General features: G+C 37.9%; 4 protein-coding genes and 3 long non-coding RNA genes across 19 annotated transcripts in view; 3 read left to right on the top strand and 4 right to left on the bottom strand.

Moving 5' to 3' along the window:
* Positions 1-77,264, bottom strand: part of LOC308183333 — a 115,354-nt gene extending 38,090 nt beyond the window's left edge. Inside the window, exons 1-2 of the long non-coding RNA XR_013942407.1 lie at positions 77,162-77,264; positions 4,440-4,492 (exon numbers count right to left, since the gene is read on the bottom strand). This is a non-coding gene — a long non-coding RNA (uncharacterized lncRNA). The remainder of the gene's footprint in view (positions 1-4,439; positions 4,493-77,161) is intronic.
* On the top strand, positions 76,821-91,093 carry LOC308183323. Of its 2 annotated transcripts, XR_013942395.1 has the most exons (3): positions 76,821-77,967; positions 82,176-82,295; positions 85,734-91,093. It is a non-coding gene; the product is annotated as an uncharacterized lncRNA (long non-coding RNA). The 2 variants fall into 2 exon arrangements; XR_013942396.1 differs by having other exon boundaries at positions 76,821-82,295.
* Positions 91,094-92,690: 1,597 nt separating this feature from the next.
* CRELD2 (cysteine rich with EGF like domains 2) lies at positions 92,691-104,695 on the bottom strand. The gene is made up of 10 exons (XM_080569223.1): positions 104,350-104,695; positions 103,046-103,128; positions 102,026-102,136; positions 99,922-100,013; positions 98,741-98,917; positions 97,450-97,548; positions 96,054-96,131; positions 95,704-95,799; positions 94,692-94,832; positions 92,691-93,266 (listed from the first exon to the last, which is right to left on the bottom strand). The coding sequence occupies exons 1-10, from the start codon at positions 104,506-104,508 to the stop codon at positions 93,208-93,210; spliced, it is 1,095 nt and encodes a 364-aa protein (XP_080425349.1). The 5' UTR covers positions 104,509-104,695; the 3' UTR covers positions 92,691-93,207.
* Positions 104,696-104,848: 153 nt separating this feature from the next.
* ALG12 (ALG12 alpha-1,6-mannosyltransferase) lies at positions 104,849-124,288 on the top strand. 3 transcript variants are annotated; one of them, XR_013942388.1, is made up of 12 exons: positions 104,849-105,039; positions 105,477-105,642; positions 109,131-109,320; positions 109,455-109,587; positions 110,111-110,284; positions 111,819-112,013; positions 113,301-113,404; positions 113,895-114,118; positions 114,794-114,963; positions 115,151-115,226; positions 119,061-119,394; positions 120,462-124,288. XR_013942388.1 is itself a non-coding variant. In XM_080569200.1 (11 exons), the coding sequence occupies exons 3-11, from the start codon at positions 109,156-109,158 to the stop codon at positions 119,290-119,292; spliced, it is 1,473 nt and encodes a 490-aa protein (XP_080425326.1). In that variant the 5' UTR covers positions 104,849-105,039; positions 105,477-105,642; positions 109,131-109,155; the 3' UTR covers positions 119,293-120,124. The 3 variants fall into 3 exon arrangements, 2 of the variants coding, with proteins under 2 accessions (XP_080425326.1, XP_080425327.1); XM_080569200.1 differs by lacking the exon at positions 120,462-124,288 and having other exon boundaries at positions 119,061-120,124; XM_080569201.1 differs by lacking the exons at positions 104,849-105,039; positions 120,462-124,288 and having other exon boundaries at positions 105,066-105,642; positions 119,061-120,124.
* A 1,838-nt stretch (positions 124,289-126,126) lies between these two features.
* ZBED4 (zinc finger BED-type containing 4) lies at positions 126,127-152,044 on the bottom strand. 6 transcript variants are annotated; one of them, XM_080569147.1, is made up of 3 exons: positions 151,852-152,035; positions 146,121-146,198; positions 126,127-131,428 (listed from the first exon to the last, which is right to left on the bottom strand). In XM_080569147.1, the coding sequence occupies exon 3, from the start codon at positions 131,019-131,021 to the stop codon at positions 127,503-127,505; it is 3,519 nt and encodes a 1,172-aa protein (XP_080425273.1). In that variant the 5' UTR covers positions 131,022-131,428; positions 146,121-146,198; positions 151,852-152,035; the 3' UTR covers positions 126,127-127,502. The 6 variants fall into 6 exon arrangements, with proteins under 6 accessions (XP_080425273.1, XP_080425270.1, XP_080425269.1 ...); XM_080569144.1 differs by lacking the exon at positions 146,121-146,198 and adding an exon at positions 136,689-136,938; XM_080569143.1 differs by lacking the exons at positions 146,121-146,198; positions 151,852-152,035 and adding exons at positions 134,121-134,266; positions 136,689-136,938.
* A 10,257-nt stretch (positions 152,045-162,301) lies between these two features.
* Positions 162,302-222,400, top strand: BRD1 (bromodomain containing 1). Of its 5 annotated transcripts, none has more exons than XM_080569089.1 (13): positions 162,302-162,702; positions 167,145-168,525; positions 181,026-181,182; positions 187,595-187,726; positions 188,937-189,065; positions 189,859-190,171; positions 190,936-191,196; positions 194,357-194,845; positions 210,824-210,959; positions 212,507-212,634; positions 218,061-218,170; positions 219,585-219,739; positions 220,513-222,400. In XM_080569089.1, exons 2-13 carry the CDS (start codon positions 167,159-167,161, stop codon positions 220,694-220,696), a joined length of 3,561 nt encoding a protein of 1,186 aa, XP_080425215.1. In that variant the 5' UTR covers positions 162,302-162,702; positions 167,145-167,158; the 3' UTR covers positions 220,697-222,400. The 5 variants fall into 5 exon arrangements, with proteins under 5 accessions (XP_080425215.1, XP_080425216.1, XP_080425217.1 ...); XM_080569090.1 differs by lacking the exon at positions 162,302-162,702 and adding an exon at positions 163,204-163,544; XM_080569091.1 differs by lacking the exon at positions 162,302-162,702 and having other exon boundaries at positions 194,741-194,845.
* Positions 222,401-239,418: 17,018 nt separating this feature from the next.
* On the bottom strand, positions 239,419-244,386 carry LOC308188365. The gene is made up of 3 exons (XR_013945451.1): positions 244,291-244,386; positions 240,735-240,807; positions 239,419-239,895 (listed from the first exon to the last, which is right to left on the bottom strand). It is a non-coding gene; the product is annotated as an uncharacterized lncRNA (long non-coding RNA).
* Positions 244,387-288,358: the final 43,972 nt, after the last annotated feature.

Genomic DNA, 288,358 nt, shown 5'->3' with positions numbered 1-288,358 from the left:
AAGAAGCTCAAGAGAACTTCTGCAGTTCCAGCTCTGGGGACACTGTATGACACTTGCCTGAAAGGAAGAAATAATAATTTTCCTCACTGAGAATTAAGAAAAGTATCAAACAGATTCCTTAGAGAATGTGGAAGCTGACAATTTTTCAAAATCTATTAACTGAAAAGTAAAAATATGCAAATATGTCAATAATTACGAATTGAAGCATTTCAAATTAACTCTATGACTCAACAAATTCAAATATGGATAAGGACATTATCTTTTTTCCATGGAATAGCCACATGTCAGTCAATAATAGATATATACTACAGGGAAAGCAGAATTTATTATTCATCTGAACTCAAACTAATTCAACAGTGTAGCTTTCAGGCTTAAAGATACGCATGTCACAATGTTGCATTCTAGGTCTCCGAGACATTGATTATTAGATATGACATGAGATTAGAAACTTCCTCATTTATGAAAATAATTTAAAACATATTCAAATATTTTTGCATGAGGGATGAATGGAACCCAACTATTTAGTTCTACTGACTTCACCGAAAGCATCAGCATGAAGAGAGCTTTGCAAGGTAAACTTTTAATAATCCCTACTATCAGAAAAGTTTTTATGTTGTAGAGAAAATCTACTTGTTAATAAATCATATTATGAATATTGTCTTGCTCTATTTGTACTCTCTCCTTCTACATAACTTTTTTTTAAAAAAAAAAAAAAGAAACATGGTACAATAACAGGTTTCATAAAATAAATGGTCAGACAACAACACTAGAGTGTACAATAAGGAAAAATATCTCTGTCCAGGTTTGTTTGGTTTTATTTTACTTCCAGATCATTATTATGAGAAAGCATCAGCTTGAACTTAATACAGTTGCATTGGTGATTTTTATAGAGTTCTTGCCATGATTGAAAGTCGACTTACTACTTCCCCTAAGCATATGCCTGAATAACTGAAAGATCTGTGCATCAGAGTGGAATTAAAGAACGGACACACTCATATTAAAAATAGTGCATAGGGTAGGGGAAAATATTTTTTATTTCTTTGCCTTCTTTTATAATAATGTAAGGTCAGTGAGAAGACAAGTATATTTTTACTTTAACTAGACGTGAAACCAGATATTAATGCAATTTGGCCTATAGTGAATAGCCTTATCACAGAGATAAAGTTTTTTAGAGTCTGCCTCTGTAATCCTCCACTTCTAGAATATCACTATAGAAAGTATATTTAAATCAGATTCTACAGCTTCTACTGAGGAATGACACCAGTCTGCGAGCTCCAGAACATCTGCAAGTGCAGGAAGTGTCAGGTCATCTTGTTCTTAAGACTATAAACAAAAATCAGTATGTCTGAGAGTAGCTTAAAAATAGAAAAAGGTTCTACATAATTACAGACTTTTACAACTGACAAAATATTTTTCATTTTAATTAACCTCTCTCCTGCCCTGGCTTCTGAAAATATCCCATCTGAGACCTTAGTCATCTGTTTAAACAGAAGCAAAATATTAAACCTGCAATTTCACATTATGGAGGTCACCTTCTACGAAAAAAATTCTGAACCTCTGCATAGCATTACAAAGTGTTTTGCTGGCAAGAAGTACTTTGTTCACAGTATTTTCATGGAGAATAGCTTGAAGTTTGAGGTTAAGAAAATATTCTCTGATAAAGACCCTAACTCTGACTCTCAAATGACTGAATAGAATATGAATCCGATATCTAAACTGTTCACGGTCTTATCCTTGTTATAACACCATTTTTTGTTTGTTTGTTTTGTTTTGTTTTAAAAAAGTCATAATTAAGGTTCTCTCTACATTATCATTCAGAATAATGTCCTTGCCAATAGCAGGGGTTTGGAATTAACTGATCTTTAAGGTCCTTTCCAATGCAAACCATTCTATGATTCTATGATGATTCTAAGGATCCAGAATAAGGGACAGCAGACAGTATACCGTTCTTTTAGAAGTTCAGGAGGTACAAACAGACAATTTTATATTCTTTCCAGTATAGTTTCAAAAAAAAAAATAATTTACTTATATATTTGATTTTCTTACCCTAATTGTTTAGTTGATTGTCTAAAGGAAAAGGAAATAACAATAATGAATCACAAGAAGTGAAAAGAAAAAAACAAAACAAAACAAAACTGTTTTTAGATATTGTTTCTGTACTATAAATCACGGGTGAAGAAAAAAATAGAATATTTGTTTACAAATATTCTCTGCCTCTGCCTAAATGCATGATTTTTGTCTATTATACAATAAATATTTTGTCTAATCTAGTCTACACATGTCAAAGAGGCTTTCACTTCTTCCTTTGGGAAAAGTCTCACAGATCTGTAGACATTGCTGTCACAGAGGTTATCCAGACATTTAACATTTGTCCTTACTTAACTCTATGCAGTTATTCATGCTTCTGCTCTCCTTCTTTAGGCTAAACCAATTCCTGCCTATTACTGAGAAAGCCCTTTGGAAATTTGCAGAGAGCTAACCTTCTGCTCCTTCCTCCAGTCAGTGGGTTTCAGGCTCCTATACTGTTTCGTTGTTGTCATTGTTGTTCCTGAAAGCAGACTTTTCAAAAACAGATTTGCAATAGGTTTGTGATTAAATTCTTTACTGTGGTACCCCGTGACTCCACCTAGTCTTGTGTCCTCTTGTAGTAAATGCTGTGCAGATATGCTGATGGACATGAAACCTAAGCCAAAGAATTTTCAAAACTATTTCACAGCTCTCATCTTCCTAACATGATCTGGTAAATCCAGAAATTTATTCCCTATATTGTTATTTCCTTTTTTTTGGTGGAGAAAGTCCACTCTGGACAGACTTTACCTTCCATTTGTGTCAGTACTTAGGGGAGTTTCGTCACGCATGGAAGAAACAGAAGAGGAACAGCAAGCATGGGAGCCCAGAGATCCTGAGCATGTTGGTAAACCCTGGGATTGAACATGTCACCTAATGTGTTTTTTAATAATAGGAGATGGTATCTGTGCTGAAAAGCTTGATTCTGAATGAAAAGCAATGGAGGAAAATTCCTCAGATATTGAGTTCCTCCCACTTGTCTATAGAGCATGAGTCATTATTTCTCATGGAAACCAATATGATTTAATTATTAAAATGGTGTGTGTGTGTGTGTGTGTGTGTGTGTGCATGTTCCTGTTCATACTACATCTCACTATATCAGTTTTAAAAACTGGTTGCAAGTGCAATCACACAATATAGAGCAATTAAAAAATTGCCTTGCAAAGTTGAAGAGAAAGTATTGATATAATAATGTAACTGTAAATCATAAATGTATATTGAAAAATAACACTGATCTAGAAATTAAAGAAATAGCCATTGGTTTTTTGGTTTTTTTTTGATAAATTTTTGGACATAATTTTCAAAACATATTCTGGAAATCTAGTATAGACATTAGTCTGCTTTCAAAGATCTTTCTTTCTTTCTCTTTCTTTTCCTTCCTTCCTTCCTTCCTTTCTCTCTCTCTAACACTTTCTCTCTCCCTTTCTTTTTCTTTGCTCTTCTTTTTCTTCTTATTATTATCTGAAACAGAACCAGGAAAAACTTCTCATAATTTCCTCTTAAATTGTTTAACAGAAGGGGTTTGCCTCAGTTTAAATTGCCTGCTTGCACAGTTTTAATCTGACAGGCTGTTCAAAATAGTTTTTAAGCCAGATGAAGGAATGGAATAGGTACATTTCTATGCAGCAAAGAGTCAGTGGAAAGAGACCCAATGACTCCAGGGGAAACAACTTACACATTTACTTGTCTTTTGAGCAGGTATTAATTATCTGGGGGAGATTACAAACTTGGTAGCCTGGATCCATATTAAAGAGGTAGAGTAGCGTATTTGTAAATGTTTCATCATTTTGCAATATGTTCTTCCTTTTTTCAATTATCCTTTGGTCACTTCTATATTTCATGTGATTGAACAGAAATCTATTACTTATGCCACCTGAAAGATGATTTTAATATTGTATTTTACAAATTATTTTCTTCTGGTGGTTTGTCTGTACACTTCTTGCTTTAAAAAGATAAGCCCAATAAAATAAACAAACAGTCCTAAGAATTTTCTGATTTAAATATATTCTCCAGCTTCAGGGTTCCAAGAAAGTGTGAATCTCATGGCTTCTCCAGGGCATTGCAACACTGAAAGAGTACGTGCAGAAAAGCTTGAGATATATTCTAAATGCCCTGCATTTAATCTACAGAGGGTTGCACTTCTACCCTTAATTCAACAAAAGTGAATAACTTGATTATCTGTGCATATGCAAAATCCCAGTGGGAGCTGGTGAAAACATAAAATTCCTTTGTGTATCTGGCATGCGAAACCATGCTCAGATCCATATGCAGCCAGAAATACTTTTGAGAGAGAGACAGTCATTTTAAGTTTAAAACAGAATTTTTTCCATCTGTTTTGTACTTCCCATCTAGCAAGTTACAACTGTACTTACTCATGAGGAGAAGATCCTTACAGTGCCATCATACTCCAGGTCATGGGCAAAGCCTGGTACTCCAGTAAGATGTTCAATGAATACAGTAAATGATTTTGTAAAAAAAGAAAAAGAAATGTTATTAATAAAATAAATAAAATAAAATTAAAATAAAATATAATTAAAATAAAATTAAAATAAAATAAAATAAAATAAAATAAAATAAAATAAAATAAAATAAAATAAAATAAAATAAAATAAAATAAAATAAAATAAAATAAAATAAACGGCTAAAAAAGGCCTTTGTAACTAAAACTATATATATTCTTATCTATGCATTTACAGTGAGGGAACTAATTTTGCATTGCTGTGTATTTCTCATTAGACAAAGAATCTGATTTTGACATTCATCTTAATGTTCCCATGTTTTCATTGCTTACAGCAGGCCTTTGAGATTCAGCAAGAAGAAAGTTCTGGAAGATAAATACCTCCATTTTCTCCCATGAAACTCCATTTGTCTATGTCATAGGTACACGTGGTGTCATTCCCTTCTGTCAGCAAAGACATGGCCCCACACCAAAACAATAACTGAACACGAATGCTCGGACAGCACAACCAAGTAAACAGCAAAACATGCTACAACAGGAGCTCTGAAAATATAACCTCCCTTGCAAGAGAGCAGTACAGACAGCTAAGCTACCTTCCCTCCCTAAGAGACTTTCTCCTTCAGACATGTTGCATGGGTCTCATCCTTGGCTTTGAAGGAACCACAAGAATGAAGGTTTTTTATTCCTTCTCCATAAAAGCAGGGACTCAAACCAGGCTGCTCCAACCATTTCACAAAGCCAATACAAGGCCCTAGTATACATTTCCTCCCTCATCTCTTCCTTCTTCCAGGTGCAGTAGTTACTTGGAATTCAGCCTGTCTGTGAATGTGCACTGCTTGATAACACTGACAAACTTTTGTTATAAAGTTGCTATAGATGCTTACAACAGAACCATTTCTAACCTGGGTGAAAAACACAGGCAGTGTATCTAACAACATTAAAATAAAACTACTGTTCTGGTTGCAAAATCAATAATCTGTCTGTTACAAAAGGCCAATATTAAGACCTTCCAATTCATTGTACCTCAGTCCTCTTGCAAGTAACTGAAACATTCCTTCACGACTTGTCATGGTGCTTTTCTGCATTCTCTGTCCTTCTGTTGGTCAAGCGGAGTAGTGCAAAGGAAGATAGCTTAGGGCACAATGACCATAGCTGGTGACTGAAAGTTTTCCTGACATGTTTCTTCCAGTAGGCTTGATAGACTCTTCAAGAAGAAGGTCACTTTTGTGGTTCCCCCAGAAATTGCTATAGAGAAGAGCTCTGGCCTGTTATTTTCTGGGTCACAGCTTTCTTACATGAATCTGTAAAAGTTTTTTTTATTATTTTTTATTATTTTTTTTTAATACAAAGTACTGACAAAAGATTGTCATCTATGTCCCACTCACTGTCTAAACATCTACAAAGGAGACATTTGAGAAGTTGACCTGACAAGGGCTTCACAGGGATCTTTTGCTGCAAAAGAGATCAGCAATAGTTATGATTGTTGAGCATTTTGGGATAAAATGATGCATTGCTATAGTACACGCCTGAAGGAAGAAGGAAATCAAGGAGAACTGAGTGGGTACGTAGAATTACACCGTTCATTTATACAATTTTCTTCCTGAAGATACATTTGGAGTTGATTAACATATACATAGACATTTGGCACCCTGGCTGAAGTGAATTTCCCTTCAAGCAAAGTAACAGCTCTTTTATTTCTTTTCATTCACTGAGCTCCCTCAGAAAAAAAGAGAACTAAGTGTACCTGGAGCCTGCAAAGGGCCCGTGTCCCAACACAGCAGAAACTCCAGCTTCATTAGCACACATCATTAAACATTTCATACAGAAAGGCACCATCTGCTCTTGAAAACGCTGGGACTTCTGCACATAAGGTGTCTGATTGCCTTCAGCCAGGAGGGATAGCCTTTTGACTTTACCTACTAGACTCAGAGCTGGGGTTATTTCACCAAAGTGAATATTTTTCTCTTTTGCACAAACTACTGCTCCCCAGTATCAAGAGCTGACTCCAGCTCCCTCTTACATATTCTTCTTGGTCCCAGACGATGGGAAGTCATGCACTGGTTGGGCAGTAATATTCTAAATTATCAGTTACTTATCCATTTCCCCTCTTGCAATCCTCTTGTTAGATAGCTCCACCCTTACATCTGACCATACAAAAAGCATGTTCAGAGGCTTACACTGAAGCAATCACAAGGGCTATTCTCAGCCCCTTATTTTCTACTTTTCTCTTTCATGATCCTTGATCACTACCCCAAGACTAAGAAGGGCAGGGCTCACTGCTCCATCTCCATCCTACCTCACTGAGGCCAGATTAACAGGTGTTATATGCTGTACTCTTCAGGGATGCCAGAGCCCATGGATGGTGTTAGGTCAAAACGCCCCTGTGAGCTCCTCAGGATGGACTGTAACACCAAAAACCTCCTAACTGCATGATTAATGCCTTAAATTTGTGCTAGAAGAGTGATGTGGTACACCTCTTCTCTGATTTGTCAGGAAAATGAATGCAGAAAATAACTTTCGAGACATAGAAGACAAAACTTTCATGAAGATTTTATACTCCCTTAATTGATCAGATTTAAATTGAGGAAAAACCATAAATTCTGGATTCATTGGAAGAATTTGCATATTCTTAGTACAGTTACTTAGTAGCTGTTTTCTTCTGCCCTTCATTCATCCAGTTACTTGTTATGAACTTACGGAATTATCTGAACCATGAAGAATGGTTTTCCCTACATTATTAGTGTGTAACTAGTTTATATTTTTTAGAAATCTTTTTTTTTTTGTGCTTCATTTTTAATGGCTTTTTTTTTTTTTCCTGTTAATCATTAGAGTAGACTGAAATATTTCCATTTGTAATTCTGGTAATACTTATCAACCATCTAAATAGTGACATCCTTTTTTTTTTTTCTTTTTTTTTTTTTTCTGTGTTCTTCACCTGCCTACCTTCTGATTGCAATGATTCCAGCACTTCTACACATGTTCCAGCCTTTTGTTCATAACAGTTATTTGTGAAATTCTGGGGCCATTTTTTCTCAATGTAAGGTCATTTTCCTTATGTATTTATATTTGCCAAATTTTATTAGCACACCTAAAAAAAAAAAAAAAAATAAAATAAAATAAAATAAAATAAAATAAAAAGATTCATAAACTTTCTTGTAAAATTATTATTGGTCTCCTCAATACACTTGATATGTAGCCATGGCACAGAGTCATTCCTAGTAAACAGAATTAGCATTCCTTCAATTACTTATCTTTATAAGAATTAAAATTCTTTCCAGGATATTTAGATCTTAGGGCATTTTATCACAGCATGTTTCAGTTATAAACATGCTCTCTCTTGCTAGGAATGACACTAATTTTCCAGTTAGTTATCAAAGCAAATTATTCCTAGATTTATAGCAGTCTGCCATACATTTACAGAATTAGATCATAAATCTATATTGTTATCTTCAAAAACATAGGATGACATGTGCATTTGCCCAGTCACAGTGTATAAACAGATGTATTATTTTTTGCAAGAAAAAAAAATAAATAAATAAATAAATTATTCTCCCTTTATCTAAAGCATATGTGTCTTTGACTTGATAAATATGTTCCTTTAATTGTATCATCACCTTCATGACAAGAATAATTTCTAATGGGAAAGACAAGACATAGGCAATATTGATTTGTTGTTCCCTAAATTTGTACTATATCCATGAAGTGACATTGAATTAAAGAATAACATATCATTACTAATTCCTCACAAGTACAGAACTAAGGAAGCTAGTCCACTGTGATGAACAAAGAGTGAATGTTTAGTGGGGAAGTGAGACTGTCATTTCAGTATCAAGTCATCTGTCTTGGTTTCCCACCTCTCTCTCACATGGTTGATGCTGATGATTCATTGTAATGATTCCCTTGCTCAAAGCATGAGAAGCTCTTTCACTCCAGGACAAAACAGAAAAGTGCAAACAAAACCCTTCTTTTGCATTTCTGAGGGGCTGTTGCTCTTCTCCCTGTGGTTTATCACTGGCATTATGCTCACAGTCATGACTCTGCCCTATTACAAATATTAGCCTTCGGATACTTCAGTAGTGAGTAGCAGCCTCTTTTAACCACAGATTATATTATTGGTTCCTATGGGACTGTTTATTTTCATGTTTTTCTCTTCTGAGTCTCCACTCTCACAAAGGAGAGTGAACCTCTACTGTCTTCTCATGCAGTGGCCTTTATTGGGTGATAATTGTTTTCTTGATTCTTTTCCCTTTTTAGCTCATTTTCTTTCCTGGTTTGTGCAACACCTGCTATTGACTTCTATGTTTAAGAATATTATCAGTAGTAAAAAGAGAACAGAACAGACTATTTTACTGAAAGTTTTCCCTATTAAACTGAGGTTTTCTTTTTTGAAGGTAAACTCAGGAAATAGAAAGAGGAGAGAAGATAAAGAGAGGAGAGAGAAACATATAACACAGTATTTGATATTTTAAGGGGAAAATTCCTTATGCAATATACATGTTTTTTGGAGAAGTTTTATGTTATGGTAAGATAGTCTTTTCATCCAGCCCTCTAGTAAAGAGATGAGTTATTTCAAATACTGTGATGGTCTCCTCCAATGTTGACATTAAATGATCAATAGACAGTTATCTAGATGAGCCTCTATTTTCTTCTCCTATATTTATTTCAGGAAAATATCTGGTGCATCTCTGAATAGCGTGGTAGAAATACATATTACTGTGAATGACAATACAATTATGAATATATGAAAGCAAGGTTTAAAAGGAAAATGTTCTGAAACCTTAACAGCAGCGTATGTAGAAAGAATGTGTTGAGAAATGCAAGAAGGTCAAATATTTAATAAGAATTTCTATGTAAATTCTGGAATCTCTATAGAAAGGTTTGCAATTCCTTTATATGGCAGTACAGACACACAAACACACATATACATGTAAGTGTTTATATACCAACTAACATATTTAAATGCAAAATAAAACATTGAAACATCTTAATCTGTCATCTCAGGATGCTCAGAGCCTGATGAGTTAAACGTCCGATACAATTTAGAAATAATGACTAAGAACAGCATAGGCATCTTGTCCCTTCCTGATGTATCCAAAGACAAACTGGCAAATGTCACAAAAAGTTATTACTACATTATCTTTATGATAATTTGCTTCTCTTGAATCATCACCATGTCAGTGAGCCAAAGGTCATTGTAGCATTACGATACATAATTTAATATAAAATCTGTACTTTATAGGGAAATCAGCTTTAACCCTGCTGTGGCATGTGATATCATAAGTAAATATCTAAACAGAGTATCTGGCATATTTGGAGAAGACTTGGAGAAGACAGACAGAAATTTGTCGTCAAGGTTATTTTCATTAAAACCGAAAATGCTTGTTCCATAAAACTGAATTTTCCAGTGTTTATTTTCAGTTTTCTGTTCTGTTACTGAGAAGAGAGCTACAGATGATCACGTTATAGCCCCCCACATTTCAGCCTTCGAGGAAAGCCACAAAGTTGACAAAACTCCCTGATCAGGCATCAACAAAGAAGAGCAGGACAAAAAGACTTCACATTTAGCTGCTAGTAACTCCAGCTGAAGACTAATAATTTCACTTTTGGAAAGAAGAAGAGGAAATTGAGCAGTACTTTCTGGACAGCCAGACAACTAGCAAGCCAAAACTTTCAGTAAACAACTTTTTTTCAGAAATCTCTTTCTGCTGAAATGAATAAATAACTACATATAATGTTTGGGGGTGGGAGGAGGATTGTTCATTTTACTTTTTACCCTGAAACAGAAAAAAATTATTTTCCAAACTCTTTTTTAATCCCAGCAGATTTCTATTTTCCAAACAGATCTAGCTAGGATCACTCTGATTTCTGACCAGGTGCCAAACATACATCATATGGTTATATGAGGTTTTACTAGAGGAAGGTTTGCATGGTTCAGTAAAATCAGTTCCACTCCTCTGTGCTCCCACCAGCTCTCCCAGAAGCCATGTCCTACCCACACATGAGGCTGCTCTTCATCCTCCCTGCTCAGCCCACCCTGCTGTACCCCCAGAGGGACCGCATCCTGCACAATCCTCACCTTGGCCCTGTTCCCAGGTACCCTAATCCTGCTAATATTTCAAAGGCATCTACTTGTGTTTCACAGATGTCAGTCCACTTTACTGATAAGGAAAGGGTTTTTATTCACTAATTCCTTTTTTATTTTCATAGTGAAAGTCAATAGTTACATGGAAATCAGAAACGTTTGCGTGCTTTAGTGGCATTCTGAAATAAATGTATTTATATGCCATTTGTAATTGACTTTTCTTCAGCATTTCATATGGTGCTAAATTTTTATTTTACTACACTGTCTTTTATATATATATATATATATTTAACGTCTTTATTTGTATTATTAAAATATATATGAACTCAATTTCTTGTCTGGTCTCTAGCTGGCAGATTTTTTGTTTTGACTAACATCTGTTTAAACAAAGTCATCTTTTTACAAAAGAATTAATAAGGAGGTAAACAGTAAGCAGAACTGATGCAACAGGTAGGGCTTAAAATAAATAAGGGGAGGTTGCTATGGCTTTTCACAAATAACTTTCTGTATAATACAAACTGAAGCACAAGCTCAAAGGGTGCCTTCCATTAACATAGCTGTGATTTTCTGTCAATGAAAAGAACAAAAATCACAAGCTGACAGAATCAGGCTACTTACACAGGTAGCAACTTTTAACTGTTTGAGAAAAAATATATTTATTTAGTTATTAATATGTTCTCATAGTGATAGCAGAAATTCAATTAATATAATTTAGAAGAAAAATGGTATTTCTTGAATAGTCAGACAAGAAGTCAGTCAAAGAACTCTACATTAATATGCATTTCTTCAAAGCTGGAGCAGGCCCAGGGTCAGGTATATTGATAGGTGATAACTTGTTAGGCTTCCACAACTCTACCGTGTTCAGCTGTGTGACCTGCAGCTTATTAACAGTGTTGCCAGCTATGTCACTCATTGTATTAATTCTTCACTTGTGCTATTGATATTTCACATTTGTGATGTGCAAACCTTGCACCTGGATAGTAACAGCTATATCTGAACCAACCACTCCCACTCAGTGGTGGAGAACATCAGTAACTGTCACATCTTATAAGCTCCAAATGCCTTATAAAATGGGGGATTATAAATTTACCATATAAGTCCACTAACTCAGAAAAACAAGATAATGTGAATTGCTGTGTGTTTACCACTGTGGGCCCCAACATACAGAGATAGCTGCTTCAGTGCACAAAAATAAATGCTATGTCTTGAATCCTTTAAGGAAATACAAATTTTTCTCTCAATGTGTTTTATGTCATAATAACATCTTCAGGAAATCTGCGATTCTTACAGATTTGAGTCATTCAGTTGAATCTTAGAAAGCATCACAAAAGGTTATAAACTAATGAATGCACTCTTAAATAAGGCAAAACCAAATAAACATTGGCTTTTGTAGGGGGTGTGAAAATATTCAGGAGAAAATTATGCTTGATGCTGTCAGAGTGTGACCTATCAGAGCCCCCAAAGCAATCATGTACATGACTGAACAAAGGAATTCTGACTTAAACTTGTGAATATAACAGTTTAATAAATTATAACTTGTACAATGAGTCATAGCACATGGGATTTAGTTACCATTGGTTTATACAGAGAAAGCAATTCAGGTTAAAATATTCAACTGAGATATGTAAAGAATCTTTATGGATTAAAAAAAATAATAAAAAATATCTTGATTTTCTCATGACTAAAGGACACACACACTAGCTTACGTATCTTGAGTAAATTACCCCCTAATACATCTCAGCTGATACCACCCACTATAATCATATTCGCTTCCTCACTCACTTTCCAAGCACAGGACAGCTTCAAGCACAAATTTAAAGTAGTCTTCTCCATTACCCTAGCAAAAAAAAAAGAAAAAAAAAAAAAAAAAAAAAAAAAAAGTGAAGTCCTTCCATCATGCTCTGTATTTGTAACACCAAGGCAGTCTATAATTAGAGAGTGCAGGGACCAGTGACTAATTCATATAAAGGTAAAGCGCAAGCAGTTGCAGTGTTTTCACTACTTTTAATACTAGACTGGAATACTAGATGTCCTGATGCTACTCCTCAGACTGCAAATATTGGCACACCCTGTTCAAGTACAACCACAGAAAGAAAATACAAAAGAAAGAAAAACACCAACTGCAGATGCCATGTCTTCTTCTACGGTATGTATAGTGCAAAGGTTCACACCGAGTGTGACCATACTCACAATACAAAAGTCCCATGCCACCTCCGCAGTGACTCATTTATGCTTGTGACCAAAAAGACATCAATTTTAAGCTGGTCTAGCATTGGCTTTGCTGCCTTCTTCCTCTCCTTTCACATTTTCATTGCGTGCAAGAACTTTTTGATATCTTGGAGGCTTAACTGAATGTAATTGGAAACAATAAACAGCTGCCATTATTATTCACTAAGACCTGAAACAACAGCTTTGATAATTCCTTTGTTCTTGTTTTCCCCTTCAAACCAAGCAGCATCTGCAGTACTAAATATTCAGTCACTGGACTGTCACCTTCCTCCTGGTAAACACAAAACTTGAGTAAATATTGTGTAGTTGCAGAAAGCATGGATGTTTTGACTGATGAAGTGGGAGGGAGGGACAGCTGGCTAGAAAGAATTATCCAAAATATGTGAACACAAGGTAAAAAATTATACATTGTCCCAGCAAAATCAGGATAGTTGGTGCGTATTGCTATGTGTGTGTATCTAAACAGACTCATATTTTCTACACAGATATATAAAATTTATTGATTCTCATAAGTTTTGCACTTTGGTGAAATCCAGCTCAGTGCCAGGAACCAGTTATAGGATCAATGCACCTTTGAAGTAGTGCCTAGATTTATGTTGACCTTTGATAAGAGGATAAATTTCACCCTGTGTCATTAGTGCTGCCCACAAACATAAAAGGGATATGTTTGCCTTGCCTTAACATCTTTGATATTTACCCACTGCTTTGCTTGAGATATCAGGTATAAAGATGACCCTATCTTTCCTGACTATGTTGAAAAGGAGAGATATTTGTATTTAAAATAAGGTTCAAACCTAGGCCAGAGAGGGTTTTAGCTCTTGCTGAACCTTTTCCTAGCATAGTACAAGAAGCCGGTGTAGGTATGCTGATGTAACTTTACTGTAATAAAGCAGAGTTCAAAAAACCAGTGATGATTTGTCAACTCAGAGGCCAAAACTTACCCTGAGATGGAAGGTCATGATACTGCAGAGATCAAACATTACCTAGTGACTGCACGACCCCAGCAAAGGAGAAAATCTCAAAACCACACGTTTCCAATGTGTGACAAGGGTGTGTGGTGTTGTGGGTGTTTAGCACTATCCACAGGTGCAAATCTCACTGCCCTGCTGCTGAAACCGATGGTTGAATTTGACTACTCTAGGGTAATACTGTTTCTTCTCCCATCACTCACAGCATGTTCCCAGTGTCTTCATCCTGCTATGACTTAGTTTTGGTAGTGGAGTACAGAATCAGACACAAACATTTTAGATACAAACACTACTACTATCCAGAGGACAGCTTCTGGTTCCTCAAGGCAGCTTGTATCTTCCTCAAAACAGGTAGGTCCCATCTTGTAATCTTCTCAACCCTGCCTCTTCTCATCTTTATATTTATTTGTAAGTTAAAGGCTCTCTGAGGGCTGGCCAGCTGACTGACACACAACAGACAATGCAAACTGCCTGCAGAAGCTGAGTGACTGAGGCTATCTCAGCCTGTAAATAAAACAGGCCTTGACCTGTCCTTTGAGGCTGTTTCATGTAGGGCTTCTGCATGTGACTGAGAGGCACGTACACACAGAATGCAAAAATGAAATTGATTTGGGGATCCTAAAGGATGAGGGTAACAAGTGAGCAGGCTAAGGTGTAAATTCCCCGTGTGACACACATGCACAGATTATGGTATTCTTAAATATGGAGTGTTAATTGACAGAAAGTAAAATATAGGAAAACAAGTGTACAAGCATACCTGTTATTATAGGGTTCATTTTACCTGCTAGTAAGACAGGATTTCTACTATATACAAAGAATCATATCTGCAGTCAGTCCTTTATTAATTTAGCAGCTTTCAACTCCATCACATAGGCATGATATCCCTGTGAACCCTTCTGACAAAGGGGTCGCCAGAATCTGGAAGGTTAGCTAATTACAATTTAAAGATACTCACAGCGAGGATGACTGACTAAAGGCAGAAGTCTCCTGAGAGCATCATAAAAAAAGAAAGGGCTGTGAGAGGAGCTGTGGGAGTTAGAGGTTTCTCTTCTCTGTGGGTGAAATGAGGAGAATTGCACTTGTCCTGAAGTTTTGCAGTCAGTGCAGTCAAGGTACCTGGAGTTAGGTTTGGACCTGCTTGCTTTTGTTTCTTTCTTTTGCTATGTATGGGCCACATATTTATATGAAAAACTTATACTTATTTTTTATACTTATTTTTTTATATATATTTTATACTTATACTGATTTTTATGGAGTCTTTTTAGATTTACATATGTTAACAAAAACAAGAGGCATAAGGCATGCCTCTTGATAATGCATTCCCATCACATGCCCATCATAGGTATTGCAAACTCTGAAATGGCATAGGAGAGTGACCAAGTGATTTAGAAACAGCTGAGATTGACTGTAATCAAGCCCATTTACTCTTCTTTATTTCAGTCATCTTCTGCTTGACTCACCTTCCAATCTCACCTGCTTCAGCAGCATGGTTGTGAGACAGTGCACACCTTGGCACATGTGGGAAACTCTGCATTACCTAGCTGAGACCAAATGGGGCCATCCAGCTCATGCCATACAGATAAGATCCTTTATCTCTCCTAAACTGAGTGGCCTCACCCATACGACTTGCAAGGAATGCTCCCTGGCCCACAGTATCCCACAGATGGATCCTGGACATCATTCCAGGTAGTGCCAGTGAGCCAAAACTGTTCCATGGGGCCGGTTTACTGCTAACATTAACAGTTAAACAGGGGTAATTGTAGGCCAGATCAAGTTTGTGCCCTAACATGTTTATCAGTAACTCATAGCCTAACTCTTCCAGTGATTGCACAAAAAGCTCTTTCTCTTCAAGGAGAGAACCTGTAAGTTCTCACAAGAGCATATGAAAGATTACTCAGTGAAAGGGTTTATTTGGGTTAGGACCATTCCCACAATTTCTCAAACAGCAAGGGGGAAATTAGGTAGAGCAATGAATAGACCAACCAGTAGATAAATGGATAAAAAGATACATTGACATGCTTCTCAAATAATTAATAATATAACACTACACAGTACTCATTAGAAAACTCTGAGCTTTTCAAAGAAAAATAGGTCTCTTCAGCTTTAGTAATAGTATCATTAGTACTTATCAACATCTAAAACATTGATCTAAGTCATAAAAATATCGCACTAAAATTGTTTCTAGAAATGGACCCTAGATTTACCACATAGAATTCTGTAGAATTTTCTCTCTCTTATATTGTCAGTTACTTATTCCCTAATTTTACTCTCCACTAAGTCTGAAAACCTGACAATACCTTATATGTGCTCAAGGAAATGATAGCATGGCTTGTAGCTTTGCACTTCTGCACTGGGTTTACATGGCAAAGGCTTGGTAGCAGAGGGGCTACAGGGGTGGCCTCTGTGAGAAAAGCCCAGAAGCTGCCCCGTGTCAGATAAGGGCCAGCTCCAGATGGCTCCAAAAGGGACCTGCTGCTGCCCAGAGCTGAGCCATGAGTGACGCTTGGTTGGCCATCTGAGAGAGTAGATTTAAGAAAGGGAAAAAAAAAAAACGCTGTGCAACAGCAGCTGGGACAGCGAGGAGTGAGAACCAGCCCTGCAGACACTGAGGGCAGTGCAGAAGGAGGGCAGGAGGTGCTCCAGGTGCCAGAGCAGAAGTTCCACTGCGGCCTGTGGAGAGGCCCCTGGTGGAGCAGGCTGTCCCCCTGCAGCCCATGGGTCCCACACGGAGCAGATCTCCACGCTGCAGCCCGTGGAGGAGCCCCCGGTGGAGCAGGTGGATGTGGCCTGGAGGAGGCTGCGGCCCATGGAGAGCCCCCGCAGGAGCAGGCCCCGGGCCGGAGCTGCAGCCCGTGGAGAGGAGCCCACGCAGGAGCAGGAGGTCTGGGGGGAGCTGCCGCCCATGGGGGAACCATGTTGGAGCAGTTTGCTCCTGATGAATGGACCCCCATGGTACGGACCCATGCTGAAGCAGTTCTTGAAGAGCTGCTGCCTGTGGGCAGCCCTCACAGGCTCAGTTCTGTAAGGACAGCATCCCATGGGAGGGACCCCACGTGGAGCAGGGGCAGAGAGGAACCGTGAAGGATTGGCAGGGACAAAGCGTCAGGGGCTGACCACGCTGTTCCCCTGTGATGCTTGGGGGGAGCATGTAGGAGTGGGTGAATGGGTGGAAAGTGTTTTTACTTTGCTTTTAGTTCTTACTGCTCTAGTCTGTTATCAATAGGCAATAAATTATATTAATCTCCCTTATGCTGAGCCTGTTTTGCCTGTGACGGTAACTGGTGAACAATCTCCCTGTCCTGATCTCAACACCTGATTTTTTCTTTAATATATTATTTTTTTCATGGTATTTTCTCACTCATCCTCACGAGGAAGGTGAGTGAGAGAAGCATGGTGGTGCTTAGCTGCTCATCAGTGTCAAACCACTACAACATCTTCATCAGCATCAGATCAAAATCACTTCAGATAGCTGCCAATTCCCAAGTCATGGCTGTGGTGACATGGAACCTCACTGCCTAATGGGAAACTCAAGAATTGGTTGCACCCAGGTCCAGATCTTTGTGGGATGGCTGAGTCTGCTTCCCTTGGCTTGCCTCTCCATGCCTCAGCTTGTTCTACCCATACTTCTTCACCTCTTTTAGGGTAATGTGTCCTTTGACTATTATATGAAAAAAGTAGTCCATATTATCCTCCTATAAGGAAGACAAAATATTTTTGCTGTATTTTATATACATTCTTCCTAAGGCACTAAACATACTGGTTTTATGATATTGGCATAATCCATAACTAGAGTGGTGCATGTTTGTGTTTGATTGATTGATACCAATTTCCTTTAGAAACCCACTATTAAGAAAATTATTTTTTGGAGGAATTGGATGAAGCACGACATAGCATTTAATGAAGTTACTTGTTCTGGTGCCTGAATTAATGGCAAATCACCACGCTGAAAGGTAGATTTATGGATGATTTAGCTTCAGCTCAGTTATTCTGTTTATCAACTTTCTCAACTGTGGAAAATACAGTATTCAAGCAATGCCACAATAAGAAAAAATAAATAAAATTGATGATGACAATTTCCCAATATAATTGTCCCAAATATTTTGCTATTTTGACATCTACATTAATAAACCAAATTGCTTCGTTTTCATCCAGTGACTGACACTGGAGCTGCAAATCTTTCAAATGTCAGTGAACAGCACGCACATGAACCTTCCACTTCTTTTTGATGTACAGTCACCTTCTTGGGCAGATTATCCGTGCAGTGGATATTGGTTGGCTCAGCATCATGAAAACATAGATGTACTGCTTTCTTGGCTGACTTGGCTCTGGCATTAGTATTATATCTTCTATATGACAGCCAGACTGAACTAAAAAACTGTATGGGACCTTATGTGGCTTTATGAAGGACAAACAGCTTTGAAATCCTTTCCCAGTACTGGGAGGCCATAAGAAAACATACAGACAACCAATTGCCTCCAGACTGAACTACTACAGGTACAATTGGGTTTATTATTTTATACTTTGTACAAACCCTCATTAATTGCGTGGTAAAGCAAAAAATGGCAGCAGCTCTGATGGCTGCTGGAAGCAAAGGAAAGTGACAGGTATTGTCTGCAGCATGTTGCTCAGTGTAAATTAACTCACGTGTAGAGAATGACCAGTACATAGAGTCACCTGGAAACTGGTGCTGCATACAGTCCTGGAATTCAAAGCACTGGGAAATATAGAAATGTAGAAAGCCATTGGTGCATCTGCTTGTAGTGAGCAGCAAATAAGAACATAGGAGCACTGAATGAAGTTTGGAAAGGAGCTCTGGAAGTCATTTGGTCCAAAACCCTGTTCTAAGCAAGGCCAACTTTGAAGATAGATCAGTTTGCTCAGAATCGGAGTATTGTACAGAACCAGCCAAGAAATGTGTTGCCTGGGACTTTTGCCTTTCTGTATGTCCAAATTCCTTTAAATTAAATAAAAAAGGAAAACCAGAAGATAAATTCTAGAAGTCCTGAATTATGTCCTTCAGTCTCCTCACTGGCAGACTGTTTCATACCATGACATAGTGAACCCAATTCTAACTTTTCTTGTTTTTGAGAAAGCCAGTAATAAATCCACTAAAGTCAAAAGTAGTTCCATAATGTGAAATGGGTATAAACAAACAGAAAAACAAAACTGGATTCTGCTTATGGCAGCAGTTTTAATGGAGAGAGTGTTCTGCTTCATGTTTTCTCTCTTAGTCTTCTTCCCCAAGGCTCTACCTAAACTCTGTACACTGTGTGGTTCTCCAAGCCAAGACTGGTGGGAAGGGGTGCACAGCAGTGTATATCGATCTCCTTTCTGAATCAAGAAACTCTCAAAAGCTTTATTGGTCTTGTTTCATTTTACTCCATCCCTCAGCTTGCAAAGTCTGGAGAACACTTTGTGGTTATACTCGTTTTCAGTGTATACTGGCATAAGGTATGCTGGTTCTGTCAAGATGCAGGTTGCCATGTTATAAATGTCCCAATAGCCTGGTTTCTTCATAAGCATGTTCTGTCTATCTGGAATAAACTATCTTTGTACAAGCACCTATAAATTGGTATAACTGTATTGTGTTAAGGTTATGCAAGACAGATATTAGAGAATAATTACACCCTTGGGGTTTTTTGTTTGTTTGTTTGTTTTTAAGCTAACTTGATATAAATCATTGCACAATAAATAAAACAATTACTAAATGGTAGCTATGTGTAAGTACAGTAAACATGGCTAATCTGTAGCAAGACAGCTGGGAGCTGGAAGCAATCTTATGACAGCAGCAAGGAGTACTGCACAATGTAGTCTACTAGAGATTAATTCTTTCCAGTGGCACAACAAATCTGACCATTCTGATCCTTCTTACAAAATAGTCTGTAGAACAAATAGCCACCTTCTTTCTTCTTAAGTGTTTGAATCAAGGTGCGTATATGAGGTGTGTAGATTCAATGCAGAGGGAAAGGCATCATAAGAATGCAATCGAGCCCTCTTAAATGCTCTACAAAATGAAAGTCATTAATTCTGCAAGAGAGAGCTTCAGAAAAAAAAAAAAAGTCAAAATGCAAAAAACTTTAGTAGTACAAATAATGTAGCAAGTTGTTGGAAGAGCTTCTAGAACATCTGCTCCTAGTAAAATTAGTCTGAGGAAATCTATTCAATCTGAATCTCTATGCGTTCATTATATTTTCAAAGAAGGTTTGAGATCTTTCAGGATCTAGTTTCTACACTCTTTCTATTGTCTTGTGAGCTACAGCAGCCAGTGAACATGCAGTAAAAACTCAAGTTTTCCCCTGGACAAGTGGTTTTCCAGGTATTTGTTGAGATTAAGAAACATTTTTACATGAATCTGGCCTACAGAAAAGTGTTCAAGAGTACAGAATTTAAATAAGCTAAGATCCCCAAAGCAAATATAATCAGAGGCTGAGAAAGCCTTGAAGTTAAACATAGACTTTGAAAAATCTAGTGAGAGACCTCACGCATATCACAAAGTCTTTCTGTCTCCATTCTCCAGCTATAACACAGAGATAATTTTTCTGTAATTATCTGGGAGGTTATAGCATAAATTCATTAACATTTACAAGGCATTCAGATGTAGTGTAAGTATCTAAGAGCAAAATAAAAAATTGCTGCTGGTGAATGAAGGTCTTATAAATTGTTATACAGATAAATTTTAATTCCTTTTATATTTCCCTTGGAAAATTAAACTTTATTGTGGAAAAGAATGTAAGGATAGAAAATGGGTTCTTTGAGTTTTGTCACTGGAGATCATTAATATCTCTATTGGTGGAAGGAGAAATAAAAGGACCACTATTAATTTTTTTTTTTTAAATAAAATCTTCCTAATGTTTGCAATCTCAGCTCCTCTCCCATTTCACTTTCATATTACTTCTACTGTTCTTCTACTTTTTCTTTTGCGTTTCTACTCCCTGTATTTATTATGTGTGCCACGAGAAACCTTCCACATAATATAACATCAGGTTATTTTAGTGAGACTGTCTGAAATTTACTATTGTTAGTAATGATTAGAGATAAGTGATGAAATCAGTTATGGCCTCACTGAGATCAGTGGGATTTTTCTGTTGACTTAGCAGAACTAGAACTTCATGTAGAATTCAATACTGATCCCTTAAACCTGTTGGCAACTTTGATATATCTTTAATTGAGAGTGCACTGACTTTGCTACAAATCCTAACAGGAATAGGTGCCTTCAAAATCACTCTTTGAAAGGTTCATTTTCTAACCACCAAAAATAACCGGTACCCAGGAAACAGCTCATTCAGGAGAGTACACTTGTAGTCTGATTCCCTTACTACTCAAGGAATAAATGAAGGTAATTTTTAGATGACTTTTAAACTCTTTCCTTTTATAAGTCTACAACTTCCTGGTGAGGGGGATTGGAGAGGCAGATGACCTATTCTCCATTATCACCAGTGACAGGACCCGCGGCAACGGTGTTAAGCTGAGGCAGGGGAAGTTTAGGCTGGACATCTTGAAGAGGTTCTTCACCAAAAGGGTGGTTGCACACTGGAACAGGCTCTCCAGTGAAGTAGTCACTGCACCAAGCCTGTCTGAATTTAAGAAGAGATTGGACTGTGCACTTAGTCACATGGTCTGAACTTTTGGGCAGACCTGTGCGGTGCCAGGAGTTGGACCTGATGATCCTTATGGGTCCCTTCCAACTCGGGATATTCTATGATTCTATGATTTATTGATTCTATAATTGAAGGGCTGTTCATAGGCAAATAGTAGAATGTATTACATACAAGGAATATGAGCAGGCTGGAAGAAAACTTATCAATGTACCTGTGAAATCAACATGTATTTAAACATGTTGACACATGTTGATGAAAAAATGTTGATCAACACGTGTCAACATGTATTTAAAAAAATGTAAAAGGGCTCATAGGTTTTTTATTATATCTGAAGTGCTAGGCTATAAAAGCATGTGACTGGTCAGCATGATATAACCAAAATTCACCATGGGAGTGAAAATAAAATAAAATAAAATAAAATAAAATAAAATAAAATAAAATAAAATAAAATAAAATAAAATAAAATAAAATAAAATAAAATAAAATAAAATAAAATAAAATAAATAAAACATCAATATAGTTAAACTGTTTGAAACAGTCAATAAAAGCCATTATCACCTTCCCTTGCATTATCTTCCTTCCTTTTTGCTTCCAAATTCAATAATATACTTCAAGCTGTGACTTATAAACAAGTATATCATTGTTCATCATGGAAAATATTTTCAGCTAAAAGGAGCTAATTGTGGTGTCAATTATCATTACAAAGGGCATCCAGATTACTTTCCTGTATTTGATGGAGGTTTGTTTCCCCACATATTTCTGTTAAGAAAGAATTTAAAAGAAAGACATCATTTAATGATAATAAAAATGTGCCCCATCTTCATAGGTACCACCTGTTGGATTACTTTGGGGATAAACACAAGTGTCACTAACAGAAAGAGTGAGTGACAAGCAAATTAAAAAGTATGTAAATTTTGATGAAAAAGACTGCAGAAAATAAGAATGTAAAGAGAAGTTTTTGTAATTGTAAAAATGCTAAAGATTTTTTTGAAAAAGTAAGTAATGTGTTATATGACATTTAGGAAATTTGCTGTTATCAATGTGATGTTTATTTTGACCATTTGAGTACTGCAAATACCTATGGCCCAATGTATTGACTGTCATTCTTTCCAAAAGCTCTAACTGAAAAATGCACTTTTTACATTACTGGACTCATCCCAGTGACTTGGAGATTTTTTGTCTGATTTCAGTGTTTAACTATTTTTCAATATATATCCATGACAACCTGGGCTGTTGTTATTATATCTACCTTTGTAAAGTATTTGGATGCAATATGACCAGTTCTATACAAATATGCATGTCATTTTTATTTTCTTTGTTGACCACAGCTCCAATGAAAGGAACTGGATCCTGTCAATGTAAATGTTAAGAGGAAAACTGACGGGGTAGCCAAGAAGACTGTTAATTTACTAATTAGTTAAGAGGTGGGTGTAATGTTTCCTCCTGCCTAGGAATGCCTGAGATCCTAACTCCATTTTGACTGATGGACAATGATTAATTTTTGTAAGTCTTATTCATAAGTACCAGACAACCCCAGGGGAAAAAAATAAAAAATCAATTATGACATTCAAATCAGAACACAAAGTTCCCATGGACCTGTGCCCAGAAGTTATTCCTGTGGATGCCCAGAAGTGTTTTGGTACGGGGACAAACAGTTGCCCAAGTTCTGATATAACACAGTAACACCCTGTTTTTATAGTGTAAAACACGGTTACTGTGTTTTTGTGTACTAAAATTCTGTTGCTACCCTACCCGTCATTTTGGGAGTTTTGTCATAAAGCATGCTAACAGTTGTCATTATCCCACTTTTCTGTCCTTCACCCTTGATTAATTTAATTGGCCTAGATTAGAAGATAACTGATGATGATAACGACTGGAATGAAAATATAACAAATCAGAAAGAGAAGTCAAGAAAACACGCACTAAAAGATCTGTGTCAAACATTCAATCTTTTATGAACTGATGAACATTCCCAGAATGGTGGCCTGCTCCAAGGACTGAAAGAGCCACCAGGCCACTGCAAGATTCAGTCTCACCTTATAAAGTGAGGTACCAATCAAAATCTCAGGCCACTATCTACATCATATCTTGAACTGTGTTTTAAAACGCAAAATAGCATTTTAATCAGCATTCGCAGCTGCCAGAAACTCAGCTGATGAGAAATGAGCTTTTCTTCCAGCTGAGTGATGATACTAAGGATCTTACTTCTGCTTCTCTACCCTTCCCATAACATACCCTGAACCTGTGTTTTTACCTTGTGTATATTTTGTGGCTTGCTAACCATTAGACCTTACAGGAGCACAGATAGCAGAGTATGCCTGTAGTAAGAGTAAGCACAATGTGGCTCTTTGCTAAACTGTTGCATATCCTTCTTACTACAGCTAGGTTACATACCAGCTAAGAGAGACTGGAGGGGAAAACACTTTCACTCAAGTTTCACAGGAATTCCTTTTGCACCACTTCACAAGTGAGAGTCACTGGGAAATATAAATATATATTGTTGGTAGTTAAAGCAGGAACCAGAACCACCACCACCACCCTTCTCCCTCCTGTTCCCACAGGTTCCAGACAGACTAACAAGGAGTTATGGTATGCTCCAGCCAAGACTCTGACTTAGGTAAGCCAAACAATAGTTCTGGAGGGTGCAAGAAGGCTTGCTAAAGCCACGTCTCATATAGCTAAAGCCATCTGTAGAGAGCATGTTTAGAGAGGAGAGTGATGAGACGTAAAGTATGGAAAAGCATCAAAAGTGGCTTTATCATTTTTATTCTTACTAGAGAACAGTTTGGTCCACCCCAAACTGCAGAAACACCAGAAGGAAAGGATTATCAAGGGTATAAATCTGACAACACAAAGTAAGATTAATCCTGGTAAGGAAGGGTGAATTTCTACTTCCATCCTCAAATTCAGTGATATTTCATCTCTCTACAGAAGACATAGTCCAAGAGACTATGAGAAACCTTGGCATCCTTTACAGAAGATAATGTAAAGCCAGTAAAGGATTCATTTGTTTCAACTGGTATTTACAAAAAAAAAACTATGAAGGTAGCTGAAATGCTTGTCAGTGAGGAAGTACTTACAGTTACATTGCAACGTGGGGGCAGTCAATTGCAATTTTAAAATAAGTTTGGGCAGCTGAAATCAGAGGGTGTTCAGAGCTAGTGAGCAGGTGTGATTGATTGTACTGCAAGGAAGTAAAGTACACATACATGAGGTATGGTCAATGCAGACTGACAGCACACAGATGCCTAGTGTTGGTCTTGCTTTGCTCCCTCTCATGTCAGCTGAAGCCAGGACTCAGTCCCTAGAGTATTCAGCAATCATATCTTGTAACATTGGGACACAAATTTGCCATATCTGACATTACAAAATAGAAGTTAACTGTATCTTTACGAAATTGTGCCATTTGTTATTGACAGAAAGATCAAAGCATGACTTCAGAGTCACGTGTAAAGATCTCTAAACAAAAGCTTAAACCAGTTAAGAAGAGCATGAGCAAGCTACTATTGCAGTGTTTGAAACAAGTAAACAAGAGCAACTTCTTGTTGCTATTTCATAATGTTTTTAATAAGCAACCATTTGAAACACAGGATTTTACACTGAAAGGCAGGCAAACCATGTTTCATTATGAGCATTACTTTATGTAATCAGAAACAGCACCAACTAGATCAAAGTTATGGCTCTTTATTGATTAGTCCTCTGTGTGTGTTTAATCAGCTACTAGCATATTCCAGGTGGACTGAGGATAGTAAATTAACATAGACACTCATCTGATCTGTTCTTGGAAATCTCATGTTGCTGGTCATTAGGAGGTACTTTAACGAATGTGCAATGTTTTTAAAGTGAATTCACATGACCATGGTCTAATTTATCAGCAAGCAGAGGATCAGAGATGTGCTAGTTAACAACTAATGAACAAACAAACAAATACTTTGTGTAGTATATAATTATACTGTTAGCCTTGAAAATAAACTAATCTCTTTTCTTCCTACAGTTATTGTCTGTACTAATGAAACCAAAGCATATCTTTGACTGAATTTATTAGGTACTGTATTGCTGTTGCTAGTTGCCAGTTTCAGTTATAAGATTTCTGTTGCATGGGAAGCGCCAGCAGGGATTTTAAATGTTCAAAGAGCTACAAAGTGAAAAAATCTCTCTTAGCCTCTTTTAAATAGTTTTACTTTCAAAAAGAAGTTCTCTACGTTCATGTGTTCTGAAGACAGAACTAGCCTCTGTTTTTGAAGGTTATGTACTAGGTCCATAGAAAATGTTCACCCAGGTTTTATCAATCCGTGTTACAATTCTCATACCAGAAATTCACTTTGAGTACCCTGGTCATCAACTCATCAGTGCGCTCTCCAGTTTGTGTGTCTGTGAAATACCTATGGCTCAGATTATAGATAGGCTGTGTTACACAAGGATCAGTAAAGTTCATTGTCCAAATGATAGGAGACCCAGTGCTCTTGTTCCAGGAATCAGCTCTCCATCATTACATGGCACCAGCACAAAGGCAGGTGGGCAATGTGACTGAAGCCAGGCTGACACAGCACCCAGACCCATGTGCACTGGAGGTTTGTAGGTACTTTGCTCTCACTTCACATTTGTAAGCCTATGGTCACCGTCCTGCACATGAGGTCAGTCTGGCCTTGGTGAAGCTCAGGCCTATACTGACATGGGATACACATACAGTACAGCCTTTCATTACTCAAGCTGGACCATGTGTTCTTATGCCAGTAAAAGAAGGTAGTGGGTGGCACAATCTCTTTTTCGCATAGATGTAGAAAATGCAATTCACTGTGAGTTCAAGGGCAGGGACTTTTGACCCCCAAGCCCCTCCAGCCTGTTTCTAGTAATCCTGCATGCTTTCAGCTGGTGCAGTCTCACAAACAATTTGGGCTTATAACGTGTTTTTGCTAATGAGCTTAGTCCTGCTTATATTGTAAATACAGTATGTGTAACTCATTTGCAGCTGAGGCATTTTTTTTCCAACCTTTATAGAGAGTTTGTTTTCATAATCTTTCTTCCTACTATTTTAATGGGAAGTGCCTCAACACAGAAGAAAGTTTTGGAGTTGGGATGTTAGTTCTGGTGAGCTCTTAGATTTTCTAATTTCTAATTTTTAATGCAGGGTCTTTGAGACTGTGTCTTTATGGGCTATAAAAAATCTTTCTGCATATAAATGAGGTCAGAATGTAGTCTTTATTTGAGACCTGGTTTGGCATTTATTCATTTTTTTTAAGTTCCTCAGGGATGTTCAAGCTTCAGGACATATTATTGTTAATGATACACCAGTCTGCTCACTACCTATTCCCTGGAGGATATGGAAACAACTGCTTAGACAAGAAACACCACCCAAACAATACAAGACCTCCTGCATTTGTGCACAGCTTAATGAAGACACAGCGTGGCCTAGTTTTCCTGCTGTGATAGGGATATCCACACAAGCTCCCAGCATGAGTACAGGCGTCACACTTACCCTTGTCACCGTTACACTAGGGAAGGGTATTTGAACATTTCAGCGCCTGAAAATGGGCTACAAAGGAGGGGAGTATTAACACCCTTTTCTAGCTCAGGAGCTAATATATAGACTGTGTGCACTGACCCGCATGACAGAAAATCTCAACCTGAGCAAGGATTCAATCTGTTTTCCTAGGCCTGTGCTTGTTTTGGAGGGGATTTCTTCTTTCCTGGCTCTGTTAACAGGGAATACCATATAGCGGATATGAAAAAATAGCAGTGATGATAAAAGCTCTTCCCAGAACAACATACTTATACCTTTGTTGGAAAAATCCTTTCTCAGGGAAATAGTACTACCTGATTATTACCCAGAGAAGAAAATCAAAGCGACAGCTATACTGATCCTGTCATATTAAGGGGTTTTAAGCAAATATTAAATTAAATGAATTCACTTCTAGGGCAGTTCTTTGGCTCAGGGCAATGGAAGAAGAGAACAGGAAGCTCTGAAATTGAAAAGCCAACCCTTCAACTGACATAAAACAGTTGGTTGAATTTGCACCAGTCAAGGTGACAGCACTATAAATAATATAGACAACACTTCATTTGGAAATCAAAGGGATATGTATGTATGACTAGCAAAATACCTGTAAATCTTGTCTGAGTAGAAGGGGGAGCTATGTTTTGTCTTATAAATTAGTATTTTAGTTGCTGTGGTAATGATCCTTGTATAACTTGTCTACGTAAATGAAACTCAATCCCTGCTGTCTCCAGCCCCAGAGGATAGAACAATGGAAAACAAAACTGAACCAAAGGAACCCAGTCAACTAAAGCCTTATGATGAAAAACGTAAGAAAAAGTTAGGACTAAAAGTAGTTAGGTACTATTTTATGAGAACACAAGCACATTTGCTCTTTTTGTTGTTTTCATTTTGCTAAGGAAAACAAATTTTGGAAATACTTTACAAATGGAAAACATGGCAATGATGTTAAAACAATCATGAGCAGCTGCATCTGTCTCTTACACCTGCCTTGAGTAGACATCTTAGAGGAAAAACATAGAGGTGCTGACTAACAGCTGATAGAGAAGTTTGGGGATGGTGGTGAACAAAGGCTGGGGTGGAGTACTATGAGATTACAGGATGGATTTGAGACCAGATAATAGTCCACTCTCACTGTAACTGATTGCACACAGTAATTTTCTTTCTTTTAAAAATGCAAGGCAGTTGAAATCCATCTATCCTCAGTACACTGGAAATTTCAAAGCAGAGACAGTTATAGTTTAGTAAATAGCACTACACCATAACCAATGTTTTACTGACTTTATCACTATGTGTAAAGCGTTGCACAAACAGATTCAAGCTGGTGCATAATAAAGCAAGAAATTTGTACTGAGTGTAGCTGCCACCCTACAGTAAACAACTCTGGTCTAATCATCAAATATTATGAAGCCCTGGGAACAGTTTCTGGAAGACACAACACAGAGCTTTGTCCAAGGGGCTGAAGCTGTTGGCTGTGGCACAGCAGTAGTTCAGGTCCCTCGGGGAAACCCGTCTGCTTCCTGACACTCATGGCTTTCTTTGGCTAAAGAGGGTCCAAAAAAAGCAAAAGCAAGTGGACAAATGTCAGGATTGTGTAATCGACCACCTTATTATTTGTTCTTTTTTCCTCTCCAGCAAAGGACAAGAGATATTAATATGATGTATGCAAGTCAGGCAGGAATGGCTTATTTCTCTTTGTATAAGACACAGATTTAACTCTGTCTTACTAGCGTAGGTTTTCATATGCCAGGTGTAACCATAGACCTATGTAATAAAGGCTTTTCTCCTTTGCTGACATGTAACTAATCTGTAAAAGAAAATTCCTCTACTGTATCCCTTTGTAAAGGGCAAAATTTTCTGTCCTCATAGTGTTTACCTAAGATTCCTGTATTGCACAGATCAGTATTTGCTATTAATTATTAAATCATCTCTCCACCTAATTACCTACCTCTGACTAATTGTATCTGGGAGGCCAGCGAATAAAAGGTAGAAAAGTTTGTATCTATTTATCTTATATTTGCACCTGGCTAGTAGTGTAAACATGGACTCCTCCCATGGTTGAGCTGACATGACATAACATGCTTTGCCATAGGAACTGCATCAAGCAGTTATTTCCTTTCAGACTATGCCATCGTTGCCAGCCATGTCTTTTTCACCTTGGGATGCTAAGCTCTCTGCGTGTCCCTAGATCCTGGGATTATCTAGTGGCCCGGTCTGATGGTTCATGTAGACTTCCTGGGAAGAGCCATGCACAAAGACCCACGTCTGAGTGTCTGGTGAATGTTTCCAGGTGGACTTAAAACTGTTTTGGTTCTGCAGCCTATGGGCAACATGTGATTATGTCTCTGCTGCCCGACACAGAGAGAAATGGGGGCAGAGAAATGTAGGTCTTCCCTTCTTTCCTCCCCCATCATTTCAATAGGAATATATAGTATGAAACAGTTGTACACCTGCAGTGGTGTACAAACTAAATTCTGACTGAATGGAGAACACCAGTATGCTGCAACATCTCACAGCTGAGAACAGAAGAGATGTTTGTGAGGAAATCAACATCAACAAGAGGCACTATCAAGCAGAATTACCCCTACCTTTGGTTAAAAACCTGTCCCATATCCCCTCAGGTCCAACAGAGACTAGATTATTTGGCTCTCCTGTTTTTGTTTGGGTGTGTTGTATTTTTGGTTTTGTTTGTTTTGGGGGGGAGGGGATTTTGGGTTTTATTTTTTTGTTGTTGTTATTTTGTTTTTTTTTACATTTCTGAGCATTCTTCACTGAGTACAGCTTTTTCATCTATTTTTTGAGATATTTGGAGGAAGGATGAGTTAAAAGCAAAAGACTTTGGGATATAATATTTGTAAAACACATTTTGTCTAAGCTTACTTTTTTATTTCATGAGACAAACAAGCAGAGACCTCGATAAGTGCTAAAGCTACATTATCAAAATATTAATAGGTAAACATATTAACAAAAATGCTGGGAAGTGATGAATCAGCTGTGTTTTTTTTTATTATTATTATTATTATTTTCATAGAAGAGAACCCTGCCTCAGCCCACTTCCAACCTGCTTCAGGGCTCAAAGCTGCACATAACTCTGAGCTCCACAATTCATCCCATTTGTCTTTGCTTCCAGAGTGCAGGTCAGTTCATGGTCAATGGTACTGGAGGCAGCTGACAAGTCTAAAAGAATCAGAAATGACACCTGATCTTCATCCATCATGGACAAGTATTATCAGCCAACACAAATATGTGCTGTGACTTCTGTTTCAAGTGGTTTGTAAATAACCATGCATTATGGACTGGATTTCAAGTGAGTTCAATCCAAAAAGAAAAGCAGACTAAAGCTAAAGTAGAGCACTTATGTGTGCTGATGGGAACTTACCCAAATTCAGTGCTCATAGCGTATGGAGAGTAGGATTATCTGGACATCTATTGAAGGATGTGGGATCTGACACAAGGATTTAGGACCAATTTCCTATGGAGCAGAGATATTTAGGAAACAGCTAAGATGAAAGTGATGCATGTCATTGTGTGGAAGAGTGTCTGGTTTTAAACTTGGATTTATTAGGTACATTTGCTGTGAGAAACAAGTTCAGAAACATTAAGTTTCAGTCTCTCAAATCAATAGTCATGTAGAAAATGTTCATTTGGTACAATAATTCCCCAGAATCACTTTGAATTCATGTTACTTATGACTCTAGGGTTATTCTCTATGTTATTTAGTCCAAAAAGGGCTATTGTAATTGCTACGAACAGAGGATAAGGGAAGGGATGTTCTTTGCAGAGGGACAGGGAGATAGTTCTGTGTATGTGCCTCTGTTGTAACATCAAGGCACATATAAAAATATTTGGCAGGGATTGGTAACCCTAACCTCCCCCTCACACCCTACTGCCCTCAGTCCCTGCTGTCCCAGGTCTCAAATTCCTGAGTCTTTCCACCTAAAAATTCCTCCAAACTCTTTCAGTGACTAATATCCTGTTCCATGTTGTCATTTCCCAAGGTCTCCACCACTCCAAAGAACCTTCTTCCCATACCAAAGCCATCCATATTCCTCCCCAGCTCTCTCTGCTTAGATTTCCTTCATATCTCAGTTATTTTGCCATACCTTTCACCAACGCAATCGTCCTGTTCCCCCAATGCCAGTCTTCTCAATCCCCAAACCATCAAACTAGAGAAATAGGCCATTCCCAATCCGTTTTGAACCCCAAACCTCCTTTCTCATCTGCCATCATTCTTCTCCTTACTCTATCAAGTATTTCTCCAGACCTTAATTTTCCCCTCTATTCCCAATTCTTATTTCATCTCCTACAGCCCCTGAGATTCACACCCTCCATTCATTATTCGCATCTTCTGAATGGTTCTGTCCTTTTTTGCCCCCTTTTGAGTGTCATGAGTCAGTACCTATCTTCTCATCAACCTCTGCCTCTGGCAGAGCCCTTCCCTTCCTTAGATTGTCCTGAGAGAAACCTGATTTATCAGATGTCAGTCCAGATGGGACTCTGAAATGAGCCTTAAAAAAAAAAAAAAAAAAAAAAAACACCTACACTTTTCCAACATACTATTTAATTATATATTAATTCCTGATTTCTGAAATATATCTCACTCAGGACAAACAGATTCATTTTAAACTCAAACAAAACAAAACCTTACAATGTACTTATTTCTAGTTTACATAAGAGTAATTGTCTTGTAATTAGTTTCTTACTATTGCGCTATTGTCAGAATAATTACAGGACAGTTAAAATTCCACTTTTACTTACATTTTTCATTTCCTGCATGACATCCTTGTCTCTAAATTGGAGAGGCATGGATCTGATGGATGGACAACTCAGTGGGTAAGGAATTGGCTGGATGGTCACACTCAAAGATTTGTGGTCAATGGCTCAGTGTCCAGGTAGAGATCAAAAACAAATGGCGTTCCTCAGGGTTCGGTATTGAGCCTGGTGTTGTTTGATATCTTTGTCAGTGACATGGACAGTGGGATCAAGTGCACCCTCAGCAAGTTTGCTGATGACACCAAGCTGTGTGGTGCAGTTGACATGCTGGGAGGAAGGGATGCCATCCAAAGGGACCTGGACAGGCTTGAGAGGTAGGACTATGCAAACCTCATGAGGTTTAACAGGGACAGGTGCCAGGTCCTGCACCTGGATCAGGGCAATCCCAAGCATGAGTACAGATGAGGAGATGAGTGGATTGAGAACAGCCCTGATGAGAAGGACCCGGGGATCTTGGTGGATGAAAAACTTAATGTGAACTGGCAATGTGCATTTTCAGCCCAGAAAGCCAACCATATCCTGGGCTGCATCAAAAAAAAGCATGATGAGCAGGTCAAGGGAGGTGATTCTCCCCTTTTACTCTGCTCTCATGAGACCCCACCTGTAGTACTGTGTTCAGCTCTGGGGCCCCCAGCACAAGAAGGACATGGACATATTAGAATGAGTGCCGAGTAGGGTCACAAAGATGTTCAGAGGGCTGGAGAACCTCTCATATGAAGACAGGCTGAGGGAGTTAGGGTTGTTCAGCCTGGAGAAGAGAAGGTTCCAGGAAAACCTTATAACAGCCTTCCAGTACCTAAAGGAGACCTACAGGAAAGCTGGGTATGGACACTTTATCAGGGAGTGTAGTGATGAGACAAGGAGGAATGGTTTTAAACTAAAAAAGGGTAGATATAGATTAGATATTCAGAAAAAATTCTTTACTCTGAGGGTGGTGAAGCACTGGAACAGGTTGCCTAAAGAAGCCGTGGACGTCTCATTCTCTGGAAGTGTTCACAGGCAAGTTGGATGGGGCTTTGGGCAATATGACCTGGAGGGAAGTGTCCCTTCCCATGCAAGGGGGGTTGGAACTAGATGATCTTTAAGGTTCCTTTCAATCCAAACCATTCTATGATTCTATGAAAATTCTATTAACCAAAGAAAGAAAAATTTTCAAAGTATGAGATACAGCTTCATTTTCCTCTTCCAATGGCATTTCAAATCCATTTCTCTTCCTGTTTTGATAATAAGTAGTCATGGATAAGGTGAACAAACATTCTTGGAACTGGCAAACAGAACCAAGAACTCTTTTTCCCTCCCTGTGATGTTTATTTTATAACCCCTAAATTTCAGAATTGAACTTCCTATTGTACCCTCTTTTTGATTTCATTAGTCTTTTTTCTTTTTTTTTTTTTTGTAACATATTCCAGTTTCAACAGAAGATGGAAAAAAAAAAAAAGAGAAAAAAAACCCTACAGAATAACCTGAATCCGAGTAGTTAAAATGCTTGAATGAAAGGTGAAAGATGTGACTTTGAACTTTCTCAGTCTACCTGAGGAAGGTCTAGCAACCAAATTTCAGTTTTTGTATTAGAAATGCTACACTTGCCATATTATGAAGAGATGCACAAGTTCCCTTCTGGTTCCTTTAAAAAATACGCCTAACTGCATTTTGCAAGCAGTGCATTGTTCTCAGTGTGTGTTAGGAATACTCTGAGGATGCTTTACAAGTTAAAGAGAGAGTTAAAGGAAAAAATCCTATTTCTGAAACTTGATCAGGTGTTGAACCAACTGCTGAGCTTCTCATACTAGGGCATTGTGAGATGGGCTGCGCAGAATTGATTCTCATAATAGTAATGTTTAACATCAAAGAAAAAGGCCCCTGGTGAACTTAGGTAACTATATTGTCTTAACTGCAGCTGAGTAGTTGGTTTGGGAATCATCATTATACTTAAATACACCAAGTTTTTCCAAAATTTCCTCAGGTCTGTATTAGATCAACTGCAATTTTTTTTTTTTTGGATCTGCTCTTGGTTTGATTTTTTTTTTTTTTTTTGCAGTGTCAGTGCTCCAAAATCACTTTCAGACCATTTGTAGAAACCTATTATTTTGAAGTGTTTTTCTTCTTTTTTCCTCCACACTTTGACAAGCGACAGTGGTTCAGTAATCTAAGAAAGCTTTATAAGAAGGATTATGAGATTCTGTCACAGAAATTTGCATGTTCCTGATGAATATTCATGATATCTCCTCCCAAATGCCAGAAACTCATGATGAGAAAAGAAAAGAAACTTTACAACTGAATAGAGAAGAAAGAGGGAAGAGGGAAGAGGGAAGAGGGAAGAGGGAAGAGAGAGGGAAGAGGGAAGAGGGAAGAGGGAAGAGGGAAGAGGGAAGAGGGAAGAGGGAAGAGGGAAGAGGGAAGAGGGAAGAGGGAAGAGGGAAGAGGGAAGAGGGAAGAGGGAAGAGGGAAGAGGGAAGAGGGAAGAGGGAAGAGAAGCCCCCTGCCAGAACAATTTTTTGTAATGAATCACCAGTCACCAGACTGACTTTGCCTGTTATCTTCTGTCAAGGGGGCATGTGAGGAGAGCTTGGCTTCCTCTCCATGTGCCCAGGGTTCTGGGATTCCCTATTGTCCTCAGGCTGAGACTTGTAGCTGCTCTACGCAAAACTGTTCTAGTTGGGATGTGGTTTTCCCGGTTGGATTGACAACTATCTGCTGGGAAGTGACTGAGATGTCAAAGCTGTTATGTAAAGGATGACAAAGAACTGTCATATAACCACTGTCATTGATTTATGTATATATCTTTTTTCCAGTTTATACAATATTTCAAATGTGAAATATTATATATGCACACTTCATAAGTGGGAAAAATGTTATTTTTCTCATTCACATTTTTTTCCAGAGTATCCCTTCTTTACTCTTTTCTTACACCTTCAAGCTTTGCAATAGTCATTTAAAAGCTGAGTAACTAGCACTGAAAATTATGGACAAAATTAATCCCAACTGTTACATCCGTGTTAGGGGACTTACATCTGAGGCAGATTTGGCCCTCCTTTTTAAAGTTTTAAATTGGGAGTTTCAAAACAGAGGTTTCATTGCAGCCCCCACTATTTAGCAAGCTTTGGAAATAAACCTGCAAGTCTTTTAAAAGTCCATTCTGCCTAAACAACACCTTGCAGGTGGCAATTGTTTCTGAGACTAAAAACAACAGTGTGAATAAAGAAACTTTGCAATGAGATATATCAGTCCCAGTTTCTTAATCTGTTTCAGACCTAAAGAATGATTTTAAATGGTGCCTCCCTGAAACAGAAACTAATTTCTACAATAATTATCACTCATTTCTGTAATACTTTTCAAAATAAATAAATAAGGAAATATCTGTCAGAGCCATGATGAGCTGCAAAGTAATTTTTCCATTTGCTTCCTCCCCAAGCAGGATTCTGGTTCTTTTCCAATAAATGTTAAATTGAATGGTCTATAAATCTCTGCAAATGGTTTGCTTTCATTTCAGTACAAGAAAGATTTTTTCGGTACTAAACTACTCATTATAGATAGACGTGCTTTGAATTGACCACTTAACACTCAAATCACTCACCTTTTGCTTTTGATTCAGATGCCACTGAAACAATGGTACCCTGAGCACTTTACTGCCCATCTTGTTCCCATGTAAGTGAGGCCTGGCTAAAAGACTTGTTGCAAAGATGCTCCAAGGCTCATAGATAGCTTCTACACAAATAGCAAACCTATCCTTTCCAGTAAGACTTATTCTCTTGCCGTCATTCAGCTCGACTGAGCAGAGCACTGTGACTGAAACAACCAGACAGAACCAGTAGGGGAATCCATGCCAATCATTCAGCAGGTAAGCAAATTTGGTGACTTAATACTATGCATGTGTCTCTGCTAGATGGAAGACTTAAAGGCTACCAAAGGAACTTGGGAATTCAAGCTGTTTTATCTAGCACCTACATTTCTTACTACGTGACAACTGAAGATCTGCCCTAGGTATATAGATTAGCTCTTTGCACTGATCTTTGCACTATGAGACTATGCACTATCAGAGCTCTGTTGTTAATTGAATTTTTCCTTGTATTGATCATGGAGCATGGTCTCCTATTTTCTGCTAGTGGCAGCCAACAACTGGGCCAGCAGCGTGATAAAACATGAGTCAGGAATAGGAAAGTCATAGACTGAGATTCATCAGGAGCTGTGTGAGTTGTTCTGTGCAGAGCACCACCACATACATAAAATGCTGATTCCATCCAAACATATCAAGCCTGACTTTAAGCTGATTTAGCTCCTTCTTTTCTACTCCTTGTTGAGTCATCACCAGGCTTTCTCATGCAGGATTAGAACTAATCCTTCTGTGACATCATCCTTTACAGTGAGTAATGTATAAAGTGAGGGCTGGACACCAGTCACAATAGCTTTCACAGATATGGGAGTCATAGCATACATAAAATATTCTTTCCTGTCTGTGTCATAAAATACCAGTTTTGTGTTTTCTTTTTCTAATTTCTACACAATAGCTCAATGTAATTTCTTCCACTTTGGCATTTTTATAATGCAATATGTATCATGGCTCAACACTTGTGAAAGTCATGATATTTTATATTTCCTACAAATACTTGTGTTTCTTCTATAACCCCAAAACTCCCCCCCACCAAAAAAAAAATAAAAATCTTTTCATATAGTAAAGTGAGGTTTACCTACCTTAATTTTGGAATCTAAAATTCCATTACTTGAAGGTAGAGGACCTCTTTCATGATACCTGTTTTCTTTCCTTCTTCATTTTTCTATTGATTATTTTCTCATTTAGTATTCCTACTTTTCCTATAATTCATTCCTTTTTTTTTTTTTCCCATTAGTTCTGTTGTTTCAAGATCTCTCAGTCCCTTTTTCCTGTTACAACACACAGTTCTTCTTTCTTTCTTTTTGGTCATCTTCCTCCTCTACTTTCTCCCTCCTCTACTCCTCCTTGTCCCCCTACTATCCCTCTCTATTCTTTTCCATCTCCTACTTTTTCTGGCCTTTACTTTCTCCTTCTCTGAAAAACTGTCCTTCTTGTTTCCTCCTTCCTCCACCCCTGACTGTTCTACTATATATTATTTTTCCTCTCTGATGTCTTTTCACCCTCACAACTCTCATTCTTCCAGCCTGCCCCTTCTAAGTCACCAGGTCTCTTACCATTTCTAAGTCTTCTTTCTCTTCCTCTTGGCTTTGCTTGTTTGTTTTTGTTTGTTTGTTTTGTTTGTTTGTATTTGGTTTGGTTTAGGTTGGGTTGGGATTTTATAATGGCTTCTTTTCATTTCCTTTCATTTCACCATTCTATAAATTATTGTCCACTTTTATTGTATTTACACAGTCTGCGTGAGTCCAAAGAAGCAAAATACAAGTCCTTTAACATGAAATCTTTCAAAGTCCTTGAACTTTATGAATGTTTATCTTGATAGGTATCACAGCTCTTCACTGGCTTCACTGGGTTATCACTAAAATAAAATTTTGAGTTTAAGTGGCAGAGAGAAACTTCCTTTCTTCCGATCTCAAGTCAATATAAGACCTATCTATTTAATCTTCTACTTTTGTGTCCAAGTTTTCTTTAGAAGCAAAATTTATTGCATTCCAAATGGTCTTTTTTTTTTGTCTTGGCAGCAGACTAAGACTGCAGCCATTCAGCAGAACACATGAACACAGAAGCACTTTCCAGCTCGTGAAGACAACTGAGCTGGGGGAAAGGAGGTTGCACTTGTGGACCCCAGGTAGGTTGTCTTGATTTCCTTTGAATGAATTGTGTTGTTAATTCTGCTTGTTTCTCACTGTACTAAATATGTACTACGCAGTGTACAGGACACAGAAGACATCACAGTTCTTGCTTGAAAATATTCAAGTGGTAAAAAAAAACAAATAGGTTATCTGAAGAATGGGAAAGGGACAAGAGAAAGGTACCATAAGTGTACCAATTGTGCATTTTCCCCTTTTGAATGAGCCAAATGAGTTAAGAAGCAACACTTTCAATTCTAGAAAGCCTGGAAGATTGCTAAAACTGAAAAAAAAAAGAAAAAAAAAAGAAAAAAAAAAAACAGAATTTGCTTCACATTCAGACTGCTGTAGAAAACAATGAAGTAACAGAGGCTTTTCAGCAAGTAGGGCCACCCTCCTCCTCTAACTGAAAGCTCTAACTGCTCTATCCATTTTATAGTCAGTCTTCACTCACTGGAGAAAATATTCTTGATCTTCTATGGAACAGCCATCCTGAATGTGAGCAGCAAAGCATGCACAGTAGTCTTTTAGAGCTAATAGCTGTCATTGGTTTCAACATTGCCAGGCAGCAAAGACAACTGTACTTTGTTCTCTTAATTTCTATTCTTATGTTAACAGTTAGGCTATTAAAATATACAGGATGAAACTGAATTTTCTGAATTACAGTTTGGAAACAGAATATAATTTTGAAACTCTTTTCCTAAGCCAGTTTCTAGATATCACCCAGACGCAATAAGACATATATTTTTAAATATACTTATGTTCCTAACTCCTATTTATTTTGATATGAACTTCACAAGAATTGGAAAGGGCATAATCTACTCAGTTCTTAACAATCTCAGCTCCACTAGAGTCAAAGAGTAAATGAATGTAGACAAGAAATACCACTACAGTACTGGAGAAGGCAGTGCATGCTCAAGAGATGAGGCTAAGGTTTGAGATGTAAAAATTTTCAGTCACTAGGACAAGATCAATTCAACTTATTCAAGGTAAAACCAATGAAAGAGGAATTGCTATGTAAAGAAAAGAAAAAAGAACAAAGAGGGATCTCAGATTAGAAAAGAGCAATATGTAAGTGGCATGGCAGAACTTACTTCTTCCATACCCCATGACAAGCCAAGGTGGTAAAATAAGGAGCTAGGCAGAAAGAAATATTGAAGCTATGGATTCTGCACTAGCAGTTAATCTGAAGACTGTTTTCTAAGTCCTATGGTAGAGGTTGCAAACACAAGGGATGTACAACGCTCAGGGCTGATGAGGTTCCAGGCCAGAGATTACAATAGGACAATATCCAGACTATATGCTTATTGTCTAAATGACACTAGAGAAGTCTCAACTGAAAGATCTCAACATCCCCTCAACACCATATCGCCACTTTGAAGTCCAAAAGCTCTCCAACCATTTCAGACAAATGGTAGTTCTGAATATGCAGACAGGTCTGGAAACAAAAAACAGTTCCCAAACACAATTAGCAAACCCTAAGGAAAGCAGCCAGGAGAGGCAGGAGAGCCCCCAGACTGTATTAGTATATGGGATTATTCCCTCCCAGGTGCAGGAGTTGACATTTCCCTTTTCTTGAACTTCATTAGGATCCTCTTGGCCCATTTGTTCAGCCTGATGAGGTCTCTCTGGGTGGTGGAACACATACTTAGTCCATCAACCTCTCCTCCCAATTATGTATTATATGCAAATTTATTGAGGTTGCACTCTGCCCCATCATCCTGAGATTTAGGGAAGAGACTAAAAAGTATTGACCACTGTATTGTAGCACCTCTCCTACAAAGAAAGGCTGAGAGAGCTAAGGTTGCTCAGCATAAAGAGAAGGCTGCAGGGTGACCTCATTGCAGCCTTTCAGTACTTAACGGGGACCTACAAAAAAGATGGAGAGCTACTCCTTTCTCAATCAGATAATAACAGGACAAGGGGGAATGGCTTTAAACTAAAAGAAGGGAGATTTAGACTAGAGGTTAGGAGGAAATTCTTCATTCAGAGGGTGGTGAGGCACTGGAACAGGTTGCCCAGAGAGGTTGTGGATGTCCCATCCCTGGAGGTTTTCAAGACCAGGTTAGACTCAAGACTCAGGTTAGCCCTGAACAAGCTAATCTAGTGGGTGGTATCCCTGCTGATGGCAGGGGGGTTGAAACTAGATTATCTTTAAGGTCTCTTCCAACCCAAGCCATTCCATGATTCTATGATTGACCAATAGTTGACCTGATATACATTTCATCTCCTGGCCCCTCTTAGGAACATTTTGTTGATCTATATGATTTATATCAAATCTAACGAAAATCGTGTAAATTAAACTCTCTAATACTCTGATGCTTCAGCCACTGCTCTTTGATTTTCAAAGCAGCATGTAGACACTGGGCTGGAAACTTTTTGTTGATTTTAATGGGAGTCATATGTCTTAATTCAGACATAATTTCAGAGACTTTATGAATATTATTTTCTTAAACTACCTTACCTGCTCAAGTCTGAAAACAGAGTTGTCAGGGGAAATCCATCTACTAGAAAATAATTTTACCTAATGGTATTGATTTTATTATTGAAATATTACTGTATTTGACTGACTTTTATCCACATAACAGTACTTAGCAAATTCCTTACAAAATGAGCTCTGATCTATGGCTCGGATTCCCAGTATGGTGATAATGTGGTAATTAAGTAATAGCAATACTGAAACAAATTCACTTGGAGATACATTACTTTAAATCACTTTAGAGTCTAGTGCTAGTCTTCAGTATGTCTTTCCTGAAGAGTTATTTGGACTTTCACTCAATTAACTCAGCATCTCCCAAAGTGAGTAAGCCTCCAGATGGTCTCTTCTTTGAGGTGGCTAAGATATTTTTACTAGGAGGGGGTTGCAATTTCTTTCAGACTGCATCTGTGAGACATTTAGGAAGTTATATTGGTGTTCACAAAATAACATTGCCTGTCCTGAAAAATCATCCTGCTCTTTTATGAAAGTCTGTTTTAATTGGCTGCCTACCTAGTGTAGCTGTCTTCTCAGCCTACATTTTTGCCTGAGTTGGACTGAGATGTCAAAAATAGAAAAAGAAAATGAATTATTTAAGCCTTCATGTAGAAAACCACCCAATTCTCTTGACATTACACTGATTTTACTTTAGCACATTCAGTTTACCTTTTATATCAGTGCATTATGAAGTCACTCCCTATTGACAGTACTATGAGATATCAACCAGACCTTAGAAGCTTTATTCAGATTTAAAGATGAGTCCTCATTCTGATATTTGGATTTAGCACCACAAACCTCTTGGACCCTGATGTATTTGAATTTATGGCAAAGATGATTTTTCATCACCAAGTTTGGATCTTAATCAGAACCCTCAATAGCTACTGAAATTGCAAACTAAGTAACCACTTGAAAAGTGTTGCTCATACTTTTTGACAGCTCTTCTGAACCAAGCTGACAACTTTTTTTAAATTATTTTTTACTGAAGACAGACTCAAATATGGTCTTTAGACCATCCTTTATTTTATTTTATTTTATTTTATTTTATTTTATTTTATTTTATTTTATTTTATTTTATTTTATTTTATTTTATTTTATTTTATTTTATTAAAAACACACACACACAAAACAAAAACATGAAATCAACTCCAACAGCTTTTGTAATGTTGTAGAATATTCTATAACACTATTTCTTAGAAAAGTATTAAATTTCCACTAGTATTTGTGAACATCAGATAAGACAGATAAGAAAAGTTTGTATTTAAATCTCAAGTAATTCTTTCTGGGGTTCCACCAAAAATTAAAAATCAGCTTTGTTATATTAACTCAAATGACAAAATTAGTGTCTGCATAATTTAAAATCAGTTTGGGTTAATATGTTTTTAAAATAGGAGACTTTTTTAGTTGTAGTTAACAACACACAAGTAGAAATCAGAAATAGCTTAACAAATTTCCAAATAAATAACTTTTGTTTAAAAAGTATCCAAATTTACCAGTCTATCCACCTTCCATTTCAGCACAAAATCACTTCAGTATTTCTTTGGCACTGCTGGAAATAATTAGAAAATTTACCTTAAATACTCTGGTTCATAATTTAGAAGGTTTGACAACTTTCATTATAGTCCCAGTGATTTGTACTGAAACATTAAATTTGTACCAAATACTCTTTTTACATTCGTATTTCTGCATTGTTCCCTTTTCCTTTTTTTCTCCCTTATTAACTTCTATGCTCTTACTCATAATCAGGCTTCCTCCCACTGTTCACAGATCCATTAAGAGTTCTGTAAATGTTTCCATGGCTGCTTTCTACATATATCAAATGGTCTGTTAGGACAAACTGTTTGGTTTGAAGGCAGCAGCTCCATGGTCAAGGTGAAGAGTAACACATTGATTTCTTTCACCATTCTAATTTTCATAGAATCATAGAATCTTAGAATGGCTTGGATAAGAAGGGACCTTAAGGATCATCTAATTCCAAGCCCCCTGCCATGGGCAGGGACACCTCCCACTAGACCAGGTTGCTCAAAGCCCCATCCAGCCTGGCCTTGAACACTTCCAGGGATGGAACAGCCACAGCTTCTCTGGGCAACTTGTTCCAGTGCCTCACCACCCTCTGAGTAAAGAATTTCTTAGGAAAATTTTAATGATCCAATGATTGTTAATAGGAGCATCACAGCGACTACGCTAAAAATTTGGTAATCCACTCTGCCTGTGAGTAACCCTATATGGTGCTGTCAGGTGGAGGTTCACAGGGATTGGATCATTTGATACACCAGCTGATATATCCCAAGGCAATGAGAGGAAACTCCAGAGGTTATCCTCTGTGAAGACTCCATATTAACGAATTTGTGCCTAGTATGCCACTGGAAACACTGTGGTAGGACAAGCCAAAGGAAGATTTCTTAGTCATACCATGTGAAGAGAATTACTTTGCACAACTGCCCCATCTTGCGAATGGGAAAGGAGGCCTCTTTGATTTAATCTGATTTATTCTGTCCTTTTCAGATCTCATGAAAAATAAAATAGTGAGCCTGTTGGTTTGTGTTGTCATTGCTCAACCATGCCTAGAAGGTGGGAAAACACACTTGTCAGGGGAGATATGAAGAAACAACTGAAAATAACTCTATAACAGTTTTTACCACTACTGCAAAGAAATACTTAATAAAAGCAAGGATACTCTTATTTTTCACTCTTTGTGTAAGTACCAAGCAAAATTCATGTCCATTACCTTTTAAAAGGTACTGTAAATAAATAAATAAATAAATAAATGAAAATGTCTCAATTTTTTCAGAGTAAATCCATCTCCATAAATGTCCAGCCAAACTGGAACCCAAGGTTCACCTGGAAATTCCAAGGCTCTCAGAATTACACTGTAACAAAAGGATTTTTTTATAAAAGCAAAAGACATCAGGGATCCATGTTTCTAAAGAAGCAATTAATTACAGTCAGATGTCTTACTTTAAAACCTAACAAATGAACTAAAACATATGGTCATTCAAGGTCATTAGGTAGGAAAATCATATTACATTTTCTTGGAAGTACTTCAAAAACTGCTAATAGTAGATGTGAGGCTCCTTCCTTGACTGTTTCCAACAAGCACTGAATGGAGCCACGTGGTAACAAAGGAGGGGAAATTTTTGTGACTTTCTTGTTAAAGAGGTTGTTCAATATTGACCCCATCCCCAGCTGTAATCTGGATGAGTCTCAGGGCTGCCCAACCCATGCTGACTGGCCAGTGTTCCCCACTATGCTCCCCATAAAAACCATCCCAGGACATATAGGCGAATCTGCTGTCTCCTTCCTCTGTCCATCAAAGGATCAAGCCAGACAGCAACCTGCAGCCAGAAAAAAATCCTCACATATCTACTCATGGCAGCTTCTGGCAACTTCTGGGTTGCAAACAGAGCACCAAGGGCTCGGAGCGGGGCTGATGTTACTGCCTGCAGATTTTATAGAAATGGCTGTGTAAAATGAAGTTCCAAAACTAACTTTATATAATTAAAAGTCACTCTCTCTCTCTTTCTCATTTACTTTACAAATCTCCTGGAACATGACACAGCCCAAGTACTAGTTGTGTATCACTATCAAGCTGAAAGCTTGAGTAAACATGAAAATATCGCAGATAAGTTACTTCTGACTAACGAAAGCTAAAAGTGAATTGAGATGTAACAAGGGCTAAGTGTCCTGTGATAAGAAAAGCTTGATCTGGGACAGGCCCTTGGTTTCAATTTGTTATTTTCCTTTCTCTACAGTACTGGCAATAACAAGGGTAAAAAAGGCCTTTTTTTCTAATTTGTACTGTGTTTTTGGAAAATGTCTTATGTCTTCATTGATTCAGGCACTCACAGGGTGTGGATGGCACTGCTACCCTCAGTGTTAGCCAACACTCCCCCACTGTTTCAATGGTTTCTGTCATTCTACATATTGCATTGCTAGCTAAGGTAACCCCTCATCCCAACCCATATTACCACCAGGGGATATAAAACAAAATAAAAGGAAATTAAATTGAAAGAGAACTGGCTGTATTTCAAAATACAGTGAGATCGTTAATGCCAACTATGCTAAATCAACATCTAAATCAGCTGCATATTTAGCAGCCAAATTCTTCTCCAATTTACACTCATGTAGGTCCAGATAAATTACATGAAAGTGAAGGCACTAATTGTGGAATTGTGTCACTGTAAATCAAGAAAAGAATATACCCCTTTGTTTAAATTCCTCACATTTTCAAGTGTGCAAATGAATTGGGAAGAGGCTTTTTTTAGACTTATGAACTCAATGGAAGAATAACACTGAAAGACAAAGGTTTCTTAGGGCTTCTATGTAGCCACCAAAACCACAAACAGGGTACTGCATGATTATAGCTCTGAAAGTAGCACTCCTGGGAGAAGAAATCAAGCTCCAACACAGCAAAAGGGAAAATCAGAATCATCTAGTCACCATTCTGCATAATAGATTTTCTTTGTATTTATTTCCACTTGGAAACAAGTTGTGCTTTTGAGTTTATAACATGTAAATACATCATGAACTCATTTGTGTGAGGGCCAGGGTTTTCTCTGGTTTTGTATTGCAACACACATGATGAACTGAGAGCTACCGAATGAAAGCGAATCATCGCAATCACAAAGTATCACTTTTTCTCCTTATAAAACACAGCACCAGTTTTCACTGTTTGTTTTTGTTTGTTTGTTTGTTTTTCATGATATTTTTAGTGAGACAGAAGACTAAATAACTGAATGCCAAGCCTGGTATAATGATTGTAAGGGTGGAAGGATGGGAGAGAAGCGGGGGAATGGAAATCACTGCTGCTGGAAGAGAGAAACGTGTTTCACTGCAGCAGGATACAAGAGGGAGAACTGGAGAACTTGTCTTGGTTTTCCAGGCCTGAAGTAGCTGAGGTAGTATCATAAGTGGAAGTAAGAACAACCCTGAGCTATGGGTTACAACCACAACGGTTTGGTATTCACAGCCTAGCTTCATCTCCAGTTTTCATTCTTCACCGTACCGTTGCTTTGTGGACCAGCCACAACAGACATCGTGGCCTTTCCCTGAAGCAGTGCCAGGCACAATATTTGTGATGATGTACATGAAAAATAGAAAACAAACCACTCCTATTCCAGAGAATCCAGCTAAGGGAGTAAACTTCCAGAGGAGATGGGGAAATTTCCCTAAAGACACCTTCCAAAATACCCTGTTTAAGAAATAACAATGTAGTCACAACACAAACCCCTACCCAGTCCCAAACAATGGCAAAGTGACCCTGTCAAGTCTGCTTCTGGGGACAGAAGATGTGCAGATCTGAAGCAGTACACAGACTATGGACAGACTGTCAAACTGATGTTTTTTTCTTTAATAAATAGTTTAAATTCAGTTCAGAAAAAGACACACTATGTACTTCTTGAGCCCTCTTAACAGTTTTCCTTTTTATTCATTCAGGGCCTGGCAGGGATGTTAACCAATTTCCTTAACATTGCCAGCAGTCTCAGGGGTCCAGCATCACTAGCAAATACCATAGCTTCCAAAGTATCTGTGATATTTGAAACAGAGCTTTGGTTATGGACATTTATTTTTAGAGCACTCCCAAAACACTGACCACAAACCCTGTTCTGGTACTGACAGGAATCCCTTTACTGGATTATTAAAACCTCTGGCAAAGGAGCAGCAGCTCTTAATACAGCAGCTTTGTACTACAGTATGAGACAAGCAGAGAATAATAATGTATCTAACTAAATTATATGCAAATATCAGGCAAAATATTGTTACCCAAATGGAATTTGGACGGAGCCCTTGTGTTAACACCCCAGCTTTTGGTCAGAGTGCCAAGGTACTTCTGAAGGTTGAGAGTGGCCAAGAACTCAGTTTTACAGCTCATCCAAAAGCCCATAATGTTTGCATTAACTAATGGATTATATAATAATTACCTTTTTAAAGGTCTCTTGCAGCTCCGCATATAATGAGAGTTTTTATTGTTAATGTTGCCTGTCTTCAAATGGCCTGTCATTCTCTGTTGTTTTTGATTTTATTTTCCCAGTTCTGGGCAGGTTTAGTCCATTTAAATTCTTGCAGGCACTGTTTATTTATTTTATTTTTTTTTGTTAGGCAAGTGCAGGTGAAAAAAAAAAAAGATGTGTGCAGCAGAATTTATTATATTCTATTGAGCACCATAGGGAGAATAATTATAAAGCTTCAATACAAGACTGACACCATCTGGCTACTACAGAGTTTGCAGGTTTCTGTGAAATACTGCTTCCACCACTGGAAAAATAGAGCATTTCAACCCCTGGTTCCAGGAGGGGGATCCTCAGTGAGCAGCTGGCTGCTCCAGGGTGCACCCTGCAGCAGCTGCAGAACCGAAGGCTCCTTGGCACCTGCACCCTCCTCTCACCGCTGCTCTCAGGGCAGGTGCTGTTATTTTATTACAACAGCACTTTGATGTTCCCAACTAAAAATTGTCATAAGCCATTTCTAGTAAATACCAATTTGGATTTTTATATTACCATGGTGAACCGCTACCGTTATCTTTGCAGGAATGTCCAAACAGATAAGGGTAGTGTCAAGAATGCTCTTGAGGGAACCTTAATGTTTCTTCAAGTAAATCAATAAAGGCTTAAGCTAATGCACTTGAACAATGTACTGAAGTCAATGAAATTGCTTGCTTTCTTAAACTGAAGTGACTGGATAAGCACCTCTGAACAATGGTCTGAAATAGAAATTTAACCAAATATATTCTATTATTTACCTGAAGCATTTACTGAGCTTGGATTCACAACCTAAGAACATTCCCTCAGTCAGAATAAAAATAAGATAATCAAAATTACACTGCAGTTGAATGCTGTATGACAGTAAATAATTTCTCACTTCTCTAACTGCTTTCTCCCAGATGCTTACAACTTAGTTATTTACATTTATTGGGAGCAGGATTGCTCCTTTTTGCACTTTCCCAGAAAAGAGTAAAGCTCAATGCTTTCTCAGCCAAAGTGAGTCAGAATGAGTCAGACAACAAGGACAGAAGAGGGGCAAAAAATTTCTCTCTGAGGAGGGTTTGAGGAGGATGAATTACATGCTGTACACTCCCTTTGCTAACACATCCTAACTATGCTGTTCTCCCCTGCCTGGATCAGCATAGGAATTGAATTTAGTCCTTGCAGCCTGACAAGGTGGGTATTTGCATTCTGATGGAAGGAATGGAATTATGTAATAAACAATGCATATGACCTGAAGAAGCCACCATTACAATTACACAGAGAGGCACTTGAAAGATATTATAAGCAGATGGAGAAACAGGGTTTTCAAAAGTACGAGGTTTCCTTAATAAGAACTCCATCTGGGATTGAAAGTTTGCAGCTTTTTCTAGTTTCCATAGAAAACTATTTGCGTATCTTAACATAATTCAGATTATTACTGTACTTCCACAGAATTTACTCAAGGAGTCATCAAGCTCTTCCCAAAAAAAGAAATTTTCATTCCTCATATTGTGTATGAAGTTCAAATTTATGTGCTTCACCTTAAAGAGATTCATTTTTTCCTTCCTTGCAATCCTGAAAACTGAATACAATTGTAACGTAACAAAGAATTACAAGATTGCTAATATACTTCCCTTCCTAATAAGTGGACTTGTGGGAGTCTGATTCCCAAACACTTCCTGGAATACTGCCATCACCAGGACTACAAACTAGAGCTATGTGAAGATCTGTTTGTATGGTTTGGTTGCCAAAAAATGAGCAAATAATGAAATAAATAAATAAATAAATCCCTTTGACCCAAAATGAACTTTTCTCATTTCCTTGGAAAAACATACAAATCAGTGTAAAAAATGTGAGGATCAAAAAGTGATGAAATATCTTTCCTTAGAATGTATGGCTTTTTTAACATGTTTAACCTACTTCAAATGTTTGCATTTGTTAGCATGAAATATTTTTTGTTAAAATAAAACAACTAATTTTAATCAGGTTACCAGATTAAAGAGAAAAGCTTCATCCAGTGTTTGTTATTCTGTGTCCTGTCCTTAAGAAACTTAGTGCTTCTGCCCATAGTCCTATTAACATTGTAGCAGTTCTGGGAGATGGAGTCAAATGCTGCTGCAGGGAGGTGTTTTTGAGGAACACAGGCAGAGCACTCCCAGCACCTTGCCGGAGGGGGCTGGACCCCTCTGTGTGAGGGAAGCACCTCTTTTCTGTATGGTATTTCCTTGCTACGTTTATGTGAAGTTTTCTAGCCTGTATCATAATGGGCTAGTGATAATTTATTAAAAATTCACAGAAGCATTTCCATGAATTCACACTCTGTTCTTATCACAGATGGACCCAAACTGCAAAATCTGGATCCTGAATTAAATGTTCTTTTGCTTTGGTATGTCAGATGCAAGGTCTTGCCTTCACTAAGTCAAGGGGGAAAAAAAAAAAAAAAAAAAAAAGGAAAGGAAAAAAGTGTTCTTTTTATTATTAGTTAACAAAGTAAAATCCTAGCAAAGGCAAAGAAACTCACAGTTATCATTTGGTTCTGCCCTGGTCTTCAGCTCAGTGTTTAATTTATCTGAAACCTATGAATAGCCTAGTCTTCAATAGAGTATTATTATAATTTGAGCTATTGACAGATTTTTTCTTTAGTGAGGAAAATACCCAAGTACCCAGCAAGGCCTAGTTCTACCCTCCAGAACAAATACTAATATTAAAGTACTGAATATCAATTCACTTACCATTTGGTTGAGCTGCCAGCACACTGCTCACTGTCAGAGGCAGGATCTCAGGATGACAGATATCAATCGGACCTCCTGCACCCTGGCAGAGATAGAAGGGATTCTGCAGAAGATGCTGGTAGTTCTCTCTTTGGCATGCAACGATGGGAAAGCACCTTGCTTTGCCTATGCTGGTTTTACCAGTAGTAACAGCATTTTTTCACACTGTTATTTTTGGCTGGTCTGTGTATCATGACACAAAGAAGGGAAAATGAAGACCAGTCAAAATGTAGCGTAAATGAGATGATAATGACAAAAACACTTTAATTTCAACATGTACTTAAGAGTTTTTCTGAGCCCAGAAATGCTTGGAACAAGATGAACATGTTTTGCAATACTGCCAGATCCCATAACACTGCCCAGGACCAGAACTGAGGACTGCTCTCTCCAACAATCCCTACAATTACGTCCTTCCACTCAAGGTTTAACATTTGGTAGTCTTTGAGGAAGAAATGTTTTTTAAAACAGATTAGGAAATAGAAAAAATGATCATGATGCAATTATGCAGAAAAAGAACTCCAGTTTAAGGAACAGCACAGAAAATTTCACAGAGAGTAGTCTGGGAGAACTTAAACCAAGAGGGGAAAAAAAAAAAAAAAAAAAAAAGAAAAAAAAGGTTTTTGTTCTGTTATGTCCAGCATCCAGAATTTTAGTAGATTTCTCTATGGAGTGACTACACTTAACCACTCTATTCCTCTTTAACTTCAGTCATATTAAAAGATCCTTCTGTCACATTCTGACTCATGTAAAGGGTTAAGTATATATGCTGTGAACAGTTAAAATTCAGTGAATCACAAATATTGCAACCGAAGCCATAATCTTTGGATTGCAGTGTCAGCTTTGCAATAGTACTTTGTAGCACAAGAGGTATCTATTTCCATTTCATAAGCATTTTTTATTTGTCATGCGTTTTATGTGTCTTTTGAAGTCCAGAAAACCTTTCAGCACAGCATGCTGTATCTCCAGACAATTTTTCCTTTAGAATTTTCTTTGGATATTCTTTGGAAGACTGTTATTGTGAAATTTGTACTGTTTTATGATTTATGCTTTTTCCCTTTGCCAAATAGATACATACTAATATACTACAACATATGCTCTCAGCATAGTGTTTAAACCAAACACAAACACATAATCTATTAAATGCCTACAAAGTTTACCATATTAGATCATTTACATTATGTTTAAGTGACTCCTCTCCTCTAAATTCACTTGAAGTCTAAAAAGACAGCATCAGTCCAGAAGAAATCAGAAGGAAACCAAGACCTACAGGAGATCAACAGGAAATTTCAAATTTAGAGTCTTTGAATCTAAACTGCTGACAAAGATGGCAGAAAAAAAATAATAAAATAAATAAACAAACACATGTAAACTGGTTAATAGCTTTTCTAAGTAAACATTCAAGATATTGGATGCAATGAAGCTTTTTATACATGTAATCTTCACTCTATAATCTTTCTCATACCAACAAATGAAAGATCTAAATCCAAGAGAATGAACAATAGCTATCCCTTTTTTAAGACACAGTTGACTGAATATTGACCATGTGACATGGAGTACTGTCAAGATAGACTCTGTGTGAAAATATCTTATTTTCCTTGTTTTTATTTTTAAGCAGTGATTAGGTATAGAAGCAGCACCACATTTATGCTACCATAATTAATGTAGTGACAGCTTTTCCATTATAAATTTCTGTTTTCAGGGATTTATAACTCATCTCTGGAAGGCTGTTCCAGGCAAAAACTTTTTGAAGTGTAAAGATCAAAGATCAGTTTAAGCTTTGTGTTTAAAAGAAAACTGTACCCTTTTTCTTCAGCACAGCAAGCCAAAAGTTCGAAACAGCAGTCTAAGAAAGGATAAATGAGTCTGGCCTGCTTTATTGTGGCTTCACACTGAAAGAAGTGATAGACTTTATATTTTTAATAGTAAACAGTAATATCAAAAGAGCATTAAACTGCTTCTCAGGCAACATGGAAACTGGCATTCACTATCACAAGTTAAATTATGTCAGTCCTTTGCAAGACAAGATTGTTTCCCAAGAGTTTCAGAAATATACATTTTCATTTAAATTTTGGATAAACATTGATTTTAGAAGAGCTATGATTTTGCACCTAGCAGCTTGCACACAGAAAAAAAAAATCATCAAGTGAATGTTTGGGTAATAGGGACAAATAAAATGAAGGGTTATTTAAATATTGAAAAGAATGAAAAATACTAAATCAAGCAGAAGATTCAAAAGATTAAAATGGCCTAAAATACATTACTTAAATCTTGTTAAACAAAACAAAACAACCTTTCTAAAGCACTCCTCTGTGTCTGCATTTACACTGAGGTCTGCATTTTTGCCAGCTGAAATACAAGGATATCTATAAAAACAAAAACAGATAGGGATGAAATCCAGACAGACAAACTATCAAAAAGGAATCCACGTGATTTGGCAACAAAGAAGCACTGCATCTATGCCATTTAATCACCAATATTTTTGTAAGTAGCTTCTTCTGTCATTTTTAAATATGTGCAGAATATACATAAAATAATAGGTAATAAATTGTTAAACCTGATAATACTGTTTCATTTAGCAGCTGTTTTATTCATGTGAGGGAGTATTTTGCAGTCTGTCTCTAGTTATGGGAAGGATTTTATTTTATTTTTTTCTGTAATATATTTGATGCTCTTCACCACTTCTCAGCATATGTGTATGAAGCCACACTACTGCTTCCACTTTAGGGGCAGATAAGGAAAGCATCCCTTTAAAGTAGTCTTTAAATCTCATTCAGTTAAATATCAATCTCAACATGCCTTTGCAGGTCATCCACAAGGAAGGTCTGGTGGAGAATTTCATCAATGGTTTTGTGGAATGAAACTCAATATGACAGTTTTGTCTCTTCAATTTTTAATCAGAAAATGTGGCAGATGAATTGTGCCCATGGGTTGCACAACCACCTGTGCCAATCCCACCATCATAGCACAGCACTAGGCTGGCTCTGTGCACACAAGAGGAGCTCTGCCCACAATTGGCTTTAGGTGGCAAGGAATGATAGTTAGGAAGCCACAGTGAACTTCAGTTTTCTCTACAGGACATCTGCTCAAGCACCTCATGTTGCCATGCACTTTACAGAGATGCTCCGGTAGACACATATAAAGCTGATACAGTTCTCTCTGGGTTTATCTGTCCTGATACAGGGCTGGTCCTTCAAGGTTTAGCCTGGTTCCTGCAAGAGAGCAGAACCTGCCAGGCAGGCTAGCATTTTATTGCCTTGCTTCTGCAGGGTTATGGATATCGTCTCTATTCACACCAGACTAGTTTGCTCCACACAACACACAAGATACGTATCTCCTCCCCCATTGTGAACAAGCCCCAAGAAGAAGACCTCTGTGGAGATAAAGTGCAAGTGCTGGACATAACTTGCATTGCTTTCAGCAGACAGCCCCAGTGGTGGAGTTCTTCGAAGACTTTTCCTCTGGGCAGTTTCTTGGCTTTGCAGAAGCAGCTCAGGGATCTCACATGCAAGTCTTTGGCTTCTCTGAGCCCAAACTGTTTCTGTAAATCTCTTGCTTTAGATTGTCTCCCTTTATCTCTTATCAGTTTTTAAATATATTTATGGCTATTAGTAATTTTAATTTCTAACAAATTATATTTTACAAATTAAATTTAAAAGTACATGAGATTTTAGTGTTCAGAAAAACTTATGTTAACTCTAGCAGATTCTTGGGAAAAAAAAAAAAAGAAAAAAACACCACATGTATTTTATTTTGTCTGATTCCTTATTTCTACTTGGCTGACTCATTTATGAAATATATGAAAATTCTGCATCCCAGCTGTACTTTATAAGCATAAGATCTACTCTCCAGCTGCACACAATCCAAACCCTACTACATCACTCCTCTACCAAAGAGACATGCATTTTTGGGAATCAGAAGCAGTGAGTGGAACAAATTTAAACCATTCACTCAAAATGATAACAGTAGTGATTACTGTATATTCAGGATTTGTAACTTCTATGGTTCCATAGAAAAGGCTAGATCCGTATTCTCACACATTACATTTTATCCGCATATCTTCTTAAAAACCTAAATATCTAATTTTAGCACTCTGAAAGCAAAGTTCAAGTGGTCTGAGTTGAATTAAGCTGTGTATCACATGAATTTTTCTACTCTTTCCTTTTCCCAAAAGCTGCTGCTCTTGTAGCCAGACAACAGGATAATTTTTGCAGCCTGCACCCTGTTGCTCCACCTTTAAACAAGGAGGGAGATAGGAACACACAGCTGGATGTAATACCACCTTCAAACACAGCAACTAAATCCAAACCTGAGCTCATCTCTGAATTACTTAGACCAAAATATTCTGAATCTTTCTCAATTATACTCTTTACAACAGGGGAAAGCAAAGTCTCAACAGTGTCCAAGGCCCTGTATGACAATAATGATGAAATGATTTATACTGCCAATCTTAATACTATTTTCTGCATTTCCTGTGTACACAATAGTGACTTCAAATACAAACTCAAATATAAATAGAAGACCCTTTTATCCCAGGACTCAGCACATTCTCACGGAACACCCTGAAGTTGATAGAAGAACATCCACCAATAATAGCGTTTGGTCTTTCTATTGTCTCTGTCACCTAAAATACATACCTCTCTTTAGGGTAGGGCATGCGAGTGATCTTCAGAAGAAAGCAGTCATGAAAAGATGCTGATTGGCTGTGGAAAATTCTCCATTGTCATGTACCTTCCCACAACTGCATTAGACCTGTCCTTACTGCCTGCCTGCCTTCTACTGCTCGGCCTTTGACAGGGGATGTTTTGGGAGTTAGGATCTGAAGCATGTCAAAAGGGAGGTAACACGTCACAGTAGATCTCTGTTGCTTCCCATTTCCCACGGAAAATTTTCTTCGACAAACGCCCATTAAAACTCCCACTGCAACTTACACTGAGATCGGGCATCCTGAGATCAGAGACCTGTCACCAGTCTCCTGAACACCAGAGAGTATTTGTGTAATGCCACGGGGTGCCCCAGGTAGTTAACTCAGCCATGCTGCTGCAGCAAGCACACTAACATGGGCAGTCACCATCTGGTAAAGCACTAATTTCCCCATGTCCCCATCAGGGACACAGATACTTGCCAGTTTGCTTATGGCTATGTGCTAATACCTTCTTTTTGCTTTCTTATGCATGTTCTTGAAGGAAGCTGAGATGAGGAGATGAGGATGTATGAAAAGACAGCGGGAAGACTGTCACTTCTGTGAGAAGGCTGGGTGCCATGACCTGTTGATATGGGAGCAACAGCCTAGTGAATTTGTGTGTTATATTAGCTTTATTTCAGGAAACTTGTCTACATTTATGCAAATGAAGATGTGTCCCACTGATTAAGGCTGTTTTATTTTCGTTGAATCATCTCACGATGCAACCACTAGAAAGATAAAACCACAGTAGAAAGATAAATGTTGAAACAAAGTTCCTATGAAAGTTGTCTAGATTAGCTCTGTGATGGGGGCCACAAGGGGCAGCTATATGCAGAGATAATGCCAATTTAACTAAAACTTTTTGAACTGATTTAGTTAAAATCAACATAACCCCTACCTGCTTCTTTAAGAAATAAATGTATTTGGTTGGATGTATATTAATTTTAGGCACAGAGACAGATTGATGAGTTCTTACAAATGGGAGTGAGTCCCAGTTTATATAAATCAATTTACAAGTTGATTGAAAACCTCTCTATTTTCACACTGGGAGTGAGAATGACAAATGTTGTCTTTTTTTTTTTTCTTATAGCTATATTGACTTAAATGATTACAGTCATGTAACCCTGATTACTGTAGAGAAATTAAACAGCTTCTATGTTCACAATGCCAAAAAGAACTAGTATGGTGAGATCTTTACTAAAAGTTTTCCTAGAAATTACTGCACAGCCTTCTTACAAATCAATAAATTGTTTTTCTTACCAAGTGAGAAGATTATTTATCCATCATGTCAGGGATTATCTCACTTCAAAAGGCCAAAACAGGAAGAAAGGGAAGAGGACAGAAATGTCTGGAAAATAAATATGTTTGACTCCTGCTGAGTTTCTGGGATGTCAACTATTTTTACAGTTATATTTTTTAATGTTTGTCTCATAGACACCACTACGCTACATACCAAAAGGAAAATGTGCTTCCTGTCCCAGCAAGTTTCAGGATAGTTTTAGATTTTAGATCAGTGGGATGACACAATAAGAAGCCAAAGCAGAAAGGCTAAAATTCTAGAGGAATACGTCACACAGAAACACTTCAATCTCAGCTTCATTATAACAACATCAAAAATCAATCAACCAACCAACCAATCAATCAATCAAAGATTAGAACCAACAATGTAGGCTGTTGGAGTTTTTAACTCATCTGTAGGATCAGATGAGTTAATAAACCCCAGCAGGGGTCATGTTTTCATGTTTTCATGTAACTTATTTCAAAGGGACTGAGCACTGAAGGAGCTTGCATTATAAAAGACTACTGCTTAGTTTGGTTCAAGTGTTATTGTGTACATTAATACCAGTTAAGTGGATATTATAATGACAAGGAAGAAAGTTAAAGAAATGTAAAGCCCAAAGGCCTGTCCTTTAAATTGCCAGCCTGCTCGTGTTTGTCCCCTTACACTGGTGCTGCATGGCATCCTATGGCAGTAGTTTTGCTGCTACATTGCAGAAGCTATTGCAGATTCTGTTGAATTGCTTATTACTTTCAGATGGGAAAAAAAAAAAAAAAAGAGAGAGAGAGAGAGAGATGAATACAAAGATGATGGTGGGTTAAGCTAAAAGATAATACTCAACAGTGACATCCATAGGACATGGAAGGTTCCAGTCTGTTCTTTAAATCCCCATCATCCAGGAGATTTTTCCTTCAGCATAAAGTCATGGGCCTCTCTTAGTTATTTCTGTGGTATAATGTATTTACAAACTTCTCAGAGGAAGGACCAGAAGAAATTTCTTACCTGTACAGTGTCTCACCCATCTGGCCATAGGGTTAGACCTCTGACTTTTTCTAACCTTTTTTTCCCTCTTTTTAATGAATTGTGCAGCACTTTCAACACAATAACTGAGACAAAGATTGAGACAAAGAAATCAGTTTATCCAGTGCTGGATTTTTGCAGCCACATTGAAGAAATCTGCAAAGATCTTAATGTCATGAAACAGAAATTTGGTTTAAATTGGAAGAAGGAAAAGGAATGTCATTGGTCTGCAAAAGGAAGAAAGGGGAGGTGTCATGAGCACCTTAAAGCACCTTCTACTGATATGCTCATCTGCCCACTCTCTCTTGATTTTGTCACACTGTACTTATCAGCTTTAAGCTTCAGATATTTTCTCTAGCTCTGCAACAACTCGCAAGCTCCCTCCCCTCTTGTTGTCTCCTGAGAGATGAGCACTGCTAGACCAGACAAAAGCAGTGGGTGCTCGTTCCCTGTGGTGAATGCCTGCTCTCCCATGTTCTCTGGCATCCTGACACTTTTTCAGGAATTGCCCAGGCTGAAAGTGCTCCAGCAAACATTCATCTCATCAAGAGACACAGGTCAGCAGAAACACAAAATTTTGCTGGGCAACCTGGAAATTCATGCACTTGTCTGTGCTTTGTTTCTCCACCTGTAAAACTTGGCTAATAATCCTTTTTTTCTACTTTTTTTTTTTTTTTATCTGCTTTTCCTAAGGTTTCAGTCATACTATAAGATGTAAATATTAGGAAACCTCCATACAGAAATAAAAAGTCCTCTTAGCTTTAGAACATTGTGGTTTTGCCTGGCCTTGAAAAGAACCCTTCCTATAACTAAGACTCACCCTCTGTACCAAAGGTCTGTGTATTTATTTGTATACAAGTACCGTGTCGACCACAGTGTAGCCACAGTCTTGGCTTAGGATCCTTCAAATCTGCTATAATACCACTGTGAGATGCTGTGTAACACTTTCCTCTATTACCTTTCAAAACATGTATTAACAGAGACATACACAAAACTACACCCCTAGGAACAAAGAGCACTGGTCATGCTCTCAGGTAGAAAGGCTGTATGATGGAGATTCATGAGTGAAGAGCATAGCATTAGCAAAAGCAGTCTAAAACAGAAAACAAGAAATTATGTCTCCAGACAGTGCAGTTAAACCACCTTTTCATTGCTCTTGTTCTTTTCTGGTGGATTTTTTGTTGGTCTGTTTGTTTGTTTTGTCTCAAGTTAAAATGGATGTTCAATTCTGACATAGGATCAAAAATCATTTAGACAAATTTATGGAACAATATGTAAAAGAATTTATTGTTAAAGACAAAGACACTATGTCCAACTACAGAAGCCCCTGGCTGGCCGGAAGAATATTCTGAAATTTATCACAGGGTAACTATCCTGTTCCTATACTTAGGTTTTTCTATGACATCATACTGAGATGAAAGGATGTTATTGAGGTGAGATGAAGATATTCAAGTGCTTTTACAGAAGAATCAGTGTGTCTAGAGATCAACTGAATAGTCCATGGGATCTTAAACAGTCTAGGGCAAAGAGAGCTAGTACCATCTTTGGATCATCAGTTAAGCATCACTCAGGCATCTGAGCTATGCTGTGAAGGGAGGAAAGATGAGGGTCTTCAAAGTTCTCTTAACTGCTGCAATGCTAACCTTGACCTCACTGGGAGGTAACTGGGCACAGAAGGATGGACCAAATATGTTTCTGGGGCAGGAGACCAGGAAGAAGGCATCATGCAATGGCTACATCTTCTGCTTTGCACCTTCCCTGCCACCCCAGTACACCAGGTGTTTATCCCCAGTACTCCCATGCTGTTTATTGCCCTAATAATGTGTTGTCCTCACAAACAGAACCATAGATCCATGGAAATATGCTCGTCTGCACGTGTGCACACAGGTACATACCTGCACATGTTTAGGGATGTCACATCTGTACACCATCAGGAGCCAGTGCGTGACTTTGATAACACTTCAGAAACCCAACAGACCCTGTCGCATCAAGGCAGCAACAAGTTGGGACCCCAGTACAGCATGCTATGTGGGCATTTGTTTGTCATTCTCCCACGATAACTGCATGCTCGTAGCCTCTCTGCATTTATTTATTTATTTATTTTATTGGCATTGCTCATGAAGGCTTTAAATCAACCTAAATGAAACATTTGAATAAAAACGCCTGAGAACTGTCAGTGTGAAATCCCACTCCACTTTCTTTTCTGAGCTTTGCATCCAGCCTTCACAGTACAGATGCTTGCAGTCTGGTGTGTTATAACTTGCTTTTATTTTCAAATAGTGCATTTGTCAACATTTCAGAACCATCCAACCTCCATCAGGACACAATGACAGCTGATCACAGGTTTTAAATAGCTGCCTGGTATTTGGGAATACAGCTTTTGAAGTATCCACGATTATCTCCATGATTCATTCAAAGTTGAAAGAAGGAAGGCAGCTACTCTCCTCTGATGCACTGTGGTTATGAAGATGATCTATTTTTAAAAATATCTGACTAGTCAAATTGTAAAGAAAGGGAAAACTGCTAGTGTGCTAATGAGTGTCCGTTACTGACATACATCCAGTGAGACACAAAGATGTCCTTCACCACTGTTCAGTATAAGCTGAGACTGAATTGCCTACAAAGCCTTCAGAAAACATCAGCAACAAAACAAACCCCAGCAAATCTCTCCTTCTTGTCCATTCTTCAGTACATAACCAAGAAGTAAGTGGAGCTGTGCAGGCCTGCAGCAGCAAGCCCTGAGTCTAGCAGAGCCCCCAAGACACATCAGTAGTTTATCAGCGCACTCAGTGCAGAGTTGACCCTAGTGGCTAGGAGAGCCCAAGTAGTGCAGTGATGGTTGAGCAGCTCTGGGTTTAAGCTAGAAGCAGAATTAGTTTGGGATCAGAGCAATGCTCACAACAATATACTGTTCCTATGACCGAGACATCATTTGTGTCTAGTGTTGCGTTACCCTTTGTAGACACATCTTTCACTCAGAGTCAGCTTAGGGCTCTCTTGAGCATGCACCATTGCAAAATATAGCCTTGCCTCAGTGGTGGCGGGCTAAAACATAAGATCAGAAATGAAATGCTGACTGTTGATGTTTAACTTACTCCTTCATCTACTCACTGTTCACCACCAGATATACTGTACAACTACTTGCTTTAGTACCACAGTATTTTTTTAGTTCTGCAGTATTTTTTCTGCACTTAGACACATTTTTTATAGAGAGGAAAAAATGTAGACACTGAAATCCAACTTCATAGTAATCTTTGAAAACTGAGGTAACATTCCAGAAGGAAATATAGTACTTCTTTGCACTGAGCTATTGGCAAATTGTGAAATGTAATTATTTTTGATAATTAACTACTTAAGAAACAATGTACAAAGAAACAGTCATTGGATGCTACTTGATATAATGAGTACAAATCAAGTTTGTTCTAAAAGTCAGCAGTTCAGAATGATTGCTCTGACATTTTGACAGAGGTATAGTAACTAGTATCAAATGTGGTGGTAAGGGGAAGTCTTGTTTATATAACCTTCTTAAACAAAAAATCCCCTTTAATCTTTATGTAAATGTTGGCCAATGACAAGTCTCAATGTTTCATAACATTTCAGCTTCAAGTTTGTTATTTAGTAGAGTTTTGAACACTTTGCAGAAAGACCGTTATCATATTGCTGGATCAGGCTTTGGTGATCACCAACCAGGAAGAAAATGGTTTAAATTTTATTTACCCAGTCAGTGGTAGTTTGGAGGTAGAAGCCTTCTAGTCATCATACACATCCCTTCCCTTAATCCCCAGATATCAAAACTCTACCCTCATTTGCACACATTTGTACAACGTTTGTAGTTTGTGAAAAAAAATACCTCTCACCAAGCATAAATATCTTTGTAATACCTTTCCTCTGAAAGTGCCTAGAATGCTAAGAAAAGCGTTTCATGCCACTGTGATCATAGATAAAAAATGATAGATGATTATAACTCAAGGCACTGCCAAAATTCTTCATTGAAGTCTCCTATTCTCGCAAACAATATTATCCTGTATAAAGAGAAACACCAGCACACCCTGCACTATTCCCTGATGTAAGGGTACAACATTTATTTAAAATATTTGGCAAGATGTTTTACGTATTATTTTGCTACTGGAGAAGGATCCTAGCTGTTTGACTGACTGACTGATTGACTGATTTGCTGAGTTTTGTGCCTCAAACGTTGTTCTCTGCTAGCCTGGAGCTGTAAAGAATGACCTGGGTTTCTGTAGTTTTCAAATATGACTTAAAAGAACAAAGAATTAACTTCTAAAGCTCTAGAACACCTCTCCTGTCCCAGTGAAGAGAAACAAAACTGAAGAAGAAAGAATAGGATACTCAGTGAGTTCATACTGCATCACGCATTCCCTCAGGTTTCTTAACAAAGCCCACGGAGTAGAAGATGACTAGCACCATGAGTTTGATTTTTTATGAAAAAACTCATTTAAGTAGTCCGTCTTAATTTCTGAAATCCCTTCAAATATTTTGAGGATTGACATCCATTTTAAAGAAGTTTTAGATATGCTGGGATGCAGACAGGTCCAAGGAAAATCCTCCTAGTGATGTGAAAAGGTCTTTGAGTTCATGCAGCTCTACAGAATATCAAGCTTTACTTGCTGAAAATCACTCAGGTTGTGCTCACCCATCTGCCTGCCCCGCTTGTAGAAGTGGTCACCACCAAGTCCCTGGCACCAGAGTGAAACATCTCTCATACTCCGGAAATCAAAGTGGCTGTGCCTGGGCAAGGGATCCCAGAGCCAAGCAGAAGCTGTGGCACCAGCCTCGGTGGTGAGGTCCAAGAAGACTCCAGAGCTGGGGTAGCAACATGATACCCAGATCCTTCCCTTTTCACATGACCCAACACTAGGGGATGAGAGCCGGAGTACTACCATTATAAGTCCCAGCCTAGGAGGCAAACAGTGGTAATTTATAATGGCATATACACTGAACAAAAGAAAAAGCATATTTCTGTTCAGACATCTGCAAATATCTCTAATGTCATTTCTCACTTAAACAAGGAAAAATGACACCAATTCCCCATTATGTTGTTCCTCACATTGGCACAGCTACTGCAAACACCCTTCATGACAGAGCTCCTTCCTGGCTTTCATTTCGTATTTGTCCTGTGCCACCACCAGCACCACCAGTCTGCCTGCACGGTCTGCACCTGCTTTCAGGGACTACTGGTAATATTTTAGCAGCAATCTCCAACACTGAACATGAGGTACAACTTAGCAGTCATGGTGACTATTAATTAAAAAAGGTTCCATTCTACACTGTGCCGTGACTACATCATACAGCGTAAAACCCTTACCATGTTGTACTGAATTTAGCTCATTAAAAGTCATTGGATGAAATACACAAACAGGCATGGAAGCAGGAAACAAAATCAAGGTTCTCTCCTTGTCAAGAATCTACCTATAAATAGTAGACCACAGAATTAGACTTTTTTGCTTGCTGTGCTCCCATCAGTCTTGCATTTTGCCTGTAGAGTAGATGGCCATCACCACAGGCTTGTCTGTAGATTGCCAGAGTACAGTCCCCTGGGAAATATAATCTGAATCTCCTTGGTATGAGCAGAATATTAGACCAGATCTCCCCCTTTTTTTATTAACATCTCTAGCCTTGATACAAAATAGTGTGCAGTATATAACACTTTCTTCATTAGTTGTGGTCTGGAAATGACTGCTTTGCTTTGCAGTGAACTCAGTACCCACAGTGTATGTTAGGCAGGTGTAATTTGCTCCCAGATTGACCTAGGTTTAAGACAGATGTGGACAGTGGACCAAACAGCTCCACTACCTGTGACTCCAATGCCTTGAGGCACAAGCCACAGAGCCTTGGCCACCTCTGCATGTGCAAGGAGGGTGGTGGTGCCAAGCACAGCAGTGTCACCTGGAGGCGTCCAGGCATACCCGGAGCAACCTGTCCCAGGTTCTGCAGCCCATGCAGTTTGCATGGATGAACTGGCATTGCTCCTCATTAGCCAGGACTGATACCTTCATTAGCAGAGCTATTCAGCTACATAGCTATACCTATTGGTATGACTGCTTACAGTGTCCTATAGATGTGTTGTTGCCTGGACATTTCCTGTCCCCTCAGCAGGGAGGGCTGAGGAGCACAGCACATAGGTCTGAGCCATGACAGCTTGCGTGCTGGAATAAATTCAGGGAAAAGTTCAGATGGTCAAGTTCAGTGCAGTGGCCTTTATGAAGCAATGCTTTGAACTCCCTCCCAGTTTTCTCTCTGCAAAATGAGGACAGAGGCATTTTCTCCTTATTAGGCATGTTATGAGAGAAAACACTATGTGTTGTGAAGCTCACAGACATGGTTAATGGGGCCATGCAGCTACCTTAAATGCATTGCTAAAAATCATATAATGTACCTGTGATTTTTTTAGGAACTACTGCTTTCTGATTGCTATGTCTCTATATTTATAAAGTTATCGAGGAATTAAACCCCCTTCATTTTCCAATACACTAGATTTTCCCTTTCTACTTTCTGTCCCAAGGCGAAATATTTTTGAAGAAGTTTCAGTAAGTTATTCCATTCAGCCCTAGCTTCTGTCAAGGTCAAAAAGAGGTGTTTTTTTGGTTTGTTTTTGTTTGTTTGTTTGTTTGTTTGTTTGTTTTCTCTCCCTTTTACAAAATTTGAGGTGTAGTTTACCCATGACAACAATAAATCAGGAACATTGGAGAGGAAGAAACAGACTGCCTCCTACAAAACACACAAAGCAAAATAAAAATACATATCCTATCCTTCATAGCTACTTCTACTTTGCACATGTGAAACATATTCTCTAAGTTAAGGGTTTAATTACATATAACCAATTATGTCAGTTACTACAGACTAAATTAAAATGGTGAAATCAAGCTATGAAGCGTTCTCACATAAGTCTAAATACTGGTGTGAAATACTCCTTCAGCAGTTTATCTGGTGGATTAGCTGATAACGACTTGATTAAAGTGTGGCTGCTCCCAGGTGACAAGTCTGCTCCGTTGAGGCTGGGTGACTGCTTGTGCACACAGATGGGGGCCGTCTCCAGAAAACACTCACTTTACCCAACACTGCAGTTACCTGACACTATCCAGGTGAAACCCAAGACAACAGAAGGTATGAGTGTTAAAGACAGAAGACTCATGTCAAAGGCTTTCAGTTATTAAGGTTCAAACAATTCAGTAGAAGCAAGTTATGACTTAACTGATACCATGAAGCATACATATTTCACGTGCAGTGCCATACAGTGCCCAAAACAGACTATGACATTCAGTGGCGATATACAGGTGAGAAGTAGCACAACATTTATGAACAAATTAAATTACTTAGATCATATTTGGTTCAAGTTTAAAATTGCTATGGTCATCACAAAGTAATAAATGAACTCCAGCAGCTGTATTTCTGTTTGGGGAACAGAAGGTGCTTAGGTGCTTTTCTCTTTACTTTCTGGTGGGAAGCAAGTCCTTGTCCCTGCCCCAGACCCCTGTGTCTGAGTGGTTCTGTAACATACTAAATTTTACAGCAAATCATTTAAAAATGTGTCAGTAAGAAATGATCATCTGACAGTAAGATGAATAAGGATATTGGAGTTGCTTGCAGGGTGTCAAACTGTGCTGTATGCCATTCACACAAAATCGTGAAATAGTGTCTGCCATGAAAATCTCACCATCTTGGTTAAAGTCAGAAGCAGAAAACATGTAATAATACAAACAGCAGTGCAGAAAAACTAACTAATGCTCTTCCACACCAAAGGTTACTAAAATCAGGGTGAAAAAGTTCTGGAGGAAGAATTCTTTGTTTGAAAATCTGTTAAAGGAAAGAAAGAAGGGGAAAAAAATAGAAAGAAAAAAATAGGGGAAAAAGAAGTGCTTAAGTGTCCTTTACAGAATGTAGGAGATGCTGGATCATCCTCTGATATGGATGCTGGAACTAGTTATACTTAGTATCTTCATCAGTGATCAGGATAAGCAAGTGTGCAAGCGTGCATGTGAGAGAATGCATCAGGGAAAATTATCTGAGCCATGCCAACATGTTGTTGGATTTTGAACTGGATGATGGGACAAGTTACAGCCTTGCAAATTCACAGGTGACGCAAAACTGAGAGGAGTGGCTGTTACACCAGAAGGTTGTATTGTCATTCGGAAAGGCCTTGGCAGAATGGATAAATGGGTTGATAGGAACCTCATGAAGTACAACAAAGGGAAATGCCAAGTCCTGCACCTGGGCAGGAACAAGCCCATGCACCAGTACATGCTGGGGGACAACCAGACGGAAAGCAGCTTTCCTGGGTGTCCTAATGGACACCAAGATGAACATGAGTGTGCCAGTGGGGAAGGAACAGCCTCCTGGGCTTTAACAGGCACAGCATTTCCAGCAGGTGAAGGGAGGTGACCCTTCCTCTCTGCTCAGCACTGGTGAGGCACATCAGGAACGCTGTGTCCAGTTTTGGGCTCCCTATTATAAAAGAGACAGGGACATATTGGAACAAGCCTAGCAGAGAGCAGCTGAGATGATTAGGAGATTAGAATCAATCCTGACATGTGAGGTGAGGCAGGGAGAGATGCGATTTTTGTGTCTGGAGAAAAGAAGACTCACTGTATAGAAATACTAAATGGGAAGTAAAGAAGACTGAGTCAGATGCTTTTGAGTGGTGCTCAACGAAGCAAGAGTCAATGGAAACAAACTGGGATACAGAAAATCCATGTGAATATAAGGAAAAACTTACCTGCTGTGAGGGTGGTCAAATACTGAAACATGTTTCCCAGAGAGATTGTGGCATCTCTATCCTTGGAGATATTCAAAGTCCACCTGGACACGATCCTGAGCACTTTTCTCTAGGGGATTCTGTTTTGAACAGTGGGGCTGGGCCAGATAGTCTCCTAGGTCCCGTCCAACCTCAGCCATTCTGTGATTTTGTAATTTCTTTCTTCCATAGAGTCTGCTGGTATTCGGCCTAGTGATTTTCATGCTTAATATCTTGACAAATATCTTCCCATCATGGCAAACCAGATGAGAGCACCCAGCAGATTTTTAAAGGTATGGTTTAGACTATTTTTGTCAATTTTTTTCCCCATGTCCACAAACAAGAAGTAAAGAAATGGACTCCCATTTGCACCAACTTCACCAGACACTAGAAAGTGTAAATTTCCACAGTAGTTTCTGCTTATTGAAATTATAAAGTCTATGCCACTCTCACATCCTTGAAGTGCTGGTGAAATCTCTAACATGAGTGTAGCTGTGACAAGAGAAGAGAGCTTTTATCAGATTACTTTATGTCATTTAAGGGAATAGTAAACTATATTTTCAGAATATGCCACACCCGTGCTAGTGTGCTTTACTGACATACCAGAGTAGGAGATGACTTCTTGTACAGTAAAGGCTTTATTCCTTCTTGTGGGGTCATTATCCATGAGATCTTAACAGCAGATGGTCTCATTCCCAGGGGGGAATCTCAAACTTCATTTCACTAAAACTCGCAAATTGCTATATTTCAGAACAAACTTGAGGCTCAAGGAGACCTTGCAGCATAGATGGATGAAATGTTGCATTACATAAATAAAACAGAAAGAACCACAGTAACATCTCTATCTCCAGACTGGATTCAGTAACTGATGACAGCTTATTATGTGTGAGAATACTTAGTGTTGTTCCGTTCATCATTATTCATAAAGCAATATTTTTTACTTTCCAAATTTGATAAGTTGTGACGTTCTTTTGTTCCTGAGCCATGCAAGGAAGGACAGATCAGATTCCTTCCTATTTGCAAAGAATAATAATTAGATCTGCTGTCTCTCATCTTAGTGTAAGTCTGTTAATCCTCTCCAAAGCCTTCATCATTACTAAATCTGTGTGATACTGATCATCTAGTTACTAATGTGAGCATACTGCTGGACTTTTGCAAAGCTGATGTTCTGAGGTCTGTTGGTTGGAACTGATATCAGTGAGTTTTAGAAGTGGGATTTAGCAACAGATTAAGACAACTAGGCTTTGGTGTCAAAATATTTAAAGTATTCAATAAATATTTCTAAGTGTCTTGTGCTACTTTGGATACTTAGGTACTCCAGGCCATTGAGGTAGCCTCCTCACAGGGTTAGCATATAACAGTGAATTTACAAAAGACTTGAAATGTTTTTGGAACAGCAGTTAGAGACCAAACGGGATGTCCCACAGCATATAAAATGACTCTTAGACATCTACGTTTAGGTAGCAAAAACCAGATGCATGTGATTCCAACCTAGGATGAATTAAAATTAAACTTCGACTTCTTCAGTTTAAGTAACTAGAACAACCTCCGTAAGATGAACTTTGTTCCTACCACTTTCGTTCATGTAATGAATATGTGTTTTCTCCACCTTTTCTTATCAATTTGCACTCATTATGCATATCTGTTTTTAACTATCAATTATATCCTGTTCCCAAATGGTCAGGCAGAGTACAAGATCACAGCCATTAGATTCACAGGCACACACTCCATATATGCCTTCAACAAGAATAGCAGGTGAATGTCCAAGTCCTCAGATCAGCCACTATGCTTTGAGAAATGGACAGCAATGCTGTCTGGGCTCTGGGCTGGGCACAAGATCATCCCAGCTGCTCACCATCTTTATGGTCTTCCTCCTACTTGGTGATCACTCCACAAAGGCGCAGGATCAGGTTGACCAGTGGCAGCTGGCATTGTACTTGCAGACCAGAAGGGAGGCTGCTACTAGGATTTAAAATACATGTTTTACAGCATGCCAGTTTTATCAGCTTTGGCTGATATAACTATCCTCGATGTTTTAGGGAACTAAAAATTAAACAGTGCCAAATATGCAAATTCAAATCACTCTATTCGATACACACATTTTGCTAGTATGATATTGTCTGACATTTATGTTCTCAGCTAACTTTATATCTGGTTCATTCCTCATCCCCCAGCCCAGCCCTTCACAATTACCAGTTAGAGTAATAGGGCTTTGAAATTCACCTAGACAGTTATTAATCTGGACTTTGATTATCGATGTCTGCATAACTCATCACAGGTAATTTGGAGAGACCTGAGAACCAAGTGATCCCTTGTCTCCACAGTGAGATGATCTGTCTGCAACATTGCAATGTTGCTCAGAAATTGACATTTATATCTAAAGAATAAAATTTGTGTTGAATTTGATCTTTCTTGAACCATTGCACTATGAAATGTTTATACAGAAGAATTAATTTACACTTATTTTTTATTTTTATTTTTTATACATTTTTGATTTTCAATCTGCTAAAAACCCTGCTGTAAAAATTCTTGGGCTCCTACATTTTTCACTATTCTATGCCCTCAGTAATACCATTAAGTGAAGTTTTTCATACCCTTGTCTAAACCAAAGGGCACATTTACTGAAGCATACTTATGAAGAATGTTTGAATAAAAAACATCCTTCCCGGTAAGTCTGAAACCCACTTCAGCCAGGCATGCTTTACAGCTTGATATTTGACTGACAGACGGGAGAGGAATGTTGTGTGACATCCAAGGTCATGAAGCACCTTACAGGCGGCAATCAAAAGCGAGCACAATCAAATCCAAACTAATCGTATGAGCAGGAATCCAGCAGGCATTCAACATCAATCTCCATTTACTGGTAGAGTCTGGCTGTGAAAGAGTCCATTGTGTGTTTATGTGTGCATATGTGTCTCCGTGCAGATACACATGATGGCTGGCCCTTCGTGGCAGACCGAAGTCAAGCAGTAAGTGAAAATGAAGACATTAAAAACAACCTGTTCTGCAGTCAGTTTGGTTATTTCTTATATTCATTTGGGTTTAATTATTTATTTATTTATTTTTATTTTAAATCAATGAGATCAGTCGGGCCAAACAAGCAAGAAATAATTCAAAGCAATTATTCACAGTCCGGAACAAATCTGTAACCAAGCAGCAGAGAAAACACACCAATAAAAACTTGCAAAGATAAATAAGTGAAAAATGGGAAATAGTACATGTTGCTTAGTGTTGATATGAGTCAGATGGGGTCTGGTGTGTATACCACAGGCTATAAAGCATTTAATCACCTGTTCAAAGCCAGTGGCTGAAACCTTTTTTAACATATCCTGGTTACTCAGAAGCCTTCTTGTAGTGTAGGTTGTTACAATTTTAAAGTCAGCACCACACCTGATGCCTTTCACTGTTGGAGAAGAGAAAAGGGCAATATCTGTGACTCTCTGAAATGAGTAACACATTTCCTGCTGGCTTCAAGAGCCCTGGACATGGTCTACATGACTGTGGAGTTTTCATTCTCTCCCGACCCGGGGTGATTGACCTAAATCACAACCAGTGTTTAAGATGTCAAGTCACCTCTCAGAACCCCACGGTTAACACAGAAAGCCACAAAAGTCCTATTTCTCACTGCAGCTGAACTACAGCGCCTGCTTCCTCCCTCCTGACACTTCCTTATAAATTGGAACTCAGGGGATTCCCTCTCCCATTGCTTTTAAAAGAGCTCTTTCCAGGCTGTCCTCATTTTCCCTTCCTGGACACACTGCTGCCTGTAATGATGCTGTACTTTTGACCTGCAGTTGCCTTTTTTTTTTTTTTTGAGAAAGGATTTCCAGCTCATTTTCTTATATCATCTGGTTTCTGAGAAACCACTAAACCTTGATGATTTCTCTTCTTTGCTCCTCTGAGTATCTCAGAGTACAGAGTCCCATGGAGATGCACAAATCAAGCAAAATGAGTACCACCGCTCGTGGGCTACTTTCCCCTGCCAAGAGGCTCCTGCATGCCACCAGGCATGTCCAGCTCCAGGCTGGCAATCTCTAACTTGGCACTGCATTACACCATGTCCTCCCATGGTTATACCAGATGCTTTGAAAGCTTCACAGTCTGACACCTCGTCCATCACACGGACCAAACCCAGCAGAAGCTCTGATGAAGAAGACTTCAGGTTGATTTTTATAAGTAAAGAAATCTCCAGCATGCTCTGAGAGCATGGAGGGTGCTTTAGGAGCTAGCTCTTGGCTAGCTGAGACTTTGAGAGTCAACTGCCACATGCTCAGGGGGTTACATAAATTAAAGCCACTCTAGTGACAACATGATGGCTTACACAGCTGGAAGCTTATTCCAGGCTAATCAACATGCTTCTCCATCTCACAAGTGCTGAAAAGCATAAGATAAAGATCACAATTTTTAGAGCAGGAGGGAAGCTTTACCCAAATTAACAGAAGTTAGTGAAACATTTCTAAATGACTCCACTGACTGCACAAACTGGACTACCCAAAAAGTTTTCAAGGCATTTTAGAGTTCTGAGAAGCTTCAAGGGAACAATATACCATGAAAGTGCAGTAAAGCAAGATGGAAGGAATCAAGAAGGTGAGAAGGCTTCTGGAATTTTTGGGTCATGTGCCGAAGACCTGGCCCAGGACTCAGACTTGACAGGGAATGATGCAAGAAAAGAAGATGTTATTATTTATGCTCTATAGAAATGGAGAAGGTATTAGTATCATTACTGCAGGATCACTAAGCTCAGTGGTGTTCTTTTTGTCCCAAAGGACACAAAGGTATTTCTCCAACATGGGTTTCTTCTTTGAAGCCAACACATCTATGTAATGAACATAAGGGATGTAGAAACAACAGTAGACATGAATCAGGTGTCTCAACTCTATCAGGACGTCTACTGTCCAGGCATACTTCATCACCTGACTGTTTCTGAATAAATATCAGAAGTTACTTATAACTGTACGAAGGATTGCTATATCCCCAATATCATGTATATGTAGATACTACACACATATTTTAAGTTTTCTGCTTTCCATTAGAAACCTAAATATCTTTATGATCTACAGAAGCATTACTGAATGGGCTTCTTGTGCAGCCAAGCATGCACACACATCTACCTTGGTTATTGAATTGGGGCTCAGAGATATGTAGAAATTAATTTTTTTCCCTGACCAGATTTAATTTTCTTATGTGAATTCTTACCAGGATTCCTAGTGAAACTAGTACTCATACCAAACACATCACTTGAGCACATGTAAATATCTAGAATAAGATGTCCACGGGGGTCAATAGGGGTCTTGGGGACATCGTTGCCTTCCTGAAGGCCTGGTCAGATGTTGGCATGACTGTAGCAGCCTCCCTCCATCCAGCCTCTCACACGCAGCGAGGCTGACAACAACACTATCCCTCCTCCCACAGCTTCCAACTGGGTGAAAGGGAAAGCTCCAGGAACAACCTGCCTCGCTGCTGTGTTAGACTTATCACAGACACAGGCCAGACCTGGCAACGAAGCATTAAACAAACATATTAGGAACAGAAAGTCGGTGCTCAAAAGCCCCTAAATCCGGTTTCTCCAGCAGAGAGTCACAGTCCCCTCTAGTGGCTATCTGACATAATGGAAACTCCTACAACATTTTAATAGGACTAAGGGTCTGGTCCACGTAGGTCTGTGCAATTCAGTGAAAGCAACAGATAGGCAAACACACATATATACATTGTACAGAAATAGGTTAGGATATACGTGCACAATACATTTTCAGTTATGAATGTAAACATTTTAGGCCAGAAAGGCTTTTTAGGACCAAACCCACCATATTTAATACCTTTAGATGTACATATATGTTTGTTCATATTTCGTAGTGTTGTTCACTTTGTGTTGGATTTTAAATTAACACTTTGATAGATAGTTTTTCTCTTTTTATTTAGGCACTTGCTGCTCGTAAACAAAACATCATATTCCCGGACATTTTTCACTTCATGAAGGGAAGAGGAAAAGCACTCCAATAACAGGATGTAGACTTCTTCCAACGGAAAATACCAGGGAAACTCCCAGCTTCTCTCGGTAAATCCGAGCAGTTTTCTAGCCAAAAGCTAAAAATGACCTGATGAGCCAGTGTTACTTTTAGTAAGGAAAAGGGCGCACGGGGTGGCTGGACGTGGCCCACAGAGAGTATTTTAAGTATGTGTTTTTGCATTATGTGAAAGTGATGCCAGGGAAAGTCATTGGCTTGGAATCTGTGTCCTTAGCGGACACCACCGGTCCCTGATACATAGCCACCAAAACATGCAGGGGACAATACGTCACGGCAGGTTTTCTGGCACTGCTCTCAGTGAGCAGTCTTAAAGCTCAAACCACATAGGTTTAAAGGAGTAAGGTAAGGACATGTAGATACTCACTATCTGCATAGCTGAGTAAAGAAAAGAAACAGCAGGAAATTTTGCTGGGAAACTGAGAAGTCAAAAATAAGATTTGTGCCTGTGCCGTGACTTTGCATAAAAATAACTAGTTTAGAAGGTGGACGTCACCCATCAAGGAGAAAAATGTGTCAGTGTTTTCCATTTCTGTTTGCTTGCACTTAAACAGGTTTTGTGCCTCGTTTTGTACAACCTAGGAGGTTGCTGCATTTCACATTACTTGTGAGTTATATACTTTTAATATCACCAAATGAAATATGTTCTGCAGAATTCCTCTCTGTCTCTGTAATGGGATCCATTGCTCACATCTATTGCATTACACAACAGAAATAAGGCTCACAGCTACAACCCACATTCTGAGTATATCACAAAAAAAGAGGCACAATAGAGAAGACAGACAGAAATAGAAATCATGGGTAACATCTTAGGATATTAAGTAGAAATGCTTACATCTAGTCATGGAAAAGCGTGTTTTAGAAGAGCACAATTAGGGGTGATTTGAAATGTCAAAATGCACTCCTATAAAGGATTATTCTGATTCAGACTTCTGTAAAAGCATCAGCATTGTCTTTTCTTACATGATTTCTTCCTATTTTTAGTAAGAACCATATCTCGTGTAGTGCTCTCAGGTCAAATGGGAGAGATCGGTGGGAAAAAGAGTTTTGTTTTTTTTTTCCAAAATGGTTGTAATATTTCAAAGAAAAGTTATCTTTCTGCACTGAATTGAACCCTAAATTTTTATTAAGGCTAATCGTTTTCACAGTGGTTCGTTTGGTTTTTTGTTTTAAATATAGAACCTAACCAGTTAATTTCACAGAAAAGAGAGAGAGGCTTCCACGATCTCAGAAAGGAACGGTACATTTTGCCATTTTTTTTCCATTAAAAGTATCAAGTGTGGATGAACAGTGAAGGTCAGGAGTGTAGTCATACAGTGAACAGTATATTTTCATTTGTCACTACTTCTCACCCATTTTCCAAGACTCCCTCTCCCTTCGGACTGGCCTCAGTCTTTTCTTTTCCTCACCCCTGCCCCTCAAGCTTGCTGTTATTCTCCTCCCCATGCCAGGCCTGCTTCCCATGCCCCGGACCACTCATGCAGCCTGGGTCCCATCTCACCTCCATCCTGTCACTTCTCCCTACCCTGAGGTCTTGATCACAGGAGTTCAGACTTCTAATTTCTCCTTCAAACTCCCCAGCCAGTGCAATGCCCTTGCCCCGGGCACCTCAGTTCCTTGTCTTGGCCTAGCCAGTCTCAGATCTGCATCTCCCACCACAGAATCACAGAATGGCAGAGGCCATCTTGTCCAGCACCACTACTCGGGCAGGGCCACTGACAGCAGTCTGCCGGGGATCGTGTCCAGATGGCATTTGAATATCTGCAAGGAGGGAGATAACACCAAGCTCCTTGTTCTCCCTCTGTCCAACCTTATCTCACAGGTTCCTTTTCTCCAGGTTCTTTGCTTCCTTCACAATCTATCAGTCTTTACGCCATGAACTGCTTCCTTTCTCCCTTTAGAGTCCCAATTTCCTTATCTAACAAGTCTCAGGCAATGTGGTCAAGACATTCAGTAATCATAGGGAACTTTATCCAAGCTTTTAAAGTCCCAAAAAAAAGTTATAGAAGGAATGCCAAGGAAAAGGCTCCCAGAGATCGATCAGGGCCCTTAGTTTGTCCCTTTAAATTTTTAGGAGTGAGCTGGACATGCCTCAGAAGAGCATGCCAAAGAAACCCCCAGGAACAGGAATCCCTCTCTGTGCTGTCCTGGAGCAGAGTTGTGGAAGAATGAGTCATTTTGCAGATCAAAAGGTCTGGGAATTGTTCTTGTTTACAGGAGATGTGGATTCAAGATCTAAGCTGAAAACACACTGATTACACAGGAGATCAAAGTAAGAACATCAAATACATCTGACCCAGATGTAACATGGACACAAGGGCCTTTATGGTTTTGTCATGTTATGCCAAGCCATATTTCCATTTAAAAACAAACAGCACCTTATCTGAATAGGATGGAACATCACAGACAAATACAAGTTTCACCGTTTTGCTTTGTCAAAATAATATATGTAGTTTCGGGTTTTCATTTCTTTATCCAGGTGCTTGAATGCATAACATCTGTTGCTTTCATCCCTAATTCCCAAATGATCCACTGCCAAGCCATTAAGGATGGAAGTTTTACAGATGCCATGTGCTCCTAGTTCAAGCATATGTCATTTCACTATTTTTCCTGAACCACTTTGTCCCCCTGGGAAACCTGAACAGCAATGTGAAGAGACACCAAACAAACATGCTTTGCATAGCTGCACTGGCTCCCAGCACCGACGAGTCACCTTTGTGTCACTGGAGGGCTGAAGGGAAATTGGCTCTGAGGAACTGAACCACAAATACATCCCATCACCCAGCACAACAAGCTCCTACATCTTCACTCCAGGCCAGTGCTGCAACAATGAGGCAGGCTGGATAACTGTGTTTTTTCAAGCAGATATTAAAACCAGACTTTGTAACATTAATGCTTATTTAACCATGCATGCTGCAGAGTGAGTATTGACAACATAAATGTCAATCACAGCAATGTCATAATTGCAGCTAACAAGAAGTGCAAATGTGTAATACACTTAATGATATCTGAATTACTAACAGTGCTTTTTGATGATCAATTAGCAGCTACTGTACAGCAAACCATTATATATAATGTGTATAGCATACAGCCATCTCAGAGGCAATTTCAGAAGAGTCTGAATGCCTCACCCCATAAACAGATGCAATTTTGCAGTTTTGACAGCTAAGGAAAATTTTCTTTTTTTTTTTTTTTTTTTTTTCCTTTGTTTTGTTGATTTGTTTTACGTATTTCATTAAAATAAGTAAAATAACAGAAATAAAAGATAAAGGGCCTAAGCAATGAGGTCCTGATATTTGGAGACAGTGGCTTCAAATATTAGTGCAACAGTCAGTTGCTGTAAGGAGCACACTTGTACAAAGTACACAAAGCAAAGGCTGTATGTGGTGGGAAACAAGAACATCTAGCATTTCTGAGAACAAGTGTTTGGACTGTCCTGATAAAGGCAATAGTGTTAGTGAGAGCTACCTACTCCATACCCTAAAAATGCTTTTATGGGGTTTTGAACAATGCAAGGAGAGTAAAGTTCCAAAACATTTCCTCAGTATTGGCCAGCAACAGAAGAGACCACACAGAAGGAATGCGTCGTCTGTTGGCCACGGTTACAAATTACATAGTGAGCATACAGATGAAGTCAACACGAACTGGGAGGGCACTCACAGGGTAAAGCACCACTTAACATCAGTAGTAGATTTGTACCTAAGAAGGAGACCATAAGAAATGGAAGCTATTGTTATGGTAGCTTTCACTACCTCCAGCTGGAGTGAGAATAAAATGTATTTTGTGCACTGCAGTGAGAACATGTAATGTTTTTCATCATTAGATTCCAAACTAAACACAATTCAATTAATATAAAGCCTAGAAAGAACCCTACATCTTACTCAAAGTGAACAGCACGGATAATCTGGGGCCAAATTTCTAGTAGGTGAGGTTTTTGGTCAAGTAAACTGAAACTATACGAAAGACACTGAATACAAACGCTTGGATTTAAAGTGGAAAAGAAGGGGACATGCAACTTCCCTGGTAAATAAGTTCTGTGCAGGTCTTTTAGCCATGATTCCTCTTCAGGACATTCACCGCTCTGCGCTTTATATGTTGTGGTACTCTTTTCTAGGGAGGAAGTGGAAACAGGTGGTTTCAGTTATTTTTGTGGCCTATGTTTGAAGATTTATAAATTGTTATATTCTGCAAGAATCTCTTTTTTTTTTTTTTTTTTTAAATACACCTGGCAAACACTGGGTTTTAAGAACATGAACAGCACTTTCCCAGCATAGTTTAATTCCTCTAAAGTCTAAGAGAACTAAAAAATTATTTTTCTCCTTCCAGAGTTCACCAATTTCTTCTCTCACTGAGAGGGCACCTTATAACACACAGTGGCTGAGGCCAGCAGGGCCCTCTGGGGGCCAGCTACTCCAACCCCTGCCCAAGCAGGGACACCCAGAGCAGGCTGCCCAGGACCACGTCCAGGCGGCTTCTGAAGGTCTCCAAGGAGGAGACCCCACCACCTCCCTGGGCAGCCTGTGCCAGTACTCAGTCACCTGCACAGCACAGAAGTGCTCCTGGTGTTTAGATGATAGTTTTGCTTAGTTGTAAGTTGAAGGGATAAATATATCCTAAGAAGATATTAATTTCCTGTTCTGATTGGGTATGAGGAGTGAGTGTCTAGTGTTTCACAGGTGGTTTACATTACTTCACCTATTCCTAACCCTAACCTCTAAAGCAGCTTTGTAAAAGAGAGATCTGTTTCTGACTGAAGGTGCTCATGCAGGTTGTGCATAGTGATCTTTTATGGAGTTTGGCTGACATGTTCAGCATCAGGGGCCTTGTAATGAGAAGTCCATCTTGCCACAAATTAAAGAGGGGGCAGCCTTCCCACGCTGGGGAACACATGTAAAATAGGGATATACTTTTCTATTTGATAACCTTCAGCCCAATGAGAGGCCAAAGTTGCTCCTGCAGAGGTTTACAAAGGTTACTTCAAAGTTAGCAGGCTAAGATCTGCTACTGAGAGCTATGTTTCTAATTAGGAAACAAATCTGTCCTGCTGCTGTGTTGTTTTAAATCCATTCTGGCAACCTCTGTGCAAAGGGAATCCTTGGCTGGCCAGCTGGGCAAATCACCACACGTTGTGCAACACAGGAGTGCACAAGAGCCTGTAGCTGCATGCACAAAACTCCCTGGCTACAACCTGTGAATCTGGAAGTTTTGTCATACTCTTGGACATCTGGATGAGGATTTCTTAAACTCAGCTGCTGCTCACAGACAAAGCTGACTTAGGGTCCCCATGCTGCTTCTCTGAAGCAAGCCCACAGCCAGAGTGACGGAGGGTCAGTGCTGGACACGAACACGGATGCAAAGCCAACACATCTACAGCAAGGAGCCCCTGAGCACCTTATGCTCAGCATCTCTTGACTTTTAAACAGCTGTAGCAGTATAGCTAGCTCCATACAGCATCCTATGGCACAGTGCACCCCAGGTATTATAGAATAAACTACATATGACATGCATAGTTTAGGAAAAAAAAACGGAAAAAAAAAAAGAGAGGGAGAGGTTTGACAGAGGAGCAAAGAATTCCTAAGTAGCCCTAAAGGCTGCCACTACTGTTCACCATATAATATTCACAAAGCTGGACACATAGAAAATTTATGTGTTATCATAAATACCAAATAATTTAATTGCAACATACGCATCTGGTCCTAAATGATACCTAAGGCATCTGATGACTTACCGCAAACTGTCCGATGTAATTAAATCTTTTGTCAATTTTGGAGAAATTGTGAAATTGGTACAGAAAACAGATTTTCACAGGCAGTTATTACCAATTCAAAGGCACAACTGAATAGCAAAATATTTCATTAATGATAATGGACAATTAGGTTGAGAAATATATTTTACTGAATTTGTAAGCATACTCAAGCAGCATAACAGTAGAGTCTTACATTGCAAATATAATCCTTGCATGAGAAGCCTCACCCTCAGAGAAACAGCTTGCTATTTAATGGTAACGTATAGTAGCACTTAAGCTATTAAGCTACTAGACAACTAATGGGATTTAGGATTAATTATCATTGCTCTCTCCCGTGACACTTCTGCAGGCATAAATTGTTACCAATTTGAAAAAATACACTCTATAAAACGCATCTATCTGTTGACCGAAGGGTGTTCAGTCTGCCAAAAGAAATATTTCCAATAAAAAAGGACATATCTTTCTGTTCTTTTCCTTGGTGAAACTGCAATGCAGATCTACCTTGAAAAATAATGCTGATTCTGAAGTCTTAATGCTTTTGCATCCAAGCCTCATTTGCACCTTGGGTGTGCGATAGCGTGCATTCAAAGTGGCGCAGTACTCCACAGCCAGGCTGGATTTCCATCACTGTATACCCATTACAATGACATCTCTGCTAATTCAAACCAAATTAAGCCTCCCTACAAGACAAAAGACTATAAATTTCTAAAAAGGGAGGGACTGGTTTTATCTGCTGAGCACTACTTACTCTGTTTTCTCAGCTTCATCAGGATATAATAGTTGAGTTTCATATTAAACTGCTGACACATCCAAAATAAGCAATTAATCATCAAGATAGCATCATTTTATTCACTGATGGGTAATAGTCTTTGTGTTCAAAAATATTATCTATGCTTTACTTGGAGGACAGTTTCATAAATATTTTTATTTGCAATTTTACTCCGCAGACTATCAGGCTGTTGGTTAAGGCATACAGACACACTGCCAACCCCCCTTACTACTGCTTAACCCATGTGGAGAAAGCCTGCAGTCATAACAAACAACTCACCGTATCTCTGTGAGCACCTACTGTGGGCTGGCACCATCCCAAGAGATCTCCAGCCACCCCAGCCCTGCCCTTCTGGAGAAGAATGTTTTTTTAGAGGCGTTTGGCACCTGTAGGCCCCGAGATGCAGCTACCAGTATCATCCAAATTCCTGGCATTGGTCACATTTCATCCTTCTTATTTGCAAGAACTTCCCATGTGAAGGTTTGGTATGCAAAGCTATTGTGCTTTTTTTTTTACACGTGGGCAAGGGAAATCTTTTGTTATTCAATAGTTGATATCTATTTCTTTGTTTCTGGCATTTCTTTGGAGCTCGAGATTTTTGTTTGTGAGAGGATCAGACTAAATAAAGCATTCCCAATTATTTTGTAACACTCCAAACAGAGTATTCAGATAAAATCTAATTAATTTTTTTTTGCTCTCCTTTCTTTTTTTTGAGTTTTTGTCCATTTCTGAAAGCTCATTCACTCCAATACAGAGGAGTCTCCAATGACAGGGGTATTCTCCTTGTGACAGACCTCTTTAAATAACCAGAAAGATTGCTGGTTTTTCTCATTCATTTTCAATGCTCTACGGTCTCAGACATGGTCCTGTTCAAAGCTCTGGGCAAAATTCCTGCTGATCACAGCCTCCGTCAGACCTTACTTGCAGCTATATCTTAAAATGACGGGGTTGGCTGCACAATTCAGGCTAGTTATGTGCTGATTAGCCCCTTCCCTTCTGCAGTGTTGAATCCCCAGGAATCATCAAGGGTTTTACTGAGGAGGGAAAGCAGCTGATGTGTCTCTTTAGATGCCGACAGAAGTGAGGTAAGCTGATATGGAGAACGGAAAAAATGTAAGCAGCAAGCAGAGGACAGCTGTGGTCTGAGAGGAAGGAGGGAGGCTGAGATAAAAGCAAGGAGGGAGTGGGGAGGAATGCAGCAGTTGGGGAAGGGAGAGGTTAGCCAGAAAGAATGATCTCCAGCACTGCTTAATCACTATCACCAGTCATTTTGAGAATCAGTTTGGTGTTGGAAAGCATTCTTCAGCTTCTCTCCCGCCCGCATGCAAGTTCAACTTTGCTAATTAGTTAAATGCTTGGGCATAACTTTGAAGCTGGAGAAGGACATCCAAGTAAAACATCTTAAGCTGCATTTGCAGCTGGAAAATAATAACTCCTTTTGTCCAGTTTCAATAATTTTCACTACAATAGAGACTCTGAAAATCACTTTCTACTTTAAACATGAATCGCTGTATCTAAGAACTTTTTTTTTCCCCCCTCTGGTATGTCCAGACTCCTGCTAGCAGAAACAAGCATTCGACAAAAACATTCATCATTTGTCACCAGGACATCCATCACTTGCTATAAAAGTATGAGAGGTTAAAGAAGTTTCATGAAGTTTATTATTTCTTGACACATCTCCTCTTAAGGGAGAGTTGGTTTTGCTAAGAAGGAAGAACAATTTGTCCTGCTGCTAATGCCATCTTCTAACAAGTTTTGTTTTTATTAGAACTGGTACTTTTTTTTTTTGGGGGGGGGGGGGGGAATTCAGAAGTTTTCATTTCTAAGAGAGAAGATACACAGTCACCATGTTACATTTTGTCATTTTCTCTGTAAATCTATTTAATTATTGCTGTGGGAACGCAGCAAAGCGGAGATTCCCTGAACAAGACGCTGTGTAAATTCCAGTTATGAACACACGACCAAACCTTGTATAATCAAAAGCAACTTTTTCTCCATGCTTGTATTTTGCTTGAGTTCTTGCCAAAAATTGCAGCCGCCTGTCCTTAAAAAATCTCCATTAATCCTCAGTTTTGTTTGAACTGATATGAGATACTCTCCACAGTCCAATGCTTGTAGCTATTTCATCATTTTAGCCACTTCTCATTGGAGTATCTGAGTGCACATCACACTTTGATGGTAATACAGATTTCACAGAACCACTAGGAAGCACATACACTTTTTGATCCCTGTGTTCACTAGGGGTGTTCAGTTTGCACCAGATGCCACTGTGTTCATCTAAGGCCCAGGGTGCCACAGGCCTGTCAGGTTCTCCAGAGCAGCCCTGAGGATGCTCTCAGTAACACTGGCTATGGGCCACCCTGCCAACTGAGTTTTGATGTTGTGCCAGTTTAAGGCCAAATCTTTCCATTTCTGAGTTTGGCTTCCAAATTCAAAGGAAGGTACTGCATATTCCCTGTGTATTAAGAGAGATGATATATTAAGATCCTACCTCAGACTAGGATAACACACCCCAAACTAGCCAGGCTACCGAGCCTATCAAGTACAGGCCTGCCCAACAAATAAAGTGCACAGCAGTGAAGCAAATGGGCCCAAAATCACACTGGTAATTTACAGCAAAACTGGACCTACAACTCAGAAATCTCCACCCTGACAGCACTGTGCAAGGCTGTCCTTTCCCACGGATTTGTCTATGGACATGCTATCTGAACATCCTGTGCTTTCAGGAAGGTACCTCAAAGGTGTCTGGAAAAACTCACAGCAATCATTGCTGTTATCTTGCACGATGCAACTAATTGACGCCATGGTGTGCTACCATTACACCATCTTAGTTCATTAGTCATGTGTCCTTGCTGCTGTCATACCAGCACAAGACAAAAAGCTTTGGAGATGTGTTCCACAGCTCCTCCTTCAGAAGACCAAAAGCAAAATGTTGCCGTGCCATTGAAACCATTTCCATGGCAAGGGTCTTCTCATTCCACTTAACTGACATTGTCTTCATTGTAAATTCAGGATTATTCTAGTTTTTATAAGATTCTATGTTGTGCTCTACATGTCATCGTATCTGTCTTTTCCTATAGTCCCATTGGTCTAAAAATAATAATACTGGAGTGTAACACCTATAGTTTGGATGTTTTAGTTAAAATCTTATGTTTACTGTGTTTTTAGAGAACAACGGCATTAGATTTGCAAGTCTCAGCATTGACAGATTCCCACAACTGCTTATTTTTATGAATCCCCATTACCTCCGTCAACCTGCTACTAGGAATTGTAAGGTTTTTAATGCTTTCCTGGGATCTTAAATACAACTGCCAAGCTTAGTTTGCAGAACTATGATTTTTTTTTCTCTTTCTTTGTATTTGTAAACAAAAGGACTCAAGATAAAAAACATAGCATTTCCATTCCTTCACTGGAAAACTCAGAGTGCCACAATCCCATGATAAAATCCCTCTTCTACCCCAGAGAATAGTGAAACTTTGTCAAAGCATGAATATTTCCTGGAACCATTTTAAAGTTCAGAAATAAACAAATTTCCCATGGAAGTTTATTCAACTGCTATTCAAGGAACATTAACTCATATAGTTGCTCCTTTCCAGTACTGTGCTTCTAACTCATGTAAACATTGTGTTCTTACTTCATATTATGGGAAGCCCAAATATTATTACAATAAAGAATGCAAGCCAATAGGGAGCTTGTACTACAACTGGTGATGACTTCCCTGGTAAATATCATACTACTCTCAGACAGATAACTCTTCAGAAGTACTACATTTTCTTGTTTATAGAATTCTATGAAAACTGGCAGGTTTTTAAATCGCTGTTAACAGACACATAAGTTCACAGGATTTGGAACACATGCTCTGATATAGCTAAATTCAACAGCCATGGATGTTTCCCATGGAAGTGTGAGATATAGAATAGGGGTCAGCATCTTTTCAAGTGCAGTGTGCCAGACTACTTTTTTTCCCAAACAAGAAGCTAAGTGCACTGGAAGGAGCTCAGTGGGAGTTAGGAAATATGTCTTCTGAAAAGAACGATGCAGCCAATTGTTTCACCTCTACATAAATCTGGTACTTCCGAGCTCTGAACTCGGAAATAAGTCAGAGGAGCCACCAAATGTCTTGTCAGGACTCAATAGCTCCTGTAACACTCAGGTGAGCTCTCCCCCTTCTTTGGCACTTATACCATACGTTGCCGATCCTTGTTATAGACTGAAGCAATTCAACCACCACGTAGATCTCTGTCTTCAATATTGCAATGTACTTGAACTCTTCAAGCCAATGACAAATCCTCTGACACGTATTAAATTTTAATTGCATTAGTCACACTGAAGACAGTGAGATTATTCATAACCTTATAACGATGCATGTTATTGTTTGTAGAGCATCAGGCACACATCCATGCTGATGTGTTTGGTTCAGCAAATTGGTTAAACCTGTGCTTAAATACCACAGGTTTTATGGGAAGAGGGCTATCTATAAGTTTGACATTGAGTATTTTCTACTTAAACTTTACACATTCATGGATAAGGATGGATGTATACAGTTCTTTGGATTTATATTCTTATGAATATTACTTATACCAGGTGAGATGTAAAGACATATGCATGTATAGGTATATAAAATACATATACAAGGATTTTATGCTTGAAGCAATGCATATCCCTCATGCCAACCTGAAATTACATCTGTTATTGTGATGTTTGGCATTTCTATACCATTCAAATGGTCTTCATGGTAGCAACAAAGAAGAGTTAAAAAATTAATATTGCAAATTTAAAGTGATAATGGTTGAAAAAATAAAATAGCTCTAAGGTGCAAAAGACTGACCTCACCTTCATCTTTCTTCAGGAACAAGAATGCTAACTGTCTGGTCTATACATATTCCACTACCTAATTCCCTCCTTGCTTTTTTTTTTTTTTTTCTCCTAACAATCAAATCATTAAAAAAAAGAAATACAATGGGTAATACACCAGACTGTGACCTTCACAAAGCCATACTTTTACTGCCCTAGTATGTTTCCACAAAGTTTTTGGAAGAAAGAGGTAGAATTTAATTGGCTGTAGTGTCAAGTCAAGAATCTACAAAACAGTGCTTTTCTGCTCCTAATAAGTAATCAGCTTTCATTAAAGCACATCTGGTTCAGGGGGTGCCAGGTTGCAAATTGATCATAAAAGTGGTCCCATTACTCCTAGTGCTCTGATGAATCTGGGAGCTCCAGATGTGGTGGCAAAAAAATCCTGAAGAGGTTCCAGGTGTTTCTGGCTACGTCATTGCTCTGTTTCTAATTGCAGAAAACATTCAGCTGTAGGCAATAGGAACAACTGGTGATATAACTGACTGGCAGAAGAAAAGACTGAAAAGCAGTGAGGGAGCAAGTTATGCTCTTATTTGAATAAACTGTATCTGTACAGGTGAGTAATGATATGAATATATGTTTTATAGAGAAAGATCGTGAGCCTTTAAAAATGAAGACTGTACTTACTATGCAGTCTATATCATCTTGTTAGGTGTAGTGAACTGTGCATTTGTGCCTTGTATTTTGACTATCACATCACACAAGAAATATATGAGACTATTTTTTTTTTTTTTAAGAAAAGATAAAACTCCATTCTTCACTTATTTGCTGAGTAGGTTAGAAACCCATAACCTAATTTGCAGCTTTATTTGTAGTAGCTTTATGTATAAATCTTTAATCACAATGCTGCACTTGATAAGGAAGAGCTCCTTGCAACAAGTCAGGCTGGGGACTGCAAGCTGGGAAGCAGCTCCATGGAAAAGGCCCTGGGGGTCCTGGTGGGCAGCAAGACAACCATAAGCCAGCAGTGTCTTGGCAGCAGAGACGGCCACCAGCCAAGCCTCCTGGGCTGTACCAACAGGAGCAGAGACAGCAGATCAAGTACAAGGATTCACAACAGTGCATGGGAGCAAGGCAAGAGACAATTAGCATGAGCTGGAAAAAGACAAGCTGAGACTGAATTCATAGAAAAACAGTTTGATCGTGAAAACAGTTGTCAAAAGAGATTGTGCAGCCTCCATCCTTAGACTTTCAAGAGCAGATGAGGCATCTCTTGATGGTCACACCTCATGGCTGCCCCCACTTCAGCAGATAGTTGAACAAGAGACATCCTGAAGTCTCTTCCAAGCTGAAGTTTCCTCTTCTTAAAATCATGTTTTAATATGACTGAGAAGATGCTTTTTGTGCTTTTGAAAAGAACACGGTGTAGCAAATTTACTAAGCATATGAAATATTCATCAGTTTTACTTAAATGCAATCATGTCCATATATTGTCATTAAAGGGAGGGAGGACATTTCTGTCTTCTCCCATCAGTACTGTAACTCATTTTGACACACTGGCCCCCTGAAGCAGCGTGGAAGTTTAAGAGTACCCTCTGCTGGCTTAACATGGAAATTGTGAAAATCTGTAGCACAATCTAATGAAATAGCATTGTAAAGATATACTTCTTTCCTGGTGCAGCACAGCTGTGCATCTCTGCATGGGGCAAACAGCTGGGCAGTAACATTTATCATCTACAACGGGAATGCCTAAAGCAACTAAAGTAACTCATTTTGACACACTGGCCCCCCTGAAGCATCATGGAAGTTTAAGAGTACCCTCTGCTGGCTTAACATGGAAATTGTGAAAATCTGTAGCACAATCTAATGAAATAGCATTGTAAAGATATACTTCTTTCCTGGTGCAGCACAGCTGTGCATCTCTGCATGGGGCAAACAGCTGGGCAGTAACATTTATCATCTACAACGGGAATGCCTAAAGCAACATTGAACTGTGCCTGATGTAGAGTTCTCTTTCCCAAGCAACAGGAATTCCAGAGCTGTCATCCCATTAGGATGCCTGTCTTGTCAAATAGCCTGTCAAACGCCATCTGTGTGAAGAGCTTTAACATAAAATAAGACTTATTCTGGAGACACTGTTTGTTTTGAACATGAACAGTGTGTAATGAATTGATAGGAGAAAAATGTCCCGAAAGACAGAACAGCTTGTGTCCTAATGACTCATCTTTCTCCCTTAGAATCACAGAATTGTTTGGGTTGGAAGGGACATTAAAGATCATCTAGTTCCAACTCCCCCGCCATAGGCATGGACATCTCCCACCAGACCAGGCTGCTCAAAGTCCCATCCAACCTGGTTAGGCACACTTCCAGGGATGAGGAATCAATCACAACTTCTCTGGGCAACCTGGTCCAGTGCCTCACCGCCCTCTGAGTAAAGAATTTCCTCCTAATATCTAACCTAAATCTACCCTCTTTCAGTTTAAAGCCATTATCCCTTGTCCTATCACTACACTCTTCAGCAAAGAGTCTGTGCCCAGCTTTCCAGTAGACCCCCTTTAGGTATTGGAGGCCCTTGTGAGCTAACAGGAAATTCTTCTACCATCTGCAGCTTGCACTGCAATTGAATTTCTTGTTGCATCTTTGACATCAGATAGGAAGAATTTCTGTTAATCTCACTGGAGAAAAAAATAGAGAACTACACATATTATAATGTTTAATGATAACAAAAGATAATCATGAAGTACTGCAATTGAAAGGTGCTTATTAGTCTATAATATGGCTCAATTTGTGCATATACCTGTATATACCTACATATGAAAGTACTTCTTTAAACACATAAGCAGTTAGATTTATAGACTCGAAAATAAATATAAAAATGGAGTCAAAACATAATTCTGTATTTCTTAACCAATTACTAAGGAGAAGCTGCTGCTTCAGTCCAGACTCCTGGACTGCAGAATTAGAGTTCCAAGATATTGCCATTGATGGCAGATACCTCACCATTCCATTAAGGAGGCTGTTAACACCTGATAACTTCTGACTTGCCGTCTTATGTATTCCCAGTGACACGGGATCTGTTTACCAAACCTGAGCAGCCAAAGCTAAACCTCCTATCACATGATAAAGAAATGAAACAATATTATTAAAATATGTTATGAAGACACTAGGGGATGCACTTGCACAGCAAAAATTCTGAATGAATTTCCCAAGAGCAAGTTGAAGTGGGCCACTGCAGTGAAACAGTACATTTCATTGTTGCCAAGGCTTATGGTTAGCCCTTTCCTTTAGGAAACAACATTTTTATATGAAAATTCCAGCTGTTATGCTTTTCTAAATGGTAGTTTCTAGCCGCCTTTGCTTCAGTGCTTGAAAAGGTGGTAATGTGACATTGCCCCGTCCAGGAACTAAAAAAAAATAGAAATTTAAAAACTTCATATTATTTCTGTTAGATGTCAAAGATAAGCCTCAGTTCTCTGAAACACTTGCTCTTCTACCTTTTGCAAGGCAAAGATATTACAGAGGACTATCCTTGTTTGCACACTACCTTAAACAAATGAAGCAAGGATCACAGCTGCATGCAGGGGGGTTCTTATTTTGCTAGTCATTAAAAAACTACTATCAAATAAGTACTTGACAATATGTTCTGATAGATCAAATTATAGGGAATGATGGAAAAGACATTGCCTCAGCAATTCTGGAATTAAATATTGCATTTCCAAGTGTTACTAAAAAGAACAATCCCACTTGGCTTATTTTAGGGATGAATAAAATGACCCACAAGATCCCTTCTGTTAGAAGACCAAACTGTTTATTCATACATTCTTTCTTTGGGTAGCCTGGTTTTCTTACTCTAGAAGTATATATGTAGGCCTTGTTATTTTTTGGTTTTAAGGTGTGTGTTCGTCTTCCTCGCAATAATTAACTTTAATTATTATTATTATTATTATTATTTATTATTATTATTATTATTATTATTAAACTTAGAGATACTAAAGGAGAACAATGTAAATAATTTTGGAACTGGAAATAACTTCTTTCTTACTGGCATAAACAGCAGGCAGGAGTAACAGGACCCATATTGGATTCCTAGAAGATACCGAAAAATCAATGTGAAGCAATTTAAGGTTCCTTTTCTTCTCTCCTCAAGCATGATAAATATGCTTAGTTTCAGGTATGATCTCTCAAAACACAAGTATTAAGTTTAAAGTTATTGTATAGAAACTTTACCAAAATGATATTATACTGCACCAACATCACTGATTTTCAGAACATAAAGCATCACCACCATATTTCTTAAATATGCTTAGTAATACTTAGAAATAGCAGCCCCAAGATGGATTTAAAGACAAATGTCCCAACACTAACAAACTTAGCTTGAGTATTTGTCTTACAGCTAGTATGAAATCCGTTCCTGCCCTAGACATTCTGCCCTGTGAGTACGGATGAATTTAGCAATAGAAGAATGTTTCTCCTAGATGCACAGCTTCTAGCTACTATTCAAGAAATTTCTGCGCTACTAAATGTAGCGGTGGATGTAGATCCTACAAATGAAATGTTATGATGCAAAATGAGGGAATAAATCACAATTCTATTTAACAAAATCAGACCAAAAATGTGATCCTCTGTCCCAAAGAGACTATAGTCTCCCTACTGAGCAAAGCTAAGCTGGGAGGGTCAAATACAATAAAAGAGCACCATTAAGAAGAAAGATAATTGTAATTCAAACAGACCAAGTTCTGTAAATAGCATTTTGCAGCAAGGCAAATAGCCAGATTGTACCACTGGGCTTCAGGAAAGTAGGCATTGGCCTTCTCCAGGATCTGCTTGGAAGGGATAGCTGAGGCAGACAGTCCTAGACAGGTCCAGGAGAGTTGGTGGATTTTCAGCAATTGCCTTCTCTAATTCTGATGTGCAGGAAATCAAGCAAAGCAGGAGGAAGCCTACATGAACAAATACAGAGCTCCTGACTAAACTCAAAACATAAATAGGAACAGGAGATGTGGAAACGGGGACAGGTGACAGACGCACTGTCTTAGCATGAGGGGATGTGGTCAAGAAAGCCGAAGCTCACTTAGGAGTAGAACTTGGCAATGGATTTGAAGAGCAACAAGGGCTGCTACAGGTACCTCTACAGCAAGTGGAAAATGACAGAAAACGGCTCGCTGCTGAACAGGGCAGGGGACTAGGTGACAAAAGACACAGAAAAGGCCAAGGTATTCAATGCTTTCTTTGATTTGGTCTTTACTAATAAGATTTGCTTTCAGGATTCCCAGGTCCATGTCAACATCTGGTATAAGGAAGACCTACCTGAAGGAGGATCAGATTAGGAAATGTTTAAATAAAATGGTGAGACACTAGTCCATAGGGTCTGTGTAGGCTAGGCAATATTATTGCAAAGCCATTCTTGATAATGTTTGAAAAGTTAAAATGGTTGAAAAAGATTCCAAAGGACTTGCAGAAGGCAAACTTCACTTCTGTTTTGAGGAGAATCTAAGAAACTATAGGACAATTAACCATCCTCACCTCAGTCCCTAAGAAAGTGATGGAAAAAATATTCCAGGAAGCCTCTTCCAGACATATAACAACATGAAATTGTTTGAGCTTGGGTCAACACAGATTTACAGCACACTTGAGAAAGCTGACAGCCTTCTACAATAAAATGACAAGCTTGATGTATGTGGGCAGAACACACTTGACTTTAGCAAGGCCTTTGACACTGTCTCTCAAAACATCTTCATTGATAACCTCATCAAGTATAGGCTAGATAGACAGTGATGTGGACTGAAAACTGGCCAAACTGCCTGGCTCAAAGGGCTGTGATCAAAGGCAAGACACACAGCTACAGGCCCACAATGGTGGTATTCCCAGGGGTCAATCCTGAGGGCAATATTGTTTAATACCTTCATTAATGACCTGGAAGATAAGATAGGATGCACTCTCAGCAAAATTGCATGATACAAAAACAGGAGTAGTAGCTGATACACCAGTTGGTTGTGCTGCCATTCAGAGGGGCATTCAGAGAGCTGAAGAAATGGGCCAACAGGAACCTCCTGCAGTTCAACAAAAGGAAACATCAAATCCTGGACCTGAAGACAAATAACCCAGGACAGGCTGTGTGACTAAAGAGCAGTTTTGCCAAGAATCTGGGGGTCCTGGCAGACATTAAGCTGACCAGGAGACAGCAATATTCCCTTGAGGCAATGAAGGCCAAATCTCGAACTGCATTTGAAGTGTTGCCAGCTGACCGAGGGAGGTGATCCTTCCTACCTACTCAGCACCGGTAAGGCACATCAGGAGGGCTGTACTCCCCAGGAGAATGAGAGGCTGAACTCCCCAGGAGAAGAGACATGCAAGTCCAGCTGTGATCCACAAAGATGAGTAGGGGATTGGAGTACCTATTACACAAGAAACTAAGAGACGGAATTGTTTTGAGCAGGGCTGTTGGACTAGATAACATCTAAAAGCACATTCTACCCTCAACCATTCCGTGCTTTTGTCATCTCAGAAATCCTTTTGGCTTCTATTCTTGGCAGTGGCAAAGCTCAATTCTGTTCAAGTGGCAGAATGAGTTCTGGCTGCAGCAAGGGTAAGTGTAGAAGACAAATCAAGGCAAAACAGACAGACTAGGGAAAAAAAATCTAATACAACTAATACAACTTCAAAGCTACTTTCAAGTAAGAAAGAAAATCTAGTACTCTGGTTTACACTATGAAAGACTACTACTGTAGCATTTATTAAAATCTAATAGAAATCATAGAAAAAAAGTATTTTTGCAGACACGTTTGAGATCTATCCACAGATCATACTTGGATTAACATTAGAACTGAAACCAGAAAGCTAGTCGTGCTGTGAAGTAGCTGAAAGAGATGGGTAGAATTTCATTTTGATCCAAAGAAGGAAAAAAAAAAAAGGCAGCTGCTCTGAGTAACTCTAGAAGCTTTACTTCAGAACACGTACAGTGTAATCTCAGAAAACAACCCATGACAGACTGATAGAAGGAGGAAAGAAACAGCAAGGGTGTTAACAGGCCAGCTGGGACCATTATAGAGCACTGTCATTCATGTTATTGTTATACCTGATCCAGGACTGCTTGGGGTTTTTAAATCTGTCCTTTGACACATTCTTTTCGATTAGTCACTTGTTAATATGGCACAAGATTAGCTGCACACATCTTTAAAGCTTGCATTAAGAATGGTCTGAAAGTAACTTCAAGGGAAGGGTGCACCGTGTTTGTGAGGGCTAATTGTCTTATATCTATACGCTGAGCACTTAATAACCGAAGTGTGAGTTGGAGGTTTTCACAAATTTTGGTGCTTTTTCAACTTGCAGATGTCAGTTGAAAGGTTGGAAGGACAACTGACTGAAGAGAACCTCTTCCCAGCTCATTACGATGTTATATAATCAAACCTTGTCAACAATGTATTGTACAAACCCAGTACTATTTTTCCATTTATCCTGTATATTTTACAGTGACTTGTATCCTGATCTAATCTATAACCTATGGGCTTTGGCATCTCTCCTGAGAAATAAGATAGTGATTTGAATCCTTCAGATCTCTGCCTTACTGAATGAGCTAACTAAATTATTCAGCAAGAGGCTTCTTTTATTGTATTTATGAATGGATGATATGTTTTGCAGAGAACTCAGTGGCTACAATAGTTATGGTGGGAACTCACATCAAAGAAAAAATTCAGTAGTGAGATTATGTTCTAATACTCAGATGAAAACATTACTGCACGTGCTTAGATGCCTACATTTAGGTGCTGCAAAAGTACTGAGGTATACATGGTGCACAGTTACATGACTTTCTTGGCCTTGCTTAGAGCTTTAATTGAAGTAGTCTGGTTTGTAGGTTGGTTTTTTTTGTTGTTGTTGTTCCTTGAAAACACCCCTATTTGAGCACAAGCTGGACCTTCTGTGGTGTTCAACTATAACCTAAACAGAGGTTTTTTCCTGTACTGCAAGATGGTTATCTCCCATTGTAAAAACTGCTTACTCTTCGGCCAAGAAACCCCAGAGAACTAGCAAGACAAACTAACAAAAGGGATATAGTTTTTAGTTTGATAGCACACAGTATCAACTTTTTAAGATAATGAGCAAGAATCTGAAGTTCAAGGTTCACCAATAACTTTAGCCTGTGGTATTTATGATAAAGGTACCTAACCAACATCTAAGGGACATCTTGTCTGTTGGATATGTCAGATCACTTCTGAAGTATTTATCAACGTGTTCATATAGTTTGATATGAAGTTAGAGACCTGTAATTCCAGCCAACTGTAAGAACATGCCTTGTACTATATAACCAGATCTTCCTGCAATGTAAGGACAAAAGTAAGCTGTTCCTCTTACATTTTAACCGTTTGGTGCTAAAAACGTATAATAGGAAGCATTCATACCCTGGAATGGCTTGGCTAACACAAAGCACTTGACCTTAATTGCCAGTGCCTTCCCACCCAATTCAATGCTCATTTTGATGAGGAGGTGAAAAAAATGTGTCCTGTTATTAGGAGACATTTCTTCTCAGAAAGAGTAGTCAGGCATTGGAATGGGGTGCCCAGGGAGGTGGTGGGGTCATCGTCCATGGGGGTGTTCAAGGAAAGGTTGGACCTGATGCTTAGTGACATAGTTTAGTAGGTGATACTGGTAGTACGATGATGGTTGAACCAGATGATCTTGAAAGTCTCTTCCAACCTCAATGATTCTATGATTCTATTCCCATTCTAGTCATGTCAGAGAGCCAAAAAGGAACGAATTCAGTCAGAACAATTTTTAGTTCTTGACCTTTAAAACAGAGAACAATTACAGTCACAGCCTGAAGTAGTAAAATGAGGATACAGAACAAAACAAGAGTACCAACTCTATAACGTAAGCAGTCAGATGGCTTGAGGCAGTAGCATACTTACTGTTAAATATGTATCAAATACATACCTCAGTAAAGTTCCCTTAGAGAAAGCTCTAAATACTTAAATTCACTTTTACAGTCCCTAAACATTTCAAGTTTATCCACAATAATTTAACAAAGCAACAGGAGCTAATCATCTGGAGTAGGGGGAGAGGGAGTGACAGGATTATGCAGAAAGATAATAGCGACTCGTAATATGCAGGTACAGTGTTCTTATGTTTCCTAGGGCACAAGTGACAGTTTTGCTGTGGTAATGGAGAGCTGAAAGCATGCTCCAGAATCCAAACAACAATTTGAATATATCAGACTACTCTCATTATTCAAAGTTTGATGCATTTTGCAGTTCTGCAGTTCATCATAGGAAGAGTTTCTCTTCTCTATCACCAGAGAAAAAAAAAATCGTTTTTTTTTTCCTTTTTATTATTTCATCCCATATGTGAGCTTAACTAGGATCAACTCAGCTCAGATTTTTTTTTTGTCCAGATCTAAAAAAAAAAAAAAAAAAAAGGAAAGCAAACGCTTCCACATTGAGGTGTGCTGTAGCACCTTGTCAGATATCCCCCTAAAATGCCAAGTCGACTTGAAGGGAACTTAGAATAACAAATTCCTCTTCATATGAGAGAGCACTAATTCTAACATTAAACATAAATGAAAGTTTATAATGTAGAGAGAATTCTATTGAGTAAGAGTTTACAGTAGTTCCTAAACAGAATTAACATTTCATTTCACTGTTAACAAGGAGCATTTAGATCATCATCTAGAACACCTGGGAGTTAAGTGACAATGACTGAGCAGCAAAGACAGGCTATACTCCTTTATGATCCTTAAGGTTTGATATTTTACCATGATTGTTTACACCAACACTAAAAAAAACTCAAATTCCCCAAGTTGTATTTCCTGTGTTCCCAGAACTGTCTACTTTTTACTCTGTCTAATTCAGCACTTATTAAATAAAACACCTACACAACAACTCTAAAGATATGCAGTATACAGGTCTACCTCTGACATTTAGAGTAGGTAAAGCACTAAAATAAAAGATTTATTTCTCAGACTGTCAAACTAAGAAACATCTAGGTATACTAGCTGAAGGAAAATAACTTGTCTTAAAGAAAACTGTCACATTTTAATACCATTGGGTATTTAAACTACATCTCACAGAATCAGATTAGACAGGTTTTATAGTAAGAATCCAACAGAATCCTCTTGTTTGTGCAAGTATCTATTGCACATACAAATCCTACATGCACTGCTCACAGACTAAACTGTGATGAAGACATTTTGAAAACAAAAGTCTTCAGAAGTATACAGAAAGTGTTTGGACTTCCTTGCTCAACAAGTCTATCCTTTCTATTTCCACTTACCTCAGGGTACTGTTGATGGCTTCCAGACTATAGTTTCTTCATAGTCAAGCCTAAGTTATGTTCTTTTCACCTGTACTCTATACTAGCTCTTTGTGCTCCCTGTATCCATCACCTCAATGTATGTCAGACTTCATTTACTTCCGTAAGAGCTTTAAATACTGCAGCAGGATGGTCTTTGCCTTATTTTACAGCTGTGACGGTCCTGCAGAATATACCCATTTTAGCTCTTACACTTGCCTTTAAGCCTATGGACAACATGTAGGAAGCGGTATCTATGCTAAGCTTATTTGCTTTACCTCCAAAACAGCACAAGAGACAACAAAATTGATTGTAGTATGCTTGTGTTGAAAAAGACAAGAAACTATTACATGTAGCAGTAGATTCTAATGAAAAGTAAGTATTCATCAATTCCAGAGGCCACTCATTACAGCTCTGAATGACTGAGTGCAGATATTAATTTACTTGCATTAAGTGTGTAAACTAGTTTATACAGTGATGGGAAGTATCTGGAAGAAAGATTTGTCTGCCAGCCTTTGGAAAGCTGTTTAAGTTTAACATAAACCTTCCTTTAGAGGAAAGTGGTATTTCCCTCCCCACAATCTACATTCCAGCACAACTTAAGAAGTGCTCAGTGCTGAACTGAAATACAGTGCTTAGGTGTCTGGATTTTTTTTTTCCCCACTGTCCAAATGAAAAATAGACATGACAACACAGCAAGGTATTAACATCTTAAAAATTTTAAGGCACATTCCAACAAAATAAACTTTTATTGAATGCAGTATTAGGCATTCCGTTTTGTTTAAGGGAACACTTTCTCCTCCCCCCCCCCCCAAAGATATTCCCTTTGACAATTTCTAAAAGCTGTATTTCAGTTACAGAAATATTTCTCATGTCAAGAAACACCAAGCTTCAGTTTAGATTTTTTCTTGAATTATGAAGTGCAATGAAGTCCTTCCTAAAAAGGATGACTATTACCAGTAGGCACTAGAATGAGAGATCTTCAATTTGTTTACAATTGTTGGGTACAATGTTATGTTGATTCAAATTTTATACTTACCCATCTAGACCGTTGTTCTTAAAGAACTATAAAAAAGTGGTATTTAAGAATAAAGAAATGCAGCTTAAAGAGCAGTTTATCACCATTTAAAAAAATCTTAATGGCAACCTGCATATTTAATACCATTCCCACAGTAAGTCAGCCAGCAGAGACTTAGTCCAATAATTTAAAACTTGAGATAGGAATGTCTTTTGGTTCTGGATACACATCATAAGTCCTCATGTCCAGTATGTGAAGTCTCAGTTGTTTCAGTCTCAACTTCCTCTCCTGTGAAATTAAGCATCATTATTACTAGAATGCAAAAGTGAACATGTCAAAAATTATATGATATAATTAATAATACATTAGGAATTCTTAATAGACAAACCCAAATCAACATATTTTGCAAGACCACACAGAGAATGAAGTCATATAGGGGAGCTACTTGCATCAGTGTCAGGATCCAAGCTTATGAAATTTATCTCAGATGCAAAAAAAACCCCAAACATTCAAATAAACTGGTTTGATACTGGTAGTGGAAGATAAAAGCAGTACAGCTATTTCTATTCTAAGTTTTTGTTTTCAACTATTCACAATGAACTTTCTATTTTCCACATCACCTGTCAGAAAACACTCAGAATATTTGAACACAAAAAGCAAGTAGTATTCAGAATTACTTTCTATATTGCAAACTGCTTGCTTCAGATGTTAAAAGAGCCTTTAAAAAGCAATCTAAGAAATAAGTTAGGTCAATTTGTAAATTGTTAATTTTGCTTTTATTTTCATGAAGTGTCAGATAACACTGAAACTGCAGTTATGTAGCTTTCCTGTGTAGTTATGCAGGAGATCTGTTACCATGTACTTTTTTTTCTTTAATGGACTTTTTTTTTTTTTAATGGACTAATAACACCACATACTGAAAGTAAAGGTCTGACTTGAATAACCTTAATGAGCAGTACTACATAGATCATTACAACTTATTAATGCAAGATGAAAAAATTGACCACAGGGCTTAGGGAAAAAAAAAACAAAACACTAAGAAGTATAAAGAAAGTGAAGTTATAATGAGTCTCTCTCATATATCCTCTTACACTCTTTTTTGAAAAATAATCTTGTTTTCACTTTGGAATTGTACAGTTTAAGTCAAGCCAAACAGCTCTCTACTACTGAAAGATGTATGTCATCTTCTCATTCGCCAGTTCTGGCACTTGTGTGATCACAAAATAAACAAAATTCGGCTCACTCAACCAACAAGAAAGAACTCTGCTTAGTTTTCTGAAATTTGAGCAAGTTGAAGCAGCTTGCATGCAATTGGATAAACCCCTAAATCTTTATAAATAATAAAGAAAAAAGTGGGAAGGAAGATGACCTCCTTTTTATGATAGTGGTAGTCTGCTAGTTCACTTTAATTATGTAATGAAACCAAACACCTAGTGACTTACACAACCTTAAGCAAAAAAATTCAACACAAGGACATTTAAAAAACAAATACTCATCTTTGAACAAGAAAACGTGCATGCCAGAATACCAGAAATGGCCAACCACAAAAACTTTGGAAAGACTAGAGTTTTAGGAAGATGAGAAATTATACAGATTAATTCACAAGTGACTAGACCCTTAGACAGAAATACACCTCCAAGAAATACACCTCCAAGTTGTAGATTTATATATATATATATATATATTTAAAAACTTCATTAAAAAGCTACTTACCTGTTTTTACAGTTTGAACACACGTTCCATCCTTATCTTCAAACCCTTCTGAACATACACACTTGTAACTACCTGAAGTATTAACACAGTCTTCATTCTCTTTAATGCATACCTTTTCAGGAAGATTACATTCATCTATATCTAGAGACAGGAAAAGAAAGAGTCCACTGCTATTATTTTGTTATACAACTTACTTATGCTCAGTCAAATGAGATTCTACCTCAGGCCACTTCCAACGCAGGAATTAATTGCTTAGTAAAAGCACTGAAGAGCAGAATACTGCTGCAACAGATTTGACTTCTGTTAAAATAAACTGTTACAGTTCTTCATCTTTCAGATTGTGTATCAAACTTGCTCAGATAGAAGGTTATTTTTATGTTTTGCAGGTCCAATGTGAGGAAGTGAATTAAGCTACAGCATTTGTCTTAGCCTACTCAAGACTTCCCATGGTCATTTTCTGTTGATGCCACCAAGGTAAAACAAATGGGAATGGAGCCTGTAAATACTACATCGTCAAAGTTAAGAGCTATTTAAGATTGTATACCTTCTCCTCTCCCACAGAGAAACTCTGATTTCACTCTTTTACTGTTGTTTTAAACTGTGTTAAAATTCACTACAAATTTGTATCATTAGAATTTGGAGATTAATGTATCAACAGAAAGACTCTGTACTGCATACCTTCCTTTCTGATGCAAACTGAATATATGTGCACACTTCTAATGAAGTGATAGGTAACCGATACAACTTGCATATTTGTTTCATGAATCAACTATAAAATACTTTGATTCTTTTGTTGAAGTGTTTCACCTTTAAGCTTTGTCATGCATATTAACATAATAAAATAAATAAAATATTATAAAGTCTTTATTGCTAATGCCACAACAACAGGGATTGTTTTGACAGGCTTGAAAACTGAACCAGACTAAAGTGAAAGCACTTTAAGAGCTGCTCAGTGTGGCTACCTTAGAGTGAGCTAACTGGCGCTCTGCCATATAAAATTAAATCCACCAACCTGTACACTTTTCATCTTCCTTCATGTACCCAGATGCGCAGGTCTTACATTTGTCGGAACCTTCCCCCGTGCAACCTACACAGCTAGCATGACATGCTAAAGAAAACATTTTAAACATAAGAATAAGAATACCTTAGGTTTAAAATAACACCCCTTAAAGTCAGCCAGCTTACCCCCACAAGAAATAGCCAGAAATCTCTCACCTTTTTCATATGATATGTCTAAACCCTCATCCTCCCCCAGCACAGTCAGGATCAGACCACTTTTTACTAAATGCCTTCTCTAGTGTTATCTCTAGCATTAGATTAGGATTCTAGATGATACAGAATACAAGCAGATTAAAAAGAAACCTTTGCATGAGAAAGATCCTTCTGTGTTCAAACAATACTGTTCATCTTTGCAAGGAGAAGAAGCACACTCATCTAAATCTGAAATATAAAAAGTGACAAGTTACCTAAAATAGTAGTCACGATTAAATAGACAGATTAATATTTATATGCTATAATTGGAGAATCTGTAAGAACTGGCCCACAAAAACTAGAAACTTAAACTGCCTTCAGAGTAACCATTACAATGAGTTTATGCTCAGATATGCAATGTTGCAAATACAAGTAACATGGTAACTTATTTACTGTTTTGTTCAGCATAAGGTTATATTAACAAATCAAAACTGTGATCCACAGAAGCTGTTCTATGATGATAACAGACGTATCAGAAGAGATCGAGTTAAATAAAGCTTCCAGAATACCTGCCATTCTTGTCATTTCCAAGTCAGTGTTATGCTATTTGCATAAAAAGCATAAATGCATGCAAAACAGACAGAGTACTCTTCTGGGATACTGTTGATTTTCTATCCTGTATTACCAAGCTATGGAACTTTCTAAAGTATAATACAAACAAACAAAAAATCCACTCTTTGAGCACACACATAAACTGCATAGTTTTCTACAAAAAGCATACTGAAAAAAGCCAAGTTACGGTTAGGACCAGCCAAGTTGAAAAACAGCTTTACCTAGGAAGTTAAAATACTCTGGTCTTGTGAATTCAAGGAAAGGGCACAACAGTATTCATACTGAAATATTTGGACAAAGAAAAGCTATTTCAGTCATCGTTGTTGCTGTTATCACTCCTTCCAACTCCTCAAGTAACTTATACTTGATCAGTTGCAATGACTATTTGGAAAAAACAGCTGTACAGAAGACAATACTAGACAATCTAAAAACCCTCTTACTATGTTTTACAGTTGTCTAAGCAGGTGTCGCAGGAGCTGTAATTCAAATCTTCGTTCTCATCAACACTTTTCTCAAGAAGCCATGTTCACATAACTTTTAAGATATTGTTTCCAGACACTATGTTAAGGGTCTTTTGCTGGTTTGATTTGACCAGTTTGATATGGGATATTGCATCTACTGATCCCTGTTACAGAATTTAAGTAGAATATGTTGCTCTCAGATTAGTCCAGTTCTGCATTGGGAGTGTACTCATTATTACGGCTTTTCCTTAAGCGTCCATATGTATCTCCTCATAAACCAATTGAAATGTGAAGCTAGGAATAGATGAATGGGGAAGAAATACTGCTTTCCTACAACGTGAAAAGTCAGGAAAAGAGAAACTACAGACTGCAGAAATCTCAGCAGATTTCTTTCATAAAACACTTTCATAAAATACTATAAAACTTGACGTAATCTAATCTTATTATCCAATGTTGCTGCAAAACCTGTTTGAAGTGTACCAAATATTACTCACCCACACAAGCTGCTTCTTCATTTTTGATCCAGCCTTCTTTACAGTCTTGGCAGTCCTTATTACTTGAACCAGTACAAGTTTTACAAGCAGCATGGCAGGCTGAAATGAGAGAAAACTACACTGTGAGCTAAGCTGACAGATTCCAAGACAAGTTAATGCTCACAAATTCTCAAAGAAAATCTTATTTAGGATTCACTAGAAACCATCACCTGTTAGTATATTGAGCCTTGCATTCACAGGATTAAATCTTGACTTTACAGAGACATCATTTACAAAAATGCAGTTCTGTCCTAACAAAAGTACAGGAAGCCAAACCTGGCAATTAATAGATTTCTGCGCCACTTAAAACTGAGTGCCAAGAAATTCTACTGCCTAAAAGTGGCAGGTCCAGTTTCTGAAATATTTGAGAAAAAGAGATCAAGAAGGTAAACTGCTCAGCCACTCAGGGTTGGGACAACAGCTTAAACACTGTAGGATTCAATACTCCTTCCTACCAAATGTGTGAAGTGATACCAATCTTCAGAAAACAAGGAAACATACGAGAAATCCAGCTGACTGAATGCTTATTATATTGCAATATAAAACAAATCATATGGAAAAATTACTACAAGTGCAGGTTAAAAAAAAAAAAACAAGATAATATTGAAAAAAAAATCATTAAATCCCACAGTCAGGAATTAGTTGCTACAGAATCTTTTTCAAAATGTACAAACAGATGAAAGATCTGGACAACTGAAAAGAAGATGAAATTTATTCCTAGAGCCTGATGGACTTTGTTTCATAATTGAGCTTAGATATATTTAACTGGAATCTGTAACATACATTTAACTAGAAGCTGTATAGTTTACAGTACAGATGTGCTGTTTCCACACCTGCTTATTCCAGTTAATGTATCTGAAACATGAGGTAAAACTAGCTTTAAAATAGTCCATTATACGGAAATCTTGAACTGAAATGACTGTACAGTACCTTATTAAAAAAAAAAAAAAAGCACAAAGCTTGCTCTTCCTTTTCATCTCCCTCACAATATAAAGTAAGAAGCAGAACTCATCTAAAGAAAGAAATTGGAGGGAAGGGGGGAAATACCAAGGGCAGTCTGGGAAGGTGACTTACCAAATTCTTAGAATTCCACCAAAGTGACTGGCATGTCCTTTATGGACAAAGCTGAGTAATCAAACTACTTTCCTGTAACTACTTTCTGTTATTAACTTGTCTGAATTGTTTCTACTTTTGTTTACAAAAAGTGAAATTAGAAGACAAGGATCTTTGCATATATCAAAGATTTTATTACCTGTACAAAGAGAATGTGTGTCATTTCTCAAGGTGCTATAGTAACCACTAGCACAGTCCAAACAAAATTCTCCTGTATACTCCTTGTTGCAGCTACATGAGCCATCTCCACCACGGGTTCCATCCCCATCACAGTGGCCATTTCCATGACAAGGTCTTTCTGATCCACCACGACAAGCTTGAAAGGATGAAAAACACTTTTTTAAAATCAGATCTTACAAGAAATAACTTCATATTCTCAGCCACAACCACCCTAAGTGCCTCCCTCTGCACAGACAGTACGATGTAAAAGTATATACCCGTAACAGTATCCAATTTCCAAAATCTTTTTCTCTTGAGAGCAACCAAAACGCATGGAGCACGAAATGCTAATATATTCAAGTACAGGGAAACTCAAAACAATCTCCAGGGAAGTTCAGTTATAAAATTCATTATGGCTAAAGACTGTGATTTCTAATTTTATCTATTTTTGCTGGCTAAAGTTGGTGTCTTTATTTCAGATATCTAAGAATGGTCGCACTGCTGTCAAGAGAACCTACTAGCAAGCAATCATTTAGATCAATGTCAGGAATTAGCACTTCATTTTCAATAACTGTCAATATAAGAGGACAAAACTGACCTCCAACAAGGTGTAAGGTTTTACAGATTTATAAATTATACGAACTTCAGTGGCCAAAACTCCTTTTTTTTTTTTAAATCACTTTTGCATCACAGACCTTACTTTTACACAACTATCCCCCACATATTTCTCTCACTCTCTTTTTAACTCATCCTCAGTTGTGAATTTCTTTATTTAATCCCCAAGAGTGTTTTGGCTGATTTAGTCTTGAAACCAGGCAAGGACTGCTGTCTGCATACCTTCTGAAAGGTCACCTAAACTACAGACTTCATCACAGAAAAACTTGAAGCAGAGATCAAGAGTATATGTAAATGCTAATCAGATGGATTCTGAACGAGTACCCATGACAGCTTTATACATTACTTCATGCCTTAAAGACCTTTCTTCAGGCAGGAAGCTCACAAGGCAGCTAAGTACCACGCAGCAAGCAGGTACGTACTACATAGCAGCTGCTCTCTCAAGCAAAATATCATACTTCATATGTCCTTGTTATGAAAGACTGAGACAAACAAATGAGTGAAGAAGAACACAGCTGTGACTATATTTTTTAAAAGAAAAATTACCAAGGCAATCTGGTCCATAAGTTCCAGCTGGGCAACAAACTTCTATTGTTTCTATGCAAAACCACTTAAACAAATCAGGATACTTCTTCTTTCTGTGTATGAAAGACATTCATTTACGAATTAAAAGAATTAAATTTTTTAACAGTCAACTAACAAAAATGAACCTGCACACTGTCATCCAAAAAATGTGTTGTGTATGACATGAGATTAGAAACCTATGGTTTCTCTTCTGAATTGACGACTACCTTATTTCAGGAATCAACTAGGAGTCCTCCTAGTAACTGGAGGACTTTTTAACATGAGGTCTTCTTTTTTTTTTAATTTACTATTTGTTATCAGATTCTACCCAAATTTTATATTTATGAAAAAGTGAAATATGACGAACAAAATGACTTCAATGTCACCTTGACACCCCCCCCCCCTTTTTTTTTTGAAGCACCTTACTTTAAGGGAAAGTTTGTATACAGTTTAGACAGTCACATTTATATATTCCTCTTAAAGATAACGGTTGCGTGCTTACCTCAAGTACACAGAAGAGAACCCAGGACAGATATTAACATTTGCTCAACTTATAGCCAACCTGACTTCACGGTAAGGTGCACATTAAAATTCCTCCTTCTACTTTTTTTTTTTTTTTTTAGCATGAATCAAGTAATATTTCAGAAGGATATTTTTATATTAAGAACTTACAGTTATGTGATACTCTAGCACTAGAATATACACCTAATTAATAATAAAATCACTAAGTATTATTTTGCAAGCAAGCACAAGGACTGCTACAGTTTCAAACAACAAACAAAAGATCTCGGTATCACACAGACACTGAAATTCCAGAAACTTTAACAAAGGAAAGCCGTAAGGAAGGTTTAGAAATTATGAAGTCTGAAAGAAGTTATGTCTTCAGCAACTCCTGTGGCATGTACAGCTTCTCCTTCTAAACTATTAGATACGATTGCATTCACTCCAAGGCCCAGACCCTGAAAAGTAAACCTACTGAGACCTTGTTAAAAAAGATCTAAGGTATCCGTAGCCAAAGAAACCACCTTCGGAAACTACCACAGAATCCGAATGACATTTTTAGATTAAAGGACAGGAGGCAAAGTTGATCAACTGCACTCAACATATCTTTTAAATAAGGAAGCTTTCCAAAAACAATGTATTTTTATGAATGTTTTTTGTTTAAATTTTAGGAAGTCTACTTGGTCAAATTCTCTAGTTTAAGACCAGTTTCTTTCAGTCCTGCAAATTTTAGCACGTTCTTTGAAGCAGTCTTGTTTGATCTGGCTTGCAGAGCTCCCCTTTCCTTCAGTTTGAGTGTTAAATGTAGACTTAATACTGCGCAGCAAGGTAGAAGTATGAAACAATAAAGCAAACATTAAAAAAAAATATGGATTATCAAAAATCCTTATCCAGTGATGAAGTGGTATAATGATAGTTCACCCTATTGAATTACACCTGACTGGATGCAGTCCACCTCTGCAGCGACACAGAAACAGTAGATGAGCTACTCTCTACATGAATTTCCAGCCCCTTCATCCACATTGTATGATCTCCAACACAAGCCACTCAATATCACTATCTGATTGTCATATTTTCCCGTGCCAAAAGCATTTCTATACCATAAAAACAACTGAGGGAATGGAAAAATCTTGGTCTAGCACCTTATCAACTCAAGGTAATAAAAAAAACACCCACTTAATGATTTTGTTATCTCTGAATAGGAGAATGAGTATTACTCACTTTGAGTAAACAAAATATCCTATCAAGCTTTCTTTTTCATCCAAAATGTATTTAGATGTCCTCGTCACTTTCTGCTGTTGTATAGCTGAGCACTACTTTCGTTCAGAAGTGGCTGCATTTAGCAGCACTGAATTAAATTTGGAATGTACAGCTCAGAGTAGCCTCATGATGACTCTTGGAACCTCCACAGCTACCACAGCTCCACAACTGACAGGAGAATAAAGCGGACTTTTAATTATACACTTTCCGTCTCTGTGCTACAACAAATATATTCCTATTGATCAGGCACAGAATATACCATTAATATTTCATCCTCTTTAATGCTTATCAGCACAGAGATCTACACAGAAAAATTGATACTTACAGTTTGAACCACCATTTCTCTATATGTTCCTCATGCTCTTCTACCATGTTGTTACATTCAAAGTTACTACTGTCACACAGATTCTCTATGATCTCTACAAGACGAATTTCACTACAAGCAGAGAAGGAAAGTCATGATTTTAATTTTAAAATATTATTTGGTACCACACAAGACATGTTACAGAAGCTAGACTTCAGCCTAGGATACTTTATCAGTTTAGAGTGTGTTCTGAACTAGTTCCAAGACAAAGCAAATATAGTAAAGTTCATTAGTTCTTTATTCTGGTAACTAAGAAGATTAGGACAACCACAAGAAACGCTTCAGCTTGCTTGCATTTATTATGTTTGCAGACTGTAGGTTGGTAAGATTTTTCTACCAAGCTCAACAGTAAATTTCAGATATTGCTAATATCTGATAAAAGCCCATGAAGCTGGACAGTAACTGAGGTTCAGAAATCCCACCCTTGCATTTCAGTGTTCCAATTAAGAATAAAAACTGAATTTGAAATTTGGAAAAAAGATGGCTGATCACACTGATCAGTCATCAAGCATATATGCAAAGGTGTACAGTAATCTGTGCCTCTTCTAGTTCCCTATTCAGTGCTAAGATATTGAATACGGAGCAGTTACTGCTTTAATTCTAAACCAAGTACTGCAGTCCGCCAAGATGAAGTCCACCTCTTAGAAGAGAAACAATTAACTATGGACCATTATTTAAAACTGTCACTTTAGGACTCCAGTGGGTAAATAAAGAAAAAATATTAGGTCTAACAATCATATTCACTTTTGTTGTTTCCAGAAGCAATACAAATAGAAGCATTAACAAGGGATGTCAGTCTTTACCAGAAACTGCAGATATAATGTAATCTGCTACATTTTAGTCAAAAAGAATTCAGGATTTGGACATATGAAACTTCAGCTGTTACATTCAATATTCAAGTACCAGACTAACACCAGTTCTGCAAAGTTACACACAGCAGACATGAAACGCTACTGAACCTGAAGCGCTGAGACAGCTTACCTGGACTCATACTTCGACAATGTCTTCTCTTCCCAGGCTGTATTTCCACCACCAAAGTTCTTCTTCGCCGTATCTGCTAATCCCTGGCAAACGAAAAGCACCAAAAGAATCTAAGTAACATAGTTTGTTTCTAACAAAAGTGAACGGCAGCAGTAAATACTTTTATGACATTGCAGAAACTTCAGTAAAACTCTGAAGCTGATGATCGAACTGTTCAATAAAAAAAAAAGAATCATCTTGCACTATAACACATAGACAAGGCTATGGGAGAGTCTTAACTTCTCAGGAACTTTATTAACAAGTCAAATGGGCCCTCTGCTTCATTCCATTTTGGTAGTGTCTAGCCCAATCTTTGCCATGTTGTAACTTTAATATGTAAAAAGGCAACACAATAATTCGGTGTGACCAGCACACCTTCCCTGAGTTACAGCCAGTACTCCTCTAAATATACCTTGTAAAAAATCCCAGAAGTTCAAGCATACAACAGTGAATACAAGCGTAAGTATTAAGTATCTGTCCCAAGCCACAGAGGTCCCTTGCTGCCTCTGCCACAATGCAAGACTGTTGCAGGTGACAACACACAAAGAATCACAGAATTGTTAGCGTTGAAAAGACCTCCAAGATCACCTGGTCCAACCATCCTCCTACCACCAATGTCACCCACTAAACCACGTCCCTAAGCACCACATCCAACCCTTCCTTAAATACCTCCAGGGACGGTGATGCCACCACCTCCCTGGGCAACCCGTCCCAGTGCCTGACTGCTCTTTCTGAGAAGAAATGTCCCCCAGTTTCCAACCTGAACCACCCCTGGCACAACTTGAGCCCATTCCCTCTAGTCCTGTCACTAACTACCTGCGAGAAGAGGCCAACCCCCAGCTCCCCACACCTTCCTTTCAGGTAGCTGTAGAGAGCAATAAGGTCTCCCCTGAGCCTCCTCTTCTCCAGACTAAGCAACCCCAGTGCCCTCAGCTGCTCCTCACAGGACTTGTGCTCCAGGTCCTTCACCAGCTCCGCAGCCCTTCTCTGGACACGCTCCAGGGCCTCGATGTCCTTCTGGTAGTGAGGGGCCCAACTTTTAGGGGACAGTGCCCTCCATCAACGCTTACCCCACACCCCGCAGGCAGCACAGCAAGCCCCTCTTTCCCCATTAAAACACCAAAACACCCCCGCCGCTGGCGCTCAAGCTCGGTACCATCCCATCCCCGTACCCGCACCCCAGCACCGGGGCAGGCCGGGGACAGCGGCCGGGCGCTGTGGCTGCCCCCAGCGGGCCTGGACGCGGCCCCATCCCCGCCGCGCACCTGGTTGAACCTGTCCGCGATGCCCCGGCAGGTGGAGCACGCCAGGCGGCGCCGCTCACCGGCGGCGGGGAGCGGCGGGAGGACCACCACCAGCACCAGCAGCAGCAGGGCAGCGCACACCGGCGGCCGGGCCGAGCGCGGCGCGGGGCCGGGCCCCATGGCGGGGCCGGGGAGAGCCCGCAGCCGCCTCAGCGCCTCAGCGACCGCCGAGCGCGAATCGCCTCAGCCCGGCCCGCCCGGCGCGGCTTGGCCCCGCCCCGGCCACCGTAGCAACCGGGGAGACAGCGGCCCGCGAGCCCCATTCGGATTTCCGCGTCAGCCGCCCGCACGCTCGGCCCGCCGGCGCTCATTGGCGGAGGAAGGGCGAGAGGAGGGACGTGGTCCAACCGGCGCCCGCCACGCTGCGGACCAATCGGAGCCCCCCGCGTGCACTGAGAGCCGGGTGTAGGGGGGTAGTGCTCAGCGGCTTAGCGCCGAGCCGCCATGATGGGTGAGGGCAGCCGCGCACCCCGTGAGAGCTTCAGAGCTGGTCGCCATTTCTATTTGGCGGCCGCTTCTGCATAGCTCCGTATAGAGGCGGGAGGGGCGTGCTGTGCCCTCACCTAACATGGCCGCCGGGAGGGCGGGTCACGTGGGCGCGGCATCCCTCAGCCCCGTTCCGGCGGCGCCCGTTGTGAGGCGGCCGCGGCGGTGAGCGGGGGATGGGGACGGGGCTGAGGCGATACAGGGGGACGGGAGGAGGCGGAGAGGCCCCGGGGCGGCTCCCCGGCGGTAGAGGCAGAGGCAGCGGGCTCCTGCAAACGGGTCCCTGAGGTGGGCCGGGGTGGGGGAGCGGCCCCTGAGGCGTTCCCTGGCTGTGCGGGGCGCAGCAGGCGGCGGGGGCGAGTTGAAGCCCCGGAGAAGAGAGCTGGGTGCTCGGAGAGGCCTGGGGGCGCAGGGGATGCGGTCTGTCACCTTCACGATTAACGCACAGGGCACATAAACCTGCTGCAGTTGTCCACCCGTGACTGCTAACGGCCGCTTAGCAAGGCAGAGGACCTCCAGGACAGAAAGAAGCTGCAAATTACTAATTACGGCTGTCATAATTTACACGTGACGCGCAGTGTTCTTAAATTGGCGTTTCTTAGGCTTACAGCTCAGTAGCCGCGACATTTCTGCACCTCGGTCGCTAACGTTTCAAGGAAAGAGAAGAGACCCGGAGCGCCCGGCGGGACCCGGGCGGCTGCAGGTGGCTCGGCTCGGCTCGGCTCGGCTCCGCACGCCGCTCCTGCCCGGCTGACGCGGCCGGCAGAGGTAGGTTGGTGCCCTTCGTGGCCGCTAGAGGGGGGTCGCATGCTTTGTGGATAGCTTTGGTGGTCGCCTAACGGCCGGGTGGCTGGCCGGCCCGGTTCGGGTTGGGGGGGGGGATCGGTGGGTTGTTGTTTGTTGGTCGGTTTTGGAATCGGGAGCGTTCCGTGTGTCACTTCCTCAGTCTCAAAAGTTAACACTTTCTACACAACTATGCAGTACCTTCATAGCTGGTACTGTCACAGTCTTCATTTCTTGGCTCAAATTTCTCTTCTCTGTTGCTTTTTTTTCCTCTTACCAAGTCCCCAGACTCATGAGGAAACATATATAAACATATATAAAATAGCAACTGTCATCTTTCTTCCTATAAAAGAAAAAAAAAGCGATCCCAGCAACTACAAGGCTTAAAGCTGACCTCTGAAGGAGGTCAGCTTTAAAGCAAAGTCGGAATAGCTATTAAAGTATAGCAATAACATGAAAATGGAAGATAATACAGCGTACATTTTATACAAGCTAGACCAAGCCAAAAGGGGAGGACCTTCTGTTGGGATGCTCTTGGTTCTGTTTGGATGCTTCCAGACAGAGCATGTGAGGGGGTGAAATGCAGCCTCTGCAGATGGATTCAGCATTCAGGTTGGCTGCCAAGCTCTTAACATAATTATCCCAAAGAGTGTCTGAAAAACATAAGTGAGCCAAGTATAATAGATTTTCATGAGAAGATTAGAAAGTCCATTCTTGAAACTAATGACACGTCCACAGAAAAAGTATTTAAAAAGTCTGTTTGGGGAAAAAAATGTTTTAGGCTTTTTTATGGGGAAAAAAAAATTTACACCCAAATTAATTCCAGTAAGGGGTGAATTCCATGTGTTGAAAGTCTCTGCCTTTCAAGATTCAATCTTGAGGCAGACCTTTGGGATGCGTAGGGGAGGAGGGTGTAAGTACTGCTGTGTTGTGTAGCTCTGATTAAGATTCTTCAAAAGTTGTCAGAATGTTAATGATATGGAAATACTTGTATTTGCTTTCTGTATTCCTCTAACCTTTATTATTTGAAGTTTTTTGTTAAGTGAAATTCTGTTTTTGTATTTTTTTGGCATTTTAAAAATAAAAGCTGTAAATTGCATGCATTTTGTGTTTATGTAGGAAATTTATTCTAAACATCAAATTCGGTGTCTACTTGTCTGATAAATTTCACTTAAAATTCAAGCTTTGTCAACATCAATTTTTGACGGAACTGGTTATCTTGAGACTTGACAAGATCACTAAATTTGTTAGACTTTATCTCAGAAACCTAGGTGTTGTCTTCATGCTCTGTTTTCTAATCTTCTAGTGTGTTTCCCTTCAGGGAATTTCAGTATGTATAATGCATACAGTTATCTTGAAAATCTCTGAGTATGCTGGCAAGCTTGCTTACTTCAGGCGTATGCTAGGACTGAAGTCAAAAAGATTCACGGGGGAACATTGTGAAAAACTGTGCATGGGATATGCAGCTTTACTGCCATTTAGAAGTAAGGGGTTGATTATGTGCTGATCAGTTAAAGACAGCAGTAGCAGTCTATACTAGTAACTTTTTTTTAAAGCAGATGTTGTAATTAAGAATGAAAAGATAAAGTTACTTGACACTTAGGACCCCAAAAATCCTTGTAAAAGGACCCAAAATGTCTGAAATGTTAAGCTGAGAATTTTCATTGAGGAAAACCCAGCTTGCTGCTGTGCTACATCTGCTTCACATGAAAGGCAAGTTGTTCAAATGCCCATTTTGGTGTATGGCCTGAGCTAGACTGATCCTTCAGTGTCCATTTTTCTCTTGGGTGGATTTGGCCAGAAATATGAGATGTCTCTGTATTTAATGGAAGAATTCAGCAAGAGAGCTTTCCAGAGGCAAGAATGTGAACAAGATGCACTGCACAGAGGCTTAAATCCTACCAAGCACTTCTCTAAGTGCTGCTGGTGGTAGTCCAATACTTCTTTTACTGCTGCTGTGGAAAAATGATTCTGTCTTAGCAAAACTCAATTTTATCCATCCCAGTGTTTGTTGTTTTTGTTTTAAAATACTAGGCACAGGTTAAAAAGACTTTCTACTTCCTGGGATGTGGTGTTTACTTAGGCTCCTAACATTGCAAAACAATCCAAAAATTGTGAAGACCTACCACAGAACTCTGCCTTTGAGCCTCGGATTAGAGCTTCAGTTAGCAGTAGGAATTACAGGAAATAGAAAATTATTACATGATACATGTAGGAATATATATGTGTGTGTGTATGTATATATATAGTATAATATGTAGATACATACAGAATTTACAGGGATTACATAAGTTTCTGGATTAACTGGTTTTAGCTGTGGAAAGAAGGAATATCTACGTTGCTTTATCTCATTATTTTTACTAATGAGCAGGACCTATCAATTGAGGAAAAGGTAACTCTAGGAGGCAGTTGCTAAGCGATCCTAATAAATCTGCCAGCTATCTTACATCTGTTTGGTCTACCAAAACACAGAAGAAAACATCTCTAACCAAAATCCCAGTTGTACCTTAAAGGTTCTATGTTAAAAGTTTATTCTTGTTCTGTTCCCAGAGAAACAAGTAATAAACAAAATCTTGTCTCTTATTAAACTGTAAACTCAGAAAAGCGGGAAGCTTAAATTAATAGGAAATAGACTGCTGTGTTTTTGCTCAAAATGGACATGCAACAGAACTTTTTTCTGTTTTATAAACTGAAACTAGTAAAGATGAGCTGCATAATCATTAAAATACCTGTGCTTTATGTGCCCTTGACGTTGCCTAAAATACACCACAGATAATACCATAAGTATGGGTCACCATAGTGTTGCGAAACAAAGCACAGGGGACAGATGGCCTTTATTTCCAAGTAGGAGTGTGAAGGACTGGGTTCGGACGATACTGACACAGTTGTGGTGTGGGTGCCAAGGGGGGTTCATCCTTTTCTTGCTGATTCTAGATCTAGCCACTGGCAAGCTAGCAAACTCAAAAGTTCAAAGTACTCTGTTTTGAACAATTAATCATCCTCAAGCTTCTTCTCCCACGAACTTCAGAGTCCCAGACAAGAGAGATAGTATGTTCTAAAGATCGTGTGTAATTCCAGTGTGAGATTAAAGTGAGAGTAAATTACAAAGCTGTCTCTCCCACAAAACACAGACATAAATGAGATGGTGCTCTTGGCAGTGGTGGCAGTATGGGGCACAAAGGGAAATATCTCCTTAAGTAGGGTCTGTGTTGTCTGATGTCTTGTAGATTGAAAATTAAGTCTTTGCACTTGCAGAAGATGGCACGAATCCTGAAATGCAGACTATGTTTTTGACTATTTTACTCATTGAATGCATACAGAAATTGTGATACATGATTCAAATGATTCTTTGTTTAGACTTGTACAGTACTGTAGTACTTCTTCCTGTATGAACCAAGCTTATCGATCTTGTTTGTTTGTTTGCTTCACGATGTTTTATTAATGTATGGTCTTTTAATCTTCAATGATAATAGAATATATGCAAGTTTCAGTCCCAGGATGGCTCAGAAGAGGAACTCGAGTGGGCGGTCATTCCCACTATTGCTGCTGATGATTGTTGTGGCCTTTGTTCATTTAACTGTCTGTCCGTTTACAAAAGTGGAGGAAAGCTTTAACCTACAGGCCATCCACGATGTTGTGTACCACCAGCTGGACTTGGATAAGGTGAGTTGAAAAGAAGGTGTTCTTTTGTGGAAGCTGTTAAAGCCTGCAACATCCTTCTTTATGCAACATGAATATGATTTATCCTGATTTTTTTTTCTGGTTTGTCTATCTTACTTATGTTTTCCCTTTTGCAGTATGACCATCATGAATTTCCTGGAGTTGTCCCAAGAACGTTTCTTGGACCAATTTTTATCGCTGCTCTTTCCAGCCCAGCTATATACGTACTTTCTCTGTTAAAAATGTCCAAGTTTTACTCCCAGCTGATAGGTATGAGAACTTAGTCCAGTAGTAAACATACATATATTCAAACTTGTTTTAATGTTTAACATTGTTGTAACAGTCAGTGTTTGGATCAGTGGTTAAAACTCTTTTCTGTAATGAGGGATTTTGGAAACTGTAGTTACTTAGAGCCAGCACAGCAATTCCACCTCTATCTTTTGGACTAATTAACAACACAGAGAAAGTTTTTGCTAACATATGTCTAACAGTGTAGAAGAAGCAAATGTCTTCAGAGAATACATTCTCATGTATACTTGCGTAAATACTTCAGAAAATATTGTTTGACTTGGGCATAGAAGTATTGACCTCTGTGGAAAAGTATCAGGCAAATTAAAGGTGGGTTAAAATAAATAAATTGATGTGGGTAGGTTTTTTTTTTCCTCTTCTTTAGAGTGGCTTATATTGTGAGATCTTTTGTATTATTCGTAATAACTTCCCATTAGTTACATGTTTGTCCATCAGGGATCAATCTGATATTACTCATATTTTCTCACTTTTATTTTTCTAATAGTCCGAGGAAGCTTGGGGCTCAGCGTGATTTACACGTTATGGAAGTTGCAGAAAGAAGTTAGAAAGCAGTTTGGAGCAACTACATCAACAGTCTTCTGTCTCATAACTGTTACTCAGTTTCATTTGATGTTTTACTGTACACGAACCCTTCCTAATGTGTTTGCACTTCCTTTTGGTAAGTATTTGCATAGAAAGAATTTTAAAATACAAAAAAATCTCAAATGTGTGGATAGTTAAAATATAGAAAAAAGTATGGTTAGACCAAATTTACATATAAATTTATATATATACACTTGGTTAAATGGTGTGATAATGAGGTGAGAAAACTTAAGCAATAGTGGCTTTTTCTTTTTTACTGTACATGACTTGCAATGACTTGAATCTAGTTGTATTGAATCTGAATATACATGGAGTTTGTCAGAGTTTTGAGTACACATCTCTGCATAAAACAGAGGCATTGAAAAAGACAGTAGGTACACCTGCAATTCAAAAAAAAAAAAAATCTGAACATAATCTACACAGGAAACAGCTTTCTCATGAGACTCTGTAACAGACTCACACAGTAAACTCTCCACCTTTCTCTTCTGGAGTTAAATGTAGCAGTTTGTACACTTAAAGAGCCACAAAAAAAAAATCAAGGTCAAAACCCTACCCTTACACATACAGGTTTTTCCCCAGAGATGACGAGAGGAAAGATTAACCGCATATGGCAGATACTAGCTTAGTCACTTAATGCTTCAGTGGAAGTTGTTCAGCTAATAAAATCATGAGGTTGGTATAAGAACCTGTGTAGAGCAGAACTGAAAACAGTACAAAGAATGATTGAATTGTCAAATAACCATTGTATAGTAGCAAACTTTCCAGATCATTTTTGTAGATATTAGAAAATACAAGTTCATTTATGTGTTTGTGCTGTTACTATTTCACAAGTAATCAACAGGTATCGTTCTCTTGTATTTTGCTTAGGGTTCATGACTGCTTTACAGTGTAGTCAGTGTTATCATGTGATTTGAACTGCAAAAACGTAGAGGTAACTTCATCTGTGGAGATAGGGTGCATCTCTGGCTAACCATGCAAATGGACTAATAGTTCCTTCTCCCTCAGTGATCGTTTGTAGTCTTTCATATTTGAAATGGGTTCCAGTTCTCATTAATAGAGAATATGCTCATCCAAGAGAAGAATCATAGAATAGCCGAGTTGGAAGGGACCCACAAGGATCATGGAGTCCAACTCCTGGGTCCCCCAGAGGTCCACCCAAAAAAAACAGAGCATGTGTCTGAGAGCATTGTCCAAACACTTCTTGAACTCCAGCAGGCTCAGTGCCGTGACCACTTCCCTGGGGAGACAAACCTAACTCTTCAGCAGATATTGAGCAATAATAATTATGAGCCTTAGTTTGAAAGGCTTTTAGTACTCCCTTAAGTTTGAAGGAGGTGAGGATCAAAAGCTATTAAATGTACTATTTAGAAAGACTTGCCAGATGTTCCTTCACTGGTTATGCTTTTCCTACTTACGTAAGCATCAGCTATAGTATGTTGCTTGTTTTTCTAAGTCACGTTTCTGTGATGAGGAAGAATGTCTGGACCAGAAATAATAGAAAGACCAAGGTGGCAAGGGGTGGGAAGTTTGAGTAACAAGGTGCCTGTATTAATAAAAGTATTACCCTGTAGAAAACAAATAATTCAGACAGTTTTGTTTTATTTTTACAGTGCTGTTGGCATTGACATATTGGATACAGCAAAAGCAGAGGCCATTTGTTTGGTTCTCAGCTTTGGCAATTATAATCTTCAGATCAGAGCTTGCCATATTCTTAGGCCTCATGCTTCTGGTGACATTATTAACTAAAAGAGTCTCCGTTTTAAAGGTGCTTTCCCATGCTATTCCTGCTGGAATTTTTTGTTTGGGTAAGTATTTGCTTAAGGGAGAAAAAAAAAAAAGCCACATACTAAATTTAGCAAAAGTCTGGAGATTTGCCTGTCTTCTCTGGTGACCTGGTCCTTGTGGCTTTTTTTTGTGTGATTCCATTTGCCAGTAACACCACAAACATAATTATTTCTTAGAATGTTTTGAGTGAGGAACTAATTGTGCACAGAGCAGTAGAAAGATACTATGACCTCTGCCTTTAGATGCTTATAGTATCTAAAGTCCTAGTCTTGAAAAAGCTTGGATGTGTGTGTTTAGTATAGTATAATTAGTACCTGTCTGTAGTTCCAGGTGCATCATCAGCTGTAGTATCTGTTGCTGTGATGACAAGCTGAAACCTGGATAAAATAGAAGTGTGACAGACAGGGATACTGAGCAAGAGGGTTGTGGGGAGAGTCACAGTTCAGCTTTGTGGATGCTTAAGGTTTAAGAAAAGTCTCCTTTGTTTCCCTGTTTCTTTATTACATTAACTTGAACGGCTTAGGTGATTATTCACGATAGTTTGAGAAATTTTATTTCTACCCATCCACAGAAAGCTTGTGCACATAAGTAAGCTTTTCTGCCAGCCTACGTAATAAAAAATGCTGTCATTAGATGGCTGATGATGAACTCTGGTAGTGTGCTGTGCTTTCCACAGTAGAAACAATAAATGATCATTGCATGTGCGTTTGGAGGCACCTCATAGTGTAAGAAGCCCAATAGGAATTTCACTGGTACTCCCAATCTCACCTTGGCAAAGTTTGCAAATACCAGAGCAATTCTCACAGAGCTGAGTGGAGGAGATGGGACTGATGGATTTGCTGTTCTTTCTGTTTGCTTGCCTTTAATCCCTTATCATCATTCTTCCCTCCCACCTAATAAATAGTGACAGAATTTTTAACTTACCAGCTTTACAATAAAAATCCACTTAGTATCATTTGAAGTTAAAACATATTTCTTACCGTTCATTATACTTAATGCTCTAACATTCTTTTTAAAACAAACTTTAATTAAACCATTGTATTTCACACCTGGGATTGCAGTGGGGGAAAATCTCAAATCAGATTCTTATCTGACATACTTCTATTAAGACTTCCATTAAGAAGTGCCTCCCACTCCTGCATTTCCATGGCAAGACAGATATATTCAACCTACTCTGTGGCTTTGGGTGAGACTTACAGTGCATGTTCCAGTTTGTGTTATTCTTGTCAGTCAGTGTGCACTGTGGATGTGCTCGTTTGGTTTTCTCTGTTTCTTAGTTCACCCAGATTTGTATTTAATTCTTTCAGGGCTAACAGTGGCTGTGGATTCTCTATTCTGGAGACAACTTGTATGGCCTGAAGGGAAAGTGCTCTGGTATAATACAGTTTTAAACAAAAGTTCCAACTGGGGAGTATCCTTTGAAACATTGAGGGGAAAAAGATCTTCAACACTGTCAGCTAAAGCAAAGACCTGTTCCTGAGACTCAGTTTTGGTGTTGATGAAATACTTAATGAAAAGTTGAATTTATTTGAAGTGTATGAGGCAGTGTCTATTTCTTAGATATTTCCTTAAATTTAAACTTCTGTTGACTTTTTGCTTTTTCATGTTCTACCAGTATAAATCCAGGTTTCTTCCCTGTAATTTTTTGTTTCTTATCATTAGTGCTGTTTGATATACCTCCATTGGATGATATGAAAGTACCTAGACAACTGCTTTTATTTCTCAAAGAGTAAGGGAGTAAACCAAATCCCAAGTGATTTGTGGTATTCCAAAAATAATATCTGTGATATACAAAAAATCTACTGCATATTTGCAAAGTTTGTGTATGCTACTGGAAAGATTATATACTTTACTTCTTAGTGAAAGTATCCTTAACTCTCCCTCTCCTTTTCACCGTGAAGACCTCCCCCTTCTTGTGGTATTTCTATTCAGCCCTGCCTCGTGCTTTGGGATGCAGCATTATATTTGTACCTTTAGGTGCAGCAGAAAAGAGAACTCGGATATTACTTTTGCCAGCACTGGGCTTTATTTTCTTGTATTCTTTTCTCCCACACAAAGAGTTGCGTTTTATCATGTATACTTTCCCCGTCTTCAACATAGTGGCTGCTAAAGTATGCTCACGAATGTAAGTTTGAAATTACTTTTTTTCTTTCTGAAAATGTAAAAAAGAAGTAAAGCTGTTACTACTAATTTTATGCACTTCTTTCTGTCTTGGAGTCTGGGTTATCTTAAGATCTAGAGATGCTCTAGAAAAGAGGTCTTCATCATTGTACCCATGCTACTAGTGAGGGAAATGAAGAAAGAAAAGTGATAGGATTTGGAAGGATAATTTGGCAAGTCTGTGGCAGAGTCAAAAGCAGAGTTCTGACTTTTCTGTCATGCTCTTGCAATTCAGTTTATTTTATCCACCAGAGAAAAAGACATCCCAGGGTACTAGTGTGGTGTCAACATAACTTTCCTCAGAAGATAGTTTAATATACAAGTGGAGCTTATGAAACATGGAGTGTGTATTAAATAGTTAAACTTGGGTATACTGAGTAAACAAATTTAAGTTGAACTCTGAACTTCTTAGGAGGAGAATACATTTATAGCTAGAAGTTAAAAAAACACAATTACCTAGCTTTACTGATAAGCTTTCAATAGCTTTATTAATGAGAATATTCAAATGTGTTTGTCACTAGAAGCTAGTCTTGTAGCAATTAATAGTAAATGCATTCCTTATACACAATTGTAATTAAGTTTGTACTGATCTTTGAAACAAAAGTAACAGTTTAGTCTTATTTTTTTCCACTCTCAACAGCCTGAATAGCTACCGGAAGTCCTGGCTGTACAAACTTGGATCTTTTTTTGTTATAATGCATCTTGTAGTTAATGCTGCTTATTCAGGAACATCATTATATGTTTCACATTTCAATTATCCTGGAGGAGTAGCAATTCAGAAACTGCATGAGTTGGTACCTTCAACAGCAGGTATGTAAAGCTGTTTTGAGGTACGTTCACCTAATTTCAAATGTAACTTTACTGATAGTGTATCTTTATATGTATTGGACATTGCTTCTTTGTACTGTTTTTGTGCATCTTTTCTGTTGCTATTCTGTTTATTTAATAATCTGAGTGTTCTTACAATAATTTTAAAATGTTTTTTTCGTTTACGTAGAGGTCTCCGTTCATATTGATGTGGCTGCAGCACAAACAGGAGTCTCTCGGTTTCTAGAAATCAATTCAGATTGGAGGTATGTTATGAACGAGGTATTTTGAACTGAAGATAAGCATCTGCTTTTTTTCTTTATCTTTTTTTTTTTTAATATGCACAGGGGCAAGCATCACAGATTAGTTTTTTTGTGCAGCATATTTATTCAGCCAGGTCAAGAACAATGCGAATCTTTAAGGGATTTGGATATATGCAGTGCTGCCACTTCAGGAGCTGATCACCGTAATGTTTTTGATTTGTATTGGTTATTTTTTACCTGAGTAACAGAATCTTTAAAGATATCAGAACAGTGCAAAAAAGTACCTTACTAAATCCCCAATATCTTTAATACAGCTATGTTTGGTATTTCACTAGATTTTATGAAAAACAGAAGTAGAAGAACATTGTTCTTGGTAGAACAGCATATATAATTGTGGGGAGATCTCATTTTATTTGTTTTTAAGTGATGTGTTGCAGTGTGAGGCCTACCTGTGTATTGATATTCAAAGTCTATTTTTATGTGGAACATCCTTCAAATAGATGGTATTGAAGTTGCTGTCATGTGGACTGTGTCATGTGGTCACATTCATTAGCTCTGAGGGAGAGCAGTTGAGTGCTTTGTTACCATGAGCAGCAGTGATGTACACAAGCCATACTAAGAATCAGAATATTTAAACGAATAGTAGGGGATGTTTGTGGAATGGCATTGTTTGCTTTTCAGGATGTATACCAAAAAAGACATCTTCCTGATCTTAGGCCTGCCTCGTCAGCTGAAGTCAGGGTTTCTAATTTAAAATGTAATGTTAATGAGAAGCAAAAGCAGTACAAACAGATTTTGGATTTTGGTTAAGATGTACTCTGAACATGGAGTTTTCTTCCCAGTTAAGGTGTTCAGGATAAAATGAAGAAACATAGTTAATTTACTGGCATGTTTTGAGATTAAAAAGTATTCTGGAGTAAAGAGAAGAAAGGAAAACTGTGCTTCTGGGACAACTAGGAATCATTTAGCTTGCTATGCCTTATTTTCCGTGCTTTCTTGTAAGGTCATGATGGTACTGACAGCCAAAAGCTGAATTTCTGTCATATTTACCAATCCAATGTTTATTTCAAATTTTTTTTTGCATCTTCAATCTAGAGAAGGTCTTAATACATGAACAGTCAAGAGGAGATATTAAATTAGTAGAGTACAAGTGATCATGTATGATACCTAAAATGTTTAATTCTGATTTTGAATATATATATATATACACACACACACTTATACTACTCTAAATGTGACTATAAATGCAACTTGCTCTTAAAACAATGCTTAATTTCAATGGGCTTTTTCAGATGGCAAGGGTGTTTGTTTGTATGGCTTCTTTTTTTTCTTTTTTCTTCACTTTTTGCTTGCAAGGCTGTAGTGCAGTGGGATTGGAAAGCAAATGAATAATATCCCTGTCACTGATGCAGGGTTCATAGTCTTGCAGCTATAGGGTAGTTTGTCTCTATCAGTTTTATCTTTCCCCATCATAAAAAGGCCTCAAGGGAGGGCTGATTCATCATAAAGTTTCACAAAAAAAGGGTCAGGCAAAACCTTCAACAGAGCATCATACATGGGACTACCACATTGTCTGACAGCACAATAGTGCATGGGTTAGTGGCACCAGCTGTCCATTTTCTCTTTATGTAAGTATGTGACAGTCTTTCAGATGGGTGAAAACTAACCTACCGTCTTCATAGACAGATTTATGGATGGAGTGGCTATGAAGACTGATGATTCATCAGGATAACTACAATCCACAAATAGAAGTGTCTTAAAAGTTAAAAGCTTTCAGTGGTGTGCTTAGATTAGATCTATATGCCTCAAGAAAAATTCAAGGGATCCATTATTTTTCTTCAAAGGGTGATTGAAAGAAGCTTGGTGCAGATTCTTACACAGAACAGGTGTTACAATCTTGTCTTCAATTAGTGCAGTCTCTTTGAACCAGGAATAAATATGCTATGTAAGCTTAAAGTATTAAAAAATAAAATTCAGAAATGCTTGCAGCCAGATGAAAGGCCTTTTATTTGCTGATGGGAAAAAAATGCAAAATTAGTAGTTGGTTAAGCGGTTATGAAGTATATCATTCTTTTTGCCAGCTTGAACACACGTACCATCCTAACTGGCATTACGATCTTTTTGGAAATAGCAGATGAAATTAGTGTAAAAGATTTTTAGAAGAAAGCACTTAGTGTGCAAGATCTAGTTCTGTGTTTAGCTAATAATCCACGCAAATCCTCCAGTTCACTGTAGAGTGCTTGTTGCTTTAAATACCTTAAATGTTAGTGACTTTGCTATCTCTGGGAATGCTGTAAAATTATGAAGTGAGGTTATTGTTTCCAGTTTTTCATAGAGAATTCTGGCAGGTGGGAGGCCAGGTCAAAAAAAAGTTCTGCCATGTGTAAGATGCAACCAGGATTTACTCGTAGGTGCATCTAAGAGTGGTTAGGGTTGGGATTGTACCACTTCAGTACCGGTGTCCACTGCTGTAACAAAAGCCACAGACTTGAATAAGTTACTTGTGAAATGTGTGGGAGGAGTCAGGTGCCTAAGAACAGGAGCTACAAAAGCTGGTGGAGAGTAGTTTGCAGAAAAGGGCAGCAGAAAGGGTGAAGAACTACACCACTCTTCACTTGGCTTACAAAGTATGAACACTCTGTATAGTTAGTTAGATACCTGAGACTGTCATGTCATAAACTAAAGGTAAGTAACCTTCGACTTAACCTCTGTCATCTGTACTGTTTCCCATCATTAGTATAGAATATCTTTTTGGAATATAGAGCAAGGATTCGAACACAGGTCTCGCACAAGAAATACAGTCTATGGAGTGTTGTGGGCTGGACTTACCTTACTCTTTCCCCTTTTGAAGTTGTTTGATTGAGGAGACTATTAGGACTGCTGTGTCCAATATGAGCATCCTAACCCTTGGGCTATAAATTCCGCCTGCTTCTTGTATCTTCAGTGAATGAATAAATAACTGTTGCGAAATAGTGCAGTGTCTTCATGGGACAGTAAGCTCAAAATCTAGAAAATTAGGTTCATGCATCTCCGTGAGAAAGAAACTTCAGTTCAGTTCTGGGCTTAGATCAGACATAGTGACTGAACTTATACCTAAATTTTTCACATCCCTGCCAAATGCTTAAGTCACTTGGTTTCTCATCACTTAAAGTATCTCTACAGCTAGTCTGAATATAAACCCTTTCAATAAATAACTCAATGGACATGCTAGTTTGGAAATGCACTAGCTGCCTTTTATGTATGTGTTATATATTGTATTATATGTTTGTGTGTATATGTTTAATAACATCTATGTTAAGGTACTCAAACAAGTTTACAAAAGCTGACCCAAAAGTGACCTGCCTAAACACTTAGTAGATGAGGAAATTGAACAAATAACAATGCTGGGTTAACACTATAATTGCCAGACTGTTCTTTCCTGCAGTGTTCAGGAAAGCCTTTTCCCTGCTCTTTTCTGGGGCTCCTACCTTAATGTTTCTATACCAGGAGAGGCTTCTGCTGAAGTGTTTCATAACTCTTTTGAAATTAAAAAAAAATAATAAAATTCTCATTCAAACCTGAGTTCTTGTAGAACAAAACTTAGAAATAAGTCCAAGGTTCTCTGCAGTCTGAAGTTTTGCTGCTTTTTCCACAGAACTCAGAGGACTAGCTGAGAAATTTTCTAGTAGTCCTGATTTAGATCATAGTAACAGCAGAAAGACTTGCCTGGAACAACTGGCTCCCTAAACTCGTCAAAAATAGTATTTTCTTTCCCAGTACTAATTGATTTTAAAAAGGGATATAACTGAGAATGTTGCGGTTGTATGAATGTAAATAAGCCTTCTATATTCTTTACAGGTATGACAAAAGAGAAGATGTTAAACCAGGAGACCAACTGATGTTTTCTTACACACACATACTGATGGAAACAAACCCTCTTCAAATATCACATTACAAGACAACCCACAGACCACTGGCGAATATACCTGGCATCAGTAAAATTGGGTTGAATCTTACTGCACTACCTCCTTTTACTTTAAACTTAAAGCCAAAATTAGTACTGTTGGAAAAACTTCCTCTATCATCCTGACTGTGAATTTTAAGTCTTTTGATGTAACTTTGCTGATGACTGAATAATGTATGACAACAGAAAATTGTCATTCCAGCACTGCAATTCAGCTTCTGTGAAAAGGTACAGAAAATCTTTATACTTATTGGTATTTAGCTCCGTCCTCTTTCTTACATGAATAGTACAATGCATTCCTAGTCCATATATACTCAAATACCAAGTTAAATATTATTAGGTGTGTTTGAGAGAGGCTACCTCCAAATTTAGTGCTATTAAATAAAACTTGTCTACTTGGTTTGGGTAGCTGTTTCATAATGCAGCACAGGTATGTCCTAATTGTCCTATATAAGATACATTATGGAACAGGATTGTGCTATGGCAATAATTTGATATGTAATCTACATGTGCAAAGATGCATTACTTGATATATCTGCTGGACTGTAACCCCCTTAGTTGTCAGATTGCCTGTGTGAAACTTGAATGATGTTATCAGCATAGGAAAGCCATATTCATTGTAGCTTCATCACAGTACCTAATTGTGCCCTGTGGGCTGCTAAACTAATTAAAGTGAAAGGTTCACCTAAAAAGCAGTTGGACCTCTTGGCAAGCACTGTCTTGTAACAGACCTGAGCATTAAAGGATGGTTATATTTATTCCAATACTTCATAAATAAGCAGTACAACTTGGATTTCACAGGAAACTTTTTTTAAATAGTATTTTCCCTTTGCTGCAGTATCTTAATTTGCAGTACAAAAGTTTACCTATGAAAATATGTAATCAAATAGACTTGAAGATGATAGGTGTTATTTTGTTTCTTTATTAAATAGTCCTTTTGGAATTAAAATGCTGTAACTTAGCATGTTCTGTAATCTCTTCTTTATTAGATGTCTCTGTTAGGGATGTCTGCCTAGATTGCAGAATAGAAGAAGTTAAGGGGTAAACTAAGGAAGAAAACTTAACATTTCAGTTAGGACCAGTTGTAATATGACAGGGACTCCACTAGTGTAAAAATTCAGTATTTGTGAAATAAGCATGGGCAGAAAGCTATTTGTTACTGACTGAGAACTCAACAGTAAAAAATTCTTATTGAATAACTTTTTTTCCACTCTTCAAGCATATTTCATTCAGGAACTACATTTACCTGCATTATGCTTCAGTTTTTAGGACTATGTTTTCTTTTTATCCTCTAGATTATGTATCAAGGAACTGATCTGGTGGGGTGGAGCCTGCTCCTCTGTGGGTGGCTGTTGTGCAGGCTTCCTCACACTGAGATCTGGCAAAGGCGACCTGCAGAACTTGTTAGTCCAGTCCCTGGCTCCTCTTGAAATTGAAATCGTTGAAGTATTATCTATTTGACTTGTCTTTGGAAGAAAACTCAGCTTCCTTCAGAGCCAATTTGGACATCAAATAATTCACATGGTACAGAAGGAAGTAAATGTGCAAATAGCTGAGAACTTGGAACGCTGTGAAGGAAAACTTTTGAGTAAGGATGTAAGTCCTTATATGTTAAGCCTAATCATTTACTTTATATAACTCCCCCACAGCGTAAGCTGTAACTCGAGAACCTGAAGTGAAATTTATCGTGCCCAATGTGTAGAGAAATATCTGGCAGTGGTAGCAGTATGTACTACTGCTTGCAGCCTTGGTGCTGCTGAAGGTAACAGCTATGAGCTCAAATTGGCTTGTTTAGTGTGTGTATATATATGACTTATCTGTTGGGGGGAGAGAAAGGAAGATAAAAGTGCATATGTAAAGGCAGAAAAGAGATACTGAAGTGCAGTTTTGGACAGTCTCTAAAGTTTATTTAGGTCCTGTTACATCTTGAGCTATATATGTGGTTCTTGGAAAGTGCTTAGTTCTTCGCTCTGAAACCTGCCTGGGATTGTAGATCATGACCCATGCAGCACTGTAGCACCAGTGGCTGTATAACTGAGGTGACAGTGGGTACATGTAACCCCCTACAACCTAGGCTGGGAGTGTTACTGTAGCCCACACCTAGAATAAGAAGGGGGCACCTGCCAAACTGCAGCAAAGATTACTGCAGTTTTTCCCCAAAAGCTACTTTCAAAAAAAAATAAAAAATAAAATAAAACCATCTCACCTCTCTTTTAAATGAATGCTCTCATCTGTATGTCTTGTTGCCTTTCTTTAAAGCGAGTAGCTTCCCTAAGTGACAGTTTTTCTCTTTTAATGTAGATTAATGTCAGGATATTTGTATGGAAGAAAGCATGGGTTTAAGCCCCCTCAGATATAAGAGGGCATCAAGGAAGGTAAACACCAAGTTTGCTTTTAGGGGCTAGGGTTGGAAGAAGCCTTGAGTTACTACAGGTGCGGTACAGGAAAGAGACATGCTCTGAAACCTTAGTTGGAACTTACAAAGAGACTTCAACATAATAAATTTCTCATTACCATTCAAAAAACTCCTTTTGTCTCGATTGAGTCTTGGCTTAGATTATAGCTTTTCTTAATAATAAAAGATGGAATGAAGTAAGCATATTCAAATAATTGAAGGTTGAAATAACCCAAACAAAGCAAAAAAAAATAGTATGGTCCACCTGTAAGTTATGTTGTGATTGTGGCAGTTAAACACAGAATGGAGTTGTAAATAAAAGGCATTGAACATGTATAATGCTGCTGGAGAACAAGATTTTAGCATGTCTTATGAAATTCCCTGAAGGTCATCAAATGTTGTGTAACATCACATTTGAAGCTTGACTTAATTTCTTACAAGCAACATTTGTTCCATTAAGTAGCAAGGCTAACAAATGATTTGGGCACAAATGTCACAATGTTGTGTCACCAGGAGTGGCCCAGAGATGGTGGATAATCACTGTCTTGTACCATGAGGTTTAGGAGAGCCTGTGTAAAACTAAATAAAGTAGTTGCATATTGCGTGCAAAAAGTTGCAGGACTTGCTGGTAGAAGCTATTTGGATGATGAAAGTAAAATCAAGTTCAAAACAGGATTAAACAGCTCACTCTTCCATTACAAACTAAAAAGGATCAAGGAGTAACTTCCAGTTCACAGATTCTCTTGAAGTATTTATAGCTGGGGAAAAATACAGACTGTGTTTACTGTATACCTGTCCTATGTACCTGCTGTGGGTCTCAAGAGAGAATGCAGGGGTGAGGAGAACTGGAGAATGGTTGTCCTGGATCAGACATAAAATATATTTATATGTTTACACTGAGAATGGTTGGAACCTGACTCAAGTTCTTTCCTTTACTATCCATGTCATTCAAGCCATCAGAATACAACATCAGTGCAACATAAGTGCATAATGTGTTTGGAAACAAACATCATGCTCCTTTTTCTACTCCATCCACGGTCCTGTCACACATCCCCTTGGTGAGACAGATTACATGTTTGGATGAACAAGATGGAGGATGTGCTATAGTTCACTGCTCTAGGACTATACCACTATTCCTAAGCACTTCTACTTCTTTCTGTAATGCTAAGGAGCCTGAAAGCTGATAATAAAGTTTATGGACTCCTTTACCTTATCTGTTTCAATGGGAGTGAGCAAGCGTGTGTTTCCCTTGCATCTAAGCACTCTTCCAGGTATAAGAGAAGCTACACAAAAGTCTAGTGCTGCCTTCCTCACTTTATTATGTTCATTCTTAAATTTGCCCCCCTGGAGAAGTTTCCTTGTAATTTAGTATTCTAAGAGTCTTTCTTTTACCAATGACTTCACTTTCTATTTGCAGGAAAAGAACAAAACCACAGACTGAGTTGTATCACCAGTGTCAGCAAGACTGTTTAGCCACAGCTTTCTCAGTTAGCTGGTTACATAATTAGTCTCAGCTATGTCTTAAAGTGAAATTTGTCACTATCTGCTTAACACACAACACAGAAGATTACAATGGTGTTTGCAAAAGTTGCTGGTTCGGTGACAGAGAATACCCCACAGCAAAGATTTTCTTTGATTCAAATATGATTCCTATGCTTAGGTAAATGAAAAGTTTTATATGCAACTTAAATCACTCTTTAGATTACCATGAGCCATTACAACTACTTTTGGTTGTTCATTTAAGATAGCAAGGACAGTCAGGTTTTTCTTCTTCTCCTGAAATTCCATATCTTACTGTCATGGGCAGTCTTTCAGAAATTCTGCTTTATTTCAGCTGCAACTGCTTTTGGTCCCATAGCAAGGCTTGATTTCTGTCCAGTTATGTCAAGTGTAAGGTACAAATGCTTTTGAAATGGAATCCCTCTTTTCCTTTAAAACTGTCAATTTAAATCCAAAGACTAAAAGAAGGTATTGGTTCATACAGAGGGGAAAAAAAAAAGGGCAAAAAAAAGCGAGGGGGGGGAGTGGTAAGGACTGTTTAGGCATAGCTAGCTTTTGGAATCCAAGCTGATACTTAAGCTGGGGACATCACTGTGGTTGCCATTTCTGGTTGGTGTGTTCATTTTATGAAACAAGGCAGTTTTGGGTCAGTTTTGCCAGGAAGGTAAAGAATCGCTCTTCCTTGTAGCTAAGAATAAAGCAAAGGATGAATGTACTTGTGGGAGGACTGAAATATTTGGTTTTAAGAAAAAAAATCTAAATCTGTAATTAGAAAGTGATATTCACTAATTACAGGTTTATTTTCCCTGGGTTTGGAAATACCTAAATGCAGTTTGTTACTGTCAGCTCTGTATAGTTATGAAAATAAATACTATTTTAAGGGACAGGTATTTCAACAACTGTACACATCTGCTTTGAGCTTGTCATTTCTATCTACGTTTTATTAATCACATCCTTATGCTACAATTAAACTGTTCTAGATTGAGATTTCTATTCTTTGTAAATTGAGAATAAATTCTTGGATGGTGGGGAGAAGCCACGAACATTCCTAGTAAATAGTCACTGGCCAAATTCTGCAGTCAAGCAGGTTACTTCATTTTTACTTGGGTAGGAAAAGAGGCCAAATGGAAGTGGCAGTATGGGAGGAGCATTATTCACAGGTTACTTGTGCATAATACATATATATATATATATGTATATCAATAAATACATTATACACCTTTGCAAGACTTGAGTTTTTTTTAAAAGACCATTACACATCTACTTCTTCCCCTTCCTACATTTAGTACTGCAAAATATTTCTTGCTGCAGTATGTAGTTAGTGGTTACACCTGCCTACTCTTAGAAGACACAGAAGCTATTAGATCCTTATAATGACATCTCTAGTACCATCTGCTCCAAATTTATTTCTGAAGTTGCTAATGTACTGAAATTAATGTTTAAATAAAGTTTGTGTCACCGTTGCAGATCCACCAAGTCATTATGCATTAGGGAACTATGCTGCTGCAGGGATTGATCCAGCAAAAAACTCAGCTTGACGAAAGCTCCCACTTAACAGAGCTTGCACTTTCTTGCTGTCTGGGAGAGTATGATGTAAAAATAAGGGAGTTTTCTAATAAAGTAGTTTCATCACAAATATTTAAAAAGTTGGAATATATGAAAGCTTAGCAATCACTAAGATTAAAAATAATCTCTATAAAGTAAAAATCAATACAAAACCCACACATACAACAACTTACCTCAATACTTTAATGAAAGCTTTCAGCACTGCTTTTGAAGTCATTCATTTCTCAAAGTCATTGCTTGAACTGGAGATGGAAATAGCTTGTATAGAAGAATCAAGACTTAAATCCAAAAAATAGCAGCTTTGTGCTTTCAGTCTGTCCTGTTTTTATTTGAGAGATTCCATCTCTGGATTTTTTTTACACCTGTGTATTATCTTTTTAAAAGTTCTAACATAAGCTTAATATTCATTAATAACCAAGCTGATATTGAAACAGTACATTTTTAAGAGCTAATGCCCTTCAGAAAAGTAAATTGCACTTGCAAATGAAGTAGACTAAGTTTTCCTTCTTAAAATAGTCACTAGTTTTCATGCTCTCAGGAGAAGTTTTGACAAAACCCATGACTATACAATTAAGTATCCCTAAGAAGGAGAAGATGCAAATTGAGGGCTATCTCAGAATGCCATCATTGCAGCTTTCCACACAAGAGTAACACAGGAGCTGCAGTAAAGTCTGCTTTAAAGCACGGGAGCCAAGATACTCCTTTCCAGAGAACTGGGATTTTCAGGTAAGCTCCTGCTGGTATGACGTGGCTCTACAATGCTTTAAGCCTAAGGCTGTATTCATAGTCATACTCAAGCCTTGAGTGAAAATTATCCCTTGTTTTAAAAAAAAAAAAAAAAGTTCCTTCACCCTCTACCTACCTCTCCTGGTTTGGAGAGATTAAACATCTTACAAAGGTCAAGGCTGTATTCACAGTTAAAATGTAGGGGGAAAAAATTGAGATAATAATTAACCAGTAGCCATTTAAACGTGTTTCTCACTAAACTGCTTCAAACTCACCTAGTTCAAGCTATACATAAACTAGAACAAGTTGTTTTATTACTGCACAAAAAGCATGTACCTGTTCTCATGTAACCCTACAAGAATAGAAAAATGCTGGCTATTGACAGTATTACAAATTACCTTTTAAAATACTGAAGACAAAATGCAGTATTAGTTCTTCCTAAGTGCACTATAGAATTTACTGAAATAGTTCAGGTCTAAATGTAACTGACCGAGTAACAATTAAAATACTTGAAAGTACAGAACGCTTAGAGGAACATCTTGGAAACCCAAAAGTCACCTGGGAAAGAATTCAATAAATTATTTGTTGATTACCTTGAGTGAAATTAAGAGAACTTAAATCTATGTGTTTATGTCCAAAGAGATACATGGAAAACCAATCTTTTCACATACTACAGTCTGATTACATATTTATGATTACAATTAAATTATTCTCTGGTTGTCTTTAATCCTTTTTTTTTAAAAAAAAAAAAGGCAGTGTTGACTACCACTAGAAAATTGCAAATAAAATGTTTAATTTCAGAAACTGAGTTCACCATTTATAAATACACTAAAACATAGTAAATGCAAAATTAGATTAGGCATAGGTACAGTATTTTAACAAAGCTACAACTTTTCTAAAAGGTCATAGACAAATGATGACTTGTTTCCCAAAAAGTATTTAATGAAAACTGAAATGAGGAGATTAATCTTTCTAAAGTTAAAAAAACATTGGAGAACATTCCTTTCAAATTAAAATGCTGGCTATTCTTTTTCCCACCTTCTTTGAAGTTTTGAGGGCTCTATGTCCCATTTGCCTGATGGACTGTGACAGTTAAGAACCAACCCTACTACATAAAATTCTAAGCAGTGCACCGTATCCATAAGGCTATTACTGAAAATCAGAAGATCGGTTATTTCTGTATTAGGAGCTTTAAGATGGGCTGTTCTACACGACTGAAATTACTTTAGGAATAAGGGCTCAATTTTTACAATCAGGAACCTTATAGTTTCGATGCACTACAGATTAGAAGAGGTTTTAGAATGACATTACAGTCTTCATCAAAAATTCCTTGCTTTTTTTTTTTTGTACATGGCATTAAATAACAAGCATTGATTCATAAACTTGGATAAACCTTCCAAAGAGCTTTTATAAATAATGAGAATTTTTTTTTTTAGTTCATTTAAAATGTAAAACCTGAACAGGAGAAGCCAGGAAGGGAAGCTTTACTACAGACCGCTGGATAACCGATGTTCCATATCATCTCAAATTTAAGATTTGTTTTCAGATACTAAGTAAATAGTCTCCTGTAAAAACACCTTCGTCCATAATGCTTCTTAATCTTATAAGTACTTTCGGGCTTGCAGTTAAGAACATCACATAATAAAAAGATGGCTCGAACCCCATCTTTCATCTACAGCTTTCTTTCGACAACTACAAAAGCTGTTTTGTTGCAATTAAAGCAATGTTCAACTAAAATACAGTACCTGGTTTATGGTTTTTACATAATAATTGAATAAAAAACTACAGAATAGAACTGTTTACATCTTTTTTTTTTTTGCCATTCTATTAAAACAAATGACTGAGCTTTTTTAAAGTTCATTTACAATTATGGATTAAAACCTACATAACTGTATAATTTGACAAGACAGGCTATCTCTAGTATGAACTTTTAAAAAACATATATACAATATCTGGCCTGAAGTACTATGAATAAGGCACATGTAGACATATTGAAAGCTGAAAAAAAAAAGGAACTAAAATTTGGAATTATAGTCACTGATTAGATGTCATACATGGCCCCTATTGGAGCAATTTAACAATCCAAGTTACAGATAGTTAATATCCAGTGAGCAACAATAGATTTAGTCTAGCAGTTTGTTCATTATTTTCAATACTGGAAGTATATTAAAGGAAGATTCACTTTCAAAAAGATAAGTTTTTCAAAGTGTTCAATCATTAACCTTGACTGACTAAAGTTGTTGCTTTCATTGGATGTATTGAACAATCTCTCTGAAGGAACAATGCTTGGTGGGCAACCCAAGAACCTGACAGCCAATTTTGACAGTACTGGCCAAGATGACTTCTTAAAGTTCCAGTAAGTTAGAGGATCACAGTTATGCTCAAGCACTTCTTCCTCCAAGTAAGAAAGCACCATTTCTTCTGGTAACTTCGCTCTCTCTTTCAGGTCTTTCGTTTTCTTCATGTCACCCATGAGTGACCAAAGATTATCTTCCCCATATGAATTTGTAGATGGTGAACCTATATCACATCCATTGGAAACAGGTTTATCATCTTCTGAGGTAGAACTCATTATTTCCAGCTCCCTGATTAAGTCTTGTTTATATTGTTCAGCCTCCTCTTCTGTAAATAAGGATGTTTTATAGCGGGGATCCAGAAGCGTCGCAAAAATGTACCTTGGATCATGAAGTGTGGAGGACAATCTACTCACCATAGCCTCTTTCAAAGACTTCAGCATGGTATCTATGCCCATTGTTTCCTCAAATAGCATTTCTATTTTCCTGTTAAGTATGTGAATCATTGGAATCACCTGGCTTAAAGTAGACATGTGTGTACTCATCTCCCTACTTGCAGCTTCGAAAGGCTTGAGAGCATGACACACTGACTGCATAACTTCCCACTGATCACAGCTTATTAGCTCCCGAAAGCTGCACTCTATTGACATTTCATCAATTGCTCTTTTCTGTTCAATAAGACGTTCAAGCATATGAAATGATGTATTCCACTTGGATGGAACATCTTGTATAAGCTGATGCTGAGGCAACTCGTACTCTTTTTGCAGCTCAGCTAACTTCTCTTTTGCTTTTGCTGACCGATGAACACGTTCACAGATCTTTCTTGCAATACTAAGCAAATTCTGAACCATTCTCTGGCTTTTAATAGCCTCATTTACTATGACATTAACAGTGTGACTAAAACATTGTACACTTGAATGATCACCTTCATTTAAAGTTTTTTCTATGCTCTGATTATCAGTAACAGTAATCCCAATCTGAAGACCAATGGAAGTAATCCATGTTTCCCACCAATACTCTAACTGCTTTTGAATACTGATTCCATTGTAGTCACAATCAATCTGTGATACATTTAATAGTGCTGAACAATGGTAATCCTCACACTGTGGTCGAAATGAAGACTCAAACGTTACCCAATGAGCTGTAAGGGTTAGATATTCTCGTGTTTGGTTGCTCATCCATATTCCGGACGTAAAATGGATCACTCCACTTTCAGCTTCTTTAAGATGTGAAATAATTATTTGTTTTACATTATCATACATATTGGGAATTGCTGTCCTAGAAAAGTAAGATGGAGAAGGTAAAGAATACTGAGGTTGCAAGTATTCAAGCAGCCTGTTAAAGCCAATATTGTCTACAAAAGAATATGGCTGAAGGTCAAGTGCAATCATTTCAGCTACAAGACTTGTGATTTTTTTGGCAACTGGGTGAGAGTCACAAAATTTGTCATTGGTTTCATCAAAAGTTGAAGATGCTAATAATTCTGTGCTCAGTGGCATGTGATTATCCGTAGATGAGGATAATACAGTCTCTGAGACATCAGTTTTTAATACATTGTTATGAAACCGCTGCAAATGTCTAAGAAGGCAACTTGTGCCTAGATTTGTTGGCTTTTTCCCCCTACTTATTGTACGTCCACAGTGCATACATATTACTTTTGTTGAATCTGCAGAACAAATTGAAAAATGATTCCACAGTTTTGAGGTCTTCTTGCTAGTAACAGGAAATATAATTTGATTATCATGTGTAACCATCGTGGGCAAGTCAGTCAACTTTGAGGATGAACATTCTGCAGAAGCCAGAGTGGCATAAGGAGAATTTGCCAAACTAACATCAAGACAGCTCTTTTGGTTTCCAATTATATCGGGATGGCGTCTATATAGATGTCTCATCAAGCAGCTTGTGCCCACATCTCCTTTTTTACCACGACTTATCATACAACTGCAGTATCTACATACTGCTTTTAGACTGTCTGCAGGTGACAGTGAAAAGTGATGCCAGACTTCTGATTTAAGTCTTTTCATTATCCTTTTATTTTGCTGAAATACAGCAGTAGGTTCAAATATTAGCGGACCTAATCCCTCACACTGTTTCTCAGGTGAGGAAACAAAGGAGACTTCACCTATATCATCAGAAGATGACAGCATTGAGTCTTCCACTAGAGCATCTCCAGAAGAGAGGTTAGTATGGATCTCCTCAGAGATTCTGTCTGGAGAAGAACAAACAGAAGTTGGTTCTTTCATTAGTTTTCCAGGAGAGGATGACATAGAATTCAGATCACTATCCGAGGGTAGTAAAGAAGGCAACAGAGTTGGTGGTGCAGTGTAGAGAGGTGGTATGCTGGTACCACCTCCATTCTCTTGCAGGACAATGGAACGATGGGCTCTCCACATGTGTCTTATCAAACAACTTGTTCCCAGGTCTTTTCCATTTTTTCCTCTACTGAATTCATTCATGCAGTGGATGCAAACAGCTTTAGAATTATCTAGAGGTGATAAATAAAAGTGTTTCCAGACAGCAGATCTCCTCCTAGAACCCGATGTGCTCTTTGGAATTACAACAGTTTTTTCTGCTACGTTCTCCACAGTTTCATCATACTGGTTGTTGGGTAGCTGTGGAGATGACCCAACCATGACTTCTTCTTTGTTGCATTTTTCAGAAACTGAGAGATCTGCTATTTCTTCAGAAGAAACAATAGAAACAGATTCCTCAATTATTCGATCTGGAGATGGTATTTTAGAAGCCATTTTCTTGACCAGCTTTATAGGGGATAACATAGAGCTCAGATCTCCAACATCTGTGGACTGAGGAGGCAGTAACAATGTAGGTGAAGGAAAGGAGGATATACCTGGCATACTTCCATTTTCTTGGATTAGTACAGTAGGATGGGCTCTCCTCACATGCCTCATGAGACAACTTGTACTTAGGTCCTTTTCATTTTTACCCCGACTAAATTCTTTCATACAGTACATACATATTGCTTTAGTGCTATCTCTAGGAGATATAAAAAAATGGTTCCAAGCAGGTGACTTTTTTCTGGAGCTTATGTTTCTGCTAGAAAGAAGGCTTTGTGTCACAGCTTCCATTGCTACATCATACAGCGTACTACTATACTGAGAAAAAAGAGATCCATAATCATCTTCATTTTCTGTGGATAAATATTTGCTAGGGTTGTTACTAATGAAGTTCTTTTCTTTGTCTTCTTGTTCATCACTGCTGTCTGCATGTTTGAAATCATCTTGTTCTGTCTTTATATCCATTCGTTCTAGAGTACAGTTAATGGTGTCTTCCTCTTGCTCTACTTTTAAGTTATTGATTTTACCCAAGACAAAATTACCATCCATTTGGGGGCAACCTGAATTACTGTTTTCCATGCCTGACAAATTCTTCTTGCCAAGTCTTCATTTATTAATAAATATAGATAATTTAAAAAGATTATTTAAACTTTGATTAAAGTAATATATCTTGTATACTGAGTGCACAGACACAAATGTGTGTGTTAAAATAATCTCTGGTTTATGAATTCTGTATCCGTGTTGTACACAAGCAAATATGATTAGTCATAAGATTGCATTAAGAAATTATAGACTTAATTAATGGAATCTCATTTTTTTTTCCCAGGATCAGGACATTTCAGGTCATAGATGAATGTTCTCAAAGACAGCTACTGTTAAATGCTTCATGTTGTAGCCATAATCCTAAAGAATGAATGTTCTATTTTCTTGGTCAACGAAGCCATTCTGTTCATCTTGGTTGGACAACTCTGATTCCTTTGCACCATCTAGAAATAAAACAGTCAGAAGACAAAGTTGACTAACACATTCTAAATAACTATTGTAAACATCAGCTGAAAACATGCACTAGATGTTCTGTGTGTTTTTCTTCCCCACACTTTCTTTAAGGTAAAAAGAATTCAGCCAAGTTCTATTCACCTTCCCCTCCCCCCTAAAACAAAACAATTTATTCAATGAATCTATGGTGGGCAAATGCACATCTACACACACAGCACTGGGCCAACTTTGTCAAAATCTAGAGTCCAAGCATCACTTTTGTGTTTGCTTGTACATACATACACCTCACCCTACATCCTAATTCAACTGCTGTGTAATACATACGTACACACGCATATAATCCATACAGCCAACTATATCCATAGATACATATAGAAAGACAAGCAGGCATTTAGTCATGTTAGCAACAAAATATGCACTTAAGAACAAATGTAAGTGTCCTCTGGTACATGTGAACCCTTCACTGTTAACAGCTGTGTCTAAGAAAATACAATCTTTTGCAATAAACCTTTGTAAGGGTGTCCAGCATTTAGTTATACTCATCTCCGGTCCTCTGACATGGTCCACATGGTTATATTCACGCCATAATGCTCCCAAACAACACCATAGCGTAGAAACGAGCTACTTTTTGACTTTCAGGATTAAAAACTGAAATGCTTAGTTTAGGATAACCAGGCTATGCAAATGCTATATATACACACTGAGGTCACCCAATAGCAACAACATCACTCAGAAGCAAAGATATATACAGGTACATATGTTGCTGTCCAGCGCAGCACTACCAGCTCAAGTTCCCTATGTATCTAATCAGAGCAATCCCATTTACACCAAGACAGCTAATTTCCCTCATGGGCAAGGATTCCCCCCACCAACAATTCCAGTACAAAGAGCTGGTCTTGAAGATGCATATTTTTATATATATATATATATAAAAATCAATCACTAAGACTCAAAAAACAAACCCCCACCAGCCCCACACAAGCCCAAAGATGTCTGCTGTTGTCAGACCCTTCTTTTCTTGATATTTTTTTTTTTAACTACAGTTTTACCAGGATTCTAAATTTTGCCAAACCCTCACTTATTCTGTTGCATCATTAACATAGTTATTGATATCTTTATTAATGATGGCAAATGTTTTTTTCACCACACAGCCGATGCTACACTATCCAGTCCAATTTGTACAAAATGGATTTTATGGGACTTTCACCTTAGCTGAAGATCAAACACACACATTTAAATTGGATATTTTAAAATTCTTGCACAATTTTCATGTGTTACTCAAACACAAGGAGGATTTCAACAGACAAAAGGTAAGATTAGTCACAGCTACAAGACACGATACGTAGATCGAGGTTGTACTCGCACAGAGTTTTTTCCTTTGTGTCAAGACCAATGTCATATCAGCTTTGCAATTCTCTACGGTCTGTTTGCATGAGAGGTCAAAAAGAACAGCTAGGAACTCTGGTTTTCCGTGGATTTCAGACTTCTGTAAAACCTATTGTAGTAATAACATTCTCTCTTTTCCTATGCAGCAGAAGGGGCTGGGAAAAGGAGGAACAATCAGCTTATTACAACTATCTTAAGAAAAGGGAGATGGAGCCATCAAAACTTTCGCAAAGAGAAAAGCAGCCACTCTGCCTTTTCTGTGAAAGTTTTAGTGTTTCTGCTCTGCCTTTCTCAGGGGGAGGAAAGAAAAAGCACATGTATTCAGACACCAAAAGAGAACTCTAATTCTGGGAAAAGTAAAGGAAGAGACCTAAAGAAGAACCGTCTTACATTTCTAAGATCTATCTCACTATCACACTACCTGGTACTCTTCACAAGTTTGTAAAATTACATTTAAGAACAATCCCAGCAGCAGAGATTAAATTGACATCACTCAGTTTAATAATGACTGAAACTGAAGCTAGCAATCACACATGTTGATGATACGGAAGCAGGCGCATCTGGGATGAGGGAGACAGTGTATGATACTCAACATTTTGAATAGAAATCAAACAGGATTTTTATATTTTTCATCTGAATTTGGATCTATTTTTTGAATCTGGAACTTGTACTGCAAACATGCAAAATCATGAATATATACGAAATTGTTGTGACACAGGATCACAGAACAGAAAGGCTCACAAACCATTCACTCCGTGCAGAGCTTACAGAACATAAATTATGCATCAAGCACCAAGCTACAGCAAGCACATTACAAATCTTTAGCTAGATTCATAGAAAACAAGTATCCACCAGAAGCTGATGCTGATGAAGTAGAGCACAATTTCTTTGCCTCAGAACAGGTACTGGTATCTCTAGCTTGTATTTTTTTTTTTCCTCATACAAAAGAAATTACAACAAAAAACACAGTTCTAGGCTTTTAACAGATAAATCCATGTAGATACTTCACTTGTCCTGATAACCACTTACTGCTTAACACAGTTAAACATAAGGTAGCTGTAATGGGAAGATTTGGAAGACTGATAAAGGAGACCAACTGCAAGGTTCATAACAATAGCTTACTAGATTGACATACATTAACAATAAACATTGGCAATGGTTGGTTCTTAATCACTAGCAATCATTATCACTACATATTCAAACAGTTAGGTCCTAATCATCTTATCCTACATTAGCACTGAGTACACAATACCACTGAGATGATGCCAGGCAGTTAAACACTGATGGCTATGGTACCTGATGGTCTGATCATTTGCTGAAGCAGAGGTGGACAGGCAAGGCGGCTATTTAGACTCAAAGCAGGAATCATAATCACGGTGGTAGACATCTTTCTTCTCAAATGTTCCTTCCTGTTGCTTGTGGTTTCTAATGCTTGTCATCTCCTTTACCAAAAAAAGGGTGTGGTAAGCAATCCCATCTGCTCCTGGCATGACTTACTTCATTTTCTTTAGTACCAGAAACTGTTCTGGTTCCACCAGAAATCCTTACTGCTTATTCAGTACCCTTTGGTTTTATCTGAAGATTTTACTTCTTGAATTGTTGATTTACATGTTCTTCTGTCCCGTTTGTGCAATTAAACATGGCTCTCCGTTTGCAGCTATGTATTATTTCTATACTTATGCTTATCTGTGATGTAAAATGCTTTCATGATGTTAGGAGGGCTGGGCTATCAGCACTGTCACAAAGTACTTGTGTATTGTGGCTGGTTACACTACTGTAGTGTAGTTATATCTATGTTTAAGGCAAGAAGTAATTAGTTATATCCAGTCTAATTCATGTATGTGTTAGAGGTCTCTGCATAGTTTTCTGGACACAATTGCTGCCTTCTAGGTCTGCAGAACAGCTAAGATTATTAGATGAGATCAATTAGGGCTGCTATATCCCTTCCCAGGAAATCCTCAAAGTTGGATGCCCCTCGGAAAAAATACATGCAAAGTCTTCTATCTTCTTTCAAACACCTAAGTCTGATCTCTGTTACTTTGAGTGTTACTACATCAGACTGTAAAATTAAGCCAAACTCCCTCCCCTCAAACACCCCTGAGGGTATTTCAAACCAAATTTTCTTTAGAATATAGTCCTCAAGACTTGCAGGTGTAGAAAGAATCTCTGCCTCCCATGCCTATTCCTTGCAAGGATTGATCTGTTTTAAAAACAAACACAACACTCCATCCTATTTTAAAATTTTATAGTACCCTAGAATAAAGTATGAATTTGCTTATTACCACCTTAAGTAGCTTAATTGTCATTGGACACAAACTACTCAAAGTTAAGAACTGCTGTTAAACAAACAGGATATTCAAGGAGAAGGAAAATTTCTTCAAAGGTACAGAAGGCTACAGGCAATCAGCTCAAAATTAGAATGGATTTATGTCTTTGAAATCTCCTCAATTAAGAGTTCCCTTGCAACAAAAATCTTCAAAGAAAATAAATGGAAAGAAAATAAACTACAGAACAATTATCTACTTAAATTTGCTCTCAGACTATTAGTTCCTAAACGGCAGTAGACAGTCAGTGGCTTGCTGTGGTCAGAAGCCTGCAGAAACATTTTATAGGATTTTCCATTCAAAATTGGATTACTTAGAGTGTACAGTGGTTGACAAGAAATGTCACGAGAATGTCACTGATCCAAAGAGTGCCACATCAGACTGCCATGACCTGAAGAAATCACTACTGAAGGAAGGGGGGCAAAAAAAGAAAAACATTGGTGTCTTGGGATTGTGTTAATATGTCTACATGTTACTGTACAAAGAAGCATGAAAAATGTACAAGAACACTGAACTATGAGCAGATTATTTGTAAAGCAGACCATGCCCTGCAAGTTTAAAACAATTTCAGACTGAGTAGTCAGGTGCTAAATCATGGACTTGATTACGTTACAGAATGCAACTAACTGAAAGTAGTTGTCTAGAGAAAATAGTTTAAAACTACAAACTTCAAATTATTACTTAAGTGTGTAATGTAAATATAGACACGCATGCACCTGTAAAATGCAAGGGTAGAGGTTTCAAGAAAGATGCAAAAAGTGGAGGCAAAGTGAAAGCAAAACTATTTACTAGTTTCAAAGATCAAAAGCAGCGATAGATTTTTGGGAGTCGGAAATAGATAAAAATGTATTAAAAGCAATTTGAAGAAATGGATGGCAGTTTTGGAATAAATGGTGCTGATCTTGTTTATTTTTAGAAATGTACAGGCATCATCATTAAGAGTGTCAAGTAAAAAGAAAATCCTTAAAAGCATACAAGCAGTGAGGAGGAGACACTTTAATAAACTATTATTAGCTTACACTTCAATGCCAGGTACTATGCTAATTAAAGAATATTTGATTAATAAAAACAACAACTAACCAAAAACCCGTAAAAATAAGCAAACAAATCTTTATAAATGTATAGCCTAGAGAAACCTTACTGGCCTTCCATATTACAAACCCCTTGGAAGTAGGAAAACAAGAACAGCAAGAGATTTTTTTTCTACAGCAACTTACTCTGACAATCAGTCACAGCTCACCCATACATACAGTTTGCAAGATACTGAGTTTGCAAGACGTGGTATTAGAAGAGACTGCAAAATTAACATGTTAGTTATACTCTGCCAGGAGGTGGGTCCTACGCTCAGGTCTCACTGAAGTTCACAGGCACCTGCACAGACATACAAGCATGAACTAGTGGATGCAACTGAATAATTAGGATCAAAGTAGAGAAAGTTAGACTTAATGAAAGAAACAAGTTGTTCTGGACCTAATGATTTGTAGAGGATTGTTGGGAGAGAAAAAGAGAGGAAGTAAAGCTAGCTTTACTATTCCATTACCTTTCCAGACACCTGAAAGCTGGAGACTGCAGCTACTTCCTTTAATCCAGAATGTCTATGAGCTGCACTCCAAGTTACATTAACCCATAACTTCTGTGGTTTTATGAAGGTATTCTCTCCAGCTTGCAAAATACCCTCTCATGTCTGCAACCCCAAATGCTCCATCTGGACGCAAAAGAGTAAAGTGTGGAAATAGCACCATCGATGCTGCATATTGTTCCTTGTTGACAGGAATACTCTTCACCCTGACCTAATATTGAAACAGAATATAACAATTAGGACAAATAATATTATAAATTTTTATTAACTTCGTATCAAAGATATGAAGTTCACTTCAAATTTGTGTACTTCACAGAAACTATGTAAACAATAATCCAGTGTATGTTAATGTAATGGGAAACAATCACCAAATTCGTATCCAAATCAATTAAAAAAAAAAGTATAAACAGAAAAAAAATGATGGAAGCTATTACTCTTAAAAGCACTCTCTTTCTGGAGGAAAAGACAACCACCCTGTGGTCAAAACTGAAAGTATTTTTATTGGAAGTTTTAACAACGTATACTTTTCTTCTCTACTTTTATCTTTAAGATTGATATATGGAAGTAAGTAGTGAAAATATAACCTTTTTGAATATTCATAGAATCGTTTCATCTGGAAAAGACCTCTAAGCTTATCTAGTCTGACCTTTAACCTAGCACTGAGAAGTCCACCATTAAGCTGTGTCGCTAAGCTCTATGTCTACACATTTTTTGAGTACCTCCAGGGATGGTGACTCAGCTACTCTCCTTGGGCAGCTTGTCCAATGCCTCACAACCCTTTCAGTGAAGAAATTTCTCCTGATTTCCAACCTGAATCTCCCCTGGCACAACTTGAGCCCATTCCCTCTAGTCCTATCACTAGTTATGTGCGAGAAGAGGCCGACCCCCAGGTCCCCACACCTTCCTTTCAGGTAGCTGTAGAGAGCAATAAGGTCTCCCCTGAGCCTCCTCTTCTCCAGACACAACAACCCCAGTTCCTTCAGCCTCTCCTCACAGGACTTGTGTTCCAGACCCTTCACCAGCTTCACAGCCCTTCTCTGGACATGCTCCAGGGCCTTGATGTCCTCCTTGTAGTGAGGGGCCCAAAACTGAACACAGTACTTGAGGTGCAGCCTCACCAGAGCAGAATACAAGGGGATGATCACCTCCCTGGTCCTGCTGGCTACACTATTCCTGATACAAGCCAGGATGCTGTTGGCCTTCTTGGCCACCTGGGCACACTGCTGGCTCATGTTCAGCCAGCTACTGACCAATATCCCCAGGTCCCTTTCCACTGGGCAGCCTTCCAGCCCTGCTGAGAAATAGTAGTATCTAGGTTTAGCTCTTGTTCAGCCACAAGCTACTTGGTCTTGCAAAAGTCTAAATTTTTCCCTACATATCCCTACTCTACTTAGGATGCCTGTAATACTTTATCTTCCATCTTTCTTTTCTCTTCTGTCTATTCCACCATGAATTTCAAATTTTACAAAGTCACCTTATCACATGGCTCATCCATCAAGGTCTCATTCTCACTAAGGGTCTCTAAGTACTCAAGTACTCCAGATACAATTCTTTAAAAAAAGACAAATAATAATAATAAAGTTTTTGTAGATATTTTTGAAATTCTATTTTGGATTGAGACAAACATTTTGGTATAGAAAAATCCTATTATGTCCTACGGGACATTCACAGACAGTTTTATATGCCTGTGTAAATAAGAAAAGACTGTTTCAGCTCTCAGACTGCGGATGGTGTTGGGGAAAAAAACATGCAGTTAACTCCCAATTACTTCCCAAGACTGAGGATTTTCTGGGTGGGCAGCCAAGCGGGATGCGACACATAGGAGCTGTACCAGACTTGAAGGCAGGAACCAGGCAGCTCCTGCTGGACAGAACAGGGCAGCATCCTGGCAAAGCAGCTGATGCCCTTAACTCCCACATGCCTGAAGAGAAGAGAAGCCAGGACAATTCAAAGAGAAAGTAACATATCCAGAGCAGTGCACAAGGAGGGAGATGAAAATATGCTCCAGAAAGTCATGGGACAAAAGGTACATGCTCAGAGGCTCAGGATACAAGGCAGAAAGAATGAGAGCCCTCCAAGGAAGGTATGTGAGCTCCAGTGCTCCTGTGCTTCCTGTCCTGACACAAAACAGAGACCTCTGATTTCTCAGTGCATAAAGATCACTCATGCCTCTTCACATGGATAAAATCCTCAGTGCTTGGTGTAAGCTGAGGCCTAAATCAGTCATTCCACCCTGTCAGAGAAAAAACATGTTGTGGAGAGTCTTAACTATCATCATGAGAGCTGGGTACGCAACCCTAATTAGAAAGGCAAGAATTTACCTAAAGCACAGAGACTGAAAAGTTACAGAGACTATCAGCTACGTGTAAATACTCCCCCTTTACTTGCCTCCCACCCCACAAAACATTAAGCAATTTTACCGGGAATATGGATTATTTTACATTTAGCCTAATGATAGACCAGCTGGCATCAAGTCACATTTCTTGGTTTAGAAGTTTCTGGACTCCCTTCTCTCTCCCCTCTATTTTTCCTGCCACTACTAAATGCAAAGTAATGCACAAAGATAATAATCAGCAGCACAGCTCAGAATTGACACTTTTTGTCTCAGGCTCTTGCTAAAGGGACAGTGTCAAGTTAAAATCTAACCAGCACACAGAAGGCAGGTAACATTTCATGGAATGTCCATGGAACTCTGTTTACCCATCATTTTACAGATATTCCCTGAAACCTCGGGAAAGATTCAAGAAGTGGAACTCTGTTTCTGCCACAGCTCCCCCTGCCCCAGTTTTGTACATGTATCTCCATCGCAAACCCTAAATGATCTGCATCTCAGCGTAAGGGGAAAGATGTGAGCACCAGCTCCCCCTTCAAAGAACTATACCTGCTCTACACTGATGCATAAAAGATGTGAAAATAATTCATTAAAACAGCAAAGCTAAAGAACAAACAGTGTGAGTATGATAACAGACCAATGTTACAACCATTTTTTAAAATACTTCAAAATATACGTAAAGCAGAAATGAAGTAAGGTTTCATTCTCAAAAATAAAAAAGAAGTTCTTAATCTTCTTGTACCAGCATATCCTCAATCACACTACCTTTACAAAAGATAGGGATATTGTTTTTCTAATACTATACATTTGCTATTCATTATTTTTGAAGTCTGATATAAACGTGGGTGTTTGTGTTAGTGTGCACATTACTCACTTCCAGCTGATGTTAGTTCTTGCATCCCTGTTAAGCGCCCAGCCAGATTTGTTAAACATGCTCAGTACCCAAATATTTCATCTGACCTCAATGGCACAGGCTGACTGCTCAGCATGTTTCAGGATAAAACAAGCATCAGATATAGGCCAAAAATCAAACTGACTTATGGAAAACATCAGTCTTCGTCACATATTTGTCAATTTATTAAATATTCATCTATTTGAATACTCAGCCTCCATTACCTAGCTTTAAGCAACACCATGTTTTAAACACTATAAAGCCCATAGCACAGAAATCCATATTCCACAATTTCAAAAGGCATTTACTTCAAAAACAAAATAAAAACACACAGCTAAGACTAACAATAACAAAAACATCAAATTTCATCTCTGCCTAAACAATCCCATTCCAAATTTATATATAAAAAATAAATATCATCACCATGTTGTATGTACCACCATACATAATATTGCACATCACCACACACAGTAACACTACTTATACCTACAACCACCTGATATGCCTATAATTGTTGCTATTTTTTTTTTCCTTAGTGCACTAAAAATACCAATGGATCTCAAATGGGGCTATCTTCCTTCACATGTCCTTTGCTAACTTTCCATAGCTGCACACTATAAGAAAAAAGTAGGTGGTACATATGCTAATCATTTCTGTCACAGCTTTTACTATGAGATTGCTCATTAAAAAAAAAGACAGATTTGTCATGGTAAGTAAATTATGTCAATATTTGTCTATGATCCAAACTGTCTCTTGAGTTGAAGAACCTTCTTTCTCATTATCTGGTGTGATGCTACTGAAACAATGCTTTCAGGATCCATTTCTACGCTATTGTTCACACCTACCAAATGGCAGATCTGCCTGTCACTTGTTAAAATGCTGATGCTTTAAGTACTGATTTCAATAATTTTTTAACAGAATTTTCATAAGTCTTACGCATCAGTTCAATGTTGCTTCAAGAGAAAAAAAACAGATTTTGCTTCTCTTTTGATATTATCATTTGTATTTTTAGACAAATAAGTATTACATGCTAATAAAATGGGGTAATACTTAAACAATGCTAGGAGAAAGTTTCATTAAGAAAAAAAGTTTTTTTTTTTTTTTTTTAAACAGCTGAAGTATGAGCTGTTTAGCCTGTAGTATTTTTTAGTGTAGGACATCAAAGATGCTTTCAGTATCTCATGTTGTACAATTTTGGGCTGAGGGGAGGGAAGACGAATGAAGGTTCCAACAACAAAATACGGGGGTAAAACGCAGAAGATAAAATAAGAACAGAAGTAGGGAACATGCATCAGTATTATCGTGGAACAGGAAACAAAGCACAACCAAAAACATAGGAAAAAGAGATAAGTTCTGAAAGAATTAAAGACAAAAGACAAAACATTTATTCCGTGTTGCTAGAGAAGAGCAATCTGCTTTCAAAAAAGTGTCAGAAAATTCAAAGCAAAGCTCCTCCAACACTTCTTTCCCCCCAGGTGATCAATTTCTCTGTCTAGCCCATAGGACTCTACTCTTCTTCCTTCTGTGCAGTATACGGCTGAGAAAAAAAGTGAGATAGGATTAGGACAGTATTTTTTCTTTTTTTTTTTTTTTTTCTTCCTCCTGATGAATTTATCTTCTTATTTTGCAAGGTACATATGCTTTTGTTATATATTTTAAGATGTCTATCTTGAAGCCCAGCAAGAGAGAAACCTTAAGAACTTTAAGGACTATTCCAAAGAGTTAAAAATGAGACATCTGAAAGGGAGAAAACTGACAGTTACAAAGCTGAACAAGTAGAATAGCAGAGAATGAGAGAGAAGTTTGGAGATGTATGCCATGCCTAGAGTAGGGTAAGACTTCATGGAACTCTTGCTGAAAACATCTATCTAAGTATTAAGAGAAATAAAGCCTCACAAAATATAAATACAATCTTTAACAAAACATATAACTACCCATTAATGCAACTTTCTGTACATATTAATGCCAGTTAGCTACACGTCCTCAGATAGTTTCACTTGTGCTATGGAGAGGTTTTCCATTATTTACTTACATCCTATTTGTATACATGTAATAAGACACAGTACTATGTTTTTAACATACAGGTGTATCCTAGAACTGTTAGCTTCTGTGTATCAAGGCAGGTTAGTAAGAGGACACAATTCACAGTCCCTGAAAAGACAGAAAATATTTTCAAACAGTAGTTTACATACTTCATAAGGATTTTTACAGCCATGTTTAATCATTCTTTTGTCACAAAATTTTATTTCAAATCAAGTTACCCTAAATTGCAAATGCTTCTCTGAAGAAACATTTCTTCTCTGTAAAAACCTTCTTCTTCCTCAAATGACGATTTGAAGAAATACATCTAGTTTTTACTTGATGCAAAGAAAAACCCATCTACTTTACTAAGTATAACAGAAAATAACAATCACAATACCATCCAAGATAATTTTACAAGATGAGTTTAGAAGCTCACTGTTTTGCCAGTGAGCACAAGAACAGGAATAAGTCCCATAGCACATGCGGACATAGTTGACCATACCCATGATTGGGGTGAACTTTTTAAAGCTACTTTTAAGTATTTTTTGTCATTCAGTGTTTCTAAGGAAACTGTATGAACACCATTAGGAACTGACATATCCATCTGATATCCTGGTTTAAAAACCCAATAACTTCAACTCTGACCCTCTTAGAGCAGGCATTCCAATTCATAACATGGGGGAGAAGGAGAGAGAAGCGTGCAGAGGCCTCCCGTTCGCTTGCCAACCAGCCTGTGCCTAGCCTCCGCAACAAAGCGTCTTTTCCTCCTCAGCCTCTTTGCAGTTCTCTTTGCCTTCTTCCAGACAAGGTGATCCTTTGCTGCAAAGATGCAGCTGACACAAGCAAACCAGCCAGGAAAGCCGGCATTGTTTCCACTAGCACCACATTGAGCACTAGCAGGAAGTCCAAAAAGACACTCCTGTCCCTGGCAAACAAATAGCTTAGTCTTCTTCCCCCAAAAGAAATGGTTTATAGGAGAGCTATACTGCTGCCGTAGACTCAGATTTTAATTTGAGCAAACAGGATTTTGCTCAGGGAGCTAATGAGAAATACAATTATGAAAAGAATACAATTTTAATTAAAAATAAAGCTTTTTGTAGAACTTACCCTAACAAATGCAAAGCTTTAATTTCTGTAATGCAACCTGTAATTTAAATAAGTTTTACAGAATACAGATACGTGAGTGTTTTTTTCAGAGCACAATCTAAGACATTTTTAGTACAGGAGCAGGTAAAGAAAAACAGCCCCTGCTGTTTCCATTTGCTTAATTTCTACCATTACACAAAAGCCAAAATAATCATTTCAATAAACCCAATGTTTTGTAAGATATGCAAAAGGGAAATTAATAAAAACATTTAGAGAAAGGGGAAGGATGGGGAAGCTCCTTGTTCTTTATGAGCATCACTGTGTTTCCTGCCATAAACAGATTACAGTCTCCCCACAGCACACGAAATCACAGAGGGCAACTCCACGTTACTAGGAAGGGAAGAGAAGAAAGCATCCTCACTTCCTCCGATTTCCCAGCACCAAATGCAAACATACTGCCAATAGCATGGTTTGCCCATTGCTCGGCTCTCTGAAAGTTGGCCCACACTTCATTCAAGTGGCTACTGATGCAAGTCACAATAAACGAAAACCTTCCATGTAATGAGAATTACCCCATTGCCTTCTGTTTTCTCTTTCTGCCTGTGGATATCCTCCAACAGTGTTATCAGCATATCATGTTCCCACCTCTAATGCAGAAGAAAAAAGGAGAATAAGAGCAGTAAGAAGAAAATACAATATGATTGCCATCACCTATTTCAGCATGTCTTTGCAGTCAATAATTAAATTTCTTAAATAAGAAAGGCTGCCAGAAGCTAGGAGCCAAACGTTTGGCGGGAGCTCTAAATAGGCAGCATATTCAGAACTGCCCTTTTCCTCTCCACCTTCTCATGACACATCAAGGGATCTATGACATCCCTTTAATCAGGAACTAGATCTTCTTCAATGATCTAAACTGCACATAAAAGCTACTGCACTGAATATGTGCTCAAAGGCTATAATTCTTATACTGCATGTTAAAGGATGCAGAAGACCTGTAATATTTCCAACCTACTGAAACAAAATTTTAACATCTGGACAGATTAATACTTCCATCTTTGTTCTCAGGAAACTCTTCAGCTCTGTGTAAGTACCCATCCTTCTAAGAGTGCCTAATGAATCACTAATGAAGAAAACACCATCAACAAAAAAAACACTTGCGAAGTGCTAGCTCTCCAGGCCATGCTACTCAGCTCCGGGAACTAGTATGCAATAACTAATTCGTTCACAATATGCTGTATGGGGCAATCTGCAGCGGTAAATCACATCAGATATCACATATTGATATGCTGAAATGCAAACGAAAAGCAAAGTCAGCCTATGACTACCATGCCAGGAAGCAGAAATCTTTTTATGTGCAAGCTAATTTGGTAGAGCAGAAAAGCAATCCCCAGCAAATAGTAGTAAGAGACCGCTTAACACATTATATATTTGATATATTTTATGATCCCCAAAATAATCATGCAAAAGTGACTGCCTTCTATTAACACTTCACAAAATAAAGAAAAACAAACAAAGACTTTGTTGCAAGAAACTCAGACTATGCTGTATGAATGCTCTTTTAGGCCAACTAAAACTACCTACACTCTATTCCACAGTGTTCACAATATGAACTTCAAAGAACTACACAAATATGATAATATGTAGGTAATAGAATGTATATGCTTTTCTATTGGAGCTCATATTGGCATTTAACTTCTTTAAGAGTAACTACTTACAGATTTTATTATCTACCAGAACAATGCAGCTTACTTCAACTGGATTATAGTTCAAAAAATAGTGCTTGAAGATGCTAAGACAAGATACCAATTTTCAGTTGACAAGTAGTACTAAAGGGGATATTCTCATTGGAGGCTTTTAACCTTGAGGGCCACATTAGAAAGACACTTTAGGTAGAACTATAAAAAGCTACAGTGCTTGACATCATATAATGAAACAGTGCAAAGCATAAAATGACCCTTCGATGAGCGTATCGGGATTCATCGTCAAATACGTGAGTGAACTTTTGGATATTCTGGCAAAAGCAACATAGCCCCTTTTATCAGATTGCTTTACAGCGGTCAAAAACCGACTCGAGAGGGTGCTGCAAATGGTGACTACACTTTCCTGTTATTTGGCTGTGCTATTGGCTTGGAAAGCACTAATAATTAATTTTTGCTTATACTTCAACAGTGAAAGATCCACAAGCAGACTTAGTATGTAACAAAATTCCCCACATCTTCCGTATGTGTCACCTAGGAAAACTTTCCTTCAAGAAATGAATGTGAATCATACTTTTATTTTTCTTTTCCTATGGAAGCCAGAGTCTTGGATGACCCCACCAAGACTTTGTAGCTCAGTGTTCTACCTGTCTTAAACCTTTTGTCGACCTGTTGCTAACAGGCATGTTAGCCAATGATACAGACAGCTTAAAAGTTAAAAAAAAAAAAAAAAAAAAAAAAAAAACACAACAGTTCAAATCAAGGGAAGAGCATTATCTGAAACACTATACAACACTTATTGTTAGGCTACATATAAACATTAATATAAACGATTTTTTCATGCATGAAAATAATCTTACGCTTCCAAAAATCTTTACTCACAGCTCAAACTGAATATATAAAGAAAAAAACGTTTGTAACAAAAACCGTAAAGAAAATACCAAAGTTTATTCTATCTATGAAGATGCAAAAACATGAACAAAGCAAGTATAACTGGGTACAGGATGGATGTAGGGCATACAAGTTACTTCCCCCTTTTTTAAGGGGTAGTCTAGAGGGTAAGGATGTATATATAATCAGCTGTTACCACAGAGTAAAAGGTGCACCATAAATCATAAGCTGGTTACTATTATTGTAACACTGTAAAGATAGCCAGGCTTCTAAACTTATTTTTTAAATCTCAGATACTCACACAAGCTGCCTGCTAAATTACTAAATTCCATACAAGCTAATTTCTATATATGATTATTCATACGCTTCATCCATGGGCTTACTCTAAATTAATACTAATAACAACGATCACGCAAGACCCTAAACAAACAAACTGTCAATTAGTTCACTGAGGAAAAAAAAAAACAACTTACACATCTGTTCCACTGCATGCAGGAGGATTCATTTCAAGTTAAATACTTGTTACTCAAACTTAAAGATGATGATTGTATCTAAGGGAAAGAAGAAGGTAATTCTTTTTAATAGAATTTTTTAGTCACGTTAACTGTCACAGTGGCAAGTCACAGGATGTTTCAAGTTTAGGTCATAGCTCCAGGAGCTGCACTTATACGAATAGCTCTCCCCTTTTTTCAAGATCCCTAGTCTTCATAATTGTCAAGAAAAGTTAAACATTTTCAACTCTAGAGCACCAAAGCAAAAAATAATAATGACATTAAAAGTCATTTATTGTACACGTCTTGGTGTTGAACCATAGATTTTTTTATTTTTATTTTTTGGCTTAGAGGTGACTGTATGGCATTTCACTCTCTGGAATGAAAGAAACCAAGACAATATACTCACTTCACACTGAAGTGGTCAGAGCTACACTACATTTCAAGGTAGCTTGTAGGCACCTGTTAATGCACTACGGGATTCATCTGGCAGCTCATTATGCCTTCCTTTTGTGAGCTAAACACGCTGCTTACACACTGCACCCAGCATGTGTATTAACCAACATGCAATAACATGGGGTGAGCACAAGATTATCATTCCCCGTGTATAAGAAAGGAATGACTAAAAGTGGAGCACATTAAGTCAGATATTTTGGCTTAGAACCAAAACCCGCCAAAACAGTCCAACACAGGACACATTTTTGAAGTTTTGCTTCTTTAGCCCCACTGACTACACAGACCTGAGCATCTTTGTGCCAGAGTACCCCCCTGGCTGTTTCACTGCCCCAGTGCATTAAAAAACACCAGGACATCTTTTTGCTATATTTGAAAATCCAGTACGGCAACTTCTGCTCAAAATCTGAACACAAAAAAAAAAAAAAAGCTGGATTCTGCAGTTTAATGGCCACGAAGATGCTTTGTCCTTTTCTTCTAAGGATGATATGGACCAAGCATCAACAGGGTTTAAGCCAGCAAAGCACTTTTCCCAACAGTCAATGCTTCCTGCACATGTTCAGATCGTTAGACAGAAACACATGCCTACAGATTTATATTTCTTGGTAAGCAGAACACCTCTCAGAGGAAGGAAAGTCCTGATTGCTTGCTTACTGTGCATTAGCAGATGAATTACACGTAACCTCTTTTACTGACATTTTCCATTTAAAAATACCTCCATACTCCCTATTAAGCAAGTGAAAACATCTCCAGAGCTCTGTGGCCAGCTAATTTGATTGTTAAGAAGAGACACTTCGGCTGTCCCTTCTACAGCAAACATTTAAATACTGTACACGAGGTGGAAAGTGTCAGCCAAGGTGACCAGGACCCACCCCATTCCCAAGGCTCATCAGACAGGGTTAGGGAACTCTCCAGAGATGTGGATTCAGCTCCTCAGGGCAAAGAAGGGAAGCTAACCTGGCTCTCCCACATTCCTTGCAAGTGCCACTGCCATCATGCTACAGGCAAGAAAGGGTACAAATAACGTGTCTTTATCCTTCCTCATATCTTTAAAAAAAACAAAAAACAAACACCCCCTTCCCCTCTCATTCTTTCATTTGTTAAAGATGCCTGTAATACAGTTTCAAGCTGGGTCAAACATTTCATTAAATTCAAATTAATATTTGGGTTCTCTTCATTGTTTCTTCTAGCAAAAAGAACAACAAAGAAAAAGTCATTGTAGCTGGATCTGATCTTTTCTGTGCACAGAACACAAATTTAGAAAACCGCACACAGAACCACAGCAACAGGTAGACAGCATAATTATTGAAATGTTAATGAAATGAAGACAGTTGAGGCAAAACCAGCACAAATTCTTTGATCACTGTCATACAAGACAATTACTAGTATATTATTAACTTCAAATACGTTTTTCCATACATTTTGTATAGAATTGCAAAGAAGTATTTCTAGAATATATCACATGGGCCAAAACATGCCTGTTTTCAGCCATAAGCTTCAGGCTATTGACTACTGAAATCCAGAACTGGCTTTTGTATTAGATGTACAGAAAATCAGAGCACTTGCAGCTTCAATGACTCCACCACACCAAAGGAAAAATACACCTGTATGGCAGGTATGTTATATATATAGTGACTGCAAACTACCAGGCATGACTTGAAAAAATGAAATATTCAACAAGCTTTCAGAAAGCCATAAAAATGAAGTAGCAAACCCCTAAACCTTCAACGAATGATTGTTTGTTGCTTTGTCATTACAAAGCAAAGTGGGAGGGGAAAGAGGACAGAGACAGTAGGCAAGTGTGCAGTAGTGGCTAAAGAGCACACAGCTTCCAAGTTTAAATAAAGATAATGGTAATACTTCTTATGTCAACATCCACTGAAAATTAGTATTACACAGGTTACAGGAAAGACTGATGCTGCACTCTCTAACACGTTGTTCAATATCAAAAATTCACAATTTGTTCTGAATGATTACATTTGAACAGAAATGAGGACCTTAAAAAACAGGGTCCTTTCCTGCTTTTATTTTAACAGACCATCACATTATGCTCTGCCTCATCACAAAAGAAACAAAACTCTGTTACCGTGTTTAAACTATTTATCACTACATAATTTAGGATAGCAGTTTCTACACTTTGGGAAAAAAATTATAAAAGTTTTAATTGTTCTTCATCCTTCTTCTGTGTGCTTAAGATTCCATATTTCACTTAAAAGGTACCTTTAGGCCACAGAAACTACAGCATTTTTTCAGCAACTGGATGAAATTAAACAATCTCACAGTTGAGAAATGCTGACGGAAATTGATGATGCCAGTAGCAAACACAAAATAAGCAGCCGAAGCTGTACAGAAAACAATGTCCTTTTGCCACATGCAAGAGGACACCTTTCTGTGAAGCCTATTTGGAAAGCGTGCACCAGAACAGCAAACATCATGCAAATCAAATTTGTTTCTGATGATACTAATAAAAATACTTAAACTCTCCTCATTTAAGAGAAAGTCAAATAATGATGAATTAAACACTATGGCCTACGCTGCGAAATCCACAACTAAACTGTCTATAACAGTGCTTCCTACCTAAAAGTAAGTTAATATACATGTATAATCGTATTTATTTGCATAAAGCAGATTTTAATTGTACATTACAATGGCAAGCCCATAACACGATATGCTCCTTTCGAAGATGAGAACTCCTGCAAATGAAAGGCAAGCCTCAAAAGACAGGATTTACAAAATGTTCCCTTATAGAGACTCTATGGTGAACAGTGGTAAAATGTAGCTAAGTGTTCAGAGATATGGCCCAAAACATTTGCATTCCTTAATTTAAAATTTCTCAGAGCCACAAACAAATCTCAACGCAATTACTACAGTTAGGGTTGTAGAAAATTTGAATCAAACAACTTCCAAGAAAAAGGGAAGGGGTAAAAAGATACAGCAGGCTCAAAGGCCACATAAAATAGCAACTATTCCTTACGGCCCAAGAGTTTGCCAGGACTTCCTCCGGCAATATCTAGTTCTTAAGAATTGATGGATAGAATGATATAATTCGTTCTGCATTACGTATAAGACGTTAAGACATAGAAATATTAAATAAACATCTGTGGAATTCAGCTGCCCTCTTACATTCCCAAATTATAAGTTTTAGTGATGTACTGTGCATGCTAAAGTAGCTCCCCCCCTTCCCTAACCAGCCATGACCCCACGATACCGGCTGTTCTGCAAACACAATTCTCGCTCAGGATATTTGCAGTCTATGTTTAAGGTGTGCCAGAACAACCAAACAGAAACAGAGGCCATAGCACGCCAGGTACCAGTAGCACAGCGCTACTCTTAAGCTGATCACCTTCTAGCCTTCCACCACTGCAGGCTTGGACTTTCACCTTACCATTGGGGATGCTGCATCCACATGAATTTTGCTTGACACAGAGTACCAGTAAATGATGACAGGTGTTAGAAAGTACAAATGTTTAGGAAACACTTTCCTCTGAGATGCTTAGTTGAGTTATTTCATTTCACATATTCTCAATCAATTCTTAATCCAGAGAACTTCTACAGCATGAATTCCTCAACATCTGTTGAAGTAGGAAGACACCAGCAACACTGTAAATCCCAAAGGACAGAGATATCCGAAGATAGAGGAACTTGCAGCTCCTTGACTGTTGGTCCCGTCTGTAGCAGATAGCACTCATTTCTAAGAGTCCACAAAAGGATTCCTCCTGCTTTTAACAGACAATAAAGTGACAGAAGATTTCTTTCCTCCCCCAAACCAAACTCCATAGTAAATAATAACAAGAAAGCCCCTGCCCAGCATTTGCATAGGACTTTTAAAAGCAAGTTGGTATCTTGGGGATGCTTGATAAAGTCTTCCAGGCTTCACTACCCCCAGCACACACTCCACAAATGTCCCCCCCCAAAGGGTGCCTGTGTTTGAAGGGAAATGGTGCATTCCTGAAGGTAACCTTCAGAAGGAAACAACTATGTTCCCTCTCTTTAAAAGCAAAACATGCACATACACCATGGGCCATGCGGAAGACAGCACACAAGGAAAGCCTGAGGAGTATGTTTATGTTACAGGGGCTTGAAAGACTTTCTCTGCTTGGCTTACAGTTGCAGCATGACAGCTCATGCTGAATTCCTGAAACCTCTCAAAGATACACCCCAGAAACAGCACACAGCCGCTTCTAACACAGAAGCGCCAGGGAGAAGAATGGGGGAGAGCAGACCTTCTACGCTGCAAAGCCAAATGCTTAAATTTCACGATAATACACGGAATCGTTATTAAAGCAAAACAGGCCTTTGACTGTTTTAACTTCTCTGGGATTAATAAGTGTTTTTACGCTTTTAGCAGACCGCATGTGCAGCAGACAGCTCCAGCGCGCACGGCACCCTCCAGCACCCGGTGAGCACCGTAGCACAACCGGTGCCTGCTGTCAGCAGCTGTCTCGGTGCAGCCCTAGGAGTTACAGAAGACATTTTTAAACAAAACCACGGCCCCCAAAGTGAAAAAAAGCGGGGAGCAGAGCAGTTCAGCCCTGCAGCCTCTCCACACACACCTCCCCTGAGCCAACACCGGCTCTGCCGAGGAAGGACGGGGTTGCAAACTTCACAGGAAGAGATGCGCTGTTTACACCGCCGCCGAAGCCAGCGGCGGACGCCTCCCCGGTCCCGGGGGGGGGACATCTCCTGGGACTGCCCGGCCTTTTCGGCCCCGGGGCCCCGCGGGCGAAGCCCTGGCGGAGGAGCCCTCCTGCAGCCCACACGCCCTCCGGGATGGGGACGGCGGCGGCGGCCACATGGCGGGGCCCCGGCCCGGTGCGAGCGGGGACCGAGCCCCACCGGGTGCCGCCGGCCCAGTCCGGCCCGGCCCAGCCCGCACACAAAGCCGGCCGCCTCCGGCCCCCCCCAGCCGCCGAGCCCCCGGGGAGCGGCGACCCCCGGCGCAGCCCCCGCCCGGCGGAGCCCCCTCCCAGGGCCTCGCAGACAATGGAGCCCGCACCGCGGGCCTAGTCCCCGGCTTCCTGCGCCGCCCCGCCGCCGCCACACGCCCCCTGCCCGGCCTGGCGGCGCTGTCCCGCGGGCGCTCCCGGCCGGGACGGGGTGGGGGGGGCACCGGCACCGCCGCCGCCGCCGGGCCCGGGGCGCGGAGCTACGGCGCGCAGGCACCGGCACCGGGCGGCGGAGGGGAGCGGGGCGGGGAGAGCCGGCCCGCCCCGGCCGGCCCAGCCCGGCCCCCTCCCGGTGCCGGAACGGGGCCACTCACCTCCCCGGGCGGCCGCCGCAGGGGAAGCCGGAGGTCGCCGCTGCCGCCGCCGCCCGGCCGGGCCCGAAGGGGTTAAAAGGAAGGGCCGGGCGGGCCCGTCCCATTCATTAGCCGGGCGCTTTGTCTCCAGCCGCCGCCGCCGCCGCCGCGGCGCTCAGCAGCCTGCCCCGGCTCGGCCGCCACAGGGCGCGCTGCGCAGGCGCCGGGCTCCGAGGGGCGGCACCGCGGCCGCCGCCGCCGCCCGCCCGCCCGCCCGCCGAGCGGCGGCACGCACGACGCACAACATGTCACCGCGCCGCAAAATGGCCGCCCCCGCGCGGGTGGCGGCGGTGGCGGGGCGGCTGCGAAGGCGGCGGGGCCGGGGCCGCGGCCGTGTCTGCTGCCTGCGCCTGGCGGGGGGTTTGGATCGGAGCTCCTGTGTGGCCACCGCAAGGAGAGGCGTTCGGGATCGATGGTGCCTGTGGTGTCGGTTCCTGCTGGCTTGGGATCCTAGCGCTCTCCTGGATGAAGCTTCTGCGGTTCTGGTGTCTGGTTGTTGCTGGCTTGCTGCCTTCCGTGGCTGGGAAGGATCGGTGAAGGTCCCCAGGTGGACCGAGTGACCCACGCTTTTTGTTCGGGGCAGGGGGCAAAGTGGGGTGGGTGCTGGTTTTTAATGTATGGAGAGCGGGGTGAAGGCATGGTCTGGTGAGGCTTTCGCATTTGTTGTCAGATTCCTGGTGGCAGTCATAGGCATCTGTTACTTTGACTTCAGCGTCATCCGTCACGACAACTCGCATCTTACCTTTGGCAGGAGAAAAGCAGTAGCACCACTGATGGTAAAATCCTTTTTTGTTGTTGTTGTTCTGTTTTTTAAAGCAATGCTATGTTTTAAATTGAGACAGTGTTTAGAGAGAGAAATCTATTTTCTTCATATTTAAGCAAGTATCTCTTTCTTGATCTGAACTATCTTCATCAGTTAACTGATTTTTTTTTTAAATGAACAAATTGAGGCAATAATGTCTTAGTGGATATATGTCTGCATATGGGGGGGAACAGCTGATCTTTTTTCAATTTGAAATAGTGGAGCTTTTGATCATTTTTCTTCACTCTTTGTATGTCTTCTGTAGTATTTGCGCAGCCTTCTAAGTGAGTGTTGCTGGTCAGCATAAAGTAAATGATCTGTTATAGTTAGTGCTTCCTTGGGAAATCTCTTGCAAAGTTCATACGCTACTCAGACTTGAAATAAAGTAGGTATTAGAGTGCGTGCTGACAGTCCTTCTTCATTCCATAGTATAACTTTTTAACTTATGTTTTTGCAGTTGAGCTGCTACTATAGAAAATTGAGGCCAAGTAACTTTGAGGCCAAAGTAATTTGAGACAAAGTTACTCTAGCTTGCCCAGTTTCCACTGTTATAAGAATGCATTTATATGGATACAGCTGCCTAAAAACAGAGTTTGGTCTTGGCCAGGTCTGTCAGACTCTGTAACAGACATGTGGGGGCTTAGCTAAGAAGGCTCTATCACCAGTCTCTTGACTAGCAATCATGGTGATTATTTAACATGCAATAATAACAAATGGAAATATATCATCTCAAAAAGCATCTCTTAGAGAACTATAAAATTGTAACAACATGTTGAACATTACTTGGAATTATAGTTACTCTCACCGCACAATGGAAGGCATAACAACATAAGAATATGTGACAACTTCTTTTTTGTAATAGTTATCACTTTCAAGAGTTTTCAATTTGTAGTTGAAAATTGTACAGTAAAATTAAAAAGAATGAAAATTCATTTTGTACTTTCCCACTGCACATTCCTTATTCTGTACACATTTTTCTGAATGTCTTCATTTTTTTCATACATCCTATTATGAAAACTTCAGTAACAGTTAAAGAAATTATCGACTTTCATTAAATCATCTTCTCAGTTACCCAATCAATATATAGATGTATATCACCCATTGAGTGTGATATAGCTGTAACTTCTTTCTGTTCTATGAAATTCACCAGAAACTTAAGAAAGTTAGTCTCAAAAATCTGAGCAAAATGGGTCAGAAAGACTTCTCTCAAACAATCAGTTAAAATGAAGAATAAAACAAAGAGGTGGGGGTGATCTGATAACGTGACTGCGAAGAGGAAAGAAAGTAACTGTAATACCTAGGGAAGGCTCCAGGCTGCCAGCTTGTGGTGGATGTCACGGTTTTGGGTGTAGTGATAGTCTAAAGATATAGATTGTGCATAAAGCATGCAATCCAAGGTGTAAGTATGTGAAAGAACATAAAGCTTTGGAAAGGTGGATATTAGGAAATCTTATGCAAGGCATCTTGACAGTAAGTAACCAAAAATTTTCTTAATCTTTTTTTTAAAAAGATACTCAAAGAGTATCTGTTCAGATTCTCTGGAGAACAGGTGTTATGGGCTCAGAGAAGAAGGAAATACCACTGCACTAACCGTAAGTAAATAGCGCTCTGTCATTCTCAATACAAGGGCAGGCTATAATAAAAGCCTAAAATCAGCAGGCAACTAGATGAAAACATGGTGTCCATTCCTACTGTGACAGACAGAACATATATATTCCTTAAATGTATCTGTTTCTCTGTCAATATGCTGTTATAAGTTACGAGAAGATTGCAGAGGTTCAGTTGCTGCAGATAGAGCTTTGCGTTCTGTGGTCTCAAAGTCTCTCCAGCCACTAAGCTTTTCATCTTAATTTGAATTTATTGTTCTTCTTATCTATTTAATTTTTTTTTTCTTGGTAGTAATGGTAACAGTGATGGTGCAATGATAAGTTAATGTAGTTCTGTCTTCCTGAATGTGTATGCTACTGGAGATAGTTAATGTTATAATGGCATATTGGTAATACCAGTGGTGGGAGCAATAACCATTTTGCTGCTATTACTTGGTTTTAGTAGAATTTATTACCAAACCTCTTCTTACTCAGTAACAGAAATAAACTTACCACTCAAACCTTTAGCTTCACTTTGAACGCCTTGTGTATCGGTGGTGCATTTTCCATATGAAATCATTAAGACAAAAACTGTCTTAAATAATACTTCTTAAATCAAGCATAAAGAATCGGTGCCTCTTGTATGCACTGAGATAACGTATTTAATAAAATGATTTGTTTTTCCTGTATAGGCTCCAGCCTCTTCCAGGACCCCGTGTAGACAGTGCCAACTTAAAATCAAAACCTTAAAATAAAGGTCAGAAGTACTAAATTTGGATGTCCAATTTAGTATCACAAGGGTATGGTTTCTAAGAACACTTAACATAGGAGAGTATTTATATATTTAGCATACATACCCCATTAACTTCAGCAGGCACTTGGCTCTGCTCATCATATCCAAGGTGTCAAGCTGGATGCTCAGAAAAGAAAGAATGAACAATTATGCAGTGGTTGTGAGCAAGTTTAAACAGTATTCTCTGCCAAAGCCATGATGCCTTTGTGCTTTTATATTAATTACTTCATTTGTCACAAACAACTGGCTAATCTCTTTTCATTGTCCTGGATTTATAGCACATCAGGAGTGTACATTGGTAATTTTGGTGTGGAGTTGTGCATATGACAGGAAGTTCAGAGGATTTATTCATATTTAACCTTTGTGTGGAATGAGGACAATGCTGGAATATGTCTATGAGGAGTGATCAAGTTGAAGATTCTACTTTTTTAAGATTCGTTTTGGTCTACAAGGCCATATTATATATTAGAACTGATTTATATAAATGTAATTTTGGAAGATCTCTATCATCCAGCACCAGGCACTAGCCAAGATAGCCGGGTCTGAGATAAGGCAAAGAAAATCTACACAGGGCTCATTTTGCTTGCTTGTTATCTGATACATACAAGTAGGGTTTCTGTGTTCAGAAATTCAGGACTCAGAAAGTCCTTTCTCTGGACTCTTTCTGAAGCTATGAGCTATATCTAGTTTTCCTGTTTGTTAATTTTTTGGTGGATGTCATGTATTCATAATCTTGCTCCTGATTTATTTTTTCACTTTTCCTCCACAAGGTGATGTCACCTTGCTTTGTTGTCTTTCCTCATGTAAATGGGGAGACAAGGTTTTAATTCTAAATGAGCCCATCGATTCTGGGGTTACTTCTACAGTAAATGAGTGGGGATTCCAACAGTAAGGCTTCCTCGGCTACATACCATCTTAATCATCTGCAGACCAGGTCTGTCCTCGAGAATGAATGAAGAAGAGGTAGTAAAGTAATTAAGGCTGGATTTGTTTCATCGCTGATTGAATTTTAATTTAATTATACCAGAGCTGAAGTATTAGCTCGGTGTAAACACTGGATTCTTTCTCGGAGATGCACCTTTGTGAGTGGCCTAACTAGGAAAAACACTTCACTCCAAATTTGCATTTTATTAGATATTAGAATTTACAAGTTCTGATACTGACAGCAAGGAATTGGAAATTCCTTGGAAGACACCTAAGTGATTTAATACATAAAGTTCGTAAGTTATTAAACTTTATGGAAGCAGCGAGTAACATTTCTTTACTTGGATGAAGGCTGTTTCCAGTGTACAGGAAGGGATCAGGGATCAAGAAAAGGTTATCAGAGAAAATAAAAATGTGTTTCTAGTAATATTGTTTACATGCTGGCTTAAGCAGTTGCTTGAATTCAAGCTGAAAGAAAAATCTTCTGAAACCCAAACCTGATGAGGAGAATAACTACAGGAAGAAGTTAGAAACTACTGAAAATGATGTTTGATTTGAAAAATCCATTGTGTGACGAGTGTTTTTGTGGAGAGCAATCCCTCCCCTCCCACCCCCCCTTCATGGCTGCTTTTTGACACAAATTTTCAGTTCAAATAATTTAATTTGTTTCATTAACCTTCTATAAATAGTCTTCATCTGCTGAGTTCCTCAACACATCCTGGAAAAAAAAAAAGTCAAAATACAATGTAAATTGTTTAGCCACAGTGGCTGCAGTTCTTTGCTATGTAAGTACGATATATTTAGAACTTTTCACATAGCAATTATTGTTTTGCTCTTTGATTCCCACCCATTACCGCTGACATTTTGTCTTTGCCCATAGCTTGGCTCAGTTAGTTATTCTATGTGAATCGAGTCAGACATTCCCATTCTAAACATGCAGCTTCTTTTGTCAGCTTAAGCTAATGATGCTTAATAATTAGGAACGCTAAAGGGGCACTCAGACCCTGGGTTTACTTTCCTGCTGCCTTCCTTGCCCTGGCAATCATGTTTGTCTGATTGTGCAGTGAGGCAGTTCAGGGAACTAAACAGAAAATCAACAGGCTAAACAGTGAAGGGTTATTATGATGGCAATTACTATTTGGCAGGGATAGCTTCCCATAAAGGCCTTTGCAGGTGGAGCTACCATACAGAACATATTAAAGGTGCCAATCTGTAAGCACTAGGAATTGAATAATTAATGCCAAAGAGGCAATGACAGGAGAGAAGGGGAATAATACTTCCTTGTTTAAGGCTCTGTCTGCTCTTTTGTAAACAACAATATCATTAGATATGAGTCCAAATAACTGCTCAAATGGTATTTTTTTTTAATCAGCTTAAGAAGAAATACTAAGTCATATAGCTTTCTTTCTGACCTGCTTCTGAGCTCTTGAATCTTCTTACCTCATAACAATTCTGAAATTTCAGCAATGTGGTTCACATAAGTTCTATGGCTATATATCTTGAGTCACCAAGGATGCATTCATTGTATCCTCTTCATTGAGCATAGTGCCGTTTTGCTATTTAAAAGACCTACAGGTGAGTAGATGGGTAAGCTCTGTGCTCTTGGTGCAGCGTTTAAAAAAAAAATAGAAGTTAATTTGGAATTTTTTTTTTTGTGGAGTGTAACACAGATATGCTTTAACATATATTCTAATACTTTTTTTTTTCATATTTGCAGTGTCTCCGGGGGTGAGTTCAAGCCCCACCTTCCATTGTGCAAAGTTTGTGTGCACATTTCGCAGAGAGAGCCTTATAAATGTGAAATCCCAAAGGTATGTGACGTTAAAGGATTCAAAATAGTGGAAGAGTAAGGAAGGCAGGAAGTAGGTTTCCTTGTCAATTCTGCCTCTCAAAGAGATGTTTAACTACAAAGGCTATATAACTCTTCTTGCAACAGGTGAGTCCAAGCAGTAGTTCATACAAATGCTTAAATGGAAATGGGGTAAGGACCTTTGCATAGCAGCTGTACAGCCTAAAGACCATTCTGTCAAATGGTCTTTAAGTATTATCTATAGATAACATTCCACAGGACTGCTCAGCAGATGCAAGTCACAGAGGTATTTCTTAGCAAGCACAGTGATGTAGCTTGAGTTCTGGTGGAGCTCTGATGATAAAAGGGCTCTGCCTTTATCAGTACCATAGGAGGCATTGACAGAGACTGCAGTCTGTTTTAAAACGTGTTTCAGAGAAGGCTGTTCCTTTGGATCACCATGAATTCTTCTGGAGATCTAAAGGGTCTCCTTATCAATTTTATAAATAGAGATCCTCTTTCTTTCTGAGGATGAGAAAGATGGTGCATACAGAAAGTAAGAGTTAGTGAGGCCAAAAGAACCAAAATACTTTGATTCCGTAGCAGGTAGTGAACAGGGGTGAACACCTATATTATTTCATTTTAACTCAGCCTTTGTCACAATGTGGTCAAAATCTTCAGGACTGAATGAAATGAAAAAGGAAATGCATAATTCTTACTAACCAGAGAACAAAGAAGATATGCAGTAATCTTGTAGTGGTGAAAAGACTCAATGCTTTTCTTCTGTATTTGAAGCTAAAAGGTTCTGGAATTGTCATCTAGGACTTTGGACCATATATCTCCCTCAGTCTCATATGAGAATGTCGTTTTTCTGGCAAAGTATTGGTGTTATATAGGAGGTGGATCAGTGATATGTGGATTTGCCTTTAAATATAGCAGTTCCCAGAGATCTGCCAAAAGAGGTGCAGGGACACTACACCACCACACAGACTGAGAATAAACAGTTGTGTTTTTGTCAGCATGTTGCTGTAACATGTCTTGTGATAGGGTTGCAGCATCTTAATCACAGTGTATGCTGTCCAGGCTTCCGCAATGTTAGGGAACAACCTTTTTTTGAGAACAGCTGGCCTTGCACAGTCAGGCCCCCTGAGTAATTTGCCAGTGCCACAACAATGAGGTAAGTGAAATGGAAAAGCATCACCCTTGCAGGATGTGAGGAACCATAGTAACATATATTATCAGACAGTATTTTGGGGGAATATAATTATGTATTGAGTGTGAAGAAGCGAACCATATAGTGGGGAAGTGAGACTTAGGAAATTTTATAGGGACAGTTTGGTCTGAGGAATCACATAGTGGTGTTCCATGTCTTAGCAAAGTTAGGCAGAATTGTCATCATGCTGGGGTGAAGACCCATGTCCCAAATCTATCTATCTATCTGGAAACTGAAAGGTTCTTGTGACTTCTAAAGAATATGTGGAATGGGATCTGGCTCTTGCTTGTCCCTTTAGCAGCTGGCTGTTCAAAGAAGGAAAGGGATACAGAGTTCCATCCGAGGAAAATCAGTACCACTGCCAAAAATTAAGTGCAGCAGCAAGTCTGAGTTGATCTCTATTTGGAAAAAAAGGTGTTACTGTGCAGGTGATATACTTGAGCAATGTAGTAATGTCTCAAGGGTTGATTCTGAAAGGGAAAATGAGCAGATGGATAGCATTTGAGTTTGTTTACATGATTCTTTCCTCTTGAAATGTTTGTCTTAAGAATTTGATAACTACTGCAGGTGAAAGCTGGTAAGCAGAAGATATTCCATCTGTGAAAATCTTTCTTGGAGAGTGAGTCAGCAGTGGCAACTTGAACCAAAACCTGATGCTGCTAAGCAGGAGTGTGAAGATTGTGATGGAACGGGACCAAAACCCCCCACACATTGAGTTAGTGCCAAAAAAAAGGTGATGAGGGTCCTGTTGCCATCAAACCATCATGCAGAGGGCCAGTTATCTTTTTGCTTGAAATTGTATGGCATCCCATAAAGATTGTTTCCTCCTCTTCCAAAAATGGAAAGAATACTATTTTGAGGCACTAGATCTCACTTGTGAGATGGAGCAGGCAAGGAAACAAATCTTTGAGATTATAGCAGTGTGTGCTCAGGACTGGTCAAATACACCAGGCAATACCGTACATTGTTGCATTTTGAAAGAATGTGAGCTAACATTACAGATATTTAACATTGAGGATTGAAGATCCTGATCTAGTAGCCTGTCATAAGGTCAATGAGAGGAGGTTCAAAAGTGTAAGGCTCCTATTACTGGACTGTTTGTCAGGCCTGCTCTGATCTTTGTGCCATTGCTGTGAAACACTGTATCAAGGAATTACATGCATTCTGTGCCAGAGCCTGGGCAGTCTATAGTAAAAAATCATACCTTCTTCTGGGGTTAATTGCAAGGATCTAGAGCCCTGATGAACCCTGCCTGTATGTTAATAATTTGAAGTGGAGTTACTGTCTTTAGTATGGGCACCAGGAAATGAGGCTCAGCAGTTCTTTGAAACTCTGCAGAGAATCTGAGGAGCACGGAGACCTTTCTGCGTTACGCTAAAATAGATCAGAAGCCTCTCATTTCAAATCAGTTGGGAGATTAGATCCTGGCACTGTAACACGTTGTCATGATTGATTCAGGCTGTGCTATGAGTCCTTGGTCAACAGGTCGTGGGAATCAGTGATGCTACCACTGTCTTTATAATGAAATGATTTTGGAACTACCACTTCCTCTTTTTATCAGCGTGAAGTTTAAGACATTACACTTTATGGATGGGGTGTTTTTACCAAATGTGCCTTGTGCACAGGGCAGGCAGAGCTGGAAAATGAATCTCAACAAAGTCATGTAAGTAGAGTTTACCGGAGATTAAAGCATGAGATCAAACTGCAAAAAGATGGTTAAATGGTACAAATCCGTGTAAGGAACGCTACATTATTGAAGGGATGTGCAGCTATGGAGTGCTGCAATCCACCTGGCAGGAAAAAAAAATGGAAAAGTGCCAGACTTAGTTGTGCGTCAGACACAGGAGAGTATGGACACCATCAAGCTCTCTGTGGAAAACTTGTCTCCAGTTATAAAGCACTTGTACAGCTGCAGGACAGATACATATGTGGATTATCAGTTAAAAGATGAAACAACATGGGTTTTATCATAAATGGGATTTTATTGTACTCATTATTAGCTTCTTGATAATATGTCATTTCTAGTCATTTTTACAACTCGAGTGTACGCTAGCATGTATGATTTAGTACGCTGCTTCCTCTTTAGTATCTGTCACAAGCTGAATTCTATATTAATTTAAATCAAGGTGTTGTAAGGCTTCTGAGACTGATGGTATGACCATCTAAGTGCTATAAACAGAGTAATTCCTTATAAGCAGTACACAAATGACCAGATGACCTGTATAGTTAAAACATTTTTTTTTTTAATTCAGAAATTGAAGGTACTGTGCCAATGTGATCCTACAGATCTGCTTCTACATTGAGTGCAGTGCACAAGTGTTAGCTGTTTTAATAGCCTCTGCTTTGCTAGAGAACAGCCTGCTGGATGGTCCCTGATGGGGGGGGGGGGGGGGGTGGAAATGAGTTGAAAAGTACTTACATTGCCTGTTGTACAAGATTTCCTTAGCTAAGTTACTTGAGCTCTCTGGACCTTAATTCGCTTTTTGCAAGTAAGTGATGACAGGTGTATCTATATCTGATTTCCTAGCCATCAGTTTATTGTTGGAGAAACTGCTGTTTGAGGCAAGCAAATGGTACTGCTATTAAAAAAAAAAAGTTGAAGTTGTTTTGAAGAAAGCTTTATTCGGTGAGGGGTTGTTGCAGATGGGCAAAAAACACCACACCTACTCTTTGCTGTTTTTTACTGCACGCAGGACTCTTTCTGTGTGATAGGCAAAGACAAGTGTTTCCCTCAGACAGGGCTAGCTCAAAAGAAGTTTTTGAAGCATGTGGGTGCAGCTGTCCCACGGAAACATACAGTAAAATCCTCCAGATCTCGAACATGGCTGTCTAAAAATAATACTCCACAAAGGCTGTCCTTTGCGCGGGGAACTAGAAATAACCCGTTTTTGCTCGCTCAAAACGTAAAGGCCGATACCAGTTACTCAAAAGCAGAAGCACGACCCGGAGACGACGTAAGAGCGAACTTTCAAACAAATTTGTTAAGCTCGAGCTTGGACTTTGCCCGGAGAAATAATAAATCGCAGTTACGCGCAGTTCGGAGCTTTGGTTTTGTAATGAAGCAGCCCTCCTCTGTCCTGTCCCGTCCCGTCCCGTCCCCCCCCACACACACACACACTGTTCGCCGGGTTTAAATCCCCCCGCGCTGAGGCATTTCAGTGCCCCCTCGCCGGGCCGGGCCGGAGCCTTCCCGCCCTGTCCCCTGAGGCGCGGCCCGGCGCTGCCTCCGCCATCGAGGGGCGGGCGGGCAGCGGCGCGCAGGCTCCGCCCGGCGGCGGCGGCAGCGGCAGCAGCGGGTCTGGGCGGTGCCTGGCGCCCTCCCGTCCCTTCCCTCTCCCTCCTTCCCTCCCTCTCTCCCTCCTTCCCTCCCCCCCGTCGGCGCAGCGCTGTGGTGAAGCCGCATTGTTTGTGCCGAGGGGGGAGGGGAGCTGCTCAGCCCCGGGAGCCGAGCGCCGAAGCCCGCAGCCGGAGCGCGACCCGCGCCGCGCCTCACGAATGCGCCCGGACCGGCCGCAGCAGCAGCAGCAGCAGCAGCCCCGCAGCCAGCGCCGGGCCGCCGCCGCCGCCGCGGGCAGCGCCGCCCTCTCAGCGCCCGCCGCCGCCGCGGGAGCGGGCAGCAGCAGCAGCAGCGGCGGGAGCTCCGCCATTAGGGCGGCAGAGGCGGAGCGGGAGGTCTGTCAGCCGCGCCTCGGCGGCTCCCACAGCGTGAGTGAAGCCGGGGCAGGGCGGCGGCGGGGCCCGCCGACCACCGGCCGTCGGGGTGGGTGGGCAGGGAGGGAAGGGAGGAAGGGAAGGGAAGGGCCGGGCCCGGCGGCGGCCGTGGAGGCTGCGCGGGGGGGAAGCGGAGCGCGGCGGTCTGGGGGAGGGCGCCGCTCGGGCTGTTTTGTCAGCCGCCATCTTAGTGGGCCGAGTATTTTCGCGGAGGGGAGGGAGGGAGGCGGCTGTTGGGAAGGGCCGGGAGGTGATGGGCCCGGGCAGGAACCATCCTCCCGGGGGCGGAGGGGGGGAGGCGGGGAGCAGGGTGGGGGGGGGAATGCCGGGGCCGGGCAGGAACCATCGGGCGCGGAGGGGGGCGTGCGCGCTGGAGGCTCCCTGGGCGTGGGCAGGAAGTGTCCGCGCAGGAGCCGCCGGGGGCGGGGCCTGGGGAAGGGGGCGGGGCCTCAGGGGTTGGGGGGCGAGATGGCGGCGGGGGCCGAGAGGCCTTGAGGGGGGGGCTGAAGGGGGGGGGGGGGGGGCGTTGCGGCAGCCCCGGTGGTCACCGCAGCGGCCTTGGCGAGGCCGAGCCGCCTCCCCCCGTCCTCCCCAGCCTGCCGCTGTCCTTCTCAGCCTCCCCGTGCCGCCCCCGAGGGGAAACGCTCCCGCTCCGCAGCCGAGGCCGTGGGTGGTGCCCCCCCCCCGCGTGCGCGTCAGCACTGTTCGCTTGCCCTGCCTCGCTGTCTGGGGCTGAGCGGCGCCCCGGTGTCGTTTTGCTTCCGATGGCCCATTGGGAACGGCAGTCCGCAGTCCCCTGAGCGGGGCGTCCAGGGAGCTGGGCAGTTTGGGTGAAGGTAACCGGGACGGACGCTGTGAAAGGAGTTTGCGAGTAAAGAGTGCGTTGTGGTGCTTCTCCTGTTGGTGATCCTGGGCCTCGTACCGTGCCGCCCTCACAGACAGCTGTCTTCGTGCGCCTGTGTTGTGGCAGGGCAAAGTGGCTGCTGGCGACTTTCTTGCCGAGCAGCTGAGGTAGTTCCGAGGGGGAAGAGCAGCAAACTTTCCTGTTTGATCTCCTACACTCTTCGAGTTGTTGAAAGAGGCAGAAAAGTTGTGACAGAAGTATATTAAAATTATTCTGCTGAAAGCGTGATGTCGCTGTTGATATCAACTGGAAACTGGTGGCACAGTTTATTGCTTTTCAGAGTTATGTACGTAGTCTTCATTCCTATGGGCCTGCAGGATACTCTAGAGGGTGAGAGAAGAGAGGTGTCTGATAATTATCTAGGAAAAGCAAACCAAAAGCCGGTCATGAATTTGCTATGTAGAAACCCAGTCTTCCTCTGGAATATTTATGGGACACTTGCAAATAGAAGACATGTGAGGGCAACAAAACAAAGCCACCACTGCTTTGGCTCCTGGAGTGTTTAGGTTATTTACACTTAAGTTTTACAAAACTAAGCCAGATTAGTACCCATTCCAGTTCTGTGTTCACTGCGTTACATTTGTAGGGTATCCATTCTCCCAGCAAATGGTAATTTGCTTCATGATCGAGCTTTATGTAGAGTTGAGTGTTACAAGGAAGATGCTTAGATATTAGCTCAGGCACTGTTTAGCATTGATTCATACAGTTTGACATTTATGACAGTAGTCCTAAGTGAGAATACACGTGCTTTAAAATAGTTTCTTCCTCTTGTTGCCAGCTTGCAGCCATGCTTAAGAATTTCAGGTAGATGGGTGTAGAGAGATTGGAAAATATTATTATAATACTGTAATACAGGGTTAGGTTAGATAATTAAATGTGGGCAAGTAGCAAAATTTTTGATTTCTGAAGGCTACCTCTCATGTCTCCCCCAGTAATTTGTTTAAAACAATCACTATCCTCATGGGCATCGGTTGTGTATCTGTTCATAGTTGTAAGAAGAGAGATTTAAAAAGAAAACACAGACCTTTACATCTAGACAAAATTAAAATGCAATTGTATGAGGTAAACATAACGAAATGATCTGGGTTTTGTTATTGTTTGTTTGTTTTTATTGGTGACTAAATTCAAGACAAGTATCAAAAAATACCATAAAATGAAACCATACTGATCCATAGTAGGTTGCTGTACACTGACACATCAATGTGTACTAGCTAAAAAAATCTCTCATATTTGTTCACGTTAATAAACAAATCAGGGTCGTTGTGTTATCTTTGGCCTCTGAATTACAAAATCTGTTGTGAAACTGTGGGAACTAACTTCTAAATGCAGTTAAATTATCCGTATGTTTATTTCTAGTTACTGGACCTTCTGTAACAGCATTAGCGGTATAAACTTCTTCTGGAGTTAGGAAGTAGGTCTAATTTAATCCTATGTTATTTAACAGAACTAGATTATTAAATATTTCTCCAAACTTGTTTGAAGAGGTGGATCCTTTTTTATTCTTCCGTTGTTTATATAGAGCAGATCAGAGGTGTGTGATGATTAAACACTGACTGTTGTCTGTTTTTGAGCTTGTGCTATAAAAACAAGTAATAAGAATTAAGGAATATCTGTGTAAAAGTCAGATCTGTGAGTAATATGCTTAATCTTCACATGAATAATAAGGGTAGCTTAGATTCATCTTTTTAATTTCTCTTTGGGAAACCAAGGTCAGTTTGTGATAGCAGATAGATAAGACCCTCTCAAGAGCTGCTTTTAACACTTGTTGCCTAAATTGCCTAGTCTTCCCTTAAAATGAGTTCCTTCGGGACTTCAAAGGTGGATTTCTTGAAACTGGTGTCACAGACTGAACAAAAGCAAAAGGCAGGCTCCATGGGATGTTTTGCATATTAATTGTTCCAGTCTTTGCTATTTTCTTGATAAAATAGCTACAGTGCTGTTGTAGCGTGACACTAACTGTGACAATAACTGTGCTCTGATCTCTAATTGTCTGCACTTTTGGCAATACATGCTGATGCTAGCTGAGTTATTTTAACTAATAGGTGACACTGACATGAATTTGTTATTGTCGCAGTATTTCTGTCTGATCAGAATTAAAATAGGAGGCCCTAATAACACTTTAAGCAGGTGATTAAAGATCAAGAGTTGTTTTTTTCTGTACTTGAGGTTGAAGTTCTCTTTATTAATGAATTATTAGAGAAGGGAGTAGAAGAACTTTTAAGCTTGAGGTTATCAGTTGGTTCTATAGTAGTGTTCAGCCTTTGTAGGGGGGGAAATAAATGTCATATAGAGTGTAAGCATGGAAGCTCTCAACTAGAATTTCTGTAGTCAAAATGCATTCCTGTCCTAGTCACGGTGCTTCATGCTAGGGGAAAAAAAGTCTTTTTTTTTGGTATGTTGTGTGTAATGGGTGCTAATCTTGTTCCAGTAGCTGATAAACTTGGAAATTATGTCATTTTCATTTTATAAAGAGCTTGGGTGTGAATTTAAAGACAGGGAGATACTTACCTACTCCAGTTGCTGAAGAGAACTCTTGAAGAATGGGTTGAGGGACAAGGGTGTAAGGGATGTGTGCAAGCACAGATGCACAGAGCATGCCTTCAGCATAAGTCAAATTACAAGTGGAATATTTCATAACTGCAGCCCATACTTCACCATATTGGTCACTGCGAGTTTAATTGTGTCCTTGTCATTTCGTGCATCTCTCTGTATTCAAAAGTTTTGGCACTGACTCGGATTCAACCTGCTAGTATGGGGGTTCTGTAAAACAGTAAAATGTGCATTGATGCTGATAACTTTGTGGCCATGGCAATGATGTGATTCTCAGATACAATGCTTGTAGAACCATTTCTGTGGGTAAGTGTAGTAAGGTAAAGAATAATAGATTTATGAAGAATTAAAAAAAAAAAAAAAAGCTGTCAAACCGCATGCTTGTCAAATTTGGAGGTATGCATGTTTTTCTAGCTGTAAGTATAGGTGTACTAACTGAGCTGTTAACGTATTTCAAACTATTGGATACAGTTGTGGGAAAAACTTACTTTCAGAATTATGTTAGTACTTTTAGAGGGGAGATCTAGAGAAAAAATCTGAAGCTCAGGAAAAAAAAAATTGAAACTGCATTTTTAATTGCAATTCCAATTACTCAGCAATTGTAATTACTGTGTTAAAGATTTTCTTACAGTGTAACAGCTATATTATTTTTCTGTGGCATTTCTGATTCTTTTTTTCCTCATGCAGAGTTGTTCCCGTTAGCTCATCTGTAGCATTTTTGTTATGGATTTTATATAGCTGTGTTTACTTAGAGAAGCTAGCATTTAGGAGATCATTTTATCATTAAGTTATTTTGTTCAAGACTGAGCGGTCTTATAGACTAAGGGCGAGAAGTGTTTTTCTGTTGTTGCTGTTCTTTTTTTTTAATTGGATAGGTGGTTTGGGAGCCATAAGGCTTAAGTTATTTCTCTTACTGTAATAAAACTAACATTTTCAAGTCATTTTTCAGAGTTCATAATTTTAACTGTTGCTCTCGTTTTAGGTAAACATTACCAAATGAGGAGAAAAGGAAGATGCCATCGAGTATCGGCAGCAAGGCATTCTTCTTCCCCATGCAGTATTAAGCACTCCCCTACACGAGAAACCTTGACGTACGCTCAAGCTCAAAGAATGGTTGAAATAGAAATTGAAGGTCGCCTGCACAGGATCAGTATCTTTGATCCTTTAGAGATTATATTAGAAGATGATCTTACAGCCCAGGAAATGAGTGAATGCAACAGCAATAAGGAAAATAGTGAAAGACCACCAGTTTGTCTAAGAAGCAAACGGCATAAAAATAACAAAGTGAAAAAGAAAAATGAAGTTCTTCCGAGCTCACACGGTATACCTGCTACAACAACTCCTCTTCCAGAACCAAAAGTACGGATTGTTGAATACAGTCCCCCTTCAGCTCCTCGGAGACCTCCAGTTTATTATAAATTCATTGAGAAGTCAGCAGAAGAACTTGATAATGAAGTTGAGTATGACATGGATGAGGAAGATTATGCATGGTTAGAAATAATAAATGAAAAGCGGAAAAGTGATGGAGTGTCAGTTGTTTCACAAAACATGTTTGAATTCCTTATGGATAGGTTTGAAAAGGAGTCTTATTGTGAGAACCAAAAACAGGGTGATCATCAGTCTTTAATTGATGAAGATGCGGTGTGTTGTATATGCATGGATGGTGAATGTCAGAACAGCAATGTAATCCTGTTTTGTGATATGTGTAATTTAGCAGTACATCAGGAATGCTATGGGGTGCCATATATACCTGAGGGTCAGTGGCTCTGCAGACACTGTCTGCAGTCCCGTTCTCGGCCTGTAGACTGTGTGCTGTGCCCAAACAAGGGAGGTGCCTTTAAAAAGACTGATGATGATCGCTGGGGACATGTTGTGTGTGCTTTGTGGATTCCAGAAGTTGGATTTGCCAATACAGTTTTTATCGAGCCAATTGATGGTGTCAGGAACATTCCCCCAGCCAGATGGAAGTTAACATGCTACCTCTGTAAACAGAAAGGTGTTGGTGCCTGCATCCAGTGCCACAAAGCAAACTGCTATACTGCATTCCATGTGACGTGTGCTCAAAAAGCCGGTCTATATATGAAAATGGAACCTGTGAAAGAACTAACTGGCAGTGGGACAACGTTCTCTGTAAAAAAGACTGCCTATTGTGATGTACATACTCCACCAGGTTGCATACGGAGACCTCTAAATATTTATGGAGAAGCTGAAATCAAAAACGGTGTTTGTAGAAAGGAGGGATCAGTCAGAACTGCTAGGTCTACATCAAAAGTCAGAAAAAAGACAAAAAAGGCCAAGAAAACAGTGGTTGAGCCATGTACAGTTATGCCAACAGTATCTGCTCCTTATATCCCCCCCCAGAGGTAAGCAAACCATCCAAGTGAGAGAAACCTTTACGTATTTATCTGTTTAATCTTAAGCCAATGCTTTTAGATACTGACTTAAAGTCTTTGTGTTTCTTCTATGTCTTCCTTAAAGGCCATATTCAGGGGATTAATGTAAATGATGTACATTACACTTCAGTGAAATAGCATAAAAAATGCTGTAACTTCTTTAGATAAATTAGTAAGTGGTCTGACTTCTTGAATTCAGAAACCTTTTTTTTTTTTGTCAGACCAAATGATATTGTGTGCGCAGTTGTCTGCTGTACTTTTGAAAATTATCCACTGAATTCACAACAGCCTATGTAGTTGACATTCGTTTCAAAAAGCCAAGCTCAAGGTTGACTGTATTTATAATTTGGGAATCTGAACTTCTTTTCCTAACTTTAAGACTTCCAAAATAAAAATTAAATTGGCATATATAGGATTTGAATCTAGTTTCATCTAACATAACTTAAGCATAAACTTGTACCTTAAGATCTATGCGGGTACAACAAGCCCTCCAAGAAATACTTTCCTTGCAGAGCAGAGTAAATTTTCAGGAGTTTTCTCCTATACCTGCATTTTCCTTTTGCAAATTCAGTAGCATTTATGAAGAATTGGAGGAATTTGGTAACCTATATACTTTTTTTTTTTTAGAAAAGTTGATTGTAACTTAGTTGCATTCTTAGTCATGTAACCAAAAACGAATGTGCCCTCTCATACAATTCTGTTATCAAACCTGTTCTGTAACTGTAGTATAATCTTTCTGTTTGAACAAACATTAATGAACGTGCAAAAGTTTTAATCCTAACCATGTCTTCACTTACAAATTTAGTCTTTGTAAGAAGTTCTGTTTAAGCCGATTCTTCTACTAGTGTACCTGTTGCAGTTCTCGCAGAAGCTTTTGTTACTACTGCAAATATAAACACCAGAGCTGAAGTTGCCCTTTACATTTAACATGCCATATTTTTGTATTTTAACAGTGATGAGCAGGGGGCTTGCAGATGGCTCTAGATCTGGTGAGGCTAGAGAAGTGTTGCCTGCATGAGAAAGTGGGGGTGTTTTGAGTGGTGTTTTTATATGTAGTAACAGAATGGAGCAAAATGGAAATGTTGTATATCTTTGTTTCATGGGTTAAAGGTTTTGGAACCAATTAGATTAGCTACAGCATAGTTTAAAAGAGCTGTATCATCTCATTTCAGATTTCTTTCGCTTATAATGCATTTCAGCAGTGGAAATATATGTTTTGGGGATTTGGGCAATGAAGTAAAGCTCTGGATTAGAAAGATACAACTGTGGTTTTGCTGAACATTTGATAAATAACTCACTTGGGACTAAAACCAAGTTTGTCTTTATTGAGTATTTGTTTTGATACCAGCTTTTACAACATCAGTGTGTTTGTTTAACCCTTGAATTAAATTCTTACTGAAGTTAATAATAGCACTTTAGAAAGTTTCTCAAAAGAGGCACCAATTCCCATGTGCAGCTTAATCGTGTACAAGATTCTTAGGATAATATAAATAATATAACTAAACCGTGCTCTTTGAAAGCTGGACCCAAAGTCTCGGGTAGTGAACATTTAAAACCAGTTAAATTAATCTAAATAAGTAATGTTTTGAGATTGCAGTCCTTTCCTGCAATAAGATTTGCTAATGTATGTAGCTACCTATGTATTGACTTTGACAAACAGCCTTTAGCTCCTGTGTGGTGTTTGCAAACATCAGATGGTTACACTGTTCACTTTGGTGATTTGCTTGATTTTGTTTGGTGATGCACTGAAGAAAGGCTTAAGTTGACAGTTAGCAACAAATCTTGTTATTTGAAATGGTGCTTTTGTCCATGGGAAGGGGAGCTCATATAAAAGAATTTGCCTTTGACTGACTTAAGACGTACCTGATTGATTATTTTATTTTTTTCTTCCCTTCTTTGGACACACTACAAAAGACAATGGACTATGTGAGAGTTGAGAACTAGAATGCATGTTCTTAGTTGTAGCACTGGTAATGCTTGCCATAGGTAACTTGTGTGAAAGTCAGACCCCAACACTAAAGGGATACTATCATCACAATTGTATTCATTCTTTTTAAGTGTTGTTACATGTGAGGAAGGGACTTGAAAGGGTATTGATTTCTAAACTTCTTTCAAAGACTGCGGAGAGTCAGCTTTATTCCATGTATGCTCAGCTTCATGTTACTGGATGCAAGCATGGATACTTGTATTAGTTGACAAAATACAATTTCCTGATATTGTATTCTGTATCAGAAGTGCACACGTGTGGCACTTGTGGTGGTGTTTGGTTTGGTGTAATTTCTTCATCATTAATATCTACACTATAATGTTTCTTTGGCTGTTTTTTTTTTTTTTTTTTTTTTAAATATGATAGCTGCAGTAGTACACAAATATGAAGAATATAGTGAGCAGGAAAATATTTGGTGGATGTAGCCATTGAGCACACCTGCTCAGGGAAACCATTCTTGCCATATATGTTTAGTTACAGGTAGAAGGGATGTATGTTGGTGAGTGTATGTGGAAGACTGGACATTACACTGACACCTATTACAATAATTCTGTACTATAAGAAGCCTGTCTTAATACTCAAGGTATGTTAAAAGTTCTGGTGTAAAACAATGTACTTCATAATTTTTCACAACTTTTTGTACCTCATAAATTTCTGTATCTACTTAACATTACACAGGTAGAGTCATTCCTTAGTCATTTGTAATCTGTCTATTATATGGCCCCGCAGACTGTCATCTGTGAACTACTGAGTGTAGGGTCAGAAAATTTTAAATGGTAGTAATAGGAGATGAATGCTTGTTTCCCCTCCCTCCTTTTTATTTCTGGGCAGCTATCTATCCTCTCTTACTTACCTCCGTTTTTTAGGAAGTCCGTAGCTAAGTATCCACTTTCAAAGGTGCAGGATGTCACATTAGAGCCTTGAGGTGTCTTCAGTTTTCGGTGCTGTCAGTGCAGGCTCCTAAGTAAGTTGCTTAGCACTTGGAATAGTATATGAGACTACTGGGGAATCTCATATGTATATATATGACTTGCATCAGCCCTTTCTGTCTACAGAAGTGTGTTCTCTCTTCGGTAGGAAATTGCACTCGTGTTTTCTTGAAATGTAAAGTGTTGAAGATTGTTGCTTCTCTTGAATTCATCGGCATTTTTTTTTTCCAAGACACAGAAATGAGCTTAATCTAGTCTTAGCTTCTGGGAAGTGTCAGAGCCAGCTACGCTGTGTGGAGGAGGGAGGGGAGAAGGACGTTGCCTCCAGCCAAAGCTCGGTATGGCAGGGACAGGCAGTACCTGGGCGCTTTGGCAATAAAAGTCAGAATGCCGACCTCCTGCTGTCACCAGCTAATTTGTCTGGAAACAGTGGCAAATTGTTTTTGCAGTGCCAAGGTGCAGGTGCATAGTTCACTGATGTGTGATGGTTGAATTTTGCCTAGTTAAGTAAATGAGTAAATGTCATTTTTTTTTTTTTCCTGAATTAAATACAAAAAATATTTTCTTTAGATTGCAGGTCCAAAATTTCTGAGTTAGGAAATTCTGGCTTTTATTGTTGACTTGACAATCTAAACCTTGTTTCTTGTCTGTATGAGTTAACTTGTACTAGCTCTGTACTTTTCTTTTGAATTTTTTACCCTGTTGCTACCTATCATTTACCTTCATAACAGCTACTTTATTTAGTGGATGGGATGGATGCACAAAGAAAGTTTTCAGAGAGAACATTACAACTAATCTGGTTTCTCTTGAGTGCTTGATTCTGTAGTACAAATAACATTGTTTTGGTGTAGTCTCTTGATTTTGTGTGCTGAAAGAGGCATCTAGGGTGTGATTGCTATATGAAAAGCAAAGCTAATAGTAGTATTTGTGTTGTCTAAAAATCTTGTATAACTAGGATTTTGTGGACATATACTTGGGGAAAAAGTAAATAAAATACTTAATCCTCAGTATTTTGGAAATACACACTGAGACACCGTGTAATCTGTTTCATTAAAAACACCATTCATGCAGCTATTGCTCTATTAAGTGGAAGCAGACATTTTAAAGTATATAACTATTTGCTTTCATTTTTAGTTTCTGTTTCTACGTGGTATATATGTAGTGTCTGTAATTAAGAAAGCATTTGAAATGCAATACTTGTACAGGGAACAAAAAATAAGCGAAAGAACCACCACTTTAATAATAGATAGGAACAAGGCATTGTGTTTGCTTTTCATCTGTCAGCTGTGTTACATCATACTATTGAAAAAGAATAAAAGATATTTATGAAAGTAGGTAAGCAGCAAGCAGATAACTGAGAAGAAAAATTGTTGAGACAAAGATATTTTCAGCTGTCTTTAGAAATTAACACTTACATGTTTTGTATTACCAGAAGTTTCTATGTTAACCTTTGCTGTGATTAGAAAGCATATTGTTCCCGGTGGTAAAACCGGCTTTCTGTAGCTGTGTGTCTCAAGGCAGAACTGGTGTGTGTTTGTTTGTTTTGTAACTTATCCAGTAGAAATTACCCTACTTTCTTAACAAATAGTTAACTGTAGTTACGATATCTAGACACAGGAATCTTCATTGCACTAAAGTGGAACATGGACCAGAAAAATAAATGAACAGCAAGTGAAGGATGATATAAAGAAAGAAACACATACGAAGGCCTTTGAAACACTGTCAGTCTGCTTTCGTGGATGATGTGTCTTCATCGTACATGTGGCTTGAGGGTTTCTTTACGGGATTTATTTTGATGTTTTAGTGCGTTGGTTGTCTCTAATACCTTCTGAAAGGTTGTCAGTGTGGGAAAATAATAATAAATATTTCTTAAAGTTCAACATCAGAAAAAAACATTGGATAACGCTACTAGGACCAGTGTTGCAATGAAGCCATATAAGTCCAGACCATTGCTTATTAGCCATATACTTATTAGCTTGAATACACGTGTGTATATATACTTTCACACAATGATGTGGGAATCCTTATTTTAATTATAGGAGAGCATGATGGAGATAGGCCTTATGGGTTACACCTAATAATGAGGTGGTGGAACCGCCTAGGTGTGAAGTGGAAGGGGATACCACCAGCTGTCAGTCACCGATGTTTCTTGTCAGTTGGATCAACTTCAAAACCTTCTCTGATATGCGTAGAAGTCATCTGTTGAAGTCATCGTACCCTTCTTGCTTAAATTAAAAAAAAAAAAAAATTGCCTAAATCAGGAAGAGAGGTTCTAGAGTGGTCACCAGCTTTGCCTCAGCATTATTTAAAGCAAACAAACAAAATAATATTAAAACAGTAACCGTTGAGCTTTATTTTCAAGCCAGTTCATCTTGACTCCGGTTGCCTTTTTAGATAAGGATTAGTAAATGTATTTAATTAAAAAAAAAAAAAAAAAGTGGAATTTCATTTAAAAGGGGGGGGGGGGCAAACTTGTATCTGGCAGTAAAGACCAAATATTGACTGATTTCTGGGAAGTGATTCCCCCCTCATCCTTAGGGTGGAAATGATGCCTCATATTTAAACACTCCCTTTTTACAAAAGGAATACAGGAAAATACTGTAGATACAGTTTTCTTCTTTTTTTGTGTCTGTGTATTTTGTTTATTTCATGTGTACAGGGCAAAGAAGCTTACAATTGGGATTAAAATATGTTAGATATTTTGGTATGGTGCATCATTAGTGCTCTGTGCGTTCTCAGAGGGTTTGATTTAAAGTTAGGGAGGTCAAAATTCATGACCTGAATTTAACAGTAATAAACACCACAGCTACTTGAAATATTTTTTTTTTTCCCTTGGTACTTCTGAGTTTCACCAATTGTGTGAACTTCCATTATGTGTTGTGTTTAGTTTTGTTTTGTTTTTGTGGTGATTAGAGGGTGATGCATCTTTTAATTCTATACAAAAGTAAGATTTTCAGAATGAATTGTCTGAAGAACTATTCAGGTTTTTTATTCAATAGTCCAAGTTACAAAATGCACAAAAATTTGTAAAATAAGTTGAAACTTCCATTATAGACAAAAGGCTTTTGGGTTAATATTTTATTAGTTGGTTAATACCTTGCTGATATGAGTTTAGCTTTTGAGATTGTATTTCAAAATCATAGGTGGTATGGTTATGATTACTACAACAAAAACAAATATTTCAAATGCTTTCAAAGAAAAGTCATGACCCTAAGATGTATAGAAAGAGGCAGAAGGAAATCTATGCTTGTGATTTTTTCTGAGAAGGCTAAGGAAGTTTTCCAGTGTGACTGGGTTTTGTTGTTGCTATGTTTTTTGTTGTTGTTTGTTTGTTTGTTTTTTTCCCTCTACCTTATCCAAAGGTTTGGAAGGTCACAGAGTTCATTGGGAGGATAGGAACAAAGTAACCTGTTATAACTAATAGAGAAGTGACTGGAATTAATGTGGCATTTTCTTAGCCCTTCAGTGCAACATTCTACTTTCCTATCTAAGAAAACTTCTAAGGTGCTTGCTTAGTTTCATGATCCTATGAAGCACGAACAAGTGTTTCCTATGTGTGTTTGGTAAAAATCAAATTAAATACCAATAAAATTTTAAGTAACAAATAGGAACCTGAAGACACTTTGAGGCTTTGGGAAATACATCGGTGAAAAAAAATATTATCAGACTCAATCTAGAAGAGAGAGGCAAATTTAGTAGCTGGAATGTTAAAACATACACGAAACATATACTTCCCTGAAAGCTGAAGCTTTATATACAGAGCTAGGAGGAGTGCTTGGCCGGGTGCCAGAACTCATTCCAATTCCCAAAGCAGGAACTTCCCCAGTTTGTTTTTTCGTTCTGTTTTTCCGTTAATTCTTTTCCAATCAGTGTCAGTGGAATTACTGTAATCATTTGTAGTTAATATTTCTGTCCTTTTTTTTTTTTTTCCTGCTTCCTGGGAGTCTCGATAGGTTCTCTGGAACTTTGCTGAGCAAGGCTTGAAAGCCCTGGATGCTCGGTTTCCTTAGTAATGATTAATTCAATTTAGATATTTTGTGTTTTGTTCTGACAGCTTTTTAAAAACATATCTGCAGCCTTTGTATTTGAAAATAGGGGTATTTTATTTGCACAGTGAAGTGGAACCTCATTCAATTGTTTATGGATATTACCACAATTCAAGAGACTTTGGGTATTTTAGTGATACTAAATATAATTTTATGGAGTGTAACTTAGTCTTTGCTGGTCTTTCACATGAAGCTTTAATCCAGCTGTTATGGATAAAAGAAGATACAAAATCACAAATCAATACTACAGGCTTAGAAGTTAAAATACTAGTTTTAGTTCATGTTTAAAAGTTGTTTGGGTTTAGTGGGTATTTGCTCTTATTGAATCTTGCTGATTCTTGTCTGAAGTTCCTTCTGCCAGAATTACTTAGAGTGATCCGGGGGCAGGAGGGAGGGAGAAAAACAAACCATAATTAGCCTTAGGATGGAATTTGTCTTTCTGGTTTGTATTTTTGAAAACTTGAGGATGGAGAGAGACTGTATAAATTTTCAGGTATTAGAATTCTTAAAACAATATCAGTGGGGTTAGAAAGCAAGCATTGTCTGCAGAGCAATCAGTGATGATTAATAGAAAACGTCAGGTTATCTATTGCTGGGTTTCCAATGTTGAACTGGCACACAGTCACCAAAGGTAGTGTTTTCACTCCTTGTAACCAGTTGCTGTAGTTGCCACAGAGACGGCTACACTGAAAATGGGAGAGGGAGGCAGCCACCGGTAGGAAGGAGGAAGCTCTGAGATTGCGAATATCACAACAGCAGATCTTTTATGTTAAGGGAAAACATCTTACACACTTAGCTAAAAAATGAAGAAATACAGGACTGAGTGTTACTGCTCACAACCTAGTTCGGATGGCTTTGACCATTAAAAGTACTGCTGTTGGCAGGGTAGATAGCAAGCCTCTCTATGTGAGGTCAGGGGTAGAATAGAGCAGCTGATAAACAAAACTTCCTTACCAAAGCTGTTGTATATTAACTTTAATTTTAAATTAAATTATTTGAGTCTGTCTTACCCTTTCAAAACAAAACAGTTTCCTCTCCTCGTACTTCTGTTGCTTTTGTAAATGCCTTGTATTTTTAATGCCATAATTCTCAACTAGAGTATGGTTTCATGCTTGGAACTGCAGATGGTGTTTGAAAGCTTCAGTTGAAAAGCAAACTGTCTCTTTTAAGATAAGCATGGGATTGTAAGATATCTCCATATCATGTTTGTAGTGCATGTCAGTGTTTTACAGTAGGAGACAAGTGGGGCTGGGGGAGGGAAGTAGTGTTGGCTTTCTCAGTTGCCTGTGACACAAATATCATAGTTGTGAAAAACATTCTTATATCCGTGTAGTCTTGGAATGTATTCCGCCAAGGAAAAAAAAAAATCAACAGGGAGTATGCCTGGTGGTGCCAAAACATCAAAAGGCTGCAGTGGTCAGGTGGTGGTGCTTGAGAAAACGGCTGGGCTGGGATGCTGGCGCAGGCATCGGTATCGTTAGGTTTGTGAACTCGAAACCTAAGGCTTCTGTTACAGGACCAGTTACATATTGAGAAGTACCAAATGTCATGGGAGCACAACAATGTTTTAAGAAATTTTGAAAAATCTAAAATGTTTTTTCTGACTGTTAATCTTAATTTATAATGTTAAAGAGAAACCATTTAGAGAAATACATAAATCTTATTTATAGATGAACTGTGTTTTTTTCAGTATTCTTCGTTTTAATCAACTGAGAAGTTGAGGGGTGAAAACGGTGTGCTGTGAGCCATGCTGAGCTGTTCTTTAGGCTTGAGAACATCGATTCTTGCTACGCTGAATTACAGCTTGAAAACTTGTTTAACTTAGTTGTGTTGATTGTTTAAGTATTTAGAAGGAAATTGTTTAATGCAATGTCATCCATTTCAGAAGACTTCTTGGGAATTTTGTCTTAACAAATTATTTTTCCCTAAGGAATGTGGGCAGCAAGGACAGTTCTCATCTCTCTTGCTTGCTTTCTGTAGCCACTGTAGTTGTGACTTTTCATTTTCTGACGTGTCTGAAGTCAGTTATAGAGGAAGCAATAATGCTGGTAGTGCCTTTCAAGTGTGTGATCCTACGTTCCCTTCTTTGTGGGCTGTCTGGAACAGTAGTCTTAGCTTCTTTGGCAGTCTCAGCAGATGTGTATATATATATATTAAAAAAGAGGGAGATAAAGTAGTTCATTGTAATGAGGCTTGCCTATTATTTCTGAAGATAAAGCACTACGGGTTAAATTGATACACCTGTGTTTACTGTGCGTTTTAAATCTGGTTTATTTTCTCTTAGCACAATACTATATTTACAGTAGACACTTGCTGTTAAAAAATAAAAACACTACAGAACATTATTCTTTCATGATGTTCTTATAGTTGGCAAAACTTCTAGGGTGGATGGGTACTTTAGCAGTAATTTTTGTCACTGATGTATTTTGTGTCATTCTGGGAGGTGATTTAAATTCTTCTGTAAGTTCTGCCTCTTCCTGGGGGAGTTGACAGTGTAGTACAGCAGTTAGTCCTGTCTTATGCAAGTCAGATCCTGGATTGCAAAACTATGAACTCTTCAAACAGCTCTCTTATCTGACTTAAATAATTTTTTTAACTCTTCAATAATTTCTTTAAAATTACATCTCTTTACTGGAGGGAGGAAGAGGGAGAGGTGAAGCATGCAGCAAGCTCCCTAAGGACATTGAAGGATTTCAAAGTTTGTTTGAAAAACTTACTTTCAAAGTTTCAGAAGTTAGTTCTAGCTCAGGTAGCAGAAAGCAACGTGTTCAAGACTGATGCGTACGTGTGCTTAATTTCATGTGTGTGTTCAAGTTCACCGCAGCTGAATTTATCTTTGAGTCCGAGTGAGACTTTCCCACGATGGTAGCTCTGTTGAGGACAAGAGCTTCAAAATCAGTACCTGGTCTGAGCTGCTTCTAGGGTTTTATGGCAGTAGATGTATGCCGTCTTATTTCTCCCACATGATTGTATCATCTGTCAAAATGTGAAGTGTTTCAGATAGTAAAAGTCTTCTTGGGAGTATCTGACTAAACAAAGTTGATCAACAAACTGTACTATAGGTTTTTCAGGGGCTGATGGCAGATGTAATGTCTTGAGTCATAGAGATCATCTGCTCTGTAGATGTGTGCAACGTGAAGAGCCTCTGACCTCTGCATCCTGAGAAACGAAAAGGTGATTCACATTGTATTGCTACTACCGATGCCTGGTGTCTAAATGAAATATGTAGAGCCAGGGTTCAGTTTTATTTGGAGGGTAGGGAGAGAACAGTAGGTTCCTACAACTTGTTAGGTCGTTTCTGCACTGTGAACTTCTGCTTGTTTTTATTTTGAAAGCTGGAAAATATCTTCTGCAAACATCTCTCCTAAAGTTTTTTCTAGCACATTGCTATCATAATTATCTAAGAATAGAATGCTTCGTTATGTGAATGGGCAGATGTACTTAAAGCTGTAATTAAAGATGTTTGCTTAGTCTTGCCACATCTGATGGGCATGAAGCCAGTGCAACTTTCTTCATGTGGAGTTATGATTCTCAGATCTCTCCAAATAGGTATACATTTGATTGCTTTTTTGACTCACTTCGGTAGGGTTTGCTATTTTCAAGACAGAGATGACAGTAATCTTATTTTTTTTGATTAAATTATATAATTAACTGTGATGTTATATAATTAACTTGTATATGAAGTTTAATATAGTCATACCAATGCCTGTTTTGCCTGTGAAAGACTTTTAAGAGTAAGTCAGTGAAAGATTTTCTAACTTTCCTTCAAGTTAAGCCAGAATTCATCAAGAATGCTGAAGGACAAAGTTCTGAAGACTCTGTTTTGAAGACCGGTGTTTGCTCTGCCTGTACTTTGTGATGATTGAAAGCTCTGTAGCTCCATGTAGTGTAACCTTGAGTAGACCTATTGCACCTTACCTTCTACGTAGCCAAGAAAAATCAACCGGTGATAGATGGCGTTTGGCGAGCTCAGGGTAGACTCACATGCATGTTTGTTTGAAGAATACTGTTCAAGCTTCCAAAGCATTCTTAAAAATCATTTTACTAAAGGATTACTCATAACTTTACACTTTATGTATTTGACTACTTCTTGTCTGTCATTTAGCTGAGAAACTGCTTTATTCCTAATACTAAAAGGGAAAAAGCTACAAGATACCAATATGTAAATGTTCAGAATTTTTATTTAAATGCTTCGTGGTAGTGTTCTATAAATCAGATGCCTATCTTGACTTTATTTTTGCCTATTTTGTTATTAAATTTAATTGGACAATCTTTGATAGATCTACTACTATGCATTGTAGAGTTTTCCTACAGGTAGTAGTATATTGCCTGGAGAACAAACAGATTTTTGTTCATTCATATTATCCTTTCTGTAACTCTGTCTTACATCCAGCTCTGGGAAATCATTTCTCTCTCTGACTTGCCCAACTGAATGAACAACCCTCCTAACAGTGCAGGTGGTTGGTATATTAAAACACCTGGTGTTAATTTTGCAAGGGCTGTCATTGGCCACAAATTCCTGCAATATCAAGCAAAGACAAAAACTTCTACAACTAAAAGGTTTTGTACTTTTGCACTGTGATTTCAAGATGCTGTAGGCACAGCATTGAAGATCTGTTTCAAAGGAACTTTTATTTGAATGTAAATTTTGAGCTGTTAATGTCATGTTTTGCGAGACTTGGGTTGTTTTAACAGGGAACTTTGTCATTATTTAAAAAAATAGCATTTGAGGTTGTTGTGTTTGTTAGATTCTAGGAAAGTGCTATACGAAGAATATTTATGTGTTAAACAGAGTTTGGAGAAAATGATGTTTATTTAATCACGATATTTTGCTTAACTTTTTATCATCCCCTGTTGCAACTTTTCTGTGTGGATGTTTTCATCATATGCATAGTGTAAAAATCATAAGCGTTCAGTTGTTTAACGTTTCTTTTTCTTCCCTTTATTTGCCAAAAGATTCATATTAGTAGATCAATAATACAAGTTTTATTGACAAGTATAGAGAGTATTCACGTGCTTTTACGTTAAAAGTTTGAAGATGTATTGTCTTTGAAACAAATTACTAATTCTGTGTGAAGATGATATTAAGCATGCAACAAGTGATATGAAAACTTCAGTAGGGTTTTAAAGCTTCCTGTCTTGTTTTCAGTAGGAAATTTACTCTAAAATGTACATTAAGTTTTATTCTCAGCCTTAATCTGGAATTGTTCTTGAGAAAATTAATGATCATGAAAAAATTGACGTCCTTTAGGATCAGTTAGTATTAGTTAAAGTACCTTAACATATCTGTTAGAAATACAGTGTAAAGCAGACGTATTTGATTGTAATATATTATTGAGAGATAACTGTGCTGAAAGTGATGTAATTGAAAGAAACTAATAATGTGATCATAGCCGTTGGTACAGTATACATTCATATATATATATATGCCTGATGTTTAATTTCCATAGACAAATATGTTTTATCTTTTGCTGGAAAAAATACAATATCAGTTTTTCCATATTTTAGATTAAATAAGATTATGAATCAGGTGGCCATTCAGCGGAAGAAGCAGTTTGTTGAACGAGTGCACAGTTACTGGTTGCTTAAAAGGCTGTCTAGGAATGGTGTTCCTCTGTTGAGAAGGCTGCAGTCCAGTTTACAGTCACAAAGAAACACACAACAGGTAGGTGACATGATTTTTTACTTAGAAAAAGAAATCGGAAAGTCTTATTTTAAAGAGTAAACAATTAATCAGGAAACATAGCACCAAGTAAAAACTTTCTCTTAATTCAGCACTGAGTAAAAGCTTTACCTTACTTTTAATGTCCAGTTTCAAATTCAAGTCACATTACTTATTTAACTCCTTTTACTTGTGAGACCAAAAAAAAATAATAATTGTGCAGAATAATCATTTATTTGCTTAAGTGTTTCACAAAAACCATCCTAATACCATTGTTTATTGATTAGGTTTGTGGTTGTTTAGAAATCATTCATCAATGTGCTATGAGTTAGTCCATCCATTAACAGATGCAAAACAGATTTCTTCTTTGACACACATAACTAAAAAAAACAAAAAAAACAAAACAAAACAAAAAAAAACCAGGAACTTTTACAGAGTAAAAGGTTAGAGTATGAGTTCTGTGTTCTTGTTTGGTAATAACAAAACAAAGAACAAGATACGGATGAAGTTCAAAGGCCTGATGATGCAACTTTTAGTTTCACTTCTGACAAAACTCAGTGGAGTTATAGGCAAGCATAAATTCGTGCTTATATTTTGTTCTAGTTAAATTCAACCTATCTTTAAACAACTTTATTTTTTTTAAGTTGTATGCATTTACCAGTTGAAATTTGTAAAAAGCAGAGCAAAACAGTCAATCCAGATTTGTATCACAGTCATAAAGCAGTACTATTCTGCTTCTCATTTTTGTAATATGAACGACTTTAGCAACATTAGAGGTTTTGTCTGGTTTCAAGACACTGAGTAACTTTGAAAATAACTAAAACCTTTTTTTCTGAATTCCGTACCTGGATCCATGTAATAGTCCTTGAAGCGCTGTGAAACATGATGTGAAAATTCTTTCTGCATTCCAGTTACCTTTTAAAATGAACTGATAATATAGTTGGCTGAGTTCTCTCCATTCTCCAGATGTTTGATTTCCAGTGGAATTGTTACTGTAAAGTAACCCCTAGATCTTCAGAATGTGATTTATAACTTTAAAACACTTTGTATATGACTATCATTTATTTGAATTAGTGAGATTTTTCCCCTTTTGTAGCTTAACTATTAATTTCATTTGCATTACACTGCTGTTTGTTGATCAATCATGAATTGGTATAGTCACAAAAATAACATTCAACGTTCCTTCCTAACTTTCTGATGTGCATTTTTGTGTGCATTTATTTTCTTATTTTTATTTTTTCTACATAAAACTACTAATCACCAATTAAGAGAATATCCGAGTTTGGAAGGGACCTCTGGAGGCCACCCCCTGCTCAAGCAGGGCCACACAGAGCACGCTGCCTAGGACCACATCTGTGTGGCTTCTAAAGATTTCCAAGGAGGGAGACCCCACAGCCTCCCTGGGCAGCCTGTGCCAGTGCCCCATCACCCACACAGCACTCCATCCTGATGTTCGGGTGGAGCCTCCTGTGTGCCAGTGTGTGCTCATTGCCACTTGTCCTGGCACCACTGAAAAGAGCTTGGCTCCACTCTTTTTACACCATCCCTTCAGATACATATATATATTGATAAGGTCCCCCCAGCATTTTTTTCTCCAGGCTGAAAAGTCCCAGCTCACTCAGCCTTTCCTCATAGAAAAGATGCCCTAATTCCTTTTAGGTGGAATTAAACAAGTGGCCAATTTACATTCAAAGTTATCTTTTGTGTGTTTCTATACTGTTCCCTTTTTTTAATACTATTTATTCTTTTGATTAATCCTTTAATTCTGTAATAGAAGCTTTTATTCAACAAAGTAATGTCTGACAGTTAGCTAATAATAGCTCAAATTAATTATTCAGATAGTGGACATCAAAGCAACAGCAACAATATATTAAGTGAACTTGAGTCCTTAAAATAAATAAAAATAAGCACAGAAGTCCAGGACTTGTGTGAAAGTACAGACTTACACTGTTGTCTGAAAAAATTGCATTTACTAGTTAGTAGTTGGGAAGTACTTCTGCTATTGAGATGGCATGTTTTGTTGCATCAGAACTGCAACATTTGTAAAGATTTAAGTAATAACTACCACAACAAAAGGATTATGATCAAACATTAGATAATACAAACATAGACCTTGGATTGGAGCTGTTTAAAATGCCTTTGCATGTTTACACTCCTGTATAAACACTATTCCTTTCATTTCTTTTCTAATTACAGAATTATGCTATTTTAAATTAAGTAAATAATGAAAATATTTTCTAAGTAATTGGAAACTATTGCTTTAGTAAAAACTGGAGCACTTGCTCAACTTTATTTTTAAAAATAACAATTGAATTGGACTTCATCTTTTGAAAAGAAAATGCAACTTTCAAGCAAAGCTGAGTATTAAATTGTCCTGTTTGGTGAAAAATATATAGGTAATGCTGTTCAGTGAGTAGCAAGTGTCCTGTGTGTGACACTGTCTTCTCTGTAACATCATCTAAAGGTACTTACAATACCTTTTACAGTAGTCATAACTACAAAGAATTAGATGCGTTAGTCATCTTCATTACTCAAGTGTAGGCCAAACCATAATGAAGCCTTTAATTAACAGCCATAGCTGTATTAAAAAACATATTAAAATCAACTATGGCTGTTTATTAAACTCCTCAGAAATTTCAGATGCAGATTACTTGTGCCAGTCAGGTGGGGCAAGTGAGTGTGACTTTGTTAATTTCGATCTGGATGAGAAAGTTGTTTTTACCTTATTTTAGGTTTGAGGTCAAAATGTCAAGAACTCTGGTTTTCAGTCAGTCACAGGAACATAAGCGCCAGTGTAGTACAGATTCAAAAGAGATGGTTGGGTTTTTTTGTTTTGGTTTGGTTGTTTTTAATTGTTTAAATCGAAAAGAAATGCGAAGATCAGGATCCTGAATTAAAACCCTGAAACCGGTTTCAAGATGTCAAGTGGAAGGTGTTTGTGATCCCTACGCAATGTTTGTTTACTAGAACAGGTTTGGCAGAAGAAGTGTTCCATGGTTTAAAAATTACTTCTTAATGACTGTGTTAGAGCTCAGTTAGGTTATGCTTTTGAAGGTGATGATATATCAACAAATGGTTCTAAACAAAGCAGATCTTAATGTAGCACTTCACCAGCTGAAGGAACAAGGAACCCTCTGAAAGAATGGTTCGTACTGTCACTTCTTTCTCCACCTACATAATCAGGAAAGATATTGGAAATAATAAACTTACAGCCCCATTATTCCAGGTTTTTCAGCACTTAGAGAATTTTTGAATGAGAATAAGGCATGAAATTATTGCAGCAACAGCTACTACACTTTAGTGAGGTTGTTTGAAAACTGCTATTCGGAGCAAAAATAAAAAAGGAGAAAGTGCTGCTGGTTAAGGTTATACCTGCAGTGAAGATTTCAGTAAGAACACTAATTGCAGTCACAAAATGGTTTTGGCTGACACATGAATAACAGCAGGTAATCCTTATAAAGCTAATTGTATTGATCAAGATCCAATGTTACCACAGTAATTCTATTCCTGTTTGGCTCTTGCTAAATTACGGTCCCTGTAAGGAGTGAGGCTGTTCCCGTATATTCACATCCAGCATAAGGAGTGATTTGCTGGTACAGTGACAGTGTGCCTACTGGTATACAGCCACTGGTACAGTGTGCTTTATGGTCAGAGGTAGAGCTGAAGATGAGTTCTCAATTGGTGTATGTTCTGTGTGTAGACTTAGAAGTGTTATCCCTCAATGTTAATAAAAACCAGTTTTAGCTTTCCTGGATAATGCATCTCTTGGTGTTTGGTAAGAGCTAAGTTCATTGTAAAACGTCAGTTTTGTTCTAAATTTGTCTTGTGTTGTCAGCAAGAAGTTTTTTCTGGCTTTGTTATGGAAAGAAAGGTTTGGAGGAAGAACTCTTTATCAGGAAGTTAATAGAAAATGTGCTTGTCAGCAAGGTTTTGAGAAATTAAAATTTTAAAAGGGACTCATTTTATCCAAGTTTTCACTAGATAGATACAGGAAGCCAGTGCATCAACAGTGCTTTTCAACTTGCCTGGATCTTTTAATTTAATTAAGGTATATGTTATGTAATAAAGTATAAAAGGAGTTGGTACCAGCTAGTATAACTGCCAACATCACTTTGCACAGAAGTGATGCAAAACTGGAAGTATGCCATTAATCCCCAGGCCCAGGTGACTTTCAAGGAGGGACCGTAGTGTATGTATGCCCAACAAAAAAGCAGACGAGGTGCTGTTGATGCTTTGGGTCACATCTGCACATTTAAACCTACCTGGTTATCTTAGATAATGAAATATTATGTTTATCTGATAGATATATCTGTAGCAGGTGAAACAAGTGATTCAGTTTAAAAAAAAATCTTAAAAATACATATTTTTAAGTGCAACTGCACCTTCAGATTTAGCCTAATGAACTACACCAGACCTGTTCCAACAAAGTAACTTTTCCTCTTGCTGTATTTAGGTTTCCTGACCCACCTTAAAACTAGTATGGTTTTGGTGTCTTAGCTTTCAGCAGAATCAGTTCCCCAGTCTGATGAAGTATGCAATTACATTGGGCAAAAGAACAAACTATTGAATGAGTGCAAGCAAAAGGATAAGACTTACACTTTTGGCAAGAGCCAGAGCTAAATTTTGACTCTTAAAAACAGTAAAACCATGAAAAAAAAAGTATAAATATGTCAGTTAAAAGGTTGTTTTTCCACACGTAGGATCTGGACTTGGAGATGAAGGGGTGTACAGGAACAGCAATTAGTGTCAGTGCAGATTTTCTATTTCAGTGAGTCTCTGGAAATTTTAAGGAATTAAAAAGTGTGTACTAATATTTGTGCTCCTATCAAAGTTTACTCAGAAATATTCTGACCTTCAACAGTTATTAGGTGTCTAACTCAAGACATAGCTACTTTAAAGAAATAAAAACCAAAGTAACTGTCAGTGGTAATAGACCTTAGGAAGGGGAAGTAGAAAGTTCTAGTTACAGTTTTTCAGTCTTTTTTGTGTTATTTTGAAAAGGGGAACAAATTACTGTTACCAGATTGCTTTACCAGGATACAGAGCTAATTGACAGTAAAGGATTTACAACTTTAGTGAAGAAGTTTTATTTGAATAAAACTAACTTCATAGTTGCCATAGGTATTAATCTTTATTTTTCCAAGGCATATAAAGCACTAAAATATTCTGTAGATTACTCAGTACTCACAGATCTATTAGATATTTTTAAACAGCCAATTTTTTGCGATTTTAGTACCTTTTGGCTGAAAAATTGCACAAGCTTTATTTAAAGGACTTATAATTACCTTCTATTAGGGATGTTTTTGCTATGAGTGTCACAGTTTGTAATGTGTGGTTACTTTTCACCTGCTTAGCCTGTTTTCCGTAATCCTCTTTTAGTTTTTTGTAATTTCTGGAATTTATTCATGATTTGCTTATTTGTTTCAGTAAAAAAAAACAAACAAACAAACAAACAAAAAAAAAAAAAACAAACAAAAAAACACCTTACCAGATGTATATTGCGTTATGCTAGTTCCAGGCCAGCATACAAAGCTGTGGATCTTTTCCTGAGATTCTTTATTAAAGTATTCTCTTAAAATGTAATAATCCTCCAAAGCATGTTTCTTTTGTGCACTTGGTACTAGTAGCAGGACTTCTACTCTTTACCATAGTTTCGGGTGAATTATGGATCTCTTTTGAATCTGTAGGTAGTATTCCAATATCTTTCTTTTTCTTATGGAAAATAGTAAAAACAAAGAGGAAAGGCTGTATTCTGTGCGTACAGATCCAACTAAGTACTACAGGTATTTAAACGCTTCTTCCTAAAAGTGCATTGTCGTCCAGGTTGTATTACTCTATTGCCTATTTGCAGTACCATTTGAAGTTAGTATTTTATTTGACAATCTGCTTTTCATTTCCTGTCCTCAGAAGTCAGAATGATCTTGATGCTCTTACAAGCGTTTCCTGATTCTACTGGGGGTGGGGGAGGTGGACTGTGTTGAGCACAGTAAGAATTCATTTCTACCAGGCTTGTGTGATGTTTCTGAAGAAGCTGGTGATCATTAGAGTAGAATAGAATACAATAGTAGTTGGAAGGGATCTACAAGGGTTATCAAGTGACTGACCACTTCAGGGCTAGTTTTCCTGGTTTGGATTTTGCTGTGAAAATACCATTTTTTTGCTGGGTTGCTATTTGCTGTATTGCTTTTTCTGATGTAAATAACCTTAATTATAGGCCTGCTTTTCAGTTTTACAATTTTTGCTTTCAGCTAGATAGTTGAAAAAATGAAGAATTATAGTATGAAGATTATGAGTATGTTTTTTAAAAAAAAAGTTTCTTCTTTCCAGTGAATACATTTATATAATTGCAGAAAACTAGCTTATAGAAAGAGATTAGTGTTTTCACTTCCTGAAAATCTATTGATTCTTTTCTTAGAGAGAAGATGATGAAGAAATGCAAGCCTTAAAAGAAAAATTGAAGTACTGGCAAAGGCTGCGCCATGATCTTGAAAGGGCACGTTTGTTGATTGAACTTATACGTAAGCGTGAAAAGTTAAAAAGAGAGCAGGTAAATGTTTCTTTTAATTTCACCTTTTAATTTGGTGAAACTCTTCTGAAGGAAAGATAATTTAAGTATTCTCACACAATTTTTGCAGTACAAAGTATATGCTGTTCGTGCATGCACTCTCCCATAAGCTGTTTAAAATATGTAAAGTTACTTAACAAGCCATTCTGTTACACTTGCAAAGTTAATTGGTTTCTGAAGAAACATATACAATTTGATTATCACATTTTTCCAATAAGTACCTTTATTGAGCAACACTTTGTTTGTCATAAAATAAAAAAAAAACCAAAAAGCTGCATCTAAATCGTACAGCATTATAGGGTTAAGATAGCTAGGATACAAGATGGGAGGAAGCTGTACTGCAGAAAGAGAACATTTTATATGAAACTGTGGAAGCAACAAGTTTGCCCTTAGGAGTCTTTAATTGTTCTTAGTTGAAAATGTGCTTTGTTTGTTTATGTGTATGCACCCACACCATTGATGTGTCATAAAGAATTTATTTTTGCCTTAACAAAACTGTTTCAGTGTTGATAACTCTTGAAATGTCCTGAAAATAAACTGTAGAGGAGTTTTAATATTGTGAAAAAATAATGACAATTTTGAAGAGCAACCAAGTATTTGAAGATGTAGATTCTGGTTGTTTAAATGATGTTTGGAATCTATATAGGACGTCGTCTTTAAAATTACCTTTGTTTGGGGTTTATGTAGCCTGTAAATGTTCATCAGATTGTCTTTTTGCGTCTTGAAAATGGCATTACAAATGAAGATTAATTTTAAATAAATTGCATTTAAATTCTTATTATTTTTGGTGGCAAAATATGAATCTCTTATGTAACAACTTCTCAAAGAAAAAATTACTATTAAAAATGGAGCAAAATTCAGTTATTATAGATAAAAAATTTGGGTTCTGAGAGGATGAGAAGCTAGAGTTGAAATTGAGTCTACAGCAAAGGGATGAGTGATTTATTTATTTTTTTTGTTTTAAAGTTATCAGCTGAAAACATATGTCAGACCCATGCCAACTGATGATACTGAAAGTAGCATTAAGATCTAGAAGCATTATTTTTGAAAACTCACTCTGGTATTTCAGCTGACATTGAAGCAGTGTTTTTATAACATTTTTCATATCTAAAGTACTATTGCTGCAAGACAACTTACATTAAAACAGTATCTTAATGAAAAATAATTCATTACATAATTACCACTTCTTTAGGTCAAGATTGAGCAAGTTGCTATGGAACTTCAGCTTACTCCATTTACTGTACTTCTGCGATCAGTTCTGGATCAGCTGCAGGAAAAGGATTCTGCACGTATATTTGCTCAGCCAGTGAACCTTAAAGAGGTATGTTTTAAGCTTATTTTTTCCAGGGGTTTTCCTTATGTGGCACCAAGTCATACCTAAACATAAGTAGAAGCAATTCATGGCATCACAGAATGCAGTGTTGCAACAGAGTAGTGTTACTTTCTAACCTGTATTCTTATAACTTCAGTTATGTCTTACTGCTATGAAAATCTGCTTGTTCATATACCAAAATATTTTTTGGCAAAAAATGTGCCAAATAAGATGGCAAAATACTAATCTTCTGTTATAAGATTAATTGATAAAGAAAATTTGAAGGGTGTCTTAAAAATTGAAATATGGATACTGTGTTCTTATTTGGAGGTAAAATTCCTTTTCATTTACCAGGAAAATAGGCTATATATATGTGTGTGTGTATGTATGCATACGTACATATACACGTATGCATGTGTATAGATGTATATGTAAAGTCTGTTTTTACATATACATGTGTATGCAATATGCATATATTGTACATGTGCATATCCAAATGTATTTATACATACACATATTTTTAGAACTGTATGTTACATACATGTCATAAGTAGTTTCAGCATCTGTTAGTAGACCTAGGATACAAGGTCTTGTAATGTGTACTCTTCTGCTGGTGTGTAAATGTTTACAATATCAAGATGTGTAACTCTCAGCTACGTTTTGAAGTTCTTGATAGGAGGTGTTAATATGTTAAAACACGCGGATCAGTTAGTAGCAGGTATTACCTTATCTGTAATAAGAAAATTTTACCATAGTTCTACCCTTTTTTTTTGTTGTTGTTGTTTTAAATATTTATTCAAAGGTTCCAGACTATTTGGATCACATAAAACATCCTATGGATTTCTCTACCATGCGAAAACGGTTAGATGCTCAAGGCTATAAAAACCTCAGTGAGTTTGAAGAAGACTTCAATCTTATCATAGATAACTGTATGAAATACAATGCAAAAGATACAATATTCTATAGAGCTGCAGTGCGGTTAAGAGATCAAGGAGGTGTAGTTCTCAGGCAAGCTAGACGAGATGCTGAAGGAATCGGTTATAATAATGAAACTGGAATGCACTTACCTGAACGGCCTAAACTTGAGTCACCACAGCCTTTCTCTTGGGAAGATGGTAAGATATTTTTTGGATTGTTTTTGGAAGTTGCATTTTTGGTGTGTGTAAATTCCATACAAACGTTTAAAATTGTAGCTGTTCAGTCTACTGACTAGAATTTGTTTTCTCCACTAAAGACAGTATTTGAAAGTTTCAGTTGATTCTCTTTTACTGGATCTGCCATTAGAAAGCATTGTCAAAATCAGAATCTGGAAGACAAGGTTAAAGCCTCATTTAAGAAGATACATGAAAAAGGGTTTTAAGTTGAGCACCTTCTTTCACATGTTGTATCTGGTCATAAGTCATGGAAAATGACTACCATCATGTGTAAACTTCAGTACATTTTTAAATAACCCATTGAATTAAAAAAATCAAGCACACTTGTAATACTGGGAAATAAACAACTTCCTTTAGACATGCATATCGGTTCTCTGAGTTGTTGACAGTTAAGGAAAATAATTAACACTCTACTTTTATAACTAATTCCCTGTGCTTTGACAAGAAGGAAATTACCTGATAGGGTGGGAAAGGTTAATTGTATTCCTTCTGACCTTGCTAAGCTGCTTAGATTTCTTGAGCAAAATTCAGATTAAGAAGAATTGTAGTAACATTATACAGTTGAAATTCATGCCAGCATTTCTTTACTGGTAATGGAAAGCTACTAAGACTAATCTAAGTAGCTTCTTGATAAGTTTTCAATTCCAGCACATGACTTTTTTTCCTGTTAGAATTATATGTAGGAAACACTAACACATTTTCAATTATACGTATTTTGACTTCAGTGGATAGGTTACTGAATCCTGCGAACAGAGTGCATATGTCCTTGGAAGAACAGCTGAGGGAGTTGCTAGAAAAACTTGATCTTACCTGTGCAATGAAATCCAGTGGGTCAAGGAGCAAAAGAGCAAAGCTGTTAAAGAAAGAAATCAGCAGTATTCGCAACAAAATAAGTCAGCAACACAACCAAGTTCCTCAAATAGAATCAGGTATTGGAAGTTTTGAAGAAGAAAGTGCAGCACTAGAACAGGATGGAGAAGAAGAAGGTAAGATTTATACCTTGTTTAAATTAGTACTACTGTGGACTTCTTCAATCAGCTGCTCTAATCATGTGAATTAAACAGTGTAATAAATGAATATGTTTCATTTTTAAATGGACAAATAGCCACTTAAGTACAATAAACATTTTAAGAATATGAGAATGATCCTTTTAACTAAAACCTCCTTTCACAGTAGTAATACAAAAAGGAATCAAATGTCTGAGTGGAAAACGTGTTTATACTTTCAGAAATCCGCTTAAATGCCAAAATATGTATTAGGAATCATGTGGGCCTAAGTCAACCGTGTTGAAAATGCTGGCTCTTGTACAGTCATTTGTAGCTTTTCTATGATCTGCAGGCTCTTCGGGGAGGGTGGAGGGTAGGCTTTGTTTGTTTGTTTCCCTTCTGTTTTAATAAAGCTTACTGTTGCTGGGAGTCATCAAACTTCATGTTGTAGAACCAAGGCAGCCAAATCTAACCAGCCCTTCCCCTTGTGCCTCTCTTCCTCCTCGAAATACTGGTCTCAGAACTACATCAACTGTTGGCTAGTTCCCATTGATTTCAGTGAGAGCAACATAATAGAAAGACCCAACTTTTTGTTACAGTTCAATATATTGTATTTGATTCTTTTGTTTTTAACTCAGTTACTGAGGTCTTTATTGCTCACTTTTAAATGAAGCAAACAAATCCAGTCTCAAAAAAAAAAAGTTATTGAGAGGTTTTGTTTTATAATCAGCTCTTCCCTAAAAAGCTAATCTGTTTTTCTCTAGGAGAGTTAGAGGCTTGTTTCATTTGGCATAACACTATTGAATTGTGGGAGGAAAGAGCGGAAGGGAAAGTGGAAGCATGATAATAAATAAAACAGTCCCGTGCAGCTTGATGCTATCAAAATTTTTGAAAGGTGAAGTGAATAAAAAGACTGTCCTTAACTGCCATTCAAACAGCAACTTAGTTTTTGTTTCTTACTGTGACTAAGAGTGGTTTCCAAACATATAATGTGCTTGAGATTTGAATGACAACAGTAGAAAAATTGTAATTGGATCAGCATGTGACTTACCTCATTCTGAAGCTGTTAAACATTCTTAAGTTGTTTAATGCTGTTTTATTTATTTATTTAAATCTCCTTCAAGTGATGATGCCTCTGAATGTAGTCATTTAACAATGTGCTTTGTCAGATAAAAAATACACTAACTTTTTATTACTTGTAGCTTAACATTTTTATTACTCAGCATTTAACTTTTGCAGCTGTTGTGCAAATAATAGACTAAAAGTCTATTAGACTATTAGTCTCTAAAAGACTGAGCAGTGACTGTTTTCTTAAATTTACAATATGTTTAAAAAATATTGTAATTATAAAGAGCATGATCCAGAGTTGATTGGCATTGCTGTTACAGCGAAGAGTAGTAGTCATTAGTTCACGTTTCAGTTCTGAAATGGAAGATATTTAGAGGAAAGAGAACAAATCTCTAAAAAAAAGAGAGATGAGGAAAGTAGTCATGAGAATGCTGTGCCCAGGATCTTCACAGGAGCTGACTCTAGAAGAGCTGTGAATTAACCCCTGGCAATACTATTTTCAATTTCTGATCATGTTAAAAATGTGGTGGCAGAATAATGCAGTGAAACTTAGTTTTCAGTGTCTAAATTAAGTGTTTTTCTATGCTTCAGTCTTTTTGAGAATCTTCTCTAATTCCTTGTGAGAAAAATAAAATTTGTTCAAAAAGAACAGTGACCTTGGATATTCTAAACTATAAGCTTTCTTAAATTCGTGCTACTGTAAATACCCTTATCTGACCCTAAATTTCATTCTAAATGTCTTCCTGAAATATTATTTACCGACTCTAATACTTGCATGCCTTCAAAGGACGTGAGCATAGTCACACTGTATTTTAGCACTATTTTTAATAGGAACTATGCTACTGTTCAATTAAACCATGAATGATAGGGCAGAGTTCTTCTACACTGAGAAGTTATTGATTCCAAAGTAAAGATTGCTAAGCCAAAACCAAAACAATACATAGATAATATTTAATTCACTACAGATACAGGGTTTAAACCCTTGCTGTTTCACATCTTTTATCAGGTGACATAGAAAATTAACTAAACTTTTAAAATTGATTTGACAGCATAAATGTTCTATTGGTCTCATGCGGTTATTCATACAGAATAAGCATCGTATTATTAACTCACATCTTAAAAGATTCTTTTGGAAGCTATAAAGGTTAACATCTATAAATAAGCTACAAAGGTGTATAATTTTTTGTGTTGACGGGTAAGGTAGTCCTGTAACTTGTATTTAGGAATGCTGCAACAGTAGAATATATATTTTCTTTCCCATCACTTGGGATGAAAAATTGAAACTAGCTGTTTATGCTCACCCTTACATCTCCATTGTCTTCTCCCAGTGTGGAATTATTTAAATAATCTGGGAAAGGATAATGAGGGGGGAAAAAAAACAGGATGAAAGAAAATTGGTAGAGGGTGGTTTTTCTGACTTCTTCTATCAAGTCTGCATTGTCAAGTCTGTATTTGTCAACAAGTAGCTAATAAAGCTGCAAGGTTTAGGGGATGCTTTTTTGTTTGTTTGTTTTGCAAATGAAACTGCTAGTCACAAATGTAAACAGCTTTGCAGAAATTGCCTTTCTATAATTTTATATCACGTTTTAACTTACTCTAGAAGATCAGGTTACAAATACCACTTTTTAAATGTCTATTTGATAAAATTTGTCTTAGGCAGTTAAGGGGAATATACAAAATTTATAAAATGTATTATATCAAGTATTTTACTTGAATGGCAGTGTAAGTGCATTTAACAGATAATCATCCACCACCCCAACTTGGTATTAAAAAAAAAAAAAAAAGGAAGTTTTCTTAGTTTTTAGTTAATGAAACTAACATAATTGCATGAGAAGTAAAAAGTACTGATCCAGGTGTAAATTGTTAACACCAACTATAAACACCTACTTTTCTATCCATGTTACATTCCCAGTATAAAAGTAGGAACTACTAACTAGGACAGACTGTTGCTAGACAAGAATTGTTTTTAAAATGTTATGCTTTGTTTCCAAACAACAGTTTATTTGGTGGGCTGCACATTTATAGTGAGTTTTATAATAGACTTTATAACTACAAGTTTTCAAAAATCACACTCTATTTATAATTTTTTCAGGAGATAAATCTCCCCCTAAACTTGAACCATCAGATGCATTACCTCTTCCTTCAAACTTGGAGACTAATTCAGAACCACCAACCCTCAAACCAGTAGAACTCAATCCAGAGCAGAGTAAGCTTTACAAAAGAGTAAAATTTGATAATGAATTATATAGCACTTCCATTCAGAAAGAAATAAATGGACACACTCCAGAACACTTACTTGACAGTAATCTCAATGAGTCGACTGTTTCTGCTGTAGCTGAGTCATCAACTGATGTAAACAGACGTACATCCATTCTCTTCTGCAAATCGAAAAGTATAAGCCCCCAAAAGTCTGCAAAGAACACTGAAACCCAGCCAACTTCTCCACAGCTAGGGACCAAAACCTTTTTGTCTGTAGTCCTTCCAAGGTTGGAGACACTTCTGCACCCAAGGAAAAGATCAAGGAGTGCATGTGGAGATTCTGAGGTTGATGATGAGTCCCCTGTAAAGCGCTTGGATACAGGTAAATGTTACAAAACTTATTTGAATGGATGCATCTCAAAAGTTAACATACCTGTAATTGTTAATCTTCAGGTTTTAGCACTCGAACAGTTTTTCCTCAGAGTTCAGTACTCAGATGTAGTTACAGTTCAAAAAATTACTGAATCTTTTTTTTGTGTTGGCCCTTTACAATTGGACTTAGTGAACCAAGTTTTCCTTTTTCACAGTTTCACTTTAGCAATGGAATTTTCAAGTTTACATGTCTGGGTGGGTGATATTTTCATTTTTATTTACTTATTTTCCTACTTCCTATTGTTGCATACAATGGGAAATACGAATCAGCTGTTTTTTGGAAATTTCCCTGTTTAATTAAAAGGAAACTTCATATATGGTGCCAAAACTAGAATTTTTACAAGGAGCATGGAAGATGTACGTTCCATGTGCAGCTTTATTTGATACCATGTTACTCTAAGCATATTTTCACATTGTGAAACTGATGACTATGTGTGAGGTGCTTTGCCTACCCATGTATTTTGTGGAAGCATTAAAATCCCAAATAATGATGACATTTCCTGTGCTTCTCTTCTTAAGTCTGTTCACTTTAAATAGATAAATGAATGCAATTTGTATTAGCAAACTATAGTTCTGTTTGGACAAGTTTGAATAAAACCCTATATGAGGAGGAACAGCAGCATAAGGAAATTACTTGTGTATTTCCTTAATGGCACTTGCTATGACTTCTAAATCACCTTCTGAAATAAGCACTCTGTTTCATTGTTACACTGATAGCCTGTATGCAGGTATGAAAAGAGCATGTGATTTTTCTGTCTATGAATGAAAGACATAGAAATGTATTTCAAACATTTATTGTGAAGATGTACTCTAAAAGCAGACCTAAAAGATCAACCTAATCTAAGAGGTGTGCTTTTTTTTTTTTAATGATCAAAAGAGAAGGGAAATTATGGCTAGAAAAATAAAATAAGAAAATAATAAGTTTTGGTGCAGAGATATTTTTGGTGTCTTTTTTTTTTTTTTGGCTTGTTTGTTTTCCCTCATTGGAAAATCCCTGTTTGTTTTGCTTTCTATGAAAGCTTGGAAGGAGCCCATACATCTAATCTGATACCTTAGTTCTGAAGCAGAAATCAGGTTAAGGTGGTGTGATGGTAGAAGTGTATTAATCTTATTTAATGACATAAAAAGATTTGGTTTCTAAATATTCTAACTTACTGGTCTTTAATCTGGACAGTAAAATCGTGTGTCTTTATACAGTTTGCATTTTATCACATGCATAATGAGTCACTTTATGCTAGATCATGCAGGCAATTAGTCCGAACTATGAAACTTTTATCTTAAACATTCTAAAATCAGTTTTTTAATGTAGGAAGACCGACTTAATTCTTTAAATAAATAAATAAATCAGACTGGTTGAATACACTTAAAAAGTGTCATGTCGTTCATTTTCTCTGTGCAGTGCACATATGTGGGGCAAATATGCTTTTGATTATATTAAAAGAATTATGAATAATTTCTTCTGATTTTAATAGACTTTCCCATTTCAGAATTTCTAGGTATTTTGTTATTGTATAATATGTAGGTCAGTGATGGGAATAAAATCCAAAGGGTTAAAATATTTTTATTACTGTTATTATTTTTTAAATAGAATTCTATAACTTCTTCCTGAAAGTAATGGAATATGCATGGAATAAAATCTATGCAGAACTATTACTTAGGGAGGTGTTTATGTTTTTGTTTGCTTGTTCAAGAAGAGACTTTGTGAACTGAACTCTTCTGGCCAAATTATTTTCTACTGGAAGTGTTCTGTTTTTTCTTGAACGGTACACGTTTTCTTCATATATTGTTCATACAGATGTGCCAACTTATTAAATCTTACTCTTGTGATTCTTTGTCAATTTGCAACAAAAATTTTGCTTTTACATTGCAGATTTTCTTCCTTACGTTATTTTCGAACGTGTCTCCACAGTAATTTGAGCCAATTTGCAATTGGCAGCTATTTTGAGCTACAATTTAGCAGGAAACCAGCACAAACCTTAAACGGTTTCCAAGATATAAAATTAGTTGTATTATTTTAGTTTTGCCTATGCAAGCTGTTGTAGATTCATGCAGATGTCTGTGTTCTGGTAAGATTTAAAAAAAAAAAAGTTACTGTATACATAATTTCTATTTGGATATTTTTTTCACTGAAGTGTAATTGAATACTGCTGGTAAAAATGTCTTTCTTAAGGAGAATTCATCAGACATGACTCTTTCCCTTCTGAGACATGCCATGGTAGATAAGGCATGCTTCAGGCTCCTTATGTGCATTCTTGTGAGTTAGCAACTCCGTGGTCGATCACTGTCACTTAGAGAGAATGATTATTGCATGATTTACTGGTATGAATGTTAAATATCCTCATTTCTAGTGGATATAAGAATGTCATTAACAGGGACTTCACTTAATATACAAATATACTTTGAAACTTTGGTCTCCAGAAAGAAAAACTGGTCAAGAGCTGCACCCAGCCTGCTGGGTGCATGTTGTTACTGGTCAGGCACTGCTGTGGAGTTTGTCTGCTGTCACATCTCTTTCCCTCCTTACCATTTTTTTTATTTCCCCTCTCCCTCATTACTTAGAGATGCCGTGTTGTTTTGTTCCTCGCCTTATTCTGTCCTCAGGGTATCCCCCTTGATGTCACTGATGTATTTCTACATGAGGTTCAAAAGAAGACTCCAAACCTTCCCTAGTTAGGTGAAACCATACCTACTTCGTCTGACGTTTCAGTATTCTCATAGACTGCCTGCTATTGTTCTCTGTTGGAGTACAGTGGAGGCTGGTGTGCTCGCTAGTTAGTTGCAAGAAAGACAAATACAGGATCCGCTGGTCCACTGCTTTCTAAGTTTTAGTGTCCCATATGTTGTTGGTTTTGTACACAAAATAGTTATTGAAATACTAGCTTTTTTTCCCAGAAATAACTGATTATTACACAGTATGATTTATCCTTCAAAGAGGACCAAAAGCAGTCTTTAATATTCTTGCCTCCCTTTATATTTGAATCCTTGTTTAAAAAATGTGAAGCAATACTTTTCTACTGGGGCATTATCACGTACATACATATATAGCACCTCTTTCTCCATGGTTGTTATGTGTAAACTGAAAACTAAATGCTGGGGGAGATGTGTTTAGAAAATTTTTATATGTACTGGATACATCATCTTGTTGGTTTGTATAGTATCTAGCAATTTCAGAAAGAAGAGAAATTTTACTCTGGCAATTTTGGTTACATTGGAGATCGCTGTATGCTTCTTGAAGTTCTGGTGTGTCAAAAGTTAACTGCTACAAGTTCAGTGAACCTCCTAAAGTATCTATCACATACTTAGAGTGCTTTTTGTTATAAACCTTAGTCCTTTTCATCAGGTCAGGTTAATGGCAGAAAATTAATTGGTGCAGTTATTACATCTGAGGAAAACAAAGCTGCTCAATATATATGAGAGATTTTATGAAGCATTTAAAAGTTTGCTTCTATCAATATCAACCAAATGAAATCCTGGGAAAAGTGACTGTTTTAAGATGCCTTTTGATTATTATAAAATTAAAAATTAGGCTCGATTAAATTTTTAAAGATGTTCTTGGTTTTATCAGTTGTTTTTCATAAATGTAGGATAGTAATTTACACTTACAGTGTTTGTGCTCTATATTTTAAACAGAAGCTATGTATTTAAAATTTGCCATCCTACAGCAAACACTTTAACTTACCACAGATTTAGAATTGCAAACAGTGACTATTACAGTGCAGTTTTCTGTTATTTCTTGGCTAGGCAGCAGTAATAGTTTGGTGTAACTCTATTTACTCAGTATTCTTCACACTTCCAGCTACACAGATTTCCTTAGGGCACTGAAACAGATGTAAGCATGCATTTAAAACATGGATCACTGAATTTGAATAACACGGCAAAAAGGACAGATTTGAGGGATGAGGGGAGATTATCGTTTTGTAATAACTACTTTGCTTGTAGTTGTCAGTATACAACAAACATAATTATACCTTTATAAATCTATTAATAAGTGTTGGCCTGACTTTTGTTTCTGCCTGGCCACTACAAAATATTTTTTGGCACTTAAGAATTGTTTTCAAGTAACCAGTACGTGGATTCCACTTCTATGTGATATGTTTCAGATTGTAGTAATGAACGCTTTTAGTCGATTTTATTTGGTGTTATGAGGACAGAGATTGTATCTGGGGTAAAATGGAACATGTTGTTTCTTGGATTCCTCAAAGTGATTTCTGTTAAATCTTCGAATCTGGAGCACAAATGAACCCTGAATTTTAACCAAGCTGACGTGTGCGAAATTCAATCACCATTCTCTAAATGAAAGAGATGGAAGTAAGAAATACATATCTAAGAACATAACTTATATTCTCTCTCTAAAGAACATTCTAAGCTAGAGTTAACTGAGTGAAAAAAATGAATTCAGAAAACAGAACTATTAAAGTCTGGTTATCATAGATAAGAATGGCAGTATCTGTTATATATTCATGAGTAAAATGCAGTAATTTGACTAAAACTGTGGACATATGCAGAGTCTGGATATGTTGAATTACATCTACTCTTTTTCTTTTTCTTTAGATGCATACTGATTGCTTCCTGTAAAATATGACATGAAATTTAGATATTTAAGCACTTAGTGGTGTCCAAAAACTGCAGCTGCCTTTCTCCAGGAAGTTTCAAAGCATGAAATATTTTAAGGTGTAAATGCAAACAAAGCATTGGAGATTGTGAAGGCCTGAAAGGAATTGTCCCATGGCTTGTTAAATCTCTCAGTGTACAGACATGGGGACTACAGGAGCTCGACGGCTAAGTTGTCAAGATAGAACCAGACTGCACAGCAGCACATAAGTACCAAGGAGGCTGAGAAAGCTAATTTTGACTAGAATATTGCCAACAGTTTTGTGGTGAAGGGGGAAATGTTAGTGCATTTCTGTTTGCTTTTGACAAATTGCCTTTTTATTTTTTAAAATGGGGTGGTAGGCCACCGTAAAACTGTGACAAATTGCCTAGAACAGCAGGCAGGCTAAGAAGAGAACGGGGGGATGTGGGAAGAGTGCTCGTGTTGTCTTTCTTTGTATTTGGCCCACTAAAGCTTCAGACAATAATTCTGGCAGCCCTACTAATTTTTTTTTTTAGTTGGATTTCTTGAAAATTTTTGAGAAATAGGGTAGGATTTTGTAATACATGTGGACTAAAATAAGTGCATAAGTAAGGAGGACAGGAATGTAAACTATTTTAAACCAGTCAACAGCTGCATCAACATTTAAGCATAAATACTCCTTTTGGTACTTTAGATGCAATCAACGATATTAACTTCCTCACCATTAAAAATCCTTTTGCATACTGCTTCTTTAGAGCAGCATAGTCAAGAGCAGTGGGGCTTGATGAACAGCTGGATGAATGGTCTGTTTCTCTGGAGTCTGTGCATGCATAGGCTAAAGTATGCAATTCTAGAAACTTTTCTTGGGTCTTTAACCTGTTAATCTCTTCAAAGCGCTATCTTTTGGGTTACATAAAAGACGATTACTAGCATCCAACTTAGAGTTTCTGTGTTTTCTAAGATCAGTATAGCTGAATCTTCTGTTATAATAATAATAATAAAAAATATTTCTAGATGCCCTTCTGTTTTTCTTCATGCTGTAGGAATTGTGGAGACTTTCACTATATTTTGGTGTTTCATTTTTTTGGACTGCTTAGCTCATTCTTGGCCCAGGTTTGGCTTTCTAAAAAATAAAATGTCATAGTCTCCTCTGTGCTTCATCTGCGGCATTTAACACTAACTCATTTTTCTGTGTGGCGCAGATGGTGGGATGAGAACTGTGGGGTTTATTGAAGGTATTAAAAAAAAAAAAGTTTGGAGATCTATATTATGCTTATGAATTAAGAACACACTTCCCCTGGTGGTGGGGCTCTGTGTAGATAACCTACCTTAAAATTCAGGCTTTGATATTATGGAGTCCCTTGTACCGGGAATGTATGGTACCAGAGTTCATCAAATCACCATTATACAGATCACCATTATTTTTGACCTCTTTAGAACATAATTTGCCTACAGGTCTGATTTAAGAGATGGATAATCATAAAAATGAATATGACTCCAGTGGTAACTTCAGGCAATGAACATGGAAGTAAAAAATACAGGTATCTTGTTCTAATATGAGTGGAGACAGGAAGACAGTCCCCACAAGATGAAACACACTCTCTTAAAGAGTGGTTTGTTTGTTTTTTCCCCGGGTGAGAAAAGATTATATGGTTACAAACATAAAGAGATGTTCTGCATAAAGAAGAGTTATGGAACATGGTGTTGTGTACCCTCTCACTGTGTCATACACGCTCTCACAATCTGTCCATACTGAGATATACGGAGTGATCCAGACATAAGAATTACATCAGTTGGTTACACATTACTTTTCATTCTTTTCCTGTACAATGGTTCTTACCTGAAGTAGAAAACGCAGCATACTAAGTTGTAAACCCATAAATGATAAATTGATAATCCTCCATTTGTTGTATTTTTCTATCTTTTTCTGCTCTGATAGAGCAAAATTCAGGAATGTCTTAGTGTTTTGTCAGCCTTCAATCATTCCCTTTATTGCAAAGTCTTTCTCTGCCTGTATTCTGTCTGATTCTAAAGATCCCCCATAATGACTTGGAGGAGGGAGGGGATCCTACCACTGTAGAGTGCTGGACGTACATCCTCTGCAAAAATAGAGGTTCAAAATGTTTTTACAAAGTCAGAAGGAAGATGAATGATAAAATTTTTTGCTGAGGCAATACTGTACACAAAACTGAAATTTGGAAGTAAAATGAAATTCATATCCTGAAAGCTCCTTTCTGTGAAGCAAAATTTGTTTAGAAAATCATCTGTGGCAGTTACACAATACACTGTCAAAGAAGAACCTCTCTGAGCCGATTCATCGAAAATGCCTGGGAAGAGTTTCACTTTTCCCTTTCAAGTCAGACCTCAGGCAAGATTTCCTTTTTGACTGGAAATGCCAGATAAGAAGTAGGGATCCTTTCAGCCAAGTAGGATTGAAATAGTTATTGCAAGAAATGATACAGCAGAGAAGATACTTGAATTGTGATGTTGTGTGTTATCGTATGTGTATGCTTATGCGTGCTTTTCAGATAGAAATGCCTACACAATCTTTTCCACAGATACAGTGATTGGGAACTGGCACTTTGATGCTCCGTGCTATAGGTAAATACAGCGTTGGTCTCTTAAAACTAAAATTTCTTATTTTTCCTCTAATGCTCATAATCCTCCACATAATCATAGTGTTGATGAAATGACACTGGTATCTTCAAAGTAGCAGCAATTATCTCCAGTAGATTTAGGAAAAGACAATTAAGTTAATCCTGTAAATCTGGGGATATATGCAGAAGACACTTAACTATTTACTCTTCTTGGTTTATTAGTTCACTGTCTTCCTACATGAAACTACTCTTCAGTTTATTCTTTGAAGTTCTTGTAGCTAGATCACAAGATCACAATAGGAGCTGTTGTAACAGATTCCACTAATGGTTCAGGGAAAAAATAGTAAAAACAGTGATATGTCAGAGAGGACACTGTATCACAAAGACTTGCTTGTTTTGTGTTTTTTGTTTTTTCCAGTAATTGCTCAAGATTATAAAACATCTAGAGTCTTTATCAGTGTTAGGTTGACCTATGTGTCAGTCACCATAAGGAGATGGGAATTATAACCTAACCATCTTGTCTTGCAGAACTTGATCAATGTGGCAGTATTAAGTAGCTGTGTAACATTACACATTTTTATGTAACTGCTTTTCAGCTGTTTGTTTGATAAGGGACACTCCCTAAGATGGTAAAACTCACAGGTTTGTTGAAGAAGGCAGGCAGCATTATGTGCTTTAAATGTGAATGCTGATGGAAGACTCGTTGAACACCAGACGTTGACAGAAAAATATGATAAACTTCTGTGAGGTTAAAGTAGACTACTTGAACAATAACATTCTGCAAGGAGAATGCAGTGAGTTGTGGGGGTTTGACTTGATGCACACCCGCTCCCTCACTCCCACTGCTTAAAAGAATACGAGGAGAAAATAAGATGAGGGAAAAAAAAACACGACTTGGGGGTTGAGATAAATGCAGTTTAATAAAAGGAAAGCAAAGGCCATATGCAGAAGCAGAATAATAATAAAAATAAATTATTTTCTACTTCCCATCAGCAGGCAATGCCCAGACGCTTCTCGGGAAGCAGGGCCTCAGTACGCATAGCAGTTGCTTCAGAAGACAAACTCATTCATAATAAATGTTCCCCCCTCCTCTTTCTTTCTCCTAGCTTTTATTGCTGTGTGGCATCATATGGTATGGAATATCCCTTTAGGGGGATAGTTGGAGTCAGAGTGTCCCAGCACTGTTCCCTCCCCACCTCTTGCCCACCCTGAGCCTGCTGCCCTTGAGAGCCAGCCTTGATGCTGTGCCAGCACTGCTCAGCAATAGCCAAAACACTGGTGCATTTTCAACACCCTTGTAGCCACAAGCACAAAGCACAACACTGTGCAGGCTACTGCTGGGAAATGTAAATATACCCTGGCCATTTTTACTATACATAAAATACGATTTCAATTCCAGTCATGTATAATGTATATGCAGTCTTGTAATTGCAAGAACACGGAACAAGAGAGCAACAAAAGTGTTGGTGGTGACCAGTGTACTTCCTGCAAAAATTTGAGTATACGTGCTTACCAGAAAAACAAGAAGATACTGGGAAGAAACAGAATATTGTTCTTGAATCTTGTTCTTTGCTTTTCCATTGATTTTTCTGGGTAGTATTTGTAAGGCTTTGCAAATAAAAATGGTATCAAGTGGCACATATGGTTGAGAATCCCTTAGATAGTCCTGGAGATAGGTATTATGTTGTTTCCTTTTTTTTTTTTTTTTCCAATTCTTTTTTTAGGGCATTTTTCATGGATAACTCTCTTCCGTGTTTCCCATTGAAGTACCCAGACGTAGTTCCTTCAGCGTCCATAGAGGAAACTAGTTTCTGTTCACTGTTCTGGAATGAAGCAGAAATTAAGAACCAGTTTTTCTAAACAGTTATAAAAGGCAAATGCATGGTAAATGGCATGTGTTTTTTTTTTTCTTAATAGACTAGGATTGTTGGACATGCTTATGTAAGAGAGCTCTGTTTCTTTTCCTTTTGATAACATGCCTAGCAATTGTGTTCCCCCCAGTTGAAGGAAAACATTTACTTTCAAAGAAGGAAGAAAAATATTGTGTTGGTAAAAGCTGCATATAAAATTCTTAAGATAATAATGTAAGAAATGAACTTATTAGGAAATGAAATAGTCTGCCTTGGTAGGTGCTTCAGGGCAGTTCCGAAGGACTGCTGAGCACTAGGTTTCTGATGTAAGATCAATTGACAGGCAATGTTCATGCTCTTTCATGATATAAGTTGAGAACAAAAAGATATTTATTTTTTTTAAGTTTTTTACAATACCCATTCAGTTCTCCTTTTTTGTGATTTATCTCAGAATTTGCTAGATGTGAACATAGGCTAGATGTGAACATAGAAAACTGATCTTAAGTCCTTATAAGTAGTCTTGGCCAAGATAATTAGGAGTAAATGTTCCCAAATATTAATGATTTTCTATGGTCATTGTATTTCTTATATCCTGAATGACATATCATAGACGTGTCATTCAGGCTCTCGAGCCTTGTATTTTACAACCATCTGTGTGTGTTTTACACATCATAAATTGTATCAACTAGAGCTGACTAACTAATCAAAATTTTTGGTGAATTTTAAATTCCTTTGGCTTGTACTTATGCTTTTTGTGGCTTTTAGTGATACCACTACTGTTGTCATCAGTCTTTTCTATATCACCAGAACAGCTGATGCTCTCTAGAAGTTTTAAAACATTTTTTGTATGTTTCTGCTTATATGCTCTGTTTTCTTTTTTTTTTTTCTTCTTTTCTGGAATGTTTTCAAACTCTTCTGTTAGTGTTACCTCTCAATTGTATATTTTAAAATGTCTTGAGCAATCGTCCTACAATACAGTGATTCCATTGTTGCAGTGAAAAGAGCAACAGATAATCCTTGTCTTCTGAAAGTTGCAGTTATTAAATATTGATCGTTTTTTCCTTCTATTGTGCAGTTCGCATTCAGCTGTTTTAGCAGACAGAGAGACTTCTTACTCCCAGTTTTCAAAGCAAATTAGTAGATACAGGATGAATTCTTAAGCATTCTTTTGAAACATATCAAACTGACTCTTGTGTGAGCCCCTAAGCAGTATTCATTACATGTTACCTAAACTAACAAAAGTGGAATTTTCTGTTTAGGGTCTTGAAAGCTGCTTTTATTCAGTATGTAGGTGCCATTTCAATGGCTCACACTGAGCTTTCTTTGCTATCTTAGAACAATTGTCAAGCCAAATTTTAAACAACTTCAGTTTTTAAAACTTAATTTCCAAGGGGACTCTTCACCCCAAAATTTGTCATCTTCATGTTAAGAATAACTGGCTCCTATTTTGTCTGCGTACTGTTAGGACTGAGTTAAGGAATGTAAACTCTGACATGCTCAAATATTCGTCTGTATATTCTGAAAAGAAGAATTGTTTCTAATACTCTCACTACGCTCCAGAGTTTCCTGTTGGAAAAATGCATTTATAGATATACTGTAAAGTTCAGTTTTTAAAAACTTTGTGGATGCCCTCCTCTTGCTATAATACGCACATTTTAAAGATTTATGTGTTTAAGAATACAGTAGCTTCTGATTATTTATTAACTTAAAGTATTCCTTTATCCTCTCTGTGCATACCTATATACATAAATCCTCTTAAGATAGGGTCATCCCCTTTTTAGTTCTTATTGGAGGGATTTTTAGATGCATTTCAAAACCATGTTCTTGATGCATATCATGCACTTGGAGATTGTATTCTGTGCTTTCAGTGACTTACATATATTTTCTTTTTCAACAAGGAGGACTGAATCAAAGTGAAACCTTTAATATAGTTTTCCCCTTTTGAAACTTAAGCTGAGAATCAGTATTAGAATACGTGGAGCACTTGTATCATTCTCACTGTCTCTGACACTGATGTAGGGATGGCTTATTTATTTAAAAGCTCTGTTTCCTTTCAGAGAGACTTAATGGCTTTTTCACTGTCTTCCAGGTTCTCATATTAACTAATATCATGCTGGGTATTTATCTCTTTGGATCCTAATTATTTTCTGTTATCCTCAACATGGAATGGAATCCAATTAAGTGATCATTTTGGAACGCAGAAAGACAATTACATTTGAAGTAATTATTTTGGATCATGTTGGAGACACCAGCCATCCTTAAAACAAAAACAAAAAAAAAAAAGAACACTGTTGGAGGAAGTCTTTGACATATATGAAACTATGCTCTTCATTCAATATATTGCCCCATTTCCGTAAGTTATAAAGTTGTACATGTTGTAGTATATGTGACTCAAATTGGTCGCAGATTTTTACCAGTCCCAGCGTTCTTATTCCCCGACCGTGCTCTGTGAGAGCGGATTAGTTCAGAACACTCCATCTTCATCTTCTTCCCTGCCCAAACACACAGTCTGATCTTCCTTGGAGAACTAAAGCATACAAAGGAATGCTCTATTTTGTGCATTTATGTAATTTTAATAAAATACAATTTTTTCTTTATATATATATATATACACACACATAAAGATATATATATATATTTACTGAAGGCTAATGTTACTCATGCTGGGTAAGTGCACAAGTCAGGACTTGATTAGTCCTTGCTTGGTAAAAATCAACCAAAATAGTGTTATATAAGTGCTGGTGACTGTGCAAGGCATTTTTTGAATGTTGTGACTTTGTTGGGGTAGTTGAAATTATTTAACTGTTTTTTTTTTCATTTCTCAGCTCTTCAGCTGTGGTTTTAATATAGCACATCATCTTATATTTTGATATGCTTGTCTTTGCAGCAGGCTATGCATAATACGTTTTTAATTGCTTTAGAATAATTTTATACAAGTTCTGCTTCTTTATTTTTGTTTCAGCAGAACTACAAAATCAGATTGCAGTCTAAAATGCACAGATCTGTATTATGTGGTAGTGTTTTGTACGTTCATGGAGTATATTGCTCCTTGGACTATCCTGGGTTTTGTTTGTCTTTAATTTTTCCAAACTTATGCTGCCTTTCTGGAGTTATCTTTTCCTGCTTCTGTTAATGTGGTATGGACAAGAATATTCTAACTTGCTCGATGTAGACAGTCAGTCCAGTTTTGACTACACTCTAAGTACAAACTGCTACTGTTAAGAAGCTGAAACTTTTCATGATAAACATAATTTTCAGGGCGGAGAAAAACCTTTGAACAACTATTAAGCTGATCTATGACTTTTTCTTTTCTTTTTAAACTGCATTTAAAATTGATAGCAAACTTCATTATTTGTGTTTTTTTTCTTTTTTAGAAAAAAAATGAGTTCTGGCTTTGAGTGCTTTTTTGAAGAAACTTTAGAGGAGAAACTAAAACGAAATCATCTAGTAATGATAGGTCGTAGTTTGATTTTGGGGATTTTTGTTTGTTTGTTTTTAATCTCAAGTTTTAGTGAAGGGGGTGTGTGTAAGAAGTTTAGTACCTGACCTAATGAAGTTCTAGTCCATGTTAGCTCATTTAATCTAACACAGTCATGAGTTCTTGGAAAATTTGAGTGAGTGGCTCATACCGGTTTGTTGCAAAGTTACCCAGGCTACTAATATGCAAAAGCAGGATGAGTTACTTCTGTCATGGATTTTCTTTATTTTACCGTCTTAGTAATATCTTTTGAGCCGAAAAAATTTAAGTTCCTCAAAAGAATTAGGAATCTTCTCTAATCTCACTTCTTCCAGTAGCTAGAGGAGATTGGGTATTTCTTGGTTCTCGAGAGAAGGAGTTTTATAATGGTTTCAAAAACACATTTACAGTTACAGCATTTAAATGTAGTATATTTGTTTATATTTTGCACATCAGTGATACCGTAAAGCACATAAATTTAATTGCCTGATTCTCCTGTCAAGTTGAGGTCACTTGGGAACCACTGCCACTGTGTGACCAGATATGTGTGTTTCACTTAAACTAAGCGTTGAGGTCTTCCTTTCTTAAAATACTACATATATCTTACAATTTCTGCATATTCCTTACAATTTCTGAAGAATAGACTGTGCAATCTGAGTCACCTAGACTATGTAAGCTGGTATCATTAAGGGCTTGATATTCAGCAAAAATGTTCCTGATGATAGTCTCGGTTTCTTCATTTTTCATACTTCCACAAACGAGAAAGAAATATGTTGGGGGGAGGACAGGTGGAATTACTGTAGTCTTCAAAACCTATGTTAGTGAAGTAAATGAGTCATTAAACTTATAGTCTGTTTAAACTGGACTGCCAGTGCAGAGAGCCGTCCCCATTCTTATAGTTGTATGTTCCTGTTCCTTTCCTTGTTTCTCAACATCAGCAGTCGTGCAGTTACTTGGTTGCTTTTCCCAGTGCGTGGCTGAAAACTAGTTCAACACATGGTCTCACGTTTCACTGTAGTGACGGAGTGAAGATGAGAAGAAACTATTGCAAGGGACTGAGAGCACTAAACCATCCCTTTCAGTGGCAGCATGATCATAAACTTATTGAAGCAATCAAAATGGGAAGCCAGCCCCTGATGTTTTTTGTCCTGGGTATGTGTACACATACAGCACAGGTGTACACAGACACATAGCTAAGTTGTATTTGGGGTACACATGGTTGAACACTTCATGTATCTTCTTATGAGATTAAACATGCATTTCCTTTCACTTTCTCAGTCCACTGGGAACCTGAACCCTGCTCTGGTTCTGGTAGCAATATTTACTCGATCTCTCTGTAGACTTAAAATGAAATCTGTGATGTAACTTGTTTCTGTGGTTGATGTATATTAACTAGGTGCCTGCTTGTGGCAGGGTGAAAACAAAACAGTTTTTACAATCCACTTGAAAAATAGGCCTCACGTATTAGAAAAGTTACTTGTAGAGACCCAAGATCACCTTTTTATCTTTATAGAAAAATTGTTTAGTTTTTCATTTTATGTGCTATATAAAGTGTACCATGATAGTTTTACAGGGGAATTTAAGCTTTCTCATAAAGCCTGCTCTGTTTCAACAGGTCATTCAACGTAGTCTAGGGCAGAGCTCCTACTTAATCCCCAGCTATCTGTACTGATTTGCTTCAAATGAGAACAAAATTAATATTTTTTAATATTAAAAAAGCACCTAGTTTGCTGCCTGAACACTCAAGACAATACAAACTTCTATCTTTTTTTTTTTTTTCCTGTGTAGCAAATTAAGGGCAAATATGGGACTTAAGAAGCACGCTTAAATCTTCAGTGTAAAGTAAATGCTAATGAAAGGGAATGGTCATATGTGAATCTTTCAGATTACTGAATAAATTCTTCTCTTTCTCTTAAAAAAAAAATAGTAAAACTTAATTGAAAGGGAGCGTCTTCCGGGGGGGGGGGGGGGCGGTCACTGAATGGAAACACTTTGAAATATGCCTGGATCGTACAAAGTAACTTGCTAAGCTAAAGCTCATAGTTGTCCTCCTTCTTTGTATAGGGCTTTGCAACAGACAAGCTGAAACAATTAGAACTTAAAAAGGGGAGTTCTGACATAATTTGCTTTTATTTCAATGTCCTATGTAGAGATGTGAAGATATGTAAGCTTAAATGACCATGTCTGAATGAACAAAGATTATGATGACTTTTAAGACTGATAATACGATGGCTATGATGGATAGTTCTTTCTTGCAGTATGAGAAGCATGTAGGTCATACACACAGAATTAAAAACTTTAATTTGTTGTAAGGAAATAAGTGTGCTCAGAATGGAGTTCAGGTTAAAATTTTGTTCTCTTTGTGGTCTACAGCTTATGGTAGCTTATTGGAAGCTAGTCCCATTGTTTTAAGTCAGTTCATTTTTGATGATATCCTGGAGTCTGTGTTGGATACTTTCTTTTAAAACAAAACAAAACAAAAAAATAAATTTTCAGAAAACAGAAAGAAGTTCTGTTTTTTTTGCCTTTGGGAAATTTCTTCAGAATGCTAGCTTAAACCACTTCATTGGTCTGTTTTAATCAAATTTACGATGGGTAAATTTACATTGGCTTTACGATGGGTTTCAAAAACTCAGTCCATGAATTTTCCAGCATGTTCTGCTTATAAGAACTATGTTTTTTGAGAATTAGCAGACCAGGGCAGGATTGATGACAGCCCGCCAAATTAGTAGCTTGTAATATAGAAGCTTTCTGTTAGGTTTTCATTACAGTTGTGAAGTAAAAATACAGTATCCTCAGATATATCTGAACTAGTATCAGGAGAAAGATTGTTTTAGGAAAAAAAAAAAAATCATATGCATATTACTGATTTTTTGATCCCAGAAAATTGACGTGATGTTAATTTGAAATTACTAAATTTCTTTCAGGAAGAGCTAGCTAACTTCATAAGAAAATCCCTACCACTTTTTACTTTTAGTAATTGAAAAGGATTTTCAGAAGTTCTGCATTGATTTACGTGTAACCCTGTTTTAAAATGAGTTTTCTGTTGACTTGGTAAATCTGTCTCTGGTTTGTAACATTTTTTTTCCTTGGTTTTTCTACCCAGCTTCTGCAGCCTGACTGTCTTAATGTACTACGTGTTGGAAACATTACATACAGAGACTAATTTGATATTCTGTTTGGCATTTCCCATATTGAAATCTTCACCTTTTTTTGTGTTACCTAAATTTCCATCCTAACTTTAAAAACTGGACTACAGGATCCTACTATTTATAATACTATGTTTTGAAAATGAAATATTTTGTTAATGTTCGTGTTCTTTCTTTTTCGTCCTATCAAAATACTTAGGAGGTACAGAACAATAATTATACAATGCGTGTGTGTATAAAATTGTTAATGAAATGGTATGTTCGTTTCCAGTTTGATGCAGTTTATTTCTGTTATGCTGTAGGTCTCTCAAATGGTTTTGGAGATGGAAGTAAAGAGAGAGCATTAGACGATACTCCGGGGAGAAAAGTTGAACCTCGTCGTCGCTGTGCATCAGAATCTAGCATTTCATCTAGTAACAGTCTTTTGTGTAACACCAGGTAAAACCGTGAATATCAAATACAAATTTGAGGTAGAATATGTCAGTTTTCTGTGCTGCTTGTGACCCACATTGCAGGATTGAATACATTTTAGAAAAAAAAGAGTACATTTCAATTTTCTCAATGGTGTGTTAAACATGAAACACCTATTAGGATTGCTAGTATTCCTTTGTTGTATTTAGGTTATTGCAGATCCAGGCATGCTTTATATTTGACTGCACTTGTCTTACTCTCCTGCTCTCTATAAATATAGATGGGTAGATACATATACATGTTTATGTGTGTAGAATTTAGTTTTAATTGTCTTCACAGTCCTGAACACTAAAAGTGTCTGTGTTTAATCAGTGGGGATGGGGACAGGGAGCAATCTCCAAAGCTGAGTCTTCTCCGTAGGGAAGGTGAATTCAGCAGCTGTGAAACTGTGGGTTGTCAGCGTGTGATTCAGATCACTGGGTAGTTTCTGCAATGACAGTACCCGTATACCAACTGGTGACTGTCTCTCTGTGAAGTCCGTTGTTAAAGATAGGACTGTCAGAATGGTCACCTCTGTCACCACTGACACGTACTTCTCCATCACCAATGGTGCACCATTCCAAAAGCATACTCATGTAACTATCTCCAGTCCTGGGCTATGAGAGTTGAGGAAGCAACATGGCAGTGGAGTTGAATGGGTTTGTTTGGATCCATGGAATGACAGTTGCTGGTATGTGTTCTCTTGGCCTAGAAATATGGTTGGCGATGGTACACGACTTTCAGTTGTTGATGTGATGAGAGATGTGAAGAAGTTTGAAAATAAGTAATAGAAGAACAGAGCTTGTTAGAGTAGGATAGGGCATACAGGAGTATAGGATAAATCTGTGGGTTTGTATGGGGAGGGAGTTTTTGTGTTGTTTTTTAAAGAAGAGACTAGCTCATTTGTTCATGATTGGTATTAAATTGCTTAAAGGAGTGATGTTAATGCATTCATGTCAAAAAGGCTTTCAGGAGCAAAGAGAATACTGTGTCTCTTGTGAATTTGATATATTGAGGATACGACTTAGAATAATTACTGTTCACATTCTTTGATCTCTTGAAGAGAACTCAGGTGTACAATAAGACTCTTAAGAACAACTTTCTCACTTTGTGTATAGACATTACTATCGTAAGTGAAAGATTCGAACTTGTAATGAAAAGTGAAAGAGAAAATAATTGCATTTTTCTATTTAGTGGGACTATTGGAGCAGAGGGAACATGTTTCTATGTGTCCAGTATTCATTTTTTTAACACTGGAGACGATGCAGCTGCTCATATGCTGAATGTGTATAACCTGCACTAAAGTTGAAGTGCAATTGCATACTGCTTGTCTTTTGCTGATAACAAACCATTTAAGTGCATGAAATTTTGTAGATTTTGTGGTGGTTAACTTTTTTTCTGTTATATGGAATTCATTGGAGTTTGTGGCTCTGATTTTTACCATATATGATTTTAAATTCTTGTTCAGAGTCTTCATTTGTAGGGAACAATGTTATTTTATCAAGGGATGGTCTTTAATATTTGTACTTTTGCAGTTTCAGCCTACCAAAGTGTGGTAAAGGTAAACCAGCGCTTATACGAAGACACACGTTGGAAGATCGAAGTGAATTGATATCATGCATTGAAAATGGAAACTATGCCAAAGCAGCAAGAATTGCAGCTGGTAACTGCTATTTATAAATAACTGTTTTCTTAATAATACTATGCAACTATATTTTGTCCATTAGTTTAACAAATGCTAACATTCTTATTTTCTCTGCTGAAAGAGTTCTGAAAGTGGTGTTGATAGCATGGTAGAAAATGCTAGATTCTGCTTTCAACTTTTTTAAAACTTTAAAGAAAAAGAATAGCATCTAGTGTTGTTTTGATCAATAAGTGGTATTTAAAGTGAGTTAGCCTACTCTAGTAGTACAAGTAGAACTTGTACTTCAATACTATTTGTGGTTCTGTTAGCATTTTTCTTTGGGCTTTTTGTTTTGGGGTTTACTCCTTATATACTCGTCTGCAAAAATATGTTGACAGATGGGTAAGACATAGTCCATTTTGATTCAGGAAAAAAAAAAGGAATAAAGCAAGAATTTCTAAAAATTCAGTATAACAGGTTACCATATTTCAGGGAATTAATTGTTTTGGTGATATGTCTTTCTTTTGTTTTAATATTTTTTAATTGTATTGCAAAATTTAAGTAGGTCGTCTCATCTGTAAGTAGATCTGTTTGTAGAATACAGTGTTCCCATGCTGCAGTTAGGGGTCAAACTTGCCATGTCTAGCAGGCCTGTCGTTAGTCCCTTACAGCTCCTCTCCCCTTATCCAGGATTCTTTCATGTCTTTCCAGTGCTTTTTATCTGACTCTGTTTGCCTTACTCTGTTCTTTCCTCCTTGTAAGATGTTTTGTGTTCTTTCTTGCAGCTAATCTATTTTCAGCTATTGCTTCATTACTCTAAGGTTTAGGATCTTTATTTGTATGGTAACCTACTATACAAGAAAGTCTTTTCCATTTACTTTCCTTATTCTGTCCTGGCTAGTCTTACGTTTAACACTATCCACTTAGAATTCCTGTACTTGCTTTTTCAAACTTTCCTTGATCCATCTTAATTCTGTCTCTGTTCTCAGATACATTCTAAAGCTGCCTCAAAGGAGAAGTGGTATTATTTTATATACTGTTATATATTGTATATACTTCTAATTCTTTCGGCTGCATTCTGTACTGGCAGATAAAGAACAAACAGGCAGGACTGAAGTGAAATGTGTTGCTTACGTTCTGTGCATAACTGGAACTTTGTCATGATTTACTTTTATTAGTAAACTCCTGGATTTTAAAAAGAAACTAAAACAAAATTTTGCCCATTCTTAGCAAAATGTCACAAGCAACTCTGCTTGACAGAGTATATGTGCTTTAGAAATGGACACAGTGCTTACAGTCATGCTGTCCAAGTAATACTTTATTTTTATTTACAAGATGCTAACTCAAAACCTCTGGTATATTATGTTATAATACCGCGGTTATGATGGGATGCAGTTCTGCACTGACTGATTGATATAATCATTGTCGTACATGCACACTGAAATATGGTAGTTCAAACAAAAAAATTTACAGGACTGCTGTTGAGCTTGCAAAGCTAAGTGGAAAGCATGCTGTCCACTTAGTGTACTGAATAAGTTAAGGATATTATGGAAAAATATGCTCTACATTGAAACCTGAAGACTGCGTTGAGGTATAAATACGTGCAAGAGGATAAATTAAGGTTTCAAAAACAGCTTACAGTTCTGTGTAACTTTTGGGGCTTGGACTTGTAGGCTTAATTAGGTTTTCCTGTTTTTCAAAGAGAATCATCTGTTTGTAATAGGTTGTTGTCCTTGGTATGCAGGAGCACTGGAAGATGAATAGAGACATGTTATGAGTGGTTTTCATAAAAAGTTGCTGTATACAGAGATGCGCTAAGATTTGTGGGTCTTGACTTCCTTTACAGGGTTGTGAACTTGCTGGGCGAAAGTGGCAGTGCATTCTTCTGTCTCCTCCTGAACCTTGCCCAGTCCTTTTGCTCAGCTGTTCCTTATCTCCTTATCCAAGATTCTTGTCTACCTCTCCTGTTCATAGTCTGTCCCCCTCATTCTTTTTGTCTCAACTTTTAAATTCTTTGTCCCCCATCTTTGCCAGTTACTTTTTCCACCTAATTGTCAGACTTCTTTCTTTCCTCAGTAAAGCTTAGTGGCAGTATCTTTTCCAGCAGTGTCTAAATGCTGTTTTTGACTTCAGTAATTTTGGACTGGTAAGCAGGAATGGGGAATGGAGAGGGGGGCAGGTTGTAGGGAAGGTCTCACATCGTTTGACTCAAATAGCTTTCTTCTGTGCACTGTCTTCATTTCAACAGGTAAGTCATTGATGGCAGAAAGTACACTTTGTCCAGCCAAAAGTTAAACAACAAAAGGAAAGCCTCAGTATAAATTCTTGTGCAAAAGAATGATCCATCTGTGCTGGAGAGATTGTAGTTCATTTTTAGGTCTTGGTATTTTTGAAGCTTAAATATGTTTAGTATCTGTGGCTTCATCTGCAGATTTAGATGTTAAAGTCAAAGTTGCCTCTTAAGTAATTTGAGAGAGAAAAAAAAACAAATGCTGTGCACTCTTACTACTCTGGTCATGTTTCAGTTTTTTTTTTTTTTTTAAGACTTTCTTCTTTGAGGCTGAAGTTTCTGATTTAAAACAAAGTTCATTACTGAACTACAAAAAGCTCTTGGTCCTTGCTGAAAGCTGTGCAGATTTCTTGAAGTTTGGGGTTTTGAAGTTCTTAACTCTGTTTTTGAAGGTAAAAGTGTCTTTAAAGCTTTGAAGCCTGCAGTGCTGGCACCTAATGGGTGTTTTGCTCAATCTACCCACAAAAAGTTAAACTCATCAACTTCATTATGAGAATGCTCATGGAAAATAAGCCCACAACACAGTAGTTGTTTTTAAAACATTGTGAGAAGTAGGAAGTCTGTAATGGGAGGAGGAAATGTTTAGAGACATCCTTGTCTTTACCCTGAACTATGTAGGATCTTTAGTCTGGTGTCTTGGTATTTTGTTAGTGTTGGTTTTCAGATAGTGTGTGAGTACTGTTATTTTAAAATCCTCAGCACTACATTGTCATGACTGCTAACTTAAATGCATTGTCTCTCGTAGCTTGAGGAAATAAAGGGTTGTTATGGCATAAAACAAAACTAACCATATGTGCTAGTGATAGTAAACTAGACCCATAACACCATGTGGAATAAATTCTTACTAGGAAAATATTCTGGGACTCTTCCCTACAGTTTATACAGCCAAGAAGTCTCTGAGGGAGTCTTGCTGTGTTCCTCTAGTGAGATTATGACCTTCTACTCTGCATTAAAATACCATTTTTTTCATTTTTGTATCACCTCTATAGCTGAGAATAATGTAGGTTTTTCTTTCTTCTGTTAGCTGCCCCCTCAAAAAAGAGGACTTGTATTATGTACCAGGTACAGTTCTGTACACATTTTCAAAATAGTTTTTGTATGAAAGACACGTTAACCTAAAAATTCATGACTGTGTCTAGCCGCCTTGTGAATACTTAACATACAGAGAAGCAGAGAAATAAAGAAGTTGCCTAAATTATTTTTTTCGGGGTGTTAGAAATTGTTTTGATCAGTTGTTTTGAGATGATACCAAAATGTTTCATCTGGATTTGACATGTCTTTCCATAATGTCCAATATTTAATGAATTTAGCTATACTCTTAGAAGTATAAGAATGCCTGTATGTATTATTTCTGTGTTATATTTTTGTTCATCTGAAGAATATTATTATGTCTTTCAATGAGTAAGTGAGGAAAATCCTAACAAGACCTCTAAAAATATTCAGAAAGGAACAAATAAATAAACCCATAAATTGTTTAGTAACAGTTTTTCCAAGGTTATGTAGTTCAGTTTCAACAACAACAACAAAGAAAATCGAAATAAGACTGCATCATTTCCATGGTTTTATATAATGGAATCCACTGATTAAAGTTCTCATCTGTAAAGTCTGTTGGAATTGGTGGCAAACATCCCTGTTTTCTTTGGGACACTTGTTTAAGGTCTTAAACACTGGAAAAAAAATATTGCATTTGGTGCTCTTTCTCCTCTGATATACACAGCTACAACAGAACCTGCAACATTTTTTAACTTCAAAAGCATCTAGCATCTTGGTTAAGCTGTAGTGGCAGATTACTATGAATTATTGCATTTTGAGAACTCATAGGGTTGTGAATCTCTAGCCTTAAACTTCTCAATACAGTGTTTTCTTGGAATGTTGATACCATTATTGATTCAAAATAAGCTATAATTGAATGAAAAGCCTTTGGTTGGAAATTGACCTAGAATATGTTGTGGAGAATGATCACTAAACAAAGAGGTCAGTCAGCTCAAGTGTTCTTTCCCCACTCTTTCTACTCCTGCAAGATTTGAAGCCATTTTCTTGATGTTCAAATAGAATGTATATCTGCATGTCAGATTTCATTATAAGCACTGCCTATTTTAAATAGAAGCAAATTAGGAAGAATTGAACGTACTTTCTTTTGGCAAGTAGAGAGCTACTTCTACTAAGTATTGTCTTGCTCCTAAAAAGTTGTGCAACTGCAGCCTCTGAACTATACTTTGGTATTAGGTTTGCCTATACAAGTTTTTCCTCACTTTTACAGTTCATGACCTTTCATTCCCATCTTCCTACTTTCTCTGCCCCAAGTTCCATCTTGAGTGGGCAACTCATGGTCTTCTGCCTAGTCTCTTGACAGGAGTCAGTTGTGGTTCTAGTTGACTGAATGGCTTAAACCTGTCTCGTGCTTCAGTCCAGTGGTGATTGAAGCAACAGAGATGAAAACTGAGGATTCTGGTAGAAGCAAGCAGTAACCTAAACTTAGCTTTCTGTTGCGCTGCCTCCTGAGAAGGAAGAACCCCTATTGCAGCTGCTTCCTTGAATCCCATTGGTCTTTTTTACTTTGCTTCAGGAAAGGGCTAGGCAGAGAGACAAAGAGCTCTGATTTAAATCGAAAGAAAAGGAGCAACAACAACAAAAAAGCAAGTTAGAACTTAAACACATTTCTATTCTTATGTTTATCAGACAAGTGCTGTAAGTGACCAGGGGCTAATCTTGTTATACGTTATATCCAACACTTTGGAAAGATCATGCAACTTGCATCTTTAATGCCATCACAACTTACATCTTTCGTACCACCATCTATTTGACAGGCTTGTCATAATTTCAAAACAAACACATTTTTTGGAGTACCATAACTTTTTCTTCACGTTTTTTCAAAGGAAAAGGGATTATAAGAATCTGATGGCACTTGCTTTCTAAGAATTGTTCTGTGATAGGCAGTTTCTGGAAGCTTCTAAAAACTCATTCTTTATCTGCAAACTTGGATTAAGCTACTAGTAACATTTCAAGAGCTATTGCGAACATTACCTGTTTTTTATTGATATTTGCATAAAGGTGGTACTGGTACACATTTGATTTCTAATGATCATGAAATACTGGTGACAAAACAACTGTAGATTTGTCTGAGGTTTTATTCTGTAAAATACTAATCTTATATTTAATTATTGTTTGTTCTTAGAAGTTGGGCATAGCAGTATGTGGATTTCAACTGATGCTGCAACATCTGTTCTTGAGCCTCTAAAAGTAGTATGGGCCAAATGCAGTGGATATCCTTCTTACCCAGCTCTGGTGAGTACACAGCTTTCCATCAGTACACTAGTAATACTGTTTCTGGTTTGAAAATCTTGATGCATGAACTCAGCCTGAAGGGGAAGTTACATATTATCTTGAGTAAAGTGGATTGCTTTTCCCTCTTTACAGCTTTAACATGAAACCTTTTTGTAAAATTATTGCAATATCCGATGTCGAACAAATGATGTCTGTTACCCTAACTGTCTCACTAGTCTTTTCACTGCAATATTGTTTAAAGGATCAACTGAATAAGCATTTGACAGACATCTTGCTAGTGTTAGAACTTAGGAGATACTTTCTGCTGCAAAACAAAATTTAAAATATTCAAATTCGGCAGCTCATTAAAGCAACAAAAAAACTCGATGGATAAAACCTTTTAATTTTTTTCTAGTTATGAATGATATGCTGGAAACTTAAAGCTGTTGTGTCCATGTTATTTTAGGGGAAATAAACACAGTTCTGCTTAAATCAAGAGTTTGTAGAAAAAATGTTTATGAAGTGTTTGAATGTCTTCAGCCATTTGGGGTTATACAAACAGTTCATATACTATGACTTGATTTATATAATAAACTGGATAATCATGTGACTGGTTTGATGTATGCCTACTGGGGAGATCAAAAAGTTTAGTCATAATAGAATCAGGTTAAAACTAGTGGAGGTGAGATTCAGAGCACTTGAGTTTGTGCGCAAGCTCTTGAGTAGATGACTCAAGCACACTTTAGTCAGATGCTTAAAATTTGATTGTCTGTTGAATGGTGCAGTTTGGTGTTAGATTTAAGCCGATCATGACTAGGAGGTGCCAGAAAGCTCCTTTTCTGTCCACTGCTTTATGTAAAAACTAGTGTTTCTCTGTGTGATGAGGTGATTGAGGAATTAAACCTCAGTCAAGAGAAGAAAGTTATTGTGATTTCCACAAACTCTCCACAGTTCCTAGCTTTCTGTTGGCTTAGTTCCCATAACCAGTTTATTTTGAATTAAGATGGATATCACTGGGGAAACTGGCAAAATAACAGAAGTTTGTAGGGCAAAAGATGGATGGAACAGCCATGGAGTAATATAACCCTTAGTGACAACTGGGCAATTATTAATACTGTGAAGTATCTCCAAAGGAGTTTTGTTTGTGACTCTCACTGCACAATTCATTGAAAAATGAGTAGCCTTTTCTGATAATTAAATAGCATATGCAAGATATTTGAAAGCTACTTTGTTATTTTTTTCTTTTTTTCCTGTTTTTTCTTTTCATTCTGTTAAGAGCTCTTTTTTCCTTCAGATTTTAAAGGTATGACTCTTTTTGCAGAAACAAATATCCATACCATAATATAGGTTACGTAGGCTGGATTTATTATTCTTTTTCTTTTATGTGTAAGATGTAAAATTTAAATTAGGAACTCTCCTTTCTTCTCTTTTATAGATTATTGACCCCAAGATGCCTCGTGTTGCTGGCCATCACAATGGTGTTACTATACCAGTGCCACCCCTGGATGTACTCAAAATTGGAGAACAAATGCAGACCAAATCAGATGAGAAGCTATTCTTAGTACTGTTTTTTGACAACAAAAGAAGTTGGTACGTTATTAAAATACTTTGCTCAATACAGAGACTTAAAACTTTACATCTGTAGCTTAAGTCTAAGAGAAAACTAAGACATTCCTACCTATAGATACTTTTTCATACCGATGTATCACCTATAATGTTAAAATATTTGAGTCTGTTCTTGGACCAAGGTGTATCATACTGGAAGATACTTATTTATGGTCAGTTTGGAAGGCAGTAATATAAACTTACTTGTTTTGATCTACAAGCTGGTTTTGATATGGGCCTGATAAATTAACTACACAGATTTTTCTTTTCTTTTTTAAAGATAGTCTTCAGTATTTGTCTGTATCAGGTTTCATCATTGTTTTCCAAATGACGACACATCTTCCAATCTGTTCAGATGTCTTTTCTTTAAATTTTTAATCTTCCTAATTAAATGTTGTATTATTAATATGCACTTGAAGTTAACTCTTTCTAATTTTTCCATGAAACCTTCCCTTTTTCTGTTTCTTTCATTATCAGCAATATGCTGTGTGGAGTCTGAGGGGAGAATTCACATAATATTCACACAAACATTGTCTTCCTCTTCCACTAGATATTTTTATTTTTGCCAGATATGGAAGTTTTTCAGCTAGTTCTCTTTCTTCCTTTTATCAAGTTACATCTTTCCTTCCACTGCTCTTTTTAAAAATGGCAAATCTGACCTACTAAATGGGAAACACGGTGTAGCAGCCCTTACAGTTCTGGACAAAGTTTGTGATGTTATTCTATATTTAACATTGTTACTTTACCTTTTCTTATAGGCAGTGGCTTCCCAAATCCAAAATGGTTCCCCTTGGGATAGATGAGACCATAGACAAGTTAAAAATGATGGAAGGCCGCAACTCAAGCATTCGAAAAGCAGTAAGGATTGCTTTTGATCGTGCTATGAATCACCTGAGTAGAGTACATGGAGAACCAGTCAGTGACTTCAGTGATATTGACTAGCAGAGATTCTACCAAGGCATGAAAAATACCACAGACTTGAACTCTACTAATGAACCTCTTTGTCTAAAAGAATGTATTGAAGATACAACCCCTTAATTGTTGATTCAGTGGCTGAGTTCTGCAAACTTGAAATTGTTGAGCAATTCTTCTAAATCACCATTGCCATATTGATTAATGGTTTTATCGTGTTGTAGTTTGGAGGATTTTCCACTAAACCTGTTAAAATGTCTTGTTCATAGTGTTCATAATTGTACATAAATGTATATTCAACACTTAACTTATTCTGATTTTAGAAGTAGTTCTTTAATTCCTTTTATAATTTTGCTGGGGAGGGAGTTGGTTTTTGTTTCCATGCTGTTTATTTTTCTTTATTTCTAAGGTTAAGTTACCTAAGCACCATCTTCCAGCTTAAGGTGTTTAGTGAATTGTAAAGCCTAATATCAAAATGGCATCAAATATATGTTTGCCTGAATCATATACAATATGGTGCTGCTTGTATCATTTCTTCCTTGGTCTGTAGCTTCTGAAAAAGACTTCTGAATGTTTGTGTAAATCATTGCTCTTTGCACAAAGTACCACATATTTAAGATTGATGTAAATTTACAATTACAAATATGTATTTTAAGAAAGGAAGTTGCATTATTTTGGAGGGTACTTTGTGAGAAAGACATCAAGAAAAAAATTATACTATGTACATCACTTGCAAATCACCAAAAACACTCCATTGTTGCCCAAAATAACTTAAGATTGTTTTTGTTTTAAACAAATCTGGCTTAAAGCCTGCAAGCACATTATTTCTTTCAAAACCATATCCCATTTATCTCCCATTGATTTTATTTTGTTGATATATGTGCCTCCCTGTGTTTTATTTATTGTAGAAAATGTATTAATTTGATTTATAATGAAAAATAAAATTGACAAATATATTGATATGCATTTTTATACAGGCACATGAGAAGACAACTTGCTTTGGGAGAAAAATGTATTGGAAATTGTATAAAAATAACTTGATGGTTTGTGTGTAATTTGATTTTTTTTGTAACTTGTAATCTTCTGTTTCCAATGAGGGGATTTATGTAACTTTTAATTTAGAACACTTTGGTAGCAATAGAAACTTTGGATACATTTTTGTATGGTACATGTGATGTATATAGAATTAGTACTTTATTTTTATTTTTAAGAAGTAAAGCATTATGTTTGGGCAGGGGGAAGAAGGAGGGTGGGTTTCCAGAATTGCATTTTTATATTAAAAAAAAAAATAAAGTCAAGATATTGATTGTTGTAGCTACTTTATTCCTACCTTCACTGAGAATACTGAATTTGTAACAATGAAAATGGCAAGGTATGTTTGCAATGTGATTTATAATGACTCCATTATTTATAAATGCACTGTGTTTGAACTCTTTTGCAGTGATATCTTAAATACTGTACCAAGTTATATAGTATGAAACACCAAATAATGCATATGAATGCACGAAGTATTTATGCCCAGCTTTTTTATAAAGGATTAGTAAATACAGCAAAACCAGTACTTTTTAAATCTTTTTTTAAAACTTCATGAATAGCATACTTCATTGTTAAACCTGCTTGAATCTTTATTTTAAAGGGACAATTACTTTTTAAATAGTTTTTAATGTTTTTATTCTCTATTGTTTGTAATACCCCCTTAGAAGCTTGAAATAAAATTTCTTTCTCAACTGTTAATTTTGTCCTGAATTTAGCCCCTGAAATTTTGCTGTAGTGCCCATTCTCTTTACTCCATGACTGAGTTGTTAAAGAGGAGCTAGTTAAAAGAATCTGATTGCTTTTGTGCTACAGCATGCAGTATCATCCTTACTGAGCCCTCTGCCTGGTAGGTATTCTAGTTATGCTGTACTAGCTGAGAGCAACCGCCTATAATGGACTCTCTTAATTACAAAGAGTACTTCGATAAATTTCGCAAACGAGCAAGCAAACCGTTTTCTCAGTCTTGACTGTAAACCATGCTTTGCAGGAAGTAGTGATGGCAGGTATCTTGTGAGGAGCATCCCAGGTGTGCTGCTCTGATAGAAACAGTAGCCACATCAGGTAGAAAACTAAAGTGAAAATTTGGTTGTTTGTTTTAATTAGTACTTTTGTGTAATGACTTGGAGGATCTGCCACTTCACCATGCTTACCTTTGAAGGGAATGGAGCTCACACTTTGTTGAGACGCCATAACTACTTTTGATCTGTTAGGTTTGCTTATTAAGAGAGTCTTCATCAAGTAGCCTGAATCAGATAGTATTTCAGACTTGAGCTACCAGATATACTTAAAATCAGTGTGTGGGAAATGGGATAATGATTGGCAGGCAGAGAAAAATGTGGGGTTTTTTTGGATCTGTCAGACCCTGAAAAACTGTAATTGCAGTTTGGAGTAGGATGATGATAATTTTGTACTTGTAAATCTGGTATCTGTGAAATACGAAGTACCAGTTTAAAAACAAAAATATGCAGTTGAAAATGATTTTTCAGAAGGCTTCTCAAGTTCTCAACTGCTTCCAATGGTAGGAACATTGGAGGGGGGAAAAGAGCTCCTTTTTGCAGATAAAAGTGGAGCTTCAATTCTGTTGTTCTGTAACAAATTGTTTAAGCAAATCTTAAGTGGAAGCTTTAGTGTGAATTTGGCTCAGGCCTTCAAGATTCATTTTCTGGGTTTTATCTTCAGAGGCAGCTCCATCAGTTCTTGGAGAAGGTAACTGTTTTTCTTGATCTTGAGAGAATTTGGGGCTGGAGAACATTAACGATTCAAAGAGGCCCTTTAAGCATCCTATACAAACGATACTGCATATTCTTTTGATGAACTTTGCATGGAAGGCTGTGTTACTTTTGTGCATGTGATGAAAACTGTCCCAGGACATTGTCTGCGAGGAGGCTGCAGCAATGGCTACAGCTTTTCCTATGCTCCTATGCCAAAGTAAAGTATTTTCCAGTGGCTCTTCAGGTTGGTTTCAAATATAAAATATTTTCTCAGACTTGTTGCTCTTCACTGGTGTGTGTTATGGAAATGAATACCTGTTTAGAATTTCCCAATTCTAGGGCTTAACCTGATACGGTCGCTGAATGAGTAGTAACGTATCTAAGAATGTGCTTCTGTACAACTTAGTATCATGTAAGAGCATGGTCTATTAATAACTGTACAATGATTGTGGAATGCAAATTAGTATTCTGGTGGAGGAAAAGGAAGGGAACAACGCTATCTAAAGATATCCTACTATTTTCTTCAGGAGTGTTACTGCAGTAAATACAGCGTGCAGATTTGCATCTTCACTTGTCAATTCTGGTGTGATCATCCCCAGCTAAAAAAGTGTGAGAATCCCAGATCAGAAGCTAAAACAAAGTTAATCTGTCTCTTTTGTATTAAAATGTGGGAAATCATGTTTTAAATATTTAGGAAAAAAATGGGGGTAATGACTTTAAAAGATATATATGTATTTGTTACCAAACACAGTGATTTTTGCAATGTTTGTTGATTGTGATTTTGTATTTTTACACTAGAGGGAGCAATACACACAGACCATCAACATTCACCAAAATAAATATTGAATATTTTCTTTTTAAAATGCTGCTATTAAAACTTCTTGCTGTAAAACAGTCTTTCCTGCTTCTAGTTTTTGTAGTCCATTAAAAGTGGATTTCTCTGATGGTCCTGTTGCAAGTGAACCTCTCTCGGAATGTTTGTTTTTCCCGAAGAGCTGGTAGGTAGGGCAGCAACTCTGGATTTTCTGGCTCTCTTGGTTCATATCTAACTGCTAGTGACAGGCAAGTTACCTTTTCACACTGTTTTATTTAGCTGTTTATTTCTGTTCAGAGGTGTACTGCTATGGGTTCATTCAGGAGGATTATAAACAGAAAATTACCCAGAGCTTCTTGCTGCTAGTAACGTAGTGCAAGTTGAACAGAGAGGAGTTACCGACAAAAATATTCAAATTTGGAGGTGAAGGTGAGAGATGAGACAATTGCTTTACCCAGCAGGCCTGTAGAGAAATGTTGTCTCGAGGATATTCACAAGGAATTAAATAAAAGCTCTCATGGGTGATTGTGTTGGTAAAGGTCATTATCTATATTTAAAAAATAAATAAAAGTAAAAAAAATCCTGTAATTCTATAACACATAGAAGTGAACATAAATGCAGGAAGCATTTACTGTCCAAATTCTACTTAACACTTCATTTTTCTTGTGTACATTTTTATATAACATCGTTCAGTTCTGACACCTGTTTTATCAGTTCTTCCTTCAAAAACCTATTTCCTCTAAGGCTTCTCTGATATGGTAGAAAAAGAGCAAATTCAAGCTAATGAAAGCTTTTTAAGTTGCAAATTCTTTAGAATAGCAATATATAAATATATTTTTAAAAAATATATATAAAAGCAATTTACATATATTTAAACATTTTGGAAATTAGTGTTTGGTGGGAGAGGTCTGAATTTATTTTTATCTACCTACTTTATTCATTTTTCATTGCTTGTGCAACAGAAACTGCTATGAAGTCTTGGCTAATAGGGGAGGAAAATGCAAGATCTCAGCATCTGTACTTTACAGTTATTCAAGAGTAGTTTGTAGGTTTAAAAATTCAACACTTGCAGTGACTTTGATCATCCTGTTGTATCTTCTGCTCATAATACATGGGCAGAGGGGACAGCATAAGCAATATAAACACATCTATTAAAAAAAATAAAAATAAAATTAATCCCGGTGTGATCCTCTGGCCAGACTGTTTTTCTACTGCCTCTGCTTCTTGATCTCAGAGTGGGTATAAATTCAGCTCACTTTTTGGTTGTCTGTTTTGATCTCTCCTCAGCAACAAGCAGCACTGTCAGCAAGTCAGGCAAGCCACAGCTTTGTGGATGTACACGAAGGTCTGGGATAATGTAGTTTCTATGTCCTGTCTTTTCCTTTCTTTAAACAGTGGGCATAAGCATTCCCAGTTTCCCCATTAATCTGCAGATTTTTGCATGGTTTCACAAAGAAAGTTGTTTTGAAATTAACACATTTTTTTTCCCCCAATGTTCCTAGTCTTTTATAAAACAGTTGAGAATATCTCCCATATCTAAATAGTCTTTAAGGCTGTATGAGCTTGATGGTCATGTTCAAGTAGACGGGGAAAAAGAAGAGCATTAAAAACTTTTGTCAATAAGACAATGGGGGACTATATGAAAAACTAGCAATTTTTCATTATGAACTCATGGAGGACTTCTGGACTTCCTAAAGAGCAGCTGAAGTGCTAAAGCAGTGTTTCCGTTAAAAAGGGGAATTTTGAGAACTGACCACCAGCGGCTGATACCAGCAATGAAGTTGCTGCAAGGACTTGGTGAAAGAAGCAATGGTGGCTGAAGGTTAGGTAGAAAGCTAATAGCTGAGATGGGCTGAGATAGTGCAATAGCATTTTCCTAGTTTCCTGTAAAAATTTTAAAATACTAGACCAGATTTGTGTGTGTGCATTTGTACCTGCATCTCTGTTTTGACTGAACTTTTATTTTGCTATAGTAATTCTTTGGCTTATACTTTGCTTCATACTTGGTGTGACTTTTCTATCTATGATAGGGACATCCTAGAATTAGTTTCTTTCTTTTCTGACATGTAGACTTCCCTGAATTAGCCTCAAAATGTGATGCTTAAATACCATCACAGGAGGAACTTTCAATTAAATAGATGTTATTTGTCCAAACCAGGACAAGATGCTACATTTTGGCAGCACTTGCTTTATAAGGTAAAATTAAGACCTGTGTTAAGAGAGGGAGTTGTCTTTGCTGCTGCTGCTACTACTTCACTCCTCCCCTCCCCAATGAAAATAGCTGTCTTAATAGACATCTTTGTCCAAAGAAAATGACTGTAATTAAGTGAATTTAAACAGGAGGAAAAAAAAAAAAACACACTACAGACCGATTGTATGTGAGCTTAATTAGCAATCTACATTTTCTGCTTTTTCTATGACAGCTGTATTTACAATGGTGGAACTGAGTAGTCTGTAATGTACACATATTAGAAGAAAGTGAAATTGAAGTTACTCCTCTGCACTTCTTTTGGACGATGATTATGTGGAGAACGCATATGAGATGCAGTTAGGATGCTGATGAAGCTTGAAGATCAATTTTTCAGATCAATTTCATCAAATAATTTGAAGTGAGCTAATCTAATTTGCTGCACAATTGTCTGTTTCTTCCCACAGATTTTTATTTCTTCTGAAAATGTCTAATACAGTATTTGCCAGCAGGTGTTCCCAGCTGAAACAATACGTCTTGGTTGCGTTGTTGGTTATATCAGAAAATGATCCTAACTTTTAATGAAAATGTTGCTCTCTGAATGGGAATTTCAGCAGGAGAGAGAGAGAGAGAGAGAGAAAGGAAGAAAGAGCAAGATTTTTAGAGTGTCTGACTGGAAGAGATGTACTTATATAGTTTTAAGTGTTGTATGAATACATGCATTCTGGACTTTACATGTTATTCTGCACAAGATCAGTCCTGTTTCTTGGACGTGGAGCTGGGGTTGTTGTTGACTCTGAGGGTTTTAGGTATGATGAATGGCAGATTGCGTTGAACTGCTGAGAACACAGTATGTGCTTGTGATGTCATGGAGTCACAGGATGGTTGAGGCTGTAAGGGAGGCTACCTGGTCCAAACCCCATTCAAGCACAGAGCAGGTTGCACGGGATCATGTCTAGGGTGGTTTTGAAGATCTCCAAGAAGGGAGACCTCACAATCTCTCTGGGCAACCTGTGCCAGTGCTCAGTCACCCTCACACAGCACAGAAGTGCTGCCCGATGTTCAGCTGGAACTTCCTGTGCTCCAGTTTGTGCCCATTGCCTCCTGTCCTGGCACTGGGCACCACTGAAAAGAGCCTGGATCCATCTTCTTTGCAACATCCCTTCAGGTATTTATAGACACTGACAAGATCCCCCCCGAGCCTTCTCCAGGCTGAACAGTCCCAGCTCTCTCAGCCTTTCCTCGTAGGAGAGGTGCTCCAGACTCCTCATCACCATTGTGGTCCTTCACTGGATTGTCTCCAGTATGTCCATGTCCCTCTTGTACTGGGGAGCCCAGAGCTGGACACAGCATCCCAGGTGTGGCCTCACCAGAGCAGAGCAAAGGGGAAGGATCACCTCCCTTGACCTGCTGGCCATACTTTGCTTAATGCAGCCCAGGATATCTTCTTGATGAAGACCATCTCATTTTATATTGTGCAGAGTTTACATGGGTGTTTTAACACTTAAAAAGGCCAAATAAAATTTCATTTGACATTAAAGTATGTGGCGCTGTTATTTATTAAATTTCTAATTTCTAGGAAAAAAAATAGGAGGCTGCGTATAAAATTAGGTCAGTTTTCTCAATTTAAAGTTGGAATAAAAATAAATGAAGTTAGAGACAGTCGCAGCAGTGGGTAATCGCATGACATTTCCTCCAGAGCCTTGTATGCCTTGATGCCAGAGATCCAGCTCATGCTGCTGACTTATTATTGCAATTGCTCAAAGTGTCTATCAAATCTTCCATGCTTCGTATAAGCTACTTGCATAAAACCAAACTATTAGCATTTTAACACCTCAGCAATAAAAAGTTTTGGCTTTGAAAACTCTGTTCTTGTTTCACATTTGACGTACAGTATTCTCATTAATCTTAGTTAGTGTGACAGTATCTTCTGTGTCCAAGGTTACTAAAGCTGACAGTGATGTATTCAATCAGTCCAAGAGTTAGGTGTAGTTAATGAACTACACAAGTCTATTACCTGTCTTTCTAAAATTAGTTTGGGGGACAACCTGAAGTTCATATTAGCTCCTGTATTAAAACGTCTTTTTAATGTTAGCCATATGTGTACAACTACTGGCTAAAGAAAAAACAGCTGGAAAGTCAAAAAAGTTACTGAGCTGAAGGTGAGCCTGCTTAGCTCTACTCTGTTCAGTAAGAGAACATTTGAAATCTTTGTAGTAGACATCAGTCTTCTCAAGTTCATGTAATCAAGTTACCACTATCTTTTCTGATCTTCATAGGATGTGTTATGAATAAGTCACCTTTATGAAACCTTAATCTAAATCTAAATAATTGAAAGACTTTCACCTGATTCTTTTGGATCCAGCTAAGTTACTTTGAAAGCTACAAACATTCCTTGATTTTTTTCACTCACGTCTTATTTTTTTTGTACTGTTATTTTTTTCATTTTATTTTATTTTATTTTATTTTATTTTATTTTATTTTATTTTATTTTATTTTATTTTATTTTATTTTTTGTTGGCTTACTGTTGGCTTAATTTTCTCCAAAATCTAGCTTTGTCCTTACATCGAAGACTGCAGAGATGAGAAGGGGCAGGACTACTGGACACCTGCTGCTGGAGTATGGGCAGATGATGATGCTACTATGCAGTCATCTTCCTCCATGGTCATGGTTGCAGCCAGGCATGGATAATGTCACTTGGCATTTACAATTCAGTTTTAAATCCCACGTTATTGTTCTTAAATTTTTATACTGCAAAAACACATCATTGCCAACCCTTACATACAGTATAAAAAATAATTTCACAGCAAGAAATCTGTACAGAAAATACAGCCTAAAGAGAATTGGATTAATTCAATTTTTAAAATTTTTATACTAAAATTGTCATTTTAGGTAGATATTAGTAGCCTGTAATTGAGAAAATTGAGAAAGTACTATATATACATAGTATGTGTATGTATGTATGCATGCAGAAAGAACAATCACAGGCTAAAGCCAGAGGCTGTATGGCTATAAGCACAGAATGTTTAATTTATTAAAATTATTGTTTAATTTATATACAACAGGATGGAAAACAGTTCTAGAACAAGACCAAAAAAAAATTTTAAAAGGGGGTTAACACCGCTGCTAAAGACAAGTTAGTTTTGTTAAAAATGGAAACTTTAAGTTGGAGGAAAGCTACTTAGTTTAAAGAATGGAGGGAAACTTCAAGACTTAAAGGATGGTAAAGAAAAACTGTAGGAAAAGAGCCTCCTAACTGAGATCACATGGCACATTCTGGGCGCATACAGAACCGTGTGACAACCTGTGAACACTGCCCATAACTGGCAGCAGAGGTGAAAACCTCTTTAGATCATGTATGCAAGTCTGCAACAAAAATGGCTAGCTGGGATGGCCCCATACTTGAGTCAGGTATACTGGATGCATAGACAGGCATGTGTGTATGAGGCATATAGATATGTATCACACACACATAAGCGTACTTCAAATGATAATTAAAGAGAAATGCACTTCTGCTCCTTGTGTTTGGTTTTATATGGTATTGCTTACCCTTCTGCTTGGGCTCTTAATTTCTTGCTGGTGTTTGGTCTGGCATTGCACCACACCCTTCCAGGGGCTTGTCTGTAAGTTAGATGTAACAGAAGAAAGTTATAGCAAGTGTCATTGTCTCTGGCTAATGGATAAAGGAGTGAAGCAGAAATTCAGTGACTTGTCCAAGGATGCAGAGGAAGCTAAGGATAGAGCTAGGAATTGAACTGAACACACTTCTGCATCAGTTGCCAAATTATGGCTCCATTTTTAATCAACTGGCAAATTTGGAATTTAATCACTAACTCATCCGCTCAGTGAATTTTGTTAGATGAAAAAGTGTGGTGGTTTGACCCTGGCCAGCAGCCAGATATCGCCACAGCTGCTCAGTTATTATTCCCCCACAGTAGTATGGGGGAGGAAATTGAAAGAGCAAAAGTAAGAAAACTTGCAGGTTGAGATAAAGACAGTTTAATAGGTGAAGGAAGGAAAAAAAAAAAAAAAAGAAGTGATGCAAAGGCAATCACTCACCACCTCCCTGGGTGGGGAGTGATTACCCATTCCAATGCCTAACAGTCCTTTCTGAGAAGAAATTTCTCCTAATTTCCAACCTTTCCCTCACCCACCAGGTGGGTGACCTGGTCATAGAAGGAGATGAGGTTGGTCAGGCAGGACCTGCCCTTCATAAACCCATGCTGTCTAGGCCTGATCCCCAGTTGTCCTACACACATTGCAGGATTGCATTCAAGATGACTGGTTCCATCACTTTACCTGGTACCGAGGTCAGGCTGACAGGCCTGTAGTTCCCCCTGAGGGTCCTTCTTATGACCCTTCTTATAGATGGGCATCGCATTAGCAAGTCTCCAGTCATCCAGAACCTCTCTGGATGACCATGACCACTAGCAGATGATGGAAAGCAGCCCAGCAATCAGATCCGCCAGCTCCATCAGCACCCTCAGGTGGATCCCATCTGGCCCCATCGACTTGTGACAGTCCAGGTGGAGCAGCAGGTCTCTAACTGTTTCCACCTGAGCTGTGGGGGGTTTATTCTTTTCCCTGTCCCAGGGAAAATTCTTTTCCAGGTCAGGAGGCTGAGTACCCCAAGGATAACTGGTCTGACTATTAAAGACAGATGTAAGCACACTTGGCCTTGCCTTCTATTTTGTCTGTCTTCCTTGATCTTCCAGATTTGTTATGGGTCTGTCCTTAATTGTCCAGCATTTTCATTTTTCCTTTTGGCTGATTTGCTTTCTCCTTCTGCACTTTAAGAGAAGAAATGAAAATGTTGACTCCAAGGAAGGTGAACAAACTGAGAAAATCTTCAGAAAGGGGATTCTACCTTTGAGCAATGAGAGGTCAAGAAGTTGCACAAGACACAGTTTAACCAGGTCCAGCTCTACTGAGCCCAACATATCTGCTGAAGTAAATGGTCTTAATTTTTAAGACTAACACTAAGACATTTACAACTGCATGAAAAGATAGATCAGATAAGAAATTTCAAAGTAATATTTTGAGTAGACTTCTCATACTCACTTTTAAAAATATTACAGACAAATATGTCTGCAATTTCAGAACTTTTGTCTGATTTTCAGACAACATGCTATGACTAAAAGCTCAAACAGAACAAACGTATAGAAATGATTTAAGGGTAAATAGAATATTTTTTATTCAGTAAATATGCCTACGTTCTGCTAAGTAGAAGAGATTCATATTCTCTTCATGTAGAAAACATTCAGGTATTAGTAAATTAATGCATTTTAGATTAACACTTCTTTTTGGATTATATAACACCTGTAAAAAAATATAATAAAAATAATTTGCTTTTCACTCAGTTTATAACTATTTGGAATGGTTTAATTCAGGCTCTCCAGAAATGAGAGGCAGATTGCAGTGTCCTTCAACCTTAACCGAATCACAGGGTAGACTTGCTGCTAATGATGTCAAAGGATCATATAGATAACAGCAATGTCAAAAGACCTTTGGCAGAGAAAGTTGATAATTTTTTAAGAATGAATTATGAAAATTAACTATTTAGTAGACCATGGCAAGCCCTAGGATATGACAGAATTAAATCCTGACTTGTCAGGGAAGATATACTGGCAAAGGATAAATCTTTATGGCATAACTGTTAAGCAACTTTTCCATTAAAAAGTTTAGTTTGTCAAAAAAGGTCTGTTTGCTGAGCCCCAAACTTCCATGACAGAGAGAAATTTTAACACTGTTTTTTGCAACTGAGTATTCTGAGGCACAGAACGGACTTTTTAGTCAACTCATCAAAGAAGCAACTCTCATTGCCTAAGTGGGCTAGCAGTAACTGTGTGGGATGGGCATGTGAGATCAGCCCTGTGCCCTTCTTGAGTTTGCCAAGGAACCTAGCTGTGCTGCATCTAATGCAAATGTCTTCACCACTTTCTTAATGGATAGAGTGCTATCCTTTTTTAAATTTTATTTATTTATTTATTTATTTACTTATTGGTGGAATAGCTTGACTTTAGCAAATTTTAAGCTATTTCTGCCATAGGTCATGGAACAATTGTGAGATGTAAGACATCTGGATTGAAATTCCCTCCCTGATAGATATTTAGTTGCTTAGTTTAAGTGGGATAACTTCATCAGCAGTTGGAAAAGACTTTCTCACTATAGGCAAACTAATTAACAGTGATGATTTAAGCTTGTCTGTGTGACTTTGCTTTGAAATGAGGCATCAGTGCTGACCCAGAGGGGCTCTCTGCTCAGCCAGCAAGGGCTGTTCACTTTTGTCTTTCAGTCCTTATTTTTATGTGATCTACTGTGTACTGGAGGGCATAAAGCATGCTGAGATTGGACAGGTCTCCTTGCATGTCTTCTGAGAGTTTCCAGAGTGAAGGTGGCCTCAGGAAAGCAATTAACTTTATAGATTTTGAAGGACTTCAAGAGAAAAGCTTGGGTTTAAATCATACATGCTTCGTAGATATTTACATAGTTTACATTTCTCTTATGTTTTCCAAAGTCTTGGAGTAAATAATTACAAGGATTTTTTTTTTTTTTAAATCTCAGATTAAAGATTTGAATCTTCTTACTTTTGATATAACTAAATTTATTACTTTAAAAATGTTGTTGTTTTCTTCCTGTCATTTTCCCTGCAACAGAAGTTATATCTAGGTGCCTATAAAAGTAGTTTAATTCTCTAAGGTGCCATACCTTTAACATACAGCCAATTACCAAATATTATGATATACTTTTCATTCCTGCCAGATTGCCCGTGTTGCAGAATTAACATAGTTTGGGGATACCACTTAGTAAGTTTTTTTTTTTTTTTTTCCCCAAATACCTTTTATTTAGATCATTTGCAGAGCATTGTTATTTCCTTTTGCCCACAGTCTGAGGCAGAACTAACTTCTCACTTTCCCTGGTTCTTGATCATTAAGCTGTTCTTTCTATATGCTGATTCATCACTACCTATCCAACATATGAGAATACATTAGCAGAGTTGCTTCTAAAATTTACTGAAGTTTTGAGTAACTTTCCATTAAATCAGTATTTGCTGGGCTAATGGGCTGCAAATCCACCAGTTTGGAGTATATGTGACCAACATAGCACAATTTGGAGGAAGCTGATGCTGAAGCACATATTTTAAGACAGTTGTTCTACTGTCAATGAAGGTTTTAAAGTGACAACAAACCTCAAAGGCTGAGCAGTGATTATTTTATCTTGAAGATTTAAAAAGTACAGATACTCTTTTGTATCTGCATATGCAATTGGAGTCTCAAGGCTACAGAAATAGGTAGCATAAAAATGATTCCTACTTCAAGGGGCACAAAACAAGCAATTTCAGACATCTTGAGAGCATATACAAGCAAATCTATGCCATATAACTTTTTGAAATTGTTTGCATCCCTGCAGGTGGTGTGAGTTTGGAGCAAAGAATTAAACCAGTTCATGGTGGTTTAGGAATAAGAAGCAATATCTAATTAATTACAGGAAATGTTCTGATAAATCCACCTGTATATTCAGCTTTTACATGTGTGTATACATATATTGGTAAACTTGTATGATGTAATCCAGTTTATACAGTGACTGCTCATTCCTTCTGAGTGTTTTATGTTGCACAAGAATCAAAAGTGTATAAAGCTAAGAAATGGTTCATGCAATCTCTAGCCATTCCCCAAGACCCTTAAATGAGAATAGACTATTGCTGCCGTTCCCCTTCCTCCCCATACAGTGCAGTAAGAAAATGTGTACTAAAACATAAAGCTACATAGAAAAGCTAGCAAGGAATAGCTTAATAACTTTATGCTCTACTAGGAGCTTGGCATAGTCCTGAGAATTTTTGCAGGTTTCTGATGATGGTAGTCTGGATGGTGGTCATGGTCCTACTCTTGCAGTATGATTATACAAGTCTGACTGCAGGATTCAGGCTCAGATAAATAATATTTACAGAAGAAAATCGCATATGCTAAGCACATACATTTTTAGTAACAAGTGGGTGAGAAGCATTTGGAACCAGAAGAGTACAAAGTCTATTTTCTTCTAATGGTATTACTGATCCATTCACTTCTTTCCTGTCCTTTTCCTGCTCAGGAAAGCAAGATCAGGAAAAACAAAGCAGGATAAGTCCTGCCATACTCATCTTCCTGGAGGTTTCATGCAGTGTGAAGCTACTATTTTTTTTTTTCTTTTTTTTTTTTTCTGACCACTGGACATATTCCATTTTCAACTGACAGAGAAAAATGTTTTCATCTCTGTCTAGTGGTACCTACTGGTGGTGTTTAGTTCCAAGATGGGAAGATTTTTTGCAAGTTGCTATCTTATCTGAGAAATTAATTAAACTATTTCAGATGGATTTTTTTCTTTTTTCTTTTTGTATAATAATACTTCAATCCCCTTTCACTGTAAACTTCATTGTGATCAAAATTTTCACATCTGATATGAAAAATATTTGTTTTTTCCACTTGCACAGAGTTAAAACTAAACATAGGTGGTTTCTGAAGTAACATGTTTCAAAGTGGAAAACTGAAATGATACATCTTAAAAATGGTTCAAACTTTTTTTTTTTTTGTCATTTTCTGGCTGAAATTTCAATATATATGAATTCACAAATATTTTTTGTTGGCAGAAAAAAGGCAAACCATTTTATGAGATGAAATCATCATCAACATTTATGTAATGTAATCAACGGAGATGTAATTATGTAATGTAATCAATGGAGAGTTACACAAATAAGTAATTTTATTGTTTTTGCAGGGTTTGTGCATGTGTGTGTGTGGGTTGGCCAAATGAAAACAGCAAAAGTAAATTAGTATGTTAAAACTGCACTTACTCATTCTCAATATGCTTCACCTGACCTGTTAAAAATGAACACATTTTAATTTGAACAATTTTTCTATGTGCTTGATGTTATCCACATATATAATATTGTTGTACATATTTATAATGAGTCTCATCACATTTCTTAGCCTTTGGATAATGAGATATTTATCAGTACTAACATTTAAAATAACATTATCAGTATTAGAGTTAACAACATTGAAAATAATAGAGTAGTTGAAACTTCAAGAACATCTTTGTTCTACAATGACATTGTGTGGTGCATTTGATTATAATTGTAATAGAAAATTGTTTCATTAGCATGGGTTTGCTAGCATCTGAACTCTCATTAAAGTGCTCTGCACAAGAAAGTTGCATGTGTCTGAGGTGTCAATTTGTTTTATCCTAACCTGATGCTGTAATTCTCATAACAAATCCGATACAAATTGTGCCTGAAACACTGTGGAGGCTTACAGATAAAGCAGACCCAAAATGTCCTCCAAACCTAGTCTAGATGTCACCAAAAGCTTATCAAACCTCTTTCTTCATAAGATATGGATATTAAACAATTAAAATAATAATAATAATAATAATAATAAAAATCTCCTAAAACCAGGAGGTTCCTATGTTTGGTACCAGAAATGAGAACAATATCATAATTTATGATTTTCTTCCCATGTCATTCTTGATTAAACTTCACATCCAAATCCCGTTTTAATCCTTTTATGGAATGTGCTCATTCTAATTGCACCCAACATCTACCCAGAGAAAATTCCAAATATTATTTGAACAAAAACTCGAGAAAATTGACAACTTTGAAAAGAATCGTGTGTTTTCCCCCATGAAGACCTACTCTATATGCTGCAGGTATTCTCTTTGATGGATGATGCCACAGGGAGAGTTTTGTTTAGCATAACATATTGCCTGTTAAAATAAATCTAAAAGAACACTGAGGTCATACTGATCTAGTCCCAGATGTCCCTATAGACATATGTAGGAACAGGTGGTTAACTCAACCTCCTGTCCAAAACAAGATCTGCAGGGATTTCTACTTATTCTTGACAGGTAGTCAGTTCTCAGAGCTTTCTGAATATGTTTGATGGAAATATTTACAGGATTTTAAGATGGAACTGGGTTCTTCAGGTGTAAACAAAGTCACCATCCACCTTTCAAAGATGGTTTACTTGGGACTTTGAAATTAATTTCCTTTCCATGAAGAAATGAAGTCCTGAGGACAGAGCTTGGGTTATTTAAGGCAAAAGCAGCACCGTTCAATCACATTGCATTGCAATGCATTTCTACCTTTTTCTGGAGACATCTGGGGCACTGCTGAAGTGGTTCTTATGCAACTGATTCACTGCTTGAAAGTTTCTGCAAAGTTGCTGCCATTTGAGCGCTGTGTGATGTGGGTATCCATTCATTGTGAACAAAATGTGGGCAAAACCTCTCTTCTGCAGTGATATCAACCAGGGGACAGCAAATCCCTCCAGCTCAGTATGCAGTATGTCTCTTGCTGCTGTCCCATGCTGCAATCACACCTCGTTGTTTCATGCAGTCATTCACAGATACTATAGTTCTTCCTCAAACTTCAGCTGCTCCATTCATCAGAAATAGGGGCTGAGAGAGCAGACCAAGGTCTCTCACGATGTTTAATTCTGTGGAAACACAGCTGATACTATTGCTATGAAAGAAATCACTTGTCTTCGAGCTCTGATATGCTAGCTCATGTTATTGGCCCCAAAGGATGATGGAAAATAGAACCCACTGCTTTAGCTTCTTTGCTCCATGAAAAAATGTATGGTAACTGAGAGCTGTCCAGAATATTGTTCATGCAGAAGAATACAGCAACTGGGTCATAAAAATGTATAGCAACAAAGAATATTATTGTCACGCAGGATTAATATCTCTTTATCTTTGAGTCACAAAGAATTCCTATATCGATATGGCAGACCTATGAGTAATAATGGCAAGGCTGATTTTGTGGCATTGCTTAAAATTACCTCCATATTTCCGCCAGGATTATCTCCTTGTGCTGGTAAATGTAGGTGCAAATATGTCAGTTTAACTCAGTTTTAAGCATGACACGACAGAGACTGACCACATATTCCCTCATAGGCAGGTGTGGATACATCACAGCCTTTGGCTCTTTAAATCTTATATTCCCGTACAGAAATGTCTGTTCAAGCCTATTCTAAAACCACTAAAATTCAAAGCTGGTTTAAATGAGATTTTGCTTTGTTGGCTTCTGCATGATGATAATTCATTGTCCCTGTAAATGGTAAGTCTCTGTTAAACTACTTGAAACAGACCAAGCTTGTCTTTCCAGAAAAATAGATTTCTGAGCAATGGTTGTGATTTTTTGTAATTAAAGCCAAATTTCAAGAGAATTTCAGCATGTGGCTGCAGCAAACTTATGGAGCAGCAGATGAGTAATATGTGCATACAAAAATTCCCAAGAAATCCCCATTGCTTTAATAGATGAAAGTGATTCCCAGTGAGCACAATATATCCTAAAATCAGAAGTTAATAAATAAATAAATAAACATATAAATCAGTTTTCATGAATAAAGTGTGATAGACCTAGAGTGCTGTAACTGCTGATGTGCATGGCCTTAGCATTAACCTTATTGACTTCAACCTAGAGAAGCTTAGCCCTTTTTTGAAAGGTAAAATACCATAGGTATATGATGTTGATGACCAGGACACACATATCTAAAACACTTCTACTGATGTTCAGTCCTTTCCAAAGGAGCAAAATCCAGCTAAATTGTTCTCTAGTAATAGAGTAATTTTTTGACATTTACAGTTTATTTTTCACTTGCACAAATAGTAATTCTGCCTTCATTTTCCTATTAATTTAATTGAGGAATTTTTAGGTGAGAACCACCATAGAATTTATCACGTTTGTCTTTGGAGCACCTGGGGGAAGGGCCACCAGTTTCACTCAGTGTTTCTGTGTCTCTCTGGACTACAACATAAGATACAAGCTACCTGTTAGTAGCCCTGTTTCAGGAATTCATTTTATTTATTTGTTTATGTTATATTTAGTGGGAAGAAACATTTTGATACAATAGTAATTGGTGCTGGAGCAGATTAAATGCTTGTGTCTTTATTATCAGAAGTCACTTCCAGAACTTCAGCTTTTGTCACCTGATCTGTCTAGGGATATTATAGATTAGATGTACTCTGCAGCTACCCATATTCTGTTATTCTATATAAGTACAATTCGCCTTTTTATGATATTTGGTGTCACATTTATGTTTTCATCAAAACTATGGTCTAACAGAAAGATGATAATATAAACATGTCAAAATATATCATATGAAAAGATGTATGGTTGTTATTGTTGTGACTGAAAATATCTGGTTCTGCTCACATATTTCATATGAGAAATTTGATAATATGAAAAGTTGTAAAGTTATAGAATTAGAACAAAAGGTAAAATAATAAAACTGACAAGCTAACTACAACAACAGACAATGAAACGGATGTTGGTTTTCTGTTATCTCTGCTTATGGCATATCTGTTACTCTGTGGTTACAGGCTCAATAACTGCTGAGTGGAGGTCTGTGATTTTTGTTCTTCTGAGATGTGATTATTTTAGCATGGGAGTGCCTTTTGCTATCCAAATCCACTGGAATTTGGTGGAAGGAACCTGGTCTGTTTGTCCTTCTTGCTCTAAAGGTCTGAAATATTCCACCCTGCTCTTTGCTCTAGAGAGTGCTATGTTCACACCCTCATAGATCTGAGGCGTTTAGATATGCACTAATATTCACTGAGGCATGATGGTGTACGTTTCCCAATAAAATGATCTTACATCTCCCTGTTCAAGACATTCATGACCCTTTTTTTTTTTTTTTTTTTCAAAAGACGAGCAACCTTTGTGTTCATTTCATGTAGACTGGACAAAGTTAAGTGTTTCTGAAAATCAGATATGAACAATTTCAACTTGGAAAGTGAAAATGAATGTTCACTGTTAAAAAATTCATCTGATTACTTTGTACACAAATGGTTGAATATTTGCATTTTTTCAATTTCTTTTTCAACTTCTAGGACAAAAGCTGTGTGTATTAATTTAGAAGCTCCTCCGTGTATTATTACAGCACATAGATAACATAGTACATAGAGACAAACTTAACTCAAAATAAGTACTTATTGTATAAAATGTTATAGAAAATTACACCAGAACTCTCATACAATTAGCTAGCTGATATTATAAATTCAACCCATATTTTAAATGACTGCAATATATTAGAACAAGTCTTACGAGGAGCGGCTGAGGGAGCTGGGATTGTTCAGCCTGGAGAAGAGGAAGCTCAGGGGTGACCTTATCGTTCTCTACAGGTACCTTAAAGAAGGCTGTAGCAAGGTAGGGGTTGGTCTATTCTCCCACAAGCCTGGTGACAGGACAAGGGGGAATGGGCTAAAGTTGCGCCAGGGGAGGTTTAGATTGGATATTAGGAGGAACTTCTTTACTGGAAGGGTTGTTAGGCATTGGAATGGGCTGCCCAGGGAAGTGGTTGAGTCACCATCCCTGGAGGTCTTTAAGAGATGTTTGGACGTTGAGCTTAGTGATATGGTTTAGTGGAGGACTTGTTAGTGTTAGGTCAGAAGTTGGACTAGGTGATCTTGGAGGTCTCTTCCAACCTTGATGATTCTGTGATTCTGTGTGATAAAATATTAAAGGAAAGTTTCAATTTAAGAAAATGAACCTGTAAAAGAAATGCAGTTCAGGGTAATACTAATGGCTGATTATTACTGGCTAGTTACTATGCGATTAGATTTCAAACTTTTTAATGTTTTACACAGCATCTCTGGAATAAAAAGCAAAATGCTTAAACAACAACAACAAAATGTATTTAATAATGTCCCAGTTTGATATTCTCTATATCATATATCCCCAACATATTGTTAATATTGATCAAGGGACTTTTTCATCACATGCTCATTGGGTTCTGAAATGAATTTGGCATTTAGAGGTCTCATAGTAAGCTGCATATTAACAGTACAAAGAAGGAGCTGCACATACGGCAGGGCCTTGGAAAACATAAAACAATACTCTTAGCTTTTATCTTTGGATGAAACAGTCTCCTTGATAGCAGATGACAGAGCAGGGAGCAGGGCTCATCGTTCCCCATAATGAACTTGCATTCTCCAGATGTGCCCTGCTGTTGGGAGCATCTGATTGCCTGAGATTTCCAAGCTTAGCAATCAGGCTACAGGAGGACAGGCTGCTTACAAAGCAGGCAGTTTGAAAAAGTGTGACAGTAGTAAAATTAAGTACATCACACATGCAATTCTGTATCATATAGTATCATGCTGGATACAAGCTATCAAATCCAGATAATGGTGTTTTGAATTTTCACTTATACCTCTCCTTGCTTGAACACTGATTTTTTTTTTTTCTTAATCAGCTTTTGAAAATGTCTTTAACTAGGATGTAAATATATTAAAACATTTTAGATGAAAATATAGGGTAAATAAAATGCTTAATGCCCACTAACCTCTTTAAAGAAACCTGAGTAACTCAATAGAAGAGCAGTTTTCCTGTATTAAAGCTGCTTTACCGGCTAACGTCTGTTGGGAGAGCAAATTTCTTTACCAAGCCACTCTCTAAGAGATTTCATTTAACTTTTATGTCTGAATTTATAAACCATTAAATTAAATTGAAAATTCGTGCACATAAAACTGCTCCCTGTAACTGTAAAACATTGCAGCTGTAAAATATTTATTATTAGATAATATTAATTTTTTGGTAAACTGCAGTTTCTTTGATTGTTTCAGGAGTACTTAACATCCTCACTTTGCTCTTAAAGATTCATTAAAGAGTCTTTAAAAAATAATTAAATTTTTTTTCGAGTGCCATAAATGTGATAAAAAAATCTGTCTTCATCGCTGATCTCTGGATGGCAAGCCTAGATTTTGAAATTTTCATCTGCAGGCAGAGTCCACAAGATGGCATTATTGGACTGTGAGTGCCTCCTCAAATAATCCTGCTAATAGCAGTCTTGCTGCAGTTTGCAACTTTGTGAGCAGCTCTGAAGCGCAGTGTGCCGTGCTCATGGCTGTGGGTGCACTGTAAGCGCCTCTGAAGCGAGCAGCAGTGCTTTCAGACCAGCTCTGGTACCCTCAAAATTGGTAGCTGAAATGATGCAGATTGCTCTAGCCAGTTTCTAGTGATATTCAGTAGATATTCTAATACAAGTGTGTTTTGAAACAAGCTGTTTAAGAGTATAGAGGCTGTTTAGTAGCATGGACACCTCTTAATGCCTTCTGCACATTTAATGCAAGCAAAAGCATCAAAGGTACCCCTATGCACCCAAATGCACTGTACATTGCTAGATGTAGATGCTACCCAGCCCTGTTCCTACCACAATTTTAACCCCAACAATTGTTTTAAAAACAAGTAATCCTCTCAGCAAATCCTGAAATTGAAAGTACTGAGGGTTTTGCTTGTTTGTTTGTTTTTATGAGTGGCCTTTCCCTCTCTCCAGGTGGCTCAGAAGGAGTCCATACAGAGAGTTTTTTTGCAGACTTTCACCATCTACTGGTCCAGCTGTCTAGCTGTGCTTCTCAGGGGACATAAGAGAAGCAATATCTGATGCCACAGCCTGGAGGTGGACAGCCCCTCCTGTTGTCTTGTGGGAATAGCCAAAGAGTAGGCAGAAGAACCACTTTAGATATATAATAGGCTTCACAGATGAGAAATGTGGGAATTTTTATACTGCAGACTGCTCTGTCACTCAAACGGTTCTGTACTGGGTGCAACTCTGCAGCATTAGCAGGTTCATGGTTGCCCACAGTTGGATGCATAACACTTCAAATGATGCAATGATGCATCCTCATTTACTGGCTATAGAAAATAAATAAATAAATATAAAATTTATTTACATTCATTTAAGGAACACACTGTACCTGCCCATTACTGTTCAGGGCATCTAAACATGCAGAGGCTTGAGCTTGGTATGTGGAAATGACAAAATCCTACTATGAAGGATAAAAAGGAAATTATCTTGGAGAAACCTAACAAAACCAAGATGATTAAGTCTCTCTTTCTTGCATTGCATTTTATTTATATTTTGCAGTTGCTGAAGGTTTCTGAGAATTAAAATTAGGTGCTACCGCCTTTCCCTGAAGCATATGGAGATCATTATGACTTCTTTCTTACCAGGGATAGTTAGAATTAAGGTTGATAGGAACCAAAATGAAGAAACCCAGTTTGCTTTACAATGTTGCTCAAAAAAAGAGGACAAAAGCTAAGGTAGCCATGCAGAACTGCATTTGCTCAGGTCTTTCTCTGACCCTATGCTCATCTGCCATGTGTCTGGGCAGCTGAAGTCTTGGATTATTCCAGAAAATAGTGGTCTAGGCAGCCTGGCAGGAGCTGATGTTATCACGTAGCTACAGGAAATTGCCATCAGCCTGAAACCCCTCTGATGTGATTGCTTTGCAGGTTTCCTGGTTTCTCCTCCTTTCAAGTTTTGATCTACATTAGTCTTATTCCAAGGTGAGACTGTATTTCCTAAATTGTAACAATTTTTGTTATTGCATTTCTAAATTCCATAAGTACTTTTACGTCTCAAGATTGCTTCTGTTACTATCATATTTTTCTCTGCTTTCCAGATTTGACATGGAAATTTTAAACAAAACAGGGATCTACTGCCAGTCTCCTTACCACTTTTGACCATAAATCAAAATATTGATATTTATAATTAACGCATATTTATGGCTATCCAGATAGTTTCTACCCTGTATGATTATGTTTATTGCAATTCCAATTGAAGTTAATTTTGGAGATAGTAAAGTTTTATGAGACATTACACAAATTGTTTTAATAAATCTATCCCACCTCTATTCATCACCTGCAATATTTTTTTTCATTACGCATGTATAAGAGAAATCACGTTGCACATTTCAGCTAGTACTTCTGGGAAAAAAAAGGCGCTTACCAGAATGCAATATTGCTGAATTATAGTGTTTCACAGACAGAGTTGATTGTGAAATGAATTTAGAACATTCTACAATAATTTTCCCTTAGTATCTCGTGCTTATTAAAGAAAGGGCTGAGTCAGAAACAGTAGTGGGAAGGTTAGACCTGATCCTCAAAACTGTGTATAAAGCTTGTACAGAAGGTAATCTAAACATGAAGAAAATCTACCCATGTAATTTTTCATTTTATCGTCTCTAATGCCAACAAAATGACAACACACCCACATAACACTATAGAAAGGTGACAGAAAAATTAAAGGTCTCATCCAGTCTTGTTACATAATGGGGAGTCTTTCAGTTGTTTTTAATAAGAGAGAGATCAGGTCTTGAGAATGTAAATAGTCAACTGTTATTTGTGTTAATTGCTTTTATTCTTAAAATGTCCCAGCAGGAGATCTTCTTCAGTCCAAACTGCCTGAGGAAACATTAAAATGTGTGTACATGAGGGGAGCTTATTCTCTTCTTTAACCATTTACTTATGATAACCTTGTGTTCATCTGCTAGTCTATTTTTTATATGTGAAGCTGTATTATTTGCAGAGTAATTAAATGGAGAATGTTTCTCTGCAGTAAACATGCATTATCAATATTGTCTTTTTATTTATTTTATACACTAAGAAGCATAAGATAAACTATTCTTGAAATAAAAACAAATTAAAAGAGAAATCTCTTCAGAGGGCATGAATTTTCTAATTGACTATTCAGATTTGCAGGTTATCACAAAAAGGTTATTATTGCAAGTAATATAAATGTAAAAAAGGCTTTCAAAAATATTTACAGTATAAAAAATTCATCACAAAGCAAAGACTGATGGGAGTCCTTATTGGTTTGATGCACTCCTCTTAAAAATCTTAAGTTTTTAAGTCTTAAGTAGCAGAAAAAATGCTACTACTGAAAGTATTATAAATGTAAAAGTAATAAAAAGCCTTTCTAAAATTAATTAGAGTAAAAACAAACAAAAACAAACAAACAAAAACAAAAAAAAATTGTATTGCAAACTGAGATTTGTATAAAAACAACATGGAAAGCATTTGTTCTTCTGAACCCAAACTATAATACCATTTTGTCTTACTCTGATGGAAGCAGGGCTGGGTCAGCTGGATGTTCATACCCCACTGCTGCTCCAAAGCATTTCAGGGCAATTCTTCCCCATGAGGCATCACTTCCCACTGTTAAAGTGTGGGAGGTTTCACTAGGCAAGGAGGAAGGGGGAAAAAAACAGTCGTCATTTTTTATTTTAGTTTTTTTATTTCAAAGCTTACTGACTTTGTCTTCAAAAAGTAAAACAACAAAAAAAAATGGTGATAAGTGATGATTCTCGTAGGCTGTACCTGAAAGCCTCCCTGTTGCATGGCTCGTTTGCTGGGGCGGTGTTGCAGACTTGCTGAAATGGTGTGTCTGGAAAGGAGGGGCATGCTGTGTACATGCCCCAGTGCAGCTTCCAGATGGGGCTGGTGCCAAGCCTGGGGGGAACCTGTGCTTGTGCCATCCTGCAAGGGACTTTCCCTGGGGAGCCTTCAGCTCCCAGGGTGGCAGCCACAGCAGCACACGGACCCTGTGGGGCTGCGGTGCTTCTGGTTTACAAACCTTTCCTGCAATTCACCTCATCTCGCAGAGCTGAACTCCCCCCACAGGAGGAGTTACCTTAATCGAGTTTGGTATTTTTTGCTTCTAATAATCTGCAGACATTAGAGAGTATAAATTCTGGTATCATCTGTTCACAGTACGTAAATAGTGGAGCAGCTCCCGGGCCGTGGGCTCCTGGCACACCAGAGACCCTCTGGTGGCAGGTGTTATCTCATGCCAATGTATGAGTTTGCCCCAGAGGCTGGGTGCTCCTCTGTCTTGAGAAGTGACCATGGTTGGTCAGTCATGCAGCCCTCTCCCGTCCTTTCTGTCAGAGTTTTATCGAACTCCTGTCACTGCTATTCCTTCAAAACAAAGCTCAGACTCATTAATGGGGCAGCTTGCTCAGCTCCTGCCCCAGACGTGATGCTTGTGGAGGAAATTGTGAGTTATCAACATGGTAGGTCTCATGAACATTTATTCCTTGTTAAAAATAGAAGTCATTAAAATGCTTTGCAATTATTCCAATTAAAACTTTTTTTTTTTTTTTCTCCCCAGTCAGGAACGCTTCTTGCCAATTGTCAGTATCATGCTTAGTTAAATAATCTGGGAGAATTTGTCACATTATTTACACTGGAATAAATTATGTTACTTTCACACTAATTTGCCTTATCAACTGTTGCTCTGATGTTGCACCAAGTTGCATAGCCTGGAGAATTGCATGCAGGTTTGGAGCTAGGATCTCTGGCTTTCCAAAACAGAGCCTGTCACTAAGATCACCCTGAAATGGTAAGGATTGATTGGTTTTCTCTGAGGCATCAGCTCATTACATGATGTTACAGTCTAATAGCTAGATGAAAACAGTCTGAGCTTTAACCCGGGGCTTTTGGGACCCTTAGTGCTCCCTGCTGCCTCTGGACCCTAACACTTGGCTCACTTTCAAAAGCTGCTCACACTGTTTCATCCAAAGCACTACTTCAGCTTCTTAATTTGTGAAATGGGACTAACAGCTGCACTGCCAGACTCGAAAGCTGGAATGATGAAAAGTGATACAGGATATTACCAGCTTGTTTTCAATATTCAATTCAAGAATGTTTTCAATATTCAATTCAAGGATATTTTCAATATTCTGAGTTTTTTTTTTTTTAATGTATGTATGTATTTTTTTTTATTTGCTGTTCAGACTTTTTATGCCATTAAAATATTAGAGAGAATTTTTTGTGTTTTCTGCTGTAGCTGTAAAGGATAAAACCTTCTTTAAAAATAAGAAATTGAGACCGGGTATATTCACAATACTGTATTAGTAAAGTGCTGAAAAAAATCCAGCAATTATAAGAAGAAAGCCTGCAAAGATACCTGAGAAAAAGCCTGCAAAAATAAAACTAATTATTATTTATACAGAAACAAGGTGCCAATCATGATAGTTTTAGTTTAGCTCCTAAATATTCTAAAGGACACCATTTACTTAGAATATATATATGCTTACTTTAGTGTTTTTAATATTTCAGGCAGCCTATTATCAACTGAAAAATAATATTCTCCTGAGGGGTGAAAAGCCTGTTGTTGCAAAGGATATTCAACTGGTTTCAGTAACATAATTCTGTTGGCTTACACAGACTCTTTAAATTGATTCTGGCTTGGGATCTGGCCCAAAATGAAAAGGATTCATCCCAAATTAATCTACTCCTTCAGGTATTCTATTTCTGGGATCTTTGCTTTCCCCAGCGAAGGTCAAGGCAGTAGGAGGTAAAACATTGACATGGTTAATATTCTCCATATCTGTCTGGAGCTGAATGCCTGGTGCAGTAAGCCAGCTGACCAGAGGGCATTGTTAAAGAAGGTAATGCATTTGTACAGCTAAAAGCACAAAGACATGCATGAGTAAACTTCTTAGTTGTAAGGATAAGGTCCAGATCTCAATCTGGCATATCAAATTGTTATAGTTGCACCTTATTCAAAGACAGATGGAAATTGGATTGAAGTAGTCTTTTTGATCACAAGGAAATCTTGCTTTGTTTCAATGCTAAAAGAAAATGAAAAATACTTTTTTTATTTAGCATTTAGATTTTATTTATTTTATTTTATTTTATTTATTTTATTTTATTTTATTTATTTTATTTTATTTTAGTCTGTAGAAAATCTTTCGGTTGGAAACATGTCCAGCATTGTGGGTACTACCATTGGTATTTCTACAGGAATGCTGCAAAATTATGTTCAGAAGCTAAATTTGTATGGCTTAAAGGGAGGAAAAAAAGTAAAGTAAAGTAAAATAAAGTAAAGAAAGAGGAAAGAAGAGAAAAGAAGAGGAAAAGAGGCGAGGCTAGGCGAGGTGGGGCAAGGCGAGGCAAGGGAAGACAAGGAAAGGAAAAGAGGGGAAAGGAAAGGAAAGAGGCTGCGAGGGACAATGAATAATTTTACACTGCATTTCTGTGATTCAGTAGCATAGGAATATTCTGCAGTGACTTTGGAAATGCCAAGACACCACTCTGTCGAGAAAGTCTCAATCTGTTTTTTCCTAATGAAGGCTGCCTTTATTTCAGCCCATGTACACACTGAGTACTCCACAGACTGAAAAACTAATGATGTGTTGAGAGGCAGAAGTCATATCCCTTAGATACTTCAGAGGAGCTTATTTTTTTTCAATGAAAAAAAAATGTTAAAAAAAGAATCATCCTAAATTTTTCATTTCATGAAGAAAATATTAAATATTTTAAATAGATTTTAAAATACTAAAAACAGTTACAAAATCTGAAGATGAACTTAGTCAATATTAACTTTACAGTTTTATTTTTTTCCCCTATTCCTGCTTCATAGGCTAATTTTCTTTCATCTTGATCAATATGTTAGAATTCCTGAAGAATGGAGAGTTCCTAGTTCATGTCAGTGACAGTCATTTCGCATTTAAAAACATCGAGCAAAGAGAAAATTGACCTAGGAAGTCTGGAGAATAGCTGAATTGTAGCTCTCTTTCTGCCAGCTTCTCCTCTTCCTTGTCTGATTGGGGAAGGTTTAAGTCTGCTACACAGAATGAAGCATTTTTGTAGGAAAGAATATTTACAAATGAGTAATATTTTTACAGTTAAAACTACTGCTGCTAAGATCAGTGCATAAAACATTAATAATAGTTTGATTTGTTCTTTTCCTTGAATCTCAAAGCAGAAATCATTATATTTTGAGAACAGGAATACAGATACTCTCTGGTGGAAGATAGTGCTTTTGCAGACTGAAGGTTGGTGATAGGAGGCTGTTACGGGCTTCTGAAAGAATAATGACTTGTGGTACCACTAGATTGATACAGGTTAGGACCAGGGCTTGTGGTACTCTATCACTGACAAACCTATACCTCAAATGTCATCAGTGACAACCCTCACTCCTCCATACCTCCTGCATTACTAGAACAAAAAGATAAAAGAAAAAAAACTTAGCCTGAACCTATTTAAGTTATAAAGAAAGACTGAATTTTTATTACCTCCATGAAATCTTCCAGCACAAGGTAGCAGATGATGGGAAATCAAGAAGGACTTAAGTTGCCAACAAACACCAGTTGTGGCTACAGAGAGTAAAAGGTCTTTAACTAAATATGTAAATAAAATATGTACCACAAATGTTGGTCTGAGAGACTATTTCTATGGATTCCACTTGCTTGTGTTTTCCTTTTAGAAGAGTTTACTCCATTTTGAGTTCACTTTAAAGCAAAAATTATGAACAGGGATACTGTTAAATAATGCATCACTGAAATTCAGTAAATGGCCATTATTTAGAATTTGACTGAAGCTGTAAGAAAATAACCTTTTATTATTATTTATTTATTTATATATATATATATATATATATTTGGGCATATATTAATGACTGGTCATATTATGAGTCATTTTGAAATGTAAAGCACCAAAGGTGACTTAAGGAAATACTTAGTGTAGTAATTGTATATCCTTTTTATAATGGTGCTGTTAACCTGAGACTTCAGCCCCAAAGCTTACCAAACCTATTTATATGTTTACTTACCCCAAGGTACTAGCTGTGAAAAATCTTGAAAAAGCACCATCATTAGCACCCAGTTAAAGAGAAAACTTATGCTAATAAAGCCAGGAGTTGCTTTTTAATGCTAGGAAAAGGAAAAATATTTAATGACTGTATTTCTGGAAACCTTTTGATGTTCATGATAACTAGTTCAGTCCAGCTACTAAATTAAGGGCAATTTAAGTATTATACAGACACTTGAAGGTTGCTATATTCAAAGAAGACCTTTTGCAATCCTCTGGCACTGAATGGCATTTTATCCAATACTCAATTTTGTCAAAGAACTTCAGCAGTGGAAAATCTACTCAAGGATTCTTGTTGTTATTGTTATTGCTGTTTTGTTTGTTTGGTTGGTTGGTTTTGACACTTTCTGTGACTCTTAGATGAAGTAAACATAAACCAAAATATATGAAATGGAAGTTATATAGCTGCAGAAAGTTATAGTTCTTACATTCAAGACCATCGTTATCGTCAGTGTAGTCCACTGAAGAACATATAATACGTCATGCTTGAATATATTCAGTCTCAGAGATTTTGTGACTTATTTCAACCAAGAAAAGAAATTTCTGAACCATTTTAGTACTGTGAAAATGCCTGTCTGTGCTAAGTGACTTCATGTGCCTAACACTAGTTTGAGAGGGCAAGCAAATATACATTTTTGAATAGTCCAGATTAGCTTTTGATCTTTTCTCAGAGCAGTTCAAAGGGACAAAATGCTCTGTTATGTAGGTATCTAAGAGTTTGCTATCACAGAAATGATCTGGTGGAATACAAAGAAGTTATATCAAGAAGTACATTGCTTTTCAGTCCTTGGATATACAATAATACATCCCTACAATGCAAAGGATGGTCTGGTACAACCCAGAACAAAATAGGGGTATTATTGCTTTAAGTTGTATGAGCTTTTCCATGTCCCAAAGGCAGCCATTGGCCAAGGAGTCTTGCAGAGGTTTAAAGCCATCCTGGTCCCATCCTGTTCAGTGTACCCTGAAGACCAGGAATAACTTCGATGAAAGGTTGACTGATTAGTGGCTCATGTGTTGTACACCTAATTCACCTTTCCACCTGATATACTGTCCTGGTTTTGGCTGGGATAGAGTTAATTTTCTCCCTAGTAGCAGATATGGTACTGTGTTTTGGATTTAGGATAAGAATAATACTGATAACACACCAGCGTTTTAGTTGTTGTAGAGCAGTGCTTCCACTAAGCCAAGGACTTTTCAGCTTGTTCTGCAAGTGGGCAGGCTGGGGGTGCACAAGGATCTGGGAGGGGAGAGAACCAGGACAGCTGACCCAAACTGGCCGAAGGAATATGCCATACCATATGGCGTAATGCTGAACAGTTAATATGGGGTGGTTGGCTGGGGTGGGGGGAACTGCTGTTCAGGGATGGGGTGGGCATTGGTCAGCAGGTGCTGAGCAATTGGATTGTGCATCATTTGCTTTGTACATTTGTACATTCTATTATTATTATCATTATTGTTATTTATCATCATCATCACCACCATAATCATAATCATAATTATTATTTCCCTTCCTTTTCTGTCTCATTAAACTGTTTATATCTCAAAGGTTTCACCTTTTTTTCCTCCCAGTTCTCCCCTCCATCCCACTGTGGGGTGCTGGGGGTGAGTGAATGGCTGTGTGATGCTTAGCTGCCTGCTAGCTTAAACCACAATATATAGCAAGGAACAATAGATGTAAAGATATATCAGGAAACTTATTTTTGTATAAAAAGCTGAATTTTGTTATACTTGAGTATTATCTTTTTTTGGGGTAAGTGGGCATTTCAGTTGCCCCTCCTGCCCTACATTAATTCCCAAAACCTTTAGTGGGTCTTTTGCATTTTGTCTTACTTTTCTTCTGTTGATCTCTTTTCTCTATTCTTCAATTTACTTTAATATATTTCTTTTCTTTTTTTTTCTTTTTTTTTTCTTTTTTAAATCTTTTTCATCTTTGACTATTCTTCACAGAAGCAACTGAAGCAAATCATTTGCTCAAGTGAGAGCTGTTGAAGGGTGCATTGATATGCATGGACCCATTGAAGATACTTCTTCACCTTACGGATCAGATCCCTTAGGTATCCATATAATATAGTCCCTAAAACGTTGTTATAACCATATAAAGCTATATGGACTATATTAAAATGTAAAATGATGTAAATGTCACCACTCTGTGAGGATTTTGATATTACAGTAAGGAAAGCTGTAAGAATTGTAGTTGTGCATTTGTATATTTTTGATCTAATAAATAGGACTGAGCTAAAACATCCTACTGACCTTGTCGTGAGCTAAACAAATCAAAGGAATGGAAATGTAAAAAAATGCAGCATTTCAAGTAATAAGCGTGTATCTCTGTGGTCATGGACAAAAAGACAAAAACATAGAAAGATGCTTAAATAAACGGCAAGCAAATTCTGCTCAGCTGTGTTTGTGCATAACCCTCAACTAATGCTGCTTCTATTCATGGTTCACAGCCTTAGCCAATGTAAATCACATAAATCTGACAGGCCCTGAGGAAATTTCTGGCTGACAACAAGCTATAATCACCTATTGAGGTTGTTCTGTCACACTTTGGGGTGTTAGGATCTGGGGTGACACATTTAACATCTCTTTGTGTTCAGATCTGGGAACCAACAAACAGCGCGTCTCCACCACAGGGCTAATGTAAATAAATAAATAAATAAATAAAAAATGTGTTGTGTGTCTGTGCCCATGTGCTTGCTGCAGGGCTGCGGACTCCCCTGTGAGGAGAGGCCGGGGCTGCCCAGTACTGGACACAGCTGGTTCCAGCTGCCTCCAACGGCCCCAGTGCAGGGCACAGCTGGGCCCAGCAGTCAAAAAAAAAAAAGTGTTTGAGAAAGGGTAAAACATGGCACGTAGGTGTTGACAAGCGAAAAGTGAGGGAAAGGGCCCTGCTCCCACCAAGGTCAGAGAAGAAGGGGGAGGCAGTGCTGCAGGCACCAGAGGGGAGACCCCCCTGCAGGCCATGGAGAATACCCACGCTGCGGGTTGTGGAGGACTCTGCGGTGGAGCAGGAAGGTATTTCCTGAGGAAACCATGGCCCACGGACAGCCCATGCTGTGGCAGGTTTATCCTGAAGGACTGCAGCCCGTGGGAAGCATACTGGAGGAGGGGTAAAGGTGAGGAGGATGGAGCAGCAGAGAGGACATGTTATGGACCGACCGCAGCATCCTGTGTGGCTTGGGGAGGAGGAGGTGAGGGAGATGGGAATGAGGGAGTGAAAGAGATGGGGTGAGGGGAAGGGCTTGTTGTGATTTGTCTGTTTTTCACTACTAAAATTTATTTTAATTAGTAGTAAATCAAAATCATTTCTCCTAGGTCAAGTTTGTTTTGCCCATGATGGTAACTGGGCAAGTGATCTCCCTGTCTTTTTCTCGGCCCATGAGTTTTTTCATTTTATTTTCACCCCTTGGTCCTGTTGAGGAGAGGATATGAGAGAGCAGCTGGGTGGGTGTCTGGCAGCCAGCCAAGGCCAACCCACTAAGAAATGGAAGAGAGGTTACTATGTACTGTAATTACAGGAGTGGTGGATCCACGTAGGTAGTAGTATCAGGGTCGTGTACTGTTCGCCACACAAAGAAAAAAGTTCTGTGACTCATTCCAGGCCAGGCTGGATGGGGCTTTGAGCACCCAGGTATGGTGGTAGGAGTCCCTGTCCATGGCAGCAGGGGTGGAATTAGATGATCTTTAAGGTCCTTTTCAACTCAAATCATTCTGTGATTCTGTGATTCTTGTATGCACATAAGGAGACAGCTGGCCTATGAGTCAGTAGTGAATTAGGGGTATTGTCCTGTCCTCTGGGGCAGTGCAGGGCTGGCAGATCATATGTGCTGTGCCTGTATAGACACTGCGTGACAGCACTGCTGTGGAGCACAAGCATAGGGGGTAGACTGGTGTTTGTATGTGCTAGATTAGCTTACTGAGATAAACTGAATAACATTACAAAGGTAGGACTGATGAGTCTTGATGTTGAGGTACAGAAATCTGTGTGTTACCCAGAATGGGATCAGTCTTCTGCACCAAAATTTTACAACTAAACCTCAAAGGCAGATAACCAAAATAGCTAAAAATAAACATAAAATGCAGATAAAATATTAGAATTACACTTTTATGATAAGACAATACATAACATAAACAGTAGTACAGTACAGGATATCACAGTAATTCTACATACTTGGATTCTGAAGAAGAGGGGTACTTCTGCCTTTCTGTGATGTTTGTTACAGTCTTTCATGTTCAATTTAGAGGTGACTCCACCTATGATGTCAGAACTGTGAATTGTTTTTGCTGCCAAAAATTCCTGTTCACACGACTGTGATGCGCTGCTTGTCTGTGGATAACCTTTCTTAGGCAACTAAAGCTTTTAAGGTGCTCATCAAGATAACTTAGCAATTTTTCTTCAGATACAGATTCTTTAAGACATCTCTTAAGCCATAGCATCTCAGTGATACTTTTCCAGATGGAATTCAATGCAGTTCTTATATGTTCCTAGTCACAAAGACATTCTTCTTGTAGGGTTCACATATTTCTCAGGGTCCTCAGAAATACTTGCTATATAGCAATAGTAAAAAGAATATATATACTTAACACCTAACTAAATATTGTTTAAATATTACATAAATACATCATTTTTATTGATGTGGATTCACATTTGATTTTTTCCAGGTAATGAAAGCCCATCAGCCACACTGCCAAAGAAGAGAAGAATAAAGAATGATTGTCCTTCGTAATTTTAAGAGCTCAACCAAGTCATGTACAGAGAGAGATACTTGAACTGGCTTAGGTAAGCCTATGGGCAGCATCAGATCAGAGGGGACCCAGGGGCCCAGGAGGAGTGAAGCGTAGCTGTATTACACTGTAGTTCAATCATGCAAGGCAGATGGAGCTTATTTGGTCAGATGCAGCATGTCCAGATGTAGTTTTACTACTTGCAGACCTGAGCTTTTTGCCTGAATGTTGCCTGAAAGACATGTGGCAGTCACTGCAAAACCAGGGCCCTGATGTGCAGCATAGATGTGCCTTGTTCGAAGTCATCAGGGTCATGCATGTGTGAATCCATACCAGTGTGAAATGTAAGCAGTTGAACAAATGTCAAGTGAAGAATGCAATCTTTTTCTAAGTTGCTGATATTTAATAGGTTGTGTCTGAGATCCTCCCCTCAGTTGCTCAGTGTTGCTGAGAGCATTAATATTAGTCATACCAAGCATTTGACTTCCTTATCTGTGAACTTTTCTTTTTTTTAATTGTGAAATGGTTGACAACAAGAAATTTGTGAGACGCTGCTAATGTCTATGGGGATTAAAAACTAGGAAGCAGAACAATATAGCATGAGCATAGTCAAATGCGATTCAGCAGAAAAATGAAAAAAAAAGTACTTGAAATACATGTTCAGGATAGAAGATTGGGTAGAAAATGTAGACTACGTATAGAGGAGATTGCAGAAACCTAGTGAATCACAGTATAGGAAAGAGATGAGGAGTGTGGGAAATTCTTCAGACTGGAATTATAAAGGAAAAAAATGGAGAATAGAGACAACATAAAAAGTATTAAAATGACTAGATAGTACACAACACAGAAATAAGAGAAGAGAACAAATAAAGTGAAATTGGATTTGGCAAAACGAACATGAATGATGAGAAAGAAAATGGACAATGGTAATAACAAGAAAACTATGTGAGGAATAAATTGTTTTATTTGATGATAAATCTGTTTCTTAATTTATGTCTCCTTTTGGTGGACTGTTTTGGATTAGGTTTTATCGAAATGGCCTAGCTGATTATCTGTTTATTCAGCATAATTATGCATGGGGATTATTTCACCCTGTTGGTCAATAATCCCATAAAATTAAAAGTGAACCTGTGTTTTATTAATCCCTTTTGTAAAGTTCCTTTCAGCATATAGAGACAAGTAAAACAAGTGCATTTTTTATGGTACACTTGTTCTTTGTTTTGTAGTAGCAGCAGAGGGTACCATTTTCATGAGGTTTCATGATTTGGTGATGTGTATGGATGATAGAAAATGTGGTCAGCTAATCGCCCAATGATACCAGAAGTACCTAGTTCAGTTAAGAATGTGGGATATATTGGATTGCTTTCCATGACTTTTTTATGTGCTTCATGGACCTTTTATGCACGCAAGTTCATGTCATGATGAATTTTAGTAATTAAAGAACTCCACATTTTTGTCTCCCATGTCTAGGAAACATATCTTTATTAAAAGCTAATTACTGAAAAACATTGCGCCTTTACACTTCTGGTTACTCCTTTAAAACATAACTATATTTAAAATCTGTTTTATAAATTTGTATTGAAAAGGAAATTGGAATTAAGAAAGCAGGGATAGAAGAACATGAAGCTTTTCCTATTTTGCATGCCTTGAGTTTTACATTTGGTATTGAGTTTTACATACTGGTTTTACATCCAGGTATGGCACCGACTAAGCGTCACTGTCATATGATAGCTGTTTGCTGTGCAGGGCAGGACACAGAGTTTCAGGTGAAAATGTAGAAGGAAAGTGTATGAAATGGAAGCCAGCCCACTTTCAAATCTCTTCTTCTCATTTCTGAAGCAGCCTTTGAGTCTAATGGTAAAGAATCATCTTCTTTCCCCCCTTTTGGCATTAGAAAATTGCCATGCATATTTTACAAAGAATAAAATTAGATTTCTTGATGTGCTTGAATAATTCTGGGCAGGACTGCAAAAATCCAGATGCCCTGGATGCTGTGAGCAAGGTTTGAAGGGAAAACTATGCTACCCAGCTCCTCATTAAGCAGTTATTTTCCTATTCCTTTAGAAGGAACTATCACCTTTTGTGAATTCACTCTATCTCAGTCAGAAAGGAGTGACTATCACAATTCTGTAAAAGAAGGATTCTGAAATTTCAGTTCCCAAATGGGCTGAGCAAAGGGATGATGTGACATGTACACACATGAATGCCTGCCCCTGATCCCAAAGAAATCTGTCACCTGGATGTTTTATGTGTAGGTCAGGTCTCAAAACAGAGGAGCTGAGATTTCTGGCTGCATAGAAACATTCTCTGTTTCTGCTTCTTGTTATTTTGATGTTTCTTGCATTGAGTTTGTTCACTTTGGAGGCTTCAAAGCCTTCAGATCCCACATTTACATTGTATAGATGCTCTGAACACTTTTGTCAATACCTTTATATTTGCAGACCTTTTCTTATAAGGGTATTCTGGCTTGTCATTTTGTCATTAGCGGTTCCTCTTGTCATGCTTGAATAACTCAGATAAATATCTTTTTGAACTATAAACCTATTGCACAAAGACTCTAAAGAATCTACATAAGATGTAAACAATAACTGGTAAGAAAAAGCCAAGCTAAAGCTTTTTAACTCTCAAAGCAAAAGGTTTCATCTTAGAAAAATAGAACTGGCTATCTACGTACCTACCTATTTAGAGATACAAACATAATTAAATGCTTCTGGGACCTTCTCCAGAAACATATTAATTACTTCACCTTTCTTCTACCTGGAATGGAAGTTCCTGGGGCCCCATCACACAAATATTGTCTACATGGGCATGGTTTTGCCAGGCTGAGGAGTGACTAATCAGACAATAGAAATGAGTCCCGAGACTTTATTTGCTTTTGGAGGGGCTAACGGAGCAAATTAATTTGCTTTTCCTAAATAGGGGACTGAGATCTGAGGTACACTTGAAGGGGATTTGAATCCCTGCTTTTAAATCAGCTTTCTCTGGAGTTTTAATGAACTGTTTGCATTGAGTAACAAAGTCTGTGAATAATGGGGGGATGAAAAATTATCAGTCCCCTGGATCATATGGTTTGTATTGCATAGTGTAAAGTAATTTGTGAGAGCAATATACACCTGTGAAATTGATATGTTGGTTTCTCTACATCATTCTTTTTGTGTTAATTTAATGGCTGGGACTATGAAGAGGGAGTCGGGGAGAGAAGGAATGCAGCAGGGAGGAGGGGTTCTCCCTGCACACAAGAGAGAGAGCGTGTTGCAGTAAAGGTGACTAGTCTATGAAGGTTTGGACAGATTTGCTGGAGCAGGCAGCTGGGCTCAGACAGCATTAATGAGATTGTTTATTAGTACCGGATGAACAATTCTGCAACTCACTTGACAAATACCAAGGAAAAAGCACCACAGGGGAGCGTCCCACTGCCTTTAGCAACTCCGTGATCTATGGAATAAAATAATCACCGAAGAAAAACAATCTATTTTCCATCTATTGAGTTTTCTCTAACATGAAACTGCTTCTATGAGAATTTAAAATCCAGGCTAACCCTACATGAGATAAGAAGCTTTGTTTAAAAATCAGAAGTCTGTGTTTAAAAATCAGAAGTCTCTGGTTAAAATAGTGGCATGAAACAGAAATGTGACTGACTTAATAAGCCATGTATGCTGTACTGCATCTATTTTTTTTTTTTTTGAGCTCCTTGTTTTGATTCTTAAATTCAAAAATGTTACCTTAGCTACGGCACTGCAGCAGATCTTACTACTGCAAACTGTTCTGTTTTCTACAAGTGTCTACCATTCCTGCATGCCGCATTGTTTGAATCTGTTTGAAATGGATGTTTGTCAGCTAACTTCAGGGTGTTCAAAAGCATTCTCATTGGAGCACTTCCCTTTTTTTTTTTTTTCTTTTTACCTCCTTGAATGTGTTCCCTTGGGGGTCTGTCTGTCTGAACTAAGCTTTGTCTGTAGCAAATACACTTTTTGATATTTATCTACATAAACACACACTTCTGTACACATGAAAGCTATGTGCTCGCACGTACTTAATGCGCACATAGATTATCTTTCTTTTTCTTTCCATCCATCAACTCACCCAATCTAAGAGCAGTTTCATATACACTGGGAAAAGCCACAGCCTTTGCACAGTTTTTAGCTTTTTCTTGTCTAGGCTGCAAGATCATTAGAAAAGTGAATGTGAAAGCTCCTTTTTCAACAAATTCTGTGAAAAGTTACAGAAACTGAAAGGATTAAGTCAACCAGTATGTCATTTACTTTTCAAATTACTATACAGAGATGTTTCTTCAACTGGTTGCTAACATGTTTCTGCGATTTCTCAGGTTACTTTTACTCAAAATTGAATCTCAAGATTATTTGTTAGGGTATACCAATTTTGTGGGGGTTTTTCTAGTGTTTTTACCACATTCCTTATCCTGTTTTACGCTTTCTTTCTTGTGATGCCCAGATGCTTCCTCATGTCTCTTGACTCCAGCCTCGTGAACATCAGCTGACACTGTGATGATGAAATAGTAATTGCTGAGTGGATTCCTCCCTTTCCTCTCATTCACCTGGCTGCTCCTTTCCTTCATCATGCCAGTGAAAAAAGTATCTTCTAACTCAGGTGAAAAGGTAGAGCACACATCTCATCTCCTACACCGTTGTCCTTTCTACAGCCTTCAAATACCCTTTAGTCATTCTTGATTTCTCATTTGGTTTCTGCAAGGATTTGCACATCAGAGTCTTCTAGATAGACTTGAGTTCTGTGGTTTTGAATTCAAAGAGTTCAGTACAACTTTAACAACTTTCAGTGCTCTCAAAGATTTGTCTTCCCTGACTCTCATATGCAGTGCAGAAATAAGAGATGTTTCTGTTCAGCAGAAGGGCTGTTGTGGTTGCTGACAACCAACTCTGTATCTAGAAGGAATTTCATCCCCACAAACAGATCTGAAGTTTTAGATTAGCAATAATGGATCAGTGATAGCACCTGTGTTGGTACACACAAGCCATCTATTTGGAAAGCTTTCGCATATCTGGTTCAGCATAAAGCAATAACACGCAGTAGCTGCAGAAAGCTGGAACATCTGTTGGTTTTGGTGTCCTTTGCCCATAGTGTTAAGGACAAGATAACTGAAGTCAGTAAAATATCTCCAAATGATTTGAATAGATCTTAGGCTAGTACTTTAGATGAGTTTAGATTTACATTGTAAATGAAGTTACCTACAAATCAAGTAACATATGCATGAAAGAAGAATGAATTTACTGGAGCTGCCTAGATGCTTTAATCTGGCATTTATTCAGGCATTTAACAAAACTGAAATCTTTTGTTTATTTGATGTCTGTTTTGCAGGACAGCTCTCTTATGGTAACAGGGTGGTTTTCAATTTCTTTTTTCATCTTCACCATTGCAACGTGTCATTGAGCAATCATATTTTCCCCATGAATTTCTAGTTGAAGAAATCTGAGCTTTGACAGAAGTCTTAAATTCCAAATCTTTTTATGAGGAAAAATGGAATGCACTCCATATGCAAAGCCAAAAATAAACTGTCTTAATCAAATTTTGGCAATCTAATCAAAATACAGCAACCAGTTGTCATTAATTCAGTTACAATAATAGTAGCACTACCAATTCAAATTAATATGGAAACCTATCAATGATAATTATATCTTTAAAATTTTAAAAGACTTTCTAATATTTATCCCTTTCCACTGGTGCTGTGCTCACACCTCCAGTATCCCAACAGGTCATAAGGACATTGCATGTGGCCTTACTGCAGCTGAGTGGGGTCTATTTGGCTTTACTTTTATGTGTTTCCTCACCACAGGCTACTGCTCCCAGGAGGGTGTGCGTGGCCCCACAGCCTCCCCCAGGCTCAGCCCCCCAGGGGCTCGTTTGCTGGGCAGTGACTCCCTGGCTTTGCCAGACCCTTCCCATGGAGGCACTGAAAATCAAAACTTAACAAGTACGACAGATAGCACCTTTTTATTTATTTATTTATTTAAATAAAATTTCAGGGTCAAGTGCTTTTAATTTAAGACTATTTTTTTTCAAGATCTTAGCCCCATGCACATCAAAATCCTAACAGATATTTGGGGACTGTTGAAGAGCCTCGTCATTTCAGTCTGGGTGGCTAACGCTATCGAGGACCACAGCAGTCATATAGCTAAACGTACCACATCAGCTCTGTGGCACTGTGTAACCACAGCTAATTGAGGATGTGACTGTTAAGGTCTAAATGTTTTGAGTATGTACTGATAATGATTGACAGTCAGTAAGAAGTAACCACTGGAAATGTGTGTTGTTAATGAGTGGCAATCTCATTAAGTGTTATTTTGTAGTTTGAACCTGGCCTGGCTGTATCAGTCTTTTAACTGTTTCCATCCAGATGGTATATATACCCCTGTTTTTAGTTGCAACACCAGTGATGGACAACAGTTGAGGGTCTGAATGAGAATTTTACACTTAACCTACTCTCAGGTTAACTTACTCTTAACATACTCTCACTTAACATACTCTCAGGTTTAGCTGTCTGAAAGTTGGGTGTTCAGTTTGTTCAAGGCATTTATGGTACACCATAGTCAGCGAGGGAGGAAGGCCCCATCAGGCAGTGAGTCAACCCAGCTGTCCTGGACACTGAGCATGGAATCTGCAGTCAATGCTTACATCTTTTGACTGATTATAGAGAAGGCTTATGTGCATTGTATAGGTTTGGGACTGGACTAGCAGTCATTGGTGAGCTATGTCCTGTCCCTGAGGACTGCCTCTTTTAGGTAATTACATTTCATTTTAATTCTGGCCCAAGATACCTAAACATAAAACAGCCAAGATAGATTTCTCAGATTCACGCACCAACTACCTGTGTCAAGATGAATATTAATTTATTTTGGTGGTCTGTTTGCTGGGAGCTTGGGATAGGAGCTTCTATGGTAGGAACAGGAGAAAGCCTCCTCCATTTTTTGTTGTGCCTGAAGCTAGGCAGCTGTACTCATTTTATTGAACCAAGTTCAGAGATTTATAGATTATAAAGGCCAGGAGGAGCCATCGTGATCATTTACTGTGACCTCCTCCATAACATAGTCCATCAGAGATTTTTGAATTAATTCCCATTTGAACTAGAGTGTTCCATTTAGAACAATGACCAATCTTGTTGAAAGTGTTTCCAGAGATAAGTCTGCCATAATCAGTAGCAAATTATTTTAATGTTTTATTAGTCTTTAACTTTAGTGCTTTATATTCGATCTGAATTTGGCTTGCTCCATCTAGATCATTGGATCTCATTACAGAATTACCGACTAGACCCATGAATCTTCTCTTATGAAATACCTGTTTGTCATGTAGGTACAGACTTTGAGCTTGCCACCCCCTAACCTGCCCTTTACTTAGACAGGTAGAATTAAGTACTTACTGAAGGACATGTGCTGTGGGAAGTATTTTCCAATCAGTAAATCTTCAATAAACATTTCTGTTATTAACACCCTTATAATATTGCAGGTCTTGCAATTGGGCAACACAATATCCCTTTAGGTATTTGCACTACTGCCAAGTACAGAAGTATGGATATCATACCTGTTCCTAATAAATATCCTCTTTATTCATACAAAGTTTGTGTGTCTGATTTTGAGCTCACTGTTTCACTTGGAGGTTGTGTGCAGATGGTTAGGTCTCTTAATGCCCATATCCTCAGATAAGTAATAGGAGACAGATTCTCCCATTCTGTAAGTATGGCTACATTTCACCATATTAAATGCAGTAAGAAGTGCAAAAAGCCACACCAAGTGGCTTGCCCAGGTGCTTATTTTAGTAGGTGAGCCAACCTTAGTATTAGTGATCTGTCCATATTGTTTGCCTTTCATGCACGCTTTCATGTGCTCTACAAGTCTGTTAGTAATGTACTTACTTATGTTTAATCATAGATATATCATACAACATACATTTAAAAATAACTGCTGTCCACTCTTGAAGCAAATGATGATGTTTATTTTACCTTTTCTTTCTGGTGCACTTCAACTTTAGTTATCTCATATTTTAGTCTCCAGAGTTCCTCATGGAATTGCAGTACCAATTTTTTCTTCCCAAAGCTGTTTTGGAGCTTACAAGTTACATTTGCTCTGAAGAAGTTCCTCTTTTTTCTCTCTGTTGCTTATGAAAGAACTGAGGGAACCAAAGAACCAACAGATTAGATAGATGCTTGAAGCTGGAGCTCTTCATACCCCTTTAACAAACTATCAGACAGTTTTAGTCCTTTAATGGGTTTCACATTGGCTTTGTGTTGCTCTAATTTTGTAATCAAAATGCGTTAAGTCAAAGGCCTTACAGAAGTCTAAGAGTATTACATCAATACTACTAATCATCTGTAATTACTTCTATCACTTTATTAAGACTTACAATGTGATCAAGAAGATATTAAGTTAGCTCTTTCCCATCATACACAATTGGAAAGAATCCTATTGTGAATTGTTAATTCTATGATACAGAACTTGGATGTTGCTACATATCGTTAGAGCAGAAAACCTGCTTGGGTAATGAGATAATCTTGAGATGTCAGCATCCCTTCCCACCTCCATAGCATGCAAGTGTAGTGTCTGAGAGCTGCTGGGAGGATCAGGTGAAGGGGATTTCACAGTTCCTGTCTGGAGCATTGCATTCAGTGCAGGTCATACTCTTTGTCTTCCACTCAGGCCCTGTTTCTTCTGGTGAGTTCTATTGCATAGGAACGTGTTGGCATAATTTTCCCATCACCAGTATAAGGTGATTATTTCCTCAGTTCCACTTAGTGCATAAAGCACAGCAGTTCCAAGGAAGTTATTGCCAGACAAAGGTAGTAGTAAGCAGTTTAATAAGCAGATTAATTGCAAGGCTTAATACTGAAATATCCAGCCCACAGATTTATTTATTTTCTTATTCTTATTCTTATTCTTATTCTTATTCTTATTCTTATTCTTATTCTTATTCTTATTCTTATTCTTATTCTTATTCTTATTCTTATTCTTATTCTTATTCTTATTCTTATTCTTATTCTTATTCTTATTCTTATTCTTAGTGTTAAGCTAGAATTGCACTGGAATGTTTAATGATGCAAAGGAATGAAATGAACATGGTGACATATGGTGATTTGGTTATCATCACACTTTGTGAATGTTAGCTGTATTATACAAGTTGTTCTTTAAAATATTTTAACCTTTCGGCCATTTCCTTCTAGCCTTCCTTCTTCGATAGATGCAGCATTTTATTAGCCTAGCATAAAGGCTAGCAGAAGAGCCCAAATCTCTTGTTGTTCTACAGAATGTACCTGACTGTGCCGTGAGGTAACACGGCTTTGGGAACCTTCCCCTTATCACAGCCATTGTGCTCAGTCTTATGAAGACAAGTTTTCAGGGCTTAACAGGAAGCATGAACATTGACTGATCAGATTTAATGATAATGCTGTGCTTTTGCACCTCAGCCATGAACTAGAGAAAACTCCTTTATTCCTTGCATATGGAAAGGTTAATTATTAATGTTTCCGTACCCAGCATCCAGTTATAAATGTAGCATCAGGGGAAATAAGACAACAAGTGACCTCAGAAGGGCATTCTTGTCTAATGCCATCATTATAGTATGGCTGTTCGGTGCTACAAGGCTTGGGATTGCTCAGGCACTGCAGACATCCCATCTACCTTTCTGTAGTCACTAAAGAGGTTGCATTTACCACAGGCAACTTAAGGTGTCCATTGCCCATACTCATAGATCCCAGTGCAGTACAGAGCCCTGGATATCTCTGCAGCGATAATTCCTTCACAGAAATACCCCAGCAACGAGGCTGTCATGGCTTTCTTCTGTGTTTCAGTTATGCAGTTAACTTTAAGGCTTCCTCTTACTATGTTTAATTATCACTACATTTCCTAGATCTCTGCAGACACAAACTCTCTTGCCATGATGTTTTTGTTTGTTTGTTTGTTTGTTTTTGTTTTCAGGAGTCTGTATCTTTAGTGGCTTTCAGTGTCTTTTGTGTGTGCAGTGACTGAAACATTAGCCCAGTGAAGACATACCCACAATCGTTCATAACATCTACACTTTCTGAAAGAAACTCTGTTGAAAAGCTATGACCTTCTATTAATTATTCTCAAAATCAAAAACAAAACCACACATAAAAAACAGTAAAATTTTAAGATAGCCATGACAAAGAATTAATTTAAACTTGCTGCCAGGAATTGTTTTTCACTTGCACAATAATGTTAGAATATTGTTGCAGGTATACATGCAATGTAGTTCACTGAACAATATGTTTTCATGAAGTGAATTTTAAAACTGTTGAGAAAGTAGTGGCAAAAACTCATTTCTGACTCTGCAAACACAATCAGTTCTTTGTGTATGATGAAGCAATCAGTGAACAGAAATTTCACTATGCAGCTCCTTTGAGCAATCTTAAGAAAATGTATAGTTTGAATTATGAATATTCAACAGTCCATAAAATAGCACAGTTAAGGACTCTTCTAATATGTCTGAATTATGAACAGTTCCAGGAAAGGTGGCTCACTGAAAAGGAACCTAAATTCGTCAATTCATTCTCACACCATTATATGCTAATATTATTACATGCAGTTTGTATTTTACATCTCATACTTTCTTAGCTCTTTCATTCCTGTGATCTAAAAACATTTAAGAAAAAATATACAAAAAAATGTATTTCATGAAGTAAAGAAACTTGTTTGAGAATGAAATCTACAGCAGATGTTGTAAACTCAATTTCAACCACATAAAATACATCTCTAGGTGGCAATTACCACATAGTGCCATGTTTGAATAACACGAAAACATACTCCACAGGACACAATGAATGGATAGCTACAAACAGATAAAAGTGCTGAAATACAGCATAGTCATTGTCTGCAAAGAGGCAGTGCCTGCCAAAAGAGGCACCTTCAAGGTCCAGGGATTGAACTACTACATCTAGAATAGGTCAGAGCAATTTTGACAAAGTCTTTTTTTGACACTAAAAAGCTATTTTGTCAAAACCCAAGTTTTTCTCAGAAATAATTTCATCTGAAGTTGACTGGGAGGATTTCAGAGGAGACTAAAAAAGGTTCCAAGGGGATTACTAGCAAAAGCTCCATTTCCCATATTGTGAGATATCCTCATCCCTTCCCTGTATGTTCTTCTTTTCCAGTGGGAGAGACCCCACAGAAAGGGGGAAGGTACTTCTCAGCGTAACAGAGAGGATTGTGCTTTTGCATCCCTCAGTTGAAGCATAGCTTCTGGCCACTGCTGCGTGCTGAATCCTGTACCCTTTTGGGCATTCCTAAAGAGCCCCATGGTCTTGTACACTGATGATCTCCACAGATTCTATTTTGCTTTCCCCTCTACCCATCAGCTGGACCCTGAGGAGCTGGCCCAAAGAATTGCAAATAATGGCATCCCCTTTAGTTCAGTGGAATTACTTCAATTTTTTAATTGTAAGTAGCAGTTAATTGTGCTATCTAATAACTCTAATAATTCTTAGCACTTTCATAGAACTTTTCATCTTCAAAGAGTATCACTAACATTAACTAATTAATTTTCCAGTTTTCGACTAAGACAGAATTGCAAGCTGTGATCATGCAGACCACCTAGGTAATTATAATTTTCTTTGCATTGAAGATTATTCCAAAGACAATTTTTGTTATTTTAGGTGCAGTCTTGCAAATGCTAATTTGATCAGATAAGAGTTAAAGCTGAAATGATTAAATGATGGAATTTCTGTTCTAAAAACTTCAAGAGCGGCATGCTAGTAATCCTTATTGAAAAAGGACCTCTTTCATCTAAAACTTGACTATTAAGTACTGAAAAATAGTGCTAAAGGACTGGTTTTGACAGAGTCTAGGCACAGAAAGAAAATGACTGAATCTAACTTTTATACTATCAGAAAATGATTAAATTAAATATTCAAAGTTGCACTGGGGCTTTTTTTGGTTCACAGCAGTCTTTTGAGAACATTTTCCACAATGATTTTCAGCACAGCATTAAGTAGAAATTGGTCCTTTTCACCTAAAAGAAGTACAAAAGCTGCAGTTTGCAATAAATAATTTGGTCAAGATGCATAATGTATGAGCCACTGTTCTACCAACCACAGCTTTCTTGATTATTGACTGCATCTATTACTCTAGTGATTATTGCTTTTTATTTAAGGGATAGCAAGTGGTTAAAATAAGAGAGTTAACTGCTTTTTTACCCCCACTCTAAGATAATAACAATTAAATAATATGAGGTACTCAAAATGAGCAATAGTTCAGGTTCCTTAAATGTCTTCTGTGTCTTCCCTCCAGAGACAAGCACAACGAGGTGAATCTCATCATTATTTGTCTTTTCAAGGGCAAAGCTGTGATAGACAGGGCTTAATGTGTATCTTGGTAGAATTGGATTTGATCCTCAGGGCTGGGCCAGAGGGCTGCTTTGTTAGATTTGTTAGATTTACTCTCTCTCCCGCGCTCTCTCTCTACCACAAACAAAATTACCTCTTGGAGGCCTGCATCAGCCCCAGCATCCTGAGACTATCTCCTTTTCTTGATTTCAGTCACATCTAAATCAGTTTAAACTGTCGACACGATGATTTGTGGAGAGACAGGGATTAAGCAGAAGGGAGATTAACACAGTTGTCTGTCTTCTTTGAAATAATATACCTGCTGACAGTAAGGGCATTCTTCAATTTACATAACTTAGCTCACAAGGAAGGCTTTGTGGTTGTTATTGGGTTGCTTTTTTGCTATAAGCAGTGCAAACTCACCTGCCCCCCGCACATTTAAAACCTTGACAGTCCGTCTCTTCAATTCCTGTAAGATTGAGAGACATGCCTTCTTCTTTTTCTAGGTGGAAGGAGCTTTTTTGGTCTTTGAGTAAAATGCATTCAAATAGATTATTTGAGAAATATGTATTAAATTCTCCTGGAAAGAAGATGAACTTCCAATTCCCCAAAGAAAATATTTACATTCCAATAGAGTCAAAACTCTGTGAACAATTGTTTTGAAATAGAATCACAAACTCCAGGTTTTTCTTTCATTTGCTGGTAGAAATAAGCAGATAACTTATTCTTCTAATTGGAAAAAAAAAAAAAAAAGTATGCAATATTCAGTTTTAATACTTACCTAGGTAATTCTTGACAGCACTAACAAGAATTAGTTGGGTGGTATTTTGTGCTTGGCCTCACTCTGGTGGAGAACAAAGAACTGCAGAAGAACAAGAAGACAATATCATCTAAAAATGGGAATATGAATGTGTATTTTTCTCATACTTTCTATATTTTATCTTTGTTCTGTTATAAAGGATGAGGAACAGAGATTTTTCTTCTGTAGGTACAGGGCTTTGTAAAAGAATCTTGATTTAAATTAGGAACTGCATTGTGAGGTAGCATTATGCAAGTTAAGGAAAAGCACAAACTTCATGCCAGCAAATTGATAAATGTACTGTCACAGCTGCATAAACTGGAAGAGCTGGATATGCAGGAAAAAAGGAAATAATTACATTCAGAAAAAAAGACAGTAGCTTCCTAGGTGTGAAACTTTTCTTTTAGATACCTTCTATTTTTACGTGAAATTTCACATAAAAGCTGCTTTATGATTCCTGGGTAATATGCTGTTCTGTTAGGATGAGGGATCTTATGTAGTTATCTCTGGGAGTCTAAGCATTTTAAAAACATCTGTTGCACCAGTACTGGGAGAGTTTTCCATTACAGAGTTCCAGCTTACTGCTCATCACATTGCAGAGGAGTGAAGGCAGAGGAGCAGGCAGAAACTTTCTGTTCTTTTCATCTCTCTCTCTGTGTCTCATTGAAGTGCTAGGCAAATTTTGTAATATGTTGTAGGGTATTTTTAATATTAACAATTACAGTAATATTACCAACTAAAAGCAGTGGCTTAAATAAAGTAAGAGACAATCCATTTCTTAAAGTATTTCCTGAATCAGATCTGAAACAGATAACCTAAACCTATTTCTGAGTTTTGAAGAAATTTGGTTGTTTTTCTCCTTTTTTTTTTTTTTAATTTTATTTTTTTTTATGCTTAATGATTATCTTTGAGTTTCCACAGTTGCATCGTGACTCAAGAGACAGGTTCTTCTCCTAAAGTTTCCAGCGAAAATTAACAGGTGTAAATCATTCAGAATTTATAGTCAAGAAATTTCAGACAGGCGTCCAAGCTTTGAGGTGCTTATCAAACTTGAACTGGATCTTTAGAATTTATCCGTCATTGGTAGAAATTCCAATAGAAATTGTGATAAAACACCATTTTTAAATAGCTTCTGTGACGTAACATTTTATTTCCTTAATATTTAACATTTGATGTAACATTTTATTTCCTTAATATTTGTGAGTATCAACACTTCTTTGACGGAATAAAGGTGAAGGTTTGATCATCAGGTGTGTATAAGACAAGACACTGAGCTGAGAGAGATTATGCCAGTGGATAATGGTGTCCAGGACAAGGTGTCCTGGTTTTGGCTGGGTTAGAATTAGTTTTCTTGGTAGGTGCTCGTATGGTGCTGCATTTTGGATTTTTGATGAAAGCAGTGCTGATAACCCATGGATGTTTTAGTTGTTGCAGAGCATTGCTAACGCAGAGCCAAGGAGTTTTCAGTTCCTCGTGCTGCCCTGCGAGTGAGGAGGCTGGGGGTGCACAAGGCTCTGGGAGAGGACACAGCCAGGACAGCTGGCCCAGACTGGCCAACATCATTCCATACCCATATGATGCCATGCTCTGCAATAAAGCTGGGGTGAGGAAGGAAGAATTGGGGACATTTGGAGTGATGTTGTTTGTCTTCCCAAGAAACCATTTTCCGTGATGAGCCCTGCTTTCCTGGAAGTGGCTGAACACCTGCCTGCTGATGGGAAGAAGTGAATGAATTCCTTGTTTTGCTTTGCTTGCGTGCACAGCCTTTGCTTTACCTAGTAAATTGTCTTTATCTCAACCAATGGGTTCTCACACTGTCACCTTTCAGATTCTCTTCCCCATCCCACTAAGGAGATGTGAGTAAGTGGATCTGTGGTGCTGAGCTGCCTACCATGGTGTGCAGAGATAACATTATCAGTAACACATGCCGTTATGCAAGACACTCAATGCACTCCAAAGCCATGTGAATTTTCTGCGAACCTTTCCACTGATTTTGCTCCGTTTTGGATAAGATCTGTAATGTCTATGACTATTTTTTTTTTTTCATATCAACTAATGCTTGTCTGTTGATGGTTGAAAAAGATTTGAATGAGAAAAGAGAAGCTGTGTCTTACAGAGGGTTAGGAGAGGTATGGTAGAGACAGATAACTTCACCAGAAGTGACGCACAATGATTAACAGAGGTGGAATACTTGATGACTATCACCTTGAAGAAAAGGGACTTGGGCAGCCTTCTAGTACATTATACCTACGGTAACTGTAATTGTGTCTGTAGGTCAGATCTCATTTTTAATTAATTATGTTGCTGAATTGCTGAATTGGGTGTTTTTAGGAAGGACAATCTTAATTTTAGCCTTAAAATCCTAAAAGACTTCCTTCTAACTAAATAAACCAGTCAGAAAGAATAGGGCACCTCTATAAATTATCCTGAAATTCCACTTATGGGAAAAAATGATCTGAAAATTACCTTGTATTACCACAGATACAAGAAGAATCAGAAATGCCAAGGGAATGCTGAGAAAGGCTACTGTCTAGTTTAACCTATTAGTTCATTTACTTTCACTTTTTGGCTTTTCAGAAATAATTGCAAACAACCTCTTGACAGAAAAGTATTCATCATTCCTTTTTAATACATGAAAGAATGTCTGGTGCTGCCACCCAATCTATGACATGGAAGGATTTCATTTTGTTTGCTTTCTGACACATTTGGTTTATTGTGTGCAGGTTTAGAAATATATGGAATTTTGTTTATGCTTGCAGTACCTAATCTAAAATGGAGAGAGAAAAAACATTTCATTCTAAACTCATTCTGTAAATTAAACTGCTCACAATATTCTTTGTGGGAGTAAAAAATTGCATGAATCCCCAGCATGAAGAAGGACTGGGATTAAATACCAAACCATTCACCTTCCTGTGACTTCATATCAATGGGTTAAATGTGATAAACAGTTTATGTATTCACATCATTTTAAGCTGCTGGGTATATCTGCTGAGTGAATACATTTGCTGTTGTTTTTTCGGCTCATCAGTAAATCTAGTACAAATCCGATAGTATACCAGTTGGATTTATATTGCTGCAACAGACAGAGATTATTACTGATGCCAAGAAGACTGATTTTCTGCTGATTTGATTAGGAGAGTAGCTGTGCAAAGCTACATATTCATATATATAAGAGCACTATAGTCCAGTAGAAGCCCATAGAAAGGAATTTCACGTTGGATCTCGAAAAACACAGACCAGTTATTGCTGTATCCTGCTGCATCTATTAGACAATTCATACAAATTCTTTAATTAGCCTCTTCATGTGTGCTAGGAAATGGGCTTTCCATATTAACCAGGGAAATGTCAACTGAAGGCTATAGGGGCTAGTGCTAATAAGGTTAATGAATAGCTGGCCTGAAAAGCAACAGATGGGCCTAACAGAGCGAGAGCCTTAATGGCATTTATAATGCCTAGGGTCAACCGCAGTTTATCTTCATTTTTTTCTCATTTAAAATATTCCAGAGGAATAATAAAGTAAGTTTAAATTTTTCCCTACAGGGAGATGAAATTTTATGCAGCACTGTTTATTGAATGTCAATGTGTTTGGTTATAAACAAAGGACTGCTGCACTGAGCTAGAACTGTAGTTGCATATCTGTATTTGCATTTACAGAGACTTTTTTCCTTTAGATCATTTAAAAGAGTACTCTCTTTATCAACTGCAGCTGAACAGTTTTTCTTGCTGAAGATGGGCTAACACAGAAGGTCAATCTCTGGTCATATATTGTAGTTGGATACATGTCTATTATGCTAAGTTTGAATAAAGGAATTGTAAGGGTAGAGTTTGAATGACCTGTGTTGTAGTCTCCCCAAAGATAACAGAATTCATACTCATTATTATGGAATGTATCATATAATAGAATACGATAGAAATGACAAAAATATATGGTAGAATTAATGATTTTTTCCATCTTTAGCAGAAAATGTTTCTGATCAAAATGTTTGAGTTTAATAATAATTTCTGTGACCTCATTGTCTGTCATCTCAAATACATTAGTCTTGCCCTGGTAGGAGTAAACTGCATAGGAAGCAATTCGTATAGTCTTCTTTGCTCTAAATACAGGCTAGCAGTCATGTTAAACCAAAGTTAATGCACACCTGCGTAGCCTGAATTTAGTATACAAGGTCTGAAGTCACATATCAGTTAAAATAGCAAAATATAACAATGAGGGAAATTTTAAGACACGTTCTAACAAAATTAATTACTTGAATATTGATGGGGAGGTAGGGGGGCAGACAGAAACCTCTGCTTTCTTATTTTGCTTATAGGTCTGTAAAACGATTCATAGTAAATATACGGATCCAAAGTAGCTTTACCTATGCAACTCACTTTCATACCTTGGAAATACGCAGAAAGAGCTAAGAATGTATTTAAGCTAGAGGATTTATGATAAAGGGTAAGGCTTTTTAAAGTACTCAGTCCTGAGCTGGTGTTGCCAAGTTTACCACTTAAGATGCTTTGAAATCATCCATCCCCTTTATGCTTCTTTACTGCTCCTGTAAGTCTGTGATGAAACTCCTGTTGACTTTAATGGGGGCAGAGATAGGCCAAAACTGTAGGCTTCTGAAAATCTCACTTTATATCAGTTTTTAAGATGCTGTTGGATTATTCATAATGAAGACTATTGATTAAACTATGAATTTGTGTAATTTCCAAAGTATCTGATGAAATTCATCTCACACAGTATTAGAGGTCTAAAAATTAGGTGTTCAAGTTAAGGCCAGACAGTGGATTATTCAAGACAGATCTTCCTACTAAGGTCATCCAGCAAAGAACAGAAAAGCAATTAATTATATAAGATATAATGACAGAATTAATTTTCTTATTCATGGTAAAAAAAGATTTGTGTTTCAATATTTCTGACATTTTGAGTTGTAGGGATCTGCTTTATAATACTGCCAATGTAAGCATACATGCGATTTGTCAAAATTTTCAGATGTCAGCTAAATTTACAAATAACTTTGGATATTTTGCTAATGAATATAATATTCTGCATACAATATAGAGTGCTTTAGTGCCAATAAACTGTAAGAGAGATTCATCTATCTCTGAATAATTTACTAATTGTTCTACCATCTCTATAAATTTGGCAAAAGAAAGAAAAGTATTACTGCATAATTTATGCAATGAATTCCACAGAACTTGTGAAGCAGTGTTTAATCTGATTTGCTCACTGATAGCTATGGGCTGGAATAAAACTTGTCCCCAAACCAGGAACATCTAATCTTTTGGTCCCACTTATCATAGAAAGACCTATCATACCTATTTGTGATAGATCTATATTGTTTACTGGTTTGCAGATAGGACTGTCTTTATACAGTACTTGCAAGTTTGTATAGATACAGGAGGAGTGAAATCTACCGACTTTTCCCTTGAGCACCATAGAACTTCTGTCCTTCATTAAACAGGTGATTTTTACCCTCTTTTGTGCTTTCTACTGTACAGTGACACTGGGGCAGGTAATAGAAAGTAGTTCCACTTGGCTTCTAAAAAGTAGCATTGAACATTCCCTGATGTATTTTAAGAAGAATCTTTTTTGTTGTTGTTTAAGTGTACGCGTGACATCTTACTTCTCAGTAACTGAGTCTTATATAGTGGGAGTATTGCCTGTCCTCTGAATCACCTGCTCCTTTCATTTAAATCATGTTAATTTTACACAGTATAGTTTTTTTTTTTTTTTCTATTTAAGGAAAAGGAAACTAAAACTTACATGTTAAATTGAAAGTCAAGTATGATGTGGGTGCCTCTTACTTCTAAAATCCTGATTGCATTCCATCTTAGTTTTCTGAGTCTTATGGTAAGATAACTTTTCATTTAGTCTGTCTGCTGACTTAAGCTCTGCAGGGCAAGAAAAGAGGTTTTTTTTGCTAATTGGAATCTTTCAGATATTAAGTTTAAATATAATTTTGTTTAAGGAGCTCTTTCTTCATTATTTTAAATGATACAGACTTTATTTTGTAATATTGATAGATTGTAAATTTCAGAGAGGATTTCAAATGTTTAACTCCAGACAATCACTTGGCAATCACATGCAAAGAGATGATAAGCCACTTACTGAAAAAGAATTTAACTGATGTTCTCTAATAAGTAGATGTAACATTTTTTAAAAGCAAAGCTACTCTTGCCTCTTTTTTTTTTTTTTTCCTGCTTGATAGAACAGACAACAATATCTTTTTCACTGTCTTGGATGTAAAATGTATGGTACATTTATGATTAGCTGGAACTCTGCCTGCATCAATTTAATATACGAGTGATCACTGCTCGTTTGTATACTTGCTGTAGTTCAAATCTTGCTAATGTTTAGCATTAGAGAATGACTTATGTTTGTGTTGCATTATAATTCTACTGAATATGCAATATAATTCTACTGAAATCGGATAGATGGCACTGTTGGATTGCTGATAAACCATCTTGAGACTGAATCCTACATTGCTAGTTTTCAGAAGGATATTATTACTTGCTAAAGAACTGTTGCTTTAGAGAGCTTGATAGAAACACACTTATTTTAGCCTGTATTTTTTCAGCAGTGGGAGTCAAAGTACCAGTCTGGTTGTTGGGCTGTATTTCTCTCCCTTCTATTTGCTCCTGATGGTTGGATTAAGACTTACGGGGGATATACCAAGGTATAAATGTTCCTTACTTCACATTAAAGTATTTTTTGTTTAAAGCAGGTAGGAGAGAGAATTCTGATTCTTTCTTCCTTTATCATAAGCTAGAGCATTCCATGTTGTGTTACATGCACCTTTTATATTCCATTTATCCCTTTCTTTGAGGTCTTAAGAATTACGAAACCACCTGTGAAATTGCCTGTATTTACAGATGAATTGACTGTGATTATCTGAAGCAAATTAAAGAGTAACTTGTCCAGCTTGTGCTGTAGTTTAAGATCAGACAAATCCAAAAGAGTTGTTGGAACTAGCCCAGGTAAATCCATTAGATTTTTAATGCAACTTTTTCAGGAATATTAAAATGAGAATTTTCTCGATATATTATCTAACATATGACTTGGATTATAACCAAACAAATGATGCCAAACAATGAGCAACAGTGAGATGACTCATTTATCCTTGTATATATTACAATGTTGCTAAGTAAAAAGTACATTAAAGAGTTATTTTTATGCACAAGTGGTATTCTGTTATAGAAAAATCTGCATACCAGTTGTGAATTCTTAATTGTTACAGCAAAAAACAAAGCTAGACAGAGACTTGTTGAACATCTGTTTTGCAATATTAATTCCATCTGTGCCATGTCATTTATACCCATTCTTCTCAGCATTTCAGTGAATTAGCACCACAGTAGAAGACTTCTGTAAGCAGCTATATATATAGCATTATAAAATATATTTTTTTCCCTTGTATAGAATTGACTGTAATTGTGCAATTTCTGTGATTTCAAATCATAATTACTGCTCCTAAAATTACCAAATGCACTCATTCCCCTTAGAAGAGCTAAGCAACACTTTGGAGGAGGTAATGGGCTTCAAAAGGCAAAGTTGCTGCTATAGGTGTATAGCTTGAAATGTACCATCCACTGCTAGAATTCTCCATTATGATAATGGAGAAACAACCTGGCAATGATTATTATTAGTGATTATCTTCTTTCAGGATTGTTTTATTTGGGAAATACAGGAACAGATCTTCCCTATTATGAAGAAAAAGTGGAGAGAACAACACAAAGTGGGAACATTCCCTGCAAATTTTCTCATGGGAAACTGTTCTCCATTTTGTTCCTTCAAAAAGCAAAAGGTCTGTTCTGGTGGAGAACATTACAGGGACTGCCTCCAAGAACCCTGAAAGCTGTCAGGAGGCCAGGGCATCCCTGTGATGATCCTCTGCCTTCACTTTTCTCTGTCTACTAAGCATCTTTTGCTGTCTGTCAGAAGATTTTCAGCAGTACTATTCTTGCTTGGTGATGGCAGCTGGATCCAAGATCCTGAGTCTCAATTGTGTTTAAAAAGAGATTAAAGTGTAAATGGGAAGAAAGCACTATTATTTCCAAGTAAGATAGGTAATGAGATGCAAGAAGTCTTGCTATGCCTGAAGGCTACCTCCTGGCCTGCCCATTTGTTTTTTGATCCCATGCACATTCTCATGTATTTACAGTTCTCAGCATTGGTAGCTGGAGAATTAAGACAGATACCATCTTCTCTTGCCAAGGCTTTTCTATTTCTGGTCTGTACATCCTGTTATATAGTGTTCTTGTGGGAATGAATTAAGTCATGGTTATTTTAATAGACATTAGAAATTAAAAAAGATGTTAGTCAGGTGCAGGAGTAAATCATCAGGACTGCACATGCTCAGTGCAGAGTAAAATTTATTTGCATTGAGTCAAGTCACATAGGGAAGTAAATTTTTCTTCAGCTAAAAGTATGTGTACAAATATAAAACACACCTATTATTCATGTCTTATGAGGCTTTATAATTTCATGTCTGCACAAAGTCAGTAGGCTATTGCAAGAATACAAATGGACTGCACCTAATTCAACAACTCTGTTCCAAGAGAACAATACTCTAAAAGTATCATATGATATAACAAAAATCAGATTATATTGGAGGGTTTGAATCTTTGATGAAATGAAAAAAACAATTTTGCTGATGACTTTTGCTTCTTTTGTTTCTGGACACATTTTTCACTTGAAAATTAGTGTCTAGTAGAATAAAACTATTATTATTAGGGGAATGTACACTGCATATGGTATAACACCTCAATATAACTTCTTAGTAGACCAGCTTAATTCAAAATTAATTGTGTTAAAAACAAAAGAAAACAAAAAGTATTGGTTGTTAGTTTGGTTGTTTGAACATTTTATAACTTTAAAAAGTATACACAATTTATGATTAAGAAATGCTGTTATTTGTGTCTTCAAGCTTCAAGTGTGTAATTAAAATAACTGCAGACTCTGGACCTTTGTAGACAAAGATTTTAACCTCCACAAGCATATATAATAGATACTTCTCACCTAAACATGTTCTAGGTGACCAGTTGTGCCATTTGCAACATACTGAAGTCTCAACTGCTTCCATAACCAGATGCTTAATGTTCAGGGAAAAAAAAAAAAAAAGTACTTGTAGACATTTTTAAAAAATCTGCTCATTTAGGTGGAATAAAACAGATTCTAGGAGTAATTGGGGACTACTTCACTGCCTGTAAGAATTCATCAAGGCAGTCTTTTTGCCTAATGATCCAGCCGTGGTTATAAATTACAGGACCATTGTAGATCCAACTAGCTTTTGTTTCAGCAAAAGAGAAAAAGAAAAATTGCCTTAGAAACAAAAATAATTACCTGGTATTTTAAATAAGGTTTAAAATATTTTAATAACTTTAAAGATGTGAATTGTAATTACTTTCCATTGATATCTCTGCTTATTATCTTAGAAACGCTTGATCATTTCCCTGAAAGCAGACAAGAGCCTGAGATGTCTCTGTCTTATATTTCTGAAGAGGGAGCTTTCCAGTAGCTCATGTCAGATATTCAAATGATTTACAGGAGATTGTGAAAAATGTTTCAGTGTAAAAAATTCTGTTTAGAACTTTACTGAAGTAGTAGTGCAAATTTTTGTTTAAATTAGTGAAACAAAATAGAGAATGCTGACATGCTAGTACATGTCTACAATGACTACAATGTCTCTATCCTGTTGCATATTGAATTTAGTGAAAAAAACAACTTCTATCATAAATGAGGATTGAGATTTGAAAAGCTGGTGAAGTCTGATAGTGGCAGGAAAATCTTTGCTATGTTGAGGACACACAAAACTATAAAGTGTCTCAGTGAGAAACACAGTGGAACTATTAGAACCACAAATTAGAAATAAGTACAAAGAAATATATTTCCATGATTTGAGCCCTCTGCATGCTTTAATGAGTCCCTTTATAAAATCATAGAATCGTTAGGGTTGGAAAAGACCTCCAAGATCATCTGGTCCAACCATAACCCTACTAACAATGTCACCCACTAAAACCATGTCCCTAAGCACCATGTCCAACCTTTCCTTAAACACTCCCAGGGACGGTGACGCCACCACCTCCCTGGGCATCCCTTTCCAATGCCTGTCTACTCTTTCTGAGAAGAAATGTCTCCTAATTTCTAACCTAAACCTCCCCTGGCACAACTTGAGGCCATTGCCTTTAGTCCTATCACTGGTTATGTGCGAGAAGAGGCTGACCCCCAGCTCCCCACACCTTCCTTTCAGGTAGTTGCAGAGAGCAGTAAAGTCTCCCCTGAGCCTCCTCTTCTCCAGACTAAACAACCCCAGTTCCCTCAGCCGCTCCTCACAGGACTTGTGTTCCAGGCCCTTCACCAGCTTTGTAGCCCTTCTCTGGACATGCTCCAGGGCCTCGATGTCCTTCTTGTACTGAGGGGCCCAAAACTGAACACAGTACTTGAGGTGCAGCCTCACCAGAGCAGAATACAAGGGGATGATCACCTCCCTGGTCCTGCTGGCTACACTATTCCTGATACAAGCCAGGATGCTGTTGGCCTTCTTGGCCACCTGGGCACACTGCAGGCTCATGTTCAAGTGAGCATCGGTCAGCAACCCCAGATCCTTTTCCTCTGCACAGCTTTTGAGCCAGTCTGCCCCTGTAGAGCTGTGTGGGGTTGTTGTGACCAAAGTGCAGGACCCAGCACTTAGCCATGTTGAATCTCATCCCATTGGCCTCTGCCCATTGACCAAACCTGTCCAGGTCCCTTTGCAGGGCCTTCCTACACTTCCGACACTTCCCCCCAACTTGGTGTTGTTTATTTACTTAAGAAAAATACTAAAGGCTGTCTGTAGAGCTATTAAGAAGATTCATGTCATAGGATGATGAAAAACTTTGAAAATCATGTGCATTCCTGCTTTGCAGAAGATGCTCCCCTTGAAAAATATGAAATGCAAGAATCATTTTTTTTTTTAAAGATGGTAAGCCATTTGAATGAAAAGTTCTGTATATCTAAAAAATATCTTTGCTGATTATTTATTTAGGAATCAGAAATAGAAATAAGTTACTAGTTTCAAATTGTGTTCTGATAAATTATCAACAAGAATTATACACTAACATGTTAATGCCTCGTATCTTTTTCTCATAAGAATTCACCCAAATTATATGAAGATACTTTTAAAATTACTTTGATCATTAATCCATCTCAATTTATTAATTAATCTTAATTTATTAAGTGAATGAAAATCATTTGTGTAAGTAATACATGCCTTTGCAAAGGTTGAAGTTGGGAATGAGAACACACTTACTGAACCTAAATTGAATAATACACAAAATCAAACTCACTTCTATACGTTTTAAAGAGTCCTTTCACACTGAAGGTCCAGGGGATTCTTCTTTTAGAAATAAAACATGCATTTCAAGGTTAGTCGGGAACAAAACCCAGTCTATGTTTGAGGATCTGCAGAAACCTAGAGAGAAGTGTCTTTCCATGGTGAATGCCCCTTATGAGCACCCTGGGTGCAGGTGCATATTCCATGATTTTATTGCTCTTTTATCCTGCTGACCCACATATGAAGGTAAAGCCAGCATACAGGCTGGAAGCATGGAGTGATATGCTCCAACAGCTCCTTCTATCTGGGTATCCACCCTACCAGCATGACAGAGCAGTAAGAAGAGCGTACTTGTGCTGTTATCTTGACACAGCTTTAGAGAACATGTGGTAGAACAGGCTAATATCTTGTTAACTGAACCATTCTTGCTCTGTTTCCTGCAGCAAAAGTGGTAGAGACCTGTTCTGCTGGCATACATCTCAGACCTTGTGGCAAGAGGAGGTGGAGTCAGAATGGTGTTCACAACTGAAAAATAAAAATGTACCTTTCAGCTGATAGGCTGAAAGGAAATAAGGGGATTTCATTGTGAAAGCTAAAAAGAAGATGGAAATCAAAATGCACTGGAGGAGGAACAGAAAAATCTGTTTTTCTTCCACTTGAGCAGTTATTCATTTATTCTTATCAGAGTATGTGCTCACTTTTAAAAAGAAATTATCACCTTGCAACCTACTCTGTGTTGTCTATCACTGTGTGAAATGTCCAGGCAGATGCAGATCTTGTGATTGAAAATGTAAGTCTCCTATTTTAATAGCTATAGTACTTGGCTTTGTTGGATATTTGTTACTACTGACAAAAAAAAAAAAAAAAAAAAGAACAAAGAGGACTGAAATTGCAGCTTGCAGCTTTCTCCCTGTTTCAGAACAGCTCTGCATGTCTACAGAGATCTCCCTAGTTTCTTGCAGGCTGCTTTTATTACTTCTTCCTTGTAATGGCCATAAATATTCTGTAGCCAGAAAATGTAACACAATAATAAGATGTCATGTATATATAATCCCTCTATTTTTAATTTTAAGGTTTTGTTATTGATTAATTTAATAGCACACATTATGGCTTCAGCTGAAACTGACAGAAGCTGTAACAGCTATAACCCTTCGGTTACTCAAGCAATACGCACTCAGCCATTTGCTCCTGCAGATCCTGTAAATCACACACATGAACAATGTAGCCTTTAATATTAGAAAGAATCTGTTATAGGGATGAATGATTATCATAAACAATGTTTAGCTGGATGTTCAGTCTAACTTTGCCACCTATGTGCTTCAGCTTATTACAGCAGAGTTATTTAGATGTTGATTAGAAGATTTCTGCTTATGATATAATTTGAAGCAATAGAAAGAGGTACTAGAAAGTTGTACATTAATATTTTTTAAAGGGAATAGGCTTTGCGGAAATATTTCTCCTTTTCTGCATTGGTTCACTATGATATGGCAAGTCATTTTATAAAAAAAAAAAAAGTTATGAATAGTTAATAATTCTGCCCACAGTCTAGGTCTAATAAAACCACTTGGTCATTAGAAGTAGGATTTTTTAATAATTCTTAGAAAAAAAGATGCCTTACAAAAAACATAAGTAGTCTTCTGAATGGGCGATTTATTTTTTTTCCTGTGAAAAAAGAAAGGAAAAGATAATAGGGAAAAACATGTTGCAAGATTTTTTTTCTCAATGAAAACGCCGGTCATCTCATCGTAATTAACCTCATAGCATATCTTTTCAATAAACAATGTTTCAATTTGGAATACACAAAGAAAATCTATTGCATAATGTCTTATCTCAGAATTCAAAATTTAGAAGAATACATTTGCTGAACCCTCACACTTCAAACCCTGTTACCTTTTCCTTTTTAAGGTACTTATGACTTTTCAAAAAAACCCCACAGTTGTATAATGAGATTTGTTGCAAAAAAAGGAAATGCATACATGATTGAACTGCTTACATACATTTGCTTAATTTCTCATTAAACCTTTTTTTTTTTCTTTTTTTTTTTTTTTCTTTTGTCATCCTATTGAAGCCCACAGAATACTTTGTAGGAGAAAGTGGCTCTGCAACAGTCCAAGCTCCTGTCATCAATTTATAAGTCAGCTGATCCTTTTTTTATAGTAAAATATTCTTTCCTTTCCAAAGCTTTGCATACCCAGGTTTTATTTTGATGTTACTAGTGGTGTTATCGGGTAGCAAATAATTACTGTGGCCTGTGTAAAACCTGAGTCGGTCATTTCTCATAGGAAGGCTGATTGATGTCTTCTTTTTTCTGCATCCAGAAAAAAAAGCCATGATTTCCCCTTGAACACACACACACACACACTTATTTTTATGGTCCACCTCCTTTCTGAATTTGAAGAATACAAAATTAAATTGAAGTTTTAAGGAATTACTTGAAAATTGAATTTGGGAAAGTATGAGATTTGGGAGGGTTTTGGCACAAAGTGAATAGCCAAGTCTGGTAAAAATGAAAGAGCTAATGCTAGTATTAGAGATACTTTGGTCTGAAAGAGAATGAAGAATGTGGCTGTAGGCTGGGAAGTGTGAAGGGCCTTTGTTAGATAAAGCTGCTCAGAGCTCAAGTTGGTCAGGAAGCATCAAATATGGGCACTTCTAACCTGAACCTGTTGTGTGGCAAAGATAGAAACGTACATGGAAGTCTTTTCACCACTGTGAGGGAATGTTATTCTTCCCTAACCCTTCAACATCCCAACACATGAACATTGCTATGCTCCTAGCCTTGCATCATTTCTTCTTTTAGAAGAAATTAACACCTTTGATTAGAATGTCACAACAGTTTTGCAATAGCAAAAAAGAAAAAAAAAAATCCCCAAATGATACACTAGACTTTTTCAGTAAAATTTCTAATCTTCCTAAGAAAAAATATAAATCTCCTAAAGGGAAACATGTTCAAATAAAAAGTCTGACTTCCATATTTTTGAAAACTGCTAAAGTAAAGGTGATGAAAAGAGGATGTAATACCTGTCAGGAGACTGAACTACACTAAAAACTGGCACGTATAAAATAGCAACAGACAATGAAAGAGTTATGGAAAAGCTGACGGATACACGATGCAAGCAATTTACTGATTATCCTGGAAAGATAAGAAAACACCTGCTGCTTGTTAAAGTCCACTATGTATCAGCATTAGAGAAAAATTATTAAAAAAGATTCTTCCCCATCTGCCTGTATTTCTTTTGTCTTATGATGTCCATCCTGATCATTTTCACATAAGAAGCTCATAGCACCAAGCAATTTGATACATACATTTTTTCATACAGAATGATATAAATAAAGATTACTTAAATTTGCTATTCTGAGAAGAGATTTTTAGAATTCTGTTTTGATTAAGCTCCTCAGTATGGAACCATTTTAACTCCCCCATCTCCCTCTTTCAGAGGTAGCATGCTACTTTTTGCATAACTAGAATTAAGGATGTGCCTATGGATTTTTCTCTTATATGGGAAATTAGAAAAGAAAAAATAAAGACGTTAAGGAAAGTTGCAGACCATATTTTGATACCCACAGTTATCTGGAGTCAGGCCTATTTCCACAAATCTCAGTGCTGATGAGAACTCTTTTAGAACATAGGTTTGTATCTCATGGGTGAATAAGGATATTGGCACCTAGTAAGCGTTCAAAAAGTGAATATTTCACTATTCTATGCTCAAAGCAGAAAAATGTAGTAAAAAAAGGATAAACATACTTACATGAATACACACTGCAAATGTTTTTTTGATCTTCAATACCATTATCTCTTTATAAGTGTCATTTTTTAGGAACCTCTCTAGTCTAACTCCTTGGGGCTGATTTTATAGTCTGATTTCATATTCCTTTCTGTTTAACTTGATTGATAATATGTGTGAATCAGGCAGTCACACTTATTCTAATTGAGCCTCCTGAATGTTATCCAGATAAAGGCTCAGGGTTTTAGGGCCAGTGGGCTGCATTCTGACCTGTTTGGGGAAGATGGCATTTTGTGATAGCATGTGTCAGTCATTTGTGATTCTTCCTCTGAAAGCCATGTTTGTGAACTAGCTGTCACATTCAAAGTGGAACCCCAGTTACTATTCAAGAGAATCACAGTCTGTGTAGTTGCATTAAATGCTGTCGGATTTTTTTGCCTCAGTCTTCACCAGTGATTGCTCTGACCATACCTCCCAAGTCACAAAATCTCAGGGCAGGGACTGGAGGAATGAAGTCTCACCCACCATAAAAAAAAAAATCTACTATTTAAAGCTTTTCAATCTAATTCTGTTGACTGTAATCAACAGGAGTTCTGCCATCCATTTATTAATATGGAAACAGTATTAAGTCCATGATGTATTTTCAATGTGTTCAAATTAGAAGTGACACAATGCCACATTTTAATTTTATCTTTGTGTTTGCTTTTCTGAGTAATAATAGCAACAGTTATAAATATTGTGGAAAAGCACAACTGTTCAAAGGTGGGCAAATAAATAAACAGGATTTAAAATGCAAAAATTGTTGTCATCAATGAACAAATTCTCCATCAGTGTTATCTGACTACCTATAAATCTGGCTAATAGTTTCAAAAAAGAACTCTTAAAATAAACTGTCTCAATTTATAGGTGAATTATTTGCTGCCATATTGGAAACAGTAGATATTCACAACTTTGCACAACTTAAACAATCACCTGATGGAGACAGCATGAGTGTAGAGGCTTTCTTCAGCATTCTCTTGGACATATTGATAAATTACACAAAGTAGTAGTTTTATTTCCTGTAATTTCCCACAATGCTTGTGCAGTGTTCCTCAGTTTAGACATTTTTGGCAATTCAAAAGTACACTTGTCCTCATGGGCAGGCATTTCTTTTTTCTTGATTCCCTATGAGGTTATTGGATGTAATGGTTAAATCTAAGAATGGGAGTCATCCGTTCTAAGATGGGGATTAAACCTAACAAGGTATTGTCTTACATGCAACGTTATCCAAATTTTCTTATTCATACTAGCAAGCAGAATAATGAGAATAACAGAATCTTTAACTATAGTTGTTATAAAAACCTTTTGCAGGGGAAGGTAGAGAGCAATTCTAAACTACACAGGGTTCAAGTGCATTGAAAGTATGCGATATAATTTTTTATCAACCTGGAAAAGCTATCTTTACAAATGAAAGGTGAGGGATACAACACTTACCTAGAGTAGGTATCTGAAATATAATTTTTATTTTTTTATTTTTCTTAAGTAATGGTCTTCTGTAGTATTATAGTGTATTAAAAATTATTTGATTGATTTACTCTTTTACATCTGTGAAACTCAGTAAGTTCCATTAAATATTTTGGGTGTACTTTATACCTCTGTTGATGGGCAATGTAATCCTTAATAGAGCAACATGTAATAATGCCCTAGTAAGTTTAAATTAAACCATTTAAGTGATGTACTTTTTGATGTCTGTGCTGAATACGAAAGTAAAGGAACTATTTTCATTTCCTCCTTTCTTGTTTAGCATATTGGTTCAACTCTTACTGTATAATAGGAACAAATATTTTATGATAAACCAGAAGTAAATGTCTGATAATGTGTTTCTGTCATGTAATCCTTTTCTAGCAAGCTGTAGTTTTCTATAAGATTAAGGAGGATTCATATATCTCTGCTTCCTTATCTGCTAATTCACTAGTATTGGTTAGAGAAGAAACATTATTTTATCTTTTCCATCACATTATTCATTGTTAAACAGTGATATGTTTTGTAAGCCATAGATGGTATTTGAATCAGAGTGGAAAGCATATTTTTTTTATTTCCATATAAGGCAAGGCCCTGGGAGATCTTATTCTACATAAAGGTTATCTGGTAAAATAAAGTCTCCCTAATAATTAAATGCCAATACCTATATGTTTAAAATTAAGCCTATACCTCATATCAGTGCTCTGCTTAATCCATCTATTAAACTGTATTTTTTTGGAACATGGCCAAACAACTGTATTTATCTGTGCTTCATCCCCACATCTGTGACAAGAGAACATCTTCTTTCCTCACAGAAATGCTCTTCAGTTACCTATAATTTATAGTTAACTAATGAAGTATTCTAATGTCACAATGTTTTTTATGTGTTTTTAGTGTGTGACTTGGTTTGCCTTGAAGTTGTAGGAGTCATGTTGTGACTCTCAGAGCAAATACTTGGCAGGTGGGATCCAGTCTACCTAAATCCTGCCAAAATTTGATCATAACCAACTAAAAATGCATAAGTCTAGGCAGCTCTCCAATCTACTTGTCTGACTCAGTAGGCATCAAACTCACTAGACATTAGTCACTTGTGTATGCTCCAGAGTGTTTCTTCTAGGTATATGACTGTTTTCTTGACTGTTTCTCTTTTACCATGAGCTCTGTTGCCAAGTAAGTTTAGGAGAACCCATCCCACCACAGCTATTACGAAGGGGTACTGTGTAGCCCTAAGTGTAAATTACAGAGCAGAAAAAGAAGAGATAAACAAATTCTTTACTTTAGCCTAGTGGTTAGGACACTGAAGAAGAATTAGTCCATGTATGGATGGTTGACGCACCAAAAAAGGACACAATGGTCACAGCTGTTGATCCTTACATTTGGAACATGAGGGATTTTCAACTTTAGAGAATACAGAATCACAGAATCACAGAATCGTCTAGGTTGGAAGAGACCTCCAAGATCACCTAGTCCAACCTCTGACCTAACACTAACAAGTCCTTCACTAAACCATATCACTAAGCTCAACATCTAAACGTCTCTTAAAGACCTCCAGGGATGGTGACTCAACCACTTCCCTGGGCAGCCCATTCCAATGCCTAACAACCCTTTCAGTAAAGAAGTTCTTCCTAATACCCAATCTAAACCTCCCCTGGCGCAACTTTAGCCCATTCCCCCTTGTCCTGTCACCAGGCATGTGGGAGAACAGACCAACCCCCACCTCGCTACGGCCTCCTTTAAGGTACCTATAGAGAGTGATAAGGTCGCTCCTGAGCCTCCTCTTCCCCAGGCTAAACAACCCCAGCTCCCTCAGCCGCTCCTCATAAGACTTGTTCTCCAGACCCCTCACCAGCTTCGTTGCCCTTCTCTGGACTCTCTCGAGCAACTCCATGTCCTTCTTGTAGCAAGGGGCCCAAAACTGAACACAGTACTCGAGGTGCAGCCTCACCAGAGCCGAGTACAGGGGGACAATCACTTCCCTAGCCCTGCTGGCCATGCTGCTTCTTATGCAAGCCAGGATGCTGTTGGCCTTCTTGGCCACCTGAGCACACTGCTGGCTCATATTCAGCTGCCTATCAACCAGTACTCCCAGGTCCTTCTCTGCCAGGCAGCTTTCCAACCACTCACCTCCCAGCCTGTAGCGCTGCTTGGGGTTGTTTTGCCCCAGGTGCAGGACCCGGCACTTGGCCTTGTTGAACTTCATACAGTCGGCCTCAGCCCATTGGTCCAGCCTATCCAGATCCTCCTGCAGAGCCTTCCTTCCCTCGAGCAGATCGACACACGCACCTAACTTGGTGTCATCTGCAAACTTACTGAGGGTGCACTCGATCCCCTCATCCAGATCATCGATAAAGATATTGAAGAGGACTGGCTCCAGTACCGAGCCCTGGGGGACGCCACTAGTGACTGGCCTCCAACTGGATTTGACTCCATTCACCACAACTCTTTGGGCCCGGCTATCCAGCCAGTTTTTAACCCAACGAAGCGTACGCCAGTCCAAGCCACGAGCAGATAGTTTTTTGAGGAGAATGTTGTGGGAAATGGTGTCAATAGCCTTACTGAAATCAAGGTAGACCACATCCACAGCCTTTCCCTCATCCACCAAGCGCGTCACTTTGTCATAGAAGGAGATCAGGTTCGTCAAGCAGGACCTGCCCTTCATAAACCCATGCTGACTGGGCCTGATCGCCTGGTTGCCCTGCAAGTGCCGCGTGATGACCCTCAAGATAATCTGCTCCATGAACTTCCCTGGCACTGAGGTCAAACTAACAGGCCTATAGTTCCCCGGGTTTACCCTCCGACCCTTCTTGTAGATGGGCATCACGTTTGCTAGCCGCCAGTCGACTGGGACCTCCCCTGATAGCCAGGACTGTCGATAAATGATGGAAAGCGGCTTGGCCAGCTGCTCCGCCAGTTCTCTCAGTACCCTTGGGTGGATCCCATCCGGCCCCATCAACTTGCATACATCCAAGTGCTGTAGCAGGTCGCCAGCCATTTCCTTGTGGATAGTGAGGGCCACATTCTGCTCCCCATCCCCTTCCACCAGCTCAGGGTACCGGGTATCCAGAGAACAAGTGTTTTTGCCGCTAAAGACTGAGGCAAAGAAGGCATTAAGCACCTCAGCTTTTTCCTCATCCCTTTTAACTAAGTTTCCCCCCTCATCCAGTAAAGGATGGAGATTCTCCTTAGTCCTCCTTTTTGTGTTGATGTATTTATAAAAACATTTTTTTTTATCTTTAACGGCAGTAGCCAGATTGAGCTCCAGATGAGCTTTGGCCTTTCTAATTTTCTCCCTGCACAGCCTCGCAACATCCTTATAGTCCTCGTGAGTGGCCCGCCCTCTTTTCCAAAGATTATAAACCCTCTTTTTTCTCTTAAGCTCAAGCCACTACTCTCTGTTCAGCCAGGCCGGTCTTCTTCCGCGCCAACTTGTCTTTGGGCACGTGGGGACAGACCACTCCTGAGCCATTAAGATTTCCTTCTTGTCTATAACTGATGAATGATAGCATTGTTGCTTTGTATTTTTTTAGTGCTGAAAAGTCTTTTGAAAGTTACTCTGGATCACTGTAAAATAAGATATCACTGGGAATGTAGTCTCTTAAGAATAAAGTTACTGCATGTCTTAGAACTTTTTTTTGTTTTTGAGAAGAGTAATTTCTTTATTATTGTAATATATCAATATACAACATCTTTGAAAAGCTAAATCAAATGTAATATCCCATTGGTAGTAAGCTTCAATGTACATAAAATTTCAGCTTCAGTTACTGACTATTGAACATTTCCTTACCTAATTACACTTTTTTTCCAGAGAAGCACCTTCCTTACAGCTAAAAGTTTTTTTTTGATTTATTCTACCCAAGTTTTTGATAATAGTAAAAACATTCACAGAATTGCAGAATTGTTGAGGTTGGCAGGGACCTGTGGAGCCCATCTGGTCCAACACCCTGCTCAAGCAGGGCCACCCAGAGCCGGTTTCTCAGGACCATGTCCAGGCAGCTTCTGAAGATCTTCAAGGAGGGAAACTCGACAACCTCTCTGAGACTCACTATTCATGAGTCTATTTTTGTAGTAGAACTGAAGTAAATTTTTCTGTGAACTAGCTAGGGATCCATGCTGTTACATGAATTGGAACAAATATAAGGTAAATTGGTGTACGCAGAAATAATCTGTATGGTAGTGTCTTTCTACTTGATCTGTAAACTAAGATTTAGGATGGATTTGTGGTTCGGGCTTACTACAGTGGAATGGAGGAGTATTTCTCCTCCATTGAATGGAGGTATTTCCTCCATGGAATGGAGGTATTTCTCATGAACTGCTTTGGTCATAGTGAGAGCCTGGCTTACTGATAATTGCCTTGTGCTCCCTCTCATGTTCAACATAATATTCTCTTTTTCCATTTTTTAAGTTTTTTTTTTTTTGTCTATTCAAATTGTAATTGTTTTGGCTTAAGGATAAACATATATACAGCAATGCACATTTGAGATCTCAGTGGAGTATTAGAGGATCTACTGTAACAATACTGTCACTGGGAGGGAAACTAGTCTTCAAATAAACTACTGATATCTATAGTGCGTGCTACTAGCTTCAGCTCAGGAAGTTAGGACAGCAAAGAATCCTAGGAATTGAAACAAAATTACCAATATACCTTTACTATAGAGTATAGTTTTCGAGTCCTAAAGGGAAATGACTTTTTGTGCTTTTCCATTGGAAGACTGAGAAGAGCCAGTATTACTGTTGCTCAGTGTTTTTTCTGTGACTTCTAATGTACTGGAAATTCTCACCCCAATACAGTTTTGTGTATCCACAGAACTGTGTGGAAATGTTATTCAAGTATATCCTAAGGACTCAGAAAATATAATAAACTGCACAGTCTCGGAAAATAAAATCCCTTGAATATAATAAATAATAAAAAATTGTCTGATTTCTTAGTATGCTTAGTATTGGCATTGCTACAGCAATGGTAACAAGGATATTGGCATTTCTGAAACTGCAAAGAGAGAGCCAGAAGTAGTTGGTGTGAAATTGTTTATAGGTATGCCAAGAGGAAGTAAAAAGTTTATGTATAAGAGAATGTGATTTCTTATGCTTTTTTTTTTTTAATGCAATTAAAGAAGATCTCAGGAAGAAATCCAGTTGTAGTGAACTTTTGGCATCCTCGCACTCCACAGAACTCCTCTGTGCTCA

The sequence above is a fragment of the Anser brachyrhynchus genome (assembly GCF_964034855.1).
Source record: "Anser brachyrhynchus genome assembly, chromosome: 1".
NCBI classification, from domain to species: Eukaryota; Metazoa; Chordata; class Aves; order Anseriformes; family Anatidae; genus Anser; species Anser brachyrhynchus.
This window is presented reverse-complemented; position numbering and strand designations above follow the sequence as displayed.

Coding starts and splice junctions, on each gene's coding strand:
- ZBED4 (XM_080569142.1), bottom strand. CDS start 131,021: ATGGAAAACAGTAATTCAGGTTGCCCCCAAATGGATGGTAATTTTGTC.
- ALG12 (XM_080569200.1), top strand. CDS start 109,156: ATGGCTCAGAAGAGGAACTCGAGTGGGCGGTCATTCCCACTATTGCTG. Junction 114,119..114,793: donor GCTAAAGTATGCTCACGAAT/GTAAGTTTGAAA, acceptor CACTCTCAACAG/CCTGAATAGCTACCGGAAGT. Junction 115,227..119,060: donor GAAATCAATTCAGATTGGAG/GTATGTTATGAA, acceptor TATTCTTTACAG/GTATGACAAAAGAGAAGATG.
- CRELD2 (XM_080569223.1), bottom strand. CDS start 104,508: ATGGGGCCCGGCCCCGCGCCGCGCTCGGCCCGGCCGCCGGTGTGCGCT. Junction 103,129..104,349: donor TCGCGGACAGGTTCAACCAG/GTGCGCGGCGGG, acceptor TTCGTTTGCCAG/GGATTAGCAGATACGGCGAA. Junction 95,800..96,053: donor AGGATCTTTCTCATGCAAAG/GTTTCTTTTTAA, acceptor TGTTTTCTTTAG/CATGTCATGCTAGCTGTGTA.
- BRD1 (XM_080569089.1), top strand. CDS start 167,159: ATGAGGAGAAAAGGAAGATGCCATCGAGTATCGGCAGCAAGGCATTCT. Junction 168,526..181,025: donor CCTTATATCCCCCCCCAGAG/GTAAGCAAACCA, acceptor TCCATATTTTAG/ATTAAATAAGATTATGAATC. Junction 210,960..212,506: donor AGTCTTTTGTGTAACACCAG/GTAAAACCGTGA, acceptor GTACTTTTGCAG/TTTCAGCCTACCAAAGTGTG.